The sequence below is a fragment of the Mastigoproctus giganteus genome, chromosome 5, assembly GCF_048544385.1.
Source record: "Mastigoproctus giganteus isolate SK-2022 chromosome 5, ASM4854438v1, whole genome shotgun sequence".
Taxonomy (NCBI): domain Eukaryota; kingdom Metazoa; phylum Arthropoda; class Arachnida; order Uropygi; family Thelyphonidae; genus Mastigoproctus; species Mastigoproctus giganteus.
In genome coordinates this window covers 168,782,669-169,043,834 of record NC_143579.1, presented here as the reverse complement: position 1 = coordinate 169,043,834, position 261,166 = coordinate 168,782,669, and the positions used below count along the sequence as shown (strand labels likewise).

The 261,166-nt window shown below is 38.2% G+C and overlaps 3 protein-coding genes and 1 long non-coding RNA gene across 7 annotated transcripts; 1 reads left to right on the top strand and 3 right to left on the bottom strand.

Annotated features, from left to right (window-relative positions):
• Window positions 1–28,786: 28,786 nt before the first annotated feature.
• Window positions 28,787–64,444, bottom strand: LOC150085829 (peptidyl-tRNA hydrolase 2, mitochondrial-like). The gene is made up of 5 exons (XM_090373510.1): window positions 64,216–64,444; window positions 58,820–58,909; window positions 44,929–45,050; window positions 34,463–34,575; window positions 28,787–28,918 (listed from the first exon to the last, which is right to left on the bottom strand). Exons 1-5 carry the CDS (start codon window positions 64,348–64,350, stop codon window positions 28,869–28,871), a joined length of 510 nt encoding a protein of 169 aa, XP_090229636.1. The 5' UTR covers window positions 64,351–64,444; the 3' UTR covers window positions 28,787–28,868.
• Window positions 64,445–75,625: 11,181 nt separating this feature from the next.
• On the bottom strand, window positions 75,626–107,641 carry LOC150085828 (uncharacterized). 2 transcript variants are annotated; one of them, XR_016546942.1, is made up of 3 exons: window positions 107,447–107,641; window positions 89,141–89,256; window positions 75,626–76,016 (listed from the first exon to the last, which is right to left on the bottom strand). It is a non-coding gene; the product is annotated as an uncharacterized LOC150085828 (long non-coding RNA). The 2 variants fall into 2 exon arrangements; XR_016546943.1 differs by lacking the exon at window positions 89,141–89,256.
• A 249-nt stretch (window positions 107,642–107,890) lies between these two features.
• Snr1 (SWI/SNF related, matrix associated, actin dependent regulator of chromatin, subfamily b, member 1) lies at window positions 107,891–238,922 on the top strand. Of its 3 annotated transcripts, none has more exons than XM_090373509.1 (9): window positions 107,891–107,943; window positions 154,460–154,565; window positions 170,220–170,346; window positions 198,345–198,479; window positions 209,387–209,514; window positions 231,638–231,804; window positions 232,763–232,953; window positions 236,068–236,199; window positions 238,819–238,922. In XM_090373509.1, exons 2-9 carry the CDS (start codon window positions 154,478–154,480, stop codon window positions 238,856–238,858), a joined length of 1,008 nt encoding a protein of 335 aa, XP_090229635.1. In that variant the 5' UTR covers window positions 107,891–107,943; window positions 154,460–154,477; the 3' UTR covers window positions 238,859–238,922. The 3 variants fall into 3 exon arrangements, with proteins under 3 accessions (XP_090229635.1, XP_090229633.1, XP_090229634.1); XM_090373507.1 differs by lacking the exon at window positions 107,891–107,943 and adding an exon at window positions 139,882–140,029; XM_090373508.1 differs by lacking the exon at window positions 107,891–107,943 and adding an exon at window positions 142,553–142,628.
• An 11,125-nt stretch (window positions 238,923–250,047) lies between these two features.
• Window positions 250,048–250,572, bottom strand: LOC150085826 (protein ZBED11-like). Its single transcript, XM_090374709.1, has one exon. The coding sequence runs from the start codon at window positions 250,570–250,572 to the stop codon at window positions 250,048–250,050; it is 525 nt and encodes a 174-aa protein (XP_090230835.1).
• Between the last annotated feature and the right edge of the window lie 10,594 nt (window positions 250,573–261,166).

Genomic DNA, 261,166 nt, shown 5'->3' with positions numbered 1-261,166 from the left:
GCCTTGGTGGAAGCGAACGCGGCTCTATTACGCTGGGAGATCGATAATAATAATAATATTAAATTATGATAAAAAAAAAAACATCGCGAAAGTTACCCCATTGGACTTACCTTCCGCAAGGTCGGAGTGACGGCTGAGGCAGATAGTGGCGCCATTTGGTATCACTCGCGTGAACTAAAAATAAATAAATAAACCACTGGACATAAGCCGAAGCTAAACAAGTCCACCTCCATAGATGGATCAGGTCGCAGAGAAATATTATTCATACTGCATCCAGTGTGGCGCAGAATAAAGTCACTCGCGTTCAGGCCTTAGGCAGACAGGTCGGTTCGAAAAGTTGGAGAGATCTCCCTAGCAAGAGAGTGGAGCAAGTGGCGCTGCCCCCGTAAGGCTACCACAAGAGAAGGGCAAGACCATCCAGCCCCACCAACTGGAAGTGCTTCCTGCGCAACTGCACTAGTGACCACCCAGGAAGGAAGAAAACGCCAACTCATGAAGTGGAGCATTCAAATGAATTCGTACATCATGCGAGCATACTATGAAATAACCAGACTAGAGACTGATATGACAATGTACAGGTCGCGACTACATACCAAGTAGCTGGAACGATACCCGGATATTCAGGTGACAGAACAGCGATTAGCAGACCAAAGATGGACCACCGTCACGAAGAACTTAATAGCTCCTGGCATCTTGGAAAAAATCAAGCAGGATGTCAGTGATCAACTACAAAGCACAAAGAATATGGTTAATATGGAACCAGAGGAGGAACAGCATGTCATGGAACAAGAGGAGGAACAGCATATCATGGAAAAAGAGGAGGAGCAGCAAGAAGAAATACAACCCAGAGTAGCTGAAGTGGAAAGAGTCATGATATCCAGAATAGAAGACGAGTGGAAGAAGGCCCTAACAGAATTCGAAGGAATGGGCCCAACAAGAATCCATGTGATACCTAAGCAGAGGCCAAATAAAATCCTGTGGAGAGTAACAGACCAACTCAATCGGCAAATAATGTCACATTACCTTGACAACAATGGTGCAACGCTGGAGGCTATCCACACGGCCGTACACTGTGCTACCATAGCAGCTACTAGGATTAATGGAAAAGAAATGAGATATACAAGCAGCAGAAGAAGCGAAAACAGAAGGAACCGCCAGCTTGAGAAAAAGACTTCAGCAGAAGATAGAAGAATTAAGAGTCAAGATAGTTCGGTTGACCCGGTACCAACAGGGTAATAGAAGTAAGAAATGATTGGAAAGGTTAAGAGCATCATCAAGAGAGACAGCGGCCACAGCAAACATCAGACCACAAATCAGAGAATAGGAGAATACTTGAACACACTGAGACAGAACCTCCTCGCACTCAGCAAGAGATTATACCGATAAAAAGAGAGCTCCCAGAAGAAAATAAACAACCGAATCTTCGATGAGGACCAAAGAGCCTTCTACAGGAAACTGGGTGAAGATGAGAAAGCAGGAAACGGACCACCCGAGAAGAAGACGATCGAGGATTTCTGGAGAAATATCTGGAGCAGTGAAGTAAGACATAACAGCCGAGCACCCTGGATAAAAGTAGAACGGAAGAAAACCAAGGGCATATACAAGAGAAAAAAGAATGGGAGATTCGAGAAGAAGAAGTAAAACAGCCGATCAGGAACACCCACAACCGGCGAACCCCAGAAATTGATAACATCCACAACTATTGGTACAAGAAGCTCACCTGCACACACACACAAGCACCTAGCAAAGCATTTAACTCGAATGATAAGACACTCGGAGACAGTCCCAAAGTATCTCACTGAAGGAGTCACATATCTGAAGTCTAAAGACGAAGATACAAAAAACCCGACGAAATACAGCCCAATCACCTGCCTCCCAACGATATACAGGATCCTGACCAGCTGTATAACCAAGAAGATATCAGACCACTTAGAGAGTCAGAACAGAATGGCCGAACAGCAGAAAGGGTGCAAGCGGAGGAGCAAAGGATGCAAAGAGAAATTAACCATAGATGCCGCAGTTACGGAGCTAGTCTACAAGAAGCACCGCGACCTATACACGGCCTACATCGATTACCACAAGGTCTCCGACTCCGTACCTCATAGCTGGCTAATAGAGACCCTGAAGATCTACAAGGTCAATCCGATACTGGCAACCTTCCTAGGAGCAACAATGGCGAAATGGAGTACCACCATTAAGGTCGAGAACATCACAACCAGGCCAATCCCCATTAGAAGAGGAATCTTTCAGGGAGATGCTCTGAGCTCACTATGGTTCAGTCTAGCACTAAACCCCATGCTTAACGCACTAATCCACCATGCTTAACGGCAGCAAATATGGATATAACCTCAAAGAAGGAAGAAAGAACCTGTACATCCTCACCTACCTGATGTACATGGACGACATCAAGCTCTACGCGGCAACCGAGAAGCAATTCCAGCAACTACTCCGGATCACCTAAGAATTCAGCAAGGATATCAGGATGGAATTTGGTCTAGATAAATGCAAGACCCACACACTGCACCAGGGAAAATTAGTTGGCCGAAACTACCAGCTGCTGACTGGTAAAGAGATCGAAGCGATGACAGAAGGAGAGACCCACAAATACCTAGGGATAATGCAGGCTCAACAGTTAGAGGAAAGGAAATCAAGAAGTGCCTGACCGAAAAATATCATCAGAGACTCAAAAGCTTGCTGAAGGCAAAATTGAACGGAGGGCACACAGTTAAAGCCATAAACACCTATGCAGCTCCAGTACTAACATACACCTTCGGGGTCATGGATTGTACTAACACCGAGCTGGAAGATATCATGAGAAAGACAAGGACAATTATGACCAAGAGCATTAGCAAGGGCACATGGTGCAAGAAAGCAAGCTTATATAGCATCAGCCAAAAAAAAAAACCCACACACCCTTCTCATTTCTCCCATCCATTCGCTCCAAATGTTTGTCTAGTTCTGCCTTGAATCTGTTTAAGCTATCCACTTCTACGACAGATGGAAATTTGTTCCAGCAATCAATCACCCACTGGCTAAAGGCAAACTTTCGCACATCTATCTTACAACTGTCTACAACTGAGCGGCCAACACCACCCGAAATCAGCAGTGGAGAGACTGACAATTGCCCGGAAAGAATGAGGAAGGGGCCTGATAGACCTCACCGAACAGCAGAAAGCAGCGATTCCTAACCTGAAGAATTACTTCCAGAAACACACAGCAGCCCTCCACCAGGCCATAAGGAAAACAGACAAGCGGTATACCCCACTCAACTTAACCGAGAAGTCCCCTCCCAGCCAGGAGGCACAAACGAAGCTAGAAAAATGGGCAGAGAAGACACTCCATGCCAGACACTACAATGATCTCCATCAAGATCGCATAGATAAAATTGCTTCCACTGCATGGCTCACGAGCAGGATGCTCTTCTCCGAGACTGAAGGATTCATGCTGGCCATCCAAGACCAGGTAATCAACACCAAGAACTAAAAAAAAAAAAAAAAAACTGTTATGTTTAGGCCACCCGAATAATTAAATTCATCTGCCGTGCTGTGTCTTATGTCTGTTAATTTCGTGTGTTTTATGGTCTATTTGTCTGTTTGCTGGACGAAAACCCCAGTTTCTGTGAAAAAAACTTACTATCTACGACTGAGACCGACTAACTCAGCTATAGAGTGAAAAAAGCCCATTAAAGTTCCTAGCGTCATTGACGCCGGGCCTTTTCCACTCGGTGTGGAGAGGATGGTGACGATACCACTGTGCTACCGCGCAGACCACAAGGAACTAAAGAAAATACATCCCAAGGAGCCCGGAGTGTCCGATGACACATATCGTCGATGCCGGCTGGCCTCAGAAACGATCCAACACATCACCGCGGGATGCATGGTGATCCCCAGACTGAGTACACTCATAGATACGGCCAGGTAGCCAAGATAATACATCCGAAGCTAGCAAGGAAATACCGGTTGATCGAAGAAAGTGTACCGTACTATAAGTACGAACCCCAGGCATTACTAGAGACCCGAACCCACAAGTTGTACTGGGACCGCGCCATAACAACGGATAGGGCAATCCCGCACAACAGACCAGACATAACCCTTGTGGACAAGAAGGAAAAGGCTACCTATCTCATTGATATAGCGGTACTCAACACTGGCAACCTACATAAAATCCATGGGGAAAAAATCAGGAAGTACACGAACCTAAGAGAGGAGATCAAAGAGATGTGGCATATGCGATAAGTTACGACCATCCCGATCATCGTGTCAATCACTGGTATGGTACCACAGACCCTATATAACAGCCTAACAGCAATAGATATCCCAGCAAACACCTACAAGGAACTCCAGAAAGTCGCAATCCTGAACACCTGTAGGGTAGTCAGAGTTCCTCGACCAACAGTAACACCTGACATAACAAAATCCACCCTGTGTACTTGGTAGCAATACCCGTCACGAGGTGGATATAATATAATAATAATAATACTTCCTCCCTCCGTTCTGCTATGGGTTCTTAACGTATTTTTTGCATGAAGAAAAACCATTGATTCCGCGGAAAAAAAAAAAAAAAGCTGTTCAAACCTTCTCCAACACAATGAAAACATTGGTAACCGTCGGCACAATGTATAACTTCATGCATGCGCTACCATGATGGCATCCTATTTGGGCTACGGAATCTTTACTGGGATAAAAATAAGAAGTAATGAAAGGGATTTGTGAACTTGTGTAATCTGACGAAACAAAATATTATATGTGATTAAAGTATTCGGAAACCCCAACACGAATATTCTGTACTATGCCAGGAGTAGGCACTGTTCTGTCAAATCATTATGACTATCTGTCTAATTAGCTGTCGTTGTTGTTGCTGTTGTTGAAGCTGTTATAGGGTTTTAGTAGCATCTGCGACTGAGGCTATGTTGTTCCCTGTGTATTGGCTGTCAGCCAATATAACTCATTTTAGTTCATGTTGAAAATTTATTACTAATTGTTGTTTACTAAACTTTGTGAGCCTCTCAGTATTGTTAAAAGTTAAACAAAAATTTTAGATTAGGCTATTGGAGCATAAATATTGGTCTAGGGTACTTCACAAAGGTTTTTCATACATGATTCCGTGGTGTAGGATCCGAACGCCGAATCTGTCGATCAACATAATCCCAGAGATGTTATATGGGCATCATATGCGGCAAATTCGGCAGCCATAGTAACACTTTGAAGTCGCTTTCGTGTTCGGCGATCCACTCTCGAACAATATCGGCAATATGGATGGACGCATTATCGTGCTGGAATCAACTCTGCCGTCTAGGAAAGCAGTCGCCATGAAGGGTTGTACCTATCTGATCAGCCATAACGGATAGTTATTCAGAATGCGGTCTAGAGGTATGAAGGCTCCAAGATATTCCTAAGAAAACATCCCCCGTACCGAAACACTGCAGCCACCTGCCTGGTATTGTTAGACTAAGGCATCGGAATGATTTCTCTCCGCATGCTGTGACCGTACCCTCCAACTATGATTCACACGAAACAGTAGGAAACTTGATTCATCGAAAATGGCAACTTTTACCGATCATCAGTCGTTCAGTGACACCGTTCAGATGCAAACCTAAGGTACTGTTGGCGATGGATGGCCGGAAATATGCGTACCTGACTGGCGCTTACGCGACGGCCCACACGGAAGCGAGTTCTTCGGATCATAGTCTTGGAAGTGCCGCTGGTCATACCCTTATTCAAGTCCATGGTCGGCCGCTCCACAATTTACCGCCTATTGGCTCGCACAAAGCGGGTCAGTCTATTAGTATTGGCAAATGGTCAAAGGAAGCAAACTTATATAGCTTCAGCAAAAAAAAAAAAAAATTAAATTAAATAAATAAAAAGACATAACATTACCTGTCCGCTCAATTCTAGAAATCTATCAAGTTCTTCCTTAAATGTATTTAAATTACCAGCTATCAGAAGGATCATTCATCAACTTAAATTTAAGCTCCTCACAGTGTGTTGTATAAGCAAGAGTAAGGATGAAATCTATTCAAAGCATTAACCTCCATCAGATATCACAGGTGCCTAGTTTCCATGTTTCCACATAGGTAGACCTAAATCTTTCTTGATAAGGGTATTCTTTTGTTTCCCACACGAATCTTGCTAGTCTTCTTTGCACCCAATGAAAAAGAATCCACATCCTAAGATGCAGCTTCCAGACCTGTGTGCAGTATTCTAGATGTGGTGTAGAATTGCCTTAAATTGGATGATCACCTCCTTAAAAAATCTGACAATATTCGCCCTCGTGGGTGGCACTGTTGGTGGGATCGCCGTCCTCCCCACAGTGGAAAATACCTGCGTTCGACTCTCGTCGATGACGGGGGAATTTTTATGAGCCTATTTCATAAGGTCGCTGAGTTAGCAGTGTCTGGTAAGGGAGTATGGTTTTTTCTCTCGGAAACTCGGTTTTTCGTCCAGCAAAACTAAAAATCGACTTCAGAACACAAGCAATTTAAAACCAATATACACGGAGCAATATGGCACAAGTATTGATGCTCCTAAAACCCTACAACAACACCAACTGATAATATTCCTAATTAATAAATTGATAAAACCTCAAGAGCTATCTGAGAAACTGATCTGTCTGCTCAGGAAACTTCATGTCTAACTGCAAATTACCCACCAGGGCTTTTTTGTTCTACCTTAAGTGTAATACTACACTGTTTGTCTTACCATTTAAGGTAGTGAACAAAAAAAGTGGAGGTACAGTTGCTATTGTAGTAGGGTTTTAGGAGAATCAGCGACTGAGGCCATATTGCCATATTGCATTGTCTGTAAATTGCATGTGTTCTGAGGTCGATTTTCTGTTTGGTGGACGAAAAACTCGAGATCCGGAGGTAAAAAAAAACATGCTACTCTCGCCTGACTAACTCAGCCACGTTATGAAAAAGGCCCATAAAAGTTTCTCCTGTCATCGACGGGACTCGAACTCGTGCCTTTTCCACCTGGCGTGGGGAGAACGATGATCTTATCAACTGTGCTACCGACGAAGGCACTGGAGTTACTGAACAGTCAAATTACTTCATTATATTGACTATGCAGTGCCTTGCATTTGTAAGTGTTGAACTTCAAAACCAACTTCTCAGTACACCTGCCTGATTCTTCTAAATCTTTTTGCAGTAGCATACCTGATTACTGTCATTAATCAGGTATGCCAACATCCGTATCAACAACACCCTGCCAACATCTGTATCAACAGCAAGCTTAGACATTAAACTTCATACGCCTTCGATATTAATAAATGTTGAAAAAAAAAAAAAAAAAAAAAACAATGCTCTTAGCACTGAACCCTGAGAGATTCTACTAATAACTTAGTCCAAGGAGAGCAGTGCTAATTTTTAACCATTCTCTGTATCTTCCAACTCAAACAGCTGCTCCAATTTGTATGGAACAATATTAAAAACTTTTCATAAACACTACGGAAAGCTCTTTTATGTGGAACTGTGTCAAAAGCTTTTGCGAATATAGATCTTTTCTGAATCCAACTTTATGATTGCAATTTTTTTAAATCTAGTTCTTTGTTGCTACACCATAGTATCCAGAGCAACAGGGGATCACATCTGGTGAGTATTGGCTTGGCACACCAGGGTCCTGAGCTGGATATCATCATTCTTCTCTTTCTTGGTGATTCCCTTCTACTTCTCTCTGAGTAATTCAGAATTTTTTTTTTTGGCTGGTGCAGAATAAGCCACGGGCTTCCTTGCACCATATGGCTAATAATAATAATCAGATTGGCTAGAACGATCGCCTCTTAACAGCTCCATGCTTTGATTTCCATATCTGACTACATGGTCAGATATGGTAATCACAGCATTTCTGATATGGTAATCACAGCATTTCTGTAGCATACCTGATTACTGTCATTAATCAGGTATGCCAACATCCGTATCAACAACACCCTGCCAACATCTGTATCAACAGCAAGCTTAGACATTAAACTTCATACGCCTTCGATATTAATAAATGTTGAAAAAAAAAAAAAAAAAAAACAATGCTCTTAGCACTGAACCCTGAGAGATTCTACTAATAACTTAGTCCAAGGAGAGCAGTGCTAATTTTTAACCATTCTCTGTATCTTCCAACTCAAACAGCTGCTCCAATTTGTATGGAACAATATTAAAAACTTTTCATAAACACTATGGAAAGCTCTTTTATGTGGAACTGTGTCAAAAGCTTTTGCGAATATAGATCTTTTCTGAATCCAACTTTATGATTGCAATTTTTTTAAATCTAGTTCTTTGTTGCTACACCATAGTATCCAGAGCAACAGGGGATCACATCTGGTGAGTATTGGCTTGGCACACCAGGGTCCTGAGCTGGATATCATCATTCTTCTCTTTCTTGGTGATTCCCTTCTACTTCTCTCTGAGTAATTCAGAATTTTTTTTTTTGGCTGGTGCAGAATAAGCCACGGGCTTCCTTGCACCATATGGCTAATAATAATAATCAGATTGGCTAGAACGATCGCCTCTTAACAGCTCCATGCTTTGATTTCCATATCTGACTACATGGTCAGATATGGTAATCACAGCATTTCTGACTACATGGTCCTGCATTACTTCTTTAGCCGGCGATTCCATTTTTTTTTTTTGCTTGAACAAAAGTCAAGTTTACATGTCTATAATTACTCACTTCACCCTCTGTTCCCCTAGCTCATGAAATGCAGTATTGCATTAGCCATTTCTAAAAATAGGGCATTGGATATACACGCTCATTAGTATCCTGTTTTGGGGAGGTGTACGCATCGCTCCATATGTTCAGTTGACACAAAGAAAAAAAAAAGTGTAGCTATTGCTGTTCCAGGAAGGGCTTTCTATGCATGTTATTGCTGATAAAATAAGCTGTCATCAGTCAACAGCATCCCTGGTGCTAAAATTAAAGCATGAAACCAGTGATGTGAAGAGACCTGGATTAGGCCATAAGAGAGTGACGCTTTGCTAAGATCGATATTTGAAACGGCTATGACTTCGTAATCGCCATGCTAGTGCTCCTGATCTAAACTAGATTATGAGATAGCCTCTGGGGTTGAAACAAGTGCACAAACTGTCCGAAGACATCTTTCGGAATGTGGTCTGAATGCCTATCGGCCCTAGAAGCCTTTGTTGACTCAACAAACGAAGAAGCGACTTGGGCTAAAACGTGTTTCATGAGCAAAAGAGCAATGGGACACGATCATCTTTTCTGACAAATCAAATTCAACCTGCATGGCTCAGATGGGAAGCGATATATCAAAATATGAAAATTGGAGGCATACCATCCCGAATGTAAACTTCCCCACCAGTCAGATGGTCTGGGGATGCATAACAAGCAAAGGGGTGAGGCAAATTAAGTTTATTAATGGAATGGTGAATGCAGAAATCTACAGTTATCTTAGAGTGCCTGAAACCCATTGTTAGGAATCACCAGATATCCAAAACTGCATTTTTCAACAGGACTCAGCACCTTGCCACACAGCAAAATTGGTAAATTTTATGCTATTCAGATTTAATTATGAGTTTGTCTTCTTGCCTCACAAGGCTTAAAACACACCCTCATTTTTCTGCCTTTAAGGTGTAGTCATACCTCAGAAATGCTGGCATTCCCCCAGAGGCTCACATTTGGTATGGGCTTAGAAAACCCAGGGTACTGAGATGGATATCATCATTCTTCTCTTGATGATTCCTTCTCTATCTCAGGTTAACATGGTTTTTTTTGGTCAGTGCTGCATAAGCCTCAGGCTTCCTTGCAACTTATTGGCTAATAATAATAATTAGAGTGTTGGACTCGCCCAGCAACAGACACATTTGAACCCTATTGAAAATTCCTGGTACACAATGTCATCTAAAATTTAAGAAGCCAATAAGTAAGATTTAGCTGGAGAGCATTGTAAGGGTGTGGTACCAGGAAACTGTATATCCAGTTGATTAACTCTACGCCAGATCGTTGCAAGGCTGTAATTGCAGCTCAAAGGAACAAAATATTGACTTATTTCACTAATTTACAGTACATAATGCTATTACGTTAACCTGTCATTTCAGTTCATACACGTAAATGCAATAAAAGTGCTTCTTTAACCAGTGCCTCCATTAATTTCAACGGATCAGAAGTTAAACTATAATTACTCATGTCACCCTTTGATCCTGCTATGTGAATTGGGAACACATTTACACATCTCCAGTCCCTGGGGACCTCCCCTGAATCTAAGGACTTTCGTAATTATGGCCAAGGGCTTGCTTTCTTCCTTTGCTGCCTTAATATAACTAGATAGATCCCATCCACCCCAGATGCTTTTCTTATGTCCAATTTCAACAATATCTCCTGCACTTCGCTCTGTTATTACAAAATCATTTAGCTCCCTGCTAGTTTGATAAGCTTCTGGCCTCCACTTCCCTACAGACTTCATGTGTGAATGTAGATACAAAACACCATTCAGTTTGTCAGCTACCTGAGCAGGATCAACAGTTCAACCTTTGATATCAAGTGGACCACTCTGATTCACCCCTTCCTTATAGTTTATATAAGTAAAGAACTCTTTACTGCTTTTCTTTGCATCTTTTGCCAAAGATTTCTCTTAATCTTTGTGACTTGATTACAGACCAGCTTATATCTACCACAGGCTTCTGTGTCACCTAATATATATGCATCCCATGCATTTTTCCTATCTGCCACAAGCCTTAGTTCATCTGACATCCATTTAGGCCTAAACCTTGAACATTTCTTAGTTGGTATGAAAAGCCTAGTAGCTTCGAAAATTAATCCCTTCAATGTTTCACATTTAGAATTTGCTGTTGGTAACATTATCAGTTGGTCCCAATCTATAGAATTTAAAAACTGTCTGAGACCATCATAGCCACCTTTACAAAAGCAAAAACCTTTCCCTTTATCCCTGATGGTAGTTACATCTTTTGAGTAAATCCTACATCAGCACACTGTGATCACTGCCACCTAGTGGTTCCTTTGTCTGCAGAATTTTAATGCATGAAGAATCACCGCTGATAATCAGATTAAGAGTATTACTCCCTTTGGTTGCCTCTCAAACATGCTGCCGTAGAAAACAATCATCCAATAAATCCATAGAAGCCTTGCCTGGGTGCGAGTGATCAACCCACAAGTTCTAGTCAATATCTAGGAATTTAAAATCCCCATTATAAGACAATCTGATATTCTGGCCTGCTCTATTTCTTTGTACAGTTGTTCATTGTACTCATCTGAGTCATTAGGCTTATAACACACTCCTACCTCAATTTTGCTTTCCCAGTGCTTATGTCACACCAAACTGACTCAACATTGCACTGTCCACCCATGTCAACTGGATGCACTTCCTTCGATATTATGTTTCTTAACTAATAGCATAACCCCTCCTATACTTTCTGTACACATTGTACTTCACAAATTCGAATTGTGCACTGCTTATATCTGTGTGACATTATATCTCTGATATCCCAACCATATCTGCCTTTGATGTTTTGACCAGCACCTGAAATTCATCAACTTTAGTTACTAAACTCCTGGCATTGGTGTACATGCAGGTATAGATACACCTGTTCTGCAATGACTCCCAGCAGTTCTTAAAATCTCTAGCATCTTGTTTTCCAGCGTGCTGCTCATCACTGACAAAAAAACTCCATGAGCTGTTCTGGCAGCATGTCTGCACTAATCAGAAAACTTTATATCTGACTGCACAATTACCCAAAGTATTTTTCATTTTCCATTACATTGAGTTTAGCACCATTTGGAATGTTAAACTGAGATTACTGCTACCCCTATGCAGTACTTTGCATTTGTCAATGTTAAAAAGCTTCAACTGTCATTTCTAAACCCAATTAACCCAATAACCGATTGAGTTAATTTTTCTACATCTTGTTTAAGTAGCTTACCTTGATTACTGTCAATAACTATCCTGTCAGCCTTTCTTTATCATCTGAAAATTTAAACATTAAGCCTGATATAATTCATCAGTTATCATTAATAAATATTGAAAACAACAATGGGCCGAGCACTGAGCCCTGTGAAACACCACTAATAACATTAGTCCATGAAGAGCAATGCCCATCAACAATGATTCTCTGTCTTCTCCCACTCAAACATCCCTTTATCTGTAGCAGTAAATTGCCCTTAATATCACATTGCTCCATTTTGTATAGTAAGTCTTTTATGTGCAACAATATCAAAAGTCTTCCTGAAATCTAAGTATGTTATAACAAAATTATTTTTTGCATCCCAATCCTTTGTTACTGCATCATATTATTCAATCAGATTGGTCAGACAAGACTGTTCCTTATCAAATGCATGCTGTGACTGCAGCATAATTTCATTCCTGTCTAGATGGTCCTGCATTACAAAATGCAAAAATCAAATGTTTAGTTGCATTATTAAATTATATAATAATAATAATTTAATAATGCAGTCACATGCAATTTCATAACTGGTGTTTTAATAATAAAAGACTACTTATGAGATTGCAAATGAATGACTGCTGCAATATCTTATGTTTATGACATTATGAACATACACATCTGTTTTAGATAGATAGGACTAAACTGTTTTTAGGAATCTTTGTAAACCTTGCTACAACTGCCAGATTACCCCACCTTTAAAACTGGACCACTATCAGTTTTCTATCTACAGCTTCCAGTTTCCTACATTTGCTTCAAAGTAGGCTTGTTGGATGGTTTCCACAAAAATACCAGACACACATGAGGAGTTTCCACCAAAAAAAAATTTTCATTCCAAGGGAGACAGATAGTAAGAAATGCTAATTATAAGCTACAACTTGATTTAAATTTGATTGTGCAGCTTTTATCAATTTTAGAAGAGAAAACATTTATTACATTGAAAAAATTAGACATATAAAAAAAAATTACTTCACACAGATTCATTGTAAGAAATTGTTATGTTCATTAGTCAATAGAAATTGAAATTTCATTGAAACAGTTGAACCATTATTATTCAAGCTATATGAAAATAATAAAGATTCCAACAGCGGCTGCAAGATTTATTAAAACTTGGGAAAACAGCAGTAATGAAAACTGAATATAACTAAAATTAAACTAACAAATGTATAAAGTGACATAAAATTCACTCATTTAGAAAATACTGGACATTTACATGTCTGGCATTTATTCAATTTGTTTACTGGACAGTACGCCCAAAGACTAGACTGGATCAAAAGCAGAAACTTGGCAACTCTAAACACTGCTAATGCTGTTTTCATATATAGCCTGCAGTCTACATTGATATCTGCTTGCATTACAGACGTAGCTGAGAGGTCAGGAGCAGGAGTGCAGTAGCACACGCTCTTTGAGTGAACTGGGGTTCAATACTGTGACTGCTAAATACAATTAACATTTGTATCGATTGATTTATTGTAAACTCCACTGACCTGGTGGTCATGACTGAGAATAAACAAGAACATATTTTAATTACATTAGCTGTTAAATAATGATTAAGGAATGGAAATTACATTGTGCTTAACTGAAGAATTAGTATTCCATATTTTATGTTAAACGTATATCTGATCGAATGTATGTGGCTCACAGTTTTGAACAAACCAGAAATCAACCCCCCTGACTACTGAAAACTGACCCCAGAATATTACTATTTTTATGATCTGCCTTTAAAGGTACCAAAAATCAGGAAAGAAATATTTTGTAGCTATTTATTTTAATGCAGCAACAGAATAAAGAAAAAATAAAAATATTTAAAAATCTACCAGAACTGTTGCACATTAATAATAAAAATCACAAATACATAAAATAAATTTAAAAATTATAATAAATATACAGGAAATTTCTGTCTGCTTTTTGTAATTAGAAAAAGTACCAATAACTCTGTAAGAGATATTTGAAGAGATATTTGAAGCTATTGAAGCCAAGAGTCGCCAAATTTTATAGTCAAAATGGAGGACACTAGCTTTTTCAAAATGAAATATGGATTTTGGGTAAACAACAATTATTATTAAAAAAAAAAAAAAAACATAAATACTGTATATATCAAAAATATATTAAAAATATATAAGTATATATTAAAAAAAGGTCAATGTTATGCAAGCTTAATACATTTCTTTCATTCAGTTTATGTTTTTTCAGTTAGTGTGTTTGATAATAACACATTTCCTATATTTCATACTTAATGCACCTACAAAAGAACAATATGCATAATACTGACTTTTGCTACTTTTTAATTTTTTTTTTTTTTTTAACGGAGGTATTCTTGTTCATATCACCCTTAAGTATGATCTGACTATTTCATCATATTTAATATGGGCAAAATAATAAAACACTTTAAAGTACAATACTACTAAAGAGCTTGTTGAAAGATGATGGTCTTGACATGTGACAGTGAGTGCAGTTGCTGTAGCTCCCACATAAAGTAGACTGTACTGTACACACGTCATTGGTAGTCAATATATATATAGTCAGTATAAACCCAGAAGAAATTGGAGGGTAAACTTAAGAGGAATCTGACAAAATCATAATCAGCAATTGGATCTTTTGCATAGAAGCTACTAGGCTTTTCATAAAAACTAAGAAATACTGTTCAAGATAAAGGCAAAATGGATGTCAGATGAACTGATAAGACTTGTGGTAAACAAGAAAAGATGAATGGAATGCATATAAATTATGAGGCAACACAAAAGCCTATGGTAGATATAAACTAGGCTATAATCAAGTCACAAAGGAGGTCAGGCAAGCATAGGCAGATTACAAGAAATCTTTCAGAGCATTCAAATAAAAACAGCAAAGACTTCTTTACTTATATAAACACAAGAAGGAAGGGGCTGAATCAAATTGGTCCATTCAATATCGAAGGTATTGCTGTTGATAGTCCAGCTCAGGTTGCTGACAAACTGAATGAGTATTCTGCATCTACACATGATGAATTCTTTAGGGAAGGGGATGCCAGAAGTTTATCAAACTCTATTAGGGAGCTAAATGATTTAACATTAGCATTAGTAGAGGCATATGATGCAAGAAAGCAAGCTTATGCAGCATCAGCCAAAAAAAAAAAAAACACCACTTCCACTTCAACCCTCTGTTCGTTCGAAATACCTGTCCAGCTGAGCCTTAAATTTATTTCGGCTATCAACTTCCACAACAAGGGATGGAAGTCTGTTCCAACTACCCGCTAGCTAAAGGCAAATTTCCGTACGTCTATCCTACATCTGTCTTTCCTCAATTTGAATTTATGCCCTCTCAGGTGATTATTCTGAGCAAGAGGAAAAATCCCATCAGCATTGAGCATGCTAAAACCATTCAAGGCTTTATACACCTCTATCAGATCACCTCGCTGGTGCCTAGTCTCCAGACTCTGTAATTTGCAAAACTTAAGCCTTTCTTCGTAAGAGCACCCTTTGTTCCATTCAGTAATCTTGTTTCCCTTCTCTGTACTCGTTCCAGCAGCTCTACATCCTTCTTGAAATGAGGCCTCCAGACCTGTATACAGTACTCTTGGTGTAGCCCGACCATTGCCTTATACAAGGGAAAAATCACCTCCTTATCCCTGCTAGAAAAATTCCTGTATATCATTGATAAGACACCATGGGCTACTCTTGTAGCCTGTAGGCACTGCTCAGAGAACTTCATATCTGCCTGCACAATTACCCCCGGGTCATTTTCATTCTCTACCACTGCCAGTGTAGTACCACAGAGTTCATACGTTGCTCTGGGGTTGCTGTTTCCCATATGTAGTACTTTACATTTGTCAATGTTAAACTTCATTTGCCACCTCTCAGCCCATCTGCTCAACCTTTCCAGATCCTGTTGCAGCAGCATAGTGTCAGTAGTGTCCTTGACAACCCTGCCAACCTTTGTATCGTCTGCAACCTTGGACATTAAGCTTGATATACCATCATCAATATTATTTATAAATACAGAAAACAATAATGGACCCAATACTAAACCCTGAGGGACTCCACTAATAACATTAGTCCACGATGAGCAGTGTCCGTTGATTACCACTCTCTGCCTTCTCCCCCTCAACCATCCCTTTATCCATAGCAGCAATTTGCCTCCAATGCCACACTGCTCCAATTTCTGCAGCAGTCTTCCATGTGCAACAGTATCAAAGGCTTTTCTAAGATCCAAGTATATAATATCAAAGTTATTCCCTGCATCCAGTTCCTTTGTGACTGCATCATAGTATCCAATCAAATTGGTCAGGCAAGACTTTCCCTTAACAAAACCACGGTGTGTCTGAGCTATAACTGAAGTCTTGTCTAGACGATCATGCAGGGCTTCTTTAACCAGTGCCTCCATTAATTATCCTGGAACAGAAGTTAAACTAAGAGGTCTATAATTACTTGTATCAGCCTTTTATCCTCCTTTGTGAATTGGGGTCACATTTGCACGTCTCCAGTCTGTAGATACCTCCCCTGAGTCCAAGGAAGCTCTCATAATTATGGCTAAGGGTTTGCTTACTTCCTTTGCTGCCTCCTTTAATATAACTGGATAGATCCCATCCACCCCGGGTGCCTTTTTTATGTTTATCCTCAACAATTTCTCCTCCACTTTCCTCTCAGTTATTACAAAATCATCTAGCTCACTGCCAGAGTCTAACTCACCTCTGGCATTCCCCTCCCTCAATAACTCATGTGTAAATGTAGATGCAAAATACTCATTTAGTTTGTTAGCTACCTGACCCATCAGTTGACCTACAGATGACCCATCGATATCAAGTGGACCAATCTGATTCATCCCCTTCCTTCTAGAGTTTACATAAGTAAAGAACTTTTTTGTTTTTCTTTGCATCCATTGCCAAAGATTTCTCGTAATCTGCCTTTGCCTGCCTAACCTCCTTTGTAACTTGGTTACAGATCAACTTGTATCTATCATAGGCTTCTGTGTCACGTGTTAATTTGTATGTATCCCATGCTTTTTTCTTCTCTGCCATATGTCTCATTAGTTCATCTGACATCCATTTAGGCCTAAACCTTGTACAATATTTCTTAGTTGGTATGTAAAGCCTAGTAGCTTCCATGATAAGTTCTTTGAATGCTTCCCATTTTGAATTTGCTGTTGGTAACATCATCAGATGGTCCCACTGTATAGAACTTAAATACTGTCTCAGACCATCGTAGTCGCCTTTATGAAAGCAATAACCCTTCCCTTTACCCCTAATGGTAGTTACCTCTTTGAGTAAATCCCACTTCAGCACACTGTGATCACTGCCACCTAGTGGTTCCTTTATCTGCAGATTCTAAATGCATGAAGAATCACTACTGATAATCAAATCAAGAGTATTACTCCCTCTAGTTGCCTCCCGAACATGCTGATGTAGAAAACAATCATCCAATAAATCCAGAAAAGCCTTGCTAGTGTGTGAGTGACCAGCCCACAAATTCCAGTCAATATCTGGGAAATTAAAATCCCCCATTATAAGACTCTCTGATGTACTGGCCCACTCTATTTCCCTGTACAGTTTCTTATTATACTCATCAGAGTCATTAGGCCTATAGCACACTCCTACTCTCAATTTTCATCTCCCAATGCTTATGTCACACCAAACTGACTCGACACTGCACTGTTCAGCGATATCGACTGGCTTCATTTCCTTGGATTTTATGTGTTTCTTAACTAATAGCATAACCCCTCCTCCCTTCCTATCCTGTCTATCCTTTCTGTAGACGTACTTCCCAAATTCCAGTTCTGCATTCCTTATATCTGTGTGACACCACGTCTCTGATATCCCAACAATATCCGCCTTTGATGCTTTGAGCAATACCTCAAATTCATCAATTTTATTTACCAAACTCCTAGCATTGGTGTACATGCAAGTATACATGCACCTGTTTCTATTCTTAGCTACCCTAACACAACCTGTGTTTACTTGTACCGCAATGACTCCCAGCAGTCTCTGAAATATCCTGCATCTTGTTTTTCAGGCTTCTGCTCATTCCAATAGAAGCAATGCAAGAATCACTTTCACCTCTGCCAGTGGCTACTGTTAATCTATTAGTCTTTGTATCCCCCCAAGCTAGCAGTTTTCCAACCCACCTAACACGGCCTCGATAGCATCAGCAAATATTCTTGCACCATTTCTATTTAAGTGTATCCCATCCCTGTAGAAGCAGTCTCTCCTGTTAACAAGTACAGTCCAGGCTGAGAAAAATTCTACCCCTTGAGCCTTGCACAATCTTTTCAGGGCCGAATTGATCGACATTTTGTAACAACGGAGAGAAAAGTGTAAGAAAAATTGTTGAAATCAAACAAGAAAGGCACCTGAGGTGGATGGGATCTATCCAATTGTATTAAGGTAAGCAAACCCTTAGCCATAATTATGAGAGCATCCTTGGATTCAGGGGAGGTCTCCACAGACTGGATACGTGTGAATGTATCTGCAATTCACAAAGAGGAGGTGATGAAAGGTGACACGAGCAATTACAGATCTGTTAGTTTAACTTGTTGCAGGTAGAATAATGGAGTCACTGGTAAAAGAAGTAATGCAGGATCATCTAGACCAGGGGTGGCCAACAAGTCGATCGCGGATTTAATTTCAGTCAATCACGACGAATTTTAAATATACAGTCATTCCTCGATTTGTGCACCTTGTGCAATGTAATTTTTGAGATGGTAGGTCGCGGCACATTTTGAAGAAAAAAAGTAGATCGCATCACAAATTAAGTAGGCCACTCCTGATCTAGACAAGGCTAAAATTATACTTCAGACACAGCATGGATTTGTTAAGGGGAAATCTCGTGTGACCAATCTGATTGGATACTATGATGTGGTCACAAAGGAACTGGATGCAAAAAATAATTTTGAGATCATATACTTGGATATCAGGAAAGCTTTTGATAGTGTTGCATATAAAAGACCACTGTACAAACTGAAGCACTGTGGCATCAAAGGCAAGTTGCTGCTATGGCTAAGTGGGCAAAGACAGAGAGTGGTAATCAATGGACATTGCTCTTTCTGGAATAATGTTATTAGTGGAGTCCCCCCGGGGGTTCAATGTAGGGCTCATTGTTGTTTTCTATATTTAGCAATGATATTAATGAAGGCATATCAGGCTTAACGTCGAAGTTTGCAGAGGTTATACAGATTGGCAGGTTGGTGAATTTCAGTAATGACAGTATGCTACTATAATAGGCTCTAGAAAAGTTAGGCAAATGGGCTGAGAAATGGCAATTGAAGTTTCACATTGATAAATGTGAAGTACTGCATATGGTTAGCAGTAACCCCAAAGTAATGTATCAAGTGTGTGGTACTACACTTTGCCTACAGATGATTGAGTGGAAAATGAAAAAGACCTGGGGTGGGGAGTTATTGTGCAGTCAGATATGAAGTTCTCTGAGCAATGCAGACATGCTGTCAGGACAGCTCATTGGGTTTTCTCAATGACATACACGAATTCTGCTAGCAGATATAAGGAGATGATTATCCCATTGTATAACGCAATGGTGAGGCCACATCTTGAGTACTGCATATAGGTCTGGAGCCCTCATTTTAGAGCTTCTGGAATGAGTTCAGAAAAAGGCAACGAAATTGGTAGGGGAACAAAGGGGTGCACTTACCAAGAAAGGCTTCAAGTTCTGCAAATTACAGCATCTGGAGACTAGGCACCTACATGGTGATCTGATTGAGGTTGTTTAAGACTGAATAGATTGAGCAAGCTCAATTCTGATGAGATTCTCTCTCTCTTGCTCAGACCACACACAAATTCAAATTAAGGAAGGAAGGACAGTTGTGGAATAGATGTGCAGAAGTTTGCCTTTAGCCAAGGGGGGGATTGATTTCTAGAACAAACTTCCATCATGTTGTTGTGGAAGTTGTAGCTTAAATAAATTCAAGGAAGAACTAAATAAAACTATTGTAGGGTAATCAGTGATAACCTAAGATAAACTGTTGTGGGGTAATCAGTGAGAGGGAGGTACTGTTTTTGGCCAAAGCTGTATAAGCTTGCTTTCTTGCATCATTTGCTAATGCTAAAATGTAAGTAAACACTTGTTCACTTGAATTTATTTATTTTATATTACCTTGGAAAGTTATACAATTGACATATGTAGGTGGATACCTATCCAGAAAGACAGATATGTAGCATCCCCAACAGAAGTTGATTGCCAGCAAGTGGATAATCTACTTTCTATATGCATTATGTGTTTTTATCATAACAAAATAAATTATTAGACCTGGCACACAAAGAAAAGAGGGCAATAAACAAATATTAATTTAGTTAAATAATTTGTTAATATGTCTAATACATTAGGATATGCTCAGACACACAAGGAACACCCCACAGTTTTGCCTACAGATGACACATTACTTGATGTATGTGTCAGTAAATGTTATTTCGGGCATTAGCATTAGTAGAGGCATATGATGCAAGAAAGCAAGCTTATGCAGCATCAGCCAGAAAAAAAAAAAAAAAACTTCCACTTCACCCCACTGTTCGTTCGAAATACCTGTCCAGCTGAGCCTTAAATTTATTTAGGCTATCAACTTCCACAAGGGATGGAAGTCTGTTCCACCAACCAACTACCCGCTGGATAAAGGCAAATTTCTGCACATCTATCCTACATCTGTCTTTCCTCAATTTGAATTTATGCCCTCTCAGGGCATAAATTATTCTAAGCAAGAGGCAGAATCCCATCAGCATTGAGCATGCTCAAACCATTCAAGGATTTATACACCTCTATCAGATCACACCTCGCCGGTGCCTAGTCTCTAGACACTGTAATTTGCAAAACTTAAGCCTTTCTTCGTAAGAGCAACCCTTTGTTCCATTCACTAACCTTGTTACCCTTCTCTGTACTTGTTCCAGCAGCTCTACATCCTTCTTGAAATGAGGCCTCCTGACCTGTATACAGTACTCAAGGTGTGGCCTCACCATTGCCTTATACAAGGGAATAATCACCTCCTTATCCCTGCTAGAAAAATTCCTGTATATCATTGATAAGACACCATGAGCTACTCTTGCACCCATCTGCACTGCTCAGAGAACTTCATATCTGCCTGCACAATTAAGTGCCTAAAGGTGATAAATTAGATTCAGAATAACAAACTTTATTATTTATTCTAAAATTACAACTATTTTTTAACGTAAATCAATTTTTATGTTTGTAGCTTTTATATAAAAGCTACAGACTTTCATATAATAATTATTCAATGAGGAAATTAGCTAATGTTATTTGCCTTATTGAAAATATATGGAATTAGGAGGATCAAACTGTCCTCTATTTCCCCCACCCCCCCAGTCAGCAGTATTTAAACTATTTAGTTAACACTATAGTCTTAATGCTAGCAAAGCAAAAACAAACTCAGCCTTGACAAGTTCTCCTGGTTGGTCCTGTATTACTTTCAAATGAGTTAACCAAATAGTGAATCTACCATTTTAGCCATTGCTTTATCTTTTTAATAAAAAACACTACAAAAAGTTAATGACACTAATAGCTAATACTGCATTCTAAGGTGACTCCCTGTTGGAGGTCATTAAGCACAATGCCTCCAACCTCTCTATTGTATTTCACTGAGCTACATAAAAAAAAAAAAAACATGTAATGAACAGAAAAAACATGTAATGTAATGGTTTTTCAAATCACAGTCATTTGGATACTTCTGGTAATAGAGCATACTTCCCCATACTGCTCATATGTAGAAACACTGAAGCAGTTTCCCAACTGGAAGTGTTTGTTTTTATTATTATTATTTAAAGTGAATAGTGCAATATCAAGGCAATTCCTGGAAACATGGTGCCACTCAGACATAAGGGCGAAAAGGGGGAGAAATTATGCTGAGCCAGTTTTGTGCGACATAAGTGCTGGGAAACCAAAAGAGTTTGGTAGGGCTACAGCCTCAACCTACATAAAGATTTCACTTAACAAAAAAGGTGAGTGCAATTGCATCATGTTTATTCATAAGTGAATTACCAAATTGGTAAAATGGCATCTTTTTTTATCATATCTCATATTACCACCCAGACGGCTGTTTCAAGGCCATTTGGCCTATCATTAGTGGGTTTTAACAATTTGGTAAATCACTTATGAAAAAACATGATGCAATTGCACTAACCTTTTCGTTAAGTGATATCTTTACATAGGTTGAGGCTGTAGCCCTATTAAACTCTTTCAGTTTAAACTGTTATACACCATCTGGCATCTCTCATATTGTGGAGTTATACTTCATAACTGGGTTGTCACTATTGCAACACCAGGGTACCTACCCACCCACCGATGAGGCCAAATAGCCTCAAAATGGCCATCTGAGTGGTGGTATCCACTAGTGAGTATAATAAACATCTATACAGATAGGGCCAGCAAATCAGAAAGTCTTATACTGAGGGATTTTAACTTTCCAGATATTGACTAAAACTTGTTAGTAGGCGACTCACAAAGTGACAGTGCATTTCTGAATGTACTAAACGAATACTTTCTGTACTAGTACATTAGAGAGGCAATAATACCCTATATAAAGAATAATAAAGAGACAATGCAATACCCTTGATCTGATTATCAGCAGTAACCCTTTATGAATTAAGAATAAAGGAGCCACTATGTGGCAGTGATCACAATATGCTGATATGGGATTTATTTAGATATAAGTATCATCACAGGTAAAGGGAAAGGAATTACTTTAGGAAAGATAACAATATCCTTAGACAGATTTAAATTCTTTTTGGTGTTCCTAACTGATGATGATAACAATTGAAAATTATAAATAGGAAGCATTTGGGGAAGGGAAGTCATCATAGAATCTACTAATCTTTTATACTAACTAAGAGATAATGTTCAAGGTTCAGGCCTAAACAGATGTCAGATGAACTAATGGAGCTAGCAGCAGAGAATAAAAAATTGTGGAATGATCATAAATTATCAGGAGATACAGAAACCTACAGTAAGTACAAACTAGTCTACAATCAAATCACTAAGTGAGTTCGTCAAGCTAAGGTAAAAGTCTTTGGCTAATAATGCAAATAAAAGTAGCAGAGAATTTACACTTATGTCAACACTAGAATGAAAGAGATTAACCACAAATAGCCTACATATGAACATCATAACTATTAGTGATCCTGTTCAGATTGCTGGCAAGCTGAATAAGTATTTTGAATCTACCATTAATGAATGAAGAAGTTTTTAAGGATGCAATACGAAAAGTATATCAAGTTATAACCGAGAGCTAATAACTGAATAACTGTTTTGTAATAACTGAAAAGAAAGTGGAAGAGAAACTATTAAGGCTAGGAGTAAATAAAGCACCTAGGGTTAATGGAATTAGCCAATTTATTAAAAGCAGCAGCAAGAGAGGCAAACAAACCTTTTTTATAATTATGTGCATTCGTGGGCTCGGTGGAGGTCCCTTTAGATTGCAAAGTGAAAGTGTCTCTCCTATTCACAAACTGGGATGAAAGGACAAAGAGAGTAATTACAAACGTGTAAGCTTCATTTGGGTTCTGAGAAAATAATGGAGTCAGTGGTTAAGGGAGTATTGTAAAATAATCTCAGTAAGTTATACAGAAATCACAGCATGGATTTGCTAAGGGGAGATCTTATCTGACCAATCTAATTAGCTACTGTGACACAGTAACAAAGGAAGTAGTGTATGAACAGAATTAGTGACACAGTACCTAATTCTATTCATACACTAAGACTGCACTAAAGCCTTTGACACTGTTCTGCATAAAAGAGTACTATACAAATTTGGAGCAGTATGGCATTATGGACAAGTTACTGCTGTGGATAAAGGGTTAGTTGAGTAGCAGAGAGGGTGGTTATAAATGGGCACCGCTCTCCTTGGACTAATGTTATTAGTGGAGCCACTCAGCATTCAGTGCTAGGCTCCTTATTGTTTTCAATATTTATTAAAAATATTGATGAAGGAACATCAAACTTATTGTCTAAATTTGCAGATAATACAAAGGTAGGCAGGATGGTTAATGCAGGAATTGAGGCATACCACTACAACAAGATGCAGAAAAATTAGACAGGTGGGCTGAGAAATAGCAATTGAGGTTTAACATTGCTAAATGTATTGATAAGATACTGCATATGGGCAGCAATAATCCAAGAATAACATACCGATTGCTGTTGTTGTTTGGTTTTTAGGCGCATTAGCAGCTAACGCCATATTGCTGCGGGGATATGTGGTGGTCATTCCCTGACCTTTCCGCATCCTCCATATTTGGTGGTCACGGGCTCGAACCCCGGTCTAATCAAGAAGCATGTGCTACAAACTGCTGCTCCTGCCCACCTGGCTACGGAGGCGCCTAACAACGTACCGATTGGGTGGTACCACACTCAAGGTGGTGGAAAACAAAAGATATAAAGAGGTAACAAAAGGGTCCAATGTGAAGTTCTCTGAGCACTGCAGATAGGCTGCTAGGACAGCTCATGAGCTTTCTTTGTCATGAAAATTCAGAAATTTTGTCAGCAGGAACAAAGAGATGATTATCCAGTTTATCCAGTTGTATACGACAATGGTTAGGCCTTATCTTGAGTACACATTTTATTATTATTATTTTACTCTTTTTTTTTTTTTTGGTTAGTGCAGCATAAGCCTTGGGCTTCCTTGCATCATATGGCCGTTACTAATACTAATACAGCATACAGGTCTAGAAGGCACATTTTAAGAAGGATGTGAATACGTTGGAACAGGTGCAGACAAGGGCAACAAGATTAGTCAGACATACAAAAGGGTACGCTTACCATAAAAGATTTCACTTCTGCAAACTGTGCTTGGAAACTACAATAAAATTCTGAAAATTGTGCTTTGAAACTTCAATTAGATTTCCAGCAAGGAGATCTAACTGAAGCACTTAAGACTTTAAATGGATTGAGTAAACAAAATGCCAATTTCATCATTACTCTTTCTTAGACAAAATACATAAGGGGATATAAATCTAAATCAAAAGAGGATGGTTGTAGGATAGTTCTGCAAAAATTTGCTTTCCCTCAGAGAGTGATGGACTGTTGGAACAAACTCCCATCTGATATTGTGGAAGTGAGAATATGAATAAATTTAAGGATAAACGAGACAAATTACAATAGGGGATGGAAAGATGAGTCTTGCTTCTTTGCATCATTTGCCACTACTAATACAAACAATATTCACATATGCAAACCAATACATTTTAGGCACAGGTTAACTTAGAAAATAATTCATTGTACTGAATAATTATCAGAACTATTTTTTGCTCAAACAAGATTAACAGAGTATTATTAAAGGGAAGTTGGCTGAGAGCTGGAAATACATTTTCATTACAGTGAAACTTTCGTTAAAACTGTAATCGTTGTAATGTGATTTTACTTTAATATAATAAGGTCTATATTGTGCAAACAAGTGATTCCCATAGACACAGAATAAGAGCACTGAAAGGAGCATGCAGCCTTGCAGAATTGAGAAACCATTGGTGCCACTGAAATAATTCTTTAAATATTATAATACCATACAGGTAATAAACAACAAGGCAGAAAATATAAACAGGTTTATTCATTCAAATCAACAAAGGAATAATTACACTGGCCAACATGATTTTTACTCCACTAATATATCAGCTGTTTGTGATCAATTTTTATTTTAATTCTTAAAATTTTTCTTAAATAATTCTTAAAATTTTACATCACAAGTTCTATATATATATATATATATATATATATATATATCCAAGTATGAAAAAGCAAATATTAAATGTTATAATAAATATAAATATTATAATAAATATTAAGTAGTCACATAACCAATTAATGCCATCTAGGACGATTAAACATTACATCGGTCTGTATAAATATGAATATGAGTTAAGTTGATAGTGGTAAGAGTTTTTAAAGGTAAAATATGATATACTAGCTTATCAGGTAAACCATAAACCATGGCGGTACCCAACGTGACCTGGAAAAAATCAATCTATGCCATGACATAAGCAATAAATTTTAAACATATATAAAAATACCATTAAAATGTTAATTATGGCAATAAGATACATTGAAAGGGACTTTTTCGAGGGCTAACCCTTTCAGTGTATCAACCATAATTAACGAGCTATCCGTTTCTGTAGTCATCGTCCAGCATAACTATGTCCAAATATATGTAAAATAGTAGTAAGTTAGAGCCAAAAGGTAGTGATGAGAATAAAATTTTGTAGTAAGTTAGAGCCAAATGGTAGTAATAAAATTTGTTAATTAATCCGAAATTTAGCAGTAAGCTGGCAAGATGACAGTTAGCCCGACGGATAGCCAAAATTTTAAATTAAAATTATAGAAAGAGCTATAATTATTGTTAGGCATATGTGCGTAGTTGATAGTAAATGCAGTCACGGTAGTCTAAGCAAAAATAACAGTGTGAGCTATAGCTAACCAAGGCGAACGGAAAAAAGGTATAAGAATAGATATAGTAGATGTAGATGTAGTATTCATACCTCATGAACTATTAGAGTATTCGAGGGGGATTGAGGTACTATATCTATTCTTATACCTTTTTTCCGTTCGCCTTGGTTAGCTATAGCTCACACTGTTATTTTTGCTTAGACTACCGTGACTGCATTTACTATCAACTACGCACATATGCCTAACAATAATTATAGCTCTTTCTATAATTTTAATTTAAAATTTTGGCTATCCGTCGGACTAACAGTCATCTTGCCAGCTTACTGCTAAATTTCGGATTAATTAACAAATTTTATTACTACCATTTGGCTCTAACTTACTACAAAATTTTATTCTCATCACTACCTTTTGGCTCTAACTTACTACTATTTTACATATATTTGGACATAGTTATGCTGGACGATGACTACAGAAACGGATAGCTCGTTAATTATGGTTGATACATTGAAAGGGTTAGCCCTCGAAAAAGTCCCTTTCAATGTATCTTATTGCCATAATTAACATTTTAATGGTATTTTTACATATGTTTAAAATTTATTGCTTATGTCATGGCATAGATTGATTTTTTCCAAGTCACGTTGGGTACCCGCCATGGTTTATGGTTTACCTGATAAGCTAGTATATCATATTTTACCTTTAAAAACTCTTACCACTATCAACTTAACTCATATTCATATATATATATATATACACACACACACACACTGGTTTTTGTGTTTACCCATAATAAGTATATATCACTACAATTTAGGGGAGTAGATGTGACCCCAATCTGTTGTATTACCTGCAAATAACAATGTTTGCATCTGTTCAGATGGCAGTAATGCTGGGAGAATTAATGCATTCGACCTTTTCTGTCTGCTCACATCTCTCAGTAAAGAACAGACAGTTGCAGTGCAAGTATGTGTATAGTTTATCTGCATATCTATATTGTTAGAATTATATTATATTATATTGTTAAATTACATTATATTGTTAATTAATTACAATTAAATTACATTATATTTAAAAATGTTTAAGCAGAAGCAAAAGAAATGTCTGAATCACTCTAACAATTTCTGTTCTGTGTGTGAATGGGTTAAACAAAAACTCAGAGAAAGAAAATCTACAGTATTACTAAACGCATATTCTTTGAATTTTGGTTGCACAATTGGTTTCAAGGCTATTTGGCCTATCATCGGTGGTTAGGTAGGTACCCTGGTGTTGCAATAGTGATGACCCAGTTATGAAGTATAAGTCCACAATACGAGAGACGCCAGATGGTTTATTACCAGTTTAAACTGAAAGAGTTTGGTAGGGCTTTAGCCTCAACCTATGTAAAGATTTCACTTAACAAAAAGGTCAGTGCAATTGCATCACGGACAAAACTTGAGCTCCACATATGTATTGTATTATGTGGAGGATATCACTAACTGGTAAAATTAAAAATATGCCTTTTGCTGTTCTCATGGTGTGGTGAGAACCACAGAGCCACATTGCCAATTACTATTTCAGCATGGCAGAAATAGCAGGGATGTCCAGAAAAGCAAGCACAGAATCAAACATCCTAATATATCACCTGCCTGTTGCACATAATGAAGACCTGCTGACACAATCCGCAGAAATCATGGGATTAAGGAAACAGTGATGAATATAGTAAGGGTTCCTGTGTTGCAGACTTTGCTGGACAGTCCACTTCAACAAAATATTTGGACTACCAACCAGCAAGTGACAACACATTAGTATGCAGAATAAAGTATCTTTATTTAGAAACATGCAAGTTTCAGCATAATATTTTCCACAGATATGATTACTATTTTATGTTCTAAACACATTTATTCCTTACACTTTTAAAAGAACTAAAGGCTTACTTGAAGTAACTTGGAATAGTTTTGTAATTTTTATCTGAGTTCTTCCAATTATGACAGCAACTGAATTTTAATAAAGCATCAGCCATAAAAAAGCTGTGGAAATGGCCCTAATCAAAACCAATATTAATGAGTTTTCTCAGTGAAATAAACTGATGTAATTCCACAAAAACTAACTCAAAACTGCACCCGAAAAATTACAATTAAGATAAAATGGAAATCAAGCAATCAACGCTCGCTCACTCACTCTCTCTCTCTTTGCATCTGCAAGTTAGTATGTGTAAGATGCACAAGTAAAACTCAATTAACTGTGGTCCCTTTGTTTCACTTTCAATTACATTCAAAAATTTGTAACTGAGGTTTCTTAACACTTTCATTTAAAAATTTAACCATTTAGTTTTATGTTTCAATAATTATTAATGGAACTGCTCTCTGCTGAAAGCAATAAAAACTGAACAAAAGTAATCACATTATTGTTATGCAAAGAGTTTTATATCACATGCATATATAGTAGTTATTAGATATAAAAATTGTAATGAATTATACAAGTGAGAGAGAACTACCAGTTTCTCTAGAGAATATTAACAATGCCCTTTGTGCTTCATATAACATTACCTTAATAACTGTGAAAACTATTATTTTATTATGCAGTACTGTAGCAAATATACATTTCTTAAATAGTATAGTTCTAAAAATAATTCTTCAATAAAGTTTCAAGTGGCCAGTTACTTTATCAACAAGTTCTTCTGGACCTATAAATATAAAAATGAAATTTAAACATTTTTAACTATATCACAAAGATATCAATTGTAATATGACAAAAGTTAAAATATCTATAAACTATTGAAAGAATTCCTAAATTACTACAGAAAATAATATATTAAATTTTATTCTGCAAAATTAAAATCCTCCAAAAAATTATCTATTATATATATATATATATAAACGTAATATTACTGCTATTAAAATGTTAAAATAAAATAACATATTTTGCACTATAACTACTTATCTAATTATGGTATATATATATATATATATATATACAGGGGGTCTCAAAAATATTGGTTCAAACGTTTAGGGGAGGTAGGTAACATCTAAAGGAATGTGAATCGAATAGGAACGCATAACCGGAAACATCACCGTAAATCGGTAGATGGCACTGTTCATCAGTTCACGAGAGGGAAAATTTCTGGTTTACTCATTCAAGCAGTAGTTGCCGCACGAAGAGCATGCATCGATATACGAACTGTGAGCTGGCAGACATGCACCTAGTGTATGGATTAGCAGAGGGCAATGGACGAACCGCTCAACGAATTTATGGAGAACGCTTCCCAGACAGACATGTACCGGACCACCATTTGTTTGCGGGTGTGCATCAAAATTTGTGTGATTTTGGGTCACTTAGAGATAACAGGAGTAGCGTGGGCAGACCACATTCAACACGAACTCTCGCCATGGAAGAAAGTGTGTTGAATGCCATCCAGAATAATCCTACTACCAGCACAAGTGCCGTTGCCTCTGCCTTAGGAGTGTCTCGTTGCAGTGTACAGCATGTCTGGCACGACGATTCCTTACACCCCTTTCATCTCCAAAGGGTTCAGTTACTGCTCCCCCAAGATCATCCTGCATGTGTGGCTTTTACGCAGTAGTTTCTCCAAGAAAGTGTTCAAGACTTCAATTTTACAGCCTATGTTTTGTTCACGGATGAGGCTTATTTCACTCGGGAAGGCTTATTCAATCAGCACAATGCTCATGTGTGGGCTTACGACAACCCACACGGTGTGCGCCCCCATGTGGCACAACATCGCTTCGCAATAAATGTGTGGGCAGGTATGGTCGGTGACTGCTTAGTCGGCCCATACCTGTTACCATCCCGCATGAACTCTGTTAAATATTGGATCTTTCTTGAACAAGTACCAGGGTTACTTTACGATGTTCCAGCATATGTGAGACGCAACATTTGGTTTCAACATGACGAGGCGCCTGCCCATTATGGAAGGTGTGTTCGTGACAATTTCAACACGCGTTTTGGGCGTCGATGGATTGGCCGTGGTGGACCCGTTGCCTGGCCCCCACACTCACCTGATTTATCGAGCCTTGATTTCTTTCTGTGGGGGGCCCTCAAATCTATCGTGTACGAATCGCCTGTGGAGACGGAAATGGATCTCGTGGTGAGACTTATCTGCGCTGCTGCTACTGTCAAAGAAACTCCAGGTGTGCTCAACCGTGTCTGCCAATCCATGCTGCGTCGGTGCCACGCATGCATCGCGTCTCATGGTGGAACCTTCGAGCATTTCTTGTAACATCATGAAATGCATTCATCTCGTACTCCATTGTTAATATTATGTCAAATAAATGTTTGCCACTAATTACTGTCTTGTGTCATTTCTGCTTCTTGTGCCTCTGCTACTACTTTCCCGTGATGTTTCTGGTTATGGGTTCCTATGTGATTCACATTCCTTTAGATGTTACCTACCTCCCCTAAACGTTTGTACCAATATTTTTGAGACACCCTGTATATATATTACAATTATAAATATAAAAAACTCCAGAAAATTATTGGAGGAGATGGAAAGGTGATGAAGGAAGTTTTTTATTTTTTGGCTGATGCTTTTTAAGTTTGCTTTCTTGCATTATTTGCTGCTACTAATAGAAATACTAAAATGGAACTTCTCTTAAAAGATAGGCAAACTTAGAACTTCATTTAAGAAGTTTTGTACTGTTTACTTTTAATTTAAGAAACAAACAAATTTGCACCAGTCTACACAAATTCTTATCCTCCTTTCAAGAGAATAACAATATTATGAATATTGATTTCATTTTCATCAGATGTTTAAATAATAAACATTCACCTAAATGGCAGTATAGTAGCTTCACTGCTTGTCACCCATTTGGAAAGGCCAAAGCTAAATTACCACTGCTGACCAGAACTTTTAATGACTTTTTTATCACTCAGCAGTTGAATTCATTTAGACAGTCTCATGTAAGTGTCAAGCAATGAGTAACATCCACACCCTCATGATTTTTCTGAAGTTATTTCATCTTGATAACAGATAAACCAGCCTATTGATACCCACAATTTACAAATACATTCCTTTTGGGGAGGCAGCAAAGTGGTAACTGACTGATTTACCATTCTATTAACCAATGATGTGTGCCCAGCAGCCACATGAAGCTTGCTTGTAATACTTCCCATAACTCAGATTAATGTTTGGCACAAACTATTTAGTAATTCCAAGATGCTTGGTCATTTCACTGAAAAGTTATTCAGCTATCAAGAAACAACACAAGAGCAAATGAAAGCACAGTGATTAATACAGATGTATACTATATGACCAAAACTATATGGACAACACACAGGCAATTGAAAAATGGACTTTTAATTCAAAAACCTAATACACAGAAGGGCTGCTACCTTTGGCATTTATGGTAGCCTGTACATTCGTGGGGACACTGTCTACCAACTTCTGTTAGGTGTCAGTCAGAATGTGCCTATATTACTCCTACAAAGCGATGCTAGAATCAATTTTAAAGAAGTCTGTTTTTGTTGCTACTGCCTAATCTGGGTCTTCAATTTGTCTGGTCACCTGCTAATCTAACTTTTAAACATCATCATCTACAAACTAGTCCTTGCTGAATGACAGTGTTGTTGTGCTGAAAATGATAGGGACTTTTTTCTGAGCACTGCTGTTAAGTAAAGTAGATTGATTGCCCAAATTGTCCAAGTAGGTTACAGAGTTCATGGTTTTGGACATTACACCGATGGATCAAGTCCAAACTAGCTGAAACAGCCCCATATCAACAACTACCTCCAACAAACTACAAAGAGCACTCTCCAGCCCCTAACAGATGTCCATAAGAATGAAACATTGTGTAACTAGATTTATAACCTTTTGTTTTTGTAGATCATTCTGCCACCTTTCACAATCCACTTTCTATGGGTCTCATCAAGTTTGCAGCCACAGATCTGCATGAGTGAAACCTGTGACTTGGATTCTTCCCATTTTATTTTAGGGGGGGAGCTTATTTCTTGTTTCTGAGACCTGCTTCAATTGTGGGTAGTTGAAATCATTAATGAGTAAGTTAAATTAAAGGAAATAAAATTTCTCTAAATTTAATAACTTTATTGAAATTTAGGTTATTCATATAATTTAATGAACTTAATTAAATATGTTAAAAAACCAAAGTAAAAAATTTTTAACAAATGCTTCACACAACAAGAGTTTAATGAAATGCTTCTTTTTCTATAGTAGAGCAAAACAGAGGTTGTCTGTTTAGTCTCTTTAGCTTAAAATTGTCAATTTTCCATAAGATACCAGTTCAGTATGCAGATTTTAATATCATTAAAAACAAAATAATAATAAAAAAAAAAAAGTACTAAGATTTAGAAATAACAATTTATTTTGTATAAATTGTTATTTCTATAAGTATATTTTTCAAGTAATCAGAAAGAGAGCAGGAGGCCTAATGACTGTCATGAGTATAATGAACAATATAAATGAACAGATGGAGTGGGCCAGTAAATCACAATGACATAATGGGAGTCTTACTTTCCAGATATTCATTGAAACTTGTAGGTTGATCACTCATGTAGTAGCACGACTTTTGTGGATTTATTGAATGAATGTTTTCTAGACCAGCATGTTAGCCAACAAGAGAAAGCAATACTCTTGATCTGATTATTACCAGTGATCCTTCAATCATTAAGCATCTGCAGCTAAAAGCCGCAGTAGGTGGAAGTGATCATAGTATATTCATGTGAAATTTACTTCAAGAAATAATTACTGTAAAGGGCAAAGGGGAGGGCTTTTGCTGTCATAAGTGTGAATACAATGGTCTCAGACAATTTTTAAATTTTATGTAGTGGAATCAACTGATGACATTACCAACAGCAAATTCTAAATGAAGCATTCAGTGAAGTAATCATAGAAGTTACATGCCTTTTTATACCAACTAAGAGATTTGTTCAAGGCTTAAACTTAAATGGATGTCTGATGTAGTGATGAGGTAGATATGAGGCAGAGAAAAGAAAAGAATGCATAGGATGTATATAAATTATCAGATGATACAGAAACCTATGGTAGATATAAACCTGCCAGAAGTCTCTGGCAAAGAAAGTAAAGATAAGTAGCCAAGACTTCTTTACTTATGTAGACATTACAAGGAAGGAGATGAACTGCATTGGTCCACTAGATATGACTGCTTTAACTATTGGTGATTCTGCTGAGGTTTCTGACAACATGAATAGGTATTTTGAATCTACATTTACACAAGAGTAATGTTTTAGGGATGCCAGAAGTATACCAAATTCTAACAGGGAGCAGAATGATTTTGTGATAACAGAGAAAAGTAGAAGAGAAATTGCTGAATCTCAATGTAAATAAGGCATCTAGAGCAGATCATATCTATCAAATGATATTAACGAGGCAGCAAAAGAGGTAAGCAAACCTTTAGCAATGATTATGAGAGCATCCATGTATTCGGGGGAGATCCCTATGGATATGTGCAAATATATCACCAATTCACATAGGGAGATCAAAGGGTGACACAAGTAATTACAGACCTGTCAGCTTGACTTCTGATTGCTCAATTGTGAATCAGGCATACCCATATGACTCATTCTACTCATTCTTACCTACTCAGAGGTGAAGACCCTGCTCAATGGCAAAACTGTCAAGTTCCGCTCACTGTACATCACTTCATGGTGAACCGTCCAAGATTTAATTCAGAAAGTATAAGAGCCTTTCAAACAATAATGAATACACAAAACAACCTAATGCTTAAAACAATTTTAGACAACAGGTCAAATATTACTGACTTTTCTTCTTAAGTTAATCGGATACTACCAAAACATAAAAAAATTAATAGTATAACATTTACAAAAAAGCTACATAATTATAAAACAAAATCTTGGCTTCCTTCCAAACAACATCAAGAAAAATGTTGAAATATGAAACTCTCTAACCTAGACTAGGCATATTATAGCCTAAGCTGCTCTTGTGCCAATAGCTCTCAAACAATAACAACAACTTCACTTCTGGTTCAGGGAAAATAATGAAGTATCTGGTTAAAGAAGTAGTGCAGGACCATCTAGGCAGACATTAATTTTTAAAATTAAGAGGAAAACTTTATATGTCATGATTGCCTGTGACTAAACAATGTTTCCAATTTATTGGGATTTGAAAATATCTGATGGAGTTCTGTAATTTTTCCAATACACTATTTAGTCAGATGACAGATCTGGATAATAAAAAATTCAAATTTCAATAAATTGCATATAAATATTTTCTACTTGCCTGGACCAACTCCAACAACTGTTTTAGTTCCTGCTGCTACTTGCGTATGTCCAGCATCGCAAATAAGACTAGTTGTTAAGCCTATACTTTTAGCATGAACTGCCAATTCCAGACTAAAATGATATAAAATAAAGATAAATAAAATTCTTCTTACAGCAGTGATAAGAGAAATATAGAAACTTATATGCACATGGAAAATTACATCAAATCACCCAACACAATTTACACTTGGAAATACTTAAGAGCATAAATATGCATTTCCTTCCAATATCTGAAAATGAATGCTTACTTCCAAAGAAAAAATAAAATTTTATATTTCATTCACATAAACAAAAATAATTTTAAAAACAATTTATTTATTGAACTTTAAAAACATATTTCACTGTTTACTGGATATCAATTCCACATTACAATTGCATCTTCAGGTCCATGGTGAAGTATATAGGCTTCCAGACATGTTTTGACAGGAAAATGTCTTTGATGTTACTGAATGTTCCCGGGTCAGTACAAGGAAGGTGTGGAAGGGTCCTGATATGCATAGTTCTGCAGAGCATCCCTCATTCCATGAGGTTTATACCCAGTAAGGTAAACTGCTATGCAAATAATGTAGAGAGCCTTCCACAATTCCAACCGAAATTCTCAACAATCCTTGCAGTGCAATATTACCACCAATTCTTCCCTCAATAAAAAAAAAATAATAATAAAAAAGAAGTGTGTTACAATTTACTCAGAGTGGTCGCACTGAGATCTTACAACTTCCAGATCTGGATGTTGATCTCACTGTGGATCTTACTCCAACATATAATAAATATTTCTCATTACACGAAACTTAGAGACAGAATATTTATTACTACATTTATCATCACTGCAATAGCTAATTATTTAAAAAATAACTCTAGGGGCAGTGGAAGTGATTACGACACATTTTAGATGCTTATAATGCAACATTATCAACTGTGAACATCAATAGATAAAGTTGGAGCAATAGTTCACAAAATGCTTACTAAATAAATATTTAGTAAGTATTTTTGCTGAAGTTCTGTTTGGTGATAATAAATCACTGCTAATAAAAATTCAAATTCCTTGGTCTTGAGATGGAGAAGCTTGCCTTTGAGTTTGATCATAACATAATCCAAAAATGAATTTGCACTTTTTGAGCACATTTTGACTAAAGACCACCATAATAATGGGACTTGCCCTGTCTTTTTTCTCTCAGATACTACACATTTTTTAAAAATTCACTATCACCTATTTCTGTCACTTATTATAATCATTACTTACATAATGTAATAACTGCTAAGTTATAGTATACGGACACGAATCATATCATTTGTGCAAACTAAGATTACTTAATACTCTTTCCCCTGGTTCAAGGTAATGTAAAAGGGAATGTTACATTCCAATGAATAGTAATGTTTAAACAGCTGTTAATAAAAACATTTACTGCATTTACAAGAAAGGAAGAATTACAACTGCTGTTGTATTGTCATATTCCAATTAGAATATCCAGCAACATGGCCCATCGAACGTGATATCGGTCCCTGGTTGAGATTTCAGATCATTATATGAAAAGCAGATACTATTCGGAGCGTAATCTCATCCTGGTACAACCCTCTGTGGAGGTAAATATCCGATTTTTTCTACAAAACATCAGGAGTGTCAAAAACAAACTATATGGTCTACGTGATTTACTTTCCTGCACAGAGTTAGTTAGTTAGTTAGTTGGGTTTTATTGGCGCATCAGCAACTAAGGCTATAATGCGCCAAAACCTTGTCATAAAAAAAAGTAAAACGTTCAGTGACCTAATGAATTAGGTCACTAAGTCAGAGTATAAAAACAAGTATAAACTGTAAAAGATAAATATCAGTAAACAAGTAACCTGCACAGAGTATGAGTTCGTAATTCTGATTCAAACCTGGCTCAGAGGTGAAATGTAAATTACTACCTTCATCACAAATCTTGGTTATAACACGCTGGTTGTTAAAATAATTGGGGGAAGAGGTGGCGGTGTAGCAATCTGTCAAAGGAGCTCACTCCCCCTAATTAAGGCATCCACTTACCCAGGAGGAGACATAGAAGCAGTTCTTGGAATCTACCGAATTGCAGGTTTGTCGATCTCCGTGTGTGTGTGTGTGTGTGCCATTTCTTTTCCTCTACCAGTTTCTGAGGATTGTGTCCTCAATGTGACAGCATGGATGTCATCCACAATTAATCATCAAAAGCTCATCATCCTCGGAGACTTTAACTTTCCACTGCCAGCCACAAAGAAACTCCTAGATACACTGTCATTGAACATGTCGAAAATGGGCATTGGTCTTATTCATGTTCTTCTCTCACATGGCGATGCCACCCCTCTGTGCATCTTCTCAAACTGTCCAGTAAAGGAAACCCTGACCATAACCGAAAACTTCCTTCCGTCCAATCATGATCCGATCGTTGCCATAATATCACTGAAGGCACCTAAGGATGATATTATGCTAGTACAAGCTACAAACACTGTCAGGAGAGTATACAATCCAAAATACATCAACATTGAAACAGTTACTTCCCTTTTCTAACTTTACCCATGGAACATACTGGCAGAGCTTAACATCAATGAGGCTGCCTACTGGCTTTTGAGATGGATGGAATTCATTGCAAGGTCTGCAATGTCCAAAACATGCATCCTTAGTCCTCCCGCAAAGCTATGGTGGAATGATCTCCTGACTAAGGCCTTTAGGGAAAAACAGGCAGCCCATGCCTCCCACAAGAAGTTGCCTTCACAAGACTCATATGCCAAATTTTCCAAAGCAAGTATGGATTTCCAGAAGAGTAAACAATCAGCTATCGACAATTTCACGAACAACTGCCTATCCAGGGGAGAATTGCGTGATCCACGTCATACTTTCACCCCACCACCCCGTCTTTAGACATATAGGAATAGTGTGTGTGAGCATATGCTGTGTTTTAAGAGAGAGAGATCATGTTGTTGTTGTTTTTGGTTTTTAGGAGCATTAGCAACTAAGGCCATATTGCTCCGGGATATGAGGTGGTCATTCCCTGACCTTTCCGCATCCTCCGTATTTGGTGGTGACGGGCTCGAACCCCGGTCTAATCAAGAAGCGTGTGCTACGCACTGCTGCTCCTTTCCACCTGGCTACGGAGGCGCCGAGAGAGAGATCACTGTATGCCCGAAGCATATCCTTGGAACGAAGCGCTTAATGTTTCTTCAGCTACTAGTAATATTGAAATTTCCAAACAGCTAATAAAAATAATAAATTCACTGCTTGACAAGTCCGCCAAAGGAATTGACGGAAAACTCCTTTTTAGTCTAAAAATTGCTTCTTACTTTATCAGCAGAGAGCTCACTCACCTCTACAACAAAGTACTCGAGAGGGCGCTGACTCTCTTTAAAAATTACAGCTGTGACTTGCAGGCTCCGAAAAAACGATAAGTGTTTGCCTTTTTATTTACATAATTGTTATTTTATATTGTACTTAATACGTAGTCTTATAGTTACAGTTACACTGTTTATTTTTATTTTAATTTAGATAAACAGTTTTTGTAGATATACGTAATACTTAATATACGTAAAACCGTTATTTCGTTCGAATCTTGTAGCCATTGTTTTTGTATATAGTGGTAGGGAATTCAAATTTTTAATTGAGGTAGTTAGATAGCTTTAACGTATAATTATAGAAACAGTAATACGCTTCACTGTTTCTATTAGATAGCGTAGTATTGACATTTAATTAATTTAATTTATTGATTTTATTAATTTAAAGTATCATGCCCCAAACTAGAGCAGCAAAGCAACGGGCACAAAGTGGCAGGAGTGCTGTGACTCGGGGGAGAACTGAGGGGGGCGATTCTCCAACGCATCAGAGCCTAAAAAAATGTGCGACTTGTGAAATGTTTGCCGAACTCTCTGGAACGGAACATGATATTGCCATAGGGGATGTCTTTGTGTGTGCGCGATGTAAGGAGTGTAAGGAAATCAGGCGACAACTCAGCATTGTTATGGGCCTATATAAGAGTTTGAAGGACAGGGTGGGTGCCCTCGAAAGATCTAAATTGAGGGGCCCATCAAGCTCTCAGGTGCCCACATCAATGCCAGAGCTTGCACTTGGTCATCACGCAACACAGCAGCAGCAACCCTCAAAGCAGAATGCGCTGGTCCCACAGGAACTAGTAGTTGTTGGTGACTCTATTGTCAGGGAAACGGGAAATATGCTTTGTAAAAAGGATAGGTGGAACAGGACCAGGGTATGTCTGCCAGGGGCAAAGGTTGATGACGTTGTTGAGCGGATATCATCTTTTAAGGGCACAAAAGGTGATATAGTTGTACACATTGGCACTAATGATATTTAGAGTAGGAGACCAGCAGAATTACTTAACAAGTACAGGTCACTGTTGAACAAAAGCCGAGAATTAGGGTTGAATTTGAAAGTGTCTGCAATTCTGCCCAGACACGATAGAAGGGAGTATATGATGAGAGCCTTGTCGAACAATTCGGCCCTAAAAAGAATGTGCAAGGCTCAAGGGGTAGAATTTTTTTCAGCCTGCACTGTACTTGTTAACAGGAGAGACTGCTTCTATAGGGATGGGATACACTTAAATAGAAAGGGTGCAAGACTATTTGCTGATGCTATCGAGGCAGTGTTAGGTGGGTCGGAAAACTGATAAACTGGGGGGGGGTACAAGGACTAATAGTTTATCAGTAGCCGTAGGCAGAGGTGAAGGTGATTCTTGCACAACTTCTATTAGAATACGTAGCGACCTGGAGCGTGGGGTATTGGGGGTTTCAGGGATGGATGGCAGTCATCCTGAAATAGGTGGGTATATGGGATGTGTTAGGGTAACTAGGAATAGGAGTAGGAGCATGTATGCTTGCATGTATACCAATGCTAGAAGTATAGTAAATAAATTTGATGAATTTGAAGTGTTGGTCAAGACATCAAAGGCGGATATTGTTGGGATAGCAGAGACGTGGTGTCACATAGATATAAGGAATGCAGAACTGGAATTTGGGGAGTACAATGTGTACAGAAAGGATAAGACAGGATAAAAAGGGAGGAGGTGTTATGCTGTTAATTAAGAAAAACATAAAATCAAAAGAAGTGCATCCAGTTGATATAGATGAACAGTGCACTGTTGAGTCAGTTTGGTGTGACATAAGCACTGCGAAAGCAAAAATAAGAGTAGGAGTGTGTTATAGGCCTAATGACTCGAATGAGTACAATGAACAATTGTACAGAGAAATAGAGTGGGCTAGTAAATCGGAATGTCTTATAATGGGGGATTTTAACTTCCCAGATATTGACTGGAACTTGTGGGTTGGTCACTCACACACTAGTCAGACTTTGTGGATTTACTGGATGATTGTTTTCTGCAGCAGCATGTTCGAGAGGCAACCACAGAGAGTAATACTCTTGATCTGGTTATCAGCAGTGATCATTCGTGTATTAAGAATTTGCAGATAAAGGAACCACTAGGTGGCAGTGATCACAGTGTACTGATGTGGGATTTACTTAAAGATTTAATTACCATGAGGGGTAAAGGAAAGGGTTTTTGCTTCCGTAAAGGTGAGTACAGTGGTCTCAGACAGTTTTTAAATTCTGTACAGTGGGATCAACTGATGATGTTACCAACAGTAAATTCTAAGTGGAAAGCATTCAAGGAATTAATCGTGGATGCTACTAAAAGTTTCATACCTATTAAGAAATATTGTTCAAGGTTTAGACCTAAATGGTTATCTAATGAACTAATGAGACTCCTAACAGAGAAGAAAAATGCATGGGATGCATATAAATTATCAAGCGACTCAGAAGCCTATGGCAGATATAAGCTAGTCTGTAATCAGGTCACAAAGGAGGTTAGGCAGGCGAAGGCAGATTACGAGAAATCCTTGGCAAAAGATGCTAAGAAAAACAGCAAGGATTTCTTTACTTATATAAACTCGAAAAGGAAGGGGATAAATCTGATTGGTCCACTTGACATCGATGGTTCGACTGTTGATGATACTGCTCAGATAGCAAACAAACTGAATGAGTATTTTGCATCTACATTCACACATGAGGAATTATTAAGGTTTGAAAATGGCAGAAGGTTATCAACTTGTAGCAGGATACTTAATGATTTTCTAATAACTGAAAGCAAAGTGGAGGAGTAATTGTTGAAGTTAAACATAAGAAAAGCACCTTGGGTGGATGGGATCTATCCAGTTATATTAAAGGAGGTGGCAAAGCAACTAAGCAAACCCTTAGCCACAATTATGAGAGCATCCTTGGATTCAGTGGAGGTGCCCACGGACTGGAGATGTGCAAATGTATCCCCAATTCACAAAGGGGGATCGAAGGGTGACACGAGTAATTACAGACCAGTTAGTTTAACTTCTGTTCCGGGTAAAATAATGGAGTCACTGGTTAAAGATGCATTGCAGGATCAAGAAAAGACAGATGTAGAATAGATGTGCGGAAATTTGCCTTTAGCCAGCGGGTGGTTAATTGCTGGAACAAACTTCCATCTGTCGTTGTGGAAATTGACAGGTTAAATAAATTTAAGGAGGAACTGGAGATGTGCAAATGTGACCCCAATTCACAAAGGAGGATCAAAGGCTGACACAAGTAATTATAGACCTGTGAGTTTAACTTCTGTTCCAGGAAAATTAATGGAGGCACTGGTTAAGGAAGCACTGCAGGATCATCTGGACAAGACTTCAGTTATAGCTCGGACACAGCATGGTTTTGTTAAGGGGAAGTCTTGCCTGACCAATTTGATTTGATACTATGATGCAGTCACAAAAGAACTGGATGCAGGGAATAACTTTGATATTATATACTTGGATCTTAGAAAGGCTTTTGATACTGTTGCACATGGAAGACTGCTGCAAAAATTGGAGCAGTGTGGCATTGGAGGCAAATTGCAGCTATGGATAAAGGGGTGGTTGAGGGGGAGAAGACAGAGAGTGGTAATCAATGGACACTGCTCATCGTGGACTAATGTTATCAGTGGAGTCCCTCAGGGTTCAGTGTTGGGTCCATTATTGTTTTCTGTATTTATAAATAATATTGAGGATGGTATATCAAGCTTAATGTCCAAGTTTGCAAACGATACAAAAGTTGGCAGGGTTGTTAAGGACACTACTGACGCTATGCTGCTGCAACAGGATCTGGAAAGGTTGAGCAGATGGGCTGAGAGGTGGCAAATGAAGTTTAACATTGACAAATGTAAAGTACTACATATGGGAAACAGCAACCCCAGAGCAACGTATCAACTCTGTGGTAATACACTGACAGTGGTAGAGAATGAAAATGACCTGGGGGTAATTGTGCAGGCAGCTATGAAGTTCTCTGAGCAGTGCAGACGGGCTGTAAGAGTAGCTTATGGTGTCTTATCAATGATATACAGGAATTTTTCTAGCAGGGATAAGGAGGTGATTATTCCCTTGTATAAGGCAATGGTCAGGCCACACCTTGAGTACTGTATATAGGTCTAGAGGCCTCATTTCAAGAAGGATGTAGAGCTTTTGGAACGAGTACAGAGAAGGGCAACAAGGTTAGTGAATGGAACAAAGGGTTGCTCTTACGAAGAAAGGCTTAAGTTTTGTAAATTATAGTGTCTGGAGACTAGGCACCGGTGAGGTGATCTGATAGAGGTGTATAAAGCCTTGAATGGTTTGAGCATGCTCAATGCTGATGGGATTCTGCCTCTTGCTCAGAATAATCACCTGAGAAGGCATAAATTCAAATTGAGGAAAGACAGATGTAGGATAGATGTCCGGAAATTTGCCTTTAGCCAGCGGGTAGTTGGTTAGTGGAACAGACTTCCATCCCTTGTTGTGGAAGTTGATAGCCTAAATAAATTTAAGGCTCAGCTGGACAGGTATTTCGAATAAACGGAGGGGTGAAGTGGAAGTTTTTTTTTTTTTTTTGCTGATGCTGCATAAGCTTGCTTTCTTGCATCATATGCCTCTACTAATGCTAATGCTAAAAGCCGTCGCTGAAAAACTGGAAATATTTGAAAGCAATTTAATGAGAAAACAATTTCGTGGTATGCAAGAGTTAACTGAAATCAACGAATCTCTCACTGAGAATGATCTTAAGAATTATTCAGATCATTTGTGTTCTTTAAAAGGTGAAATGAAAGATAAATTTTCAGATTTATTTTCTTTTGAAGTGAAGCCATGGATGTGATTTTGGATCTGCTAGTGAAAAAAGACTGAATTAAAAATGTAACAAAGAACTCAAATATAAATTCAAAAAAGGCAGAATGGCTGAGCTGTGGGGATTAAAAACAACTAAACTTCTTTATCCAACAGTGTGGTCTGAAATGGCCAAAGTACTTCTTTGTTTTCCAACATCTTATATGCTTGAAAGTGGTTTTAGTTCAGTAAATAAAATATTAACAAAGGAAAGGAACAGAACTGATATATGTTCAAGAGGAGACATTAGAATTAAACTTACTAACATCATACTGAACATAGATCTTTTAGCTAAGAAGCATCAGGCTAAGGATCCCATTGAATAAAAAGTGTAAGTATAAAGCATTTTCTTGTTTAAAATTCCATGGGGGCAATTAGAAAAAAAAAATTGTCTAAAAGATCCCTTTAGGGGGCAATAATTAAAAATAGGTTGAGAAACACTGCTCTAGAGTCACATGTTCCTAATGAATGCAGTAATGTGAAAATATTATTCTTTATGTAAATGTCAAAATTTCTAATCCAACTGGTAGCTGATATTATTTTTTAACTACAGAGTGAGTGAATGGGTCGGTGGTAATTTTGCCCCCCCCCAGTCTTAACCTTAATCCTTGTGACTTCTTGTTATAGGGATATCTCAACTGTATTCAGGCTTTGGCTGTCTTAAAGGAAAATTTAAAAAGACAATTTGATAATATTTCTCATAACATACTTCAGGCAACAGTTGACCATGGTATATGAGCATGATGTACTACACTTCAACAGATTTGAACTAACACCAAGCAATTTATCTTCACAAGTGGTAAATTCTTCATAATTTAATTAAGTTTCAGGCTTTCATTATAAATTGAGAGGTTACTCCTGCAAAAATCAATGATTTGTCAAATGCTTTGACTCAGAAAGGGTTGTGCAATTTTTATCACACACTTTAATGGTTAACAGAGGTGAATAATATTAACCTACAAATCTAGAAAATATTATATATAACAGTTATTTCATAACTGAAATATTTAATAAGTTCACAAAAGTTACATTACATATATATGTAACTTATGTGACATATCTACATATATACATTCAGTAATCACTGAATTGTGACCACCCCCATCCATAAAGGACTATGCTATGCTTGCGGTATATAAAGCTGAACAGCTTTGTACCCTAAAGCAGTGGTAACATGCATCTGGTCATGCAAGTCAAAGTGATAAAGTAGCGTTTATGGGATGTAGTAAAAATATCATTAGTTTCAAATAGACATAATTGTGGCAGCTTGTGTGTCACGTGCTTCCATATCGGAAATGGCACATCTTGTTGGTTGTTGCTCATGGCTCACTATGGTTAAGGTGTAAATGAATGGTATCTAACCAGTCAAACCAACTCCCGCCAACAGAACTGCAAAGGATTACAAAAGGTAAATGTTTCTGTGCAAAGGATGCAGAATGTTGTATGGACTCAATGGCAGTTCACTGTGCAATAGTTGACATCGCAATACAATATGAGGAATGCAAGAACAATATTCAAAATGATGACCCACTGCGCACTCAGACTTATGGGGTTCCACAGCAGACAACCGAAGAGACACCTTCTCAACACTGCTGATCATCGTTGATGGCAAATGCTGTCATGTCAACAACATGCAGGTTGGATACTGGAAGACTGGAAATGAGTGTGCTGGTTATATGGATCCAAATACCTGGTGCAACATGCTCATGGATGCCTTAGTGTGTGGCGGTTGCTTAATATGGGGCATTTTTTGCTGGCAAGAACTAGGACCAAAATTTCACTGGTGAGGTCCACCAGCTCTTAGAAGACCAAGTGCACCCTGCCATGTTGCATTTTTTCCATACAGAAATTGGATTTTCCAAGATGACAATGCACTGTGTCACTGGGGCTGCACTGTGCACCAGTGGTTTGAGTAACACAGCGAAGGTATCATACAGCTTGAATGGCCTCCAAATTCACCTGACCTCAATTCAATTTAACACCTGTGAGGGTGGGATGTTTTGAAATGAAAAGTGAGACATATAGACATACAACCATCATCTAGATCTTAGGGATTTGCAGCATGGCTGCAAATCCCTAAGAACGTCTTCAGATATTTAGTGGAGTCAATGCCTAAGTGACTGTTATCGTGTGAACAGTGACCCAACATGATATTAAGTAGATGGTCATAATTCGGTGATCACTGAGTGTATGTGTGCACATATTAAATTACAATTTAGAAAATTCATTTATTCATCTTATACTGACAAAAAAAAGGAAATAAATAAAGAGAGCCATACTCACAGTGACTGTTCACTGTCTACTTTGAGCACAACCTTTCTTTGCCCTGACATTTCCCACAATCGAAGAATTTCGGGGTCATGTCGTAATATCTGTTTATAAGCTAAGACTGATGCATGGGAACACTAAAATTTATGAAGAATTTTTAAGAATAAAACAGTTTACAGAGGAATGTCACAAACTATTCTTGATGGTCATCATCAATAACTTAAACTACAAATAAAATTTCATGACAATCTTCTAACCTCATTACTATCTTGTTACTTCACTGCTGAAAATACAATAACAGTATTGTAAAATCAACAAAATATATTACGAAATACATTTATAATTTCCGTATTTATTACCCTTGCCTCCATATTTTATATAAATATTAGCATTTCTTTATTTTTTTATGCTTATATAAACTTTTATATAAGCATAAATTATTTTGTTTATGCTTCAGTGCATAAACAATCATAAAGCAATGGTATCAAGCAGAAGCTATCAGACTATTATATGATTAGAGCTCAAAAAAATCCAATTATCACAAGTGATTAGCTTTCAAACACCAGCAAGTAGATTTTTCACTTTGCCTACTATAAATTTAAAAACTAATGGACAAATAATTTTGCATAGTAAGTGAGAAAACACCATTACATATAACAGCACTGGAATATGCCCTTGAACAACTTTTATCTGAATAATTTCAGATCTCTATTTTAGTTTTTGCTAAATTTACTTCACTTCAGAAAATGGCATGACGCTGATTCACAATTTGTCATTCAGTTTTTCTCTTAAAGCAAATTTCAGCCTTCCTTCCTTGGCCCCAACACCCTCCCAACAATACAATAACACAAACCAATATCATTGCCTTTACTGTATTCAATTTTTCTATTCTTGGTTCATGGTAAGCAATGCATGTTACACATTATTGAAGGTAACAGTCAGTGTATATCAATGTATTCTTGAAAGAAAATCCAGGAATTTTTATCATCTGTCATTCGCACATGTGTTTTATTTTCCCTTTCGTTCCTGAAGTGAATTTTCTTTATGCTTCAACCTTAAAGCAAGGGTGTCAAGCATAAGCTATCATACTAGATTAGGTCTATATGATCAGAGCTCAAGAAATTCAATTATCACAAGTGATTAGCTTTCAAACACCAGCAAGTATATTTTTTACTTTTTCCACTATAAATTTGGAGTGGAAAAACGCAAAATTAGACAAATATTTGGAGTGAACGGATGGGTGAAAAGGGAGGTTTTTTTTTTTTTTTTTTTTTTGTTGATGTTATATAAGCTTGCTTTCTTGCATCATATGCCTCTACTAATGTTAATTTAAAAACTAATGAACAAATAATTAAGCCATTAGGATAATAGGATTTATACATTTTGTAACTCTGGATTTCTTAACTATTTTTTTTTTTGCATCAAATGCCATTGTAGCATTAACTGCAAGGTGCACTGCACATTCTTCATTCTCTCAAATTTATGCAGGAATGTGTATATTTTATTTTTATTGTTCTAAAGTTTTAATGTAATCATATATGATAAAAACTAAATGGTTTCAATAAAAGATTGTATAGTCTGATAACATAATGTGAATTTCACTATTTTTGTTTGAGTTTTCTCAACATAAGTCAATTAAAGTTGTAATAAGATATCTGAATAACAGATACTGTTTTGTATGGTTTGGACATAAATTTATCCAAACCATATAGTTATATGTAAAACTATAAAACAACTTTTATTTTATATCAAAAGAAACTTCACTTTAAATCTTATGAAACTAGGAAGGAAGGGAGAGTCACCATTATTTGAACCTATGTCTTTTTTCAAGTGTAGGCTCCAGACCAGTGCCGGATTAAGGCACGGGCTAGCAGGGCCCTTGTCCAAGGTGCCAAAAACAGAAGAACAATGAGGAAAAAAATATCTATATCCTTAGTACAGGGAATCAAAAAATCTTTCTGCCAGGAGCACAGAAATACCTTTGTTCGGCTCTGCTCCAGACTGAACACAATATTCTAAATTCAGATTCTAAATCCCTTTATATAAAGGGATAATGACATCTAGAAATCATATATAATGGGGGTGGGAAGAGAGAGATTGGCCAAGTTGCATAGGGCATTGTAGGACTTCAGCTTTTTAGTTTTAATAACATTAGTTAGAATTCCTCCATTGTCTTTTTTTTTAAATCATAATTGAATATTGAAATAATCAATTATTAATCATACAATTATGCCCATAATGTAATATCTTTGGGAAATAATGATTTAAAGCTGAAACAGATGAATTGGTTACAAAAATAAGGTCATGTTTGGAAAGTGTTGCTAGATAGGACAAAATATTCTTATCTACAATTTTTCCTAGACATGATAGGAGGGATTTCATGACAAAAGCCTTCTGGATTAATTCAAAGCACGTAGGACTTTGCAGGATTTATGGGGGAAATTTTTCACAGCATGGTTAGCCACTGTTGATAGACAAAATTTATTCTGTAAAGACAGTATTCCCTTAAACAGAGGAATTGTGCAAGGGTTTTTGCTAATGCCACTAAGGAGGAATTCTGCACAGCTCATGCAGTGTAGGATGTACAAGTAAATGCAAATTTTATTATTATTTTTTTTTCATTTTTAGCAAATTTGCATCTTTGGTGATTACTCTGCCAAATTCCTTATGTTAAAAGACAGAATATACAGTTTTAAGGGAAATTTTTTTTTTTATTCTTGCACAATGTATCTAGCAGAAATGAAATTCTACTCTTTAAATGAATAGTGGTTGACAATTTGCAATATACCACTTATTGTGATTACTAGATCTCAACTGCAAATTTAGCAAATATACATATGGTTGGGTCATGCAGGTTCATGATGGATGGAGTAACAGTGGTATTAGTATTACAATTAGTAGTACTAAGTGATGGAGGGAAGCAAGCTTATAGCAGCATCAGCCAAAAAAAAAAAAAAATAATAATAATCATTTGTCCATGCTATCTAATAATTTGTCTAGCCCTTCTTTAAATTTATTCACACTACCTGCTTCCACAATGCTAGCTGGAAATTCATTCAACAACCAATTACTGTCTGGCTGAAAGCAAATTTACACTTAGCTATTTTGTACCACCCTTTCTCAATTTAAATTTATGCCCTTGTGTGTGTATCATTTGAAAAAGAGTAAGAATGCTATCAGCATTTAGGTTACTCAATCCATTCAAAGCTTGAAAAAACTCTACTTTGATTTCCTCGCAGGTGTGAAGTTTCCAGATGATGCAGTTTACAGAACTTTTGCCTTTCTTGGTAAGAGTACCGTTTTGAGCCCGTGACTAATCATGTTGCTCCTCTGTCCTGTTCCAACAGATTTACATCTTTCTTAAAACGAGGCTTCCATGCATGTATGCAGTACTCAAGATGTAGTCTAACCATTGCTTTAAACAATGGGATAATCATCTCCTTTGCTCTGCTAGAAAAATTCCTGTATATAACATTGACAAACCCCACAAGATGTACTAGCAATGTGTCTGGACTGCTTAGAGAATGTCATGTCAGACTACAATTACACACTGAGCTTTTTCACTCTTTACTACCTTGAGTTGTGTGCTGCACTATGGCCATAATGTCATGCCAATGATGACATTTGATGCCAATGCACCAAAAAATCTGGAAACAAATTATCTTGAGTATCAATGTTAATGCATTAACTGCCACTTCTCAGTCCATCTACCTAATTTCTTAGGTCTTATATCAATAGTTACCCTAATTCATGTCATTAATCACCCTGCTAACCTTTCCGTCATCAGCCAACTTAAGACATTAAACTTGATATGCCTTCACTAATATCATTAACTAATATTGAAAACAATAAGTGACTCAGCACTGAACCCTGATTGATTCCACAATAACATTAATACAGGAAGAGCAGTGCCCATTATCATACACTCTTTTGTCTTCTGCACTCAACTATGCTTTTATTTACAATAGTAACCTTTCCCCAATTTGTACAGCATTTTTTCATGTGGAACAGTATAAAAGGCTTTACTGAAATCAGAGTATATGGTGTAAAAATTATTATTTTTTCTGGCAGTTCCTTTGTTACTACATTATAATCCCTCCAGGGGCTCACATCTGGTGAGTATGGGCTTGGCACACCCAGGGTCCTGAGCTGGATATCATCATTCTTCTCTTTCTTGGTGATTCCCTTCTACTTCTCTCTCTCTCTCTGGGTAACTCGGGAATTTTTTTTTTTTTTGGCTGGTGCAGCATAAGCCTCAGGCTTCCTTACACCATATAGCTAATAATAATAATAATAGCTAATCAGAGTGGTCAAACAAGGTCTCCCCTTAACAAATCCACACTGTGATTGCCATATACCTGTATTTCAGTCAAGGTAGTCCTGCATTATTTCTTCAACCACTGACTCCATTATTAGGTCTGTAATTACTCACTACACCCTTCAATTCCAATCTGTGAACAAGAGAGACATTTGTATATCTCCTATCTGTAGAGTTCTCCCCAAACCCAAGGATGCTCTTGTAGTGATGGCTAAAGGTTTGCTTACTTCTTTTAATATAACTGGATAGATAATTTATTTTCCACTTTTCTCTCAATGATCACAGCTCCTAGTTATAACTTGGTTTACTTCTGGAATCCCCCTTTCCTAGAAACTTCTTCACAAGTGAATGTGGATGCAAAATATTTATTGAGTTCATCAGCAACCTGAACAGAATCATCAACAGTTAGTATGGAGTGAAATGTTATCAAGCCAGGACAGACCCAGGCCATGGTTAGGCCGCATCTTGAGTACTGTATACAGATCTGTTGGTTGGTTGTTGGGTTTTATTGGCACATTAGCAACTAAGGCTATAATGCGCCAAAACCAGTTGATATTTAAAAAATTTAAACTTTCACTGACCTAATTACTTAGGTCACCATGTCAACATATAAAATAACAAAGGTATAAAATGTAGAAAAGATAAATCAATAAAGAAATAACAATAACATGTAAATTTTAAATACAAGCAAAAACATTTACTGATTTAAAATAGCTAAAAACAGCAGACACATGGTCATTGTCGGATAAAATCTGACTGAGTGTATATGGCTCAGTCAGATGATTAAAAGCGGTAAAACAGATATTGCTAAAATTCTGGACAATCAATTAAAATGTGTCTGATAGTTAAAATTGTGCCACAGGACTCACACATAGGAGGATCTATTCCACGAATCCTGCCATTGGGAGTGTATCTTTTGGTGTATTATTTGCCTGTAGTCTGTATAGGGGACTGACAGGCAGCGATTATTATTAGGAATTGCTGATTTGGCTGCGATGTCAGCCAAATCATTCCCCCTAATCCCAATGTGGCTGGGAATCCAGCAGAAGCGGATATCATATTCAGGTTCATGGAGAAAGTGAATCTTCTGCTGAATGCTAGACAGAACTGGATGAGAATTATATCTCACGGTTATTAAAGCCTGTAACACGCTGAGAGAGTCGGAATATAAAATGAACCGTTGGTATTGGCATTTACTAATGTGATCCAAGGCTAACTCTATAGCGTGCAGCTCTGCAGTAAATATGCTGCATTCAGAGGGAATCTGCTCCGATGTAGTGGTGTCTGTAAAGACAGCAGCAGATCCCACATATGATTCCGACTTCGAACCGTCTGTGTAAACTGGTGCAAAGTCAGAATGTTCAGCTCGGTGTGCTGAATAAAGCTGCAGGTAGACAGATGATGGAGTGTCCGACTTTCCCCAATTTCTAAGGGAGAAGTCACATGTTGGAACATGAGCATGCCAGGGTGAAAGGGTCTTTGGTGTTTGGGCAACCTTGTCTACCTTGATATTAAGTTCTTTGAGTAGCTCTTGGAGACGAATACCAAAAGGACGATTGGCAGTCTTACGGGTGTTGTACAAATTTTCCCATTGTGGCTCAAGAATGGCCACGTTTGCTTCGACATATAAGCTCTGGACAGGAGATGTTCAAAATGCTCCAGTAGCGATACAGATAGCCTGATGGTGGACAGGGTCCAGCCATCGAAGGACATTATCTCTGGCCGAATTGTATACCAGGGACCCGTAATCTAGTCTGGATCGTACAAGTGCACGGTAGATGCGTAGTAGGGTGCACCAATCCGCACCCCAAGATGTAGAGGAAAGAGAGCACAGAATATTCAGGCCTCTTGTGCACTTTGTGCGGAGTTGACTGATGTGATCCAGAAAGGTCAGCTTTTTATCAAATACGTGTCCCAAGAATTTTGTGTCCACCGCTACTGGAATAGCATTTTGTCCGAGCCTTAATTCAGGTTTAGGATGAAGATTAAGCTTACGACAAAAGTGTACGCAAACGGTCTTCTCCGGTGAGAACCTGAAGCCATTAGTATGTGCCCAGGAATTAAGATGATCAATGGCTTTATGCAGTTGTCTTTCAATAACCCTCATGTTGCATGACTGACAAAATATGCTAAAGTCATCAACATAGAGAGCACTGTTTACAGTTGGAGGAAATTGTTGTGATGGAATTTACTTTGATGGCGAAAAGCGTGACACTTAATACTGATCCTTGTGGTACTCCCTCCTCTTGGCTGAAGGAACGAGAGAGTGAGGATCCAACATGAACTTGGAAAGATCGATTGGCTAAAACGTTTTTAATAAAAATGGGGAGTTGCCCTCTAAGACCAAGGCTATGCAAATCTTTTAAGATGCCAAATCTCCAAGTTGTGTCATACGCTTTCTCCATGTCAAAGAACACTGACACCAAGTGTTCGCGTTTTAGGAAAGCATCCCGGATGGATGTTTCCAGTCTAATAAGATGGTCCAAAGTAGACCGGTTCCTTCGGAAGCCGCACTGGATATTGGAGAGAAGGTCATTTGATGCTAAATACCATATTAAACGAAAATTAACCATTCTCTCCAGGATTTTGCACAGACAGCTAGTCAGAGCAATAGGACAATAATTAGTAGTGACTTTTGGATCCTTTCCTGGCTTAGCAAAGGCAAGAACGATTGCCTTGCGCCAGAAATCCGGAAACTGCCCTTCAATAAAGATTCTGTTATATAAAAGGAGCAGATAATCCATAGATTTTAGTGAAAGATGCTTAATCATTTCATAATGGATGCCATCTGGTCCAACAGCACTTGCTTTGGAAAGAATAAGAGCTCTTTTCAGTTCCTGTATAGTGAATGACCTGTTATATGGATAGACACTCTTAGACTTAAAATTAAGTGCCTGTTTTTCGATTTTTTGTTTCAGGACCAGGAACTCTGGGGAATACGAAGATGTTGCAGAGATATTAGAGAATGTTTCTCCAAGAGAATTGGCTATTGCAGTTGGATCTGCAATAGTGCATCCATTATAATCTAGGATTGAAGAAGGGTGGTATGTATATTTTCCCATCATTCTCCAGATTTTATCCCAGACCAACTTAATACTAGTGGACTGAGTAATTGACGAAGTAAAACGGATCCACGATTCCTTTTGACTCTGACAGCGAATGTAGCGTGCTTTGGCTCATGCGGGTTTAAAGGCTATAAGGTTGGTCGTGGTAGAATATTGGCGGAATATCCCCCACACTTTGTTTTGAGCCTTTTTTGCTGCTGTGCATTGTGAATTCCACCAAGGTTTGGGAAATGGTGGAAACCGGGCAGATGTTTTTGGAACAGCATTCACAGCTGCTTGGGCTATAATTTCTGTGATGTATGTTACTGCTTCATTGATAAACTCCTGACTGACGGTACTGATGTCAAAATTTGCCTGATGTTGGAAGGCAGTCCAGTCAGCCTGATCAATCTTCCACCGTGGTAACCTGAAAGGAAGACATGGTCTCCCACTGTGTAACGAGGTTATCACAGGAAAGTGATCACTTCCATATGAGTTCTCTTCCACTTCCCAAGTGAGTGAAGGGAGTAGAGAAGGAGAGCAGATAGAGAGATCAATTGCAGAAAAAGTATGGGTAGGCATGTGGAAGTAAGTGTTGGCTCCAGTATTTAGAAGGGAAAGGTCATTGTCATTTAGCATACGCTCTATGACTCGTCCCCTTCCATTGATGTTAGCACTACCCCACAGGGTGTTATGTCCATTAAAATCCCCGAGAAGCAAGAAAGGGGGAGGCAACTGCATTACAAGATCATCAAGGTCTTCCTGGGAGATGTCAGTCCCAGGTGGCAAATAAATAGAGCAGACGGTTAATAAAAATCCCACTGAAAGGCGAATTGCAACAGCCTCTATGCTGGTTGTAACTAGCAAGAGCTGAACTGGGGTCTGGTTGCCCACAAGGATAGCCACTCCTCCATGAGCAGGACCATCCGCAATTCTATCCTTACGAAAAATTGTGATGTTATGCATAGTGGGATCATTATTTGCCTTTAGATAAGTCTCCTGCAAGCAAAAGCAAACTGGCTCGTGCTTTTGCAGGAGGGCCTTGATGTCATCAGTATTTCGCCGGAATCCACGACAATTCCATTGTAGGAATTTAGCCATTATTTTGGCTTGGTGGGTCCATCAGGTGGCTTCCGATGTTTTTTTTTTTTTTTTTTTTTATGAAAACCCCAAACACAAAAGGTATCAAAACCTATAGTACTTAGTACCGTGCATGGGTTGAAGGAGAAGTATGGGGGGGAGGGGGATGCCGGAAACTTTGCTCTAGAGACTAAACATGGGTTTCACCACTGAGGGCTTACTTTTATCAGTCTTGGATTTATCTTTTTTGGGGAAGAATGGACACTGTCCCATGTCCATTTCTTCCTCCGCAAAGAGTTCCAAGACTAATTCATCCGGTACCTCCTTATTCTCTACATCCATTGTTTCTGATGTCCCGGGTGACTCTTCTGAACATTTTGGCTTTTCTTTACCACTTGGTTTTGGTAGTGGTGGAGTACTAGGAGGTACGGATATAGGAGTGGCAGCCGATTGTATTTTTTTGGTGGGCTTTTGTGAACTCAATAAATAGCGTGCAATCGGAGTGAATGACTCTCATGGTGGTATAGCATCTCAGTTTGTGTCCCGATAGTGCACTTAGCAGAAACCTTCTGGGAATATGAAGGTTTCCTGCTATTTATTGGTTGGATACGTTTTCTGGCCTCTGGGTAGGAGATATTCAGCTCTGTTTTCAGTTTTTGGATTTCTTTTTCATCCTTCCACCGCTGGCATGCTCTTGAGTAGGCGGGGTGCTCTCCTTGGCAATTGACACAGATCGGTTTTGGAGCTGAACATTCCTTGCTCTCGTGGTCTTTAACACCACATCGAGCACAGGCAGGGTTACCACGACAAGATGTTTGTGAGTGGCCGTATTTTTGGCATCTAAAACACCGCAGTGGGTTTGGGATATAAATCCTCACTGGACAGTTTAGATAGAATGCCTTGATGGAACTTGGAGGCCGTGGGGTGTTAAATGTGAGGATAAGAACTCGGGTAGGGACGAGATTCCCATCCTTGCGTATCGATATTCTCTTAACAGCTGTCACTCCTTGGTCTTTTAATTCAGAGCAGATCTCTTCTTCAGAAACATGAAGAAGGTCCCACTCTGATATAACACCATGTGAAGAATTCAGAGTTTTGTGGAGGATTACGGTGATAGTTATTCCCCCTAGGGATGTAGACTTTATGAATTTTTCTGCTTGTTTTGTGGTAGAAGCTTCAACCAAAAGGTTGCCAGAACGCAGTCTTTTTACAAATTTAGGTGACCCTGCCAACCCTTCTAATCCTTTCTGGATAAAGAAGGGTGACATCTTTCCAATTGACTGCTCTCCGGTGGAATGGAGAATGAGGAAAAGCGGTGTCACTGATGGTGGTGGTGGTGGTGTATCCTCAGTCCTGGCTCTTTTTGCAGAGGTGTTTACTGCGTCATCATCTCGATTAGGTAGGGGCCCTTCTGGGACCCCAGAAGAATTTGAATTTATAATACTCATAGGAGTAAAATAAAAATTTCCGATGCCCTAAGTACCTCACCCACCACGGAGCCCTACGAGGGGACGTCCACTTGTGAACTAGCAGGTACTGCATACACGAATGGGATGCCAAGTTAGCTTAGAGGCACCATACCCACGTTTCCAATAAGCCTTGATCCCGTCCCAGGACCAAAGGGAGGGAGACTTATTGGAATGCAGTTGACCCTAGCAGTAAGAACCACCCGCCGATTGATCCCAGTTGGGCCGGTCCGGGACCACCCGTCTTGTCAAAGCAGGGGGCCAAAGTGGTGTATTAAGGCTGGGCCCCTCTACAACCAGGATCCCCCTTTCCGAATTCCACGGGTCACGGCGCACGGCTGCACACACCGGATTCCAAAGATGTAACCCTGGAACCAAGGTATGGGCGTTAGATCCCGGTGATGCTAATCTGGAAGCCCAGCAGCATCACTGGGAGGTCCCCTCACCATGTACAGGTGCCCACGTCGAGGGGATACAGATCTGTATGCCTCACTTTAGGAAGGATGTAGATCTGCTGAAATGGGTGCAGAGAAGGGCAACCAGATTGGTGAAGGGAACAAAAGGGTGCTCTTACCTAGAAAGGCTTTAGTTCTGGAAATTGCAGCCTCTGAAGACAAGGCACCTGCAGGGTGATCTGATTGAGGTGTTTAAGGCCTTGAATGGAATGAGTAAGCTGAAAGTGAATGGCATTCTTCCTCTTGATGCTAATCTGGAAGCCCAGCAGCATCACTGGGAGGTCCCCTCACCATGTACAGGTGCCCACGTCGAGGGGATACAGATCTGTATGCCTCACTTTAGGAAGGATGTAGATCTGCTGAAATGGGTGCAGAGAAGGGCAACCAGATTGGTGAAGGGAACAAAAGGGTGCTCTTACCTAGAAAGGCTTTAGTTCTGGAAATTGCAGCCTCTGAAGACAAGGCACCTGCAGGGTGATCTGATTGAGGTGTTTAAGGCCTTGAATGGAATGAGTAAGCTGAAAGTGAATGGCATTCTTCCTCTTGCTAAGACTACACACATGAGGGGGGCATAAATTTAAGTCGAGGAAGGATGGTTGCAGGATAGATGTGCAGAAATTTGCCTTCAGCCAGCAGGTGGTTGATTGATGAAACAGGCTTCAACCTGTTGTTGTGGAAGTTAATGGGTTGAATAAATTCAAGGAATAACTAGACAAATTCTTGGAGGGTATGGATGGGAAAAGTGTGTAGTGTTTTTGTTTTTTTTTTCTTTTTTATGAGCTTGCTTTCTTGCATCATTTGCCTCTACTGCTACTACTACTATATATGAGGTACATTCAAAAGTTCAAACAGTAAAAAGAACTTTATTATAAAATTTATTGAGTGAACAGTTGAGCTTATTAACCTAACCACCTTCAAAGTACTTTCCATTTTCCTTAACGTCATCCACCGCAGCAAAATGACGACCACAAAGCAAACCCCATTTTCAGTTTAGGGAACATCCAGAAATCAACTTGTGCAAGGTCAGACCAAATTTTTTCTCAGCCAAATATTGCTGAATCCAGTCATCTTTCCATTTTTGATGTTGTCTTTGCCTCACATTCTCACACAAATGTCAACACTTCAAAATAGTAAGGTAGCAGTAATACTTTTCCCTCTAAATGCCTGATCGTTGACAAAAAAACAATTAGCATGACTTTAACATTGTATTTTGTTGCATGAGCCTTCCTGGGCTATGGGGACATTTTTGTGTGCCATTTGCCATTTTCTACCTTGGTCTCGGAGAACACCCAACTTTCAACCTAAGTGTCCACTTTTCTTAGGAAGCTTGAATCCTACATAGATTTCTCAAACACATCACCTGCAATGGCTTTCCTGCAGTCCATTTCATCATCCGACAGCAAGCAAGGAACAAACTTTGCATATATATGACACATCCCTAAATCTTGCATCAGGATTGTGTATACTCATGTCTACAGATAGTCCAACTTCATGAGCAATCTCAACAAGTCATTTGCTCATCATTTCACAGGAGCTCCATCACTTTCGTGACATCAACGAGCATCCACTGCAAGAATCATCATCCAGTGTTTCCTGTCCGTTTTTAAACCAAGTGAACTGCTATTTTCTTCATAGCATCATCTCCATAAACTTTCTGTAATGCTTGCAGCATCACTTTTCCCAAGTTTAAAGAAGAACCTGATGTTAGCATGCTCTTCAAACTGTGATTCTGCAATCAATCAGCTGTGACACATGAATAAAGTGATTGTACCAGTTCCCACTTGCCATGAATGTTCACCAAGTCAATGTCAACACACCATGGAACGTTACGGCCACAGTACAAATACCAGCATGGGATTCCAAGGCCTTTTTGAATGTACTACATATATATGTTGTATATTCAAAAGTATTACATATATATTTTGAACGTACTATGTATATATGTATTTGTGTGTGGGCACTGTGGAGTACCTATGTATATATGTATGCATTTTTGAGGTATGGGTTCCGTGACGAATGTACGTATGTATATTTTAAGAATGTTACAGATAACATGTCCATTTATGCATAAATTGTCTATAAATCTTCAAATAGGTGTTGTCATATCTTAACTGTGTTCCAAAGTAATTGTAGCCTCTACAGAGCATGGCAACCAGGCACCTTAGAGGGGACCTGATTAAAGTATATAAGGTTCTGAGAGGGGATAATAAAATTAATGAAGGCAAAATTTTCTGGGCCATGCATTCAAAGTATGGAGATAGAGGTTTGTTTATGCTGGATTGTAGGAAGCTTCTTCTTTTTTTTGCCAACAGGTTGTTAATTACTGGAATAAGTTACCTCTATGGGCAACTGAGGCTGACAAGCTTGGGCAAATTCAAACGTCAGCTGGATAGTTTTTTCTGTTTATCTTTTTATTTATTACTATTTATGTTTTTATTTATTATTATTATTATTATTTTTTTTTTTGCTTCAGAAAAATCCTGTGGCTTCCTTGCCTAATACTAATTTAAAATAGACAGCAGTAAAGAAGTAACTTTGAAATTCAAAATACAAACGTACCTGTTAGCATAAACTGCTCAATTTGAATATACATACAAAAGCCCTAAAATTGAACAAATTTCAGAATTCTGATCTAGAAGTTGATCAAAGTGAATCGTGTGATACATAAATAGATGTAGAGAATATTAGAATATCAAAAATATAAGTAACAACATGCTGTTATTTTTCATTATCTTTTTTACAATTTTCTGTAAACAGTTCTTTTTTTTTTTTATGCTGATTTGATTTTTGACAATTTCACTCAATGTTTAACAATAAATTCAAAATAAGAACAAATTAATATTTAAAAATTTATGTAAAAAGTTTTCATTTTAACAAAACTTCAAAATTCCACAAAGAAACACTGCAGAGCACACTGTCACAGAAACCCACTTGCACTATCAGCAGCCTACCTTTGTAGACAATGGATCCATAAACATTCTGAAAACTCCTGCACAAATACACAGCCAAGAATGTGATGGTCCAAAAAGGTATGGGAGAACATGATGTTACAGATAAAATGGCTATAGCAGGAAGGAAGGAAGGAAGAGAGGAAGAAAACGGAAAAGGCTGATCCCAAATAGTTGTCTTATGACGGTGGTGATGATTATATTTTCAAATCGCTTTCCAGAAGGTTTGGGCACAGTTAGTTATGGTCACCATATTTGCTGGAATTTAAACTCTGCAATTCTGTATTTCTGCAATACTGCAGAAATCATCTATAAGATCAGAAACTGAACCTACCAGCACAGAAATTGATAAAGGCTTCAACTGTTCTGTGGTCAAAACACAAACAAATCTGAAACAGAGAAGGGCAACTTCTTTGAGTTTAAGAGCTTTGCTTTGTTTCCAGATGGCAGCAGACATCAGTTTTATAGTTTTATAGAATAGCAACCAAAAGGTTTAGCATATAAATTTTTGGTCAAATTAACCACTCAAAATCAAGAGAAATTTAAAAATAGCAGGTTTTTAAAAACAAAGATAATATGAACTCATTACACTTACTTGAGCTGCTACCTTTCCTTTTCCCATTTTTAAATCATTCCTTACTACTAAAATTAATTTACATTCCCCAGTCAAAGAATCCACGTAACTCTAAAACACAAACAAATTGATATATTTATTGAATGGAAAAATTAAAATAGCACATCACTTTTTGTCAAAATTTTAATCACAATATTAAATTAAAGATAAGCTACTATAAGTAAATTTACATACACATTTCAAATATCTGACTAAAACTGATTGATGTACAGGGCAGTCCAAAACTGTAGCTCCCCAATCACATACATGGAAATAATGTCATAGAATGGGCATAAAGTAACGGCTTCCTTCAACTGTTCTGTGGTCTGGTATCTTTCCATGGACACACACTCTTTAATTGTACCACATAGCACACTGTCACAGGAAGAACGATCAGGACTTCTTGAAGGCCAGTGAATAGGTTACCTCAGATGTGCTGATCCTCTCCATACAAATTAGACACCAATCTGCTAGAAGATTCAGTTTTTGATGAATGAAAGTTTAATTTCAATTTGAGATTATTTTTCATATGTGTTAGCACTGGTTTTAGGGATTTCAATTCAGATGAGCCCGTACACTTGCTCAATATGAATTTATGATCTGATTGAGCAAGCAGAAGAATGCTGTCAGCATTGAGCATGCTCAATCCATTCAAGTTCTTAGATACATCTATCAGATCACCTCACAGGTGTCATTTCCAGATGCATATCTGGACATGTTAGAGAATTTCCTTTATAACCCAACTGCAGGATAGCAATGACAGTGACTTGATTTTCCAACACAATGGAGTTCCACCACATTACCCAAAGAAGTTAATGCATACCTGAACAGTATTTCCCAAGAAGTAGATTAGGAGAGGAGGATCAATTTTGTGGCTTCTCAAGATTCCAGATTGACTCCTTTAGATTGTCCTTTCTGGGGTTCATGAAGGGCCAGGTATATGTTCCACCTATGTCAGAAACCATTACAGAACTTAGGCCACACATTTGTAAAGCGATCAGTTGCACCGACAAGGATTGAAGGATTGGTCAGATTAGTCAAGAACTTAAAGGGGTACTCTTACCACAGAAGACTACAGTAATGCAAATTGCAGCACTCAGAAACTAGGAATTTGCAGGGAGGCCTGACTGAAATGTTTAAGGATTTAAATAATTGAATAAACTTAATAATGATGGCATTCTTACTCTTTGTTGGACAGCACACACAAGGGATTGTAATCTTACATTGAAAAAGGATGGCTACAGGATAGAAGTGTGCAAATTTTCTTTCAGCCAAGGTAATTGAGTGTTGGAACAAACCACCATCTGGTATTATGGAAGTGAGTAGTTTGAATAAATTTAGGCAAGAATTAGAAATATTATTACAGAGGATGGGCAAATGGAATGGGTAGCATTTTTTTTTTTTTTTTTGGCTGATGCTATATAAGCTTGCTTCCTTGCATCATTTGCTGCTGCTGCTACTACTACTACTACTACAAATATAATAATGTTAATTTGGTATTAGTGGCACAGACACACTACTCACTGTCTTAAGACTGACATTTCTGCTTGTAAAGTTTCAATAAATCATAAACATCCTGGACTTTTCTTTGAAGTTTAATTTGCTTGCTCTTCTTTTTCTCCATTCAGATTGACACTTTCATTTTGCATCACAAAAGTGTTAATTTTCCCTCCTCCTTAACACATGAAAACAGCACTACTTAATCTTTTGTTGACACAGTTACAGCTTGGCTTCAGTTTTCTCTTTTAACAGTTTTCTACAATTACCAATATATATATTCTAGACCAGCATTTCTTCTCTTCATGTTTCTTTTATTTTCATTAGAAGGCCATTTTCTAAGCTTTTCCTACTGCATTACATTCAGATCATTAGTGCTAGCCCCAATCTTGTTTGTAAACAAATAGATGGCTGTTTATCACAACATACTCTAATGGCTGTCAGCTGAGAGTGTGGCAAATCTCTCTCTATATGACTGGATCTCCTCAAGAGCCTTAACAATACTGCAGTAGTGTTCTCCATAAACAGGTTTGGAAAACTAATTTTAGAAAAGACACAGGTCCATTGGTTGTTGTTGTTGTTATTTGGTTTTTAGGAGCATTAGCAACTAAGGCCATATTGCTCCGGGGATATGCGGTGGTCATTCCCTGACCTTTCCACATCCTCCGTATTTGGTGGGATCACGGGCTCAAACCCCGGTCTAATCAAGAAGCGTGTGCTACGCACTGCTGCTCCTGCCCACCTGGCTACAGAGGCGCCAGGTCCATTGGAAAGGGTTCAGAGGTGTGTTAGTTTACAGAATACATCTTTCTTGGTAAAAATATTGTTTGTGTCCCCAATTAATCCTGTTGTGCTGTTGTGTTTTGTTTAAACTCCAACACAACCACTAGGTCAGAAGAGTTAACAATTAATCATTCTGACAGTGAATACAATTGCTAACTGTATTTTGCAGTAAAATGCCTTGATATCTTTAACCATTCCACTGACCTTTGTATCATTTTGAAACCTAGAAAATATGCTTATTTGATATGCTTTCATCAATACTGTTAATAAATACTGAAAACAGTAAAAGTTCCAGCACAATCCTAGGGACACCAATAATAACATTAGGGGATACAAAACATTTTTAGCAAGAAAGACTGCAGTTTTGTAAACCAAGGCATCTGGAAAATAAATGTCTACATTGTGACCTAACTGAAGTCTTTAAAAGGGATAAAAAAACAAAAAATTCAAATTATTATATTAGGGCCACCCGTAATTTTTACATATACCCGTTTATGTAATGTCTGGAAATTGCGTGTGTTCTCTGTTTGATTTGCCTCTTTTGCTGGAAAAAAAAACCTTGCTATCTACACCTGAGACCGACTAACTCAGTCAGAGAGTGAAAAGAGCCCATTAAAGTACCTCGCATAATCGACGGGATTCGAATCTCGGCCTTTTCCACCCAGTATGGAGAGGACGGTGATGACCCCACTGTGCTACCCATGCAGACTTAACAGGGGTAAGTAAACTAAATGTTATTATCATCTTTACTCTTTCTCAGTTGACATACACAAGGTGACATCAATTTAAACTAAAAAAGGCCGGTTGCAGGATAGCTATATAGCTTATACAGAAATTTGCATCCTGCCAAAGTAATTGACTGTTGGAATAAATTTCAAACTGGTGTTCTGAAATAAATAGTTTAAATAAATTTTAAAAAACGGTTTGGGAAATTATTAGATGGAATGAGCAAATGAAGACAGGTTAAAAAAGTTAGTTTTTTTTTTTTTTCTGATGCAGTACAAACTTTGCTTCCTTGCAACATTTTGCCAATAACAATACCATATTGTTAACAACCTGAATGTCAATACTTCAAAAATTTATAAAGAAAATGTCTCAATATAAACAATATAATCTTTAACAAACATGAAAATGAATGATCTGATAACATCGTGGTGACAGCATGCATTAGGACTACACCAAGCCCAACACTATCCAAAAACTGTTCTAAGTTCACAGTTTTAATCATAATGTAATTTACTGTTAAAACTTTTGAATCACAAGATGCCTAATGCCAAACCTCATGATTTTCCATACCAACCTAGATGATAAAGGTTTTTCATCAAAAATAAACTGGAAATCATACTGTCAGTGTGGTTTTAGGTGGCCTGGCCTATGCTTCACAACTGCCACATGCCCACATCATAATAAAAAAAAGGAAAAAACTTCAAATTCATAACCTATGTGCATAAACTTGTCTAACTTTACAAGTTAATTTGTAACTGCAGTCACACTGCAAAATAATGCACATTTTGTCTGGGCAACCACATTTTTTATTATTATTATTTTAGGGTTGCCCTTAATTGAATACATTCACCCGTATTTGTGTCTGTAAATTGTGTGTGTGTTCTATGGTCAATTTGCCTGTTTTGCTGGACGAAAAAACCTGTTTCTGGGGAGAAAAACCTTGCTATCTATGCCTGAGACCGACTAACTCAGCCATGGAGTGAAAAAAGTCCATTAAAGTTCCTCGCATCATCGACGAGATTCAAACCCGGGCCTTTCCCACCCGGTGTGGGGAGGATGGTGACGATACCACTGTGCTACCTGCGCAAGATGCTGGGCAACCATAATGAAATAAATGTTGTTGTAAAACTGTTTCAAGGCACATTAACAATTTCCCATCAACAGTACCTTCAAACGGCACCATTTACCAGCTGACCAATTTTGGTTCAGAAATTGCATCATCTTTCAGTTAACAAGCAATGACTGTCAAAGTAAAACCTTGATCTGTATGTTTATGTCATTTTTTTTTAAATATAAGCTTTTATCTATTCAAATTTTTAAGATCAAATATCAATATCATTTAAAATTTGGTAAACTCCAGATCTTGGGTACTAGTCTATATTTCGACAAATGGACAGAAACAAAGCAGTGATTGGCAGGTGCCACTCACTGCCCTCCTAGGTTGATATGCCTAGGGTGTTTTTCCCCCTGCTTGCCACTGTGGAAAAAGAGTGCCCAGTTTTAAACGGGGAACTCTTTTCCTATTTTAAAACAGCAGGGTGGTGGTGGTGGGGGGGTATAAACACCCTACCTAAGCAAAGTGCCCCCCTCAACAACAAAAAACAATCAGAAGGAAACTGACTTCATAATAATCACCCAATCACAAAACTCGACCATACAATCCCTCCGTTCTACGACAACGCCCACTGCACAGAGACAAGTGGCACCCAAATAATGGAGTTTAGCCAAAATATTTATATAATCATGAGTGTACATTTTATTGAAATTTAAATTTAAAATGCTTGGCAATAAAGTTAGGAAAATTTAAAATGGACAGACATGCTCATCTCATAATCCAAGAACTAGCCAAACTAATTCCAAAGCAGTCTATGAATCGGATTTTAGGTATACAAAAGTTAATTAACATTCAGGTTTATCCTCAACCAGTGCAAAAAGAAAAAAACAAACTGCTCAAAGCCAGGCTATCAGTATTTTCTATGTGGTGACCCAATACGTTTGCAGTTTAGTAAAACAATGGAAAAAGTGCAATTTATTTATTTATTGTTACTTTCATGAGTCTAATATTTAAAATGCTCTCCAAGCATTTTATTGCATTTTTAATTTAAAGCTTTTTTTTAATTTTTTTTAACTTAAAAAATAAAATACATTGATAAAATACTTTGGTATTTTTGAAAATTTTAATCAATTTTGTTGGATTAACATATATCACAATGACTAAATTTTATCTATCATTCAAATTATTTTGCGACCCTCCATATGTGATTATTTTCTGATTCTATCTAATTCTGTATACGTTACAAAAGCTTGCATGTGTAATCAACCATGAACATAATACAACTAACCAGAATATATATTATGCCTAAAATAATTACCTCTTCTGCTATGCTACTTTCTCTGAACACACTAGGCATTTTTAACCTAAATTTCCCCCTAAAAAACCACCCTAAACAAACTCCACAACCAAAAGCAGCTAAAGTAAACATTGTGGATTCATTGGCAGTTATCATGTTCGTAATGTATTAAAAGTTCAAAACTGATATTTCCCGTTATGTAAATATAATTATTTAATTAATATGTATATAAATATAAATCAACCTCTAACAACAAATGAACACATTGCACCAAAACATGCGGTCCCACAAAATTGTCAAAAAAATATATACAGTATAATAGTAATAATAATTGCGATCTTAGCGCCACTGTAATCAGAAAGAAGAAACATTACTAGTACGTGTCCTTTGTAGTTTATAACGAAAAAATCGTTAGCCTTATTATTATTATTATTAGCCTTATAGTGCAAGGAAGCCTGAGGCTTATGCTGCACCAGTCAAAAAAATTCCAAGATACCCTGAGAGAGAGGAATCACCAAGAAAGAGTAGATATCCAGCTCAGGACCCAGGGTGTGCCAAGCCAATACTCACCAGATGTCAGCCCCCGGGGGTATTTTTGAGGTAAAAAAAAAAAAAAAAAAAAAATCCTGCAAAATTGAAGCTCTCTTATGGGACGGGATTGGGTTCGGTATTATTATTATTATTATTGTTGCTCTTTCCCTGATTGCGAGATTCCACTCTGTGACGTGTACCACTACCAAGTACACAGGGTGGTTGTAATGTCTGGTGTTACTGTTGGTCGAGGAAATCTCTGACTGTCCTTCGGGTGTTCAGGATTGCGACTTTCTGGAGTTCCTTGTAGGTGTTCTCTGGGTGACCTGCCGACCGGGCTAGCCGAGTGGGTAAAGTACCTGCCCGGCAATCCAAAGGTCGCGGGTTCGATTCTCGCCTCGGGCTTGGATCAAAGTACTGCAAAAACCTTGGGAGGTGCAATATGGCCACAGAAGCCGATGCGCCAACAACTACCAAATCAATCAAAAAATCTGGGAAACCTATTGCTGCTAGGCTGCTATGTAGAGTCTTTGGTACCATACCGGTGGTTGACACGATGATCGGGACGGTTGATACTTCTTGCATATGCCACATCTCCTTGACCTCATGTCTCAGGTTTCTGTACTTCCTAATTTTTCCCACATGGGTTTTCTGGACATTGCTAATGTTGCGGACCGCTATGTTAATAAGGTAGGTAGCCTTTTACATCTTGTCCACATGGGTTATGTCCGGTCTGTTGTGCGGGATGGCCTTATCCGGTATTATGGCGCGGTCCCAGTACAGCTTGCGGGTTCGGGTATCTAGTACTGCCTGGGGTTCTTACTTGTAGTATGGTACACTTTCTTTGGTCAACTGGTATTTCCTCGCTAGCATCTAATGTATTATCCTGGCTACCTTGTTGTGCCTATGAGTGTACTCAGTCTGGGTGATCACCTTACACCCCGCGGTGATGTGTTAGACCGTTTCTCACGCCAGGTGGCATCGTCGACATGTGTCATCTGACATTCCGGGCTCCTTTGCGATGTATTTTCTATAGTTTCTGGTGTTCATTACCTGGTCTTGGATGGCCAGCATGAATTCTTCAGTCTCGGGGAAGAGCGTCCCATTTGTGAGCCATGCATTGGAAGCAATGTTATCCATGTGATATTGGTGGAGATCATTGTAGTGTCTGCCATGGAGTGTCTCCTTTGCCCATCTTTCTAACTTCGTTTCTTGTGCCGTCTGGCGGGAGGGGTTCCTCGCTTAGGTTGAGTGGGGTATATCAGTTATCTATCTTCCTTATGGCCTGCTGGAGTGGTGCTGTGTTGTTCTCGAAGTAATCCTTCAGGTTAACTATCGCTGTTTTCTGTTGCTCTATCAAGTCTATCAGGCCGCTTCCTCCCTCTTTCCGAGCTATTTTTAGTCTCTCCATTGCTGACTTCGGGTGGTGTTGGCGGCACTTGGTCATCATTGTCCTTGTCTTTTGCAAAATATCTTCTAGTTCAGTATTAGCCCAATTTATGACCCCAAAGGAGTATGGTAGTACTGGAGCTGCATAGGCGTTCGTTATTTTAACTGTGTTCCCTCCATTCAATTTTGCTTTCAGCAGGCTTCTGAGTCTCTGATGATACTTTTCGGTCAGGCACTTCTTGATTTCCTTGTGCTCTAACTGCTGAGCCTGCATCATCCCTAGGTATTTGTAGGTCTCTCCTTCTGTCAAAGCTTCGATCTCTTTACCAGTCAGTAATTGGTTGTTTTGACCAACTAATTTTCCCTGGTGCAGTGTATGGGTCTTGCATTTTTCTAGACCAAATTACATCCTGATTTCCTTGCTGAGTTTTTCGATGATCCGAAGTAGTTGCTGGAGTTGCTTCTCGGTTGCCGTGTAGAGCTTGATGTCGTCCATGTACATCAGGTGGGCGAGGGTGTTCGGGTTCTTTCTTCCTTCTTTAATGTTATATCCATACTTGCTGCCGTTATGCATGGTGGACAGCGGGCTAAGTGCTAGACAGAACCACAGTTGGTTCAGGGCATCTCCCTGAAAGATTCCCCTCCTGATGGCGATTGGCTGGGTTGCGATGTTCTCGACCTTAATGGTGGTACTCCATTTCGCCATCGTTTCTCCTAGAAAGTTTATCATTATCGGATTGACTTTGTAGATGTTTAGCGCCCCTCTTCGCCAGCTATGAGACACGGAGTCTTAGGCCTTCCGATAATCAATATAGGCTGTGTACATGTTGCAGCGCTTTGGTTTGCTCCATAACCGTGGCATCTATGGTTAATTTCTCCTTGCATTCTTTGCTCCTCCGCTTGCATCCTTTCTGCTGTTCGGCCATTATGTTCTGGCTCTCCAATTGGTCTGATATCTTCCTGGTTATGCAGCAGGTCAGGATCTTGTACATTGTTGGGAGGCAGGTGATTGGCCTGTATTTCGCTGGGTTTCTTGTATCTTCGTCTTTAAGCTTCAGATATATGATTCCTTGAGTGAGAAATTTCGGGACTGTCTCTGGGTGGCTTATCATTCGGGTGAACTATTCTGCCAGGTGCTTGTGTGTGCAAATGAGCTTCTTGTACCAGTAGTTTTGTACGTTATCTATTCCTGGAGTTCGCCAGTTGTGAGAGTTCTTGATCATCTGTTTTACTTCTTCTTCCCGAATTTCCACTCTCTCATCTGTTGTACATTCTTGGTATGGATATAAAGTTTGGATATAAACTCAAAGAAAGAAGGAAAAACCTCTACATCCTCTTTCACCTGATGTTCATGGATGACATCAAGCTCTATGCAGCAACCGAGAAGCAACTCCAGCAACTAATTCAGGTCGCCCAAAAATTCAGTAATGATATCAGAATGGAATTTTGTCTAGATAAATGCATGACCCATGTATTGCATCAGGGGAAAATAGTCGGCTGACACTACTAACAGCAATCTGGTAACGAGATCAAAGTCATGACAGGGGGTGAGAACTACAAATATTGGGGATGATGCAGGCTCAGCACTTACAGCACAAGGAAATTAAGGCCTGCCTGACCAAAAAATACCATCAGAGACTCAGAAGCCTGCTCAAAGCAGAGCTGAACGGAGGGAACACAGTTAAGGCTATAAACATCTATGCAATCCCAGTGCTAACACACTCCTTCGAGATTATATATTAGACTAACACCGTGCTGGAGGATATCATGAGAAAGGCAAGGGCAATGATGACCAAGGGCAGCCAACACTGCCCGAAGTCAGCTGTGGAGAGGCTCACAGTAGCTCAGAAAGAAGTAGGAACGTGCCTGATAGACCTCATCGAGCCAACTTTTTCTCAAAGTAGACTTTAACCCAGGGGCTCACATCTGATGAGTATGGGCTTAGCAAACCCAGAGTCCTAGATATTATATAGCTGGATATTATCATTCTTCTCTTTCTTAGTGATTCCTTTCTACTTCTCTCTCTCTCTCTCTCTCTCTCTCTCTCTCTCTCTCTCTCTCTCTCTCTCTCTGTCTCTCTCTCTCTCTCAAGGTAACTCGGGAATTTTTTTTTTTTTTTTTTTTGGCTGGTGCAGCATAAGCCTTAGACTTCTTTGCACCATATGGCTAATAATAATAAAGGAGCGGGACTTTTTACATGGTCTTTTATTCGTTCTTTATCTTTCGCTGTTGTATTCACAGTGGATGTTGCCAACCTCAAAACACATAAAATTATCTTTATTGTTTTTTCACAGTTTTTGCACCAACAATGCCATATCCATTCACATGCTTTCCTGCCATACTGACTGGGACAATACACATTAATAAATTTAAAAAATAAAATAAATAAATAAACAATTATCCGCGAGGCAAAGCGGTAGTATAAATAACGGGGTGCAAAAATGAGTCGAAATAAAAAAATAGTTTAACAAGAATCCCATTCTAGATACAAACAAGTCATTGCACGTCATTTGATAAGCCGTGGCCAGCTATGTACATGGACAATGACTGGCATCATTGGAACGTTCCCACTGAAGACCGGGCTGAGGTATCTTTGAAATCGTTAATCACAACTGATTAACGATTCCGCGCGAGTATTTTTTTTTCGAAATTTTTTACTTAAAGTTGGATTGATTTCCGTAAGTCAAGCGATCCGTAAGTCGGGGAGGGCCTGTATTTTATTTACTTGCCCTTCATTTGGTTTTTATCTTTATTTTCACACCTTTTGGCAAGTGTGTTTATTCACATACTAGCAGTATCCATTGCGAAAACTTCGCAATTGGTAGTAGAATTTTTCTCTAGCTGTCCTAAAGAAATGTAGTCCGTGTTTTGTTGTGAGCAGGTAAGCCAGTACGTGCCGAATCCTTTCTCATTTCTTGTATCTGAGAAAACTTATAAATTTTCTTTCGTTTCAACATCTTTCCAATTATTCAAAATGTGCACGTTGCGTAAAAATTTCACACGTGCAAATGTAATACAGTCTCTATAATACTTCTTTGAAAACGACATTTTTTATATTCTTGTTCCCTTCTGGTAACCTTATCTTAACATGCTGGAATGATCTGACCCGAGACATTGTGACTAAATACAGTGTTAGTAAGCATGCAAAATTCCGACTCAATCAAATGTTTGCCCTTGACTTTTGTTTATAGTCAGCCGAATAGGAAACTGCTATCTCTTAAATGAGAATGGCAAAGTCGAATCGGATGGAGTCAAATCTACACCTTGTAAGGCTGCCTATATTAGCGCATTTGGTAAAATTTCCCGAAACGTTTTGCACAATTCATTGTCATCTCTATAAAATACTACCGAAAAGGGCAGAATATTAAAAAGTACACTAAAAACTAACCTTTCACTTTAAAAACTCGGTCAAACTTTCATTATTAGTGTTTCGATTCTTTCGTTTTTTTGCAGATGCTTCTACTGTACAGTACCTCTGCAGTATCCAACAAATATCAGCCCTGATGTTGACATTTCAACCACCCTGGTACCTCATCTCCATGTGTTTAATTTCCTGTTTAAACCTCTCACCCTGTTCTTCATCAAATGTGTAAATGTACCGTGACACTGTAAATCATCCAGAAGTGTAAAAATGTACCGTGACAATCATGTTGCGGCCCAACTTCTTGAAGTTCGCCAACATATTTTCAACTGTAGTCTGGTAGTCCAGATCTTTATTGTTCTCTAAAAAATTCTCAACCACAGACCTGAAACTAATGCATATCTGAATTTCTCTTTTAAATTTCGTTCCCTCACTAGTATGCAAATTTAAAGTTTTTTCTAGCTGTTCTAAAGAAATGTAGTGGATGTTTTGTCGAAGCCAGTACGCGTCGAGTCGTTTGCCATTTCTTGTATATGAAGAAACTTATAAATTTTCTTTGATTTCACCATTTCAGATCGATCCTGAATACATTTGCAGAAACACGAAAAGGCGTGCATCTTCTTCGCCTCAAGGTACGTTCAACACGATCAATCATAGCAGCATGGCGGCAGACACGTCTTCCTGACTGTGACATAATTCTAAATCCTTAAATTATTACTCACCTTAAAAAACAAGGTGAGTTACATTTAATACGTTTTAAACGTATTAAATGTAACGAATGGCAATGAGTGTATGAGCTCGCGTTGTCAACGTATAGTGAGCGAGCAGTGCAATGGAATCCTAACGATTAGTTCTTTCTTTTAAGGCAGGCAATTTCGCAATTGGTAGCATTGTTTTATTATTATTATTTTATTTTTCGGAACAAAGGACACGATCGTTCTGATCAAATTCATAAAAAAAAGTCTCGTAAACCATCATTTCGTCCGCGGTCTTACAAATTATTATTATTTTAGGGTTGCCCGCAATTGAATACATTAACCCGTATTTGTGTCTGTAAATTGCGTGTGTTCTATGGTTGATTTGCCTGTTTTGCTGGACGAAAAAACCCCAGTTTCTGGGGAGAAAAACCTTGTTGTCTACGCCTGAGACCGACTAACTCAGCCACAGAGTGAAAAAAGCCCACTAAAGTTTCTCTCGTCATCGACCGGATTCGAACCAGGCCTTTTACACCCAGTGTGGGGAGGACAGTGACGATACCACTGTGCTACCGCGCAGACTTCCGTCCGAGATCTTACAGACCAGTCGCGCTCTTGGGAAAATTACTGGAGCTATCGTATGGCTATTCGTCTATACAACCTATTAGAACTACAGGATTTAATATCGCCAAACCAATATGGTTTTTCCTGGCAGGTCCTGTGAGGATGCATTGGTAGACCTGGTTGTTCACCTGTAAAACTCAACTTATAAGTATATTTTAGCTATTTATATTAACTTCGAGGGTGCTTTCGATTCCCTTTTGTGGGAAAGTGCCCTTGAATGTCTTCGTATTGCTAAGTGTCCTCTCAACTATACTTCCTTTTCCGCAGCTATTTTGACAACAGAGCAATAAGTGTAAAAGCTAATTTCAATCACGTTTTTAGGGTATCCCAAGGGATACCCTCGCGAGACTTGCCTATCTTGGGACCCCTTCTTTGGAAAATGGGAACCTATGAAAATGTTAACGATACAGCCTACGCTGATGATTTTACTATTCTCGTCAGTGACAATACTCGGTGTGAGTTGGATTCTATTGCCAATAGTACACTCCAGTGCATATATGAATGGACTCTTTGTAACGAGCTAAAGATTATCCCGCAGAAGTCAAAGATGATGTTATTTGGAGCATATTTAAATATCTCTCGTCCTCCTCAAGTTAAACTCATCAAAAGTAATAAAATAACACTATGCTCTACGTTGGAAACCTCAAAGGAAGAATACATCGAAATCTAAATGAAGGGATTATTTCATCCCCAGAACCTTAGCATTATTATTGGAATATATGAGCTGGATAAAGATTTTTAAACGGCTATATGATGCAAGGAAGTAGACTTTTTTGGCATCTGACCCTCCGTAAAATTCTCTAACTATTCATACATTTCCCATATCTAAAAAATTACTATCCAATTACTTTGCTAAAAACTCTCCACCTCGGCTATGTTGCAGGTAATTTGCTGCAATGATCTGCAACACACTGCCCAAAGGTAAAATTCACAAGATTAGTTATACATGATCACCCCCTTTACAAAGCCAATGGATTTATAAAGGTGATTCCTTTATAAATCCATTACTGTCCAGATGAACTTCTATTAGATCCTTAACTAAGGACTTCATAATATTCACCACAGAAACCAAACTGAGAGGTCTGTAGTTATTCATTCACCCTTTGAGCTACCTCTGTTAATAGGGGAGATATTTGCTTATCTGCAGTCTATCGGGACTTCTCATGAATTCAGTTACTTAAGATATGAAGTTTTCTGACAGTGCAGACAGGCTGCCAGAGTAGGTCATGTGGTCTTGTCAGTGTTATACAGAAATTTTGCAAGTAAAAGAGATAAGGAGGTGATTATCCCTTTGTATAAGGCAATATGGTCAGGCCACACCTTGAATACTGTACAGGTCTGGAAGCCTCGTTTTAGAAAGGATGTACAGTTGCTAGAACGAGTACAGAGAAGGGCAACAAGACTGGTGAAGGGAACAAAGGGAGTGCTCATACGAAGAAAGGCTTAAGTTCTTCAAATTGCACGTCTGGAGACTAGGCGCCTGCGAGGCGATCTGATTGAGGTGTATAAGGCCTTGAATGGATTGAGCAGGATCAACACTGATGAGATTCTTCCCCTTGCTAAGATTACAAACATGAGGAAGCATAAACTGAAATTGAAGAAAGACAGTTGTCGAATAGATGTGCGGAAATTTTCCTTTAGCCAGTGGGTAGTTGATTGCTGGAACAAACTTCCATCTGTTGTTGTTGTGGAAGTTGATAGCTTAAATAAATTCAAGGCAGAATTAGACAAACATTTAGAACGAATGTATCTGTGAAATGGGAAGGGATGTGTTTTTTTTTTTTGGCTGATGCTGTATAAGCTTGCTTTCTTGCATCATATGCCTCTATTAATGCTAATTTGCAGATGCTCTCATTATAATAGCTAAAGGTCTTATGACCTCTATTGCTGCATCTTTCAGTATAATTTGATGTAAAATTTCCTTCAGTTTATCAGCAGCCAGTTCACGATATTACTTTTGTGATCACAGATGTGAAGGAGGCTAATGTAGTTGATTCCTTTCCTTTTACTACTAACATAAACACAGAATTATTTGGTATGTTATTTGCGTCCTCAACTAAGGAATTTTCATAATCTGCCTAACGTGTAACCCCACTTAGTAATATTGCGAAAGATTGTTTATATTTATTGTAGGATTAAGGGTTTCCAAATGTCCTCGTGAGCAGCACAATTAGCAAAGTCGCCGTTATCACCACACCGGGTCGAAAACACCTGAGTTCTAGATTCGAACTAAAACCCTTATAATTACAGGGTTTCCTAATATTTTAAAACATATCACCGTTTTAATCCACTGCTACCAAAATTATCAGTTCTTCTGGTATTCATTTTGGTTTATACGTTGAACTATTGGGGGTCCCGGTTAAGAGTCGCAGTCCTCCCTTTCTTATGATAAAAATAATGTGAATTTTTATTTATTTCATTTCATTTTATTATTATTTTATTTCATTTAATACCCATTTCGTTTAATTCACCCTTTGAAAATCCTGGGACAGCCACTACTTTAAACGTTTCACTTTCACTAGTATGAAAACCTTAATGGTTTTCAGAATATTCCAACATGTTTTGAATATTTTGAACCCTCGAATATCTTTTCCCATTTAGAATTGGTGTTTGTTAAAATTATAATTTGGTCCCAATGAAAAGAACTTAGAAGGTAGGCAAGAATATTCAAAATGTTCTTGTTGAAACAAAAACTCTTTTTGATACATAGAAACGGGGCAATGTGATATTGGGTATAGTAATAGTAGTATATGTGTCTGATGAATGACGGCACCTCAAACGCGGTGCACCCCTTATTTCCGAGGTGCCGATAATAACAAAGTAAACATGAAGGAAACCATTTCAGATTACATTAGGAATTCAAATTGAGGGAAATTTTGTTTAGAAATTAGGGGAACCAATTAGATATAGATAACCTGAAAAAGTTAACTACTCGACTGTTTGCAAAACAAGAAATTACAGAAAGTTATACATCTTTAAACAAATAGTCACACAAATGCAGAATATGCAAAATTATGCAGATACAAAGATGTACAGAATTAAATAAATATACAAATAATTATACAAAAAAAAGAGAGAGAAAAATTTAAAAATTACATATTCTGAAAAAAAAAGGGCGGGGGAGAAGTGCTTTTCAATACACCAATCTAATTGTATATTAATATCCAGTATACTAAATTAATTCACAAAGATAAAGAACCAATTCTGGTATCCTTTATCAAGTCTCTCAAAATCGCAGAGATCCTCTGTAAAGTAACCGTTTATCACAAAAGCTGGCAAAAAAAAAAAAAAAAAATGATTTTATTTTCCAACATGGTTTTATTCGTTGATTTACAAGAGTTACTCGAGAGCGCTCCGCACTTTCAGACTTGATAAAAAAAAAAAAATTCCTAATTTATAGTCCAGCACGAACACATAGGCCAGAGGGTTTACAACTAATAATTTTTACAATTAATACAATCATTATTTAGCAGCCACTTCAGCTCGAACCATGGTGCAGCTAGTAATGAAGTTCTCTGAGCAATACAGACAGGCTGCCAGGACAGCTCATGGGGTTTTTTCATTGAAATACAGGAATTTTGCTAGCAGGTATAAGGAGAATTATCTCATTGTATAAGGCAATGGCCTGGCCACACCTTGAGTACTGCATACAGGTCTGTACGCCTCATTTTAAGAAAATGGGGAGCTGTTGGAACGAGTAGAAGGGTAATGAGATTGGTGAGCAGAACAAAGGGGTGCTGTTACCAAGAATGGCAAATTTTCACTCTGCGATTTTCAGTTGCAGGGTAAGGAAGACACTAGGCCTGCGAGATGATCTCATTCAGGTGTCTAAGGCTATGACTGGATTGAGCAAGTTCAATGTTGATGGGATTTTTCCTCTTGCTCAGACCACATATATGAAGGGGGCACAAATTCAAATTGAGGACGGACTCAGAATAGATATGCGGAAGTTTTCCTGTAGCCAACGAGTTGTTGATTGTTGGAACAAACTTCCATCTGTCGTTGTGGAAGTTGATAGTTTAAATGAATTCAAAGAACTATTGGAGGGAACGAATAGGTGAAATAGGAGGTGTCATGTTTATTATTTTTTTTCTTTTGCTGATGCTATATACCAGGAGTGGCCAACTTAATTTGTGATGCGATCTACTTTTTTCCTTCAAAACGTGATCTACCATCTCAGAAATTTAATTGCACAAGGTGCACAAATCGAGAGATGACTGTATATTTAAAATTCGTCGTGATCGACCAAAATTAAATCCGCGATCGACTCGTTGGCCAACCCTGCTATATACGCTTGCTTTCTTGCATCATTTGCCACCGCTAATGCTAACTCAAACGCGTGTTATGGCACTCTCAAGTTTGCTCACTCGTCCCAAAAGAGAATCCTAAACGTTGTCATTAATTAGGAAATTAGATCAGTATATTTGATGTACTAGGCATAATCCTTCTTTTTTAGGTTTCAATAAACTGAGAAATTTGTAGTGAAATGAAACGTATAGAAAACGTGCTATTTGTTTTTGCTGTAGTTACACTCTGTTTATTTGTATAGTGTTTTGTGACTAGTTCATTCGGTTTTTTTTTTTTTTTTTTTTTTTTTTGAGTTCATTCAGCTTTTTCCCCTCTAAGGAACTGGTAACTTTATCTAGTGACTACCCTGAAATGTGTTTCGAGAGCCACAAATCGCATTATCGTAGGAGCTTATGTTCAACCTTTCTTTTCAGGTGTTTTTTTAAAGTAATGTTAAAAGTGCAAAGTATTTTTTGTCAAATTCTATTCACATCAAAAATGAATTGTCTCGTGCATAAAGCGTCACAGTAAAAATACAGTAAAATGTCGAATATGAAGAGTTTTATTCTAATTTTCAAAAAGCATACTTCTGACTAACAAACTATGAAAGTAATATTTAAACTTTGCATAAATAAACATGTTTTCAGGTATACAAAATAGAGTTCATATCACAAACGAAATACTTTCTGCCTTGAGCGAATGCGATGATGGTAATTATGATGACGATGATGAGCACGGTTATCATGATACTGCCGACGGAACTCGTCGATATATCTTCCACAGCAATGGCTGAATCCTCGCAAACAACACTGTCGCCTAGTTCTTTCAAATTCACAATATCGACATCTGCGCCCACTGCGATAACTATCGACCTCAAGTATAGCTGAGACAATAACCACAGACAACAATGCCATTATTACCATCTTCATAATCACCTTTAAGAAAAAAAAAGTAATTTTTAGTGTTACTTATGAATAAAAAAAAATAAAGATTAAGAGAGAGAAACTATTTAACAGTTTCTCCGTGCTCTAGTTTCATCTAATTTATACCAAAATCAAACCTCCTAAATTCGCAATCCATTATCCAGCTACGTATAGAAAAATGGGCGAATCCCACAAACCACCCGAAAATCGGCAAAGTTAATTCTTGGATTGGTTATCTATCAAAGAAGAGTGTTAGAGCTGTTGTATTACGATGGAAATTTCACCTCAGAACCTTAAGTTGTTTTTATAGCGCTTCAGCGACATCGAGAAATTTGTTAGGTATTATCTAATTGCTGTTTGCGAGTAAGTTCAGGGAATAATTGATAATAAGTGATTGATAATAATCGTGAACCTTTCATGACGTATTAGGCTGAGGCACCCATTCAATTGTTTAGTGAGTGTTTTCAGTTAACTTCCAGATAGTGGATGGTCCTTTAGTAGATGCCTTTTTAGATGGGTGATCAAAAATTATCTGGAATAATTTTTTCGGATAGCAAAACGATATGAAACAGGTCTTGAATAGCAGATTTGATCACTATGCAGTTTCTAATGTTATCTTTCGTTCATACAAAATGTTTAGAAGTGGTGCGGATTTTAATATCATTACATGTGCATGTTCTAAGCAAATTTTTAATAATTAATGATTAACTATCGTTGCTTTCATTAAGATATTGAAGCAATGACATACATATGAAACTGTGAAATCTCATTTCATCGTAAACTTCGATATAAAGAGGAGACCTTTCTTTTTTTTTTTTTTTCACCATACAAGACAAAAAAAAAAGGAATTGATTTTCGCAGTCCCTTGAGTTTTTCTAGGCCCCAGGTTCTAGGCACAGTGCCTACTATGCCTATCAGAGAATAGGCTTTTTTAAGGAAAAAAAAATTCTTCAAATGCTTAAGTTGCAATATAGACCCAAAATTTGGTTTCATTGCTCTTTTGAATATAAGGATCAGGCCCCGAAGTTCCCGGATTCGGGAGATTCAACTGTGCTCGTTTTAAGTAATAACTGCATAAAGTGAATAGTGGAAATTAAGCGTATGCGTTGTATATATATAAATAAATATATATATATATATATTTTTTTTTTTTTTTGCTACTATATCAATATTATGATAATGTGAATTTATTACATGACAGGGTCAGTTCTTTGGGAGGAGAGGTGCAAAGCACCCGGCCCCAGCTTTAAAAGGTCCCCAAATACCAACAAAGGAGTGAGGGGAGCTCTTCAATCTGGGCAAGAAAGATATATTCTTCCCTTTCCCCCCACATTAATTCTTGCACCCGCGTCCAGTGAACAACAGAGATACTAGTGCAAGAATTAATTAAAAATTCACATTAATTAAGCGATATGAATCGCTTAATTAATGTAATTCATATTGTATCACTATCACTAATACCACAATATATTCTTTGGTTATGCTATAGCTACGTTATTCCACGAGCATTAACAGAAGCTTTTTGTCTGTGCAGAAGAAAATTTTTGGTTTTAAACCAGTATTTAAAATTAAATGTTTTCTCGTTGAAATGTTAAATAATAATATGATAAAGATGACGACACAGACCAAAAAAACTGCTTTTTTTTATTCATGGTCGCAAAAAACAATAGTCGCAAAAAATTTTAAAACCATGACACAAATATTCATCAATTCACAAACAATTTACACTTTAAAACCATTTACAACTTCTTTTAAGAGACCAACTTATTCGGATTTTCCATGTTCACAAGAAGTACAAACCAATACGCAAATGGTATCCCCCATATGTTATATATAAAAATTATGGAAACCTGACACGAGATTATTTATATAAACCAATGTATGAATTACTTAACATACAGGCACGTTAGAGTCCACGAGTCCGAAATATTATAAGGTCTGCTGATATTAATAGAGTCGGCATTTAATCTCATTTCTAATGTTTCAGCAATTAATAATTTAAAATATTCCTGCTGTGTATCAAGGACTTTTGATTCATTAAAAAGGAACATGTGCCCATCATTGATCGCATGAAACGCAAGCTCCGAGGCACCTGTCCTATTTGCCCTAATCGATGTTGCATGCTGTTGTATCCTTATCGATTGTGTGTATGTGTGCGTGATGGGAAAATCAAGATATTCAAATAAAAAATAAAAAAAATCTGCAGCCCCTGTCAGTCCACTGCAGGATGGAGGCTCCTCAACAAATCATGTTGAGGGAAATGGACCATAATCTGCCACGTTGGTCCCGTGCAGGTTGGCAGATAGATTGTATTTAGCAGTCACGGGCTTGAATCCTGGGCTACTCAAAGAAGCCTCATAACCGAGTGGTTATTTTTGAAGATTTATTTTTTTCCATAAATCGGATATCAACAGTTTGCGCTTCTGTTAATGGGTCCTAATGTTAATTGGCAATCAACGCGATTAGAATAGACAGATTAGATGTACAACCAACCTAAAATAATGGAACAACTGAGATAACAAAGCGTTCGATTATTACTTTATGTTATTTCTTGTCGTTAGAGCGAACATAGGAAGCTTGGGCGAGCATTCTGAATAGCGATTTACTGATGAATGGCCTTTAAATTCATATGCGACCATTACTTTATTTATAAATACTGTAATTTATTGATATTAAATTAATATTTTATGGTCACATCCAAGCCATTTCCATTTTTCAGTTTATGTTTATTCTTCTTTTATGTTTATTTTAACTTGTTTGCTTGTCATCGTTAAGCTATATAAACTGCCCTAGGGAAACTACACCAGGGCTTCCCGTCCGCAGGGATCTGTCTTTAGGCCACTCATGTGGAATTTAGTAAGAAATGATTGGCTACTCGGGACATACCCAAACACATTGATGATACCGTACGTAAATGACCTGGCCAATAATTGTGAAAGGAGATTCACGATTTCAATTAGAAAACTTTTCAAATTTTTTAATATCAGAGCCTCATGGTTGGTGTCTTCTTCAGAGGTTGACAGTATCAACTATAAAATGCAAATCCATTATCTTAAAAGAGCATCTCTCTCTGTCACGAAGAACCCAGTCACTAGAATAGGAGGTAGAAGCCTATAGTGTCTGAAAACGATACCGTATTTACAGGTAAAAATAGACAGAAGTCTAAGATATCTGCCACAAATCAATCATGTTATGCAAAACATCCGTCATTTTGTGGCTATGATAGTAAAAATAACCAGATCGGCGTGGGGGAGTTAAAGGCAGGGCATTAGGGCTATTATACGACTGTCTTTTTTACCAATTGGTGTTCATGTTTCGATAGTTATGCATTGCAAACGGCAAATGTGCGCTAGATATTTGCAATTCAGAGAGCAATGCTGTTAAGGCCCAGTATGGAATGCTGCATGGTGTGTAATGATGCACTACAGGTTTTAAAAAAAAACAATGCCTCTTGGTTTGAGTATACCTTTTAGGTCAATGTGCTGTCACCACCAGAAAGGACAGATGTATGAGAGAATGTCGATTGCAGTGCAATGTGACTGTAGCTACAAGGAAGAAAAGAAGCGGATATGGGCTTGCCTGATCCGATTATGGCAGGAAAGGTGGATAGCAGCGTTGTTGTTGTTGCTGTTGCAGTAGGGTTTTAGGAGCATCAGCGACTAAGACCATGTTGTTCCGTGTATACTGTTTGTAAATTGCGTGTGTTCTGTAGTCGATTTTCTGTTTGCTGGAAGATAAACCAGAGTTTCCGGGAGGAAAAACCATGCGATTCCTTCTCCTTCATACCTTCTCCTGAAACTGCCTAACTCAGCCACGTTGTGAAAAAGGACCATTAAAATTCCTCATATCATCGACGGGACTCGAACTCATGTCTTTTCCACTTGGTGTGTAGAGGACGGTGATTCTACCAACTGTGCTACCCACGAGGGCGATAGCAACGCCAAAGGACTGATAACAAAAAAGTTTCTTCCATATGTTGACAGGCCTGGCAGAAGTATACCTGCTTAGTTCAATCCAAATCTGCAATCCACACTCTTTATTACTGGACATGGCTCATTTTTTTGATAAACTAAATGCCTTGGGGTTCAGTGAGCACACGTGTTTGTGGGACACGAGAGGACTAGGAACATGTCTTGTTTAAATGCCACGAGTATCAAGACCTGAGAGAACAATTAGTGGGTTATGTGCCTAATCTTCAGTTATTGATGCCAGGGGAGTGAGGCATGCCTCCTTGCAACGAAGGAAACTTTTTTGGCGCTTCAATCCTTTGTCGTGAAAGTTTTTTTGAGGAAAACATATACGTTTGCAATTGGAGCAGACCTAGGATGATTAGGCTACAGAGGAATGATTGACATAGGTCTGATTACGGTAAGAATAAATAATGTTGGAGGTCAATGGCAGAATACGTATCAGGACTAGCTATCGGAACGGATCTCTTAATTGATTAAAGTAGGCATAAGATGTGCGGTACCGTTCCGATTAACGGTGGTTTGCTTACCCTTAAATAACATCATTCCTTACATTTGGGCGGAGAAAGGTTATTATCATTTAAGCATCTCCATGTAGTGCCGGGCGTTGTTATCGCCTGGACTGGGCAGCTGCTTGTGCTGTTCATCTCAATATCTCCTTGTAGTGCTGGGTGCGGTTCTTACCGTATTGAGCAGCTCTTTTTGTGCTGTTTAGTTCTGGACTGCCAAAATATATGGGTTGATTGCAGTTCTTATCTTTGGAAGAGTAAGCTGAATGTACCTAGAACATTAATACTTTTAAATGGCTATACCTCATTTTATGCACAACATTGTAAATTTTATCTCTGTAATAGTGTATATTACAGATAAAATCTGCAGACTGCTCAGGACCAAGATATCGACGAGGAATATTACAACTTTCTAAAAGTGATAAAGCCAGAGAAACCTATAGGTAAAAAGAAATCCAGAGTAGAAAAAAATTGATTGTCAAGAAACACTTGTCAAGATGAACCGAAGACGACAAATGAAGAGCAAGATAAACACTGACAAGGAGAAAATTGAGTATACTGAGTTATGCAAAGCCATTAGAGAGAGACTCAGAGAAGAGCACATAAAAAGATTTAGTACAAGAAAAGTAGAACAAGAATTAAGGGAAAACAAAGGACTTAAATCAACAGCCATGAGCAGTAATACAGAAACTGAAGAATAGCGATGGTGTGCTTATAAATAGCAGAGAAGGCATAATTCAAACAGCAGAAGACTACTATAGAGAATTATACAAGGAGCAAGGGAATGATGCCAGCAGTGGAAAAATGGATCTCGAATTGGTAACACATACGACATATCCGATATCCTTCCTGATGAGATAGAACATTCGTTGAAGAAAATGAAGAACCAGAAAGACCCGAGAAAAGATGAAGTTACTGTAGAGTTGTTAAAATTGGGAGGAAGAGACATGACACAAAAACTGGGCGAGACTCTTCACAAAATGCATTAGAAAAGGTGTGGAATAATGCAATCATAGTTTTGCTGCATAAGAAAGGAGATAAATCAGATATTGGAAATTGTAGACCAATTAGCTTGCTATCCAACATCTACAAGTTGTTCACAAGGATCATTACTAACAGATTAGAAAGAATACTTGATGAGAATCAACCGAAAGAGCAAGCTGGCTTTAGGACAGGATCCTCAACTATGGATCACCTTCATGTAATGTCACAGCTAATGGAGAAAGCAAATGGACATAAAACACCATTATGCCTGGCATTTGTGGATTATGAATTTCACACAGCGGCTTACGTCCACAGATGACATTGTGGGCGTAAGCCACTGTCCCAAAGAATTAGAGGAAAATCTTAATCAGTTATGCAGAGTTAGTAAGGATTTTGGACTAAAGATGAATATGGCTGAAACAAAAGTAATGATGAACAAGTATGCCACAGAAAGGGATACAATGATTGAAGGAGCAGTAATTGAAAAGGTGGAGTCATATACTTATCTGGGACAAGTCATTAACTGTAATAATGATAAATGGCTGGAAGTGAAGAGAAGAATAAATTTTGGATGGATAGCATTTAGGAAATATAGTCACATACTGAGGAGCAATATCCCACTTTGTCTGAAACATCTGTAAAATAATGAACTAATATATACTCCCCACCATGACTTATGGAAGTGAAACTGAGAACTACACAGCGAAGAATGGAACGAATTATATTGGGAATCAGACTGTTAGATAAGAAGAGAAAACATGAATTAGGCAGCAAACTCAAATAAAGGACATTCTTATCAAAACTAAAGAACTAAAATGGTCTTGGGCAGGACACATAGCTCGAAGACATGATGACAGATGGACTAAGAGAATAACAGAATGGTACCCAAGAGGAGCTAGAAGAAAACCTGAAAGACAACGACGGAGATGGACAGATGAAATTCTTGAGATTGTGGGCAGTAAATGGATGGCTATTGCACAAAACAGAAGGAACTGGAAAGTTGCTGGAAAGGTCTTCATCCTGCAGTGGATTTAAAATGGCTGATGATGATGATATATATAATTGTATCTGTAATATACAATACGGGTGACCCTAATATCATAATTTGGTTTTGGTTGGTAGTATTCAACATTTGTCTGCGCCAGTAGCACAGTGGTATCGTTACCGTCCTTCCCACACTAGGTAGATTGATTTGAAAAAAGCCCGGCTCGAATCCCGTCGATGACGCAAGGAACTTTAGTTGGCTTTTTTCACTCCGTGGCTGAGTTAGTCGGTCCAGGCGTATACATCAAGGATTTTTTACCCCAGAAACACGCAATTTACAGACAAAATAAATATATGGGTAGATGTAACATTTACCGGGAACCCTAATATTATAATTTCTTTTATACATCCAAAGTTTGGAGCCAAGCCATGCGGGCGATACTCTTCTCTTACAATATTGGTGACTACCTGTGATTGGTCAACTGTATATTGGAAGATGACCACCATAGGCACAGAGCACCATAGGCAACACCCAATCCCACATGTACCTTGTACATGTGGGATTGGGTGTTGCCATAATAACGAACTCTTCGCTTACAGTAGTAATACAAAGGACAGTTAGGTCGCAGGATCTGATCTGTATCTCTGCGTGCGGTCAGGGATCCCTCTCCCTTATGGAGATCTGTATGACCACAGAGACTAATGCCATCCCATATGAGAAGAGGAAGACTGAGAGAGAGAGAGAGAGAGAGAGAGAGAGAGAGAGAGAGAGAGAGAGAGAGAGAGAGAGAGAACTACATTGGTTGGCATGGCCTTGTTGATGGTCTGCGACCCTGACTTGGATATCTATAGTCTGAGTAACTTGGAACAGCTTCCACAACCTTCTGTGATATACGAAGCCATGTACAACTTGGCGTTGGTTGTACTAGGTAAACTGATTTGCCAGGTAGAATTTGGAAAATCCACCTGAGATGATATTTTCCGATGTTTCACTACGATAAGTGACTGGTGTGCCGTCTTTTGTAATTATTATGGTTGTTGTACACGAATGAGATACGGCTGCGACAGGGTCAACAATTTAACGAAACGATCGCAAGCTGAATTTACGCGTTCTTATTGTGTATTTATCGGAGAGCTTAATAATTTACATCTGCTCAGCAGCCCGTAAATGTTTGATGTCATTCCTGCCTCAATGAGCATCAATATGATATATTTTCCAGTTGATTGTGCAGTGATTCACTAATTGTCTTGACCAGAGTATTTATATATTTATTTTGACTAGTGTATTTGTATATTTATTTTGACCAGTGTATTTATTTGTATATTTCCTTAGGTTTCTAGCACCAGGTTGGTGCATTGTTATTTTATGAATTGCCTCAGCACAATACAGTGTAATTTAACTTTCAATTTTAATATCAAATTAAGTTAATTATTTCAGATTTAAATTCAAATCATTCATCTACAAAAAACTCATTTTTTTTATTTTCTACAGAATAATATTCATTACTTTCAGTGGATCACACAAATACCTGTAACGTTACTGGTATACAAACAAAACGTATCTAATTCTATTGGACCATTCAACATAAGGTTAGCCTTTTAAATATCATCATACTTCTCTTTCTTGTTGATTCCCTTCTACTTTTGACTCTCTCTCTCTCAGGGTAACTCGAGAATTTTTTTTTTTTTTTTGGCTGGTGCAGCATAAGCCTCAGGCTTCCTTGCACCATATAGCTAATAATAATAATAATAATAATAATAATAATAATAATAATAATAAATAAACCACTGTGTATTTTTAATTAGTACTTAAAGTTGTATGGAAATCAAATTTTACTAATAGTAAAATTTGATTTCCATAAACCGGACTTAATTTTATCAGCCTGTAGAACACTGGTGTGTTCTACAGGCTGATAAAATCATGCTGTCCAGGCTGTCCAGGTCTACAGGCTGACCAGTCATGTTTTCACCTGTAGCTTCTCATAGGAGTTGCTTGGATATGGGAAAAGCATACCAAAGGAACCTCCTGAGGTATAGAAATGATGAAGGAAACAACACCGACACAACAATGGAAACAAAACGGTACAGAGGGACTTTACTGAAAAATGGCAACATAGCACTGGCTGCCATGATACGGATGCATCACTGCCAAAGATGGAACAAAGGGAAGAGGTGGTCCTCAGTAGGAGATATGGCCACTCCTAATGTCGATGGAGGCTTTGTGCCGCCTGTCCATACGTAGAACAATGTTGTTGATAAGTTCTTGCGGTAACGTAAGAGGGGTGCTCTTACGAAGAAAGGCTTAAGTTTTGCAAATTACAGTGTCTGGAGACTAGGCACCAGCGAGGTGATCTGATAGAGGTGTATAAAGCCTTGAATGGTTTAAGCATGCTCAATGCTGATGGGATTCTTCCTCTAGCTCAGAAAAATCACCTGAGAGGGCATAAATTCAAATTGAGGAAAGACAGATGTAGGATAGACGTGCGGAAATTTGCCTTTAGCCAGCGGGTGGTTGGTTGGTGGAACAGACTTCCATCCCTTGTGGTGGAGGTTGATAGCCTAAATAAGTTTAAGGCTCAGCTGGACAGGTATTTTGAACGAACAGAGGGGTGAAGTGGAAGTGGGTTTTTTTTTTTTTTTTTTGGCTGATGCTGCATAAGCTTGTTTTCTTGCATTAAATGCCTCTACTAATGCTAATGCTAATGCTAACATCATCCATTCCTCTGTCAGCGCCATCTTCAGCTAGTGACATTTTCTGGTGGGTGTGGAAGTACCTCTAGGCGTCTCCCCAGAGCGTCCCATATGTGTTCGATGGAGTTTAGATCGAACGGAACGGGCAGGCGAATCCATACGAACAATATCCTCACTTTCCAAAAGCATATCAACAGCTGCAATACGATGGGATGTGGCGTTATTATCCATAAACACGAACTCGGGGCCAATGCCATCTCGGAACAGATGCACATGGGAAGGATTACCTCAGTACAGTAGCGTGCACCGGTTACAGTACCACATTCCAGTATCTGCAGCTGTGTACGTCCATCCGAGATAACGCCTCCCCAGACGAGAACACCTCGACCGCCATATCGATCTCTTTCAGTGATGTTTGCGAGGCGATACCGTGTGCCAACCTCTCGCCAGATTAGCTGACGTCCAGAATCGCTGCTGAAACTGAATCTACTCTCATCAGTAAAGGGTACCTTACCCCATTGCGCTATTATCCACTCCCTGTGTTCGATGCACCACTGTAAACGGCGTCTCCGATGGGCAGGTGTTAAAGGGGCACAGCGTACTGGCCGTCGGGCAAACAGTCCACCTTTGTGGAGTCGCCTGGCCACAGTAAACCGCGATATCCTGCGTCATGTGCAGCTAGTTTGCAATGGATCCCGCTGTCTGGTGTCGGTCCCTTTTGGTCTGTAGGTGTACATAGCGGTCATAATTGGGCGTTGTTTTTCCTGAACGACCACCACTGGTCCTTTGAACAGCTGTACCTGTCGTTCTGAAGGCCGACCACGCACGTGAGACGATGCTATGGGCGATACCAAACTCAGCAGCCACACTCCTCGTACTTCGACCTTCCTCGGGCTTCTCAATTATTCGACCCCGGGTAAAGTCATCCAGATGTTGTCTACTGGCCATTTCGTTGTCTGTAGCACTCTATGAAACCAATCAAACGTCTGTAACAACCGTGCTCACCATTCAGTAATTTGCACATAACTGCTGAACTGCTGCTTTTATCTGTTTATGTGAGCCCTCTCATCACGATTCAAATTTTTGCATGTGCACCAGCTTTCTACTGAACGGCCACAGTTATGCAAATCGCCACAGGCTGTTTCGTTTGATTTTGTGGTTGTAACTTTTAGAAATAGTGTTGGTCCTTAAGTTTTGCACACCAGTGTATGTGACGTGTCGTACACGTGAGAATGGTTCTGCGATGTATCTATTGCGACACGAAAAAAAAATATTAAGAACCGCTGCTGCAAAGAATGACTTGTTGAATCCAGTTCTGCAGAAAAAAAATTACATTATATTGGTATGCGAATGTAACGTCAGATGAGTACTCCGAGGAAACATTTTTAATAAGTTAACGGGTTTACTTCAAATATGTATTTAGTTTTCAGAATAAAAATAAATGTTGGAACACAAATGTTTTTACTTGGCACTCTCCCGTTGAACCCATCATTCAGCCGCTAAGAATTGACATGCACCGGCGAGAACCACTGAATTAACCTATTAAAAAGGTGCCCAAGCTAAAAAAGCCATCAGTGGAAGCAAATCGTTGATCAGAATTAATAAGGAAGTTGAATGATAATAGTCACACGTGTACGTGCATTGCACAATAACGGTTAGCTAAAGGCGCACTTGACTTGAACATCGAGAGCACAATTTTCCTTTCTTTCTAATGCTAATGAAATTATTCTGATTCTGCTCCCCTAGACTTCCGCCACCGATCTCGGGTGGAGGGAGCAGGGTGTTTCCTTATGAGTTATTTCAAGTGTTATTTTCCGCCTGCACAGCATGAAACTGAACTCACGAATACGAGTAACGCACGATAAAGACCACATGAACTAGTAAACCACATAAACTTTGATTGGTTAATAATTTAAGGGCCAAGAATCACCCCTACACCTCCTCCAGCCAATCAGCTAGTTTCCCTTTCCCATCATCAGTTCGCATAATAAAAACCATATCTGTAGATTACGTCTAAAACTCAATACTAAAAATTCTCTCTCCCTGTAGAAATTGATTTTTAAAAACTAATAATACCATCATATTAATTCTATACAGACAAAATACTTTAACTATTATCACCAACATTCCCCTTTTCTTTGGAAGGGAATGTTGATATTAATGGTAAGTCTGAACTCTTATGCAGAACACAATGTGATAATACAAAGTAATGAGACTCAGTTATCATAAACATGCTCTTTATTTTGTACCTCATCATCGACATACAAGTTAGTATGCGTCAATGCTGTGACTAGTTCAACAAACCGAAGTTTGTATAAGGGGTATCGTTATACTTGTATATCTCGTACTGTGAAATCCTTCACAATAAGAGACGGCCAAATCTCGAGAGTTGCCCCTTTATACTTCGAATAAGTAATACTTTCTCAATAGAGAAGTCCTTGGGGATCTACCCGCACACTACTGGGGGAACAACCAACTCCGAAACAGCCGTTTGGGTGGTGGTGCCCAAATGAGAATAAGTTAATAAATTACAACAGCTCTCTATTATGGGGGGGGGGGTGTTAATTACTTATTACATGATGCTTGTAGCTTATAAGTAATAAGAGACAGGCTATGACAACTCACTGTGAAGGATTTCACAGCCTTAATGCAAACACAATAGCTTGTACAGTATATCAGTTGAATTTTTACTAGTTTCCATATCCATATCAGTCTGAGTATAAATCTCCTGACATCTATCATATTGTGAAAATAACAGTCAGCTGGGTTGTCACTTCTTATACTTTGGGTACTAGCCCCCTGATGAAGAAATTAACATCGCTTCGCAGAAATCAGGAAGGCTTGTTCCTGGAGATCCAGCTGAAGGCCTGGGAAAAAGATTCTGCCAGTGGGAACCCCAGCACTAAGTTTGTTTTTCTCTTTTTCTGATTTTCATTTTTTTATTTGCAAGTGTAACGTTGTGTAATGAGAGATTTGGCTGACACACCAATTCTTTGGTTGTGTCAAATACTTGTGGACACCACCTTGTATTTGGTGGTGTGGGATTTTAGTTCTTTTATACCATTTTGGTTGTTTTGTTCCTTTATGCCACTGATATAATGGCAGTCCTCCCTACACCGGGTGGAAAAGACCTAAGTTCGAATTCGATCGGTGCAACTAAGAATTTTTCTGGGCCTTTTTCACAACGCGGTTGAATTAGTTGGGCTCAGATTTTTCTCCGGGAAACTCGGGTTTTTCGTTCGTCCAGCTGACACACAAATTGAACACATGCAGATTGCAGACATACAGTATATACGACGCAGCACAGTCTAACTAGTCTGTTGAACTAGTCACAACTCTACAACAATCAATCAATCATTTATTTTTTGAATGATCAACATCAGGTGGTTAAGCAGCAGTGGATATAATTAGACAATTTGGGTGGGATGCTTTTGGAATTCCACATTCACGATGGTTTTATTGGGCCTCTTGTTTGTGTGGTACCAGTGCTGCTGGGAAGGCTAATGATGTGCAAACTGATTCGGAACTTCCTCGTCAGACAAACGGTGAAGTTTAGGATAAATTCCATATTTTTCAGCAAGGGCTCAAATTTTATCACGTCACATTTTTATTCTTCACTTTTTAGATCATGGATGATCTGATGATTTATTGTAAACTCCGCTGACCTGGTAGTCGTGCTTGAATATAAACAAGAACATCTAGCTAGCTAGAACGAGTGTCGCAGTTAACAGTTTGGGCAGTTTAAGGTTACATATTGGGCGCTACTCAGGTACTCTGCAGCAAGTACGAGTAAGTCTTTTAAAAACATCTTGATACAGCGACGAAGACATTTTGTAGACTTGCAGTTTCATAGTTTGATTAATTACTACTTGAGGATGGATCTTAACTGGTGTGTTGCGTATGTTCCAATTAGGGGTAACAAGGAGAATTTTTGGGGGAAGAATTAGTAATGGCCTGTCTGAATATTTCAGGGTCAAAGTTTCATTATTATATTACTGACCTGTTTCTAGGGTGATTTGGAGTAACTTGCAGCAGCATTTTTCGGAAACACAATTGTCCGTAAATCGGGTTCTGCTTTTCCAGTTTCCAACTTTGTTTAGTAGGAAGGCCGCTTTTCTTTATATAAATAATTAAATTATAATTATATTATAATTTTAATTTATTAATATTTTGAATTATAATATTAAATTGTAATTCAATTTAAAAAAATAATAATTATTAATTTTTTATCTTCAAGAATGTACCTTTATATAAAAAGAGAGAGGCTCTTATAATACTGATTTAGATTTAAAAAAAAAAAAGCTGTGATATTAGAGTCACCTGAGAACAACTTCATCCATCTATGTGTATTATGACCATAAAATGCAGCCACCGCCCACCTTTGGTCGGTGGTTCTGTTTTGGTGGAAGAAAAACCTCACTGTCCTCGCCTGAGACCGACTAACAAAGCCACGGAGTTAAAAAAAAAATAAATAAATAAATAAATAACTCATAAACTTTCTCCTGTCATTGACAGGATTTGAATCTGGGCTTTTTCCATCGAGGGTGATTAGTGATTATAACCACTAATACTGCCTGCGAGGATTTCTGATTCTGATAATAACAATTGCCATATTTTTAAAATATATTATAAATTAAGTTATTCTAAATGTTCTCCATTTAGCGCTTGCGATGAATCGGCACCATTGCCCGGGGACAGACTGCCATATCCTGGAAACGCCTCCTTCCACTGCCGCGTTTCTCTGGGAGGAAAGGCACAGAAGAGATACTTTCGAGAGTTATGGCGTACGCCAACTATTTTGCATTGGATTAGATATCGGATGGTAAAGTTATTGATTAAATTTTAAGGATGATTAATTTGAAATGGGTTAGGTTAAGTTAATTTTGGGGTTTATGTGATTTTAAGGAGGTTTAGTAGACATTTAAAAAAAAACAAAAAACTATCATATTAGGCCACCGGAGAATTATCTCATTTAACCGTGTGTGTCTGTAAATTGCATGTGTTCTCTGGTCGGCTTCCAAGAAGAAAAACCACAGTTTCCGCCAGAAAAAAAAAACAAACAATCCTCATCTGAGATCGACTAACTGAGACACGTTGCGAAAAATGCTAACAAAAATTCTTCACATCGTCGATAGGTTTCGAACTCGAGTCTTTTCCACCCGATGATTATATCAGCTGTGCTATCCACGAGTGATGCAATATTGAACTACTCTCACAGACAGCAATACTGTCTGTGAGAGTAGTTCACTCACCATCCCCCCCCCCCCAATATCGGGTGGAAAAGGCTCGGTTTCGAATTCTATATTGTGGTTTGGAATTTTGTTTTGTGTATTCATCAATGATATTGATGAAGGTATATTAGACTTAATGCCCAAGTCCCAGAGAACACATGCAATTACGGACAGTAATACACACTGTAGATGAGTTCGTTATTGGACGGCCCTAATAGGAGGTTTTTTTTTATTTTTTATTTTGTACTTGCTATACTGCATGCTAGGAGTAAATGCTTCACCTACCATGTACAAGCCGCTGAAAAAAATCAAGATGGCGGCAATAGTAGGCGTTACTTGAAAAGTTCATATGGGCTAAGGAATCTTAACACAATACGATTTCAACGTTTAAAATTTACAATTAAAACAGGATGCACATCTTATTTTCTTTAACAGATATAGAAAAGAAAATAAGATGCTAACACATCAAGTACTTTCTTTTGTATAAAGGAATTCATTTCAATTAACGAAGTCACTAATAGGTAAATGTAAACTTTCACAGTCACGATATTGCCGCTTACATTATAAACTTCGAATTAAGCAATGCAGAATGAAATAATCAGAAATCTGAGCTACATAAACAGTTTTGATGCTCGCGTGGGTAGCACAGTTGGCAGGATCGCGGTCCTCCCCACACTAGGTGGAAAAGACCTGAGTTCCGTTGATGACGGGATGAATTTTATGAGCCTTTTTTCACAACGGGGCTCAGTTATTCGGTCTCATGCGGGTGTAGCATGGTTTTCCTCCCGGAAAATCGAGTTTTTCTTCCAGCAAACAGAAAATCGACCTCGGAATACACGAAATTTATAGACAATATACACCGAACAATATGGACTTAGTAGCGGATGCTCCTACAACAACAACAAAAATAGTTTTGATATCCAAACTTAATAAATTTTTTTTTTTTATACTCCCGTACGACCAAACGGTCAGAGGAGTTCACAAGATTGACAAAATACAGCATCGTATTTATGTGCACTCGAGCGCGTGACCACTCGTCCACGGCGATTACCATCAGCAAATTCTGAATGGGAAGCTGTTATTGTAATAGGGTTTTAGGAGCATCAGCGACTAAGATCATATTGCTCCGTGTATACCATCTGTAAATTGCATGTGTTCTGAGGTCAATTTTTGTTTGCTGGACGAAAATCCTTAGTTTCCGGGAGAAAAAACCATATTACCCACGCCTGACACCGACTAACTCAGCCAAGTTGTGAAAAAGACCCATAAAAATTACTGCCGTCATCGACGGGTCTCGGACTCAGGTCTTTTCCGCACTGTGTGGGAAGGAAGTGAATCTACCAACTGTGCTACACATGAGGGCAAATCGGAAACATTCAAAGAATTAATCATAGAAGATACTAGGCTTTACTTGGCTTTACTATTACTTGGCTTTTCATGCCAACTAGGAAATACTCTTCAAGCATTAAAATGGATGTCAGATGAATTGACGAGACTAATGGCAAAGAAGAGAATTGCATGGGATGCAAATATAGTATCAAGCGAAACAGAAGCCTATGGTATATATAAAGTAGTTTATAATCAAATCACAAAGGTTCGGCAACTGAAAGCAGATTACAAAAAATGTTTCATGAAGGATGCAAAGAAACACAGCAAAGACTACGTATGTAAACACAAGAAGGAAATAAATCAGTCAAATTAGTCCACTTGATACCGATGTTAAGGATCCTCCTCAGGTTGCTGACAAACTGAATGAGTATTTTGCATCTATATTCACATATGAGGAGTTCTTTAGAGAATGGGATGCGAGAAGTTTATGAAACTCTAACAGAAAGCTGAATGATTTTAATAACTGAGAGGAAAGTGGAAGAGAAATTGTTGAAGTTAAACATAAGAAAGGCATCTGGGGTGAATGGGACCTATCCAATATAAGGGAGGCAGTGAAGAAAGTAAGCAAACTCTCAGCCTTATTTATGAGAGCATGCTTGGATTCATTGGAGATCCTTACAGACTGGAGATGTGCAAATGTAACTCCAATTCACAAAGGGTAACAGGAGTAATTACAACCTGTTCGTTTAATTTCTGTTTAGGGAAAATAATGGAGTTATTGGAAAAAGAAGTAATGCATGATTATCTATACAAGGCTGAAATTATATTTCAGGCACAGCATGGGTTTGTTAAAGGGAAATCTTGTCTCATCAATTTGAATGGATACTACAATGTGGCCACAAATGAACCAGATGCAAAAAATAATTTTAATATCACATACTGAATTTCAGGAAAACTTTTGATACTGTTGCATATAAAAGACTGTTGTACAAATTAGTGCAGTACGGCATTAAGAGCAAGTTGCTGCTATCGATAAAAGGATGATTGAGTGGAGAAGACAGAGTTTTGTAATCAATGGAAACTGCTCTTCTTGGACCAATGTTAATTTGTGGAGTTCCCCTATGGTTCAGCGTTGGGTTCATTGTTGTTTTCTATATTTATCAATGATATTAAAGAAGGCATATTAGGCATAATATCCAAGTCAGCAGATGATATAAAGGTTAGCAGGGTGGTTATGACAGGAATGAAAGTATGCCACTGCAACAGTATCTAGAACAGTTAGGCAGATGGGCTGAGAAATGGCAATCGAAGTTTAACATTGGCAAATGCAAAGTACTGCATATGGGTAGCAATAATCCCGGTACTACACTTAAGTTAGTGGAAAATGAAAAAGACCTGGAGGTAATTGTGAAGACAGATATGAAGTTCTCCGAGCAGTGCAGACAGGCTGCCAGGACAGCTCTTAAGGTGTTGTCAATGATATACAAGAAATTTTACTGCAGGGATGAGTTGGCGGTTATCAAATTGTATAAAGCATTGGTCAGGCCACATCTTGAGTACTAAATGGAGTACTGCATACTGGTGGCCTCATTTTAGGAAGGACGCAGATCTGCTGGAACGATTACAGAGAAGGGTCACAAGATTGGTGAGAGTAGAGATGCTACTAGGGGGGGGTGTTACTAAGAAAGGTTTCAACTCTTCAAATTGCAGTGTCAGGAGAGTAGGCACCGGCGAGGTGATCTGATTGAGATGATTAAGATTTTGAATGGATTGAGCAAGCTCAATGCCGATGAGATTCTTTCTCCTGCTCAGACCACATACGAAGGGACACTAATTTAAATTGAGGAAGGACAGTGCCAGCAGGTGGTTGATTGCCGGAACAAACTTCCATCTGTTGTTGTATAAATTTGTAGCTTAGGTGAAATGGAAAGTGTCTTTTTTTTTTTTTTTTTTTTTGGCTGATGTTGCATAAGCTTCCTTTATTGCATCACTTGCCACTATTAATGCTAATGCTATACATGTTCTGAACTTACATTGATTTCAGCAAAATAACAGAGATTTATTCATAAAAATATAGCTTTTCATTTAAGTTATAAAGCGAACACATTAACCAAACTGCTTATTACACAATTTCAAAATAAATATGAAACTAATTATTTTTTTTTTAAATTTTCTCCACGTCTTTGAAATTTGAGTTACTCCTATCTTTATCATTCTTATTTCAAATACAATTATTGAAAAAATTTGACATATAGTACAAATTACACATTTTGTTCTCATTTAATGAATGACCATATCTTCTTTGTTAATGCATTTTAATTGCATTTTACAAATATGTATCAGTGTTGTAAGCTGATTACAGTGAAAGAAATTATTAGCATTAGCATCAGTAGAGGCATATGATGCAAGAAAGCAAGCTTATACAGCATCAGACAAAAAAAAAAAAAAAATAAACCCCTTCCCATTTCGCCCATCCATTCGTTCCAAATGTTTGTCTAGTTCTGACGTGAATTTATTGAAGCTGTCAACTTCTACAACGACAGATGGAAGTTTGTTCCAGCATTCAACCGCCCGCTGGCTAAAGGCAAACTTCCGCACATCTATGCTACACTGTCTTTCCTCAATTTGAATTTATGTCCCCATCAGGCGATTAATCTGGGAAAAAGGAAGAATCACATCAACATTGAGCTTACTCAAACCATTCAAGACCTTATACACCTCAACCAGATCACCTCGTAGGTGCTTAGTCTCCAGACAATGTAATTTGCAAAACTTAAGCCTTTCGTCGTGAGGGCAACCCTTTGTTGCATTCACTAATCTTGTAGCCATTCTCTCTCTACTCGTTCCAGCAGCTCTACATCCTTCTTAAAATGAGGCCTCCAGACCTTTATACAGTACTCAAGGTATGGCCTGACCATTGCCTTATACAAGGGGATAATCACCTCCTTATCCCTGCTAGAGAAATTCCTGTATATCATTGACAAGACACCATGAACTGCTCTTGCAGACCGTCTGCTTAGAAAACTTTATATCTGACTGCAAAATTACCCCCAGATTCTTTTCATTCTCTACCACCCTGAGTGTAGTACCACACAGTCGATACGTTACTCTGGGTTTCTGCTTTCCATATGCAGTAATTTACATTTGTCAGTGTTAAACTTCAGTTGCCCATGTACTCAACCTTTCTAGATCCTGTCAACAGTGTCAACAACAACAACCCTGCCAACCTTCCTATCGTGTGCAAACTTAGACATTAAGCCTGATATATCTTCATAAACAACAATGGACCCAATACTGAACCCTGGGGGGACTCCACTAATAACATTAGTCCACGAAGAGCACTTTCCATTAATTACCACTCTCTGTCTTCTCCCACTCAACCAGCTCTTTATCCATAGCAGCAATTTTCCCCCAATGCCACACCGCTCCAATTTTTACAGCAGTCTTCCATGTGGAACAGTATCAAAAGCCTTCCTATGATCCAAGTATATGATATCAAAATTATTCTTTGCATCCAGTTCCTTTGTGACCACATCATGGTATTCAATCAAATTGGTCAGACAGGACTGTCCCTTAACAAACCCATGCTGTGTTCTTACTAAAACTGAAGTCTTGTCTAGATGATCCTGCAGTGCTTCTTTAACCAGTGCCTCCATTAATTTCCCCGGAACAGAAGTTAAACTAACAGGTCTGTAATTACTTGTGTCACCCTTTGATCCTTCTTTGTGAATTGGGGTCACATTTGCACATCTCCAGTCCATGGGTACCTCCCCTGAACCCAAGGAAGCTCTTATAATTAGGCTAAGGGTTTTCTTATTTCCTTTGCTGCCTCTTTTAATATAACTGGATAGAATACAAGTGTTTTCAGTCTGAATGTTTGATAAAATTGGCTGAGCGAAAGGAGATTACGGATGGTTTTGAGTGCGTCTGTAGAAAGAAAGGTGCCAATTCTGAATGGAGTTGTGAAGTGTACCAGCATGCTAGGACTGATCAGGTAAGTTTTTTTGTTTTTTTTTTTTTTTTTGTATTCAAGTTGTTTTTTGACGATTTGATTGTTTTGGCAGTTATTGTATGAGTTGTTAGTATCAGGTTCTCTTGATATAGTAGTGGGGGTGTAGGGGCGGCAGCCCCCCAGAAAAAAAAGAAAAGAAAAGTATTTCTGTTGACGTGCATGAGCAATTCTCATTGTAAATGCACGCGAAATCTAGTGACGTTTGGGGGAGAAGTACCCGTAGTTGTGTCTGGTATTAATTTTTATTACTTGTTTAAAAAAAAAATGCATTTCTATTTACTTATTTTTGCTCCGTATTGCCGTTTCCTTTTCTTCATTTCAGCTCCGACATTATTATTATTATTATTATTATTAGCCATATGGTGCAAGGAAGCCTGAGGCTTCCTTGCACCATGTGAATAAATTTTTTAACAAATTAACAGTATGGAAATATAAATGGTCTGATGTAAAGCACAATACAGGGGCTATACCCACATACTGTGTTTGGAAAATATGAAAGGTTAAAAAAAAATATATGCACTTTCTCGGTTGGATCTTTACTATCGACACTCGTACCAATTAACCTACCAGCTTTAAATGTTCATGTATCATCTAAACAGATTTCATCCATTGAGAGTGAAGCAATTTTCTCATTATCTATTTGAGAAGCAATTCTTTTTTAAATACTGTGACTGTGCTCAAAATTACTATCAATGACATTTCATTTTTTAGTTATCTTTTGCAACGTTTTTTGATGGGGGAGTGTAAGAAGTAAGTTCTTCATCATTTGGGAAACGAAATACACTCACGGAAGTTTTCCTGTAATTAGAAGTACAGTAAACCCTCTCTAATCCGTGAAGGGAGTTGTATACAGCAATGTGCCTTCTATATACTGTATAATAAAGAGTTCTTCTTCAAATTCTTCAGCATTTTTTTTTTTCTTCCAGGAACACATTTTCAGGTTGTTCTATCACTTTGAGCTGTTTAATGATAGTTTAAGTAACGTGTTTTCTTTTTATTCCACTTTTCAAATATTTAGAACCTATAATTATATAATATTTATTAACTTAAGTACATACGTATAAAGAAGTACCCAAATGAAGCTATATAAGCAATAACATCACCCCCCCCTCCCCCACTCAGAGTCAACTAAACAACATGCAAGACAATGTTTTGCGTGTTGTTCTGTATCGTCTGATCCGTCTCTTTCTGTGCAATCAATCAGCATGCAGTCAGAGTGACTCATCTGCCTTCCTAAATCGTGTATCTTTCAAAGAATTCAACTGTGAACAGAATTTTTCATATTTCGAAAATTTACCATATTATCCGACATCCGTATTAGCGAGGGTTTATTGTACATCCAGTCACGCAGCATTTCAACACTATTTCCCCCCTTTTCAAATACAGTACATCTACTACTCACACGAAACACGTGTTAAACTAGGCTTAACGACTTGGCTTCCAAGTTTCACGTTCCAATTATAAAATCAATCCACACGTCACTATCATTAAACTACATCAATATTAAAGTTCAGTATGACATTGAAATACGTACTCTTCCAAATTAGGATGGCTTACTGATAAAATTAATTGAAAGCTTAAGTCTGATCGAAAATCACCATTAAAATGCCTACACCAGTAATTTAAGCTTTTCAATGACGTTAGAAGCGACAGTCTGGACCCTAGTAGGCTATGGATCTCATCTTCACAATGTGACAGGCAAAATTCCTTTTTGATTTCGCTCTTCTGTCTAGTGTATGTTCAAAATTTTTTTTTTCCCACATTGATATTCATGTTAAGAAATAAAAAAAAAAAAAAAAAAAGATATTAAGTCTTCTAAGCATAGAAAAGTCCTGGGTTCGAATTCCGTCTTGACCTTTATCAACTTTTTTTCACAAAGTCACCGAGTTATTCGATCTCGTGTGAGGTTGTGTGATTTTATTTTCCAGAAAATAAGGTTTTTCATTCCGACTGAAACATACATACATTTATTGTTATTATTATTATTATTATTAGCCATATAGTGCAAGGAAGCCTGAGGCTTATGCTGTACCAGCCAAAAAAATTTGAGTTACTCAGCGAAACACAGACGGGGGGGGAAGACAGAGAGAGAGATAGAGAACAAGAATCAGAAGTAGAAGGGAATCACCAAGAAAGAGAAGAATGATGATATCCAGCTCTGGATGCTGGGTGTGCCAAGCCCATAATCACCAGATGTGAGCCCCCCCCTGGGGATGTCTTAGTTGCTTTGGCGCTTAACACATGGTACTGAGTATCGTTCCAGACTGTGCCACGAAGACAGCACCGTCGCTTCTAACGTCATTGAAAAGGTTAAAGTACTGGTGTAGGGCATTTGAATGGTGATTTTCGATCAGACTTAAGCTTTCAATTAATTTTATCAGTAAGCCATCCTAATTTAGAAGAGTACGTATTTCAACGTCATACTGAAGACGTAGCCCAGTGTTCAGGAGCGAGAGTGCATAGCACGCGTTCCTTGGGTGGACCGGGGGTTCAAGCCCGTGACTACTAAATACGATAGATATTTGTAATGACGATTTATTGTAAACTCTGCTGACTTGGTTGTCGTGCCGGAGTATAAACAGAAAATTTATTTCATCACATTATTTTTAAAGAATGGTACCCATTCTTCTTGTCAGAAACGTTAAGGAAATGAGTGAGAAAAGCTCCGCAGCACTTTATTTAAATTCTTCATGGAAATACTGTTCTGTTAAGACAACGATTAGATTTGAAGAATTAGAACTAAGAAACCGTGTAACCACAGCCGATGTTAGCATTAGCATTAGTAGAAACACATGATGCAAGAAAGCAAGCTTATACAGCATCAGCCAAAAAAAATCCCGCTTCCCATGTCACTGATATATTCATTCCAAATATTTGTCTAGTTCTGCCTTGAATCTATTTAAGCTAACAACTTCTACAACAACAGATGGAAGTTTGTTCCGGCAATTAACCACCCGCTGGCTAAAGGCAAACTTCCGCGTATCTATTCTACAACTGTCTTTCCTCAGTTTGAATCTGTGCCCCCCCCCCTCAGGTTTGTAAACTGAGCAAGAGAAAGAATCCCATCAGCATTGAGCCTACTCAATCCATTCAAGGCCTTAAATACCTCAATCAGATCACCTCGCAGGTGCCTAGTCTCCAGATGCTGCGATTTGCAGAACTTAAGCCTTTCTTCAAGAGAGCACTCCCTTTGTTCCCTTCACCAGTCTTGTTACCCTTCTCTGTACTCGTTCTAGCAACTCTACATCCTTCCTAAAATGAGGCTTCCAGACATGTACGCAGTACTCAAGGTGTGGCCTGACCATTGTTTGAGACAAGGGGATAATCACCTCCTTTTCCCTGCTCGCAAAACTCATGTATATCATTGACAAGACCCCATGACCTACTCTAGCAGCCTGTCTACACTAATCAGAAAACTTCATATCTGACTGCACAATTACCGCCATGTCTCTTTCAATATTCACTATCCTGAGTGTAACATCACAGACACCGATGTGTCAAAACATCATGACCAGCGAGTCGTTATGCAAATCGAAGCACAGCAGGTAAACTACGGTGCGTGCGCGTGCGCGGGTCGGGATACGATATAAAAAAACACCTGATAACTCAGCTCCATTAATCAGTGTTACTCTTGTTCTTCAGATGTGAAAGGCAGCGGACTTAAGCAAGTTTGACAAAGGCCAAATTGTAATGGCCAGAAGACTGAGTCAGAGCATATCCAAAATGGCATGGCTGGTGGGCTGCTCACGGTCCGTCGTGGTTAGTACTACCGAAAGTGGTCCGAGGAGGGGAAACCCACGAACCACCGGCGAGATGTTGGACGACCGATGCTCGAGGTGAGTGAAGGCTCTCCACGATCGTACATGGCAAGGGAAGGCCGACTGTGACGCAACTTGCCGGTAATTGGAATGCTGGGGACAGGAGTATTTGTGTCACAAGACACAGTACATCGAACCCTGCTGAAAATGGGGCTTCGTAGCCGCAGGCCACTCCGAGTTCCCATGCTAATCACGGTTCACCGGCGACATGGCCTACAATGGGCACGCGAGCATCGACACTGGACCTCGAGTGATTGGAAGAAGGTCGTCTGGTCCAATGAATTGCGTTTCCTTTTGCACCATGTGGACGGCCGAGTACGTGTGCGTCGTTTACCTGGGGAAGTGATGGCGCCTGGACGAAAACAAGCCGGTGGCGGGGTGTCACGCATTGGGCGATGTTCTGCTGGGATACCCTAGCCCAGTCATCGATGTGCTAGGCACTGTAACGTCTGCCACCTACCTAAAGTTGTAAGAAACCCTGACATCACAGCCACAAAGATAACCCAACTTTTCACAGCCTAGGCTGTATGTGCCCACATTATTACAGCGCTTGGAAACTTTTACGTCGTCGCCCTATATTGCCGTCCAGGCGAAGATATTATCGGGGCTATAAGATACCTTCAAAGTGTACTAAACACTCTTCCAGGAGGGAAAATTATCGTCGGGGCAGATGTAAACTGCAGGTCTCCCGCGTGGTACAGCACAACACCAGACCATCGAAGAGCAACAAATGGCCAAAGACTGGAGGATTACTTTAAAATCTCTGGCCTTCACAGTGTTCTGTGAAGGCCAGAGATTTTAAAAAGTGTAAGGTACATGTTTATGTTGTGTAGTGTCATGTTGTGTTGTTTCTCTGACCTTCTAGCCGTTGGGCCCCTAGTGGAACCTCCCGTTGCTGACACTTAGCCTCGAGGAGGCAGGTCAGTCATAGAGGGATCGCATTAGAAGTAAGTACTCTGGCAGGCCCTGCCACCTAATTTCCTAAGATTTTAGTGGCAAGGGCCTTAAAAAAAATAAATAAATAAAATGCATATTCAGGTAAAGTAGGGGTGAAGACTGAAGAAGGGGAGACAGATAGAATTATGGGGTTGATAGGGAAAGCAACCCCAGAAAGGTCAGTGGGGACTGGCCCCACCAGAAGAAAAAGGAGGTGGCAGGGAGGGGGAGGAGACAGAAACCCATCCCCTCCCTCTCCCTACCAGGGGAGGGGGGGTTAAAGTGAACCAAGTTAGGGTACCCGGTTCAGAATGCTAGTCGGCCAAGAAAAGCAGTTGACATCTAATGGCACGCCGGTGGCGTTGTCAGTCTTCATATAGGAGATTGTCTTATTGGTCACATCTGTGAGAGTCAAGTCCAGTAGTACACGAACCTTTTGTCTTTCTTAGATTGTCTTAATTTGTGGGTTGTCTCTATTCAAAGTTTCTTCACTTGGTAGTTATCTTTGGTGGGTGACATCATTGGAGAATGTATGGTAGTTCACACCAATGATGGTAATGCTGGTCAAGTTTTGCTGCCATGTTCCAGTACCATCAGGGTCCCTGGGTTCATTTAGTAGATTGTTATCACGTTGCTGCGATTAGTTGTCTTCTCCTCAAGAAAAGCTGCTGTGCGTAGTTGGTGAGAGCTTGATACTCTTCCTTCGTATCCAGTAGGTGGTTTTCTTTGCCTTTTGGTATATAAGTCAGCTTTGTGATAAGCTGGAGCAGAGGTCATCGTAGAGGGGGCACTCGTGCATGAGGTGATCCCAGTCCTTACATTTCCTCCACAGGAGCATGTTGGGTCCTCTTCTAGGCCAAAGGTTGTTAGTTTTGCCTTTATTGCACCATGGCCAGTAAGAAAATACGTGGCATACAAGCCTGGAGAAAACCATATTGGGGATTTTGGATAGACTCTGCTAATATTTGGGATGAATCTCCTGGTGACGTTCCGCTTGGTTGAATTTTTCCAGCGGTCCTGCCACACCCGGTGCATGTGTGCTTGAAGTCTCCTCTTCTCTATTTTTTGGTTGTTTGTAAGATTCAGCTCGAATCCCAAGCAGGTCTGAGACACGCCCTTAGAAAGATGATAAAACATTCCAGTTCTCACCACCTCCAGGTCGAGGGGGAGGGCCCCCACTAGGACCTGGAGGGTGTGAGTACTCACAGTGCAGCAAGCACGAGAGATGGAGAGCAGGACCGTGCGTTGAGTGAAATCCAGGATTCGTCTGTTTACTGCAGTCGTAGCCTTGCCAAACCAAACTCCGGCTGCATACGTAATCACAGGAATGAAGATAGCCTTGTAATACGACGAGAGGGTTAGCTTGTTGAGACCCCAGTCCCGACTGGAGATCCTAGCAACCATGGCAGTTTAGTTTCTTACTTTGGTTCTGATGTATTTGAGATGAGCTTGGAAGGAGAGTTTTCTGTCTAGTACTATGCCAAGATATTTCAGTTGCTCTGACAACTTTATGGTCTTGTTTCCAATTTTAATCTTTGGCGGTCTTGTAATACAGGGAGTTCCTTTAAGAAGCAGAGAGTTTGTTTTTGATGGTGATATGGTCAGGCAGTGTGTTTTTGCCCAGTCCTGAAGGATTTGGAATGCGTGGTTTGCCAAGGTCTCAAGCTGGGCCCTGGAATTTGCAGCCACCGTCAGGATGAGGTCATCAGCGAAGGCTTGTGAACGAACCTCCCAGAGGTCAAGGCATAGAAATACGTCCATCACCATGTTCCATAAGGTCAGCCCCAGGACCGAGCCCTGGGGGCAGCCACGGTGTATCAGTCTTGTGAGTTTCTGATAAGGAGCGTTTACTGTGATCACCCTATTTGAGCGGTAGCTTTTCATGATATTGAACAAATTGTCCGGTACATTTGCTTGCCTGAGTCTGCGGAGGACGCTCGGCTACCATAGGGTGTCGAACGCCCCCGCGAAATCAATTGTAATTATCAGGAAGTATTTCCTGTCTGCTTGGCGGGCCTCGGTGAGCAGTGCCTGTAGAGCATTAACCGTGGAACGCCCCAGTCTGAAACCATATTGGTCTGGTGATACTAGGTTCGCTTTCTCATAGTGGCTTTGGATCCGTACATGGAGGAGACGCTCTAGGAGCTTGCTGCATACGGACAATAGGGCTATGGGGGCTGTATGAACTTGGTAGATGTGGTAGTTTTGTCGGATTTTTAAGGATCAGTTTCATATTTGCAACCCTCCAGTCATCCGGGAAGGTGCCAGTGTGTAGACAGAGATTGAATAAGTGCAGGAATAGTTCCGGGGCAAGCTCCACAACCTTCTTCACAATCTCAGGCTCGAACAAGTTGGTCCCGGACATTTTTTCCCTTTGATAAGAGCTGCCGCGGCTAGGAGTTCTTCCTGTGTGAACTGCGGTTTAACTTGTCCAGTCCAATAGGTTTCAATTTATCTGCAGATCTCATGCTGCTCAGTTGTTGTTGGATTAATGTTTGGATGAAAAACGTTGTTTAAGATATTTGAGACTGAGTCCCTTCAGGTGGTGGTTAGGTTTCTCTGTGGGGTTTCCATCTGTTTCACAAACAGAGTATACAACACGGAGATGGGGGAAACCCCTGGGGCCGTTAGACAATGAACACTTTACACTTTACCTAATATTTTGCTAGTATCGACCTGGACGCTGACACCAAGAAAGAAAGAACTCGATGCTACACAGAGCTAATGAAGAAGTGGCAAGAGCGATGGGATGCGTCAACGACAGGAGTTGTGTCGCGAAGGTTCCTCCCCGATGTGAAATTCACAACAACCAGAACAGTGAACTCTTGGTTTTCACTGTCCCTTGAAGCCTCACTTTTAGTGACAGGACAGGGATCAATAAACGCAAAACTTCATCAACTTGGCTTACTTAACACACATCAATGTTTCTGCGGGGGTCGCGAGGACTGGCAGCATATAATCTTTACATGCCCGGAATATTGTGATCATAGAGAATGGCTATTTAGAGAGTTTCCCAATCTCACCCCGGACACACTTGGACAACTACTTCTAACTCCACAAACCCTTGAAGCATTCCAGACTTTTGCTAAAGATGTCTTCACGAAAAGAAAAACGCTCTACCTCGCAGCGAATAGCAATAACCAAGAAGACACCAATCACTAAAGCAGAAGTAGTCACAGCAGATTATATCGCTGTTATGGCCCTCTTGCCATGCTAAATACTTTTTTTTTTTTTTTCCGCGCTCTGCCACGAAATGGGGCTTTTTTTTTCTTCTCGCACTACATCCTTACGGGACCCCTCTGGGCTGAGAGGTCCCCTCCTCTCTCATCCAACCCCTCTGTCCCCTTTTACCCAGTAAGTAATTCCTCCCTGGGGAAATCTTCCCTCAAGGGGGAGGGTGAGCTAGTTGTAAGGGAGGCCTTGCCTTCCTGCGGCTAGGGACGAGTACCTGGAAGCAGCCGTCCTAGTGATTGCACTTCCAGGTAGCCAAAAGGCCAAAACAACATTAAACTACAGAACACACACATAAGCTCACTAACAAATTTTTTTTTCTATCCTATCACTTTCTCTCGAGTGGGGATGAAAATCTTTTTTTTCTCCCTCCTCCTTTATATTTTTTCCCCTTTCTCCTCCTCTATTTATTTATTTAATCCCCCCTCCCCCATTTTTCCCCACTACACACATACATTTGGCCTAACTTTAACAGATTCTGTAAAAATGAACAGTGGAACGAGGCGGAGATGAACTTTGTTCTAGGAGCCGCCCTTACATAAAACACATACATTACATTACCTAATATTTTGTCACCATCCTCCACACACATGGTGGAAAAGGCCCGGGTTTGGATCCCGTCAATGACGTGAGGAACTTTAATGGACTTTTTTACTCCGTGGCTGAGTTAGTCGGTCTCAGGCGTAGATAGCAAGGTTTTTTCCCCCAGAAACTGGGGTTTTTAAAATAAATAAATTTTCTGTTTATATTCCGGGACGACCAAATGATCAGAGGAGTTCACAAAATAGACAGAATACAAGAAACAGCACCATATTCAACAGTCACGGGCTTGAACCTCGGTCACTCAAGGCACGTATACTTATGCACCCGCGCGCCTGACCACTAGGCTACGGCGGCCTAGAATTATCGTCCAGCAAAACAGACAAATCGACCATTGAACACACGCAATTAACAAACATAAGACACACACCACGGCAGATGAATTTAAATATTCGGGTGGCCTAATACAATAGTTTGTTTTTTGTTTTACCTAAACATCATTGCTGACCAGGTACACCCTTTCATAGTAACGGTCTTCCCCTGTGGCGGTGCCGTCTTTCAACAGGATAATACACCATGTCACACCGCCCGGATTGTTCGAGACTGGTTCGCGGAACACGAGGAAGACTTCCAGGTATTGCCCTGGCCTCCAAATTCCCCCGACATCAATCTCATCGAGCGTCTGTGTTTTTTGTTGGAACAGCAACTCCGATCTGGGGCGTCTCAACTACGGACCTTACAGGAGTTAAAGGATCTGCTGGTTACACGTTGGTACCATATACCACAAGACACATTTAGAAATCTTGTAGCGTCCATGCCTCGCCGGGTACGAGCTGTTTTGGCTGCTGTTGTTATGTTGTTGTTTGGTTTTTAGGAACATTAGCAACTAAGGCCATATTGCTCCGTGAATATGCGGTGGTCATTCCCTGACCTTTCCGCATCCTCCGTATTTGGTGGTGACGGGCTCGAAACCGGGTCTAATCAAGAAGCGTGTGCTACGCACTGCTGCTCCTTCCCACCTGGCTACGGAGGCGTCTATTTTGGCTGCACGTGAAGGACCAAGATCATATTAGGTAAGTGGTCATAGTATTTTGGCTCATCGGTGTATAAGGTAAGATATGGTAAATTGCAGCCATATACAATCCACTGCAGGTTGGAAGCCTATTCAATGATTCATGTTGAGGGAAATGGTTCATAATTTGCCACGCTGGTCCAGTGCTGGTTGGCAGATCGACCGCATTTAGCAGTCAGGAACTTGAATCTGGTCTACTCAAAGAGCGTGTGCTACTGCACTCCCGCTCTTGACCACTCGGCTATTGAGGCCACTTACCTTTTGAACTATATAACTAATACTAGTTGTACCCGGAATAACATACGCCATCTTTCTGATTATGGCTTAAATAGTTTAATCTAGATCTTTCAGTCTTCACCATTCTTGTTCAACGGTGATATAATTCTACAGCAATCACCTGTGGGATATATGCATATGTCTCTATTTGCAGGTGGTTCTCCGTCTTCCACAACAAATATTGCAGCAACCTCCGTTTTGGATGTAGGTGTATTATATCGTATCGTATTTAAGTCCGGGTGTTCTATAAATGCCATGCGCACATTCATTGTTGGATTGGCCTGGGTTCTTTGATGCATTTATTTATATGACTCAGCAAATGGGTTAACTTATCGCAGCATCTCGTCCAATTGTTGCATTACTTCGGCCATACACCCTCGATTTGATTGTTTTTCAAGCCGTTTTGTTGTTGTTGTTTCAGCAGAATCGAAAATATAAATTGTCCATATCCTGGCGTATTTGCCTCGTTTGGATATAGCGTTGAGACCTAATGGTAAATTTGGCCGTGTATTCTAAAACAGTATGGACCATTTCCAGGCGGTGATTTAATCTCTGCGCCCTTGATGCGAACGACATTGCTGAGTTGTACTCTCGTATATGATCTCTGTAGTTATTTGCTTTACGTGTATATCCTGTAAGTAGGTCTCGTAAACGAGGAGGTGTCTTAGACAGTGGGTCGAGTGAAACCTTTCCATCATGACAACATTTAGTGTATCTATTCAATGTGTTTAACTTATGTCTCCAATATCTTGCATTGCAATATTCACAGTTTTCTGTCCATTTTCGTAGTCATAGAGTCAATTAGATCTCTCCTCTAATGTTTCATTAGCATTTCTTCAACATTTTCTCAAAGCTCTTACACACGGTTCAGACATTTTTGCACTTCTTAAAACTTAGAACGGTTTATTAAAATTGAAGACATCGATAGTTTCAGGCATAGGTTGCCTTTCTTCAGTTGAAAAACGTTAGTACAAAAATTAATAAAGAATGCCCGGTATGGTGGTGAATCACGTGAACGAGCTGGCAACAATTAGCAGTTGGAAAATGATGTAACAATTTCGTCAGATATAAAATCAGATGAAACTGTAACTCCATAGAGATGCTCCGAAGATGATAATTTGTAACCTTACTCTTGAAATGTAAATGCTTTGTTTTATTTGTGTGCATTGTGGCGTCGCATATGTTAATTCTAAATGTCGTTAAGATTTTATGTTTTGTTATTCTACTAAAAAAAATGATGTACAATTCCCATCACACCCACTCTATGCTTAAAAATCATACTACCTCGTGGAACTGAATCTCCTCCCCCTCACTGGAGCTGGTATTGTGCTTCTCCCAATAAATCCATAAGTAAACGATTTTTAGATGCATTAAATTCAAAAGAAAGAACGGAAGTTGTAATATCTAAAGTGTATTTAGGAGTCTCAAGCAAACACGCACACATAAAATGCTAACATATGTATGTGAGTAGTAAGGTTGTTGTCGTTGTTGTTGTTATTGTTGTAGGAGCACAGCGATTAGGTCATATTGCAAACAGAAAGTCGACCAGGTCGACTTTCTGTTTGCTGGACGAAAAACCTGAGTTTCCGGAAAAAAATAAAAATAAACTATGTCACTCTCGCCTGAAACTGACTGACTCAGTCACGTTCTGAAAAATATCCATAAGAATTTCCTCTCGTCATCGGGACTCGAACTCAGGTCCTCTCCAACCAGTGTGGGGAGGATGGCGATCCAAACAACGTGCTACGCACGATGGTGGGTAGGAAGTATTCCAGAAAATTATTCGATAAATAAATAATCCAAATATTTTCATTCCTCTAATAATCTCCTTAGGGGAGAAAAAAAGTAAAATTTGACTTACCTTGCACAGTGGTTAGATCCTTCTATGGACTTGACAAACAGGCACTGGTTTTATACATTACTCAGGCGGTGACCTTGTTGTCTGAGGGCATACTATTCATCCACTTATCGAAGTCCGGGAAATGGAAGAGGCCAGGTCATCGACGGACGTAAAATTGTTTGCATTTTGAGTCTCACACACTGTCGCTCTCTCTCTCTCTCTGCTGCCTCTCATATGGAGGAAATAGCATGGCCACAAGAGCAAGAACTGTATCGGTGACCTTGATTCAAAGTCAGCCCAACATTACAACGTCATAGACAGCTAGACAGTTTGAATGTTAATTATAGTTTGCCCACAGTTTTATGCACATCAAGCTATATATTGCTTAATTTTATTCCATGCACATCACGCTATATATTATTTAATTTTATTCCATGCACATCAGCCTATATTTTATGCAATAATAAATGTACTATTTTAAACGTACAGTAATGTTTTTAACTTACTGTACTCTTTAGGTAAGTAATTTTTCTTACAGTAACTGTAATGAAAAGTATTGCAAGTTTAAAAACAGTTTTTATCAAAAAAAATACTAAATGTACAGTAGTATTTATATATTTAAAATATACAATATACTGTATCGGGGGGGTGTAACTAAGAGTTTTGGCACTTATGACCAAATATCAGAGCCCTGGGTGCCAAGCGTTATAGTGATAAAGCGATTTCCGAGTGATTCATAGAACGTTTACTCAAAACTACAGTTCTTTTTTAGTTGAAAAGTTTTTTTACGTTCTCGTTAATCAATAATAAATTTAGGCTTACGAATTGTAAGCAAGTTTAAGAAAGGAAAATCACTTTTCTTTCTTTTTCCTTTAGATTAACACTAATTTTTATTTCGCTTGATCACTCTAGCGGCACTGCTCCTCCTCCCCGTGGTTGAGTCGGTAACCCGGGAGAAGAAATCCACTCTCCCAGGGCTTAAAGGATCAAAGATGAATAACAAAACGTTTCCACCTTTACCGCCATCGAGCTCAAAACTAGTGACAAATTATACTGATAATGACTATTCTCAACCGAAGAGATTGAAAACAACCACTTAAGAGGAGATATCAGCTTTCCTCATCTTACATTCACTATCAGATCAGCCTCTGAACAAATCATCACCCTTCCTAGTGCAGAAATGCATTGAGTCTGCTGCTGGTTCACCTAAATCAGTAAGGCGACTCCAGTTGGGTGATCTTCTGATAGAGACTAGTCAACCTCAACATTCTGTGAAGCTATTAAAGCTCACAACCATTGGAGGACACCAATAAAAGTTACTACCCATGCCACCTTAAACTCCTCTAAGGGAGTAATAACAGAAATAATGACTTATTACTTGTATCAGAGAAGGAAATTGTCCAAGAATTACACGATCAAAAAGTCATCCAAGCAACGAGAATCAAGACCCGAAAAGATGGTACTCCGGTTCCAACAAGTAGTATAATTCTTACTAACTTACTGATATCTGTGAAAACAGGCTACCTAAATTGCCGTGTCAGACCATACATTTCGAATTCCATCAGATGCTACAAATGCCAAAAAACACGGACACTTACAAACTGCATGTCGAGGTGAGGCAATATGTCCCAACAGTGTATCCCAAATTGGTTATGTATCTCAAAAGGATCATCTGACTGCACCTTTACCATTCCGCATTGCTCAAACTGTAAGGGTAGCCATCGGGCTTTCTCAAAAACATGTGAACTATGGAAACAAGGGAAAAAAATTTCAAAAATGTAAGGTAGACAACAAAGTGACATACTCAGATGCAAGAAGACAGATAATCAAAACTGAGACAAAGCGCACGTATGCCACAGCAGATCAACATTTCCAGTCGGTAGAGAGATCCAGACTGACGTATCAGTTCCTCAGAATACATCTATTGTGAATTGGGCACGCTCGTTGCTCTTTATTTCAAAACAATATCCTTCACAACAAACAAGTGAACAGGCCAGTAACACACCAATTACCATACCAACCGTTGTCTCGTCACCAGTACAACCAAAAACGACAGAGACCATGAAACCGCAATCAGCACTCTCCACCGGAATGGACATTGACGAACATCATGATTCACATATTGGTATATTTGAATTACATACAACCGATGAGATGGACGCGACCAGTCCCATCTTTCCTAAGAAGGACAAAACAAAAATAGATCGATGCAAGCAAACTGCAACTAAAAAACTCGCAGAACTAAAAACAATCCATGAAACTACATAATGGAAAGTTTCCTTCATTGGAATTGTAGAGGCTTTCGTAATACAAAAGATGATTTACAGGAATTTATCGATCGGTATGAAGCAGCTGGCATAGCCTTACAGGAAGCTCGTTTAAATTCAGGAGTGTCTCCTACTCTGAAAAATTATGCTATCTTCAGACGTGATAGGAGTATTGATACGTTGGTGATTATTGTCAGAAACAACATTCCATCCAAACATGTTTCTCTTCAGACTCTTTATGAAGTAGTGGCTGTGCCCATTATAATTGGTATCGCTTTCACAATAGCTTCTATATTTCTCCCTCATACACCGGTGTGCAAAATTTAAGGACAAGTCAGGTTTTCACCTGTAGCTTCTCATAGAAGTGGCATGGATATGAGAAAAGCATGCCAAAGTAACCTCGTCAGGTATAAAAATGATGAACGAAACAACACCGACACGACAATGGAAACAAAACGGTACAGAGGGACTTTACTGAAAAATGGCAACATAGCACTGGCTGCCATGATACAGACACATCACTGCCAAAGATGGAACAAAGGGAAGAGGTGGTCCTCAGTAGAAGATATGGCCACCCCTAATGTCGATGCAGCTTTGCACTGCCTGTCCATACTTAGAACAATGTTGTTGATAAGTTCTTTCGGTAACATCGTCCATTCTTCTGTCAGAGCCATCTTCAGCTGGTGAACATTTTTTGGTGGGTGTGGAAGTACCGTTAGGCGTCTCCCCAGAGCGTCCCATATGTGTTCGATGGGATTTAGATCGACGGAACGGGCAGGCCAATCCATACGAACAATATCCTCATTTTCCAAAAGCATATCAACAGTTGCAGTGCGATGGGGTGTTGCGTTATCATCCATAAGCACGAACTCGGGGCCAATGGCACCTCGGAACAAACGCACACGGGGAAGGATTACAGAAGAAGAACTCTTTATTGCATACAAACGCACGTGCCGTACACAATACCCTTCACGGCTAAAAGCCATGGGTTTACAGTAAAGGCTAATACAAGGTTACAAAGTCTAATATAAGGATACAGAGGCTAATACAATATTACAGTAAAGGCTAATACACTGTGATAAACAAGGATGAGATAAGAGAAAAAAATAATATTACTAATTATACAAGTGTAGGAAACCGAATGAAAAATTTACATATGAACATATGTACACAACAGATGTTAAATTTACATATGAGCATATATATACAACAGCATGTCATCATGTTCAATTATTCTCCAGGGAGCAGTCCTTTTACAGTGCTGGATTCATCTGAGCAGGCGCAGAAAGTTGGAACATTTAGTGAGGGATCCACGGGAGTGATGAACAGGTCCTTGGGAGCAGGTCCTAGTGTCCTGTGACGTGGTCCTGAGAAGGAAGTGGATGGAGTAAGTTCTGCCTGTATTTTTTATCCAATGCGAACTTGTAGAGGTCGCCATCCAAGGAGTATATGTACTGCAGCATTTGCACGGGTAAGAAGCGATCGGATAACTTTAACCGGTTTGGGGTGGCCTGGAGGACTGGATTGGCCCGAAGGCTTGGGACTGGGATCCTCCAACCGCAGTTAGCCCAGAAGGCTGGTTCCGAAATAATGCCAACCATCATTTTTACAGAAAAGACGAGTCTTCTCTCATGGATAATGGCAGGAGGACGTCTGATGTTTAGAGCTGCTGCCATCTGGGTGGTCCTTTGTGCAGGGTGAAGCCGGAATTTCCATGTGGCCCACTTCAATAGCCAAAATTCGCCTGCAAAAATCCGTCTTAGATGCGTTGCGGCAGTTGAGGTCCAGACTTCTGCTCCATAAAGAATCACCAGATAGACACATGTCTTGATATACCTGCACCCAACGGCCTGGTCATGGACATGCATAAGTTGTTGCTTAAGCATCCACCGGAGTCGACAGAATTTTTTTTGCAGGTGGTCTGTGTGTGGTAGAAAGGAGAGCTTCTGGTCAAAAATAACGCCCAGGTCTGTGTGTTGCTGAACAGCAGAAATCGCGGATCCTCTTATATTAGGTTGCACCATCGTTGGGTTATGTTTGAGCGAGAAAGTCAACTGTTTCGACTTCGCAGGATTGATGTGAAGGCCGAAACCGGAGAGGAAGGCCTCGAGGTTCTGGATTTTATGCTCGATTAAGACATTTGTGTAGTCAGCAGCGTCTTCGGGGTTGATAGAAGTGAACAGCTTTATATCATCAGCGAAGGTGATAATATCAGTTCGGCCCGTCACGAAAGGCAGAAGAACAGCTGAGAACAGAATACCAGAGAGACCAGAGAGAGAATATTACAGCTGGAGTCCCACCTTGTGGGACTCCAGCTGTAATAGTCCTGGTGTAGCGCCGATTGGCATCGCGAACAATAATTTACCTCAATAATTTACCTCATTACAGTAGCGTGCACCAGTTACAGTATCAAATTATGTTGGGGTTTCCTGTAAATGATTACATCTAATATGTTTATTTTGTCTGTGAATTGCATGTGTTCTCTGGTTGATTTGCATGTTTACTGGACGAAAAAAGCCTTGCTATCTACGCCTGAGACCGACTAACTGAGCCACGGAGTGAAAAATGCCCACTAATGTTCCTCGCATCATTTACGGGATTCGAACCCTGGCCTTTTTCCACCCGGTGGGGGGAGGACGGTGACGATACCATTGTGTTACCCGCGCAGACCGGTAACAGTACCGCCTTCCAGTATCTGGAGTTGTGTTCGTCCATCCAAGATAACGCCACCCCAGACGAGAACACCTCGACCGCCATATACTATACCCTTTCAGTGATGTTTGCGGGGTGATACCGTGTGCCAATCTCTCACCAGATTAGCTGACGTCCAGAATCGCTGCTGAGACAGAATCTACTCTCATCAGTAAAGAGTATCTTAAGTAAAGATTTTGTGGTTGTAACCTTTAGAAATAGTGTGGGTCCTTAAATTTTGCACAGCAGTGTAATTTCTCTTTCTGGTCGGATGACTGAGAAAACCTAATAGATCAGCTGCAATCGCCGTTCTGCTTATTCGGGGACTTCAATGCTCATCATCTGCTGTGGGGATCTCCAACAATAGACAAAAGGACCAAACTAATAGAATCTCTGCTTGATGCTCATCATCTTACCCTGTTAAACACTGGCGAGCCCACCTATATCCATTTTTCTATAGGAACCAGGACAGCAATAGACCTTTCATTCTATTCTCCATCTATATATGCCATCTATATTTGAACAAGAAGAGGGTATACCGCAGGGTTCCATTCTAAGCTCAACATTATTCACAATAAGAATTACTAATATGACACGAGACATACCAAAAACAGTTGAATCATACATGTGTGCTGACGACCTCATTATCTCTTGTCAGTCACAAACTATGAATACCATTGAAAGGCAACTTCAACTATCTAAAGCTAGAATAGAATCGTGGGCGCAACGAAATGGATATTCCTTAGCAGAAAATAAATCAACTGCAATTCATTTCTGTAAAATACGTAAACTACATCGGGATCCTGAAATATATTTAAAAAAATAACCTGATCCCTCTTACCAAGAACTGTCGTTTTTTGGATTTATATCTAGACAACAAACTGAATTTTTCAAATCATATAGCCTACCTTAGAACGGCTTGTGTAAAGAAATTGAACATCTTAAGAGCTGTCTTCGCTAACTCTTGGGATGCTGATAGACACTCCCTATCAGATTTCTATAGAACTTTAATTCGGTCAAGCTTGGATTATGAATCACCTGTGTATGACCCCGCTAGATACAGTTCCTTGTTGCGTCTAAATACAGTTCAGCACAGTGCTCTAAGGATAGCCGTAGGAGCCTTCAGGACATCTCCGGTCGCCAGCCTGTATATTGAGGTAAATGAAACCCCATTCACCTCAGAAGAAAAATCTTATTTTGTAACGACACTGCAAACATTAAAAGTATTCCATTTCATCCCAGCCTGGAATACCTGTTTGATCCTCAATATGTAACGTTATACCGTAATAAACCCAATGAAAACCGACTTGCGGCCTTCGATTGCAAGAGATCATGAGCAGTTGGAATATTAACTATCAGCATACCTTGATGACTATGCTTCTCCTGAAGCTCCCTAAACTCTAAGGAAGTGCATCGAATTGATGTTGGTGGACAATGAACGTTGAGCCTGTTTGGTGTGATATAAGCACTGGGAAAGGAAAAATGAGAGTAGGTGTGTGTTATAGGCCTAATGAATCTGATGAGTATAATGAGCAATTCTGCAGAGAAAGAGTGGGCCTGTAAATCAGAATGTCTTATAATGGCAGAGTTTAACTTTCCAGATATCGACTGGAACTTGTGGGTTGGTCACTCGCACACTAGCAAGGCTCTTGTGGATTTATTGGATGAATCTTTTCTACAGCAACATGTTCGAGAGGCAACCAGAGGGTGTAATACTTTTGATCTGGTTATCAGCAGTGATTATTCATGCATTAAGAATTTGCAGATAAAAGAACCACTGGGTGACAGTGATCACAATGTACTGATGTGGGAATTACTTAAAATGTAACTACCATCAAGGCTAAAGAGAAGGGCTATTGCTTTCATAAAGGTGACTACTGGGATCTCAGACAGTTTTTAAATTCTGTACAGTGGGATCAACTGATGATGTTACCAACGTTGAATTCTAAATGAGAAGCCTTCAGGCACTTAATTTTGGAGGCTACTAGGCTTTTCGTTCCAACTAAGAAATACTGTTCAAAGTTTAGGCCTAAATGGATGTCAGATGAACTAATGAGGCTCGTGGCAGAGAAGAAAGAAAATGTATGGGATGCATATAAAGTATAAGATGACAGATATAAACTAGTCTGTAATCAAGTCACAAAAGAGGTTAGGCTAGCGAAGGCAGATTACGAGAAATTCGTGGCAAAAGATTCAAAGAAAAACAGCAAAGAGTTTTTTATTTATGTAAACTATAGAAGAAAATGGATGAATCAGATTGGACCATTTAACATAGATAGGTTGACTATTGATGATCATGATCAGGTTGCTGATAAACTGAATGAGTATTTTGCAACTACATTCACACATGAGGAGTTATTCAATGAGTGGAGTGCCCGAACTTTATAAAACTCTAACAGGGAGTTAAGTGATTTTGTAATAACTGAGAGCAAAGTGGAGGAGAAATGGTTGAAGTTAAATATAAAAAAGGCATCTGGAGTAGATGGGATCTATCCAGTTATATTAAAGGAGGCAGCAAAGGAAGTAAGCAAACCCTTAGCCATAATTATGAGAGCTTCCTTGGGCTCAGGGGAGGTCCCCATGGACTGGAGGTGTGCAAATATATCACCAATTCACAAAAGGGGTTCAAAAGGTGACACAAATAACTACAGACCTGATAGTTTAACTTGTGTTCCGGGGAAAATAATGGAATCTCTGATTAAAGAAGCATTGCAGGATTATCTAGACAAGACTGCAGTAATAGTTAAAACACAGCATGGGTTTGTTAAAGGGAGGTCCTGTCTGGCCAATTTGATTAGATATATATTTTGATGTGGTCACAAAGGAACTGAATGCCAAAAATAATTTTGATATCATATACTTGGATTTCAGGAAAGCTTTTGATACTGTTGCACATGGAAGACGGCTGTACAAATTGGAGAGGTATGGCATTAAGGGTAAGTTGGTACAATGGACAAAGGGATGGCTGAGTGGAAGACTACAAAGAGTGGTAATCAATGGACAATGCTTTTCGAGGACAAATGTTATTAGTGGAGTTCCCCAGGGTTCGGTGTTGGGCCCATTGTTGCTTTGTTTATTTATCAGTGATATTGATGAAGGTATATCAGGTTTAATGTCCAAGTTTGCAGATGATACAAAGGTTGGCAGGGTTGTTAACGACAGTATGCTACTCCAGCTGGATCTAGATAAGTTGGATAAATGGGCAAAGAAGTGGCTACTTAAGTTTAACATTGACAAATGCAAAGTACTGCAATAACCGAAGATAAAGTACAAACTGTGTGGTACTACACTCACGGAAGTGGAAAGTGAAAAAGACTTGGGGGTAACAGTCAAATATGAAGTTTGCTGAGCAATGCAGACTGGCTGCCAGTGCAGGTTATATAGTGTTGTTAATGATATAAAGGAATTTTGCTATCAGGGACAGGGATGTAATTATCCCGTTATAGAAGGCAATGGTCAGGCCATACCTAGAGTACTGTCTACAGGTCTGGAGGCCTCGATTGGTGAGGGGAACAAAGGGGTGCTCTTACCAAGAAAGGCTTAAGTTCTGCAAATTGCAGCGCCTGGAGAGTAGCCACCTGCGAGGTGATCTGATTGAGCTGTATAAGGCCTTAAATGGGTTGAGCAAGCTGAATGCTGATGGGATTCTTCCTCTTGTTCAGATTAAGAACCTGAGAGGCCACATATTCAAATTGAGAAAAGACAGTTGTAAAATAGCTGTGCGGAAATTTGCCTCTAGCCAGAGGATAGTTGATTGGTGGAACAGACTTCCATCTTTTGTTGTGGAAGTTGATAGCCTAAATAAATTTAAGGATTAGCTGGACAGGCATTTGGAACAAATGGAGGGGTGAAATGGGAGGGGTTTTTTATTCTCACCTCATTGTGATACTTTCTTTCTGAGATGGAGGAAAAGCCTTCCTGCCAAAGAACAATTTACAGCAGCTACGTGGAGCCCACATCTTAGAAAACTCAGAGAAACTACTTATTTACACTGATGGCTCCAAAAGAGATGAAGCCGTAGGTGTTCCAGCAATTTCTTATACCTTCTCAACATCTGTATCTCTTTCCACCGAATGCAGTATCTATTCCGCCGAATTATATGCAATAAAACTGGCCCTAGATTACATAAACAAGGAGCATTTCAAGCAAGCGGTATTTCAAGCAAGCTCTGATATTCACTGACTCTTTGAGTGCAGTCACCACAATTCAGTCTGTTAATTCTCCCCACCATCCCATTATGAAACACGTCCCATACAGACTATATCTATATCAAACATCCAACCAGATAGCAACCTTCTGCTCGATCCCTGGTCATGTCGGCATCCCAGGAAATGATAGTGCGGATCGTGCTGCTAAACATCCTGACAGTGGATCATTCTGCCATCTGAAAGTCCCATATACTGATTATAAATCCACTGTTAAAACAGCATGTAGGACTCAATGGTCAGAACTGTGGCAAACTCAAGTCAATAATAAAGTAGTCCAGATTAAAAAAGAACATCAACTGTGGACTTCTAGTTTCAGGAGATGCAGGCGAGAGGTCATTTTAGCAAGGCTTCAAATTGATCATTCTTATACAAATCATCTGTTCATGCTTATGGGAGAGAATCCTCCTCATTGTCCCATCTGTCAGACCGAACTAACGATTTAACATATTCTAATGGAATGCCCTCAGTACTTAAGTATCAGAAAATCCAGTTTTTATTCTCTATCCAATTTGCATGACTCTTTAACTTTATTGCACTTAATTGGCAAAAATGCAAATTTTGAAGAACTGTTTCAATATTCGAAACGCATAAATTTATATAACCATTTCTGAAAGCCATACTATAAAAGTTTCAGTCACAAGAAAATCATGAACAGGCACAATATGGCCCAGGAGGACCTTGTGCCAGAAATCATCAATTTCAACAACAACAACCAAATATCAGAAAAGTTTGCTTTCATTTTTTTCATTTAATTGCTATTTAATAAGTAAGCATATTTTAATTTAATTTTTAAATTATTAGTATTACCATGCTGTACAAAGATGCCAGGCTTTTCATTCATCATCAAAAATACAACAATAATAATAAATAAATACATACATAATAATAAAAAAATAACCTGCTGACTAAAACAAAACTTCTTTTAATTTATACTATAACTTCCCCTCCCCCAAACTCTGAATTTAAACCTCTTAATTAAAGTAATTTAATTATGTGAATTTCGCCTTCATTCATTTTACTTTTCAGGAGAAGCAGGCGAGAGGTCATTTTAGCAAGGCTTCAAATTGATCATTGTTATACAAATTGATCTACCTTCATAACCTGATTCTCATTTAATGTCAAGTTTACGACAATATAAGCTCACATATTCGAAGTCTTTCCTCATATGGTGTTATTTTGCTAATCTGGCACCAACTATGAACCTTTTCAAGCATCTTGTCTTTGTTTAGATGTGGTCTCATTGCCTGGACACATTCCAAATGTGGCCTCATAGCCAGGGCGCCGTATTTTAAGTGTTGTCTCATGAAGAATTATAACCTTTCGATCTCTACGAGAAACTGTTCGATAAGTCATCAACAAGCCACTATAAACACTTTTTGCTTCATACTTGCCTGGGTCAAAACGCCAGCTCTTTTCTTTCTATCTTTCTCTGCTATGTTTAATCCAACCTTTAAAACATATAAGTTTTTTTAATGTTGCTGTTTCCCAAGTGTAAGATCTTTCATTCTGCAACATTAAAACATACACAATTGCCACTTATTTGACCAGTCCTGCAACGTATCCAGGTAGCTGAAGGCGTCTTGGTTTGGTCATTAACCATCCTCCCAACCTTTACACATGTGCAAATTTTGATATCACATGCTGATTCCCTTCATCATTGTCATTTAAGAAAATCAATAATAGGAGCAGATCTAGCACCAATTTCTGGGGTTCCCACTTCAACCCTTAACCGTTCCGAAGGTTCGCCATTAATTACCATCTTTTGCCTCTTGACACGTAGCCTAGTCAATCTGAGTATCTTGCTAGTTATCCCATATGTTCCCGCTTATTTAATAATCTCTGATGTCGGCCCGAGTCACATGCTTCAGTAAAATACTAATAAACGTCAGGATAACTTCCTGTATCCACCTCATGAATGGCTCATAAATTTAATTAGTTAAACAAGTTTAGCCCCTTCACAAAGCTATGTCTGTTTCCTTGAGAAAAACCAAGGAAACAGACAGGTTTCCTAGGTTTTCTCACTGGTTTAATTACTGTTTCCATAATTTACTTTACTAATGAAGTCAGACTGATCAGTCTGTCTTCATTAGCGACCAACAACAAATTCTAAATGGTAAGTATTTAAGGAGGTAATCTTAGAAGAAACTATGTTTTTTGTTCCAACTAAAAAATATTGTTCAAGGTTTAGGCCTAAATGGATGTCAGATGAATTAATAAGACTTGTGGCAGAGAAAAAAAATGCATGGGATGCATATAAACTAAAAGGGGACACAGAAGGCTAAGGTAGATAAAAGCTTGTCTGTAATCAAGTCACAAAAGAGGATAGACAGGCGAAGGCAGTCACAAGAAATCATTGGTAAAAATGCAATGAAAAACAACAAAGAGTTCTTTACTTATGCAAAATCTAAAAGGAAGGGGATGAATCAGATTGGACCACTTGATATCGATGATTCGACTGTTAATGATCCTGCCCAGGTAGCTGATGAACTGAATGAGTATTTCGCATGTCCATTCACACATAATTCAAGGAGAGGATGCCAGACGTTTTTCAACCTTTGGCAATCAACTAAACGATTATGTAATAACTCAGATCTAAGTGGAACAGAAATTGTTCAAGTTAAATATAAAAAAAGCACATGGATACATGGATCCATCCAGTTATATTAAAGGACGCAGCAAAGCAAGTTAGCAAACCCTTAGCCATAAATATGAGAGATTAATTGTGCTCAGGGGAGGTCTCCTTGCACTGGAGATGTGCAAATGTGTCCCCAATTCACAAAGGGGGATCAAAGGGTGACACGAGTAATTACACATCTGTCAGTTTAACTTCTGTTTTGGGGGGGGGGGCGGTTAATGGAGTCTCTGGTTTAAGAAGGATCGCAGGGGCTCATCTAGACAACACTGCAATTACAGTTAAAACAGATCATGAGTTTGTTAGGAGGAAAGTTTTTTCTGACCAATTTGATTAGACACTATGATGCGGACACAACGGAACTGGATGCAAAAATAATTTTGATATCATATACTTGGATGCTTGGATTTTAGAAGAGCTTTTCATACTGTTGCACATTGCAGACTACTATACAATTTCGAGCACTATGGCATTAAGAGCTAATTGCTGCTTTGGATGAAGGGACAGTTGATTAGCAGAAGACGGAGAGTAGTAATAGGCACTGCTCTTTGTGGACTAATGTTATTAGTGGAGATCCGCAGGGTTCAGTGTTGGGTCCATTGTTGTTTTCTGTATTTATAAATGATATTGATGATGGTATATCAGGCTTAATGTCCAAGTTTGCAGACGATACGAAGGTTGGCAGAGTTGTTAGTGACACTAATGACAGTACACTGCTGCAACATGATCTAAAAAAGTTGAGCAGATGGGCTGAGAGGTCGCAAATGAAGTTTAACATTGACAAATGAAAAGTACTACATATGGGAAGCAGTAATCCCAGAGTAAAGTATCAACTCTGTGGGACCAAACTGACAGTGGTAGAGAATGAAAAGGGCCTGGGGGTAATTGTGCAGGCAGTTATGAAGTTTTCTGAGCAGTGCAGACGGTCTGCAAGAGTAGCTCATGGTGTCTTGTCAATGATATACAGGAATTTTTCTAGCAGGGATAAGGAGGTAATTATCCCCTTGTATAAGGCACTGGTCAGGCCACACTTTGAACTGTATACAGGTCAGGAGGCCTCATTTTAAGAAGGACGTAGAGCTCTTCGAACGAGTACAGAGAAGGGCAACAAGGTTAGTGAACAGAAAAAAGGGTTGCTCTTACAAAGAAAGCTTAAGTTTGCAAATTACAGTATCTGGAGATTAAGCACCTACGAGGTGATCTGATTGAGGTGTATAAAGCTTTGAATGCTTTGAGCATGCTCAATGCTGATGGGATTCTTCCTCTTGCTCAGAATAATCGCCTGAGAGGGCATAAATTCAAATTGAGGAAAGACGGTTGTAGGACAGATGTGCGGAAGTTTGCCTTTAGCCAGTGTGTGGTTGATTGCTGGAACAAACTTCGATTTGTCGTTGTAGAATTTGATAGCTTAAATAGATTCAAGGCAGAATTTGACAAATATTTGGAGCGAGGGGATGGATGAAATAAGGGTTTTTTTTTTGGCTGATGTTATATAAGCTTGCTTTCTTGCATCATGAGCCTTTGCTAATGCTAATGCTAACTTGTCCTTAATACCATACTGCTCCAATTTGTACAGTAGTCTTCCATGTGCGACAGTATCATACGACAGTACCATGTGCGACAGTATCTTTCCTGAAATTGAAGTATATGATATCAAAATTATTTTTGGCATTCAGTTCCTTTGTGACCACATCATAGTATCCAATCAAATTATGTAGACAAGACCTCCCTTCAACAAACCCATGCTGTGTCTGAATTATTACTGCTGTCTTGTCTAGATCATTCTGCAATGCTTCTTTAACCAGTGACTCCAGTATTTACCCTAGAACACCTTTACCCTTAATACCATACTGCTCCAATTTGTACAGTAGTCTTCCATGTGCGACAGTATCATACGACAGTACCATGTGCGACAGTATCTTTCCTGAAATTGAAGTATATGATATCAAAATTATTTTTGGCATTCAGTTCCTTTGTGACCACATCATAGTATCCAATCAAATTATGTAGACAAGACCTCCCTTCAACAAACCCATGCTGTGTCTGAATTATTACTGCTGTCTTGTCTAGATCATTCTGCAATGCTTCTTTAACCAGTGACTCCAGTATTTACCCTAGAACAGAAGTTAAATTAACAGGTGTGTAATTACTCGTATTGATACCCTTTGTGAATCGGAGATACATTTGCACATCTCCAGTTTGTGAGGACTTCCTCCGAGTCCAAGGATGCTCTCGTAATTATGGCTAACGGTTTGCTTACTTCCTTTGCCACCTCCTTTAATATAACTGGATAGATCCCATCTACCCCAGTTGCCTGTCTTACGTTTAAATTCAACCGTGTCTCCTCCACTTTGCTCTCACTTATTACAAAATCATTTACCTCGCTGTTAGAATTTGATAAACACCTGGCCCTCTCCTCTTTGAATAACTCTTCTTGTGTGAATGTACATCCAAAATACTCATTTAGTTGCAGCTGGTATCAAGTGGACCAATCTGATTCATCCCCTTCCTTTTAGAATTTATATAAGTCAAGAAGTTAATTCTGTTTTTCTCTGAATCCTTTGCCAATGATTTTTCATAATCTGCCTTCGCTTGCCTAACCTTCTTTGAGACTTGATTACAGACTAGCTTGTATCTACCATGGGCTTTTGTGTCATTTGTTAGTTTATATGCATCCCATGCATTTTTCTTCTCTGCCACGAGTCTTATTAGTTCATCTGACATCCATTTGGGCCTAAACCTAGAACAGTATTCCTTACTTGGAACAAAAAGCCTAGTAGCTTCCAAAATTACTTCCTTGAATGCTTCCCATTTAGAATTTTCTGTGCGTTACATCATCAGTTGGTCCCACTGTATAGACTTAAAAAATCTCTAAGATCACTGTAGTCGCCTTTACGAAAGCAAAAACCCTTCCCTTTACCCCTGATCCTAGTTACATCTTTAAGCAAATACTTCATCATTTCATTGTGATCACTGCCACCTAAGTGCTTCCTTTATCTGTAAATTCTTAATGCATGAATAATCACTGCTGATAATCAGATCAAGAGTGTTAATCCCTCTTGTTGCCTCTCTAACATGCTGCTGTATAAAACAATCATCCAATAAATTCACAAAAGCCTTGTTACTGTGCAAGTGACCAATCAACAAGTTCCAGTCTATATCTGGGAAGTTAAAATACCCCATTATAAGACATTCTGATTGATTGGTCCATTCTATTTCTCAGTATAATTGTTCATTGTACTCATCAAAGTCATTAGGCCTATGACAAACTCCTACCCTCAATTTTTCTTTCCCAGTGTTTATGTCACTGATCCAACATTGCATTATCCATCTATATCAACTGGTTGCACTTCCTTAGATTTTATGTGTTTCTCAACTAACAGCATAACCCCTCCTTCTTTCCTATCCTGTCTATCCTTTCTGTACACATTGCACTTCCCAAATTCGAATTCTGGATCCCTTACATGTGAGTGGCACCACGTCTCTGATATCCCAACAATATCTGCCTTGGATGTCTTAATTAGCACTTCAAATTCATCAAATTTATTTACTGTACTCCTAACATTCGTGTACATGCAAGTATACATGTACCTGTTCTTGCTCTTAGCTACTATAACACAGCCGACGTATTTATTTGTTTTTTGACACCCAGCAGCTCCTGAAATCCCCAGCAACTCGTTTTTCGGACTGCTGCTCATTTCAATAGAAGCGCTGCAAGAATCATTTCCACCTCTGCCTGCGGTTACAGTTAATCTGTTATTGTTGCCTAGCATTGCCTCGACAGTATCAGCATCTTGCACCCCTTCTATTTAAGTGCATCCCATCCCTGTAGAAGCAATCTCTCAATCTCTACTGTTAACAATCAAAGACCACGCTGAGAAAAATTCTGCCCCATGAGCCCTGCACAATCTCTCCAGGGCCGAATTGATTGACAAGGCTGTCATCATATATCCCCCCCCCCCTCCTATCGCAGAATTGCAGACACTTTCAAATTTAACCTTAACTGGCGACTTTTATTCAGCATCGACCTGTATTTGCTTAGTAAATCCGGAGATGCCCTACACTTAATGTTATTAGTGCCAACGTGTTTAACGATATCACTTATTGTACCCTTAAAAGATGATATCTGCTCTTCAACGTCAACGTTTTCCTCTGGGGGTCATAACCTAGTCCTATTCCACCTGTCCTTTTTTGCACAATATATTTCCTGTTTTTTGACAATTGAGTCACCAACAATAACTAGCTCCTTTGGGACCAGTGCATTCTGCCCTGAAGGTTGCCGCTTTGTTGGTGAGGTGCATAAGAGAGTGCTCTGGAGTTGAGCTGGGCAGCTGAGAACCTGATACCCCCCCAATTTAATTCATTTGAGAGCATCTGCCCTACTCTTCAAGATATCATAGACGCACATCAGAACGCTGAGTTGGCGCCTAATTTCTTTACATTCTGTGCACCTAGCCGACACAAAGACATCCTCCATGGCTAGATCATGTCCGCAATGTTGCATTTTTCACATTTTCTTTAAACTGTGATGCGTTGGAGAATCGTCTCCTACGGTTCACCCTTGAAGAACAGCTTTTTCGCTACTTAGCACAAAAAGTTCCTTTGCTGCTCTAGTCTCGGGTATGATTTCCGTTTAAAATACAATTTGATTAATAATAAAAATTAAAAGGATTTATAAATTTAATTGATTAATTTCCAATACAATACTAAGCTAAGAGATTCCTATTACAGTGCTACGTACACTGGTGTGCAAAACGTAAGGACCAGTCAGGTTTTCACCTGTAGCTTCTCATAGGAGTGGCCTGGATATGGGAAAAGCATAAAAAAGGAAACAACACAGACACAACAATGGAAACAAAACGGTACAGAGGGACTTTATTCAAAAATGGCAACATAGCACTGGCTGCTATGATACAGATGCATCACTGCCAAAGATGGAACAAAGGGAAGAGGTGGTCCTCAGTAGGAGATATGGCCACCCCTAATGTCGATGCAGGCTTTGCACCGTCTGTTTATACTTAGAACAATGTTGTTGATAAGTTCTTGCGGTAACATCGTCCATTCCTCTGTCAGCACCATCTTTTGCTGGTGAACATTTTCTGGTGGGTGTGGACGTGCCACTAGGCGCCTCCCCCAGATCGTCCCATATGCGTTCGATGGGATTTAGATCGGCCGGAACGGGCAGGCCATACGAACAATGTCCTCACTTTCCAAAAGCATATCGATAGATGGAGTGCGATGAGGTGTGGCGTTATCATCCATAAACACGAACTCGGGGCCAATGGAACCTCGGAACAGACGCACGTAGGGAAGGATTACCTCACTATAGTAGCGTGCACCAGTTACAGTACCGCCTTCCAGTATTTGGAGTTGTGTACGTCCAAGATAACACCTCTCCAGACGAGAACACCTCGACCGCCATATCGCTTTCAGTGATGTTTGCGGGGGTGATACCATGTGCCAACCTCTCGCCAGATTAGCTGACGTCCAGAATCTCTGTTGAGACTGAATCTACTCTCTTCAAATCAAATCAAATTATTAAATTAGGGCCACATGCTATTTCTAATATATACCCATATACGTATTTTGTCTGTAAACTGCGTGTGTTCTCTGGTCGATTTGCCTGTTTTGCTGGACGAAAAAAACCGAGTTTCTGGGCGAAAACCTTGTTATCTGCTCCTGAGACCGACTAATTCAGCCACGGAGTGAAAAAAGCCCAATAAAGTTCCTCGCATCATCGACGGGATTCGAACCCTTGCCTTTTCCACCCGGTGTGGGGAAGACGGTGACGATACACGCGCAGACTCTGCTCTTTTCAGTGCTACACTGTGTTACACGCGCAGACTCTGCTCTTTTCAGTAAAGTTTACCTTAAGTAAAATTTGTGGTTGTAACCTTTTGAAATAGTGTTGGTCCTTAAGTTTTGCACATCAGCATATTACACTATCTAGTTTTGTGTTATGACTTACGCTGTAAAGTTCGAGATATACGTAATGCTATTCCGTATCGATACAATAACCCCAGGGGCTCACATCTGGTGAGTATGGGCTTGGCACACCCAGGGTCCTGAGTTGGATATCATCATTCTTCTCTTTCTTGGTGATTCCTTTCTTCTCTCTCTCTCTCTCTCTCTCTCTCTCTCTCTCTCTCTCTCTCTCTCTCTCTCTCTCTCTCTCTCTCTCGGGGTATTTAAAGATTTTTTTTTTTGGCTGGTGCAGCACAAGCCTCAGGCTTCCTTGCACCATATACCTAATTATAATAATATAATGGCAGCATGTTTTTGAACGGTACAAGTTTTACCGATACTAAGTAACACCTCACAAAATCTCTATCTAAGTTCAAAATAAACTAAGTACCGTAACTAGGAATATAAAGCTGCTTCTAGAAAATAAATTAACATTCCAATTTAGTCAATAAAATGGTAAAAATTTAAGAAAAACTCCCCTATTAGCTGGAGTCGTAAAAACTTTGCCCACACCGAGCTAATCTCGTTCCCACCACCATTTAAAGCAATTAAATGAATTGAGTGAACCACTTCAATTAGGTCTACTTACAGGTGCATAGTTTACATGTGCTGCAATTTGCAGAACTAGAGCATTTCGTAATACGACTACCCTTTTGTGTCCTTAAATAATCTAATTGCTCTTCACTGCACCCATTCCATGGAGTCCACGTACAATTTTAAAATGATGCTTCCAGACCTCTATGCAGTACTCAAGGTGTGGCCCAGCCTTTGCCTTATACAAGGATAATCACTTTGCTCCTGTTGGCACTGGAAAATTCCTCTATGCCATTGATATCCTTCCATGAGCTGTCCTAACAGCCTGTTTGTACTACTCAGAAAACTTTATATCAGACTGTACATGTGGAATATCTCTTCCGATGCGGAAAACACGACGGTAATGATTCAAGAGGTGTAGTGCATGGACTTTCTCACTAGCAATTTTTAAAAATCATATTACAAGTAGGCGTAATTACCATTACCGCCTATAATAGAGTGGGGATATGATGTGGAATTTTCATATGTTATAATGGAGCAATTGAAATTATCTGTACAATATGTAAATAGTTTGGGGGGAACCAGGAAAGCTGGTTGGTACCGCCTAGTACAATAAATAAATTCAAAAAATATACATTTACTCCTAGATCGCTTTCGTTTTCCCCGCCTTGAGTGTGGTACCAGTTAATTGGTATGTTTTTCTGGGATTACTTCTGCCCATACGCAGTACCTTGCATTTTGTCAATGTTAAATCTCAATTGCCACTTTTCAACCCATCTGTCTAAATTTTCTAGGTCTTGTTGCAACAGCATGCCTTGATTTCTGTCATAAACCACAATCACAACCTTTATGTCATCAGCAAACATAGAGAATAAGAATATTGACTGGCCAAGCACTGAAACATGAGGGACTTCCTTAATAGTCAAGAAGAGCAGCGCCCATTTATAATCGCCGTCTGCCTTCTGCCACTAATTCATCCTTTTATGCATAGCAGTAACTTCCCCTAATATCAACTTGATCCAATTTATTGCGTTAGAGAATTTTGATCTAGAGAGTACCTAGAGAATTTTGATCTGATGTAGGCTTACATGCCACATTGGTAGCTTTTATAAGTTTGATCTCATGACACTAAAATTGTACAGGGTGCCTCAGAAATACACGGCATAACTTCAGGAATGAGTTCCTCATATGTAGGCAATAAAAATATTTTTTATTACCATAGTTCCGGTAATTCTTGGTTCCAGAGTTATTAACCGGAATATCTTTTCTCCTGCATGTGATTTCCTTCATCACAAGGTACTGACAGAATCTGGTGGTTTTCCATTCCGACCATGTACTCAAACCAGGAGCAAGCGGATATGCACTGCACTTTATGTACGGTTTGGCGGACGGCAATGCTCTGGAGGCTCTTCGTTTGTACCACGAAAGGTTCCCAGAACGAAGATGTCCAGACAGGAAAACGTTTGAAGGTATCCATCTCCGCCTTTGTGAACATGGGACCTTTACAGCTCGTGCTGCCGAGAGAAGACGACGAGATCTACGACTCCTGAAGTGGAGGGGTGGGCCAACTGCCTGGCCTAGAAGCTCAACTGATTTAACCCTACTAGATTTCTTCTTGTGGTGCTATTTAAAGTCATGGGTGTATTCGACTCCGGTAGCTAATGTGGAAACTCTCCGCAATCGAATTGTGGCAGGTTGTGAGACAATACGAAACATGCCAGGAATTTGGCATGGTCTTCGCGAGTCCATTAGACGTCGATGTGAGGCCTGTATTCAGGCAGAAGTGGACATTTTGAACAATTACTATAAGGTGATGTGAACAGTTAAGTGTCATAGACAGACCTTCAAAACTCGGAAACCAAGCATTTCCGGAACTATGTTGATATAAAATATTTTTATTGTCTACATATGAGGAACTAATTCCTGAAGTTATGCCGTGTATTTTTGAGACACCCTGCATAATGTAAAACAAAATGTTTTTGGGAGAGGGCTTTATTCCTCCCTTAATCCCTCAGGTGTTCCTGTGTGGTGATATATTGGTTATGTTGCTGTCCTTTCACACCTTGCTGGAAAAAAAGGGCTAAGAATGATTCCAGTCAAGAAGGTAGGATAAAATAAGTGACGCTTCTCCAATAAAGAAGGCTATTTTTACTTATTTTTGGTGGAAACCACTATTCAGAAGGGCGCCTCAGGGCATTTTGCCCTTCATCAGTGGGTATAATGGTTGAAAACCCAGTTGTAAAAACAACGCCACAGTATTAAATATGCAAAACGATTAACTGCGATGCCATGATAATAAACTTCAGTTAATTTACTATGTATAGACATGGTTCATTTTCCGTAATTTATAGGTCTGTAGGTTTTTCCGTGCTCTGAGGCGTTCAGCTCTGAATTTTCATTAATACACCATAGATAACTCTTAATAAACTACAAAGTAGTTGTTGTAGGCATCATTTGCTGTTTCTCATATTGTGCTCTGCCTTCACGACGAGTTGCCATGATATTGCACTACTTCGAATAAGTAACTCTTCACTAATAGAGAAGACTATTGTTACTTATTCTCAGTTGAGTACCACCACCCAGACAGCACTGTTTCACGGCTATTGGCCGTGAAACTGCCCACCCACTGATGATCGGCCAATAGCCGTGAAACAGTGCTGTCTGGGTGGTGGTACTCAACTGAGAATAAGTAACAATAGTCTTCTCTATTAGTGAAGAGTTACTTATTCGAAGTAGTGCAATATCATGGCAACTCGTCGTGAAGGCAGAGCACAATATGAGAAACAGCAAATGATGCCTACAACAACTACTTTGTAGTTTATTAAGAGTTATCTATGGTGTATCTAAACACCGATATTATATAGATACCAAACTCTTAAAGTATTATGCCTTGTGCATTTATTTATTTTAAATATTGACATCTACACCTCTTGGCATCTCTCATATTGTGTGATTAACTTCACAACTGGGTCGTCATGTCTGCATTACCAGGGTACCTGCCCACCCACTGATGATCGGCCAATAGCCGTGAAACAGTGCTGTCTCGGTACTCAACTGAGAATAAGTAACAATAGTCTTCTCTATTAGTGAAGAGTTACTTATTCGAAGTAGTGCAATATCATGGCAATTCGTCGTGAAGGCAGAGCACAATATGAGAAACAGCAAATGATGCCTACAACAACTACTTTGTAGTTTATTAAGAGTTATCTATGGTGTATCTAAACACCGATATTATATAGATACCAAACTCTTAAAGTATTATGCCTTGTGCATTTATTTATTTTAAATATTGACATCTACACCTCTTGGCATCTCTCATATTGTGTGATTAACTTCACAACTGGGTCGTCATGTCTGCATTACCAGGGTACCTGCCCACCCACTGATGATCGGCCAATAGCCGTGAAACAGTGCTGTCTGGGTGGTGGTACTCAACTGAGAATAAGTAACAATAGTCTTCTCTATTAGTGAAGAGTTACTTATTCGAAGTAGTGCAATATCATGGCAACTCGTCGTGAAGGCAGAGCACAATATGAGAAACAGCAAATGATGCCTACAACAACTACTTTGTAGTTTATTAAGAGTTATCTATGGTGTATCTAAACACCGATATTATATAGATACCAAACTCTTAAAGTATTATGCCTTGTGCATTTATTTATTTTAAATATAAACATAATTTATGGACATAATTCTTAGGTAGCCGTAATCTGACGGTGTTTTTTTTTTCTTTTTTTTTTTATGTCGTCTTTCTAAACCAGTAGTCTCTGGTGGCCGTATGTATGTATAACCAACTTGTAACAAATTATTTAAGCTATTCGTTCAGTAAGAATAACTAATTTATTATTATTATAATTGCTCTTCATATTATTTCTCCCTTATTGGGGGTTCCACCTAGTGACGGGTATTGCTACCAAGTATACAGGGTGGTTGTTGTTATGTCTGGTGTTACTGTTGGTCGAGAAATTCTCTGACTTTCATACAGGTGTTCAGTATTGCGACTTTCTGGAGTTCCTTGTAGGTGTTCACTAGGAGACTTATTCCTGCTAGGCTGTAATGTCGGGTCTTTGGCACCATACCTGTGGTTGACACGATGATCGGGGATGGTCGTTACTTGTTGCATATGCCACATCTCTTTGATCTCCTGTCTTAGGTTCGTGTATTTCCTGATTTTTCCCCCATAGGTTTTCAGCAAGTTGCCAGTGTTGGGTACGGCTATGTCAATCAGATAGGTAGCCTTTTCCTTCTTGACCACAAGGGTTACGTCCGTTCTGTTGTGAGGGATTGTCCTATCCGTTATTATGACGCGGTCCCAGTGCGGCTTGTGGTTTGGGGTCTCTAGTACTGCTTGTGGTTTGTTCTTGTAGTATGGCACACTTACTTCGACCAACTGGTATTTCCTTGCTAGCTTCTGATGCATTATCCTGGCTAACTGGTCGTGTCTATGAGTGTACTCAGTCTGTGTGATCACCTTGCATCCCGCAGTGATGTGTTCGATTGATTCTGAGGCCAGGTAGCATCGGACACCCCAGGCTCCTTGCCGATGTATTTTCTATAATTCCTTGTGTTGATTACCTGGTCTTGGACTGAGAGCATGAATCCTTCAGTCTCGGGGAAGAGCGTTCTGCTCGTGAGCCACGCATTGGAAGCAATTTTATCTATGTGCTCTTGATGGAGATCGTTGTAGTGTCTGCCATGGAGTGTCTTCTCTGCCCACTTTTCTAGTTTCGTTTGAACTTCCTGGTTGGAGGGAGACTCCTCGCTTAGGTTGAGTGAGGTATCCGACTTGTCTATCTTCCTTATGGCCTGGTGGAGTGCTACAGTGTGTTTCTAGAAGTAATCCTTCAGGTTAACTATCGCAGCCTTCTGTTGCTGAATGAGATCTATCAGGCTCCTTCCTCCTTCTTCCCGGGCAATTATCAGTCTCTCCACGGCAGATTTCGGGTAGTGTTGGAGGCTCTTGGTCATCATTGTCCTTGTCTTTCTCATGATATCATCCAGCTCTGTGTTAGTCCAATCTATGGCCCCGAAGGCGCTGGGACTGCATAGCGTGTTTAAGGCTTTAACTGTGTTCCCTCCGTTTAGCAGGCTTCTGACTCTCTGATGGTATTTTTCGGTCAGGCAGGCCTTAATTTCCTTGTGCTGTAACGGCTGAGTCTGCATCATCCCCAAGTATTTTTAGGCTTCTCCCTCTGCCATGACTTCGATCTCTTTACCACTCTGCAGCTGTTAGTTTCAGGTGACTAATTTTTCCTGACGCAATCCGTGGGTCTTGCACTTGTCTAGACCAAATTCCATCCTAATATCATTGCTGAATTCTACGGTGATCTGGAGTAGTTGCTAAAGGTGATTCTCGGTTCCCATGAAGAGCTTGATGTCATCCATGTACATTAGGTGAGTGAGGGTGTACAGGTTCTTCCTTCCTTCTTTGAGATTATATCCGTACTTGCTACTGTTGATCATGGGAACCGAGAATCAACTTCAGGATTGTCTCTGGTTGCCTTATCATTCGGGTGAGCTGATCTGCCAGTTGCTTGTGAGCTTCTTGTACCAGTAGTTGTGGACGTTATCTGTTCCTGAAGTTCGCCAGTTGTGGGAGTTCTTGATCATCTGTTTTACTTCTTCTTCCCGAAACTCCCACCCTCTGATTTCTTGTACGTCCTTTGTTTTCTTATGTTCCAGGTGGCTCGGCTATTATGCCTTACTTCCCTGCTCCATGTGTTTTTCCAGAATTTCTCAATCGTCTTCTTCTCAGGTGGTCCGTTCCCTTCTTTCCCGTCTACTCAGAGATTCCTGTAGAAACATCTTTTGTCCTTATCGAAGATTCGGTTGTTTATTTTCCTCCTGGAGCTCTCTTCGTATCGGCATAGTCTCTTGCTGAGTGCAAAGAGGTTCACTGCAATGTATCCAAGTACTCACCTATTCTCTGATTTTTTGTCTCATGTTTGCTGTGGACACTGTCTCTCTTGAGGATGCTCTTAACTTTTCCATTGGTACTGGGTCAATTGGACTATCCTGAATTTTAATTCTTCTATCTTCTGCTGAAGTCTTCTTTCTGAAGCTGGTGGTTCTTTCTGTTTTCTGTGTTTCTGCTGCTGGTCTAACGCTTCTCTTTCATTAATCCTCGTGGCTGCTACCGCGCACAATTCACGGCTGTGTGGATGAGCTCCAGTATTGCACCATTGCTATCGAGGTAATGCGGTATTATGTGCCGAGTCAGGTGGTCTGTGACTCTCCACACGGTTCTATATAGCCTCTGTTTCGGGATCACGTGGGTATCGTTTGGGGTCCATTCCTTCGAATTCTGTTAGGGCCTTCTTCCACTCGTCCTCTATTCTGGATGTCATGACCGCGTCTGTTTCTACTTCAGCTGCTGTGGATTGTATTTCTTTTTGCTCTTCCATCTCTGTCTTGGTGGTGGTATGGTCTTTCTCCTCTGGTTCCGTATTCTTTATCCTTTGTAGTTGATCGCACACGTCCTGCTTGATTTTTTTCAAGATTGCAGGAGCTATCAGGTTCTTCGTGACGATTGTTCTTCTCTGGTCTGCTATTCGCTGTTCGGTGACCTGAATATCTGGGAATCGTTCCTGCCACTTTGTATGCAGTCGCACCCTGTAAATTGTCATATCGGTCTCCAGCTTCGTTATTTTGTAGTATGCTTCTCTGATGTATGTATTCATTTCGATGCTCCACTTCATGTGTTGGCGTTTTCTCCCTTCCTAGGTGGTAACCATCGCAGTTGCACAGCAAACACTTCCAGTTGGTGTGGCTGGATTGCCTTGTCCTTCTGTTGTGGTAGCCATACGGGGGACAGCGCCACTCGCTCCACTATCTTCCTCTGGAGACCATCTCTGATTTTTTGAACCGACCCCTCTCTCTAAGGCCTGAACGCAAGTGACTTTATCCTGCGCCACACTTGATGCAGTATGATTAATATTTCTCTGTGACATCATCCATCTCTGGAGGTGAACCTGTTTAGCTTCGGCTTATGTCCAATGGTAGTTCTCACGAGTGACGCCAGATGGTGTCACAATCTGCCTCAGCCGCCACTCCGACTTTGGGGTAAGTTTGTTCCTCGGAGCAACTTTCACGATGTTTATTAATTTTATTAATTTTTATTACTTAATTAATTATTATTATTCTAATTTATTACTATTATTATACCATCTCCCAGTGTGATGGAACCGCGTTCGCTTCCGCCAAGACGGTACTCAAACCCGGATCCATCAGGCTGGTAGTCCAGTGTCATAAGCACTGGGCCATTGCGCTTCCTTTTTATTCTTCTTCTTCTTCTTCCTGATTTGGGATTCCACCTCGTGATGGGTATTGCTACCACGTACACAGGGTGGTTGTTGTTATGTCTAGTGTTAGTCGAGGAACTCTCTGATTATCCTACAAGTGTTCAGGATTGCAACTTTCTGGAGTTCCTTGTAGTTGTTCGCTGGGAGACCTATTGCTGCTAGCCTGTTATGTAGGATCTTTGGCACCATATCTGTGGGTGACACGTTGATCGGGATGGTATGCCACATCTCTTTGATCTCTTGTCTTAGATTCTATGTACTTCCTGATTTTTTTTCCCATGGATTTGCTGCAAGTTGCCAGTTTTGGCTACCGCTATGTAAATCAGACAGGTAACTTTTTCTTTCTTGTCCACAAGGGTTATGTCGAGTCTATTGTGCGGGATTGTCTTATCCGTTATGATGGCGCAGTCCCAGTGCAGCTTGTGACTTTCATACAGCTGGAGTCTCTAGTACTGCCTGGGATTCGGACTTGCACTACAGCACACTTTCTGCGATCAAATGGTTATTATTATTATTGTAGTTGCTCTAATATTATTTCTCCCTGATTGGGGGATTACACACCGTGATGGGTATTGCTACCAAGTACAGAGGGTAGTTGTTATGTCTGGTGTTACTGTTGGTCGAAGAACTCTCTGATTGTCCTACAGGATTTCAGGATTGTGATTTTCTGGAGTTCCTTGTAGGTGTTCTCTGGGAGACCTATTTCTGCTCAGCTGCTATGTAGGGTCTTTGGCACCATACCGGTCGTTGACATGATGATCGGGATGGTCGTTACTTCTTGCTTATGCCACATCTCCTTGACCTCATGTCTCAGATTCGTGGAATTTTTAATTTTTCCTCATGGATTTTCTGAACTTTGCTAGTGTTGGGAACCGCTATGTCAATCAGGTAGGTAGCCTTTTCCATATTGTCCACAAGGGTCTTATCCGGTCTGTTGTGCGGGATGCTCTTATTCGTTATTATGGTGCGGACCCAGTACATCTTATAGTTTCGGGTCTCTAGTACTACCTAGAGTTCCTGCTTGTATTACGGTACACTTTCTTTGGTCAACAGAATTACGAGTGTACTCAGTCTGGGTGATCACCTTGCATCACCCTGTGATGTGCTGGGTCGTTTCTGAGGCTAGGTGGCACTGTCGACAATGCCACCTAGAAAACTATAGAAAATACATCGTTCCTTTGCGATGTATTTTCTATAGTTTCCAGGTGTTGATTACCTAGCCTTGGATGGCCAGCATGAATCCTGCAATCTCGGGAAAGAGCGTCCCGCTGTAAGCCATGCATTGGAAGCAATGTTATCGATGTGATCTTGATGGAGATCATTGTAGTGTCTGCCATGGAGTGTCTTCTTTGCCCATCTTTCAAAGTGGTCACTCAGACTGAGTACACTCATTGACACGATCAGGTAGCCAGGATAATACATCAAAAGCTAGATAGGAAATAACTGTTGATTGAAGAAAGATTACTATACTACAAGTACGAACCCTGGGCAGTACTAGAGGCGCCAACCCACAAGCTGTACTGGGACCTCGCCATAATAACGCATAAATAACGGATAGGGCAATCCTTCACAACAGACCGGACATAATTCTTGTGGACAAGAAGGAAAAGGCTACCTATCTGACTGACATAGCGGTACCCAACACTGGCAACCTGCAAAAAACCCATGGGAGTAAAATCAGGAAGTACACGAACCTAAGACAGGAGATCACAGAGATGTGGCACATGCAATATTTTAGCATTAGCAAAGGCACGTAATGCAAGAAAGAAAGCTTATATAGCATCAGCCAAAAAAAAAAAAAAAATAAATAACCCCCCCTTACTTCACCCATCCACTCGCTACAAATATTTGTCAAGTTCTGCCTTGAATCTATTTAAGCTATCAACTTCTACAACGACAGATTGTAGTTTGTTCCAGCAATCAACCACCCGCTGGCTAAAGGCAAACTTCCACACATCTATTCTGCAACCGCCTTCCCTCAATTTGAATTTATGCTCTCTCAGGCGATTATTCTGAGCCAGAGGAAGAATCCCATCAGCATTGAGCATGCTCAAACCATTCAAGGCTTTATACACCTCAATCAGATCACCTCGCAGGTGCCTAGTCTCCAGACACTGGAATTTGCAAAACTTAAACCTTTCTTCGTAAGAGTAACCCTTTGTTCCATTCAGTAATCATGTTGCCCTTCTTTGTACTCGTTCCAACAGCTCTACATACTTCTTAAAATGAGGCCTCCAGACCTGTATAGAGTAATCAAGAAAACTTCATATCTGCCTGCACAATTATTCCCAGGTCCTTTCATTCTCTACCACTGTCAGTGTGGTACCACTGAGTGGATAAGTTACTCAGCGATTACTGCTTCCCATATGTAGTACTTTACATTTGTCAATGTTAAACTTCATTTGCCACCTCTCAGCCCATCTGCTCAACCTTTCCAGATCCTGTTGCAGTAGCATAGTGTCAGTAGTGTCATTGACAACCCTGCCAACCTTCGTATCGTCTGCAAACTTGGACATTAAGCCTGATATACCATCATCAATATCATTTATAAATACAGAAAACAACACTGGAACCAACACTGAACCCTGAGGGACTCCACTAATATTATTAGTCCACTATGAGCAGTGTTCATTGATTACCACTCTCTGTCTTCTCCCACTCAACCAACCATTCCTTTATCCATAACAGCAATTTGCCTCCAATGCCACACTGCTCCAATTTGTGCAGCAGTCTTCCATGTGCAACAGTATCAAAGGCGTTTCTAAAATCCAAATATATGATGTCAAAGTTATTCTTTGTATCCAGTGCCTTTGTGACTACATCATAGTATCCAATCAAATTAGTCAGACAAGATTTCCTCTTAACAAACCCAGGCTGTGTCCGAGCTACAACTGAAGTCTTGTCCAGTTGATCTTGCAATGCTTCTTTAACCAGTGCCTCAATTAATTTTCCTGGAACAGAAGTTAAACTGTAATTACCTGTCTCCATTTGATCCTCCTTTGTGGATTGGTGTCACATTTGCACATCTACAGTCCATGGGTACCTCCCCGAGTCCAAGGAAGCTCTCATAATTATGGCTAAGGGTTTGCTTACTTCGTTTGTTGCCTCCTTTAGTATAACTGGATAGATTCCATCCACCCCAGGTGCCTTCCTTATGTTTATCTTCAACAATTTCTCCTCCACTTTACTTTCAGTTATTACAAGATTATCTAGCTTACTACCAGAGTTTAATACACCTCTGGCATTCCCTTCCCTGAATAACTCCTCATGTGTGAATAAATAAATAAATTTTCTGTTTATACTCCGGGACGACCAAACGGTCAGAGGAGTTCCAAGATAGCCAGAATACATGAAACAGCACCGTATTCAGCCAAATGTTCATTTAGTTTGTTAGCTACCTGAGCAGGATCATCAACAGTTGAACCATCGATATCAAGTGGACCAATCTGATTCATACCCTTCCTTCTAGAGTTTACATAAGTAAAGAACTCTTTGCTGTTTTTCTTTGCATCCTTTGCCAAAGATTTCTTGTAATATCCCTTCGCCTGCCTAACCTCCTTTGTAAATTGGTTCCAGACCAGCTTATATCTATCATAGGCTTCTGGTCACATGTAAATTTATATGTATCCCATGGATTTTTCTTCTCTGTCACATGTCTATTAATTCTTCTAACATCCATTTAGGCCTAAATCATGATCAATATTTCTTTGTTGGTATGAAAAGCCTAGTAGCTTCCAAGATTAATTCTTTGAATGCTTCCCATTTTGAATTTGCGGTTGGTAACATCATCAGTTGGTACCACCATACAGAATTTAAATACTGCCTCAGACCACCATAGTCACCTTTCCGAAAGCAACAACCCTTCCCTTTTCCTTTGATGGTAGTGTTGCGCAGGACTTTTCTCCGTTGTAGTATAACTTGCTAGGGTTCCAACAATTCTCAGTTATGGTGTGATGTGTCAGTTAGGAATAAATGTTCTTTGCAAGAGTTACACTAATATTTGCATCCGGAGAAACCTGGCTTTCATGTAATCGTCTAGCAGTTAGTTAGGACAAATCCCGTGTTCTAAAAACTTACTCAGATGGACGTTGAGCAAATCTGCAACATCAAGATTGCGTTGTGTGATTTTCACCTTTGACTCCTTTCTATTTGATTAGAATCAAAAGCGCCGCCTTAACAGTTTTTTATCAGTAATCCATTCAAAGAAATCATGTGTCATCAGAGAGTAATCAACAGGCAAAAATTGTTAAACAAAACATGGTTTATTAAGCAAGACAAGTAAAATATACACTCAGTAAGCAAGTATAGTTTTTAGAATAGGGCATGTAACATTAGGCTTACTACTCTTTACGTTAATACACAATTAGCCTCTTAATGTAAATTGACTAGCTGAATAGTAGTGGTAGTGTTGTTCTTCGTGTAGTTTCGTGCTTGCTGTCTGTTATAGACAAACTCCAAGTGCATCCCGTCGAGGTAATAACATTTTAGTGGTTCATGTAAGACACTAATGACGTTTGTAACAGAACAACTGTAAAGCGATCATAATATTAAACTTGTAATGTGATGTGTATTCCTTAAGTTCAAAATATCACTTTTTCTCTATACTTAACAAGATAAGTTATTATGAGGAGAGAAGTCTATGTAAGGGTAGATAGGATCGCCTTTTACGCTATCTAGTTCAGTTGTTTAATGGGACATGGAAAGTTGACTTACCAGACACAATCTGCATATCTTCAGGAGTTGATACTCTGGGAAGATCGTCAATTTCGGTCATTTCTGCTACTCCTATTTGTCTGCTTTCACTCGAACAGGATTCTGTGTCTTCTCAGAAGCTCGAACACCTTCTCTCCTTTGCTCTGGTTCACAATTTCTCTACTCTCAGACTTGGCTACGACAAAAACTAAGCACCGAACTCCGAACTGTTAACTCCGAACTGCCAACTCTAAACTCGTCACGACCTGAACTCCGTCTCCTCTGCTTTCCCCCCTAGGCCCGTATATATATCTCCCCCTCCTCTTTTGCTTTTCCCTGCGTATTTGTTCTGGTCAATTTCAACGGCTCAACAACAACTTTGGGACTGTCGATTTTGGAGCTCTGCTCCCATAAAATATTGGATTTATGGAGGTGGTGTGGAGGAGACTTTATTTTGGTAGGGTTTGTGCCTTCAGACTGGACAAAGGCCTGATGGCCACAAATTCGTTCACTTCCTCACACCAGAATTTCAAAAACACAAACCTCCAGTGGATGTCTTATTCTGTTTATCCCAAAAGTGTCATTTGGAAGATGTAGCCTCGCATCTCCACACGAGAATCACGTTCCTTTGCTGTTTTGTCAACAAATGCGCCCGGACGCCTGTCCACTCCGCTCGGACAAATGACCTCCGGCTGTTAGATAACAGGCGACCGGCGGAGGGCTGACGCTCCACGGGGTGACCCTCACTGCACGTGCGGGGACCAGAAACACTTCCGCCCTCTCCCCGCGAGCAGGTGTTGCTCTAAATATACAGCATAGTCACAAAAGTATGGGGCGCTTGCTCTCTTCATAAACGTCCCGTCATAAGTGAAAATGGTTGCATTTTCACAGTAGTTACCTCTTTGAGTAAATCCCACTTCAGCACACAGTGATCACTGCCATCTAGTGGTTCCTTTATCTGCAAATTCTTGATGCGTGAAGAATCATTACTTATAATCAGATCAAGCGTATTACTCCCTCTAGTTGCCTCCCCATCTTGCTGCTGTAGAAAACAATAATCCAATAAATCCACAAAAGCCTTGCTAGTGTGTGAGTGACCAACCCAAAAATTCTAGTCAATATCTGGGAAATTAAAATCTCCCATCATAAGACACTCTAATTTACTGTCTCATTCTATTTCTCTGCACAATTGCTCTTTATACTCATCAGATTCATTAGGCCTATAACACACACCTACTCTCATTTTTCCTTTCCCAGTGCTTATGTCACACCAAAGAGACTCAACATTGCATTGTCGACCAACATCAATTGGATGCACTTCCTTAGATTTTATGTGTTTCTTAAGTAACAGTATAACCCCTCCTCCCTTCCTGTCCTGTCTATCCTTTCTCTACACATCGTACTCTACAAATTCCCGTTCCGCCCTGCTTATGTCTGTCTCTGATATCCCAACAATATCTGCCTTTGATGTCTTAACTAGTATTTGAAGCTCATCGAATTTATTAAATATACTCCTAGCATTGGTGTACATGCAAGTATACATGCACTTGTTTCTACTCTTAGTTACCCTAACACAGCCCATGTATTTACTTGTTCCACTATGACTCCCAGCAGTCCTGGCAATTCCCATTGCCTTCCTTTCCAGGCTGCTGCTCAATTGCATTTCAATAGAAGTAGTGCAAGAATCACTTTTACCTCTTCCAACAGCTACTGTTAATCTATTAATCCGTGTATCCCCCCCCCCCCAAGTACAACAAGTAAAGACCATCCCGATCATCGTGTCAACCACAGGTATGGTGCCAAAGACCCTACATAACAGCCTAGCAGCAATAGGTCTTCCAGCAAACATCTACAAGGAACTGCTGAAAGTCGCACTTCTGTAGGATAGTCCGAGAGTTCCTCGAACAATAGTAACACCAGACATAACAACAAACCGCCCTGTGTACTTGGTAGCAATACCCGTCACGAGGTCGAATCCCCAATTAGGGAGAAATAATATAAGAGCAATAATAATAATAATAATAATAAAACAATGGTTCTTTTATCAGGCAAATTGTAGTCTGCTTCTATTTTCTCTATGAGGACGCTGACCAATAGATTGAATTCTAAAAAAACAAAAAAGCTATGGTGCTGCCACTATTGATATTTTCTACACTGTGAAGTTGAAACCCAGTTGCGACGTGTTGTTGTTATTCTCGTTGTATGTTTTGGTAATACTTGACTTCTTTTTCAAAATGACAATGAGAACTTTTGGAGATAAACCTACTGCATTTCAGCTGGAGGAAGCTGGCGATTATTATTATATTGGATCTGAGGTAAGTTAATAAATTGAATGAATACTGTCTTAGTCGTGTGAACTTACGATTGGTTGCTTTGTAAGAAATGTGCTGATCGAATAATGTTTTAGCGAATTTCTTCGTCGTTTATAATAATGAAGTTTTATTTTTATCAGTGCTTTTAGAACATTTATGTTAAATAGTGTTAGTATCGGAATGAGAAGTGAGGTAGCGTCGTAAGTAACAAAACAAAAAATGTATGTATATGCTTTGAATAAGTAACGCTTCACCATTGGAGAAGAGTAATGTTACTTGTTCTCTGCTGATACCACCACACAGACGGCACCGTTTCGAAGCTTGTTGGCTTACTAATCGGTATAGCAGTACTGTACGCCGGCAACTTGTGAATGTTGATTCACAGTATCAGATACAATTATAATGATGCCAATTATCGACACTTTGAACAAAACATGGTGCAAAGGCACTGACACATTCAATTGTGAATCATAAGCGCGGGCCCATTGCTTCATTCAAAATATTTGCCTTAGTTTATACTATTACACCCCATCAGGCATCTCTCATATTGTGGACTTATACGTCAAAACTGGGGTGTCACTATTGCAACAACAGGGTACTCGCCCGCCCACCCACCGGTTAGTAAGCCAACAAGCTTCGAAACGGTGCCGTGTGGGTGGTGGTATCCGCCGAGAATAAATAACATTAGTCTTCCCCACTGGTGAAGCGTTACTTATTCTAAGCAATGCAATACCTTGGCAACTCGTGAAGATTGTTTCACAATATGAGATACAATTAAAATGATGCCAATTATTAACTTAGGCAGTTCACTGCGAAAAAAAAACATGGTGTAAAGGCACTGACCCATTCAATATATATATATATAGAAAATAAAAATAAATAAATAAAGTTAATTCAGTCTCTGTCGCATTAATACCAAGTAGTTAATAATGAGTGAAAGCAAATTTTTTGACTTTTGAACTACAGTTACTTTTATGAAGTTAAAAGATGTGCTTTTATTACTTCAGAAATATATATATATCTTTCAGAACAAGTTATAAAATCTGATTACACACCACATCAATCACACCTACACTTCCATTTGCTTTGGTGTATGTGCATCTTAGCTGGCAGAAATGTGTTAATTAGCAAACTTGACTTGCCTTTCTGTTTGAGCATGTGTAGCTGGTTTAAGATTTCATTTATTATATAAAAAAAAGCATAGGGTTTACATCTAGCTATCCACATAGCTGGACAATTTGGCTTTCTGAACAGGCTGGACAACATCAGTTGTCCAGCCTGTTCACTAATCCTTCAGACATCAGTTGCCCAGCTTGCCAGGTTAATATAAAATAAAAATAAAATTTAATTTTACATTGAATGCAAATATTAATATAAAAAGTGTTTATGGCAATTCTGTAAGATTACTCATTCATTAGGCACATTCTGAGTGTGTTTATTCTGAAGTTATATTCTTCCAATTTATTTTGTTGTTCATACTGATTATCAGCATCATACTCAGAACGATGGTGAAAAGAATGAGGGTCAATATTATGTGTACTGTTTATTGTGTAGGTACATAATTGAAGTATAAAATAAAGGAACAGGTGATTTTGTCAAAGATGCCGTGATAACTGAAAAACAAACAATCAAAGAAATGCATCATTCTCATAATGTAGTCATATTTTTTAAGTTTATACAGTAAACCCTAGCTAATCCGGATGTCAGATAATCTGGGTTGATATATGAAAATTCTGTTCACGTACTTTGAAAGACGTGGGATTTAGGAAGGCAGATGAATCACTCTCTCTGTGCAGAAAGAGAGAGAGAGAAAGAAATGGAACAAACATTACATTGTCTTGCATTTTGTTCAGTATCATTGTTGACCATGAGTTGGATGGATCTTATTGCTTATATTGCTTCATTTGCGTACTTCTTTATATGTATATACATATGTACATAAGTTAACATATTTTATATAATTATAAAAAGCTTCTACAGTGATATATTTTTATTTATTTTCATCAGCACTACCTATATCATTAAATTTTCCTTTTATTTGTGTTCTAAATTTTTTGTCTTATAGGGCCATCATTTGCTTCACTAATCCAGATTATTGCTTAATCTGGATGACCTCTTCCCCAATTACCCTGGATTAGCAAGGGTTTACTGTATTTACAAAATATATTTTTTTTAAATTGTTTTTTTTTTTTTTTTAATAATTATTATGTTATGTACCCCAAATCGATGTTTCATTCCAAAAAGATTGGTGTCCTTTTTGTATTTTAAAATGTGTTACCCTTACAAAAGAAGAATTGGAGGTAGAGAACCAAGATGACTAGTACGTTGGTTTGAGGTACAGTAGTATATTTAAGCATCTGTTAAATATTTTAAGACTTCTATAACTGTTGTAATGGGTATGAAAACAGAATAATGTCTTCATATTTATTATACTGTATAAGATTTTGTGATTAGGTTGGAAGAATGGAACAGAAATCTCCAAGACCTGCATGGTTGATAACTCTTTTAAATAAAGCTGCTGTGTATCAGTAGATGAAATGCCTCCAAAATGCTTCGTTTGGTGACACTAAACAGACCGAGAATTCCATTGAAGGTGACAAATGTACGGGTCGAGTTTCGACTTCAATTAGCATTAAAATAGTTTTTAAAGTGCATGAGAATTTTTTTTTATAATGAGTAGTTAACCATCTGAAAAATTGCTGATGGACTGAGAATTTCCTTTGAGTCATGCCAAATTTTTATTCAAAATTAAATTTTTAATTCAACAAAAAAAAAAAAAAAAAAAAACTTGAGTAATTTTGACTGAAAACCTGCATTCAGTTTATGTGGCAAGTGATTGCAAAATCTGTTCCAAAGTTGTTGAATGATGGCTTAAAGGTACTGTGCAAGGAGCTGAAAAGAAAAATGAAAATGTTGACACTACTTAGTAAAACTACATAGTGTATACATGCAATTGTGAACTGACTGCCATATAATTTTAGTAATGTGGTGTCTATCACAGATGACTTTATGCATTGACTTACATTGTTGTTGTTGTGAATTATGAACTCATATCTGTTGGGAACAGGTGTTAAATCAGTAAAAATATATTTTTTAAAATACTTATTGGTTTCATCCACTTCCAAAGAGAGACCCATTTAAAACAAACAAAAAAAAAAAAAAAAACTTAGTAATTTTCTCTAGACCCAGCAGTGGCTGTAATCCTGAACCTCCCACAAAGATAAATCCTGGGTGCCCTGCTGCACTGTACTTATAGTGGTTTTTATTCCTTTTGCTTTTTTTGAGCAAATAGCACAAATTTCACTCCAAATGGTTCAATGATTATTTTCTGTTGTGCAGTTACCTGGAACAACATTAATAAAATTGTTACTGGTTATGAAACGTAGTTATATGGCTATAACCCTGAAATAAAATATTTCAGTCCAAATGGTGTCAATGATTATTCGTTGTTGTGAATTTATCTGGACCAACATTAATAAAATTGTTACTGGTAATGAAACATAGTTATATGGCTATAACCCTGAAATAAAAATTGCCCATGTTACCCCTCACAATCATCATAAGCACTTGACTTGGAAAAAAATCAAAAAAAAATTTTTTTTTTTTTTTTTTTTTAACATTAGTGTCATCCGTTGTGAATCCATTCAGAATAGTTAGACAGTAAACCAGGCTTATTGTAAAGTGGTTGTGATTTGAATAAGGGGAAAAGTTAAAAGATGGCAGATGGTTTCTCTACCATGATAATACTCCTACACACACACACACACACACACACACACACACACTACACTCTCTGTGAATGAACTTTTCTCCCAAAAACAACTGTGTAGGAGTAAAGCTCAGTATTCACTTTTTTGCTTTTGTGATTTTTGTTGTCTTCCCCAAACTCAATATAATGCTCAAAAGGATGAAGATTTGATGGCTATTCCACAGAAAAATGTGATGGTGGAACTTAACCCACTCATAGTTGAAGAATTCCAGCAATGTTTCCAGAGGTGGCCAAAACATTGGGATCCTTTCCTATCATTAGAGGAAGTTTAAAGGGAACTGACAATACACACAGCAGTGAGACAACATTGATTAATGTTGTCTCACTGCTGTCAACAGTTCTATAGGGTGACCATGCAATTCTTATTGAAATTTTAAGTCAAATGTTCTTTATCGAAATTTCTTGTCCAACACTATTTCCTCAGAAAATGCATTTAAAGTTGAGTCAGTGTGGCAGTGCTGGTGGGAAGGACAAAGTAATAACTTGTTATTTTTGTTTATTTTTTGTGTTTTGTTGTTGTTTGCCTAGTTTAATATTGTTTTCATTTCTTTTACCTATTTATGATTATTTTTGTATATTGCATATTATGTAAATAGTTTCTCTTCTATGGTTGATTTTTATGCTATGTATTATTCACATACACAGTGACTCAGCATGAGTGATTTCAGATGTTTGTTTGTTTGGATTTTTTGCCGCATTAGCAACTAAGGCTAGTAATTTCAGAGTTCACCTTATTGATTGAAGTACGTGGGAGGGAAACTTGCCATTTGGGGACAGAATTTTTAAATTATATTATTATTTGTATCAGCACATTAGAGAAAATACTAGGGGTCAGGCAGGTTGTCCTAGACCTCTGTCAACTGAGTAGTTAACACAAGGAATGTGAATGCATTAGAATTATGGAATATCTTTTAGGCAATAGACATAGAAACCGTGACTGCATCTATATCATTAAGGAAATATAGAAATATAGAGCAAATAAAAAAATATATATATTTTTTGCTCTATTAGAGATGGTCACTTTAATAGAGCAAAAAAAAGTTGTCATGGGAAAGTTGGAGTTAACAAAAGTACTGATGCCTCCTATAGAGATATGCAAATGTATCCCCAACTCACAAAGGGGGATCGAAAGGTGACATGAGTAATCACAGACCAGTTAGTTTAACTTCTGTTCCAGGTAAAATAATGGAGTCACTGGTTAAAGATGCATTGCAGGATCATCTAGACAGGACTGCAGCAATAATTCAGACACAGCATGGGTTTGTTAAGGGAAAGTCTTGTCTGACAAATTTGATAGGATATTATGTCAACTGGATGCAAAAAATAATTTTCATATCATATACTTGGATTTCAGGAAAGCTTTTGACACTGTTGTGCATGGAAGACTACTGTACAAATTGGAGCAGAATGGTATTAAGGGTAAGTTGCTACAATGGATAAAAGGATAGTTGAGTAGGAGAAGACAGAGGGTGGTAATCAATGGGTGCTGCCCTTCGTGGACTAATGTTATTAGTGGAGTCCCACAGGGTTCGGTGTTGGGTCCACTGTTTTATATATTTATCAGTGATATTGAGGAAGGTATATTAGGCTTAGTGTCGAAGTTTGCAGATGATACAAAGGTTGGCAGGGTTGTTAATGGCAGTAATGGCAGTGTGCTACTGCAACAGGATCTAGAAAATTTGGGCAGATGGGCTAAGAAGTGGCAACTGAAGTTTAACATTGACAAATGCAAAGTACTGCATATGGGTAGAAGTAATCCCAGAGAAACGTACCAACTGTGTGGTACTACACTTAAGGTGGTAGAAAATGAAAAAGACCTGGGAGTAATTGTGCAGTCAGATATCAAGTTTTCTGAGCAATGCAGACAGGCTGCCAGGGCAGGTCATGGGGTTTTGTCAATGATATACAGAAATTTTGCTAGCAGGGAAAAGGAGGTGATTGTCCCTCTGTATTAAGACAATGGTCAGGCCACACCTTGAGTACTGCATACAGGTCTGGAGGCCTCATTTTAGGAAGGATGTAGATTTGCTTGAGCGTGTACAGAGAAGGGCAACAAGATTGGTGAGGGGAATGAAGGGATCCTCTTACCAAGAGAGGCTTAAGTTCTGCAAGTTGCAGCGGCCGGAGACTCTGCGAGGTGATCTGATTGAGGTGTGTAATGTCTTGAATGGGTTGAGCATGCTGAATTCTGATGGGATTTTCCACCTGTTCAGATTATGAACCTAAGGGGGCATAAATTCAAATTGAGGAAAGACAGATGTAGAATAGATGTACGGAAATTTGCCTTTAGCCAGCAGGTTAATTGCTGGAACAAACTTCAATCTGTCGTTGTGGAAGTTGATAGGTTAAATAAATTTAAGGAGGAACTGGACAGGAATTTGGAGGGAATGATGTGATTTTTTTTTTTTTTTTTTTTTTTTTTTTTGGCTGATGCTACATAAGCTCATACACTTGCTTTCTTGCATCACATGCCACTGCTACAACTACTACTATAACAGCTATAGAGTTTAGTTCTTTTCAGTTTAATAGTATCAGAGTAAAGGTTAAGTTGGCAAAGGTCAAGTGTGAGAAATCATGGCTGAGATAGATAGTGATTTCTTGTACTCAGGGAATTTTTCATGCATGTAAATATAAAGAAGAAAATGAATGAGATTGAACTCTTGTGTAATGGGTGGGAGACATCTTATGTAATCCAGTTTGATGTTGCTGATGAATTGAACAAGTACTCTGCATTTACAGACGAAGACCCTTCATGATGAGGATGGGCTGTGTTAGTGACACTGAGCAATATCAAATTAGTGATAATGAAATCCCAAAAGATTATTGATTAAAAATATTTTAAAGACTTAAGGCAACTAAATCTCCTAGAATTGATGGCATGTATTCAGTAATTTTGAGGGAGGTGGTGATAAATAAATTTGACTTTCACTTATGAGGGCATTATTCCTCATAGCATGAAACGGAAATAAAATTAAACCTAAAAACATAAAAGAAAATTTCATAAAAAATCAATTAGTAGTAGTAGTATTAATAGTAGTAGTGTCACGTGATACAAGAAAGCAAGTGTATGAGCTTAAGCAGCATCGGCCAAAAAAAAAAAAAAAAAATCACACCATTCCCTAACTAACTGGTATGTAATTACTTGTGTCACCCTTCAATCCCCCCCTTTGTGAATTGGGGATACATTTGCACATCTCCAGTCCATGGGGATCTCCCCTGATTCCAAAGATGCTCTCATAACTTTTGGCTAAGGGTTTGTTTAGTTGCTTTGCCGCCTCATTTAATATAACTGGATAGATCCCATCCACCCCAGGTGCCTTTCTTATGTTTAACTTCAATAATTTCTCCTCCCCTTTGCTCTCCGTTATTACAAAATCATTAAGCACCCTGCTACAATTTGATAACCTTCTGCTATTTTCAAACCTTAATAACTCCTCATGTGTGAATGTAGATGCAAAATACTCAGTTTGTTTGCTATCTGAGCAGGATCATCAACATTCGAACCATCGATATCAAGTGGACCAATCAGATTCATCCCCTTCCTTTTAGAGTTTATATAAGTAAAGAAATCCTTGCTGTTTTTCTTAGCATCCTTTGCCAAAGATTACTCGTAATCTGCCTTTGTCTGCCTAACCTCCTTTGTGACCTGATTACAGACTAGCTTATATCTTCCATAGGCTTCTGAGTCGCTTGATAATTTATATGCATCCCATGCATTTTTCTTCTCTGTCACAAATCTCATTAGTTCATTTGATAACCATTTAGACCTAAACCTTGAACAATATTTCTTAATAGGTATGAAACTTTTAGTAGCTTCCACGATTAATTCCTTGAATGCTTTCCACTTAGAATTTACTGCTGGTAACATCGTCAGTTGATCCCACTGTACAGAATTTAAAAACTGTCTGAGACCACTGTACTCACCTTTACGGAAGCAAAAACCCTTTCCTTTACCCCTCATGGTAATTAAATCTATAAGTAAATCCCACATCAGTACACTGTGATCACTGCCACCTAGTGGTTCCTTTATCTGCAAATTCTTAATACACGAATGATCACTGCTGATAACGAGATCAAGAGTATTACCCTCTCTGGTTGCCTCTCGAACATGCTGCTGCAGAAAACAATCATCCAATAAATCCACAAAAAGTCTTACGAGTGTGTGAGTGACCAACCCACAAGTTTCAGTCAATATCTAGCCAGGTGGGCAGGAGCAGCAGTGCATAGCATACGCTTCTTGATTAGACCGGGGTTCGAGCCTGTGCCCACCAAATATGGAGGATACGGAAAGGTCAGAGAATGACCACCGCATATACCCGGAGCAATATGGCCTTAGTTGCTAATGCAATTAAAAAACAAATAACAAAACAAACAAACAAACATACAAACTCATTTGCGTCATTAGGCCTATAACACACTCCTACTCTTATTTTTGCTTTCGCAATGTTTATGTCACACCAAACTGACTCAACAGTGCACTGTTCATCTATATCAACTGGGTGCACTTCTTTTGATTTTGTTTTTCTTAATTAACAGCATGACACCTCCTCCCTTCCTATCCTGTCTATCCTTTCTGTACACATTGTACTCCCCAAATTCCAATTCTGCATTCCTAATATCAGTGTGACACCACGTCTCTGATATCCCAACAATATCTGCCTTTGATATCTTGACCAACACTTCAAATTCATCAGATTTATTTTCTATACTTCTAGCATTGATATACATGCACCTATTCCTATTCACCCTGACATATCCCATATCCCCACCTGATTCACAATGACTGCCACCAGTCCCTGAAACCCCCAGAATCCCTCGCTCCACATCACTACTTATTCTAATAGAAGTTGTGCAAGAATCACCGTCATCTCTGCCTGCGGCTACTTTTAACCTTTTAGTCTGTGGATCACTCCCCAAGCTAGCAGTTTTCCAACCCACCTAACACTGCCTCGATAGCATCAACAAATATTCTCGCACCCTTTCTATTTAAGTGTATCCCATTCCTGTAGAAGCAGTCGAAGCAGAAGAAGAAAAAAATTCAACCCCTTAGCCTTGCACATTTCCTCCAGGGCCGAATTGATTGACAAGGCTCTCATCATGTACTCCCTCCTATCGGGTCTAGGCTGAATTGCAGACACTTGCAAATTTAACCCTAACTCACGACTTTTTTACAACATTGACCTGTACTTGTTAAGTAAATCTGTAGATCTCCTACTCTTAATGTCAATGGTGCCAACGTGTACAACAATATCGCCTGTTGTGCCCTTAAAAGATGATATATGCTTTACAACGTCATCAACGTTTGCCCCTGGCAGACATACCCTGGTTCTGTTCCATTTATCCTTTTTACACAATATATTCTCCGTCTCCCTGACAATAGTCACCAACAATAACTGGTTTCTTTGGGACCAGCGCTGTGTTGCCTGATGCCCAGGAGTGAGCTCTGGCGTTGAGTTGGGCAGCTGAGAGCTTGACAGGCTCCTCATATTAATTTCTTCGAGGGCATCTACCTTACACCTCAAGCTCTCATAGACGCTCAGTAGAACGCTGAGTTGATGCCTAATTTATAGACACTCTCTACACCTGGCACAAACAAAGACATTCTCCTTGGCTAGATCATGTTCTGTTCCAGAGAGTTCGGCAAACATTTCACAAGTTGCACATTTTTTTAGGCTGTGATGTGTTGGAGAATCGCCCCCCTCAATTCTCCCCCGAGTCACAGCACTCCTGCCACTTTGTACCCGTTGCTTTGCTGCTCTAGTCTGGGGCATGATATTTTAAATTAATAAGATCAATAAATTTAATTAATTAATTATCAATACTACGCTATATAGTGATGCATATTACGCTATATAATTATACTTTAGAGCTACCTAAACACAATTAAAAATTTGAATTCTACTACTCTATACAAAAACAGTGACTGCAAGATTCGAATGAAATAACGGTTTTACGTATATTAAGTAGTAATCTACAACAACTCTTTATCTAAAATAAAAATAACCAGCGTAACTATACTATAAGACTACGTATAAAGTACAATATAAAATAACAATTAGGTAAATAAAAAGGCAAACACATCGCTTTTCGCAGCCTGTAATTCACTGCTGTAATTTTTAAAAGAGTCAACACCCTCTTCAAAATTCAAAAGAGATTTCTGATTATTTGGTTTATGATGTTTTTTAAAGTATCTCCTAAACTGCATCCATACCTTTGCCTTGTATTTGTTCATGTAGCCCTTAATCTCATAAGGTTTATAGATGAATAATAAATATTGTTATAGATGAATGATAAATAATGTTAATAAGACTCAGGAATTCTGAGTCTTATTAACTTTAGTTGCCCAGCTAGACCGTCGAGAAATGGTAACTTGTTTTTTATGACCATTGGTGAAACCTGTCTCAATTACTACTACTTTAGGGTTTCACTAAAGTTAAATAACTGTAATATAGATATATTTTGCAACAATAACCAGTTAAAGAAAAGGTTAAACTTTTATTATTCTACTTAATCTTTTTATCTAACATTTTCCCAACATTTTTTTTTTTTTGTTACTGACTGGTTTTGTGATTGGGTGTGGGGGGATCATTTTTTTTTTTTTTTTTTTTTTTTGTTTTTAATGAAGACCCCAAACACAAACACGAAAGGTATCAAAGGTACCGTGCATGGGTTGAAGGAGAAGTATGGGGGGGGATGCCGGAAACTTTGCTCTAGAGACTAAACATTGGTTTCACCACTTCAAGCCTCCAATAAGCAAAGTGGTGGTATTTCACCGGTTGATGAAAGTCATCTACCACTTGTCAAGTGTAAAAAAAAAAAAAAAAAAAACAGGAAAATAAAATAATAAATAAAAAGGTAGTAATAGAATTATGACCAAGAGCATCATTAATCATTGGAATAGATAACACTTATCTTTTAATTAAAAAATTAACAGATATCGCTTATTCAGTATTCATCACTTACCAATATTATGCATTTATGTATCTTTCCTTAATAGAAATACTAGTTTAATTGTTGTTATTTAAAGAAACCCTTTAATCATAATAGGGCTTCTTTCTTTTTGAGTATTGGTATTATGTAATAATATATATTTTTAAAATATATATTTTATTTATAAATATTTAACCATATTAGCATTTGGACATAATATTGTAACAAAGTTGTGTTCGTTACCACATGTAAAGCCCTTTGGCTGTTAGTGTATAATTTAATTTTTTATTAATAAATTTTGTAATAAAAAAAATCAGTCACTAGATCTGCCATTTATTTTTTTTTGCAATTTCAGCCATTTCCATTCACATTCAATGTTGTTTATGTGTGTCACAAAACAGAGTCTTATATATATTATTATATATAATAATATAATAATATATATAAGACTCTGTTTCAAGAAAGTGTTCTTTATGTTTCTCTATTAAGTGAATTAGGCACCTCTGTAGCCAGGTGGGAAGGAGCAACAGTGCGTAGCACACACTTCTTGATTAGACCGGGGTTCAAGCCCGTCACCACCAAATACGGAGGATGCGGAAAGGTCAGGGAATGACCACCGCATATTCCCGGAGCAATATGGCCTTAGTTGCTAATGCTCCTAAAAAACCAAAACAACTACAACAATTAAGTGAATTAAATTTTTTTTCCCTTGGTTTATAATTTGATTGCAGGCTGGCTATTCATTCGATAGTATGGTAGTCTTTCTTTATTTTTTGACATGTTTTACCAAAAGTTTTTCTTTTTGTCTTTATGAATGTTAGGTGTAATAACTTTGATTTTTTTTTTCTCGTATTCACTTCTTTTTAGAAGTGAAAGTCACTTTTTATATTCATTAGGTTGCATCAGTCATATTTGGTTTTATCAGCATTAACTAAAAACAAAGACATGAAAAAAACAAAAAAAAAAACAACAACATGGAAAAGGATTAATTCTTATAGTTCATCTATTTCTTCGGTTTTATCCATGCAATCAACCAAAATTCAACTGTGAGTTTCAAAGTGCACATATTCTGCAAATATTTGTAATATTTTATGAATTCCAGTTCCATTTGGAATTTGTGGAATGTTGTTGATTTGAGGGAAATTTGCAGAGACCAAAAGTAAATTATATCAGTCGATTGCTTTAATGAGTTTGGTTCTTTCAAAGTAACTGTCTTTCAAAACTGACACTGTTCTATTGCATTTTTGCAATGCTAGTTGTAACCAGCATGGTGCCTCCTGTTTCATCTTTGGAATCATTACAATCTAAAAAAAAAAAAGAAAAGAAATCAGCATGCTTTTTTCATCTCTATAGATTGATTGCAAGTCAAAAAAGATTCATATTTTTTGCTCTTCTTATTAATTTGCATCACAAAAAGGAAAACAACTAATAGAAGTGGAAGGAGCATGATTCCATTGAAGTTCTTGAGTGGCATCACATAAATAATGAGTACAGCTGCTTGCCTGCAGAAGCAGCCAGTGAAGTGGGTTCTGATGGATTTGACACATTCTGTTTACTGCTGGTAGACTTTGCTGATGAGTTGCCCACTTACCTGTGATTGTGTTTTGCTGATATAACTTTAAATTTATATAAAATATTTTAAAGTTAAAATTTGAAATATCTGACTTTAAAATAGTGGTTTCTAGTTTGATCTTTATTATTATATTGAATAGTGTCCCCATTCTTTAATTAAAAAAGCTTTAAAAATTTATTGCTTCTGTGACTTCATAATTTATAATTGATAGTTTGTGTATAAAATCTATTGCCAGGTGGGAAGGAGCAGCAGTACGTAGCACACGCTTCTTGATTAGACCGGGGTTCGAGCCATCACCACCAAATACGGAGGATGCAGAAAGGTCAGGGAATGACCACCGCATATCCCCGGAGCAATATGGCCTTAGTTGCTAATGCTCCTAAAAACCAAATAACAAACAACAAACAAACATAAAATCCATTTCATTGTATAGTATCCTGTTTAATATCCATATGAGGTTATCCCAAAAGTAATACACACTGCACATGTGTTCCTCAGTCCATACTACTGCACAGCTGAAATTTATTGGAATAATAAGTTTAACCTCAACATTAATGTAATCGGAACACAATTCCTTTATTGACTGTTTGTGTAGAGGCTTTTAAAAATGGACGGTTACATTGCTTCATGTCAGGTTAGAGTTTCAGTGTTAAAGACAAGCAATGCTCAAGCCGATCGGGCTAGCCGAGTGGGTAAAGTACCTGCCCAGCAACCCCAAGGTCGCGGGTTCGATTCCCGCCTCGGGCTTGGATCAAAGTACTGCAAAAACCTTCGGAGGTGCAATATGGCCACAGAAGCCGATGCGCCAACAACTACCAAATCAAAAAAAAAAAAAAAATCAAAAAAAAAAAGCAATGCTCAGGTAGACTGAGAACAGCTGTAGATGTTCTATTTACCTGAAAATAGATGGATTACCTGAGAAGAAATAGTCAGTGAATCTGGAATGCTGAAATCAACTGTTCATCAAATTTTAACTGAAGTGTTACAAAAACAAAAGGTCACCGCCTGACAGGTAACACATTTGCTGTCAGATGAACACTGATCAAAGCATAAAGAAATTGTAACACAGTTACTCTCACATTACTGACAAGAAGGCAAAGAGTTTTTAAAATGCATTATTAGTACTGATGAGACTCTGGACATGCGACCTGAACTGAAGTCACATTCAGTTCATTGGGAGCATCCATCTTCACTATGTTGATTTCTGGCAAATCAAAGTGAAACAACTGGCCATCATGGCCTAGCCTACAGTTATGAGGCAAGAAGAACTTGGAAAATCAGTAACTGGAGACTACCATGCAAAATTCCTCGGAAGTGAACACAGACATTAGAATTGGCATGCTTATGCTCCGTGACAATGCAAGGTCTTATATTTCAGTCTGTACAGCTTATTTTCGTCGATTACATGTGGGAAGCAGGCGTCTCCGTAGCCAGGTGGGAAGGAGCAGCTGTGCGTAGCATATGCTTCTTGATTAGACCGGGGTTCAAGCCAGTCACCACCAAATAAGGAGGATGCGGAAAGGTCAGGGAATGACCACCGCATATCCCGGAGCAATATGGCCTTAGTTGCTAATGCTCTTAAAAACCAAATAACAAACAAACAATGTGGGAAACACTACTCACCCCCCCCCCCCCAACCAAAAATATTCCTGATATGAGTCCTTGTGATTACAATCTGTTCACCATGCTCAATGAACTGTTTTTTTTTTTTTTTTTTAAGGAGCATTAGCAACTAAGGCCATATTGCTCCGGGGATATGCGGTTGTCATTCCCTGACCTTTCTGCATCCTCCGTATTTGGTGGTCACGGGCTCGAACCCCGGTCTAATCAAGAAGCGTGTGCTATGTACTGCTGCTGCTCCTGACCACCTGGCTATGGAGGCACCAACTGTTGTGTGGACAAAGATTTCTGTCTTTAGAAGCATTAGACAACTTCAGCAGACAGTTAAATGGCATTCAAAAATTATCAAAATATTAGAAAGCAATTTTAAGTTGCGAAGGAGACTACATTGAATGTTTTTAATGTAAATTGTTATAAAATAAATTAATTTTTAATTTACTGTTTTTGTGGATTGCTTTTGGATGACCCTCATATGTAAGAAAGTTATTTGTTATAACTGAAAGAATGAAATAAAAATTATTTTTTGCTTTCCTTCTTGTAGGTAGGGAATTACTTGCGTATGTTTCGAGGATCTCTGTATAAGCGGTATCCTTCACTATGGAGAAGGCTTGTTACTGTGGACGAAAGGCGTAAAATTGCCTCGTTGGGTATATAATTTTGTGCTCTATGTATATATTCATATATAATGAACCTAAAGGATTATTGTATTTTCTCATTCTAAGCATTATTGTTTCAAAGTAAGGGTTTATTGAGAACATTTTAAGATATAAAATTCAACTGTGAAATATATTTTTTCATTTGAGGAAAGGGTTCATATTCTCAGATATGAAATTATAAACTTTGATAAATATTGGCATGTATATAGACTGTTTGTTTGATTTGTATGTTTTTAGCCAGATAATCAAATAAACCCTCAAGCCTTAAAAAAAAAAAAAAAACCCTTAAGCCAGATAATCAAATAAACGCAAATTTGAAATACGAAGGGAATACTATTAAAATGAGATAAAAGTAAGATAAAACAATGAATTTAAAATCCACTTTTTTAGTGGATTTTAAATTCATTGTTTTATCGTACTTTTATTCTCATTTTAATAGTATTTCAATCGTATTTCAAATTTGCATTTATGACAAAATGTCTTCCTTCACTAAAGGTTGCATGGGGGTTTTGATATTTCTGGGGTCGTGTTGGGGTTCACTGTAATCCTGGAGTGTTGGACTGCCCATCTGTCAATATTGAGGAACATATTATGAGTTTTAAATTATTTTAAATCGTGTAATCTTGTATTAATGTATCATTTTGTAATATATTTGCATAAGAAGAATTGGTAAAGAAGAAATCCTTTTTTGTTTATTGACATAAATGAGAGCTTACATGTGCTCAATTTTTGCTCTCATTTATGTCAATAAACAAAAAAAAGTCTGATCTACACCAGCTTTTCACTTATCTTTATGTTGATTCTTTATGTTAATTATATCAAATTTCATGCTCATAAGTTAATCCATTTCTCCTGTGCAGCCATCTCCTTCCAAGAAGTACCTTCATAAATACTATCTTTATCCATGATGTGATGAAGTTTTGGTAAACACCTCTTGACTAGCGTAAATTTTTTAGCTCCTGAAGTATGCTATTTAATAATTGAATGTGCTTGAAATGTATTGCAGTACCTACATTGCCTAATTTGTTTGTCTAATCACTACTGCTATACTAAATAATGAAAAAATACTTTATTTGACAGAACAAAAACTTCATTACATTTTTAAAATTTGAATTTGAAATTAAATGAATTAAATTTGAAAATTTCTGCAATCCTGCCCAAACATGATAGAAGGGAGTATATGATGAGAGCTTTGTCAATCAATTTGGCCCTTGAGAGATTGTGCAAGGCTTGTGGGATAGAATTTTTCTCAGCCTGGCCTCTGTTTGTTAACCGGTGAGTCTGTTTTTATATTTAAATAGAAGGGGTGCAAGAATATTTGCTAATGCTATTGAGGCAGTGTTAGGTTGATTGGAAAATTGAGGGGGGATACACTGACTAATAGATTAACTAGAGCAGCAGGCAGAGGGGAGAGAGAGAGAGAGAGAGAGAGAGAGAGAGAGAGAGAGAGAGAGAGAGAGAGAGAGAGAGAGAGAGAGAGAGAGAGAGATTCTTGCACTGCTTCATATGCAGCAGCCTGGAAAGAAAGGTTTTTGGGATTTCAAGCCCAGCAGTTGGTCATCATGAAACAGTAAATACATGGGCTAGGGCTAAGAGCAAGTGCTTGTATACTTGAATGTACACTAATGCTAGGAGCAGTGAATAAATTTTATGGATTTTAGATACTGATTAAGTCATTGAATGCAGACATTGTGGGGATATCAGAGAGGTGATGTCACTCAGACATAAGAGATGAAGAATGTGAATATAGGGAGTATAATGTATACAGAAAGGGCAGTGTTATAGGTCTTGCGGCAGCATGGGTTCCCCACGATGTAAGTTTTGTGACACGTGTATAATACTTTTCAGCTTAATAGTTATCACAGTAAAGGTTTCACATAAAAGATAACTATACAAATTGTAGCAGTGTGGCATTAAAGGAAAGTTGCTGTTGTGAATAAAGGTATGGTTGAATAGGAGAAAACAGAGTTGTTATTAGCATTAACATTAGTTGAGGCGTATGATGCAAGAAAGCAAGCTGATACAGCATCAGCCAAAAGGAAAAAAAAAAAAAAAAAAAACCCTTTCCATTTCATCCATCTGGTCACTCCAAATGTTTGTCTACTTCAGCCTTAAATTTATTTAAGCTATCAACTTCCACAACAACAGATGAACATCTCTTTCAGCAATCAACTACCTGCTGGCTAAAGGCAAACATTCTACAACTGTCTTTCCTCAGTGTGAATCTTTGTCCCCTCATGTTCTTAATTTGAGCAAGCGGAAGTATCCCATTAGCATTGAGCCTGCTCAAACCTTATACATCTCAATGAGATCACCTTGCAGGTGCTTAGTCTCCAGATGCTGAAACTTGCATAACTTAAGCCTCTCTTGGAAAGACCAGGTTTTGGCGCAGCCTTAGTTGCTGATGCACCAATAAAACCCAACCAACCAACCACCCATCTCTTGGTAAGAGCACCCCTTTGTTACCCTCACCAATCATGTTGCCCTTCTCTGCACTCATTCTAGCAACTGTACATCCTACCTAAAATAAGGCCTTCAGATCTGTATGCAGCACTTAAGGTGTGGCGTGACCATTTCCTTATGAAAAGGGATAATCGCCTCCTTGTCTCTGCTAGCAAAATTCTTATATATCATTGACAAAACTCTATGACCTGCTCTGGCAGCTTGTTTGCACTGCTAATATAACTTCATATCTGACTGCACAATTATCCACAGGTCTTTTTCATTCTCAACCTCCTTGAGTGTAGTACCACACAGTTAGTATGTTTCTTTTGGGTTACTGCTATCCATATGCAGTACTTTGCATTTGTCAATGTTAAACTTCAGTTGACACTTCTCAGCCCATCTGCCTAACTTTTCTAGATCCTGTTGCAGTAGCATACTGTCTTTACTATCATTAACAACCCTGCAAACTTTTGTATCATGTGCAAACTTGGAAATTAAGCCTGATATACTTTCATCGATATCATTGATAAATACGCAAAACAACAATCGGCTTAGCACCGAACCATGGGGGACTTCGCCAATAACATTAGTCCATGTAGAGCAGTGTCCATTTATTGCTACTCTCTGCCATCTCTCACTCAACCATCCCTTTATTCATTGCAGCAACTTGCCCTTAATGCTATACCACTCCAATTTGTACAGCAGTCTTCCATGTGCAACTTGACTTGGAGCATTATAGCCTTAGATGCTAATACACCATAAAATCCTAAAACAACCAACCAACCAATCCATGTGCAACAGTATTGAAAGCTTTCCTGAAATCAAAGTATATGATATCAGTATTATTTTTTGCATCCAGTTCCTTTGTGACCACATTGTAGTATCCAATCAAATTAGTCAGACATGACTTCCCCTTAACAAACCCATGCTTTTTCTGAACTATTACTGCAGTCTTGTCTAGGTGATCCTGCATCACTTCTTTAACCAGTGACTCCATTATTTTCCCTGGAACAGAAGTTAAACTAACAGGTCTATAATTATTTGTGTCACCTGTTGAACCCCTTTTATGAATTGGGGATACATTTGCACATCTCTAGTCCACGGGTACCTCCCCTGAATATAAGGATGCTTGCATAATTATGGCTAAGGGTTTGCTTACTTTCCTCCCTGCCTCCTTCAATATAACTGGATAGATTCCATCTGCCCTAGGTGCTTTTTTTATGTTTAATTTCAACAATTTTTCACATGATTTTCCCTACTACTGAAGTTAGACCATCTGGCCGATAATTTCTCACTTGTCCCTTAGAACCGCCCTTATGTATTGGAGATACATTGACACTTTTCCAATCCAGCGGAATAACTCCCGAGTCCAGTGATGCTGTCATAATTGGCCTCAATGGTTCAATGTATTCGCTTGCCGCCTCCCTTATGAATAATTATAGGGAATATGCCGTCAACCCTAGGAGCCTTACTAGCCTGTATGCTCAAAAGTTTTTTAATTAAATAAACATGAAATTTCAACATCGTTAATTAAATTTTTTTCAGCTTCACTCCCATAATTTCTCCAAAGGGTTTTTCTTCTGTAAATATTGATGCAAAGTAACTGTTGAGTTCGTCTGCAACTTTAGCTGGGGTATCAATACTATCCCACACCCATTACATAAGGATCCGATCTGGTTTGTTCTTCTCCTCTTTTGTATTTATATATGTGAAGAAGCATCCTTATCCCCACTCTTTGCTCTCTTTGCCAGCTATTTCTCATTATCTGCTTTTGCCAGCCTAACCTTTTCTGTGGCACCATTACAGATAAATTGGTAGCTGTTATAGGCTTCAGGACTTTTTATTGCTCTGTAACTTTGCCATACCATCTGCTTAAATAATCTGGAAACTTCCTTATTCATCCAACTTGGAGTATTTTTTTTTTTTTTTTTTTGGTATATGCACACATTCAAGGCTTCTCTGATTAATGTTTTAAAGGTGTACCATAATTCAGTTATATTAGTTCTCTGTGCGATATCTATCCAATTAGAGGCCATGTAGCAGCCATGTAGCATTAAGACATCATAATTTCCTTTTCTGAAATTATAACCCATTCCTTTGCATTTAACTACTGCTACCTCTTCATTGTCCACTGTAGAACTCAGTGATCACTTCCTGCTGCTGGGTCCTCTACTGTTAGCCCTATTATCTCATCTGGTTCATGGGTGATGATGAGGTCTAAAATATTCTTTTCCCTAGTACTTTCTCTGACATGTTGGTACAAATAAAAATCATCTAGTTGATTTAAAAATTTCATCTCCCATGTGGAGTTTCCTTCCCATTTGCTCCAGTCAATTAGAGGCAAATTAAAATCACCCATAATAAGAAATTGATGCTTACTTGCCCATTCCATTTGCACATAGAGGCTCTCTTCATAATCTTCACAATCACCTGGCCTGTAGATTACTCACTGTCATTATACCTTTGCTTCAAACTATCTCACACCATAGAAATTCTATACAAGCATGCAAAATGTCTGAATCCGGGAACGCTTTCATTGCACTCAGGCTGCTTTTGGAAAGAATTATGACCCCATCACCCCTTCTATCTTCCCTATCCTTCCTAAATACATTATACATACTGTACTGAAACTCATCATCCCCTATCTCCAGGTAGCACCACGTTTCCACAAGCTCTATGTCAGCATTACTTGTCCTAACCAGCAGTTTGAATTCACTCATTTTATTTACGACACTTCTGACATTACTGTATAAACAATTAAGACTTATTTTTTTGTATAATTAACTACGCTGATACACCCTTAAAGTTATTTAAGCTCTCTTTCCTGGCATTAGCTATCTGCTCATTTGAAACATTACTGCCCTGAGAACATTTTGCTAATATGTTCTGTTACAGTAACACAAGAGCTCTTGAGGTATGTGCGAGTGTTACTTTAACCAACATTATCAGATAACTGCATATCTATATTACCCTTGTTACCCCAAACTAGCAATTTCCCTGAACCTTTTAGGTATCTTCAATATAATGATCAAAATAATGATCTATAAAATAGTAATTTAAAGAATACAATTTTTGTTGTCAGTTCACAGATCCCCCGTGCCTCTGCTAAGAAAAAGAAGCAAGTGGAAAACTGATTCATAAGCTTAGTAATAAAAGTCCAATCTTCACTTCTGTACATAGAAATTTTTTTAAAAATTCTATGCAACAAGTTGCTTGCACCCCACACTCTGAAGATCCATGTCATAAGCAGTTTAAATATAAACACTGTATCAGTAAGAGGAAGAATTTGAGTTTCTCTTATGGCACTGATGAAGCAATGCGGTGTGTAAAAGAAGTCTTTCAGTGAAGACTTGCTTGTTTGTTATTTGGTTTTGCTCGAACCCCAGTTTAACCAAGAAGCGTGTTCTGCTGCTCCTGCCCACCTGCCTACGGAGGTACCGTGAAGACTTGCTGATACAGCCTTCAGTTTAATATCTCAAATAAGTCTTATTCTTAAGAAGTGTTTACTTTTGAAAAATTACACATAAATTGTAGTTAGTACAGCAATAAAAACTGAATGACAAGTGTAAGTGATATGACTTTGAATAATATGTGGAAGAGGATGATATTTCATTACAGGTGACCCCCGCTTAACGCTGATAATTCATTCCAGAAAAACAGAGCATTAAGTGAATCCACGCTAAGCGAGTGCCACATTCCCATAAGGTAACACATGCATTTGGGAGTTGCGGTCAGTGCAATAGGATATTTCCTAATCAATAATAAACGGTAGTGAAAAGATGCACAAATATCGGTCAAAATATTTAATATTCAAATATTTATACATATAAAATATTCTTTATTACATACGTATATAATTATGTGGTAACTACTTACCTATCAAAATTAAACTAAAAATTCCAATTATAATGATGAATTTAATTGAACTAAATTGATTTTAATTGATATAATTTAATCGATGAATTTAATCATGAAAAATGTGTCGATTTTGGGTTGAACTTTGGCCCTCTTCCTGGTAAACTAAAAGGGGTTTTAATTTTAAATCCCCCACAGCGTTACCCCCCAACAATAAAGTCAACCAATCCTTCGCTGCTTTGAAACCTGGTGTGTTTTTTAATTCTTTCAATATGAAACTTCTTTTAGGCATTCGTTTCCAAAAAAGTCCTCCTTCATCTATGTTAAAAACTTGAGAAGTATAACACATAATACCCCTCTTCATTAATTTTAATAAGTTTTTTCAATAAGTTTTTTTTCTTTTGAAAGTTTCGGCCCCTTGATCTGCACTTGCAGCTTCTCCCTGGATTTTAAATCTATTCAACCAGCTCTTACTAGTTTTAAATGGTTCCAAATTTTTTTTTTTTTAGGTGAGTTTTCTTCAGATTATCATATAGGTAATCTCTCTCTCTCTCTCTCTCTCTTTTTTAATAATATTTAACTTAACTGAATTCTGCATTGGATATTATCTTCAATAAAATTATTTAGAAGTCTCTCCATTTCAATCCTAATAGCCAGCCTAGCCCTAGTTGCTTGCAGTGGAACAGCTGCCCTTCCTGCTGCTAAAATTAATTCTTTATTTTTTATAATTGTTCTTACAGTTAAACTTGCCAGTCCTAAATTATGGCACACATCCGCTTGTCGTTGACCGGAATCGATTCGCTTCAAAATGTCTAATTTAGTTTTCAAATTCAGTCTTTTTCTTACATTTATAGTCTTTGTACTGCGTCCAGACGTTGTTGCTTTTCATTCTTATCTGCCATAATTAACTCTTCGAAAATGTAACTGCATTGGTTGCATTATTTAGTAGGTGGTAGATGACTTTCATCAACCGGTGAAATACCACCACTTTGCTTATTGGAGGCTTGAAGTGGTGAAACCCATGTTTAGTCTCTAGAGCAAAGTTTCCGGCATTCCCCTCCCCCCATACTTCTCCTTCAACCCATGCACGGTACTAAGTATTATAGGTTTTGATACCTTTCGTGTTTGGGGTTTTCATAAAAAAAAAAAAAAAAAAAAAAAAAATTAATTATGATACAAATGCACGATGTCTAATACTCAACTGAGTGATGATTAGACTTTGGATAAATGCATATAATGCAAATATTATAAGCAATATACTTGATCGTTTTTTAAAATGTTGATCTCGAAATTGCGTAACAAGTCACTGTACTGCAATTAAATTAGTGTGCGAGAAAATTTCTCAAGTCAGCTTGGGAAGCGTTTTAATGCTGTTTTGCTATTCATTTTCAAGATATCGACTCCAAAAATGCCAAAAATGCAATCTGTAAAAGAGTGTTATAGTGATTTGTGACAGCGTTATAATCAGATACGGGTTATAATATAAGAACAGTGTTATAGTGAATCAGCGTAAAGCAAACTGTGTTATAAGAGGGCCTGCTGTACTTTTTTTTTTCTGTGAGAAACCCACTTTTCAGTTGAGTGGGAAAGTCCATTACCATAGCATTTGGTGTTGAGAACCAAAAACTTCACCGAGTCATTGGGATAAACAGGATTTGCAGAAGTAAATGTTTTTTTTTTCTCTTTTACATCAGAAAATTTGTGGCCTTTTCTTTTTTTTTTTTTATGGAAAATGTGATCAGTGGGCAAAATTTACTTTGACATGACATAACTGCTTATCTCTCAGCTCATTGAAGATTCAGCTGATTTCATCTTCTAGCAAGACTGACATTATTCCTCTTTACTTTCATGTTGAGGTGCAAGAAAAATCACAATAACATACTAACTTACTGGTGGATAGGCTGAAGAAGACTACATGGTGTTCCTGTCCCCAAAGGCTCTTGGACCTGCCACCATTCTCTGTGGGCTGTGCAATGCATGCCATTTTGTCTTTCGGAAAGGTTGCAGTGTCTCTGCACAGCTCTGGAGACGAGGAGTCATGTTTTATATTATTGTCATGAGTACTTGGATTTAAGAAATGAATTTTTATTTGCTAGTCCTAATCTTGCTCACCTGACTGAGGGCAATGAGGCTCAATTAATTAAGACAGAGGAAGATTTTCAGGCTTTTCAAAAATTTTCCAAGAAATTATTCCGGAGAAGATTAGTGCTGCTTGAACTTGAGGAAAGAACAGTAGAAGGCTTATAGACTTTTAACATGAATTCTGTATAACACTTAAAGATGCTGAAATAAACAGTATAATTGACCTGGTATTGACCATCATGCTTCTTTGTAAACAGGCTAATCTTCTTGGACAATTTATGTACTTACTTGTGACCATATTATTTGTCTTTATCTCATTCGTAAGAATAGTGGCTCCTTGCACCATGTTTGGTCTTATTCATGTCATATGGCTCATTGTGCCATGTGCTTGTCCTGTGGTTCCTTATGCTGCAACTTATATTTCTCTATATCATATAAATCTGTATATAGCAGAGTTTCCAGTTTCTGGTTAGGGGCCGCTTGCTAATAAAAATGAAAAAAAAAAAAAAAAAAAGAATGAATAAATGTGCTCATTGCCAACAGACATTTCTGAACTGAAAGGCTGTATTATGGGCATGAAAGATTAATAGGTAACTTTCAGAGATTCTTTGTCCATCTGTGTATGGCACTACAGTAATAAATACCATTTTTCATTTTGATAATTTTTTTGAATCACCATGTATTAAAAATCAAATATTGCCTAATTATCACGTTACAGGCACCTCTATGGCTGTGATTTGTGATGCCTGTGAGCATTGTACTCTTAGCACAAATTTTGAGTTGGTTCCCTCTGATTTTGAAAAAACTGGACTGTACAACTCACATTACCAGGAATGATTCAGAATAACTGAAAGGTAGAAACATCTGTTCAGTTTTGACATGCAGAGAGCAGAGCACTATGCTGAGATCTTTCAGATTAGCAGCATATCATATCATGATGTCATCTTCTAGTAATTTCTGTTATTCATTGTCACAGCCAGTTATGAATAATTTGAATTTAAGAAATTAGACCACTTGAATAACAACATTATTTAGTTTTGGCTATTCTCCATATCATTCTGAGTACATATTTTATATAATTTTTCCCCTAATGTGATTTGGTACAAATTCCTTTTTGTTATTTGTGTTTTGGTTCACTGAGGATGATTCTCAGGGAAGAATTGCAGAATATGATATGTTTGTAAAAAAACATATCTTGGGAGTTACGATAGAGTCAGACATGAAGTTCTCTAAGCAGTGTGGATGGGCAGCAAGGAAAGACCTTGATGTTCTGTCAGTGATGTTTTGAACATTTGCTTGTATTGATAGATAGGTTGGTCATAATTCCACTGTATAAGGAAATTACTTACTGCATTTGGAATACTGTGAACAAGTATGGAGGCTACCTAAAAAAAAAAAAAAAAAAAAAGGCATTGCCTTTTTGAAAGGGTCCAAAGACTGACGACTAACTTGGAAAAATCTGCAAAAGTGCATCCATGTGAGGAAAAACTTCAAATATATGGGCTACTACAGAGCTCGGCCACTCAGAGGGGACCAGATTAAACTCTATAAACCTCAGAGAAAGGATGATAAAAAGAATTAATGTGAAATATGCACAATTAGAAATGATTCCAGAACTAGAGTCCTTAAATTCAAATTACAGGGAAAGGGATTTAGTATTAGCATAAGCATTATTAGTGGCAAATGGTGCAAGAAAGCAAGCTTGTACAGTATCAGCCAAAAAAAAAAAAAAAAAGAGAGAAAAAGAAAAAAAGACACTTCCCATTTCACCTATTCATTCACTTCAGAAGTTTGTCTAGTTTTTTCTTGAATTTATTTAAGCTCTCAACTTACACAACAACGAAGGAAGTTTGTTTCAGCAATTAACCAGCTACTGGCTAAAGGCAAACTTCCGCACATTCGTTCTACAACTGTCCTTCCTCAACTTGAATTTGTGTCCCCCCCCACCTCATGTGTATAGTCTGAGCAAGAGAAGAAATCTCATCAGCATTGAGCTTGCTCAATCTATTGAAAGCCTTAAACACCTGGATCAGATTACCTTGCAGGTGCCTAGTCTCCAGATGCTGCAATTTGCAGAACTGAAGCCTTTCTTGGTAAAAGCACCCATTTGTTCCTCTTTTTAGCATTAGCATTAATTATTCTGAGCAAGAGGAAGAATCCCATCAGCATTGAGTCCACCAAATACAGAGGATGCGGAAAGGTCAGGGAATGACCACCGCATATCCCGGAGCAATATGGCCTTAGTTGCTAATGCTCCTAAAAAAAAAAAAAAAAAAACCAAAAAAAAATCAGCATTGAGCATGCTCAAACCATTATATACACCTCAATCAGATCACCTTGCAGGTGCCTAGTCTCCAGACACTGTAATTTGCAAAACTTAAGCTTTCTTCATAAGAGCAACCCTTTTGTTCGAGTAACTTAGATTTATCTGCATTAGTTACATTCTGTGCTTGATGACTTTTGGCTGGAAGCTTGGAGAGAGTAGCTTGAAATGCTTTAGAGGCTTTAACATTTTCTGAAGGTTTGTTCTGTTTTGATCTTGAGTTTGGCATATGAGACTGGCAATCAGAAGCAATTTGCAGAACTGAAGCCTTTCTTGGTAAAAGCACCCATTTGTTCCTCTTTTTAGCATTAGCATTAATTATTCTGAGCAAGAGGAAGAATCCCATCAGCATTGAGTCCACCAAATACAGAGGATGCGGAAAGGTCAGGGAATGACCACCGCATATCCCGGAGCAATATGGCCTTAGTTGCTAATGCTCCTAAAAAAAAAAAAAAAAAAACAAAAAAAAATCAGCATTGAGCATGCTCAAACCATTATATACACCTCAATCAGATCACCTTGCAGGTGCCTAGTCTCCAGACACTGTAATTTGCAAAACTTAAGCTTTCTTCATAAGAGCAACCCTTTTGTTCGAGTAATTGGATTTATCTGCATTAGTTACATTCTGTGCTTGATGACTTTTGGCTGGAAGCTTGGAGAGAGTAGCTTGAAATGCTTTAGAGGCTTTAACATTTTCTGAAGGTTTGTTCTGTTTTGATCTTGAGTTTGGCATATGAGACTGGCAATCAGAAGCAGGCTTATTCACTGTGGTGGTAGCATTAATAGAGAGGTTTGCAAACCTGATTAGAAGAGGCAGCAGTTATTTTTGCATATCTTGCCTTAACTGATGTTGAAGAGGATTCTACTTGGTGACTCTGATCTTGTAAAGTAGAAATACAGGCAGGGGTATCCCACAGAGGAGAGTAGGCAGTGGAAGGGTTTGATTTCTATCAGAGGAAGCATCTGACAGTCTGTTTGGCAATAATTTGCTCTGTTGAAGGACTTGAATCATGAATGTTAACAGGATTAAGTAAATTAATATTTGCAGCATTTGGAGTATCGGAACTGGAGGAAGATGAAGATCTGGTCTCGATATGGAGAATTTTTATTCATGTGGAGAACATTTGTTTCAAGAGTAGGTTCGGAATTCTTTTTAGTTTCCTTAAGTGGCAAGTCATAACTGACGTGAGATTTTTAACTTGGACGTTGTCCAAAATTTCAGCCTGTTGATAAGTTCATATTGCTGTTATGCTGCTAATTTCTGTGGATAGCTCATAATTTAGCATTAGCAAAGGCACATGATACAAGAAAGTAAGCTTATATAGCATCAGCCAAAAAAATCCCCTTATTTCACCCCTCCACTCGCTCCAAATGTTTGTCAAGTTCTGCCTTGAATCTATTTAAGCTATCAACTTCTACAACAACAGATGGAAGTTTGTTTCAGCAATCAACCACCCGCTGTCTAAAGCAAACTTCCACACATCTATCCTACAACTGTCTTTCCTCAATTTGAATTTATGCCCTCTCAGGTGATTATTCTAAGCAAGAAGAAGAATCCCATCAGCATTGAGCATGCAAACCATTCAAGGCTTTATACACCTCAATCAGATCACCTCGCAGATGCCTAGTCTCCAGACACTGTAATTTGCAAACTTAAACCTTTCTTCATAAGAGCAACCCTTTGTTCCATTCACTAATCTTGTTGCCCTTCTCTGTACTTGTTCCAGCAGCTCCACATCCTTCTTAAAATGAGGCCTCCCGACCTGTATACAGTACTCAAGGTGTGGCCTGACCATTGCCTTATACAAGGGGATTATCACCTCCTTATCCCTGCTAGAAAAATTCCTGTATATCATTGACAAGACACCATGAGCTACCCTTGCAGACCGTCTGCACTGCTCAAAAAACTTTGTATCTTCCTGCATAATTACCCCTAGGTCCTTTTCATTCTCTACCATTGTGAGTGTAGTACCACAGAGTTGGTATGTTACTCTGGGGTTATTGCTTTCCATAAGTAGTACTTTACATTTGTCAATGTTAAAATTCATATTTGCCACCTCTCAGCCCATCTGCTCAACTTTTCTAGATCCTGTTGCAGCAGCGTGCTGTCATTAGTGTCATTAACGACCCTGCCAACCTTCGTATCATTTGCAAACTTGGACATTAAGCCTGATATATACCATCATCAATATCATTTATAAATACAGAAAACAACACTGGACCCAACTCTTGCCAATCTAGTTGCCCTTCTCAGTATTCGTTCCAGCAGCTCTACATCTTCCTAAAATGCAGCCTAATCTAGACCTGTATGCAGGTCTAGATTATCCCTGTACAAAGGGATAATCACCTCCTTATCCCTGCTAGTAAAATTCCTGTTATCAATGACAAAATCCCATGAGCTGTCCTGGCGGCCTGAGCATTGCTCAGAGAAATTTTTATCTGATTGCACAGTTACACTGAGATCTTTTTAATTTTCCATTATCCTGAGTGTAGTACCACATAGTTGGTATGTTACTCTGGGGTTACTGCTACCATTATGCAGTACTCTGCATTTGTCAATGTAAAACTTCAATTGCTATTTCTCAGCCCATCTGCCTAGCTTTTCTAGATCCTGTTACCATCTTTGCTGTTATTAACCACACTGCCAACCTTTGTATCATCTGTAAACTTGGACTTTGTCTGATATGCCTTTAACATTATCATTGATAAATATAGAAACAATAGGCCCAACACCAAACCCTATTGGACTCCACTAATAACATTAGTCCACTAAGAGCAGTGTCTATTAATTGCCACTCTCTGTCTTCTCCCACTCAACCATTCCTTTATTGATAGCAGCAACTTGCCCTTAATGCCATACTGCTCCAATTTGTATATCAGTCTTTTATGTGCAGCAGTATCAAAAGCTTTCCTGAAATCTAAGTACCTGATATCAAAATTATTTTTTGCATCCGGTTCCTATGTGATGATATCACATTTTCAATTCAAATTCTTCTAATATTCCCCTTAACAAACCCATGCTGTACTTAAAGTATAATTGCAGCCTTGTCTGGATGATCCTACATTACTTCTTTTACCAGTGACTCCATTATTTTCTCTGGAACTGAAGTAAACTAGCAGGTCTGTAATAATTTGTGTCACCCTTTGATCCTTATGAATTGGGCACACATTTGCACATCTCCATTCTGAGGGGACTTCCCCTGAATCCAAGAATACTCTCATAATTATGTCTAAGGGTTTGCTTGCTTACTTATTTCCTTTCTTCACTGCCTCCTTTAATATAATTGGATAGATTGCATCCACCCTAGGTGCCTTTTTTATGTTCAGCTTCAACAGTTTCTCTTCCACTTTCCTTTCAGTTATCAATCCCCTCCTCTAAAGAATTCCTTATGTGTGAATGATGATGCAAAATACCTATTCAATTTATCAGCGACCTGAACAGGGTCAAGAACAGTTAACCCATGCCAAATGTGATTCACCTCCTTCCTTCTACTGTTATTATAAATGTAGAAGTCTTTGCTGCCAGAGACTTCTCATAATCTGCCTTAGCTTGCCTAACCCCATTTCTCACTTGATTATAGACTAGTTTATATCTACCATAGGCTTCTGTGTTTGATAATTTGTATGCATCACATGCACTTTTCTTCTCTGCCACAAGTATTTTCAGTTCATCTGACTTTCATTTAGGCCTATAATTTGAAGAGTTTTCCTTGGTTGGTATGAAAAGCCTAGTAGCTTCTATGGTTAATTCCTTGAATGCCATTTAGAATTTTCTGATGGAACATCATCATCAGTTGGGCCTGCTGTATAAAATTTATAAACTGTCTGAAACTACTGTAGTTGCTTTTACGAAAGCAAAAACCCTTCCCTTTACCCTTGATGGTATTTACATCTTTTAAGTAAATCTCAAATCAGTACGCTGTGATCACTGCCACCTAATGGTTCTTTTATCTGCAGATTTTTAATCACTGCTGATAATCAGATCAAGTGTATTACTCCCCTTTTTGCACCTCTAACATGTTGATGTAGAAAACAGTCATCCAATTAATCCACAAAAGTCATGCTAGTCTGTGAGTGACCAACCTACAAGTTCCAGTCAATATCTGGAGAGTTACAAAGTTCCCATTATAAGACATTCTGGCCCACTCTGGTTCTCAGTACAGGTGTGTATTGTACTGATCAGAGTCATTATGCCTTCAACACATTCCTACTCTCATTTTTGCTTTCTCAGTGCTTATTTACGGCTGTAATGTAGGAAGTTTTCCTGTAGCCACTGTTCTGTCAGTTACTGGATAGCTTCCAATCTGAGGATGAAAGGAAACATATAGGTTGTTTATTTTATTTTTGTTTTTTATAGATTTGTTTATTTATATATATTTTTTATAGATTTATTTATTTTTATCTATTTTTTATTTTTGTTTAATTATTTATTTTAATTTTTTTTTTTTTTTTGGTCAGGGGCAGCAAAAGCCAGTAGATTTGTTGTGCTGTCTGACTAATACTAATTAACTTTTTTTTTTTTTTTTTTTTTTTTTTTTGTAAATCGCACATATGTGATATATATCTGACATATATAATTAGTTTTCTGCACCAGTATACCCTTTGATGAATATATTCCATTCATCATATATTCCGAAATTTTCAGTTGGAAATTTTATCTTATTTGCTTCTGGGAAGGTTAAAAAAAAAAAAAAAAAAAAAAAAAAAATCAGTGTTCCAATTAAATAACTCATATTAAACTAATTTTATGATAAACAAACAGTTAACCTTCAAAAATCAGCTGTACCTTGAGAAATCATTTGAAAATTAATACTAATATACCATATCTTGTCTTGCTTATTAACATTGTTTTAAATTGTCTTCATCTGTTTTTTTTTTTTTTTTTTTATTGATTTTCATGGATAACTAATTGTTGATGCTGTTATATTTATTTATGGTAGGACTAGGTCCTCATAGCCTTGCAACTAATATTACTTTACTAAGGGCCACTGAAGTTGATGAAATATTTGAGGGAAAAGATGAAAAGTATAAAGCTGTTTCTATTAGCACAGAGCCTCCAATATCAAGGTAAATATTGCTTATTTTTATTTGTTAGTCAGGTAAAAACAGCTATTGTAAGCAGAATTATCAATTATTAGTACCTATCTAAAATTTTTGATATTTTCACATAGAAACTTTCTAGCAATTGATATTTTATCAGGAAAAGAATAAAGAACAAGTGTACATGGTATTTGAACTTGAAACCATTCAGTGAAAATAGTGCTAAATTTCTTTTAATTTGAAGTATCTGTAAAAGAAACTCAAAGTGCTTTTCAAAAGAGCAGTATGCGCATCAATTTTTTGTTGCTTTCTTTTGCATCGTTCATGGGAACTCTTACCCATATTTCAAAATGCATAATGGAAATGTTACAGAGAATAAACATACCGTAATTTTATATTAGTGAAAGCCAAAAGATGCAAGGAAGCTAGGCTTTTGCTGCATCAGCCAAAAAAAAAAAAAACCTTTTCTCTGTACATTTATTCTCCTTATCATACCCATTACACTATTCAGATGGCTCTTAAAACTCACTAGGCTGTCAAACCTCAGCCACCCAGAGAGGCAATTAATCCAGTGGTTGACAACATGTTGGCCAAATGTGAGCTTTCTGAGTTCCAATTGATTGGTTTCACTCAATAGTTTATGCTTATGCTACCTTGTTTTTTTTTTTTTTTGTCCTGTTTCTTTGTAAAAAGTCTCCTTCCCCTCTCAATGTCTTATACACTTTAATCAGTGCCCCCCTCCCCTTTGGGGAGGGAGAGGGGAATTCTGATTATCTCATATGATGCTCTTTTGCTGTTCTCACCAGGTGAGTTGTTCATATTTGTACTCTTTCAAGAAGGGTATTTTTTAAATGCAGCTTCCAGACCTGAACACAGTATTCCAATTTTGTGGTCTCATGATTGGCTTGTGTAATGGACCTGTAACCCCCCTTCTTCCTAGATGAAAATGATAAGACACTGTGAACCTTTCCTGCTCCTGACTGCATGCTAGCTTTGTATTATACAAAGTTATAATACAAGTGATAAACCTTTGTATTATAAGTTATTCTCTGATTATTTCCTGAATATAGAACTTTAAATTTTGTAGCATTAAACTTAGCTGTTATTTCTCTACCCATTTATGAGCCTGTCCAAGTCAATTTGAACAGACTCAGCCTGCTTTAGCCACTTTCAACTTTTCTTTTTTTTTTTGTTACACTTTAGTGTAATATCTTTATTATGTATCCCACAGTGCTTAGGTATATTAGCACACTATTTACCACTTCCTACCATAACCATCAATACAAAGTAGCTATTCAGCTCACCAGTGATATCTGCTGGATATGTATGATTCTGCTGTTTCCACAAGAAAGGCCATGTCTGGTTTACTCTTTTCCTCTTAATATTTACATACAAATGAAACTTGTTACCATTCTTAGTTCTTTTGGCTAATGCTTACTCATACTCACACTTTGCCTGTTTAACTTCCCTCTGTGCTTTTGTTACGAATCAACTGCAAGAAAATGCTCTATAACAGCAGCGATGAGGGGGATTGGAACTATATAAAGCACATGTGGCTAGTATACACTGATCTCAGGATCGCCCTCCTGCACTTTCTGCATGTCACCTCACTTAAATTGTAACACCGCCTAATGAGGCAGGCCTACAGCACTTTTCCCATAGATGTTTTCATATGTCATGTCCTTCACATTACCACACTTGGACAAGATCCTATAATGATCTCCACAACTACATAGTAATCACTGGATTCATCAATCACTGACACAGCTCTAGTGGCCTCTGTCCACAGGTGCTATACCTCTTCATTGATCCCTTGTTTTTGTTGTTTTTTGTTTTGTTATTTGGTTTTTAGGAGCATTAGCAACTAAGGCCATATTGCTCCGGGATATGCGGTGGTCATTCCCTGACCTTTCCGCATCCTCCATATTTGGTGGTGACGGGCTCGAACCTCGGTCTAATCAAGAAGCGTGTGCTACACGCTGCTCCTTCCCACCTGGCTACGGAGACGCCTTGATCCCTTGTACAACACCACAGATCTCAGTCTTCGTAAAAGCTGGACTTGACTGTGATTAGGAGATATACTATCACTCTTTAGTCTTCTTTATGGCTGTGATCTGTATTCTCCTGTTCTATGAAATGCTTCTTCCATTGTTTCTCAGGCTTCTCTTTACCTGGGTGGAATCACTGATGGCATTGTCCCTCATCGCTGTGTAATTTTGTAGGCAGTAACCTTGCCTACCTAGCTGATATGGGTGATTTCTGCATCTATTTGGGATTTGCAAATGGCACCTTTCCTTTTCCAAGCCATGTGATTTATCCTCTCTAGGAATCAGAAATCCTGCTTTTCCTTTGTTGATCTAAGTGTGCCTTGCACCTAGTGGGACATGCTAATGATGCCTCTTCTTCCTTTTTGTTGTGGGATCTATTTTCTTGTATTTGCTATCCCTGCAAACATTGTTGCTTCGCTACACAGGATCTTGCCCCAATGCTCAACCACCCTTTCTTCCTTCTTGCTGATGGATGGAACTCTTACTCCACACCATGCTAACTTCTGGGTTCACAGGAGTAAGATCACTGCTGATGCTGGGAACCTCCCCTCTTGCGGTATCTTTGCTGCAATTTGACTGCCCTTGTGTCCAACCATGAATCACTCTCCTTTACATCTTTGTCTGTCTCCTCGGCCCTCATACTGCTTTCCCTTTTTTCGGGTTTCCTGCTCCTCACTTACCAGAAGACATCTGGTAAGTAAGTGGGATGTCTTCTGTTCCCACCCCCCCATATTTGAAGTCAAACAACATTAACAACACGCTGCTCAAACACCCTGCATTACTCACACCAGCTGGTATTTGTAAAGTTATGCACACCACATGATTTTGTGAGATACTACTGTGACTGCATTATAAATACACATATCCATGTCCATATGAATATGAGCTGCACATTATTTCGTATTTGTCTCATGCTATCTTTTTATGTTCTCTCAAGCTTGCTAAATTGTTTTTCACCTTTCTTAGCATCCCATTGTGTGGTACTTCCTTAATTGAATGAATGAATTATTGGCATTGATGTGAATGTTATACAAGTGTACTGTAGTTAAACTGTACTTTCCTTGTTATATTTCATCCCAGTTAATTGAATCAAAGAACCACCTTAGTTTCAGAACGCTTACGTTTAATGCTTCTGAACCATCATATTTGTGATATTATTCTGGTTGTTGGTGATGGATAGATCAAGAATATTTGTGCCCTTAGTACTCTCAGTGACTTACTAATACAAATAATAGTCAAGTTGATCTAGCAAATTTAATCCACAGGTCAAGCTGCCAGTCTGTGGTTTCCAATGAGTGGTAAGTTGAAATCTCTCATAATAAGGTACTTTCATATACTTTCACAATCAAGCTGCATATAAAGACTTTTAACATCTCATCACTTTTATGTGGTCTGTAGCATACTTCAGCTCCCAACTTTACTAATATATGTCTTGCAACACAAGACAGATATTGGTAAATATATATCTCATTTGCATTGACACTATGCTCTCCTGAATTTTTTTTTTTTTTTTTTTTTTTTTTTTTTTTATGAGAACCCCAAACACGAGAGGTATTATAACCTATAGTACTTAGTACCGTGCTTGGGTTGGAGGTTGAGAAGACGAAAGAAGATATTTGTTGATATTGGACTTGAACTTCTGTAGATTGTAATTTTCAGTAAATACGTATGAAGGAAGGTTGTTCCAGAAAACAGCAGTTGAATGAATAAATGAGGAAGATGAAAAGTTGGTTCTGTGGGTTTGAAGTTGGACAGTAAATGGATGTTGGCTGGTGGCGGCACGTGTTCGGACTGTTTTGAAAGAGAGAGCGGGAATTATAGAAGCCAATTCAGATCAGAAGAACAGTGCCCATGGAAGTATCTGTAGAAGAGGCATGCAGCAGAAACAGTGCGTCTATGAGACAGCGAGTGGAGAGACTCTGTTAGAGATGAATCATTAATTAACCTAACTGCCCTCTTCTGAATGGAATCAAGAAGCCTGAGAGAGGTTTTGGGGGCACCACCCCAGATGTGGGAACAATATTCCATGGCAGGGCAGATTTGCGATTTATACAGAGTGAGCAGCTGTTTGGGAGAAAAGTAACGCCGAGAGCGAAAGAGAAAACCAAGTTTTTTAGATGCAGAGGAAGCAATATTTGTAATGTGCTTGTGCCAAGAGAGAGATTAGAAGTCAGGGTAATCCCCAAAAGAGATATATCATTTTGCCTAGAAATTGGAGTGTCACTAAAGATAAGCATAGGAGCAGAAGAATCCTTTTTGCGAGATATAAGACAAGATTGAGTTTTAGAAGGGTTGAAATCAACTAAGTTGTCTTTGCCCCACTGGAGAATTACCTGAAGATCGGCATTTAAGGAATTGGCAGCAGATTTTCGAGAACTTGAAGCTGATTGAGCTGGACAAGGTTTCTCAAAATGGAAAGTTGAATGCAATGTGCTATCATCGGCAAAACTATGGATAGGATTTCCAGTCAATGGAAGAAGGTCATTGATATACAAGAGGAAAAGAGTGGGGGAAAGAACTGAACCTTGGGGGACACCGGCATTAGTGGATAAGTTAGAAGACAGAGAGCCATCTACCATCACCCTCAGTGAGCGATCAGAGAGAAAACTGGATAACCAATTACTAAAAACAGTTGGCAAACCATAAGATGGAAGCTTGTTTAGAAGACCTTTATGCCAAACACTATAAAAGCCTTTGAGATGTGAAGTGCAACTACTTGTGTTTCACCGAACCTTTCCATTGAATTAGTCCATAAATGGGTAATATAAGCCAGAATATCTCCAGTGGATCGACACTGACGGAATCCGTACTGGTGATCGTTGATCAGACGGAAGGTTTCTAGGTAGTTTAAGAGTTGGCAGTTAATTGATTTCTCCATTACTTTAGAAAGAGTAGAAGTAATTGCATGGGAGGGATTTGTCACCCTTTTTTAGGAACTGGCTGGATATGAGCAAACTTCCAAGCAAAAGGAAAAACACATTTGGAATAAGAAAGTGAAAAAAGGCGGCAAAGAATAGGAGTAAGTTCAGGAGCACAGGTTTTGAGAACAAGTGGAGAAACACCATCAGGACCTGGAGCTTTCTTAGCATCAAGATTCATCAAAATCCTTCTGATATCCTTTTGACGGAAGACCACAGGAGGCATTGAATGGAGCGTGTTAGGAATGGTGGGAGGTGTTTTACCAAGATCATTAATACATGAGCTCAAAGAAAAATGGGATGCTAGCAGGTCAGCTTTATCCTTGGCTGAAGTGACAACAGAACCATCTGGTTTGGACAGAGGTGGGAGCAGAGATGGGCAAAAGTTGCAGCCAATAGCTTTGGCAAGAGACCAGAATGCTCGGCTACCATTAGGGCAAGAAGCAAGTTTTCTACTCTTAGCCTGTTCAAACTCTAGTTTGGACTGATTAATAACTGCTTTACAATTGTTGCGAGCTTTGGCGTACGCAGAAAATGAAACTGAAGAATTAGAAACAAGCCAATTGCGATATGCAACGTTCTTCTCTTGGACGGCCTTATCACATTTATAAACTTTATCACTTTATCCAAACCTTGGAAAACCAAGGTTTAGATAAAGGACGAGATTTTAAAGTGGAGTGTGGGATAAATGATTCCATTCCTGCAAGAATAATTTCACTGACACGATCTGAGCAAACATTGACATCAGAAGTTTTGAAACAGTAATCAGACCGAGGAAAAGAAGAAAAGAAGTCTCGCAGGTCATCCCATTTTGCATTCTTGTAATGCCAAACAATACGAGGTTGGGAATAGCCATGAGATAAAGGTTCCATTGGAGAAGAGGCAATCACCAAGTTGTGATCTGAAGTGCCTAAAGGACCTCTCACTTCAACCTTGTACTTAGAAGGGTTGTTTGTGAGAAAAAGATCAAGCGTATTGGCTGTATGATTAGGATTGTCTGGTATTCTTGTAGGTAAATGAACAATCTGTGCTAGGTCATTAGTAATTGCAAAAGCCTCAGCATCTCGACCAGCTGGGTCGGTGTGACTAGAAAACGGAAGCCAGCTGGAGTTGTGAACGTTAAAATCACCAAGGAAAATTACCTCACTGTTAGGAAAGTTGGACTGGAGAAAGTCAAGTTGCAAAGAGAGGAAGTCAAAGAGCTCCAAGTGATTAGTGGAGTTGGGAGAACGGTAGAGACAACAGATGAATTTTACACAATGAGGTAGAGGGATTTTAAGCCAGAGAAGATCAAAGAGAGGAGATTCCAAATTGCCAAGTCTCTGACAGGGAATATCAGAACGGACATATGCACAAGTACCACCTTTGAGGCGAAAGGAATCATACAGCAAATAATTTGGACATCTGAGATGAGCAGTAGTTGAATCAACTGATAACTGAGATTCAGTCAGAAAAAGTACATGGGGTTTGGAAGACTGCAAGTGGAAATGGACATCGTTGAGATTAGAATTGAGTCCACGTATATTTGTGAAATGAATTAGGAAGTCCTTGGGAGGTTTAGATCTTTTCGCAGATAAGCTTGCTCTATTATTTTGACAATTCATGGTGTATTCAATAGTAAGAAAAAGTGGGTGGGACATGCTGTATGAAGTAATGAAATTTTTGGATATGGCGTACATGTGGTAAGAATATACCCAGATCCTTGACATAACGTGGCCTCGACAATGCTCCCTGCATACACACTACTCGGACTCCTTCCAGTCACTATCTGGCAGAGTAGAGGTAGCAAGATTATACACTAGCTGATCCGGAAGCTTCCTAGAGAGTTACCAATAGGTTCAGTCCGGTGTACTAACTAGCGGCCGGCCTGCGAACACCGTTTTAGAGCTGTACCCTCGAAATGTAAGGAATATTGGATCTCGCCACGACATTCATCATAACCTCAAAAATCATCAATCATACTGCATGATGGAAGAGATAGGGAAGGGTTGGCCGGAACTTAGCTCTAGAGACTAAACATGGGTTCCACCACTTCAAGCCTCCAATAAGCAAAGTGGTGGTATTTCACCGGTTGATGAGAGTCATCTACCACCTAGTACTGCCTGGTAACATGGAGGGGCGGCGTTCCTCCATGTGGTGTGGCCGCCACACCTCTACCCCTGCTTACGTTGGTTCACACCTGGGTGGTCACCCACCATGTACTTGTGCATGAAGGTTATACCCAGGATTACTAACAGTCCCACCATCGTGAAGGTGCAAGCAGAGGATTTGGCTGTCATAGACCGTCCGGACTTCGCCGAAATTGGGTCCACTTTGACTTGAGTGTCACCCGAATATCAGTTCCATCAGCGTTTTAGATGAATTATTCTGAATCAGGGTATGATCTTACCACATTCAGGCAGTTCTTGCTCAGAAGCATAGTCCCCCACCATTTCTTCTTGTTCTTCCTATATACATTGTATTTTTCAAAATTAAACTTACTTATCCCCTATATCAGAGTGACACTAGATCTCATATACCTCTTCGTTGATTCCTTGTACAACACCACAGATCTCAGTCTTCATAGAGAATCAGATCAAATCAATTTCATTCTTCATTTTATTATATAAACAGTTTTAAGCTTTGTATTTTCCCATTCTTATTCATTCCTCATATTTATCAAGGCACGTTGGTAGTCTATTGTACAAGTGTAAAGTGTGTTAGTTGTCTGATGGCACCAGAGGTTCCCCCCACACTGCATTCTTTGTGAGTGACACAGAACTCTGTGGAGGCCAGAGATTTAAAAAGTGTGGGGAGTGGTCTGTTGTGTGTAGCATTATGTCTGTTGTGTAGCGTATTGATAAATATAGAAACAATAGGCCCAGCACCAAACCCTGCGGGACTCCACTAATAACATTAGTCCACTAAGAGCAGTGTCCATTAATTACCACTGTCTTCTCCCACTCAACCATTCCTTTATTGATAGCAGCAACTTGCCCTTAATGCCATACTGCTCCAATTTGTATATCAGTCTTTTATCTGCAACGGTATCAAAAGCTTTCCTGAAATCTAAGTACACCTAATTCTGTTTTTACACGATAGATACGTTCCTGAAAAATACGTGTAAAAAAAATTCGTGTAAAAAAAGACATTGTATTTATGGAAGAAAAGAAGATTGGTTCCGGATCTAAAAAAATCAGTAAAAATAATTAAAAAAAAAACACATAAAAATAATTAAAAAAAAAAACATAAAAATATTCGTTTTAAGCTTATTATTTTATTTAAACAAAATACACATGTAATAATATGTAATTAAAATGTATTAAAATAAATTTGTATGCATATGAAATGAAAAAAAAAATCTTCATGAACAAAAAAAATCTGTTTTACACATAACAAGATTTTATTCATTTTCACTTTCTGATAATAAACAGCGCATATGTTTGCGTACGACTGGAATATCACTGCCATCACTAGAAATGTTGTGGACATCGTCTTCTTCCTCTATTAATGAAATTCTTTCTGTGATCTCTTGAGCAAAATCAGCACGAGTCTCCTCTGGTGCTGATGTTTCACCGGTTTTACGAACGAATTCAGTTATTAATCGTTGTGTTCGTGTTTTGGTTAGGCCGTTATATAATTCTCTGTAAGAGGCTGTCAACAACTTCAGTTCACGTTGAAACTTCCCAGCGCGTTCCTCATTAGGGTCATGTTTGACAAAATGATTACCTAATTTTCTGGCCAGTTCCAGACCTTCTTTTATTAAATCTGCATTTAGAACAGGATCATTTTCTTCATTATCACTACGTTCTGTGGGATAAGGAGTCCCAAGGACAACCTCTAATATTTCATCTTCGCTTAGGGCTTTGTCGGTTAACAATTCATCAATATCTTCAAACGATAGATCATCGAATCCTTCTCCACCAATTTTGTGTGCCATTGTAATGATGTTGGGAAATTCGGTCGTATTAGGGATGATGGGATCTTTGCTTTTTACACATTGTGGCCAAACCGCTTTCCAACACGCATTTAAAGTTGCTGGTTTTATTTCAGTTAACGCTAATCCAACTTGATTGATACAAACCATAATTGAGAATTTCTTCCACACATCAATGATTGTTAGTGTTTCATCATTCAGTTTGTCCAAAACGTGTTGGAATGTTCGTTTTACGTAGTATGTTTTAATTGTCGCAATTATACCTTGGTCTAGCGGTTGTATCAAAGATGTAGTATTAGGTGGCAGAAATAAAATTTGTACGTTTGGGTGTTCCAAGACAGGATGGCCGCATTGTCAAGAATCAGAAGAACTTTAAATTCGAGACCTTTCAAATTCATATAACATCTAACTTCTGGGACGAAACATTTGTTGAACCATTCTGTAAAAATAGTAGTGGTCACCCAGGCCTTCTTGTTTGCCATCCAGTGAACAGGCAGTTTATTGATATCTACACCTTTCATTGAACGTGGGTTTAGGGCTCGATTTACCAGCAGTGGTTTCAACATACGATCTCCTGAAGCGTTGGAGGAAAATAATAAGTTCACGCGATCCTTACCTACCTTAAAACCACCAGCAGTTTTCTGCGATTTGGCTACATACGTTCTGTTGCATTCGTTTCCAGAAGAAACCAGTTTCATCTGCATTCCACACTTGATCAGGAGTGTATCCTCCATCTTCAATAATTTTTGCAAGTTCCTGCGGGAATACTTTAGCAGCCGATTCATCTGCAGATGCAGTTTCACCTTTAATTTTTATATTATGAAGAGCATTCCTTTTAAGAAACCCTGTCATCCAACCTGTACTCGCAGAAAATTCATACTTTCTGTTTAACTGAGATGAAATGCTTGGCTCCTTTTCTTTAATCTGTCTGTAAATTCTTAGTGCTGTTTGCTTGATGGCATTTCCATCTACTGGTACTCTTTTTTGTGACTGATCTTCTATCCATATTACCAGAGCCTTTTCCATTTTTTCCCTGACAATATCTCTTGTATATGATGATGAATTAACACTTACTTTTGTTCCAGAACATACCGACTTCCTAATTGCAGCTTCATTTTTCTTAATAGTTCTTACGGTAGCTTCATGTACACCAAAATGCTTTCCTAGAGACGTAGCCACTTGTCCAGTTGCAAGACGATCTAAAATTTGAATTTTAAGTTCCAAAGAAATCGTTTTCCTTTTCATTTTGGTAATAGGCGAATTATTCGACATTACAAATGTATATAAGGGCTACCGAAAAATATCTCAGTTATAATTAATAAAAAAAGGTATGAAAAATTTGTAAACTTACAATTTATTGACTATTGGCAAAATTAATAAATTTATATGTGCACAAATTTCACTAAAGATTCTTTCACTTTGAAATAGAGCTTACTACTACATGTCTTCCGAAGGTACAATGCACGAATACCGTAAATGTGCACCAAATTCAATAAAAACGTTGATGATTCATAGATACCTAGACGTACACATTGGTAAGCAAAAGCACGCGTTTCAAAACGCACACACTAGCTGTTATCCAATCTATTGGTGCGTGTAATATAGAAATGATACTAATATGCCACAAATAAAAAAAAATTCTTACAATTTAGGCAAAAAAAATTCATAGAAATCGTGTTAAATCAAAATGACTCGTGTAAAAAGAGAATGAAATATTTATTTTGAATTCGTGTTAAATCAAATTCGTGTAAAAAAAGTTTGTGCAAAAACAGAATTAGGTGTACATGATATCAAAATTATTTTTTGCATCCAGTTCTTCTGTTGTTTCTCTGACGATTTTGCAGTTGGGCCGTATTGGGACCCACTGTTGCCTACACTTTGCCACGAGGAGGCAGGTCAGGCACCCAGTAGATTATTTAAGTACTCTGGCAGGCTCCACCACCTAATTTCCAAGGATTTTAGTGGCAAGGCCTAAAAAAAAAAAAAAAAAAAAATTTGGCCGAATGAGATTTACAAGAAAGCGGTAGAATTTAGATGTTGATTAGAATTTGGCAGCATTGTTAAGGGGGTGTACTCAGTCGGTTTAGTGAGAGGGGGAAGACTGAAGACAGGGGGAAAACAGATAGAAGGATAGGGACAATAGAGTAGGCAACCCCAAAGAGGTCAGTGGAGATGAGCCCCACAAGGCAAAGTATGGGGGAGAAAGGGAGGGGTGGAGACAGAGACCTGTCTCCTCTCCCCCCTGCCTGGGGATGGGGTTTTAAAGGGAACTGGGTTAGAGTATCCAGTCCACATCGCCAATGGCATGTCGGCAGGAAAGTTGCAGAATGCCTTTGTCAGTGTAGTGTCAAATCTGGTAGGAAGGTCAAACTCCCCATCCCACTCCAGGGGTAGGATTTGTTAGCTGACAATGGGGAACCCACCAGGTGAAGGGGTGGAAGAGAGACACATTTACTTCATTCATAATCTGCATTCTCACTCTACTTGCATTCTGTTTTTTTTTTTTTTTTTTTATATACTTTTTTCTTATATTTTATAATATTTTTTTCCAAGTTTTATTTATATATATATATATAGGATGAATTTTGGGAGGATCTGAGAGAACTAATAGAAAAAATTCCTAAGAACAAAGAGATATTTCTAATGGGAGATTTCAATGCAAGAGTAGGAACTGAACAAAATAGCAAAGTTATTGGAAGATTTGGAGAGAAAGAGAGGAATGACAACGGAGATAGACTATGCAATCTTTGTGAACAGTTCGACTTCAGAATAAACAACACATTTTTCCAACACAAGGATATCCATAAATATACTTGGTCACAGGAGACAAGACAAATTAGATCAGTTATAGATTACATTATTTCAAAACATTCAGGGACATATGTATTGAAAGATGTCAGAGTTTATAGAGGAGCTGAATGTGGATCTGACCATTTTCTTGTTAAAACAACACTGAGGTGGAACTGGATTAAGAAAATATGTGTGTACAACCAATGCAGGGAAGGAGAAATGCTACAAGTGGATCAATTTAACATTGACCTACTCCAGGACGACAGCATTAGAAACAACTTCACCCAGAGACTGGATGCTGCAATTAACATAGAGATAAAAGGTAATACTGAAGAAATTTACTAATATTTAATAAAAAATACTGTTAAAAAAATAGCTCATGAAATCCTAGGCAAAAAGAAGAGCCAAGGACCAAAAAAGACCTGGATTACAGAGAAAGTAAGAGCTGCTGTAGAGGAAAAGAGACTTGCATATCAGAAATGGCTGGGTGATAGGAATGATGCATATAGGAATATTTATGTTGAAAAAAAAGAAAATAGCCAATCGGTTGGTAGTAGAAGCGAAAAATGAAGAATGGGAAAGGAAATGCACAACTATTAATAGCAAATTGGGCTTCAAGCAATCAGCGGAATCGTAGGAGGTCCTTAAAGACTTGAGAAAACAGAATAAACACAATGCTGGCTTGCAATTAATATGTTTGAAAGACTGGACGGAATACTATGAAGGACTTTTAAAAGAAGACCGGGAAGAGTTCAAGACGATGGAAGATTTTGGTGTAGAAGACTCGGGCTTAAAAGTTTCTGTTAGGGAAGTGGAACTCCTGCTAAAGGAAGGAAGGAATGGCAAATCACCTGGACCTGGAGGAGTTTACATGGAACTTCTGAAATATGGAGGAAGAGGGGTGGCTGTTCTGATACAAAAACTGTTAAATAGTATACTGAGAGGAGAAGAAATACCGAAAGAAATGATAATAGGATATATTACATCAATTTATAAGAAGGCGATTGGAAAAGCTGTTCAAATTACAGAGGAATATGCATCCTGAACCTGCTGTTAAAGATCCTTGGAAAATGGATCAGGAACCATTTAGAAGCTCGAATCGAGGTATCAGAAGAACAAAGTGGTTTTTCAGCTGGGAAGTCATGTATAGATCATATTTCAACATTAAGACAGATCCTTGAAAAATGCCAATCAAAAGGGAAAAAAATCTTTGATTTTCATTGACCTTGAAAAGGCATATGACAGTGTTCCAAGAAAACTGTTATGGGAAGCACTGAAAGAGGCAAATATTGATGGACAACTGATTAACGTTATTAAGGCAATTTACAAGAATAATAGATGCAGAATTAAAGTGGGATCAGCTTTGTCACCTGAATTCCACACTTCAAAAGGCTTATTACAAGGTTGTTGCATGTCACCAACACTTTTCAAAATTTATATCGACATCTGCCTAAGATCCTGGTCAAAAAAATGTAATAAAATGGGATTGTCGATTAATAAGAACACCTATATTCACAATTTACTTTTTGCAGATGATCAGGTGGTGATAACACAAGACTTAGAAGCTGCAAAGTATGCATGTCATCAATTGTTTGACTAATATGAACAATGGGGTCTAAAAATCAATTTTAGCAAGACTGAAATGTTGTCTTCAGGGCCAGGACACGTTCTAAATATTGCAGGTTTTAAAACCAAACAAGTTGATAAATTCAAATATTTGGGATCAATCTTACAAAGTGATGGATCATCCCAAGCAGAGATCAGTAAGAGAATTACAGATGGCAGAAAGGCTATCGGCATGTTAAACTCTCTTCTGTGGAGCAAAAATATCCTAAATAAAACAAAGAAACTTATATTTCAAACGATTGTACAAAGTCTTCTATTGTATGGAGCGGAAACCTGGACATTGAATAGGCGAGCGGAAAACAAATTACTCTCCACAGAAATGGATTTTTGGAGACGCTCAGCAGGAACTTCTAGAAGAGACAGAAAACGGAATGAAGACATGAGGGAAAAAATGGAAGTGAAAAAGACTGTTATTGACACCATCAAAGAAAAGCGTCTAACATGGTATGGACATGTAAAACGGATGCAAGAAAACAGATATCCAAAGGCTATCCTGGAATGGATACCTCCTGGAAGAAAGAGAAGAGGAAGACCTAGGAGGACATGTATGGATGGAGTATGGGAGTGCATGACAGCCCGAGGCTTAACCGACCAAGACACCTTGAACTGCACTTTATGGCGGGAAAAAATTCCTAATAAGAAATAACTTGTAGGCTGAGGAAACCCATTGTAAATGGAAACACTCCTCTTGATGATGATATATATATATATATATATATATATATATTTATTTATTATTTTTTTTTCACTCACACATCTTTTTCTCACACACCATGGGGGGGATGCAATGATGTGTAGTGTAAATTTAAATGCTAATTAAAGCTAGGGTTAGTGTGTACTTAATTGTAGCATTTATAGTTTTGTGTTCTTTTTCTCACACACTTTCATTCATTCTTCTGGCTTTCATTTCATTTATTCAACTCTTGCTTTCTGCACTGCACTCTCTGGGCACCTCAACTTACTGTTATTCTTCAGTTGTGGTGCAGGCCTAGCTGCAAGTTTTTTGCAGGCCAGGGGAAGTGCAGTGATAGTGTTTGTACTAGTAAATGTTTGTTAGTATATATAAAGTAATGTAAGTTATTTTTAACTTTGTATTCTTTCGGCCAATTACATTTGCTCTTCCACTCATTCCCACTCACTCTTTCTTTCACAAAAATTGCTATTTATTTCCTTTTACCAAAATTCCTAGTTCACTCAGTGCCCAGCATATTCATTCTGTCTTTCATTCTCATTCATTCCATTCATTCATTCTTCTTTCATTCTACATTGCATCCCCTTGCTACTAGCTTACTGATATTTTTCAGCTAATCTGCTTCCCTGACTGCCTGTACATCTCCCTTCCCCACATGGTTACCTATTTGATGTGGGGCCCCAGGTTCCTACACATGGCAGGGTAGTCCTGGGGAATTCTCATGTCAGGGTGCAGAATACTGCTATCCTGACACTTTTTAAGTCATCGTCTGGGCAATTTTAACTACTCATTATTGTTTCATTGTGGGGGGGCTGAATTGCCGTTCTTTGGATAGTTCTGTGCATTTCAAATACTTTCTGTGTGAAAGATGTAAAGGCTTTATAAATTTCCTCTTCTATGATGAACATCTGTTCATCATAGAAGAATGTTCATCATCATCATGGCGCCTCCGTAGCCAGGTGGGAAGGAGCAGCAGTGCGTAGCACACGCTTCTTGATTAGACCGGGGTTCGAGCCCGTCACCACCAAATACGGAGGATGCGGAAAGGTCAGGGAATGACCACCGCATATTCCCGGAACAATATGGCCTTAGTTGCTAATGTTCCTAAAAACCAAATAACATAACATAACATCATCATCATTGGCCCCCTTCCCAGGAGAGAACCCCTTGGAAGGGGGGCCAATCTGTGCTATTAGCTCTGTTCTGGGGTTGTCTTAAATTAAACATTCATATAGAATGTGCGCCCAGTTTTCACTCTCGCCACAGGTGCAGTTTGGGTCATCAGTCAGCCCTAAGGAAGTTAGTTTTGCCTTTAGGGAGCCATGACCTGTCACTATAAATGTTGCAAAAAAGTCCAGGAGCATACCATTTAGGTTGTTTTGGGCTAACAATTGCCACCCATGGCAGAAACGTTTTGGTAACCAGACCTCTGGTTTCTTGCTCCCACTTTGTTTGCCATAGCTCATGGAGCTTTGTGGCTATTCTTTTTCTTTCAGCATTGAAGGTGTTGGTTGTATCCAGGGCTATCCTCAGAAATTCTGTGGGTATGCCCTTTTTAAATCTATAATATAAGCCTCTTTTGGCTACTTCCAGGTAAAGTGGGAGAGCTCTGGCCAGCAACTGTAGTGCAGGTGTGCTTACTGTGCGACATGCTCTGGTAATAGTGAGTAGTATTGTCCTTTGTATTGATTCTAATTTATTTCTATTTCTTACTATGGCCGAGTGGGTGAACCATGCACCGGCTCCATAGGTGATAACAGGTATGAACATTGCACGGTATATGATTGCCAGGGTCTTTCTTTTGAGCCTCCAGCCTGCTCGACTGATCCTAGCAATCATACCTGCATAATTTCTCACTTTCTTCGCCAAGTAGATCAAATGGGGGTAAAAAGTTAATTTTGAATCAAACACCACTCCAAGATATTTTAGTTCTGTTACCATTTTTATAGTGGTTGTGTTAATTTTGATTTGTGGACATCTTATGTCCAAATTACCTTTTAGAAGTATTTGTTTGGTTTTTCAGGCGATATTTTGAGCATGTGTATTTTTGCCCACTCCTGCAGCTGCAAGAGGGTGGCATTTGATCTTTGATCTACAACCACTCGTGTGTTACTTTTTACAAGGAAAATCATGTCATCTGCAAAGGCCAGGCTTTTCACGAGGCCCAGATCCAAAGCCAGAAATTTGTCCAGAACAATGTTCCAGAAGAAAGGTCCAAGGATTGAGAACTGCAGGCAGTCTTTATTCACAGGGCTTGTCAATTCCTGGAACCTTGTGCGTACTGAGACACTTCTGTCTGTAAGCTATCTTACAGACAGAAAGAAAGGTCCAAGGATTGAGCCCTGCAGGCAGACTTTATTCACAGGGCTTGTCAATTCCTGGAACCTTGTGCGTACTGAGACACTTCTGTCTGTAAGGTAGCTTACAGATAGACAGACACTTCTATCTGTGTTTATTACCTTATAGAGGTTTTGTGGGGCATTTGCCTGGCGGAGTCTCCTAAGGACACTAGGCCACCAGAGTGAGTCAAATGCTCCAGCAAAGTCAATGGAGATTGCCAGCATATATTTCTCCTCTGAGTTTTTAACTGTTGTCAGTAGGTGGTGCGTGGCATCCTCCATTGAGTTGTCCTGCTTAAAACCATACTGATTGTTGGAATATAAACCTGCTTCTGTGTAATATTGAGCTAATCTGCTATATATTAGTCTTTCATATATTTTGAAAAACCCTGATTAGTCTTTCATATATTCTCAAAAACCCTGAAAAACCCCCGGTAGGGGGGTTTTTCAGGGTTTTTGAGGTCAGGGAATGACCACCGCATATTCCTGGAGCAATATGGCCTTAGTTGTTAATGCTCCTAAAAACCAAAATAACAACAACAACATCAATATTGGCATATGCAGTGTTTTCTTTTATCGTGTCTATCTGGGTGGGGGAATGATTCCCAGTTTCAGTCTGAATGATACTGTCTAGGATGTTATTTACAGAATCCACCCAACACAGGGTTGGGGTTCCATTTGGTTTGACAGTAGTTTCTAAGATCTCCTCTTGGCAGCTTGTTGGTCACAACAAGCTGCTGTAGACAACTCCCCAAGGGTTATTGTTTCCAGTAGTTCCCACCAAGTGCCTCCAGCATTCCTTTTTCTTGTCTCTTATGAGGGCTGTATACTGATTCCTGAGATTTCTATAAGAATCTCTCAGTGCATCCACCTCATTTTGTGGCCAAGACGTTCTGGCTTTTTGAAAATGTCTTCTCGCCTGGTGTACCCTTCTCTTGAGTATAATCAGTTCGTGACACCACCAGGGAACTGCCTGCTTTCTCGGTTTTTTTTTGTGGGATAGACAGGTTTGCTGTTTTTTTTTTAAATGTTTGTCATAGTCAGTGCTTGCTCGTCCAGGTTACAGTTGCCTGATCTAGACCACTCATTTTCCTGTTTTTGCAGCTGAGCTGCTGTATGTTCTGCGAAAATCTGCCAGTTTGCCTTTTTGAGGTTATACCTTTTGATATCCAACAAGGAGTGTTGGGTTGTTTGTAATTGCCTATTTAGTTTGAAGGAAATGGCTCTATGATCTGATGTGGTCCAGACTGGCTGGACACACCAATCTGTAATTTTATAAGCTATTGAATTGGTCGTGAGAGTAACATCAATGTCACTCTCCCACATGGTACTGCTAAAAGTTGGGTGGTTATTTGGTTGGTTTAGCACTTGAAAGGGTGAGGTGGCTATATAGCCTGAAAGTATCTGGCCATTATGTGTGCCTGCTCTGTCTTCTGTATGGCTATGCCATAAGGCTGACCGGCAGTTGACATAAGCACACACTATGATATTTGCAGTAGGTAGCAAGTAGTTTGCAGTAGGTATTTGCAGTAGGTAGGTAGCAAGAATTCTATTTTTAAATTATTAACTAATAAAAGAAGCCTATCGGAAATAATGAGCACTATTGGCAATGAAAATAGTCAAACTTTAACTTGGGAAGAATCAGTGAACAGGATATTGGACGATCTCTTTCCAGATGAAAATGAAGAAGTCAATGAATTAGAAATAGATGGTCAAAATATTGTTGTGACACCAGAAGAACAGTTTACGTTAGAAGAGTTGACAACGGCCATGGGCCAGGTGAAGGATGGTAAATCCTAGATAAAATAGAAGTTTTGGTTATGAAAAGATCTTTTCAAATGGCTCCAGAATTATATTTAAATCTGTATAATCGATGTTTAGAAGAGGGTGCCTTTCCGGATGAGTGGAAGAGAGCACAGATAAAATTACTTATAAAAGGAACAGATCGTATGCTTAATGAAACTAGTACATATCGTCCAATTGCCCTCCTCTCTGTTTTGGGCAAGATATATGAAAGACTATGTATGAACCGTCTTATGATGAGGTATGATTCAAGAAATATGTCATCACAAAACCAATATGGTTTTAAGAAAGACTCATCAACTGAAGATGCGGTATATAGATTGCTTCAAGCGGTGGAGGACAGTGAGGAACGGTATTGTTTGGGTGTATTTATTGATTTTAAGGGTGCTTTTGACCACTTATGCTGGGGAGGCATCATGTCTAGAATTAAAGAAGTATGTACAACAAAATTATATAATGTATTTAGAAGCTACTTTTCCAATAGGGAAGTAGTAGTTAAAACAAGATATACAGAGATAACTAGGAAAGTTAATAAAGGATGTCCACAAGGCTCGGTGATTGGCCCCTTTGCGTGGAACATGGTCTTTGATGAATATTTAAATGAAGAAATGCCTGGTGTCACAAAGATAGCTTATGCTGACAATCTGGTAGTGATGGTTCAGGGAAATTCCAGATCTTCCATAGAAAGCAAAGCAGAAGACGCTTTGAGAACATTAGAAATATGGACAAGGAAACATAAATTGCAGGTCTCAAAAAAGACGGTTCAGATGTTGCTCAAGGGAAGACTAAGCATGAATAGAGCTCCTGCTGTACGGCTGATGGGGAGTGCCGTTCGATATGCACAAGTAACAAAATATTTAGGCTTAATGATTGAAGAACGTTTGTTCTTTACAGAACACGTTAAGTATTTAAAAGTTAAAATTAAAACCTTATATGCCAAGCTCCGGAGGGTGATTAGAAGAGATTGGGGTATAAAAGGTAGAGGCCTCAATCTGTTATATGATTGTTTATTTTCACCTATAATGTTATGCTGCCGGGGCTTGGGTTCATAGGATTGGGAATAAGGTTATTCAAAAACACCTAGTACAGGCACAAAGATTTGCATTACTAGGGATTACTCGGGCATGTCGGACGGTGTCCACAGAAGCCTTGCAGGTAATATCAGGTAGGTTGCCAGTCCAGTATGTAGTATTAATAGCTGGAGTTGGATATCTTACTAAGCGAAACATCAGGAAGACAATAGTAAGAATAAGAACTTGTCCAGAACCAGGAAAAATTTATACAAGAGCAGATGTTAAAAATGAAAAGAACAGAGTTTTAGAAGAAGTTAAAATTAGATGGCAAATGGAATGGGAAACATCTGAAAAAGGACGACAGACCTTTATGTTTTTGCCGAGAATTAATATAATTGATGTTAAAAGAAAGTTGTGGCAACAGTTTGGTCTTTGTTCTACGTTTTTGTTAACTGGACATGGATTGGCATTGAGACTCTTTCAGCTTGGACTTAAAGAAAATGGGTTGTGTAAATGTGGAGAGCTTGAAACATCTGAGCATGTTATGCTTGACTGCAATTATTATGTTGACTTGAGAATGGAATTGGAACTATCAATTGGCTATCTGGAGAAAGAGAGACTCCATGTTATGTTCACTGATAAAAGGTTATTTACTTATTTTAATAAGTACGTTTCGGAAGTCTTTAAAAGAAGATTTAGATTGCTGGGTAGTAGTGGCACGCCTCCAAGTGACAGGGATGTCAACTCATCCAATTAGGATCAATGGATAGAAAATCAAAGTTGATTCTCCTTGCATGAGGCTAAGTGGCCAGATAGGAATTGTTTATTGTTCGGTTATTTATTTATTTATTAACAAAATTGAATTCTAAAAGTTAGGAAAAATCCCATTCTCTGACATTACCGCGGATAGGCTATGGCCTCGGTAGCGGATTCAGCGAATGGAGGTTAAAATGGTAGTAGGTAGCAAGTCTGTGACTACTTGTAGTTATTCAATAGTTGGATTTATATCTGGAATATAGTGAAATAATGTAAAACTGCCCTACAGCACTGGAGATTTAAGAAGATATTTACAAAAGAAGACATGATGTGGGCACACACTCCCACTGGGGAGCAGAGGTGATCCTCCCCCCCCCCCCTTGTGACTGTAAGGTCAGTATTTTTAACTACTATTGTTGTAGAAGGGATACCTGAGGTGTATTCTGTTATTTTTATAGCCTCTTGGGTATCCTTGAACCCTACCCATATGTGTGTAGGGTTCAAGATATCTTGATACTCCTGGAGTACCAAGATATCTATATTATTTTCTTCTAATTTGAGTTTGATCTTGATCTACAACAGCTCTTGCTCTTTGAGCATTCATTTGGATGAGATTTAGAGCCCTAGTCACATTTATGTTTTCAGTTTGACCCATAGTTGGTCCTAGATTGTATAAGTTTTACCATTTTTTTTTTATAACAGGGGCATTTATCATCCCTGATACTATGTGTATAGTCAGTGAGCAATGCTGCCTTACAGGTAGCACATTTTGGCTGTTGCGACTTATTTTTCCAATTTTGGTAATCGTGGCCAGCTGCTGCACAGTGACTACACACACACACACACACACACACACACACACACACACACACACACACACACACACACACACACAGGTTCTTTCTGATTGCAGTCTCTGGCAATGTGACCATATTTATGGCAGTTAAAGCATCTTTGGATAGGGAAATGTCCCTAAATCTATTACTGATCCAGCCAACATAGATTCTCTGTTGTTCCTGCAATACCTTACAAATATTTGGTGTAATTTCTGCAATTATGTTGAGCTGTCCATTCCTTTTGTTTTTTGTTGCACTTTTGAGCAGGAACTCAGCAGCAAATTCATCCATTGTCATTTCATTGTTAAAGTGTTTAAAGTAGATGTCTGTCATGGATTCTTTTTCTATTACTAACACAGGTGCATCAAAGATTATAATATTTGGGTTTTTTTCTTTTGGTTTTTCAGGGAGCAAGCCCAGGTTTCAACCTCAGGATGGTTTTCTATTTTTCTTAGATCTTTGCCTGCTACCTCTATCAGGACTCCATTATTCCCAATTTTTTGCATGTTTATCTTTATTTCTCTCTGATGAAGCCTCAACTTTGTTACCACTGTGTCCTTAACTGCCTCACTGGTTTTATGAGTAGAGTCACTTTTTGCTTTCAGAATAATAATGTTGCTTTTCTTGTTTATATTAGGTTGCTTAGTAGCTATTTGTTTAGCTCTAGTTAAACAAATAGCTACTAAGTTTGCCATTAACCTTTGTGGCTTGGGCATAGGTTAATGTGTTTATTGTTTTATAGTTGTTCTCCTCGGTTGTAATCTCTAATTTTGATTTTAACACTTGGTTCTCTGTGTTTTAATTCAATCAGGCGCTGCTCAAGCAGTGAGCAACAGTTCACTATCTGCAGCCTAATTGCAGAAGTAATCCTGTTGGTTTGCTTGTGCATATATTCTTCTAGATGTGCTCTGGTTTCCTTTGCCAGTTTGATAGGGTCAGTCAAATTTGTTTAGTATAGTTTTAGTTCTTCTGTCTTTTGTTGCGGCTTTGGAATTATAGTTTCTTGATTTTTTCCTTTCCTGCTCTTAATACTGAGGAGGTCAGCTATCCAGTTCATTACCATTTTCCTCATTAATAGGGGTTTTCTCCCTATGTACTCTAACTTCATTTTCAGAGGACTCTTTAGTCATTGTTCAGGATTTTGTAATTTTTTGATTTTTCAGCCATAATTTCTGAATTAAATACACTTTAAAGTCTTCGCCTTGGTATGTCATATAGCTGACTGTTCTCAATCTGCCCGCAACGACAGCGATCACTGCCCTCAAGGCCTAGTTGATGTAGCCGCAACCGAAGTCCATGAACATTAACGACTATAGCCTGAAAAACACCCAGTTTTGGCCACCTATGTATCTGTTCCAACTTTGAAACGTCAGACAATAGTTCGAACGTCGCTCTACTCTTCGAGGTCGCCGCCCAAAGCTCTTGCCAGAGCTGATGGACTTCGCGATATGCGTTGGCTCTCAACCTTCAAATCGGTTCTGCCGTATGTTCTTCCCTCATCGGGGCAACAACGAACACCCATCAGTTCCGTGGGAATATTGTTCTTGGTTCGGTATCTGAGGAGTCGCTCGAGAACTACCAAGTCAACTGGCACTGCACCAGCGATAATCTGTAGGGCTTCTGTGGAGACAGTGCGGCAGGCTCTGGTCACGCTAAGTAGTCTACGACACACCTGTCTACTACCTGACCCCAGGCTCCACAGGCATACGTTATAATAGGGACAGAGAGGCACTTATATAGAATGTCTAAGTTCCTTCCTTTGATTCCTCAGTCAGTTCGGGTAATTCTCAGTTTCCCATACAGCTTTTTTTATCTTATCCCTCATGGCCTTTGCATGAGGAATAAAGCTCAGTCTCTGATCAAGATTGACTCCCAGATACTTCACTACAGGAGCAAAGCCTAAGGAGAGCCCACCAAGGCCTACTGTGAGATGACTGTTCGGACTAAGAAGTTCTTTAAGCATCATGCACTGCGACTTCATCGGCGATATCATCAGCTTGTGAACCGAGGCCCAAGTCTGTATCCGATCCAGAACCCAACTGGCTTTTTGCTCCAGTTATATTTGGGTGTTACCGCACACACCAGTATGGCAACATCATCTGCGTAAGCTACGATCTCTACACCATTCAAGTCTTGGTTTAATAACTTGTTCAAGATGAAGTTCCACATGAAAGGACCAATGATGGACCCCTGCGAAACTCCTCTGTAGACCGTGTAACAAATTTTCTTGAAGCGGTTATAGACCACCACTCTCCGATCGTGAAAGTAGCTATGCAAGAATATGCAAGAGACGGTAGATATCACTTGGACAGTCCACAAGCCTCAGTCGGCATAGAATGCTTTCCCACCATAGGCAGTCAAAAGCCCCCTTGAAGTCAAGAAAAATTCCCAACACATACTTGCTCTCTGAACCACGAATCAACGAGAGCAGTTTCACCACGGCATCCTCAGCAGAATGGCCCAGTCTGAAGCCATACTACTGGTCGAACTCCTGGTGTTTGTCTCTATAGACTTTAGTCAGGCGATTCATAATTAGCCTTTCAAAGGTCTTATCAAGAACAGATAACAAGGCACAGGCCTGTAAGAAGACAGGTCAGTCCTCTCACGATCGTCTCTCTTCAGGAGAACGATGACTCTGGCTTCTTTCCAACTCTGTGGAAACGTGCCTTCTTCGAGGCATTGGTTGTACAATGACAATAACAAGTCAGGACATTGCCGGAAAAATTCCTTCAAGGCTTCCGCAGAAATGTTATGTCAGGGGCCTTTCGATTTTTCATGCGCTTAACAGCCCACTCAAGTTCAGCTAGGGTAAACATCTCACTGGATGAACCAGAACTACCGCTCTGGTTAGCCAAATGAATAGCAGTCTGTTCAGCCATTTCACCATCAACATCGTCGACGGGAAAAAGCACATGAAGGACTGTAAGCATCGTATCATTCCAGGTCTGAGACTCCCTCAATCCCCCGAAAACCGAATGCTGGACCTGGTCAAGTCTAACCTTATCCATAACTAACTGGTACGGCAGTCTCCAAGGATTCGAGTTGCCTCTGTCAGAGACAAAATCCTGCCAAGCCTTCCGCTTGCAGTCCCGAATCATCTTGGTACAGTTTCTCCTTGCCGCAGCAAATCGCTCCCGGTAGTCGTCCAGGTTCTGGTAGACAAACCGTCTGGCGCTCTGAAACTTCCTTCGAGTCTTATTGACAAGGCATCTAAGTCTGCTTAACTCCCTGCACCACCAGGGAACAGACGTCGTTCTATTCCTTCCTCTCCTCATTGAAGCACAACAAGCCTTCTGAATAAGCCCATTAATTAAAGAAACTCGTTGGGCCACCAGGCTACAATGGCAACATTGTCTCCAGCTCTTATCGGCAGTTACGTCATGTAAGACTGGCTTAAACCTCCTCCAGTTAGTGGTACTCACCACAAATCTATCCATGTCACAAATGACAGTTCTGCGTTCAAATGGGCAGATCTCACTTCGTAAAGCACGGTGATCACTTGTAGACCAATTGGTCTCCACCGACCACTTTGTGACTTCATTTACTAAATTACCACTGCATAATGTGATATCGATGTTAGACTCACTTTGCAGTGTAGAGAAGGTACAAGGTTGATCAGGAACATTTAGAATTTCGAGCCTGTTTGCCAATATACAATCTTCAAAGAGTAGTCCTCTATAGTCGGAAATTATACTACCCCAGCTTACTGACTTGGCATTAGCGTCTATGCCTATAAGAATTTTCTTTCCTGCTAACACAGCACACAATTCATCTATGTGTCTGCCAAAAGTGCCAATAATCTCTGCACAAACACAGTGCGTGGAGCACAACTTCTGCAACTGGGTAACCACCAGATCTCTGTTGGTGACTACTATCACAGCCTGACAACCCTGTAATCAAGGGGATAACCGCGAACCTTATCATTCGCCGTATACGGTTCTTATAAAAGGATACAGTCACAATTTTCTTTCCTGGAGTGTTCTGCCAACTGTAGAGCCACAGGATACAATCTCTGACCGTTAATCTGTATAATGCTGAACCCTTCGTTAAAAGATGTTATGGGTGTACTATCCATTAACAACCTTACTGTTTATCTATTCTAAATAACTTTTGTAGATGGGACAATCTCTACTATGAACAGAATGGTCAGAGACATTACCTCGCTTTTTACAGTTCACGCTAGTAGGCTTCTTGGGACACTCCTTGAAAAAGTGGCCTTCTCCTGCACAATGAACACACACAGCCTTGAATTTACAGTTCTTCGCTAGGTGCCCAAAGGCAAGACATTTGAAACACTTCACTGTGAAGTAGATATCTCGGACTTTGTAGGACGACCAGTGCAAGAACACTCTTATACACATTGAGGTGTATAAGGCCTTGAATGAGTTGAGCATGCTGAATTCTGATGGGATCCTTCCACTTGTTCAGATTACGAACCTAAGGGGCCATAAATTCAAATTAAGAAAAGACGGATGTAGAATAGATGTGCGGAAATTTGCCTTTAGCCAGCGGGTGGTTAATTGCTGGAACAAACTTCCATCTGTTGTTGTGGAAGTTGATAGGTTGAATAAATTTAAGGAGGAACTGGACAGGCATTTGGAGGGAATGGTGTGATTTTTTTTTTGGCTGATGCTGCATAAGCTGATACACTTGCTTTCTTGCATCACATGCAAGAAAGCAAGTGTATTACTACTACTACTACTACTACTACTACTACTACTCTACCTTTCGCGATCAAGATATTCCACAGCTCTGTGGGAACCTCGACGATTCAGTTCCTCGTGTCTTTATTCACAACCTTTGCCACGGACCGAATCAAAGTACTCTTCTGGAATAGTGCTCTGCTGACACCGTGAGAACTGAAGTTCTGCTCGTACAACTCAGATAGGAAATCGTCTTTCCCAACATCTGCATCTACATCGTAGATGCAGATGTTGAGACTTTTACCGGGCTTCTTGGGAACCTCGGTTTTCATTCCCTTTGCTTTTATAGTCTCACAGTTCAGTACTCTTTGGGCATCTTCTTTACTGGCCACCTCCAGCACGACTCCAGTGTCCTTGATTGTTCTCATTCGATGAACATTCAGACCAGAACATTTGACGCTCTTCAGAACAGGCTTCACAGACTGCAAAACGATTTGTTTCATGACCTCACTGGTCTTTAGAGTGTCTGAGTCCAACTTTATCAGAACAGCATGCACTTCTGTCTTCTTAGGAACTGAGCTCTTCTGGCTTCGCACGACTTCCGCACACGATGTGGGCACGACGTTGACAGAGACTGACTCTTCAACATCGCCTTTAGCGACTGGTTCTCGGCATATACTTCGATAGCCTTGGCTTCCAGCTGGTCCCACATTCCTAGAATGGCGTGCATTGCTGCTCTGTTGACTTTATTAGTCATTGAACATGTAGTCACGGAGTCGCTGACGCACAACTTTCATGTCTTTGAAGTTTTCCTGCAGATCTCATTCATCGTCGGAGTCCTGTCTGAGCCGCTTCACAGCAGTTCTCTGGGAAGACTTGACAACTGTTGAATCATTAGATAAGTCACCATCCATGTAAATCTCAGCAAGGTCTCCAGGCAAACGGTCAAGCACTACTTGTGTCACCGCCTCCGTAGCCAGGTGGGCAGGAGCAGCAGTGCGTAACACACGCTTCTTGAATAGACCGGGGTTCGAGCCCGTGCCCACCAAATACGGAGGATGCGGAAAGGTCAGTGAATGACCACCGTATATCCCCGGAGCAATATGGCCTTAGTTGCTAATGCTCCTAAAAACCAAATAACAAACAACAACATAAACTACTTGTGTCATTACTGGACCCCCAACTCTGCCATCCACAGTGCTAGAAGCGCCAGGATCAACGACGTCCATCGCCTTGCCGTCTATTGTCTTCAAGCCTAGCTTGGCCCTTGGCTGAACAGACATAGTCAGTTCCTTTGAGTAATACAGACAAATTTGCAACAGTACTATTAAAATATATATTTATATATGGCTTTATGGGCTTATGGAAACACAATGTTCGATTCCTTAGAGTACCGCACTACAGTTTTCACTTTTGACCGACAGTAGTCCGTCGATCAAGGCCTGCTTAGTCGACCTGGAGTCCTCTGGTCGCCCACCCTGGACTGCGTGGAAGTGAGGCCGACCAGCTAGCAGTAGTCACTGCACAGGTCAATAAGAAGTCTCTTATTGGAAACACTGAGATCACTCTAATAAACGCTAGATCAAAGCAAAAAGAACACTGTGCACCCAGATTGCCAAAATGGTACCGGGGCAGCCTATTGTACAATGGTTCCATCACATTCTTTCATGTACTTAACTGGTGAGTGATCATCTATGCTTTGAGTCTACAGCTCACCCTGGGTTTCTGGCAGCCTCTCATTTAAACCCTCAAAAAGTGGCACGTACATACAGGTAGTTCTTGCTTTACAAGTTTTTTGATGTGAAAACATCTGTGGTGACACTAGAATAAAATCAATTGGTAACAAAATTTTCTTGTAATGGAAATGACACAATTGATTGGTAATGAAGAACGCTGACCGTTTAGATTTTAAATGATGTAAATTATGTTACTTCCTATTAGCTGGCTGTTAGATTTTAAATGATACTACTTCCTAAATCGATCTGACAATCGATTTGCACACCAGGGCGTCTCCGTAGCCAGGTGCGAAGGAGCAGCAGTGCGTAACACACGCTTCTTGATTAGACCGGGGTTCGAGCCTGTCACCACCAAATACGGAGGATGCGGAAAGGTCAGGGAATGACCACCGCATATTCCCGGAGCAATATGGCCTTAGTTGCTAATGCTCCTAAAAACCAAATAACAACAACAACCAAATACAGAGGATGCGGAAAGGTCAGTGGAATGACCACCGCATATCTCTGGAGCAATATGGCCTTAGTTGCTAATGCTCCTAAAAACCAAATAACAACAGCAGTATTATTTTTATAATGTTTATTTCTATTCAAAACTCCTTAACCAATTTTTGAAGTTCAGACAGCCCTAGCTCCACAACTGATCATAATTAGCCCATGTTTATATGACTTTCTTATTTTGGACTCCTGGAATATGTCCCAGAATTTTTTCCACATACTTTTGAAGACACCTTGTATATTGTTTTGTTGGTAAATAAAATCATGGTAAGGTTTCTTGCATTTTATCAGTGTAATATGAATGCTTGTTTTTTTATTTGTTTATATATTTTACTCTAATTAAAGAATAATTAAAAATTAAGTGTATCCCATCCCCCACTGATACCAAATATAATTCTGTTTTCTAATTGTTTAGAGAAACTAAAACCAAGAGAAGCACTTGGATGCCAACACTTCCAAATAGTTCTCATCATTTAGATGCTGTTCCTTGCTCAACTCCTGTTAATAGAAATAGGATAAGTCACAAAAAAGTACGCACCTTTCCACTCCTGTAAGTAAAATGTCAGCTTACAACATATGATTTTTTTCTATTTTATTATAGGTTCTTAGGTGAGTTCAGTTATATATGGCCTTAGTAACAACAATCAGTAACATATGAAAAGCTTGGATTATACCATGAAGCCTATCTTATGTAGGGTCATATGGTTATACTGCATAATAAAAGTGCATATTGATTACATTGAACAAAAAAAGTTATTTTTTCTCGTTTTAAATAAAAATTTGTGATTCTGATAAATTTCAGTTTACTGAATTTAAAGTAATCTTAATTTCCATATCTATCATCAACCAATTTTTTGGAGAAATTAAACAAATTATTCACATTATTAAATTTTATTTACTCTGTTGAAGTACAAAGTGACATTTGAAGTAGTTTAATGTTTTCTTATGATTTTTTACTGTATAGTTGGTATCACAGGCTGCTTAATTAGTGTAACAGTAGTTATCCTGCATATTTAGGTTCATTTTTCCTGGTAACACTTTTTTTCCATAACAGATATATCTCTGGAACTTTTTCCTGTGCTTTTCACTGACAACACCCATGTTCTTCTATATCAAAGGTTTAGGTGGGAGTGAAGAAAATGTTTTAGTGATTTATTAGAGCCTACTGCCGTGGAAGCTTTCAGCATCTCTCTCTTACAAGATCAGCATAATTTTTGGCTTTAACACTGTCTAAGAAATTGGTGTTTCTGCTTTTTCAAAATTATTTAATCTCATCAACATTACTGTCCTCCTGTAAAAATATCTTTTTTGATCTTTGTTTCATGCTGATTCTTGAATGTTTGTCTCAGCCAAAGAAGTCTATTATAGTTCTTACTATTCACATTGGTGATTTTTTTTTTTTTTTTTTCTAATTTTATGTGGCATAGAATGAAGGAACACTTGGCTGGATTAATGAGAGACTGAACACTTTTGGGTACCTCTGTCTAAAGTGGCTATAATTTTTAGACAGTGTAATATTTCTGAAGGGTTAGTACTGACCATCCTTCTTGAACACTTGGTCATATCAAAGGTCAGTTATCACTAAACACCAAGAAAGAGTTTAGAAAGTGCAGGGCTCAAGTTTGTGAGGAAAATTTATACATGCATGATACAGGTCCTCAAGGGTTTCTTTCAAAATTGCAACTGGTGCTGAAATGTGAATTTATCATTGGATCCAGAAACAAAACAGGAGTCCATGCAGTGGAAACACCATCACAAAATTCAGGACTTAACCCTCTGCTGGGAAAATCATTGCCACCATTTTTTGGAATGTGGAAGGAATTATTTGATAGACTACATACCATATATAGAAAACAATCACTGGAGATGCCTAAGCTACTGCTACTGCTGTTCTAAAAAAAAATTAAGAGGGCCATAAAGGAACAGAGAAGAGGTAAATTGACATGGTGTCTTGCTTCTTTATTACAGTGTTTCCATACTCTATGAAGAAGTATAACTTCTTATACTTAATAAAAGTGGATAGGAACACTGTTGTAAAGAAGCATGAAGATGAAACAGTTAAATACACTGTTATAACTGTTATAAGAAGTATAACTTGTATGTGTGTACATACAAGTGCTTTATAACAGTGTTCCTATACATACAAGTCCCATAAAGCAGTTGTCACTCTGAGTGTGGATTCCAGGAGTTAAACGATCCACCCTGCAGTCCACACCTGTCCCTGGTGATTATTTCTTCTTTGGGAATCAGAAGAAACACCTGTGTGGGCATTGATTTTCAAGTGGTGTCTCAAGTAAATGGCTTTTTCAGAAGTGGAACAAAGCCCTCTCTCCCCCACAGTTATTTCTTCTGTGCCCTCATAATGGAGGACATGTCTTTAACTCAAGAGGATATATATTGGGGGAGAGAAGATTAGGCTGTTTCTCTATTACTGAGGTAGATAAATTTTGAGTGGCTAGTGTAACTGTGTTTATTTCATCATCCATTTTAGGGGTATATCATAGATCCTATTGTTTTCCTGTGTGGGTTCTGGGAGTGTGTATGTCGATCTATGTTTCGAAGGTTGCTTCAAACAGTGTTTCTTATCGAATTTGAATGAATTAATCATTTTGAAAGTTTTCCTGTATATAATGCCACCGTTATTTTTCTAGGCTGTACTGCTATCTCTTATCTTTAAATGAAAGTTTCTCTTATGAAAGTAACTTTGAAATTGGAGGAGGAGGAGATTACACCTTTTGAACTAAGTTGTCTATCCAGTTGTGGCTTACAAAAGCTGAAATTGAATTAAGTGGTACTTAAATAGATATAGCAGCAATGGCATAGCATTGGTGGGGGGGGGAGTAATAGGGAGCAGTTGCCACCAGGTGCTGATGTATGGGGGACACTGTAAGGATGCTATATGGTACTATTTATTTATATTTAAAATTAAAAAATATATATATTTTAAACAATTTAAATAAAGCGTGGCACGACATATTGCGTTGCCCCGGACACCATATAACCTCCCTGTCCCTCAGTGTAGCAGATGTTATTATATCAAATAAAGTTATGATAGGTTTTACTTATGAATTTTTTTTCTTATTATTTTTTAAATTCTGAGATGATTTTTGATAATAATACTATTCTAATGTTGGGCAGTTAGGGATAAATTAAGATTAATATTTCAAAGCTTTCATTTTTCATTTTCATTACTATATACAAAGTTTTCATTTTTACAAAATTTCAGAATTCTGTAAAACTCCACTGAGTTCACTGCTATTAGAAATTCACTACCCAGGGCTCACCTACATTTGGCAGACTTACTCATGAAAGGGTTAACTACTAAGATGACTATGTTGACATCTTTCCAGATAAAGCCGACCCCTGACATATGTAAGAGATATGTTCCAGGACTTCTTATGTAAGTCGAGTTTTACGTAACTCGGGAATGACTAATAAAATATTGGTACTATATCCCTGATATGCCAAAATTACAAAAACGCACAATATCCTAAGAAGGATGAAGACAAATAGTTATATACCATAACAATTAAAAACTTTATTTGGAGACAGCAGTGAAGTAGCTGGAGTGGCACATTGGAAAAGAAAACATAAAAGGAACAAGAAACACATGTTATTTTACTGTAAAAACTGATATGTATTTTGTATGCCATGTAGACTTTATAAGAGCTACTAAGGGAATCAAAACCAAAGTGTACATAATTAACAAGAAAATTGGTCTAAACCACACAATGAATCAGTCTATACACTTCAGGTGATAAACTGAAAGTAACTTAAAACGAACCTGAAGCGTTAATAAGACACATTAATCACAGGGTGTTGTAGGCAAAGTAGAGGTCAGGGAGGCAGAATGTGATATGTACTCTCTTTGATCTTCATCTGTTTTATATGCTTTTTTTTTCTCTTCATTAATTTTGCGATAAGCTGAAAAGCAATCTTGAAACTTTTTTCCTATTTTCAAGAAACATTCGATGTTTTCATCCATTCCATCAAATGTAGAAAGACCCTGAATTTTAAGAAACACTTCTGCCATTTCCTTTAATTTGAACTTCTTCTTGGGTTGCTCTGATTCCTCAGTGGATTGGCTCTCCTTTGCTCCTCAACTCTTTGCGTGTTCAACTGGGCTATGTCTTCTGTTGTTAAATCTTCACCTCATTCATCCACAATCTTGTCTACAGCTTTGTCCTCCAGGACTAGCCGCATCTCCTGGGCTAAGTGTACAATTTCTTTGGTAACAGAAGACATCAGCTCATCTTTGTTGAAGCCTTCATTGTTAAGCTCGGAATGTCTGAGAAGTTTTTTTCCAAACTTCGCCCATACAAGTTGTTTTCATATCATTCCAGGCTCTTGAAATGTTGCATAATCCATGAGGGTGTTAAACATCTTCCATAATTGGCGTAGATCCATCTTCCCTTCTCTGTTGCATTTAGAGCCTCAGAAAATGTTGTTCTTATGTAATAAGCTTTGAATACCCAGATAAAAAATGCTCCCACTCCACTCTCAAACAAAATTGAACTGACTCTACAGTCCAGTAAGAAAGGATGTAGAGATGAAGGGCTAGAATGTAATTCTTCGAAGAAATAGCCGATGGGACACAGTCCATGTGGCTTGAACGCTGCAGGGGTTTCTCTAAAGTGCTTCAACATAGTTCACCCGTCTCAAACACATGTTGTCAAATATTTCTTCAGAATTTTTAAAGCAGAAAATCAAATGTTAATTCTAGCAATTAGATGAATTATAGGATTCCTTAAGGTACCAATTTAATTGACTTAATAAATGGTAGCAATAGCTTAATTTTTTATTACTCACCTTAATATAAACTGCAGTTGGATTTAGAATAAGTGGAGTGGGAATTAGCTAAAATTGAGGTTAATATGGGTGAGCTTAATTGTTTTGAATGGAATTAAAAATGCGCTCAAGGAAATAGAAGTGCACGTCTCATCCTTGGTTGTCATGAAATAAATCGAAAAAATTGGAACTTGAGAATGTAATCACAGGGACCAATAGCCGTAACGATTGGCTTTCGTATTAACGTCTTCGGTTGGAATAGTGAAGAAGAGAGGGCGTGTGAATATAAAGAACTCTAAGTTCCCGTGATGCTCTTTGATGCATGGGGAATCTCATGTGCGTGAGATTCCAGGCCGGGGAGAGAGAGATTATAGGGTAGTTTTGCTTTTAATACATTAAATTTAGAATGATATTGGAACCATTCTATGATAAGGGCTTCGTACTGGTAAATTCTGAACCTGGATTTTAATTTAATAATGGGAACTGCTGAATCTACTAGAGGGGTGTGATTATGGGATTGTACGTGTAACGTGAGTTCTGTATTTGATTGTCCAGTTCTAAAACTATTATAATGGTAGTATGCTCGTGTGTTTGATGTTTTTGTAGAGCCGTATTTTGAAGTGGTGCTTCTGATATAACATGTATTACATTTTTGTTGGCATTTTATTAAATATACTATTTTATTATATATTAGTATTTTAGTATATACAGGGTGTCTCAAAAATATTGGTACAAACGTTTAGAGGAGATTGGTAACATCTAAAGGAACGTGAATCGCATAGGAACCCATAACCGGAAATGTCACGGTAAAGTAGTAGCAGAGGCACAAGAAGCAGAAATGACACAAGACATAATATTAACAATGGAGTACAAGATAGATGCATTTCATGATGTTACAACAGATGCTCGAAGGTTCCACCGTGAGACGCGATGCATGCGTGATGCCGACGCAGCATGGATTGCCGGACATGGTCAAACACACCTGGAATTTCTTTGTAGCAGCAGCGCAGACGAGTCACGCCACGAGATCCATTTCCATCTCCACAGCCGATTCATACATGATAGATTTGAGGGCCCCCCCACAGAAAGAAATCAAGGCTCGATAAATCAGGTGAACGTGGGGGCCAGGAACGGGTCCACCCCGGCCAATCTATCGACGCCCAAAATGCCTGTTCAAATGGTCACGAACACACCTTCCACAATGGGCAGGCGCCCCATCATGTTGAAACCAAATGTTGCATTTCACATTTGCTGGAACATCAAGTAACCCTGGTAGAACTTGTTCATGAAAGATCCGATATTTAGCGGAGTTCATGTGGGATGGTAACAGGTATGTGCCGACTAAACAGTCACTGACCATACCTGCCCACACATTTATTGCGAAGCGATGTTGTGCCACATGGGGGCGCACACCGTGTGGGCCCTCTGCTAATCTATACACTAGGTGCATGTCTGCCAGCTCACAGTTCGTATATCGATGCATGCTCTTTGTGTGGCGACTACTGCTTGAATGAGTAAACCAGAAATTTTCCCTCTTGCAAACTGATGAACAGCGCCGTGTACCGACTTACGGTGACATTTCCGGTTATGGGTTCCTATGCAATTCACATTCCTTTAGATGTTACCTACCTCCCCTAAATGTTTGTACCAATATTTTTGAGACACCCTGTATATACTATTACATACTATTATATAAATAGTATATTTTATTAAATATACTAATATGGTATATTTAATAAAATGCCAACAAAAATGTAATGCATGTTATATCGGAAGTACCACTTCACTTCAAAATACGGCTCTACAAAAACATTAAACACACGAGCATACTACCATTATAATAGTTTTAGAACCGGACAATCAAATACAGAACTCACGTTACACGTACAATCCCATAACCACCCCCCTCTAGTAGATTCAGCAGTTCCCATTATTAAATTAAAATTCAGTTTCAGAATTTACCAGTATGAAGTCCTAATTATAGAATGGTTCCGACATCATTCTAAATAAAACTACCATCTCTCCCCGGCCTGGAATCTCACGCACCTGAGATTCCCGCATGCATCACGGGAACTTAGAGTTCTTTATATTCACGCGCTCTCTCTTTCTCTTCTTCACTATTACCAACTGAAGACGTTAATACGAAAGCCAGTCGTTACAGCTATTGGTCCCTGTGATTACATTCTCAAGTTCCAATTTTTTCGATTTATTTCATGACAACCAAGGATGAGACGTGCACTTCTATTTCCTTGAGCGCATTTTAATTCTGTTCAAAACAATTAAGCTCACCCATATTAACCTCAATTTTAGCTAATTCCCACTCCACTTATTCTAAATCCAACTGTAGTTTATATTAAGGTGAGTACTAAAAAATTAAGCTATTGCTACCATTTATTAAGTAAATGTTAATTCTAGTTATTTATCTGGATTCTAGTTATGCTGCAGGTTATTATCCAACATAGTTTGTATGGGAACGAAAATAAAAACTTATACTTATTGTTCCTTCATTCGACTTCTCTTAAAAATTATGCAGAATGTATCTTTACAATTTTACCAAAAAATACGTAAGTGTGAAGTTCCGTAAGTTGGACTTACACAAGTTGGGGACTAACTAATTATTTTTAGGTCACTACAGATAAACCACAAGTGTCTGACGTGGATGGCTAAGTATTCCAAATGCATTATCACAATTGTCTTATACAGTGAGGTTATCACTTCTTTCTCCCCCTTCCCTCATGCAGATGTTCAAGAAGTCATCAGTAAAACACCATGGCTTCCCCCTCTTGTGTTGGTCTGTCTGCTTCATTGCCTGGATCATACACTCCCTTTAATCTTCCCCCCCCCCAGTCTTTAATTCAGCTTATAGCATATAAGCTATTTTAGAGTTATTTCTTAAACCTTAATGGCATAAAATGCAAAACCTTACATTTTTCAGCATTAAAACATAGTTGCAACTTTTCTTACCATTCCTGAAGCCTTTCTAAGCTGTCTCAAAGGAGAGTCCTGCTTGGTATTGATCATGAAGCACCTTCCCAATCTTGATATCATATGTATATTTTATACCATTCAACATATATGTCTGTATATGTATATCATTTCCTGTGACAATAGCATGGGAGTTGTTGTTTTTCTTTACAGCTGGAGCTGCTTCACATTCAAAAGATATCAAACTTTCCACTGCTCGTTGTGACCAGTCTACTGTATTTGGTTAAATAGAATTGTAATTTTTTTAATAATAATAATAAAATTTGTTCAGTTTAATCTTAAATAATTTAGTCCTTTCACTTAAATTAGTGTAACTTAATTTAATCATTTCACTTTGGTTTAACCTCTAGTCACAAGTGTATGATGTAATCATGTATTTCATTTTAGCACATTGATATGCTCTACCAGTGGGGTAAGAGAGATTTTATATTATATTTCTTTCTTTAACAAAGTTCATTAAACCTACCACTAATTTTCCTTAAATTAGAATTTATGTATCCATGGAGTATCATGGTTTTCCACCAAGAAGAGCAGAAAACAAATTCATATTCCTCAATTTAATGACTAGATTTCAAAGGAGAGAAAGTCTAGAGATTTTCTCTCCTTTGAAAGAGAAAATCCCTGCACAAAATCTAACAATTCATTACAGCCCTTTGGCTTATAAATTCCATTGATTATAATATGCTTTTATATACAGGGTGATTATTATATAAATTACAGGGTTCTTTTCAAAATACTTTTTGAAAAGAGTTTAAATTTTTGGAACATTTCTATATGAGACTTGTACTGAAGTGTTGGATTTGCATCATTGCAAAGTGTCAGTTTATTTGTCCTAATAAACTGACATAAAAATTACAGTAAAATGTTTCAGAAAATTTTATTACTGGTATAAAGTTTCCAACATTCTTGAGAACATTGCATACAGCATTCTTGCTACCATTTTAATTAAAGCCCCCTTTTAATTTTGGTATTCTTTTGAGATCCATGTATTAACTTTGAATTTTAGGTATCCCCATAACCATAAATCTCCTGGTTTTAAGTCTGGTATGTAGCAGAATAACTATTATGCATTATAGATAATCTTTCTTGTTATCCATCACTCTTTTAGAGTGGATATGACCTAGGTAGATAACCCTGTGGTGCTGCACTATTGTGATGGTATACATTTTTGGTATTTGTATTGTTATTTCTTCAAAAAGTATACATCATGGTTAAATGCACAGTGAACCAACACTAGGTTATTACTTTTCCATTGGTGAACCCATGATAATATGTCACTTTCAAGGTCATGAAGGGGAAGGGAATATTCTGACCAAATGACAACTTTAGTCAGAATCAACCTGCCAAAGTGAAGTTCTTCATTTGTCCACAGGAACTGTTCTACTGTCACCTAAATATATGATGCATGCACACAAAAAAATTTTGTGTGCACGCATTTAGGTGATAGTAGACCAGTTTTTATGTTCTCTATCATGTATTACATCTGTACAAGTGTATGAGGTGATACCCAAGAGTTCCTGAAATGTTTTTATAAACTAAATTAGACTCACCCTGGATCTTATTTGCCACCGTCACCTTCAAAGTAGTCCCCTTGAGAGTGTAAACACTGATCCGTGTTTCTCCCATGATTTGGATGCATCCTGAAAGCCCTTCATCATAGTGTTCAGCACCGCCTGTGATTCGGTTTGGATATCCTTTATGCTGTCAAATCTTCGACCCTTCAGCTTGTTTTCATTCTTGAGAAGAGGAAAAAGTTGCAGGGGACTAAGTCTGGTAAATAAGGGGGTGGGGACAATTGTCGTGTTGTTGGATGCCTAAAACTGTGCCACAGCGAGAGATGTATGGGCTGGCACGTGTCATGATGAAGGACCCAGTTCTTTTTGCGCCATTTCTCTGGATGTTTCCTCTTGAGGCTGTTAAGGGAAGCCTTAACTGCCTCAGGATGTCGCAGTAGAACTTTGCATTGACTTTTGCGACGTTTTCTGGGGTGGTGGTGCTTGATGATGGATGCCCGGAGCGATCGTCGTCATCAACCATCATTCGACTGTTTTTAAAATGGTTAAACCAGTAGCAGGTCTGCGTATAGCCTAAAGCATTGTCACCAAAAGCTTGTTTCGACTTCATATGGGGTTCTGCTGCTGTATCGTTAAGAAGGAAACAAAACTTGATGCAGGCACATTGTTCTCTCACATCAGTCATCGCAACAATCGGAAACTACTCGAAACACACCACCAAAGAACTGCGCATAAATATTCAATGACTCTATCCAGCCCAACATCATGTGGTACACTGATTCACAAAGGGCGCATGCAGTGTTACCTAGTGCCACAAGTCTGTACTAGAATAGTTCCTGTGCAACATTCAAATTTTGGGAACATTTGGGTAGCACCTCTTACATGCATACGTGTATGCATGTTCTTGCATTCACATGGCTATTTGTATGTTTTGCAGGCTGAAAAAACCAGAATAATAATAATAATGTATGGGTAAACCCTATTCCCTCTGCCTTAGAAAAGCTAACCACAGTTCTCTTTAAGAATTCAATTCCTCCAATCACTGAAGTGATCTGAATCCACATCTCCCTAAGTGTTGAATTATATCCCTTTGTGTACCAGCATTAGTTGAGGCATATGATGCAAGAAAGCAAGCTTATATCTTTTGTATACAGCATCAGCCAAAAAAAAACAAAAAAACTTTCCCATTTCATCCACCCGGTCACTCCAAATGTGTGTCTAGTTCAGCCTTAAATTTATTTAAATTATAAACTTCAACTTCCACAGATGAATGTCTCTTTCAGCAATCAACTAACTTGCCATATTACACTCTCATGTTTATACCCCCCCCCATCCCCATCATCATCATGAATAAATGTTTCTTTGTCTTTTTCTGTTAGATATATGCAAATCTAATATTAGATGTTTTGAGCATATGCAGTGTAGGAATATTCCAAAATTTCAACCCTTAAAAATATTATCCTGAGAATATATAAATGCATGTTGAACATAGTATTTTGAATTTTTAGCAATTGACAATTTGCAGATGGCATTAATAGAATTAAAAAGTTCGGCTTTATGAATGAATAAATTCAAAGAATTTAGTTATCCATAAAGCAATGAATTGAAAAAAATTATTCAAATCATTAAAAGTAATATCTGAACGTTGGGCTTCTCTTCCACCACCAGTACTAATGTATCCTTATGATTATGACATAATCATAAGACCTCAAACCCTAGAAATTATTTTTAATTACCCTGTATACCAGTTTATATATTTCACAAGAGTATAAAACTTAAAGCATGTATAAAGTGGAGTTTCCTTGAGTTTATGCAAGTATTTTATTTTTTATTTAATGTCATGCAGGTAATCCAGATGACAAAAAGTTATATTATTCCTTAGAAGCATTTTATTAAAAATTAGTATTGCTTATTGTTTTCTTATAAGCTTGTAATACCTATTCTGTTGTTTTTGGTTTTACTTTTTGACACAAATTATTGCTATTTTTAGCAATAATAATTGAAGCTGACACAAATTATTGCCACTGCTATTTTTATTTGCCACATATTTTTTATGACAAAATAAGTGTTTATCTTTTGTATGTGTTTGCTTAAATTTTGTATTCCATATTTTCTTTTTTTGAAGCTTTCATATTATTTAACTTGAATAGAATAATTTAATATGTTACAGATATGATGATTTGGATCCATCAGTTATTCATGAAAATGCAACACAGCCAGAGATTTTAGTTCCTATACGTCTAGATATGGAATTAGATGGCCACAAGCTGCGAGATACATTCACTTGGAATAAAAATGGTTAATTTCTACTTTATTTTAGAAACAGAATTTTTTTAATTCGTTTTATGAATTATAAATACTTGTGACATTTAGAATTCTAATGTATAATATGTTCAATGATTTAAACTTTGCAAATAATTTCCCTTAATGTTATAATTCCACCAAAGTGTATTTTTCTTCACATTATCTCATGTTACCACAGGTATATATTTAGTGTTTTGAGTGATTATGTATCCCCTTTGCCTATGTGAACATTGATAAAAATTATTTTCCAACAAAGTTATGCTTTCAGTAAATAGTTTGCAAAATGTGTATGGATAGTGACTTTTCTGGGGCACCACAAGAAGCATCTTCAGGTCAATGCTCTGGTTTCATTAATGAATCTCTGTGAGTGAGTTTATTCTTGCTAGCAATGCTTGCAAATAATTCTCTTTTAACGTTGTCTTCTGCTGTTGTGTCACAATGAAATAAGGAGATGGTCATCTCTTTGTTACAAAAAAGAAACAAAAACTTCCCTGTCATCCAACAATATGCAGTAAACCCACTTGTTTGATGCCAGAGTGACAAGAATTGATGTAAAGTCTACCCCAGTATTGATATGGTGTCTGTTACTAGACCTTAGGCTGTTATAATCTCTATTGGAGACTTCAGTTTGGTAGTTAATCTTCTGTCTGATGTTACCTAGCATTTTATAGATCAGATGGAGATTATGTGATATGCTTAAATGTCTTCCCCTCTCATGAAGTCTGTCTACATTTAGATAGTATATTTACTAATGCTACTGCTGCCTTAGTTCTCTCTCTGTTCCAGCAACTCTTTCTATTGCTTTGACTTTGATCATAGTCCTCTTCAAGTTCATATCTCCTTCCCAGTCAAAGCTCCAAAGCATAATATTTTATTGGTTCGAGAAAAAAAAGGCTAGTCATCTTCCTTCCTTAAATATTTTAACCAAGAGCTGGCAACATTTTTACTTCAAGCTTTTCTTTGGTCATCCTGTCCCCCTGAAGATGCATGGTTCTGGTCAGCTCAGTGGCTAACTACCATTTCCATAAATTCTATGCCTGATCGGATCTTTTTCTTCCAGAGCAACTTGTCTCTCCTACTTAAGAATAAACAGGTTTCATTTAAAAATTACCACAAGAATCCCATAGAGGCTAGTTAAATTTATTTTCTGCTCACTGGCATATATTGGCATACATGGCTAAAGCTCAGACTCCTGTCAGTCTTAGGCGTCTCCGTAGCCAGGTGGGAAGGAGCAGCAGTGCATAGCACACGCTTCTTGATTAGACCAGGGTTCGAGCCCGTCACCACCAAATACGGAGGATGCGGAAAGGTCAGGGAATGACTACCGCATATCCCGGAGCAATATGGCCTTAGTTGCTAATGCTCCTAAAAACCAAAACAACAACAACAACCTGTCAGTCTTTGTTTTCTTAAGAACATCCAAATTAAAATGAGTCTTCTCTGATGCAGCTGCCATCCTACTAACTCGTTTGATATAGAGGGATGGATCTATGTAACATTGTCATAATGTTCATTATGGAACCATCCTGTTTCCATTTGTGTATATATCTCACCTATAATAATACTCTCTAATATAGTAGTTTTATCCCTTCAACTTAAGAATGTCATTAATTCTCTTCCTGACTGTTTTGCTTTAGGGATGGATAAGATTTAAATCTGAAAGCTTTTGTCTACCACATTTGAAATGGTATTATCCATTACCTATCCCAAAGTGTTCCATTCCCACCAACCTGACTGACTTCCACCCCATTTCAATCTGTATACCATTACTTAAAGTAGTTGACAAAAGTGGCCCCTCCGTAGCCAGGTGGGCAGGAGCAGCAGTGCATAGCACACACGCTTCTTGATTAGACTGGGGTTCGAGCCCATGACCACCAAATATGGAGGATGTGGAAAGGTCAGGGAATGACCACCACATATCTTCGGAGCAATATGGCCTTAGTTGCTAATGCTCCTAAAAACCAAATAACAAATAACAGTTCACAAAAGTCATATCTTTTCGCCCAGGTTTCAGTCAATCCATTCAATCATGCTTCAACATTTTACAGAAACTTGTTTAATACAGCTAGCTTCTAATGTACATGAAGCCTAGCAGAAAAAGCAAAGTGTTCATTGTGTTTTCTTAGATATATCTTCTACATTCGATATTGTACAAGTTGATATCTTTGCTGTTCTTGCTTCGAACATACTTCTTCTCTGTTCCCTCTCTTAAAAGTTTGATAACAGTTATCCACAGAGAGGCAATTGGTGTTTTTCTCTAATTCATTTGTTGTTGTGAAAACAGTTAGTCTTGGCCTTTTGCTAGGGAAGTGAAATGCAGTGCTTGTTGGCCTCGCTGTTCTCTGCAATCCTGTAGCCTTTTTTTTTTTCTACCAGAACATAAATTTCTGCTCATATGCTGTCTTCTTTACTATTCCCACTCTTCCTAATGACTCTGAACTAACTCGGAGAGTAATATCACAGATTATGTTGCTTGTTTTGGGTTAGCTATTTATCCTAATGAGACTAAATATGTGAACTTTGCACTTTTTCACATTAGCCCTTACATTATCTCTTTCTATACACGTAGCTATTGCTTCTGTTTCACGAGTTAAATTCTTTGAAGTTCATTTAGATGCAGAGATTTAGTTGCCATCCTTTGCACTAAACTTTATAATGTCATACTAAGAACTTTCTTGGCTATGAAATGTCATACTGCATTAATTTTTAATAGCTGGACAATCTGTATTCTGCTATTATTTATGTATGCCTCTATTTTTTGATTTCAGCTTCTAAATCAGCCCTACAACTTCTTATATCTTGTGATTACTTCTTATTTTCGTGGCTTAATGTACAAATGCATTTACCACAGACCTGCTCTAGACCAGAGTTTTTCAAACTATGCTCTGCGGAGCCCTGCGAGGAAATTTTAGAATGTTAATATTTTTTTCTAAAACTATAAAATTGAATCAGAATACGCTGTGCATAAAAGTAAAAAGTAAATTTGGCCTTTTCTGATTGACCTTGGACTGTCAGTGTGCGTGTGTTATATATGTAAAGATCTGGTGCTAGTGACCGACTGTTTCTATTTTTAGTGGTTTTTTTTTTTTTTTTTTTATTAAGGCTCCGGAATGTTTTTTCTTTCTGATGTGGGGCTCCGCATGTCTAAAATGTTTGGAAACAGCTGCTCTAGACAACAAATATACAAGCAATTCAGGATAACATCACCATCTAATTATTATTATTTTAATTATCATCCAATTATGGTTAGATGGTAATTAGAAGTAGTTGTCTGGTTCTTGAAGCTTCTTTCGAAACAAGATGATAGCTTCAAAATCTGGCAAGTTAATCGTTGGAGGATATTCCAGCATGCTATAAGATGATTTCGTATCCTTGAGAGAATTGCTTCATTAGTAATGCATGTTCTACAACCTACTCTGTTCTCTTAATGCTGACATGTGGTTTTTGGAGACCTTGTTCAAACAACAAAAGATTGCTAAAATTGCTTCAGACTATTAAGGAATACCCATTATTTCAGTAATAGCATAAAATTGCTTCATTGCAATACAATAAATACATCATTGCTATGTACTGGGACACCCCTTCCTGTGTGTGTTTCCTGGAATTTTGAAGTTTTTAAAAATCAAAACTTTGTACACAGTTAGTTTTAAATATTACTCTATATTCCAGCATAACTGTTAACCTCTATTTGTTTTTGCTTGAAAATTCATGCTTAATCATATATTCACCAGATATCAATTCCTTTGTCACAGTCACCTTTTCACATCTGTCTAATGTATTACAGTAAAATCTGCATTAAGAACCACTGTTTACTTTTTAATTCAATTATTTCTGCTCTTACTTTTAAAATGTGCCATACTTTCACACTGCACAGTTAATTGTAAAGAAAGCAGTAAGAGAGCAGTAAAAAAAACAGGCATAGGAGACAGTGTGATAAATCTCTTATTGGTGCTACATGTACATTGGGAGATTGATTATGGAAAGCCATTCCTTGTTGTCTGTTTAGTACTTTACTGTACTGAAAATTGGTTTCTAATATGCAGTACACAATGCTTTGACAGTCTCAAAAGTTTGCTTTTCGAGAACTGAAATTAAACCTAAAACATAACTCCTAATGAATTCCATGAGCTGTTTTGATCAGATGAAGATCAACTTGTGTTTTACAGGGCAAGTGATATATATTTGCATAAAAGTACATTATATATGTAATAAATTGTAAGTAAACATATTGGTATTAATTCACGTCTTTTTACTCTAACCATTTGGTTTAATTCAAATTTAGGATTTTATACTCTACATATAAGTGGACCTTAAATTTTTATACCATTTTCAGTGCTTCAAAAACAAACTCGGTTACTTTTTTTTTTATGTCATATCCTCTGCATCTATTTATTTATCACATTGATTTCATCAGCATCCAGTGATATTGGATTAATTGAAATACTGTATATTTTAAAATAGTTACCATACCCTATGAAACAGAGGATTAAAAAAAAAAATTACCTATTCTTAAGGATAATTTATGAGGTATATTTAATCATTACCAATTTACATGACATTTTGTTTTTAATAATGTACTGTGAAGAAATTCACTCTTTCATCTGATAACAAACATTTAATTTTATCTATTGTATATCTGGCTAGCTTGTTAAAGTAATCAGTGTTGTGTTTTCAGTGTTGTGTTTTTATGTATAATTGTACATATCTGCTAAAGAGAGACTGTCCATATCCTGAAATGCTATATGCTGTTTAATACTTTTGAGAGAATTTCTGCTCTTACTTTTAAAATGTGCCATACTTTCACACTGCACAGTTAATTGTAAAGAAAGCAGTAAGAGAGCAGTAAAAAAAACAGGCATAGGAGACAGTGTGATAAATCTCTTATTGGTGCTACATGTACAACAAATTTTGGGTCATATCTTGTTACGGGCATGAAAGTAAGTTTACTTTATAGATTTTGGGGTGCTAAACATGGAAATAGTGCTTAAAATGATAGATTGGATTTTGTTTCCGAAAAAATAAGTTTTTTATATTTATACAAGGTATTTTTTATTTATTTGGCAGTAAGATGTAGCTGCGAACATACCTGTATCAAACATGAGACCGTTTCGCCTTTTGCTTGTATTCAGCTTCGGGAGCATCCCTTTTCACAATCCAACAACAATTGGCTAACATGGTCGCACTCCATTTGCTTTTGTATCTGTTCCATTGCTACAATGTCTTGATTGAAGTGCTCACCATGTTCATCGCTGATGGCACCACAGGTTGGCGGGAAGAAATCCATGTGTGATTGCAAGAAATGCATCTTCAATGGCATGTTGTACCCCAGTTTTACGTAAAACTTAATGAGAATGTCCACAAGTTGCCTGTAGTTGCCAGCTTTAACATTTCCTAGAAAACCAGTCTAAGCATTTTGAAAGGTTTCTTTGCTGATTTCTCGCTGTCACCAAGGATGCATTCAAACTGTTCATCTTTGAAAAGTTGCCTTATTTGTGGACCAATGAAAACGCCTGCCTTAATCTTCTCTGTACTAAGTCTTGGGAACTTCTCTTGCAAGTTAATCGTTGCAGGATATTCCAGCATGCCATAAGATGATTTCCTATCCTCACCTCTAGTCTCTCCTGCATAAGAAAGTTAGAGAATTGCTTCGTGTAAGTATGTGAATGCAGGACCATTCAAAAGTGAACGTGCCTGCATTCCAAAGCCTTCATGAGCCCCAGTTTGATGTAGGGTGGTGGCAGCAAAACTTTATTTGTATCTAACAGAGGTTTAAATGCTACGCTCTTCAATCCCAGGTGTTATGATTTTCATTGAGGTCAACTCTTCTCGTAGTGCATATCCTTGACATGATTATCCCACTCGCAGAGAAAGCAACAATACTTAGTGTAACCCTTTTGTAGTCCCAATAAAATGGTGGTTACCTTTAAATCACCACATATCTGCCACTCATACTTCTGATAGTGTACACCTAAGAGGATGCTCTCCATGTTGGTATATCTTTCTTTTTTGTGGCGGCATGCACAAGCAATATTGAAAGCAGCATATTTCCATTGTTTAATAGCACAGCCTTAAGGCTAATCTTAGAAGTGTCTATAAATAGTCACCATTCTTCAGGAATGTGTCTCATGTTCATTGCTGCCATTAGACCATCAAGATCCTTACAAACAGTGGTTTGCCTTCTGTTTCATAGAATTTATCATAGTCTTTATTTCAAGTATGAAATATTATCACTTTCACAGAATGATCTAAAAGATTCCACTGTTGTGGCCTCGAGGCCAAAAGCCCTACCTTATTCTTCGGCAGTTCAAGATCCCTAATGAGGTCATTAAACTCGCTTTCTGTGACGTTATGTGGTTCAGAAGGATAAAGGTTTGGACAAAATGGTGGATCCCTTGACATAGATGGCTACTGTACTTCTTCATGTATATCAAGTTGATGTTCATCAGTGTCTTCATCTTCATCAGAGTGTACAGAAAAAAGGTCTGGTGGCCAGGAATAGGTAGTACTTCACTGTGAGGCACAGGGCGAATTGCGCATTGGCATTAGTAGAGGTATATGATGCAAGAAAGCAAGCTTATGCAGCATCAGCCAAAAAAAAAAACTGCTCCCATTTCACCCCTCCGTTCATTCCAAATACTTGTCCAGCTCAGCCTTAAATTTATTTAAGCTATCAACTTCCACAACAAAGGATGGAAGTCTGTTCCACCAACCAACTACCTGCTGGCTAAAGGCAAACTTCTGCACATCTATCCTACATCTGTCCTTCCTCAATTTGAATTTATGCTCTCTCAGGTGATTATTCTAAGCAAGAGGAAGAATTCCATCAGATTGAGCATGCGCAAACCATTCAAGGCTTTATACACCTCAATCAGATCACACCTCGCAGTGAGAGTTCGAGCCCGTGCCCACCAAATACGGAGGATGCAGAAAGGTCAGGGAATGACCACCGCATATCCCCGGAGCAATATAGCCTTAGTTGCTAATGCACCTAAAAAAAAAAAAAAAAAAAAACCAAACCTAGTCTCCAGACATTGTAATTTGCAAATCTTAAGCCTTTCTTCATAAGAGCAACCCTTTGTTCCATTCGCTAATTTTGTTGTATTTCTCTGTACTCATTCAAAGAGCTCCACATCCTTCTTAAAATGAGGCCTCCAGACCTGTATACAGTACTCAAGGTGTGGCCTGACCATTGCCTTATACAAGGGGACAATCACCTCCTTATCCCTGCTAGAAAAATTCCTATATATCATTGACAAGACACTATGAGCTACTCTTGCAGACCGTCTACACCTCTCAGAAAACTTCATATCTGCCTGCACAATTACCCCCAGGTCCTTTTCGTTCTCTGCCACTGCCAGTGTAGTACCATAGAGTTGATACGTCACTCTGGGGTTACTGCTTCCCATATGTAGTATGTTACATTTGTCAATGTTAAACTTTCTTTTTTGTGTTATGATTTTCAACTTGCCAACCTTCGTATCGTCTGCAAACTTGGACATTAAGCTTGATATACCATCATCAATATCATTTATAAATACAGAAAACAACAATGGACCCAACACTGAACCCTGAGGGACTCCACTAATCTTCATTCTTTAACAAAACCATGCTGTGTCCGAGCTATAATTGAAGTCTTGTCAAGTGATTCCTGGAACAGAAGTTAAACTAACAGGCCTATAATTACTTGTATCCTCCTTTGTGAATTGGGATCACATTTGCACATCTCCAGTCCAAAGAAGCTCTCATAATTATGGCTAAGGGTTTGGTTACTTCCTTTGCTGCCTCCTTTAATATAACTGGATAGATCCCATCCACCCTGGGTGCCTTTTTTATGTTTATCTTCAACAATTTCTCCTCCATTTTCCTCTCAGTTATTACAAAATCATCTAGCTCACTGCCAGAGTTTAACTCACCTCTTCTATGCCATATAAATTCCTCATGGGTGAATGTAGATGCAAAATACTCATTTAGTTTGTTAGCCACCTGAGCAGGATCATCAACAGTTGAATCATCAATATCCATGGACCAATCTGATTCATCCCTTTCCCTCTAGAGTTTACATAGATAAAGAACTCTGTGTTGTTTTTCTTTGCATCCTTTGTCAAAGATTTCTCATAATCTGCCTTTGCCTGCCTAATCTCCTTTGTGACTTGGTTACAGACCAGCTTATATCTAGATGGTATATTTGGGTACATCACTGTTCACTTTTTCTTTCTTCATTGTCATCCCTTTTCTAATAGGAGGCACCATACAGAAATAACAGTCTGTGCTGTGATTTGTTGGCTCCCTCCATATCATGGGCACTGCGAAAGGCGTAAAATTTCTCTTTCGATTCATCCACGTGTTGAGTTTTGATGAATAGGTGCAGCATATGTGTGGAGCCCAGTTCTTGTCCTGGTCACCTACTTTACACCCAAAGTACAAGAAGTAGGCCTTTTTAATGGCTCGAGTCTTACAAAACACAAATACTGTGCAAAGAGTAGGAATCTCATAGAGAACACCCGCTAACTGAGAACAAATCACCCAGTACCTAGCCGTATTTGAGGATTACTGCAACAGAGTCAAAGAAGTTGAACAGTTGCTCTTGCAAATTACAACTACGTGAGGGGTGGGTAGGTAGGTGGGTGGGTGGTGTTAGAGAGAAAGATTGTGGTTTGTGAAATTTACTTTGGTTGAATGGAGTTAAATCTGCTTTTTTTTTTTTTTTTTTTTCAATATAAATAATTCACTGTTTAGAGAATTTTCATCAGGTTTACAGCTTTTCTGGCTGTACAAAGAGTGTATCCATCTATATTCTCTCTCTCTCTCTCTCAACCATTTTGAAGTGACATCAGACTGGTCACCAACTCACACAAGTGCCATATGATGAGCTTGTGTAAGAGTAATTTGTAATTAGCTTGTGTAATTTGTAAGAGTAGTTTGTTCTGAGTTACAAAGTTTATTGAATAAGATCTAGTACTAAAAGAGAAAAATATATTTTTTTGCATGGATTGCAAATATTAAGCAGAATGATAACCCAAGATGTAGAGACACTCTTTCTCTCTCTCTCCCCCCCCCCCTTCAAGAGTATGTGTGATTATATACAATAAACAACACAGTGCTTATTTTAATGTACTGATAGTCAGCTTTTAAACATAAGAGCCTCATATGGCTCTAGTTATAATGATGCATTACATTTAAGAAATTAATTATAATTTTCCATAGTGAATTGTTACCTTTCTCATTTAGATTAAATTAACAAGTTAACCATCTGTTGACAAACATGTTTACCAAATTAAACTAAACTAATGAGCGAATTGCAGAAATTCTCTCATTAGTTTAATACAGTATCTGATTAAAAATTTATCTCTTGATTCATACTGAAAAGCATTTCATGCAGATATTTCATACTTATTGAAATGGACATGTTTTATCCTCTTAAACCTCAAATTTATCAGGTTTCAGTCAGAAACACAGATAAGAGATGGCAGTATACACTGGTGTTCAAAGAAAGTGAATCACCTAGGATTTCACATTTCTAACCCTTTTTCGCGATGATATGTTACATTAATGACTAGCATCACAAATAAAAATATAAACAAAATATATTTATTAATAGTTAAGGCAAAGCTAAGTAATATTTTATAGGTGCTCTCCAAATATTCCAAAATGAGCATTTGCAACCTTTATACAACAGTTTTGGTAAACAACAATTATGGCTGAAATGTTATCAGAGGCCCTCAGTTTGCTTCAGTTTATCATTTTAAATGGAAAACAAAATGAAAAGTTCACCAGGTGCCTACTAATATTTAGTTGAACCGCCTCTGGCCCTGATGACAGCAGCACACCATCAAGGCATTGACAAGATCAATTTCTGAAGATAATCAACTGATAGTTCTTGGTTCCAAACTCAAATTATGGCTTCCTGAAGTTCACGAAGGGTCTTTGGCTTTTTTCTGGCAACTGTAGATGCCACACAATGCTAACAGTTCTCTATAGGATTCAGGTCTGGACTGATTCCTGGCCAGCTAAGAGTTGTAATGGACTGTTCTTCCAACCATTTTTTCACCTGTAACAAATGTAAACGCATTACTGTCAAACTTCTAATGCAGAAATGAACCAATAACTACAGAAGTGCCTACTTATACTTTTCACCTGATGACAAGGAGCAGAGGGCGCTTCTGTAGCCAGGTGGGAAGGAGCAGCAGTGCGTAGCACACGCTTCTTGATTAGACCGGGGTTCGAGCCCGTCACCACCAAATACGGAGAATGCAGAAAGGTCAGGGAATGACCACCGCATATCCCGGAGCAATATGGCCTTAGTTGCTAATGCTCCTAAAAATCAAATAACAAGCATAACAAACAAACAAGGAGCAGAATCGTCCTGAAAGATGCAGTTACTCAGCAGGTTGAACTGGTCTCTAATGGTTGGCAGCAATTTGCCTTCCAATATAGCCAGGTATCCATTGGCATTTACGGAATTTTATAAACTGCAGGTGATCTACTCAGCGATACGAAATGCACCTCCATATAATTTGGCTGGTAGGGAATTTCACTGTAGACACTACAGTCTGGATGGTATTCTTCATGTCTATGGCCAAATTCTGATGTCTCCCATCAGAGCCATGCACATTGAATTTCTTCTCATCCGAGAAAAAACTGACTTCCACTGCTCTGGGGTTCATTTGACATGCTCCTTACACCAAATTAATTGTGCCTCTTTCATTTTTTGTGTGAGGAGGGGCTTCTTCTTAGGACGACGGCTACAAGTCCATTTTTGAAGAGGCATCTCCTGACTGTTATTGCACTTCCTACCACTCCTGTATGTATGTTCTTCCCATTCTCTTTTCCAGCTCAGACAAAAGTTTTACGGTTTTTAAGGCATAAGCACTTCAAAATGCAGTTCTGTTTTGGCATAGAGGCTTGTTTGCATCCAGTTCCTTTTTTCCTATCAGCAGAACTAGTATTCTTGAGTTTGGAAAGAAATCTACTCACTGTCGACTGATTATGAGACACCCTATAAGAAATATGACAGGAAGAACATCCTTCCTCACATAAAGCAACAATAGCACTCTTTCTTCGTGGCGTCAACTGCATGTAACTTGCCATCCTGACACAAGCAAGGAATGGCTGCAACTCTTGCAGTGCGTGCTTATATAGCTGATAGGAAAAGCTGATGCAATCTGTAAGAAATATTGCCACATACTTACGTATTCAGATTACAATTATAAGGGGTGATGCACTTTCTTTGAACACCAGCGTATACTTGATGATTTCTAAATAATTCACAAGTTAACAGACACATCTTCTTGATATGAATGGCATAATTTTTGATGAACCTTACTGTGTTGCTGACAAATTGAAAAATATTGTGCATCTACATCACCCACGAATAAGTTTGTAGAGATGGGGATAGCAGACAACTGTCTAATAGTGATAAGAAGTTAAATGATTATATTGGTAATTGAAAGGAAGTTAGAAGAGAAATTATTGCAGCTAAAAGTGGATGAGGACTGATGAAATGTATTCAACTATATTAAAAGAAGCAGCAAGGGAAGTAATCAAACCATAACTATTTTTAAATAAATGCTGTCTTTTTTCATAATTTCTAGCAACATTAATTATAATGAAATTTCAGTACAACGGAAATGATTTACGCATCCCCATGAAGTTCATTGCAATAGGATTTCACTGTTCTATAGCTAATTATTATTAGCCATGTGATGCAAGGAAGCCTGAGGCTTATAGTGCACCAGCCAAAAAAAAAAAAAAAAAAAAAAAAAAAAAGAATTATGAATTACCCCGAGAGAGAGAGAGAAACAAACAAGAGTCAGAAGTAGAAGGGAATTACTAAGAAAGAGAAGAATGATGATATCCAGCTCAGGACCCTGGTGTGCCAAGGTCCTGAGCTGGATATCATCATTCTTCTCTTTCTTGGTGATTCCCTTCTATTTCTGACTCTCTCTCTCTCTCTCTCTCTCTCTCTCTCTCTCTCTCTCTCTCTCTCTCTCTCTCTCTCTTTTGGGGTAATTCATAATTTTTTATTTATTTATTTTTTTTGGCTGGTGCAGCATAAACCTCAGGCTTCCTTGCACCATATGGCTAATAATAATAATTAGCTATAGAACAGTGAAATCCTATTACAATGAACTTCTTGGGATGTGTAAATCATCTCTGTTGTACTGAAATTTCGTTATAATGAATGTTGCTAGAAATTATGAACAAAGATATCATTTATTTGAAAATAGTTATGTTGTCCTTTTCTAATACAGTATACCATATATACAAGTAGCAGTTTACATTTCATTTAACTTAAAAACAACACAAAATGTAACTACAAATGTAAATGAATTTGTATTTTAGCATTAGCATTAGCATTAGTAGAGGCATTCGATGCAAGAAAGCAAGCTTATGCAGCATCAGCCAAAAAAAAACCCACTTCCACTTCACCCCTCTGTTCGTTCAAAATACCTGTCCAGCTGAGCCTTAAACTTATTTAGGCTATCAACTTCCACGACAAGGGATGGAAGTCTATTCCACCAACCAACCACCCGCTGGCTAAAGGCAAATTTCCTCACGTCTATCCTACATCTGTCTTTTCTCAATTTGAATTTATGCCCTCTCAGGTGATTATTCTGAGCAAGAGGAAGAATCCCATCAGCATTGAGCATGCTCAAACCATTCAAGGCTTTATACACCTCTATCAGATCACCTCGCTGGTGCCTAGTCTCCAGACACTGTAATTTGCAAAACTTAAGCCTTTCTTTGTAAGAGCACCCCTTTGTTCCATTCACTAATCTTGTTGCCCTTCTCTGTACTCGTTCCAGCAGCTCTACATCCTTCTTGAAATGAGGCCTCCAGAACTGTATACAGTACTCTAGGTGTGGCCTGACCATTGCCTTATACAAGGGAATAATCACCTCCTTATCACTCCTGGAAAAATTCCTGTATATCATTGACAATTACAGTATAAGACTGTAATTTTGAAAGCACGTTTATTTGCAAGAAATGAAGTACAGTACAGTATAAAATTTTAATTAACACAAACCCAGTAAAATATTTAGAGCAGAGGTTCCCAAACTTTTACACTACAGTGGCGGACAAAAAAATTGCATCACTTGTGAATTTTGCAAATAATGTGTTTTGCACTGCATTATGGGTTGCAGAAATGTTCGAAATGCATTTTTTAGATGGGATATATATCTCTGTGAATGAATCCAATAAAAAGACTCCACCTGATATACCTGATTGCCATAAATATTTACCCAAAGGGTAAAACGTGTAATTAATGGAAATAAATCATGCAAATGGCAATCATGACAACCAAACATAGATTTTATTGCATTTACGTGTACAAACTGAAATGACAATTTAATGTAATAGTATTATGTACTGTAAATCAACAAAATAAGTCCTCAATATTTTGTTGTTCCTCCTCGAACTGCATTTACAGACTTGCAACGATCTGGCATAGAGTTAATCAACTTCTGGATATACTGTTGCCCAATTTCATGGTACCACACCCTTACAATGCTCTCCTGCAGCTGAATCTTACTTGTTGGCTTCTGAGCAATTTTAGACAACATTATGTACCAGCAATTTTCAATAGGGTTCAAATGTGGACTGTTGCTGGGCCAATCCAACACTGTAATGCCAGCATTTCTGAGGTATGACTGCACCTTAAAATAGAAAAACAAGGGAAAATGTTGGTGTAACTATTTGTTGGTGTTTAACTTAAAACTTTTTAACTTAAAATGTTGATGTTAAGCCTTGTGAGACAAGAAAATAAACTCATCATTAAATCTAAATAGCATAAAACTTACTAATTTTGCTATGTAGCAAGGTGCAGAGTCCTGTTGAAAAATGCAGTTTGGATGTCTGTGTGGTGATCCCTAATAACGGGTTTCAGGCACTCCTCCAAGATAGCAGTGTAGGTTTCTGCATTCACCATTCCATTAATAAACTTAATTTGCCCCACCCCTTTGCTTGTTATACATCCCCCAGACCATCTGACCAGTGGGGAACTTTACAGTCTGTGTTATGCAGTCAGGATGGTATGCCTCTGATTTTCGTCTTCTGACATATTGCTTCCTATCTGAGCCATGCAGGTTGAATTTAGATTCGTCAGAAAAGATGACTGTGTCCCATTGCTCTTTTATCCATGAAACATGCGTTTTAGTCCAAGCAATTCACTTCTTCCTCTTTTGTCGGGTCAAGAAAGGCTTCTTCTTGGGCCGATAGGCATGCAGACCACATTCCGAAAGCCATCTTTGGATTCGTGCACGTTTCAACACCAGAGGCCATCTCAAAGTCCAGTTTTATATCAGGAGCACTAGCATGCCAATTACGAAGGTATAACAGTTTCAAAAATCAATCTTGGGAAGGCATAGTCACTCTCTTTTGGCCTGATCCGGGTCTGCTCCTCTCATCACCAGTTTCACGCTTTAATTTCAGCACCCCAGATACTGTTGACTGGTGGCAGCCTATTTTATCAGCCATAGCATGCATAGAAAGCCCTTCCTGGGACAGAGAAACAGCTGCACTTTTTTTTCTCGGTGCCAACTGAACATATGGAGCAATGCTTCCACCTCCGCAAAACAGGATAGTAATGAGCGTGTATATCCTTCCAGTGCTATATTTATAGAAATGGCTGAGGCAATACCTTTGCTTTGCAACAAACAATGTCTGTAATCAAACAATATCTTATACGTTTCATTACACATGTTACTTTTTTTTAAGGTGATGCAGTTTTTTTGTCCACCACTGTAGTTTCCCCCTTAAAATATTTCTTAAGTATCACATGCCCCCCCCCCCAAGTATAAATATACAGATCTGACATAAAATATAGTTATGAATGTACATACTTTTATAAATTTATATACATTTTAGTAATCCCAAAGACTGAAATAAATATGCTTTTTATGTGGATTAGCAAGGTGGTCTATCCATTTTTTGTTAAAAAAAAAAAAGAAAAAAAAAGTGCTATGTGCTCGCCCAGTAAACAAAGTGTGCTCCTCAGGGAGGCACACCCTACACTTTGAATACCTTCACTCTAGAGAAAGAGGTTTAGCTTGTTATTTTTCACCTGTTAATACAAAATAATGACACACTAAATATGCTAATCTGAATTTTATTTTGTTTAGATAACGCCAGTGATTTTAGATTGGACTAAAGTTTTTGTTGTAGTTATCATAAACTGCCCATCAATAGCATTTATCTGACCAAAGTCAGCAACCAGAATGTTATAACAACTAGAAATAAAACTACCTTGCTTTTTTGGATACTTGTGATTACTTCTGTGATTATTTTTGTTTCTTCAGTACAAAAAGCATCCTTCTCTTCATCATCATCGTCATTATCTCACCTTTGTAATCAGTTTCTTTCAGAGTTTCATTGATTTTGCTATCTCTTTGTTCACAACAATTAAGTTATCATCACATCTGTTGATACATATTTCCTTGAAACCTATATTGTTTGGAACATCAACAGCAACAATCGAATTTCCTAGATTTTCAGTTTCACTTAGTCTGTTTCGACTTCTTATTCAATAACATTGCTGGATTTTTCTACAGGAATTGGTCTTGCTTAATTTTTATGCTCTCTGTGAATGTGTGACCAAGAATTTCTTTCAGAATGCAACTTTGGTTTACATTACGAAGTATGCCTAGTTCCAGTGGTTTTAAAATAGCAGTACAATTAGGTGATGATTAGATTTCAAATATTTTATAGATTTAGAAATGTAGTATGTATAGTACAATTGTTGATCAGCATTAAAACTGTGCTTTTGAATTATTTCATATTTTCATCAACCTTTACCAACCACTCATTAAATAAGTCTCGAGGCATCCGTATGTGCTGCTTTTTGCAAAAGAAAGTAAAACTGTGTTAAAGGAATTTTTAAAATACTTGAAATTTCTTCTCAATTGTTTTTGTTAGCAAATTGGCTCTCTGGTGTGTTTGTCCACATTTGCAAAATATAAATGCGGGATAATAGTGTTGTAATGCACGATCACAAAATTAATTAATAATAGCTTTCAGCAAGATGTCAAAGAAATGCAATGTAAAATTTCAGAAAATATTTATTTTTCCAAGATTTTTCATGTATGTACCTATGATTTTTCAATGTCAATCACTGGGAAATGTGATGTAATCACATGTTTACTAACAAATTAACCTAAGGCCAGCATGTAGTCCATAAAAAGAAATGCAAAAGTAGATTTAGCATTTAATAGTGATAATGTCATAAGTGCCAAATGTTTATTTGTATCTTTTGTCGTAGAACATAAACTTACTCTGAGTTGTGATGATTGTACAGGTGTGTTGCACAGAAATATTTTTACCTAATAAGTGAAATAGTAAAACAGTATGGTTGTGGAATTAAAACACACCCACACAACAGGCATTATTAGTGAAATTTCATGGATAGTGAAAGAAGACATAGTAATAGTGATGGCTGTGAAAAATGGGCCAATTTTGATTTCTACAGATGGCAGTAATCAAAACAATTCCAAGCTATATCCCATTGTGATGGCATTTTGTAATAATAATAATAAAATTATCAAATTGAAAGCAGTTTATTCTCAGCATTGTAAAGTGACTGTGGGATATAACATTGGGCATCTTCTTCTGAACAATGCTGAAAGCACGTGAGATTTCTTTAAGAATACTGCCTGGCACTTAGTATTGACAGTGTGCCTGTTATCGTAGGCTTAAAAACTGGAGTAGCAGAGATGTTAAAAGAGGAAATTGAACACTTTGTGAAAACAGGCTATCTTTGTCTTGTGATCTTAATAATTTGTGTGCTGAAAAGGGGATAAAAGCGGATGAATATTTGGTGGAAATTTACTATTACCTAGAAAGAAGTAGTAAGAAAAAATATAGATTTAAACAGTTTCAACTGATGAATGTTTCTATTATGTCTCTAAAGTAAAAAAAAAAAAAAAAAAGATTTTTAAGTGTGTATATTAATTGACTCCTTTGGTTTAACATGCAACTAAATTGGTAGAACAGTGGAAACCTCTGAAAAGTCTGTTTGAAGAAAATGTTAGAAATGGTGAGAAAAGATGAGCATTTTTCAGAGTTACCAAATTGAAAAGTACAAGTGATCACTAGTGAGTGCCACTGACTTATGTTCAAATCCAGTTTGTGATCCAAAAGTTTTGAAAGAAGACATTGATGAACAGTCAAGAAAAAGAACTTCTGAATCACAAACTTCTAGTGAAAGAAATCCTAAACAGACCAAACAAGCTGATAATTCTAAACAATTTATCCTTGTGTAGAAAATTTTCTCATTTTCTCTCTTCTGGCATGAGTAAAGCAATTTGCTTGTTTCTTTTAAATGTTATGCCAGAGTTCAAAAATCTGAACATAGTTCTTTATTCCAATGTACCTCACATCTATGTACTGAGGTCATTACTCCTAAATACAAGTATGTTGAAGAATGTTATGTGCAAATTTATTATACTACCAGTTTTTAATCTTCCACTTCCACATTGGAAATTTATTACCATATTAGATAAAACCCAGAAGGATGATTCTGACTTAGTCATAGGCTTTTTTTTTCTGTTGCCAAGGTCATGGAGGTTCTAAAACAATAGGAGAAAAGATGAGAAGTACTTTATTGCTACATGGTGCACAAGTTCCCATTGGAAAATGATGTGATGTTGTTATAAATGCCAAGGTGGCACAAATTTCATCAATGGGTGTATCATTTTAAAATTTGAAATTTGTAGTGAACAAGTTTCCAGTACATCTTGGTGTCATTAATGCCTTTGCTGAGTGTTCTGTGTTACTTTTCCTTATATGCTGCATGTAATTACTTCAGTAAGTGGCGCCTCCGTAGCCAGGTGGGAAGGAGAAGCAGTGCGTAACACATGCTTCTTGATTAGACTGGGGTTCAAGCCCGTGACCACCAAATACGGAGGATGCGGAAAGGTCAGGGAATGACCACCGCATATCCCTGGAGCAATATGGCCTTAGTTGCTAATGCTCCTAAAAACCAAATAACAACAATAACAACTTGAGTAAGCTGCTGTAGTAATGTGCATTGATGTTGGTACACTTTTCTAGGTTCTCAGTTGGAAATAATGTCCAGCTCTTCCCAAAAAAAATTATAGTAATACCTTCCCTGTAGATGGTTGCACTGTGGTCTTTTATGGGAGTTGGTGATGATGGAGTTTCCATTGTTTTGAAACCTGTTTTATCTCTGGGTCAAAGTGAAGTTTCATCAATAATCACCAATTAAGAGCTGGAAAAAACAGGTCAGAATTTCTGCACACATGGCAATCAATTCAGCAGAGCAGGCCTGCCGTTTTTCTTTCTTTCCGAAGTCACGTGAGCAAGCGAGGAATCTTATTGTGCTCAGACCTTATTCATATTCAAGTTTATTGTGAATTATGTTCTCCACTGATCCATAGCTTATCCCACTCTCAGCTACTATTATCTATTTAATTATCTGGCAGTCATTGAATTGTTATCCGACAGGTCTTTTCTGAGTGTAGTACCGCACAGTTGGTATGTTACTCTGGTGTTACTGCTACCCATATGCAGTACTTTGCATTTGTCAGTGCTAAACTTCAGTTGCCACCTCTCAGCCAAACCACTCAACTTTTCTAGATTCTGTTGTAGTAGCATACCATCCTTACTGTCATTAACAACCATACCAACCTTCGCATCATCTGCAAACTTGGAAATTAAGCCTGATATATCTTCATTAATATTGATAAATACAGAAAACAACAATGGGCCAAATACAGACCCCTGGGGGAATCCGTTAATAACATTAGCCCACAAATAGCAGTGTCCACTGCTATTTGTGGACTATTGATTACCACTCTCTGTGTTCTCCCACTCAACCATCCTTTCATCCATTGTAGCAACTTGCCCTTAATGCGATACTGCTTCAACTACAGTAGTCTTCCATGTGCAACAGTAGCTCTCCTAAAATTCAAGTATATGATATCAAAATTATTTTTTTCATCCAGTTCCTTTGTGATCACATCATAGTATCCAATCAAATTGGGTAGACAAGACTCACCCTTAACAAACTCATGCTGTGCCTGAACTATAACTGCAGTCTTGTCTAGATGATCCAGCAGTGCTTTTAAAGAAGTGACTCCATTATTTTCCCTGGAAAAGAAGTTAAACTAACAGGTCTGTAATTACTTGTGACACCTTTCGATTCCCCTTTGTGAATTGGAGATACATTTGCACATCTCCAGTCCGTGGGGATCTCACTTGAGTCCAAGGATGTCCAAGTCATGGCTAAGGGCCTGCTTACTTCCTTTGCTGCCTCCTTTAACATAACTGGATAGATTCCATCCACCCCAGGTGCCTTCCTTACGTTTAACTTTAACAATTTCTCCTCCACTTTGCTTTCAGTTATTACAAAATCATTTAACTCCCTGTTAGAGTTTAATAAGCTTCTGGCCTCCACTTCCTTACTGAATTCCTCATGTGTAAATGTAGATGTAAAATACACATTCAGTTTGTCAGCTACCTCAGCAGGTTCATCAACAATGAAGCGATTCCATAGTGAAGTCAAGTGGACCAATCTGATTCATCCCCTTCTAGACTTTACATAAATAAAGAAGTCCAGTATTTAAAGTAAGTAAATGCTTTTAATATATACAAGTAAATACATCAACTCTCAAAGAAAAAAACAACAGCAATTCATTTTTGCCCTAAACAGAATTACATTATAATCCAGTCGTACAACTCAACTCTCATCCAATTAGTTTTCAACATATTATTAGATTTCTTGGACTAATTCTGGATAAAAAAAAAATTAAGTTTTTGTGGGGCATATTAAGCATATCTACACAACCTGTCCAAGAAAGTGAAATTTGGGCTCTGCTATATCCTGGGGTGTAGATCGGTACATGCTGCTACACTCATATTGTTCATTAATTGGATGTAGACTAGAGTATGGGTCTCGTGTATATGCCTCAACCAGACAAAGTATATTTAAATGGCTTGCCCTGTACATCACAAATGCCCTATTAGCTTTTTGTACATCACTAGTTCAGAGTCTCTATATAGAGAAGCACATGGACTACTCTTTCTTTGGCATGCTCTGCTATTAAGTTATGCAGCTAAAATCAGAAGTTTCTCACATCATCCTATATGGCAATATCTGTTTACACCAAAATGGGATAATTTGTATAAAAATAAACCTTTGCGAAATAAACCATGCGGCATTAAGTTACAAAGCTTAAACATAATTTGGGGACCAAATATGAATAACATAATTCCAGATAAAATCACGGCTACACTGCCATGGCAAATATCCTTGGCACATGTTGATAAACATTTCAAACAACGGGGAAGAATGCACTTCCAAATTTCGGTATTAAGCAAATCTATGCGGTTAACTCTATTCAATTTTCTAATTTCACCCAAATTTATACCAATGGCTCCAAGACACAGTAAAGCTGGTGCAGCTGTAATTCTACCAAATATTACAATACCTCAACAGCTCCTTTTGTAGTGTAGCACTTCACTGCAGAACTGTATGCTATCCTGATGGCTTTAGAGAATGTAAAAAGGCTTCATACCCTCAAACCATTACCTATACCAATTCCTTAAGAGCTGTATCTGCCCTTCAGTGTAAACTTCCTTCCAGCCATCCCTTTTTTATAATGAATTGAAATAAATTTAGTGCAGCTTCTTACAAACAGGGTAAAAAATAATATTCTGTTGGATACCTAGACATGCTGAAATCACAAGAAACAAACAAGCAGATTTTTCTGCCAAGAATGTGTCACATGACAGCAGACATCCAGATACTTTACAACAATTACAAACACATAATACAATGTACCAGTAGAGAAAAATAGCTATCCATTTGGCAGGAGAACAAAAGCAATAAACTGTTACAGATTAAAAATGATCACAAGCAGTGGCCATCAAGCCTAAGAGGGAATAGGAAGGAAGAAGTCATACTTGCTAGATTACGGATTGGGCATACCCACCTAGCTCATAGTTACCTACTCACATAGGATGATCCTCCATTATGCTCCAACTGCCAAACTCAGCTCACAGTAAACACCTTGAGAGAACAACAAATAGCATTCTATCCCATCTGCGTTTCTCTAATCAACTTATTCGCAGATCCTTGGAGACCAACAAGGTATTAATGATCTTTTTACTTTCCTGAAAACTAAAAAAAAAAAAAAATACCATCCGATATGAATCCACCTGTTTAGCATACCAAACCTGTACCAACTAATATTGTAATAGGTGCATTATGGTGTCAGTAACCCTTGCACCTATAAATCAAACAAACAAGTATACTGTGATTGTTTTATTTATTAAATCACAGAGCCTGAATGTGTTGCACTTAATGAGCTGTTGATTATAAAGTATTCAAAACATGGAGTGAATTATCACATTGAGGCATGTGCGGTGAAGTGAAAATATATACTTTTATGTAGTTTTAGGTAATTAATTTTTAACAAGATAATTAGTTATTTACTTTTTTGCTTCTTAATATCACAGAAAAAAGAAAATTCAATTAATTTGAGAAGTAAAAATATAATGTTCTTGAAATGTAATGTACTATGAACATTAACTAACCTGTTAACTTTATAGTATCACCGTAAATTTAAAATTAAAAAATTAATTTTTTTTAACAGGTGAATTTGCTATACATTTAAAAATCAGAGACATTACCAGAGCAGCTGATTTGTAAACTGTTAGAGGAGTTGGATTCTCATCAGTAGCTATGAATTGCCTTTCAACAATCACCAAAAGGACTAGTTTAGATTGTCACTTCTGTAAACAACTTTCATCTGTTGCAGTTTAATCAGAAAAAAAAAAAAAAATTTAAAAATGGTGTGATAACATTTGCCATATAAATGAACAATCACTGTTTTTTCTGTGCCTGAGTTAGGTTCCAAATAGGGGTTTTCCTCTCTCCGAGTAAGTTATTTTCATCCCACAAACAGGCAAATCGATCACAGAATACATGCAGTTTGCCGATTAAAAAAAACATTGACATCCCTTAGTCTTAGCTGCCTTGGTGCTTGCTCTGTACAACTGAACAGTGAATAAATTTTTTGTTTTTATTGTATTAATTTTTTAAAAAAGAAAGGACAGTTATTTCATCCCACTTCATATTACTTAAATTGTTTTACAGAAAACCTCATTACTCCTGAACAGTTTGCTGAAGTTCTTTGTGATGATTTAGATCTTCCACCTTTATCATTTGTTCCAACTATAGCACAGTCAATCAGACAACAAATTGAAGCATTTCCTACTGATAATCTATTAGAAGAGCAAGATGACCAGAGGGTTATTTTAAAGGTAATTGTAAAAGAACTTTTTAAATAAGCAATCTATCTCAGCAAAATGTTATATCAGTATATAATATTTATATAGCATTTTTTTAATGTTTTTAAGCATGATTTTTATATGATAGATCCTTGTAAATGTGGCATACTGAGGACATAGCATATGCTGGTTTTTGAAAATTCTGATTTTTTTGAAAGTTATACACATAGCCTACTAAGTAAGATATAGAAAATACTCAGCAAGTTCAGGACAGCATAACTTAATGCAGTCACATGATCAGAGAACAAAATTTTATTTCACTGATGTGAATTTGGGGAATGCTTTTGATTGCATAATAAAACAAGTCTGCTTTTTGTGTACTAAATGATCAAAAAATATTGTCAGAAATCACGTGAATATTTTTAATGGCTAATACAATAGCTCTGATTCTTAATCTTCACAGAGCAATTGCTGCCAGCATTAAGCCAAAATGCAAATCCCTGCTACCAGATAAGTCCAGTGGGTATCATGCTTGTCTAAGGAATAAAAGTGTAAGGTTTGAATCCTGCCACCAGCATGGCTATTAGAATTGTACAGTATTTTTTAACATGAGGTATGATTTTGGCAATAGAATCACCTTAAACTAAATATATACTGCTAAGTACTGTGCTGAAAACTAGTATTGAATGTTTTGCAAAATGAATGATTTTTATATGTTGCAAATACAATCTGGGAAATATGTTAAATAGAAAGAAAGTGAAATATAACGAACAAATCCACCATCTTTTTTTTTTAAAATAAAGTCCAGCAAGCTTCTTTACCCTTTTTATATGGTAGACAACCTATATAGAATTATTCAGAAAAAAAGTCCTGGATTTATGTGGTTTTGCTGTATTTAAATAAAGATAACATTTCATTGTGTTACTAAAATTAAAAAAATTGCTATTAAAATGATAAATATGCTGAATTTTTATTAATTTTGCTTATTCAGTTAAATATTCATGTGGGCAATATTTCTCTGGTGGATCAATTTGAATGGGATATGTCAGAAAAAGAAAACAGTCCTGAACAGTTTGCCAACAAGCTGTGTTCTGAACTTGGACTTGGTGGAGAATTTGTAACAGCGATTGCTTACAGTATAAGAGGCCAGCTATCTTGGCATCAAAGAACATATGCTTTCAGGTAAGTTTTGTATCATATAAAATATTTAAGATGAATAACAAATAAACAGTAGTGCATATGAATTTTTATTGAGTTGTATTGTATAGCTTTTATTGTAGTTGTATTTTTAGCATCAGTAAAATTATTACAATCAGATGACTAAATAATGTTACTGTTATTACTCAAAAAAATATTTCAAAAAGGAGAGATGATAATTATACAAGTAAATTAATAAATTGAGGACCATCTTTCCTTCTGGTCTTTCCCAGACCCCCGGTCTATGTGGGGTTCCAGCCCCCCCCCCCCCCCAATTATTCAGCCGAGAACAATACCAATAAACAATAGTTCAATTTTTAAAAATTTTTCAGTTTCGTATTGGGTTTCGTAACCCAGAAAAACCTCAGCATGCCTCGTGTTTCCAGTGCCGGTATGTACATGGCACGGGTGACACGGCTGGCACACAGTGCGTGTCACCCCATGCCAGCTGTTTCCGTCTTTTAAGGAGATCACGTGACAATGGGCAGAGTCAGTACCCATCAATTGCGGCCGTATCTCTAGCAGTCTGGAAGGGGGTACCCGTTTCTGAATCTCGACCCTTTATTTTGGTAGTCGGCTTGGATTCTGGTGAGGAGGAGTCTTTCGAGCACTTTTCCAAGGATGTGTAGGAGTGCAGTGGGTCGGTAAGCAGTCCTGTGGTTAACTGAAGCAGCTGGAGACTTAGGGATAAGGCAGAAATTTGCATGCTTCCAGACATATACTTCCAAACGTATACTTATATAATGTTTTGACTGGGTAACCTCTTTGAAATGTTTCCAGAACCTATTTTTAAATGTTTCAGATAAAATCGTACACCAAACCAAACCAAACCAAACCAAACCAAACTAAGCAGGCCAAGGAATCATGTTCATGTCACATAGGCATTATCATGATGTATGCCATCACATAGGCACAACATGATGCATCTATATGTGAGCAGACATTGTCATACTGGAAAATAGCATTTTGGATGGATGGATAGTTCAGTAACCACAGAAAGTACTGTTTTTCAGAAATATTCTCAGTTTCTCTAACTGTTAACTGCTGAAGCTCCTACAGAGACCTGTGCTTATTACCAAGTACTTTATCCTTTAAAAATCCTCACAAAAAATAATAACGGCATTAAATCTGGGAGCATGGTGGCCACTGTCTGATCCATCAACCTGGAAACTTTTTTGTCTAAGAATTCAGAGCGATCCAGTAGGACCATCCACATTCAAACTTTGTAACAACATGTGATGATAAACCTTGTATTTAAATTCCTTTATGATTTAAACTTGTTTTTTAATATTGATATCTTAATGTTGATATTTAAAATTGTTTTAGACATTTTTATTATTATTATTAGTTATATGGTGCAAGGAAGCCTGAGGCTTATGCTGCAGCAGCCAAAAAAAAATTTTCTGAATTACCTTGAGAGAGAGAGAGAGAGAGAGAGAACAAGAATTAGAAGGGGAATCACCAAGAAAGAGAAGAATGATCCATCTCAGGACTCTGGGTGTGCCAAGCCTATACTCACCAGATATGAGTTCCAAACTTTGCTATCGTAGGTTTTTTGGACTTCTTATAAGTTCAAAATTGGTGAATATCTTTGTAGATTGTGCACTGTTCCCATTTTATCAAACATCTTTGCAATTTGCTTTGTGGTCTATGTCCAAAAACTTCTTGAACTGGTATGCAACTTCTGCATCATTTTCACCTTTTGCATGTCTCTTTACAGTTTCAGTCCACTTCTTCATTGGGCTTCATGGTACTTTTTCTATATTCAAATTATTCTGAAATAAAAAAAAAAAAGATTATTTTTCAAATAACTTATACATATTTAGATTATTAGCTATTCAAAATAGTTTCCATACTTATGTCTACCCCGTATATTGTTATTAATTCATATCACTCTAGCCTTAAGCACATTCCTTTAAGTTTAAGATGTCATATATTAGTCATATAAATTGACCTTGAAATTTTAGATTATTTTTATTGCCTTAAAAATCAACTTATACACTGGAATGTACAGTACAGTCATTTATTGCAATTTTTGGTTATTTAGTCTACAATCTAAACTTTCCTTCTTTCCTAACTTTTTTTTTTTTTTTTTGTAACTAATTTCTGTAACTAATTTTTATGCAAAACTACAACTTTTATTGGACTTTTTCAGGACCTTTAAGCTCTTGCAGGTTGTATATTGCTCATTCATCACTGAAATTGCACCACCTAAAAGGAGTGCATACTTTGGGTTCAAAATAATTGAAGTTACAAATATCAGCACTGACAAGAAGTGATTAAGTTTGTTGGTTTCCAAAGAAAAACTTGATTTGCTTAGTTTTTGATTTTATAGCAGACTAATATATTATTGAATGAAATGACTCAGTGATTAAGCAAAATTATTCTCTAAACAAGGCAAGCATTACAAATACACCGTAATAATATACAATCATTTTCATAATGTACAAAAATTCTCGGTAAAATTTGCAATTAACCTTGTTAAATTTTGTGCCACTAGAAAAATTACTGGAAGGAAGCCAATAATCCTTGTAAAATATTGGTGAGATTAAGATATTTCAGCATCAGTATTTAGCATCTATAACAAAAATGATTATACTTTTTAACTTTGGAAACCATTCAAATAAATTCTACTCATTGCTCCCTCTAAAAGTAAGTACATGCATGTTGTTCTTTAATGTCAGCCATTTGCTGAAAAAACACAAATCACAGAGAGCACTACACACAGCCTTAATGGTATGTCATTTTTAAGTGACACCTCCAGTGTGTTTTAAACCAACACTTAATAGATGATTTGATATAAGTTGCTAATGACATCTTACAGGAACCTGTAATTAACTCAAAAATTAACATGGTATCTACTGACTTTTATGTATATTGTGGTGTGCCATCTTACTGCCAGTCTTTGAACTGTGATTACACATAATATATAACAAACTGCTGCTGGAACTACTTCAATCATAACAACCTTTGTAATTGTGAGAATCTTGAGTTACTCTGAGAGATAACGATGAGTACACTTAGTGTACTCACCTTTATGTTATCGTTGCTACTTAAAAAAAAAAAAAAAAAATGTTTATAATTATTTTTTGTTTCTAGTGAGGCTCCACTTCCAACAGTTGAAGTACCTTTCCGAAATCAATCAGAAGCTGACCAATGGTGTCCATTTCTAGAAACTCTTACAGATGCAGAAATGGAAAAAAAGATAAGAGATCAAGACAGAAATACAAGGTATGTGGCAAATATTTTTGAATGAGTTAAATTTCTTTTTGATTTTCAGTTACTTAATCTATAAACATAAAAAACTTCAAATATTTACTGCACTAGTTAAACAAAATAACTTAAATATTAAATTTTTTATCCATAACAGAAACTTTAAAGTTTGCAGTTCATAACTTGTTCACTGTTTATTGTAATAGTTCAAAAGATTTTAGAAAAAAAGCAGCTATTGGTAGTTCAGTGAAACACTTCTCTTTCTAAATATTGTTCTGTAGAGTCTTCTTTTAATATTGGTGATAAAGCATTGTTGTCACATGTAGGTTACTATAATTTGGGAAAGACTTTCCATGATTCTAGAGGCGCCTCCGTAGCCAGGTGGGAAGGAGCAGCAGTGCGTAGCACATGCTTCTTGATTAGACCGGGGTTCGAGCCCGTCACCACCAAATACGGAGGATGCGGAAAGGTCAGGGAATGACCACCGCATATCCCGGAGCAATATGGCCTTAGTTCCTAATGCTCCTAAAAACCAAATAACAACAACAACCATGATTCTAGTAGGTGTCTTAATTTCTACATGATGTAGCTTTTTATTGCAGATTCAATTTCACACTTGTATAGATCAGTAAAATTGGCATTATACCAGTTTGGGGTGGGTGGGTGTGTGTGTGTGTGTGTGTGTGTGTGTGTGTGTGTGTGTGTGTGTGTGTGTGTGTGTGTGTGTGTGTGTGTGTGTTTTTTTGATAGCACAGAAAAACATCAGTGCATACCTGACAAAGGAATGCTTACCTTGTGCCAGTTTGTACTAGACATTGATATATGAAAAGTCACATGGGTTTAAAGAGATCCCCTCTCCAATTGAAAAAACTCAGTAGCTGGCATTCATGAAAATTTTTTATGCATTGCTCAACCTCCTTGTGTCAAAATTTGGACCTATTTGGGTTCAAATCCTGACACAATCCTGTCACCTTATGAGAACAGCAAACTTGACCCTTGAAAGCGATGAGGTTAGTTGCTCAAGGTGGTCTAGAGGTTATTCCTGGGTTTTTTTATTAAAACAGAAATCATTAAATGCCTCCATGCTCTTTCATAAAATGACAGTAGAAGAATCCGAGGAGTTTCCACATTTTAATAGCATTTCTCTCCTTATTCTCAAAACCATGGCTTGCTCTTCTTTTCTCTTGCATCACCTTCTCTCTCTATCATATTACACTGGTATTCCTTCTGCATGAAAATTTGCTCATATGCAGTAAGTCTATAAAAGGGTGAAAAATTCCTCCCTTCCTGAGTTTCCGATATAATGGAAATTCATCAGCCTTATATGTTAATGACCTTTCACTGACCAGAAATGCTCTCCATAGTTTTTCTGAAAACAGTACATCATGTTCCACCTTCCAATTTGAGAAATCTTGCTGTACACAAACAGCTTCAACTTCTTGAATATCAATGACCAACACTTTAAATGCTGGTCTCCAGGTAATTCTTTGGTGGGGTGATGAAATCTTTGTTAACTTCAGTCCTAAAACTCTTTTAGGACTGCAACATGTGCTGTTTCTCATAAAAAGTCATCTTTGATAACTTAGATTTCTAGGAATAATCATATCTTTATTTGCTTATTCCAAAAGACATATGTGATCTCTTTTGGCATAAGCATATCACAAATATTACTTCTTCTGCATCAAAAAAATTGGGTTTTCATCTTCACTCTTAGTATTACTTTAAACAGCTACTGACTGTAAAATTCTCAAATCCTTGTTATGGAATATTGTTTCACACTTATAGTGATGCTACCAAAACCTCTATCAGGTCGTAAACTCTATCCAGAAAGGGTACCTAGGTTGATTCATAACCTTCTACAACCTCTCTCCATTCTATATCACATACACATTCACACTGCAGATATATTTATGAGTGTTGTTCTTCCAAATTGAATTAAACAGTGCTTTCCTTCATTGCCCAGGTCTAAGAAAATGTAAGAGCAGCAGTTGTCACTGCTGCTTACATTTTCTTGAGTTTTTTTTTTTTTTTGCATTCATGTTCCATGTGGTCAAAGTCAATCGAGAATATTATGCTTCATTTCTAAGAAGAGATTTGAAAAAACTTGCCCTCACATGTTCAAATGAGATTCATGATTCTGTATGATAATGCATCCTATCACGAGACCTGTATGAAGATAGAGATGTTACCAGAATGTAACCAAGAGATTTTACTCCATCCTGTGTACAGTACTAATCTTAGTCCCTGTAGTTTTTTGATTTATTTTCAAAGCCGAAGTGCCCTTGTAGGGTTAGAGATTTTTCCACCGTAGATGAACTCAGTATGGCTGAGGCAACATAGTGCAAATACCATGAAAGGGCACTTGTCAGCATTAGTCACCTTCCTCCCCCTCCCCTCCCCATCAGTGGCAAACTTACTGGCAATAGGGACTATATGTGAAGTTTGATATGTGTTCATATTTAATAAAGTATAATTTATGAATATTTGTGCATTGTTATCAAAACATTCCATTCTTGAATAAATTTTTTAAAAAATATTCTGGTAGAACTGGCTAAATCTCCTCAGAAAGAGGACATTTTATAAGTGTTTTGAAATATAGATTTAAAAATTGAAAGTAACTGCAATTTTATTTTTTAGGAGAATGAGGCGTCTTGCAAATACTGCACCTGCATGGTGAAAGAAGTAAAAGGATCTGAAGATAAAATCCTGTATGCAATAGGTGGATGCTACATACCTCTTCCATTAGAATTCTGTAGTATTTTATTATGAAAAATTATGTATATGACTTCTGAATAAATAATAAATTATAAAAATATGTAGTTAATCATTACGTGAGTATAATGAAGAGTTGTACAAGTTCTCATTGCAAATCCAAAATTGAATATAGTGAGTATCTTTTTGGTTGAGAGAGAGTCACTTGCTTCTACAAGTAGATCTAAAATTTGACTTATCTTATAGTTTCAAGTATAAGAGGAAATCTCTATCAATTAATAGGTGCAGTTTTTATTAGTCTTAAGGAACATAATAAGCCTAATGAATAGACACTACCCAACTGGTAGATAAATTAGTAATTTAACTAGCTTTTGCAGTTTTATTAATCCAAACATTAATCACAGATGCCTCGAATGCATATATACCATTAAAAAAATACTCCACGAGAAGGGTTCCAAGTTGGATGAATAGTGAAGTTGCCACATTACTTGAGCAGAAAAAGGTGGCATGGAAAGGTTACAGAGCAATAAAAAGTACTGAAGCCTATAACAGCTACAAGGTGATGTGTAATAGAGCCACAGAAAAGGTTTGACAGGCAAAGGCAGTTTATGAGAAATCACTAGCAAACAGAGCAAAGAGGGGGGATAAAGAATTCTTCACATATATAAATGCCAAGAAGAGCATTACAAACCAGATCGGACCTTTATGTAAGGGAAAGGGGATAGTAATAAATACAACAGCTGCCGTTGCAGATGAACTCAACAGTTATTTTGCATCGATATTTACAAATGAAAAGCCTTTTGTGGCAATGGGAAATTGTGGGAGCGAAGTTAAAAAATATGTAATTAATGATATTGAAATTTCGCAAGATTATTTAATGAAAAAACTTTCGAGCCTACAGACCAGTAAGGCTCCTGGAGTTGATGGAATATACCCTATAATCTTAAGAGAGGCGGCAAGCAAGTGCATTGAACCACTGAGGCTAATTATGCGAGCATCACTAGACTCTGGGGAGATTCCCGTGGATTAGAAAAGTGCAAATGTATCTCCCATACATAAGGGTGGCTCTAAAAGTGAAATGGGAAATTATCGACCTGTCAGTCTGACTTCAGTAGTGGGGAAAATCATGGAGGCAATGATCAAGGGTGGAATTCAGGATCATTTGGATCGAATTGAAATTCTCAAGGATACTCAGCATGGTTTTGTAAAGGGAAAATCATGTTTAACAAATCTGGTTCGCTATTTCGAAAGGGTCACTCACGAGCTGGATTTAGGGAATAATTTCGACATTGTTTATTTAGATTTCAGCAAAGCTTTTAACTCAGTCCCACATGAGCGGTTGCTTTATAAGCTGGAACAGGTTGGAATCACTGGGAAAATCCTTAGATGGATAGAAGGATGGCTTCAGGGCAGGAGGCAGAGGGTTGTGATAAATGGCTATTCCTCAGATTGGGTTGATGTAAGAAGTGGGGTTCCCCAAGGATCAGTATTAGGACCACTGTTGTTTTTAATTTTCATAAACGACATTGATGAAGGGATAGAGGGCATGATGTCTAAATTTGCAGATGATGTTAAAATTGGTAGAGTAGTTAATGATCACTGTCAAGCTGAGCTTCTTCAGAGAGACCTAGATAGACTTCAAGAATGGTCAGAAAAATGGCAGCTGTGCTTTAATCCAACAAAGTGTAAGGTATTACACCTGGGAAACAGTAATCCCAAAATAACTTATTCACTTGGTGGAGTTCAACTAAACCCAGTACTGGAGGAAAGGGACTTGGGTGTTACGATACAGTCAGACATGAAATTCTCTGAGCATTGTAAACAGGTTGCAAGGAAGGCCCATGGTGTCCTATCGAACTTTTGCAAGTAGAGATAAGGACGTGATAATCCCATTATATAAGGCTTATGTTAGACCACACTTGGAATACTGTGTTCAAGTATGGAGACCGCACCTAAAGAAAGACATCGAGCTTCTTGAAAGGGTGCAAAGAAGGGTAACTCGCCTGGTGAGATCGGCAAAAGGGCGTCCTTATGAAGAAAGACTTCGAATATGTGGGTTGCAGAGTTTGGAAACTAGACACCTTAGAGGAGATTTGATTGAGGTGTTTAAGGCTCTGAGAGGCATCAGTAAAATGAATGAGGACAAAATTTTCAAGATTATAAATGATGCTAGAACTAGGGGACATAAATTCAAGTTACGGGGGGGGGGAATGTTTAGATTGGACTGCAGGAAGTTTTATTTTAGCCAGCGAGTTATAAATTACTGGAATAAGTTGCCTTCATGGGTGGTAGAGGCCGACAGTTTGGGGAAATTCAAAGGTCATCTGGATAGTACTTTCGGGTAAGGGAAACGCATAGGATGATAGGATTAATTTCCTTTTTATTTATTTTTTATTTCATTTTATTATTTTTATTTATTAATTAATTATTATTATTTATTTATTTATTTAATTTTTGTTTTTATCATTGTTTTGTTCAGGTTTTTTTTTTTTTTTTTTGGCTTGTGCAGCATAAGGAAATTTTTAAAGGACATTGATCCAATGGTGTCACCACTGTCTGGTGAATATCCTCTACATTTATATATATGGTCGGACCTCTATACCACAAAATCGATTGCTTGCTTGAAAAAATTTGTTAAACAGAAATTTCGTTTTAAAGAATGAAAAATACTGTAATTCAACATTCAGAAGTAAGTGGGAATGAACAAATTTTCCAGCATTTAAAATGTTAAATTAATTTATTAATGCATATTAAGAAATGTAAAGTGCAGCCATTATCAACCCACTGCAGGATGGAAGCCTCCTCAACAATTCATGATGAGAGAAATGGACCATAATCTGCCACGCTAGTCCAGTGCAGGTTGGCAGATCGACCGTATTCAGCAGTCAGGGGCTTGAACCCCTGTCTACTCAAAGAGCGTGTGCTACTGCACGCCCGCTCACTTGGCTACAGAGGCCTTATTAAGAAATGACTACTTACATGATTTGCACAATATATTAGTACACTTTTAAGAATTATTGCCTAAAATATTTAGTTATTCTTTGTTACATGACTAATTACATGATGCGCACAATATATTATTACACTTTTAAGAATTATTGCATAAGATATTTGGTTATTTTTTGTTGTATGCTGGATTTTAGTGTACATCATTCCTAAAAATGTTTGCACTTGTTTAAACACTCAAAATATATTTTCTGGCACATTTTCTTCACACCGAAGAGCCCCAACATAAAATTTCAAATGCTACCAACATTTCACGTTTGGAAGGTTTAATATTGCCTTCGTTGCCCTCATTTTCATCCAACTCATAGTCGATACTGTCACTAGTTCTTTGAATACTCTAAAAAATGTTGGAGTCACTTCGATATTCAGCTACTGTGACATTATTATCAACTCCCAAAAATTCATCAAGGACAATTTCTCCACTAATCTAACCTCTTGCTTGGAGTTCTTTCCAAGACTGCTCAATATCTTTTAGTAGTTCATCCCTCTCATCAGTGTTAGTTAATTGGCATTTTAGCAAAATCTGCCTTTGCAAAACAATTCCTAATCGTTGTTTCCGTTACATCTTGACTCCACACTTTTGCCTATTCTGATATGCACATTGGCAAATCTATAACAGAATCTACACCGATGAGCCCAAACATGATTATGTTTGGGCTCATCGACCTAATATTGATCCTCCACATGCAGCCAAAATAGCTTGTACCTGGCAAGGCATGGATGCTACAAGATTTCTAAATGTGTCTTGTGGTATCTAGTACCAAAATGTAACCAGCAGATCCTTTAGCTCCGGCAAGGTCCTAAAGGAGACTTTAAGGCCTTACAGGGGATTTTGCCTATTCAGGTTGAGATGCTACAGATCGGAGTTGCTGTTCTAACACAAACCACAGATGCTCGATGCGAGTGATGCCTGGGGAATTTGGAGGCCAGGGAAATACGTGGAAGCTTCCTCATGTTCCATGAACCAGTCTCAACTACTCGTGTGGCATGGCGCATTATCCTACTGAAAGACGTACTGTCAGAGGGGAAGACCATTGCCATGAAAGAGTGTACCTGGTCAGCAATGATGGTTAGGTAGGTGGTAGACATCAGAGTGCCTGGCATGTGGATGACTGTACCCAGGGTATTCCAGCAGAACATCGTCCAAAGCATGACACTGCCATCACCGGCTTGTTTTAATCCCATGGTGCATCCAGGCACCATCACTTCCCCAGGTAAACGGCGCATCCTTAGCTGGCCGTCCACATGGTGCAACAGGAAATGTGATTCATCAGACCAGACCTTCTTCCAATCACTCAAGGTCCAGTTTCGATGCTCGTGTGCCCACTGTAGGCAGTCGCTGGTGAACCATTGTTAGCACGTGCACTCGGAGCGGCCTGTGGCTACGCAGCACCATTTTCAGCAGGGTTCGATGTACTATGTGTTGTGACACATTGCTCCCATCACCAGCATTCCAATTACTGGCGAGTTGCGCCACAGTCACCCTTCTGTTACCATGTACCATCAGGAGACCCTTCGCTCACCTCAAACGTCGATGAGCTGTGGTCACCCAACACCTTACCAGCGGTTCGTAGGTTTCCCCTCCTTGGACCATTTTCGGTAGGTACTAACCATGGCTGACCATGAGCACCCCACCAACCGTGCCATTTCGGATACAATTTGGCCTTTGTCAAACTCGTTTGTATGCTGCCTTTTCCATCTGAAGAACAGGAGTAACACTGATTAACGGAGCTCAGTATCAGGTGTTTTTTATACTATGTCCAGACCCTCGCACGTATCGTAGTTCACCTGCAGTTGCTTCGATTTGCATAACAAACTCGCTGGTCATAATGTTTTGGCTCATCGGTGTATAAGTTGGTTGGTTTCTATTCTCCATATAATTTTTTTCAGTATGAGCCTTTGGTAGCGCATATTCAAATTCTTGATAATGCCTTGGTTCACTGGCTGCAGTTTTGATGAGATATTCGGAGGGAAGAAAACAAGCTTCACAATTGTAAGTTTCGAAATTACCGAAAACGAGGCAGTTTTCCACAGTCAATGCGATTTTTCTGTTTTCTTTTGTGATCTTTCTATCGAAATTTAAATCCACTGGTTCAAAATAACTTTTTCGAGTAAGCCATGCTGCTTTTTAAATTTTTTCAGCCAACCAGAACTGGCTTGGAATGTTTTATTCCCCAGAAAAGATGCGTACCCCATAGTGTTTTCTTTTATTAATGGCCCAGATATTGGCATGTTTCTGTCTTGAATCAGCTTCACCCACTTAAAAAAGACTTCATTTACGTCTTGATACAGGCATAATTTTGCACGCTCCCAACTGGCTCCCATTTCCTCAAATAGTTTGAGAATCGAAACATGGTTTTTCAGACTGGCTGACATACTACTGGCAGGGATACCAAATTTTAAAGCATTTTTTTTTTTTAATGCCCTGATCTACAGTATTAAAGCACTTCCACTTTTTTCACTACACACAGCAGCTAAAACAAAACCATGTAAACAGAGACAGGTGAAATTTAGTGAAAGTGTGGATGATTAATTTCTTAGAAAGAAAAGATGAATTTCCTGGATAAAGGCGAATCCAAAGCAAATGTCTGTGTCGAGAATATACTTTAATCTTTACCAATGGCCATGAACACATAGATAGCAGTTGACCAGTGCGACTTCTCAGTACAGTAGAGGAGGTTGTATAAGTTTTATGGGCACTACTAAATTCTGGAATGTTTTAGCTCTTAATTCCCACTTTCTACAGCATCACGTCTATTGCCTAAAGGCCAGAGGTGCGAACAATGCAATCCAGAGGTGTGAACAATCAATTTGTTATATGGAAATTTTCTTTGTTATACAGAAACTATTTTAAATGTAATGACCAAGGGGAAATCAAAAAAAAAAATTGCTATTTGGAAGTTCATCAAAGCGAGGTCAGCCTGTATATTATGTGATTCAGTTTCATCAGCTGAATCCAAATTCAGAGGATTTCTTCAATTTTAGTTTGTGTAAGTCCACACTGTCTCAAATCTTGTTGATGGGGTATACCCTTTTACCAATTTTCTTAAACAGTTAATATTACATGTAAGCACAGTGGACAGTCCATCTCAGTAGGTTCAAAAAAATTTATATATACAAATTGTAGATACTGCATCAAAATAACATTCAAAACTTGTATATTTTAGCCTTCTCTTGGTGAGAATGAATCCTGAAGCAGATTAAAAAATAGATAGCTTGATCTTTATTTAGTAGCAGGTTTCTAAGAGAGATTAAATAAGTGTTAACACAGAATTAAGATTGTTATACAGTTGTTATTTGGTAACAGCTTTAAAATGATCGAACTTGTTGGTATGCCATTCACTGAAATATATTGATTTATTGTATAGTATCTATATTGATATAACCACTTATTGATCTTAGATCAATAAGTGGTTATTAAATCAGAGATCTTAGGGGCATCTCAGTGGTTATTAAATCAGAGATCTTAGGGGCATCTGGAAAGAGTTCCATCAGAGAGAGAGCAACAACAGCTGCTTAGAAATGGAGGAAAACTTAATTAGTATACTCATTTGGACATGGCTTTAGTTTAATTTGTTAATACAATATATACCCTTTATTTGGATCTGCATGCTGCCATAATAGTAAAGTTGTTAACACTCCTTTTTCTTTGTGGCCATCCCAAGAATATAAATAGCTGTCAATGAATATGGGAATCTGAAGTAGTAGTAGTGGCATGAGATGCAAGAAAGCAAGTGTATGAGCTTATGCAGCATCACCCAAAAAAAAAAAATTTCTGCAAGTGCATATGCTTGCAGAAATGGGCTAATATTATTTATGGATACCTGTGCACACTTTGTAAAACCAGCAAAGGAAGATTTCTGCCAGAAAATAAGCCTGTGGTTCAAAGGTATTTGTTGTATGAGGGCTTAGTATATTTCTTAATTTTTTTAAAATTATAAATTACTCTTGAACGATTTTACATATGGGAACCCTAGCCATTTAAACTGTTTTGTCGCTGCCTCCATAAACAAAACATAAATGATAGAGGCAGCAACAAATAAAGGTGTTTATAATATATAAAGCATAAAATTATACCATAAGATAAGATATGAATTATCTTAGATTTAATAATCTGGGATATTAGGTTGTTTGACAACTGCTTAATTTTATATAGTTGAAATTGTTGCTAATTTAGAATTTTTACTTAATATCAAAAGTTATATTTTATCATACTCGTGTCTGAGAATTTCTAGTTTAAATAATATTTAAGACTGTTTGAGGTGATGATAACACTGGTCTGCATGGATTTTAATTGTTCCAAAATTCATGGTATTTTCTAGGTGTACTTTTATTTCTAATATCCAGTTATATTAAAGAAGGCAGCAAAGGAAGTAAGCAAACCCTTGGCCATAATTATGAGAGTTTCCTTGGACTCAGGGGAGGTACCCATAGACTGGAGATGTGCAAATGTGACCTCAATTCACAAAGGAGGATCAAAGGCTGACACAAGTAATTATAGACCTGTGAGTTTAACTTCTGTTCCAGGAAAATTAACGGAGGCACTGGTTAAGGAAGCACTGGATGCAGGGAATAACTTTGATATTATATACTTCGATCTTAGAAAGGCTTTTGATACTGCTGCACAAATTGGAGCAGTGTGGCACTGGAGGCAAATTTCTGCTATGGATAAAGGGGTGGTTGAGGGGGAGAAGACAGAGAGTGGTAATCAATAGACACTGCTCATAGTGGACTAATGTTATTAGTGGAGTCCCTCAGGGTTCAGTGTTTGGGTCCATTATTGTTTTCTGTATTTATAAATAATATTGATGATGGTATATCAAGCTTAATGTCCAAGTTTGCAGATGATACAAAAGTTGGCAGGGTTGTTAAGGACACTACTGATGCTATGCTGCTGCAACAGGATCTGGAAAGGTTGAGCAGATGGGCTGAGAGGTGGCAAATGAAGTTTAACATTGACAAATGTAAAGTACTACATATGGGAAGCAGTAATCGCTGCGTAACGTATCCACTCAGTGGTACTACACTGACAGTGGTAGAAAATGAAAAGGACCTGGGGGTAATTGTGCAGGCAGATATGAAGTTCTCTGAGCAGTGCAGATGGGCTGCAAGAGTAGCTCATGGTGTCTTATCAATGATATACAGGAATTTTTCTAGCAGGGATAAGATGGTGATTATTCCCTTGTATAAGGCAATGGTCAGGCCACACCTTGAGTACTGTATACAGGTCTGGAGGCCTAATTTCAAGAAGGATGTAGAGCTGCTGGAACGAGTACAGAGAAGGGCAACAAGGTTAGTGAATGGAACAAAGGGTTGCTCTTACGAAGAAAGGCTTAAGTTTTGCAAATTACAGTATCTGGAGACTAGGCACCGGCGAGGTGATCTGATAGAGGTGTATAAAGCCTTGAATGGTTTGAGCATGCTCAATGCTGATGGGATTCTGCATCTTGCTCAGAATAATCACCTGAGAGGGCATAAATTCAAATTGAGGAAAGACAGATGTAGGATAGATGTCCGGAAATTTGTCTTTAGCCAGCGGGTAGTTGGTTGGTGGAACAGACTTCCATCCCTTGTTGTGGAAGTTGATAGCTTAAATAAATTTAAGGCTCAGCTGGACAGGTATTTCGAACGAACGGAGGGGTGAAGTGGAAGTGTTTTTTTTTTTTTTTTTTCCTGGCTGATGCTGCATAAGCTTGCTTTCTTGCATCATATGCTTCTACTAATGCTAATTTCAAAAATCGAAACCATTTTTATCTATCATGTATGTTTTTACAAACAGTAAGAATTAGTTTTCATAGGTACACATTCCATGTATATGCATACTACTCCCTTTGTAAATTACAGGTATAGATGTGCCAAGACATGTTTAGACTTGTAAATCAGGTATTTTTATAAATCTGTGATGTTTCTTCTTGCATTCAGTCGTTTTCTGGTGCAACTGAGCTAATTATCTGCAATAACATTATTTTTATATACTGTGTCTTTTACAATGGCAACTTGTGGTTGTGTGAAAAATCCAAATATATTTTGTTACATTTGCAGTAACTATGCTATGGCAAAACAAAGGCAGGATATAATATCATTTTTAAAAATATATATATATATATATATATATATATGCCACATATTTTGGAATTAAATTAGGTGACCAAGATAAAAGTTAGGCCTTCCATTCATATATGTGGAGGGCTTGTGATTGGTAAAAGAAAGCCATGACATTTGCTATTCCCATGGTTTGGAAGGAAGCTGAGGATCATATTAGTGACTGCTACTTTCCCCCCATAAACGTAGCAGGCAATATAATGCGAAGCAAAACATTGCATACCCCAACATTATTTCAAGCGGTCAGTACCTCAGGTACCTGAACTACCTGGTACCACCACCAGTTTTTCTTGAATATATACCATCCGATCCAAAATGGTTTACATCATTTGCTACTAGATCACAATCTAGAGCAGCAATTTTCAACTCACGGCACACTGAGCAAGGTGCTAAAAATTTTCAAGGTATACCATCAGTTTTTTAAGGAGAGATTTTATCATTAAAAAAACACATATTAAGATTGTGTTTAAAAGTTCAACAGCTAAAATTCTAATCATTGTGTTATTCTTTAAAATAATATTGATCTGGATTTCAAAAGATTTATTTTTAAAATTTATGTTTATATTTGTTATTATTCCAATTATTGAAATAAGATATCATTGAAAAAGATGCTATTTATAAAAAAAAATCATTAAAATGATTAAAATATCATTTATATAAAAATATCAGTGGGAAACCTGTGCTTGGTGATGTCTCATGATGCCTCTTGTCCGAGGTTGGATGGTTGATAAGCATACCCTCAAGTTCTCCTCCAAAGTTTGAAGCTGCAACCTGTTCTTGCTCTTCATCGTGTTCAGAGCAGAAAAGCCAGCCTCACACAGATACGATGTAGAAAAAGGAAGGGGTGCTTCAATCACCATCTTTATGATAATGGGATACTCCTGTCAAAGAGACAACCAGAATGAGGGAAAATCTGTTGATGAGTGTTTTGGTTTCAGTCCTCTGTCGTTTCTTATTTCCGTCAGCTCATCAGTTAATTCTGCTGATTCCAACACACTTAATACAAACGGACTCTTACCCAGTCCAAAGAAGATACATCAAGTGACGGAAAATACTTTTCAATGTTTTTACTCAGCAGTGACAAACTTCGTAGAATTATAAAAAAAAATCATTAAAATGATTAAAATATCATTTATATAAAAATATCAAAAAAATCAACAAGATTTTTGTCCGGTCTGCAACTTTTTGTCAGCTCAAACATTTCAACTTGGTTCTCTTTTTTCATTCTGGACCCCCACAATGTTAATTTTTTCTTAAAATAGTTAATTTTGTCAGTACAAGTAAGAATAGTTTCATTCTTTCCCTGCATACTCTTGTTAAGAGTGTTCAAGGCTTGGGCAATGTCAGCTAGGAAATCAACTTTATTGCACCAGGTCTCATCACTAAGCAGATCAGTCAGCTCAGACTCTTTAGACAAAAAAAATTATAAGCTCTTCCCTCAGTTCATAGAACCTTGAAAGTACCCACCCTCGAAATAGTCACCTCACTTCCATGTGCAGTAGAGTTGTGTGTGAGAAGCTTCCATGGCAGAACACAGTGCTGAAAAAAAAAAAAAAAAAAAAAAACTGTATTTTAATGGTCTACTCTTGATGTAGTTAACCATTTTGATCGTCTCATCCAGTAATTTTTTGGAGCTCAGGTATTACTGATTTTGAAATGAGGGCTTCTCTGTACAACAAACAGTGTAAAAACAATGCCAGGATTCTTTCGTTTGGCCAGTGTGACGAATCTTTTCAGGCTTCCCCACATAGAGGGAGCACCATGAGTGCAGATGCTGATTCATGATTTCCATGACAAATTGTGAGAACTGAAATAACTGTGGACAACATCAAGGATGTCTTGGCCTTTTGTTGTTTCTGGAAGTGGTTTGAAAAATAAAAATTGTTCAGTGATGTCTCCATTACAAACAAACTTGCTGATGCTAGCAGTTGAGCTTTTCCAGTGAAGTCACTTGACTTGTCCAACTGGATGGCAAAACAATTGGCTTCTTTAATGTTAGCTATCACTTGTGACCCAATGTCTTGTACATGCCAACTAATAGTGTTATCAGATGGGGATTTTCAAAACCTCTTTTTCATATTCCTTGCCAAACATAATGTTTACAATTTTACAGCATGCTGGTAAAATTACTGACTCAGCAATTGTATGTGAGTTCGTCTTTTTTGACATGATTTTGGCAACGGCATAGCTTGCTTCTTGAGCTTTGTCAGAAATAGTTGTAGTTTTGGTCCATTGTTCAGCCTGGCGTGTTTGATCAGCTATAAGCCTTTTACAACATTCAACTGGTTTCTCACATAAATGTGAGTGCTTTTTGTGAAGGTGCCTTTTCAGCTTACTTGGAACCAAAGCTTGGTTTGCCAGTTTCTCACCACAAATAACACACTTAGGACGTGGCTGCTCTTTTCCAGATGAAAAGAATCCGAAAGACAAATAGTCTTCATTATACTGGCACACGACAGTTTTAGAACTAATACTAACTGCACTATGTGTTATTCTACCAGAACTAGTGTCAGCTACACTTGATTCATTGTCATCATCTAACTTTTTTTTTTTAATTAGAAATCTGTCCATGTCTAATAAGCCCTAAAAAAAATAAAAATCAACTAAATTCAGAAATAACAAAATAATTAAAACGAAATAGAAATAAACAAAAATGCATTAGTGCAAACTCGCACGGAATAATACACCTGATGCGAACAACAGCTGACTGAAGACTGACAATGGTGAAAGATGGGGTGGTAAAAGTACATTACATTTATTTTGGGAACTTCTGTCCCTGGAATAACAGGGACAGAATTTTTTTTTATTAAACTGTTATTGTTTTCATTCTTATTGTCCTTTCATGAAAAATATACAGTACTTCTAAAATTTGCCTTGACGATTTTTTTATTCCCCAATTTTTTTCTCGCTTCTTTTCTACCTTCCCCCAAATTCTGCCGCACACCGGTTGAAAATTGCTGATCTAGAGGATGATATAAACTTGAGTTCACTTTGTACAAATAGCTATTTGTACAAAGTGAACTCAAGTTTAGCTGTTTGTACAAAGTGAACTCTATATGATCTTGCAAAAGATTTAGGGCCAAGACTGAAATCTAAGAATCTGCTGGCGCCAGGAAGAAGACCGTTCACAGTAGAGACATAATGAAAAAGAATTGGTTTGCCATTTTTCTGATTATTGGTTGATATATTGCAACAACATTCCTGCAGTTATGAACTTTTTTCGATTTTCTACCAACCAACAGAATGGAGGCTATTTGTTGACTCATCGAAGCAAAGCCTCAAAAGAGTTCTTCTTAAGAGAAATAGGTATGCCTCCATTCCTGTATCTCATTCAGCATATATACTTAAAAGAAAACTACAAAAATGTTAAGCTTCTTTTGGAAAAAAATCATCACAAGGATCCTGGTTAGCTATTGTGTGGAGATTTTAAAGTTACTGGTCTGCTACTCAGCCAACAGTTTGGTGATACAAAAATGCTTTGCTTTCCGTGCAAGTGGGCTAGTTGAGAAGTGAGCATTGGGAAAGGAAAGTGTGGCCACCAAGAGACTCTCACACCAGGTTCAAAGAACATTAAAAATAAATCCACTAATAGATAAAAACAAAATACTGTTACTTTCTCTGCATAATATAAAGCTAATGGTTTAATGAAACAGTTCATCCATGCTCTGAATAAAGAAGGAAATTGTTTCAAGTATGTTTGCACTAAATTCCCATCACTTACAAAAAAATCAAAGCACTAATTTTTGTTGGACCTTAAATCCACAAGCTACTACTAGATTCTGTATGTGAGGAATCCATGAACCACACTGAAAGGTACACCTGGGCTGGCTTTAAAAATGTGATCAGTATTTTGGGAAACAGTAAACACCCACATTGAGATGGTCATGCGTAACATGTTGGAGAAGTTCTGAAAACCAGGCTACAATACGAAGGTTAAGGTTCTTGCACTCTTATCTCAACTATTTTATTTCTCAGAAAATTTAAGTAGTTTATTTGAAGGGGGGAGGAGATACCATCAGGATAAAAAAGAAATGGATAAAAGGTAGCAAGGGGGGATAGAATATGAAGGCCAGATGCTAAAAAGAGGTACAACCACTGAACACTGGCTGCCTAAGGAAGTCAAAAAAGGTGCAAATTTAACCCAGTCTCATGTATAAGAAATCGAGTTTGCCATTATCTGTGCTTGACAGAAGGATGCAGCTGCCTTTAATATTCTTGTTTTTACGTATTTATTAGTATTTTTATATAAAAATAATGTATTTGTAAAATCAGTAAAAATACAAAATAAACATTAAGCACCAGCCACTAATAGTTTTTATTTTATTTGTGAAAAATTCTGACATGATAAAGAAAATTTCAAGTAACTTTCAAAATGTCCATTAAAGGTATAGTTGAGTTTCCTTATCAACTGTAAAACAGAAGAGAACTTTTCTTAAAATGCAGACTCGTATATCTTGTGAGATTATCATAATTATCACTTCTTTCACAGTATAAATTTTAATTTCATAGTTTAAGGTAGTGATAGTGGCCGTTTTTCAACTCATGCAAAAATTAAGCTGAAACAAAAACTTAACTTTTGTGTAGTGTAGAATAATAAAATAAAAAACTAAATAGTTCTCAATATGAAAAAGTAACATTACTTGAAGGTTTCTAATGAGAACTTTGTTGCTGCATAATTTTTTGCACAATTACACTTATAGTTTTTACCAGTAGACTAGGCTGATAGACCATAAAAGAAATTGTGCCTTCATATAAAAGCATTTATTATTATTGCTCTTATATTATTTCTCCCTGATTGGGGGTTGCACCTCATGATGGGTATTGCTACTAAGTACACAGGGTGGTTGTTGTTATGTCTAGTGGTACTGTTGGTTGAGGAACTCTCTGACTATCCTACAAGTGTTCAGGATTGCAACTTTCTGGAGTTCCTTGTAGATGTTCGCTGGGAGACCTATTGCTGCTAGGCTGTTATGTACGTTCTTTGTGGTTGACACAATGATCGTTACTTGTTACATATGCCACATCTTTTTGATTTCCTGTTTGAGGTTCGTGTACTTCCTGATTTTTTCCCCATGGGTTTTCTGCAGGTTGCTAGTATTGGGTACTGCTATGTCAATCAGATAGATAGCCTTTTCCTTCTTGTCCACAAGGGTTATGTCCTGTCTGTTGTTAGGGATTGTCCTAACCGTTATTGTGGCGCGGTCCCAGTACAGCTTGTGGGTTGGGATCTCTAGTCCTGCCTGGGGTTTGTACTTGTAGTACAGTACACTTTCTTCGACCAACTGGTATTTCCTTGATAGCTTCTGATGTATTATCCTGGCTACTTGGTCGTGTCTATGAGTGTACTCAGCCTGGGTGATCACCTTGCATTCTGCAGTGATGTGTTGGATCGCTTCTGAGGCCAGGTGGCATCATCGACATATGTAATCGGACACTCCGGGTTCCTTGGCAATGTATTTTCTATAGTTCCTGGTGTTGATTACCTGGTCTTGGATGGAGAGCATGAATCCTTCAGTCTTGGGGAAGAGTGTCCTGCTCGTGAGCCTTGCATTGGAAGCAATTTTATCTATGTGATCTTGATGGAGATCACTGTAGTGTCTGCCATGGAGTGCCTTCTCTGCCCATCTTTCTAGCTTCGTTTGTACCTCCTGGTTGGGGGGGGGAAACTCCTTGCTTGGGTTGAGTGGGGTATACCGCTTGTCTATCTTCCTTATGGCCTGGTGGAGTGCTGCTGTGTGTTTCTGGAAGTAATCCTTCAGGTTAACTATCACTCTCTTGTGTTGCTCAATGTCTATCAGGCCCCTTCTTCCCAGGCAATTGTCAGTCTCTCCACAGCAGATTTCGGGTGGTGTTGGTGGCTCTTGATCATCATTGTCCTTGTCTTTCTCATGATATCCTCCAGCTCGGTGTTAGTCCAGTCTATGACCTCGAAGGAGTATGTTGGCACTGGGACTGCATAGGTGTTTATGGCTTTAACTGTGTTCTCTCCATTCATCAGGCTTCTGAGTCTCTGATAATATTTTTCAGTCAGGCAGGCCTTAATTTCCTTGTGCTGTAACTGCTGAGCCTGCATCATCCCCAAGTATTTGTAGGCCTCTCCCTCTGCCATGGCTTCGATCTCTTTACCACTCTGCAGCTGGTAGTTTCGGTTGACTAATTTTCCCTGGCAAAATCCGTCAGTCTTGCACTTGTCTAGACCAAATTCCATCCTAATATCATTGCTGAATTCTTCGGGGATCTGGAGTAGTTGCTGAAGGTGCTTCTCGGGTTCCCGCGTAGAGCTTGATGCCATCCATGTACATCAGGTGAGTGAGGGTGTACAGGTTCTTCCTTCCTCCTTTCAGGTTATATCCGTACTTGCTATTGTTGAGCATGGTAGATAATGGGTTAAGTGCTAGACAAAACCACAATGGGCTCAGGGTATCTGGTTGTGATGTTTTCAACCTTAATGGTCGTACTCCATTTCCCCATTGTTTCTCCTAGCAAATTGACTTTGTAGATGTTCAGCGCCTCTATTAGCCAGCTATGAGGCACGGAGTCGAAGGCCTTGCAGTAATCTATGTAGGCTGTGTACATGTTGCGTGCTTCTTATAGGCTTGCTCCATAATGCAGCATCTATGGTTAATTGCTCCTTGCATCCTTTCTGCTGTTCGGCCATTATGTTCTGGCTCTCCAAGTGGTCTGATATCTTCCTGGTTATGCAGCTGGTCAGGATCTTGTACATTGTTGGGAGGAAGGTGATTGGCTTATATTTCACCAAGTTTCTTGTATCTTCGTCTTTAGGCTTCAGATATGTGATTCCTTCAGTGAGAAACTTCGGGATTGTCTCTGGGTGCCTTATTATTCGGGTGAACTGCTCTGCCAGGTGCTTGTGTGCGTGCAGGTGAGCTTCTTGTACCAGTAGTTGTGGACGTTATCTATTCCTGGAGTTCGCCAGTTGTAAGAGTTCTTGATCGTCTGTTTTACTTCTTCTTCCTGAATCTCCCACCCTCTCATTTCTTGTACATCCTTGGTTTTCTTGCGTTCTAGTTCTATTCAGCAGGCTTGGCTGTTATGAATTACTTCCCTGCTCTATATGTTTCCCCAGAATCGGCGTAGTCTCTTGCTGAGTGCAAGGAGGTTCTGCTTCAATGTGTCCAAGTATTCTCCTATTCTCTGATTTTTTGTCTCATGTTTGCTGTGGACGCTGTCTCTCTCTTGAGGATGTTCTTCACTTTTCCAATTAATTTCTTACTCCTATTGCCCCATTCGTACTGGGTCAATTGACCTATCTTGACTCTTGGTTCTTCTATCTTCTGCTGAAGTCTTCTTGACCAAGCTGGTGTTTCCTTCTATTTTCGGTTCTTCTGCTGCTGGTCTCTTGCTTCTCTTCCATTAATCCTCGTGGCTGCTACTGCAGCACAATACATGTGTGTATATATAAAAATGTGAATATATTCTCCATTAATAAAGGTGGATAGTACCAGAATATATTTACCTGGTGCAACAGTCAGTGATGCAACTAACCAGTTGTCAATGAAAATAATGAGTCATTTATTATTATATCTACAGGTACTCACAGCATTAAATGTATATGAACTGATTGAAATCAGGTTGAAAATATGTTAGAACAGCTTGCAGTTATGTCTGCAGGCCTGGTCAGGTATGATAGGAAGGGTTATATGATGCAAACATTTTAGATTAACTCTAGGTTTGAGGACACTTTTGGGGGGATGAAATACGCCACAGCTGGTAGGTGGAATTTATTTTGCAGGGATGGCAAACATTTGAACAGGGGAGGCACACAGGCCCTTGCTGATGTTGCTGAAGGGTCATTAAGGGTCCTGGATAATTACTAGTAGAGAATACATGCAATTTGTAAAATTGCATGAATCAGTCTCACTTGCACCCTTGAAGAGAGTGCAATTGAAGTTCCCAAGGAACTTCAGTTGCACAGGTGAACTAAGGCTCAAAGGTCATTCAGACATTGGTTAATTGTGTGGAAAGAAGCAAAGAAAACAATGTAGGAGAAGCTAGTGATAGTATAACATGTTTCATTAGTTATCAGGGCAGTGGTAACAAACAAATAAAGTTTATTTATATAGCACACTAGAGAATCGAAAATCCGAACGCTAATAATTCGAAACATCAATAATCCAAACGAATCAGCATTTTTTTTTTTAATGCTGGTGCCATAAAATAATTACAGTAAGTACCGGGTATTGTGGTTATGCTTGTGAATTTAATTTTGATTGTATTAAACGGCAATTCTAATAAGTGAAAATTGGAAAACTATTATCCACAGGCTATAAAAATGAAGATATAAAGCACCAAATTACACTTTTATTACCTTACCAATTACTAAAATTAAATGATACATAAAAATCGACAAACAAACTGAATACTATCCAACTCAAAATTTAAAAGAGTGAGAGATCTGGCAATAACAAAACCAAGTTCAAAAATGGTGCAGCAAAGAATAAGTAATTGTTTTCGTTAAAGGCCTATACATTGTTATTGTGGCTGAAAGTTCCATTTGTTTTATTACCTATGAATAAAAATACATAAGTACAATTTTGTGTTTTTATTTCTAAACTTACTAAACCTTTTTTTTTAGTCTCCAGAACAGTATTTTTGATAAGTTCAAAAATCCGAACAAATCAGAAGTCCGAATTACCCCTGTTCCCAATTAGTTTGAATTATCGACGCTCTAATGTATATATAAGTTAAGTGAATGAATTTGAGCTACTGGTTAGGTCTATTGATGCTGATATAATCCAGTTTATTATGGTGAAACAATGATAAATTGGATGATGAGTTTTGTTATGGAAAATTTCAGGGGTAGAAATGGAAAAATTTTACAAAACAGAATCAATAAATTATCTAATTTTAATAATCAAATACAATACATGACATTACTGATGTGATAAACACTGTTCTAATGCTCTCCATTTCATCCCAAGCCCTGCCTACAATGTATATAGGAAAGGTTGGAGAGTATGCCATTAAAAAAGAAGTTGCCTCGGTGTAGTAAGACCACAATTTTGTAATAATCCCAGGTAAGAATTGATTGTGGTGTAAGTGGTTAGTGACAAAGAAAAGTTGAGAGTGTGTGACATACACACGAGTATGGTTAGTGTATTTGTTTGGGTAACTATTTGGAGAGCTTTTTTATGGGATATTTCAATTTCCCAATCACATTAGAAATTGTGGACCGGTAACTTGACTGGGATTATATGGTGGGGGAGGGTTAGACTAAAGAGTTTCTTGGCTTCCTATCAATCAAAATAATATAAGAGAAAGTAGAGTTAGCAAACTTTTGTGGCATTCATCAAAGAAGCACAAGTGCATTCATTCTAATTAGGAATTACCTTGCAGAGAGAATACTGAGAATGAGAAATCCTAGCTGAGAGATCCAAGAATGGGGAAAAGGAGTTTTATTAATATGTATTAGGGGGCTCCACTCACCAACCCCCTATTGATTCCATTTCTGTTAAATGTAGATTTGGCCATTAAACTTGTCATTCCTTTCACCATGGCACCTCGTATTCGCATTGTATAATGGCCATTGCTAGTCTGTGTTTTCAGCATTAAAAGATGCGAAGGCGTAAAGATTGTTATAGACTTGAACATTTTCTCAGAAGCATCTCCCTTTTTCAGTGTTGTCAAACAACAAAGTCTTTAAAGCATTTGGATAGATGCTTTAAAGGTATCTGTCATTGGCAATACCTTCCCTCCGTGACAACATGAATCTTCCGAGTTCGCTGTGAAAAGATAATCTGCCACAATGTTGACATTCATCTACCATATCACCTAAATCACAATATGATACTTCAGTGGTTTCTTCATTATCAGGATCTTGTGACGATCTTATGTTACATCTGAGCTGTTTTAACGGTTTTCTGAGTTTCAGCCCGTTCTTCATCCATATTAGCTACTGCTTCCTGTCACATTGATTTTCCACTTGCTCCATCGTCATTGAACTTATTTTCTAATTAGTTTGTAACCTTTCGGCATGTTTCTCTCGATATTTCCATGCAGACTCTCAACTGCATCGTTTTCTCTCGGAACTGGTGATTGCCAATCTAGGGTGCAGCATTGTGTTAATTACTACGTTAGTACATATAATCAGCAAATCAAATGTCACAGATTCCAGACACACCTGTCGAAATGCACTGATTGATATCTAATCAGGAAATGGCCTATGTAATTATTTATCTGTGCATTTGTAGTGATGTAATTGCCCCAGCCATTTGTACCACGTGACCCACATCCCTCTTCTCCCATTGGCTCAAATAAATATCACCAGGAGGAAAATTTTTTTTAATGTACAAAGAGACATTAATTGAAATATGTATTTAGAATGCTGCCTTGTGCTGACATTTATTTGTGAAATGTACGAAACTGCCTGGTTAAAAACCATGAATGGCATTATGTTATGTAAATTTAATATAAATTTCATGTATAAAGATTTTTATTAATAAAAATATGATTAGCACATATTAACGTTATTATTTTAAAATATAATAAGCCTTTATAAAATCATATATTACTTACTCGGCCATGTTAGCTGAATGGTCAGGTATATAAAAACACACACTGATCGATACCTAATCAAGACATGACCTATGTAATTATTTACCTGCACATTTGTAGTGATGTAATTGTCCGCCCACTTTTACCACGTAATCTGAATCCCTCTTCTCCCACTGGCTCGAATAAATATCACCAGGAGGAAAACTTTTAATGTATAGAGAGAGATATATAAAGAGAAAAATAGATAGGACAGGATCTTTGCAAAGTATAAGCCAGTATAGCAGATCTAAAAATATACACAGGAGCATCAATTATCAGAAAAAAAAAACAAAAAAAAAAAACAAAAAAAAAAAAAAATCCCACTTTTTTTGGGCAGGGAAATATTGTGCTAGTATACCTCAACAGTAGGATAACTAATATTACAATTACAGAAGAGAAAATAATACAGTTGAATAGCCGAAATGGAGCAACCATGGGGGATCTGATCTTTGCCAAATTTTGGATGGTCATATAATTTCCATGAAATACTGCAGTTTAGGAATTGCAGTTTTATTGTGCAAGAATAACTTTTTTATTTTCAAAAGAGAAAAAATAATGGTGTAACAGAATAAACAGTATATATATATATATAAAAAAAAGCAAACAAACAGTATAGCAAAACTAATATTATTTTCCCTTCCAAAATATACATGTATACCTTACTGTGTATGGTATATTTTGAAAGGGGAAAATTGAAATGTTTCACACAATCGCTTGACCTAAGTTCCAATATTGAGCAGTTTTAATAATACAATTATTTACAATGGTCCTCTGGGTTACTTAATTTTCTTTAGGCAGCCTATGGCAAATATAAATGGATAAAAGTTGATGTGCAATGTTTAAAAATGACTCTCAAAGTTCCAAAATGTTCACTACACAATAAATGTGTTTAGTGAAGTATTAACTCGGTCTAATGTTTCATATGCAAATCATGAAACTCAAACAGTAATCCATCATTTATTACGGTTGAGTTCACTAACTTGGTATGAATAGCAATTAAATAATGCCATGACCTAACAAATTTCCCAAAGTAGTTTGAATTTCACTTCGGAGCTACTTCTGAGGTGAAATTTTAACTGTGCAGAATCAGCTCTAACATACTACCTGCACGAATGGCTCCGCTGAAAACTAAATTTGCTCATTCTCAGGTAGTTTACCAGATTTGCTCATTATCCTAAACACAGCTAGAAAATGGGCAGTACTGAATAAGTTTATGCTGGATCTGGGAGGTTCAAATGTAAATCTGCTGAGCTTGAAAACAGCTAAGGTCCTATGTATACCAATTACAATAGTTTAATCATATAGTCATTAATGTATGTAGTAGTTATCCCTTTCATTTAGAGCAGTGCTAACATCTCATCTTTCCACAAAAAGAACACTAAAAATAAGATGGTAAATTATAGACCAGTCAGCTTGACAGTGTTATCGATGGTCAGTGTTCATAGCCAAAGGTGCATTATAGGATTATCTCGAGAGGTATATCACTTGAGATAATCCTAAATAAAACCTAACGAGCTAAAACCTAAATGTATCACAAGAGCTGTGTAAAGGGGAAACCTTGTTTGATCTAATAAACTACTATGGTGTGGTGATCCAGCTCACATAGATGAGTTGGATGCAAGAAACAATTTTGCTTTGACTTTATATACTTACGAGGCAAAGCAATTTGGCACAGTTCAACATGGAGGTTGCTGTCCAAACCAGAGTATAATGTGACTACAGGCAGGGTCCTGATAGAGGGACTGCTGAAGAAAAGGAAGCAGATGATTGTTATAAGATGGGTTGTGTACTGTTTAGTAATAAAATAACAATAATTTATTTCCTTTTAATGAAAACTGAATGTCATTATATGAAAGATTGATTTTAATCCTAAATCTCATTTCAATGCCAGTTTTGATCATAACTGTTCACTTTTTGTATCAGTTCACTATGCAGAAAGTTAACTATTCATTTATAATGTTATCTGTCACTTCCTTCTGTCAGGTTTGGAATTTCTTGGACATTCAGCAACGAATCAGTGATTCAGTTTAATTCCTCACTCAATGGCTATTGCTACTATGCTAAATGTGATTATTTTAATGTGAATCAATAATTCAAGTCACTCACCTGAGTTACTTTTCTATAATGAGTTGAATCAGCCAAAAGACTAATTTTCTCCATCAGAAATTTGCAGAGCTGACTTTAGTGGAGTATGGAGAAAGAGGAGTTGGCTTTGTGCACTTTAGATGCAAAGAGTGCAAGAAAAATAAGTAAAAATTCAATTTTTGTTAGGCAGATTTAAGTTTTTTTTTTTTTTAAAAAAAGGTGCAATAATATTTGCTGATGCTATTGAGGAAGCGTTAGGGGTTGAATAACTACTACTTTGGGAGGGGAATATGCAGATAAATGGCAGCCTATTTTTGAAATAAAATCAAATCCTCCTAGCACCTTTCCCACCAAACATTCTCAAAATAATTATACAGTGCTTTCAATTTTAGTATACTATGAATTAGAAGTTTTTTTTTTTTTTGCATTTAAAAGGCACCACTAAAAGTTGTCTAACCCATGCCACAGAGCTTTGGTTTTGCTGGCTTCACAGAAACTAAACATGAACAGCCAACAAAAACACATG

Coding starts and splice junctions, on each gene's coding strand:
- Snr1 (XM_090373507.1), top strand. CDS start 139,949: ATGACAATGAGAACTTTTGGAGATAAACCTACTGCATTTCAGCTGGAG. Junction 154,566..170,219: donor GCGTAAAATTGCCTCGTTGG/GTATATAATTTT, acceptor TATTTATGGTAG/GACTAGGTCCTCATAGCCTT. Junction 232,954..236,067: donor CAAAGAACATATGCTTTCAG/GTAAGTTTTGTA, acceptor TTTTGTTTCTAG/TGAGGCTCCACTTCCAACAG.
- LOC150085829 (XM_090373510.1), bottom strand. CDS start 64,350: ATGATAACTGCCAATGAATCCACAATGTTTACTTTAGCTGCTTTTGGT. Junction 45,051..58,819: donor AAGGAAAGGTAGCAGCTCAA/GTAAGTGTAATG, acceptor CATAAATTTTAG/TGTTCCCATGCATCAGTCTT. Junction 28,919..34,462: donor AGTTGTTGGAGTTGGTCCAG/GCAAGTAGAAAA, acceptor TTATATTTATAG/GTCCAGAAGAACTTGTTGAT.
- LOC150085826 (XM_090374709.1), bottom strand. CDS start 250,572: ATGGACAGATTTCTAATTAAAAAAAAAAAGTTAGATGATGACAATGAA.